General features: G+C 40.0%; 7 protein-coding genes and 1 long non-coding RNA gene across 16 annotated transcripts; 4 read left to right on the top strand and 4 right to left on the bottom strand.

Annotated features, from left to right (window-relative positions):
• Nucleotides 1–26,097: 26,097 nt before the first annotated feature.
• Nucleotides 26,098–27,812, bottom strand: LOC127353786 (uncharacterized). Its single transcript, XM_051383347.1, has 5 exons — nucleotides 27,255–27,812; nucleotides 27,083–27,150; nucleotides 26,947–27,005; nucleotides 26,236–26,848; nucleotides 26,098–26,148 (listed from the first exon to the last, which is right to left on the bottom strand). Exons 2-4 carry the CDS (start codon nucleotides 27,085–27,087, stop codon nucleotides 26,247–26,249), a joined length of 666 nt encoding a protein of 221 aa, XP_051239307.1. The 5' UTR covers nucleotides 27,088–27,150; nucleotides 27,255–27,812; the 3' UTR covers nucleotides 26,098–26,148; nucleotides 26,236–26,246.
• Nucleotides 27,813–39,263: 11,451 nt separating this feature from the next.
• Nucleotides 39,264–46,320, bottom strand: dnajc24 (DnaJ (Hsp40) homolog, subfamily C, member 24). Of its 3 annotated transcripts, none has more exons than XM_051383352.1 (5): nucleotides 46,214–46,320; nucleotides 45,047–45,153; nucleotides 44,366–44,501; nucleotides 41,766–41,834; nucleotides 39,264–40,730 (listed from the first exon to the last, which is right to left on the bottom strand). In XM_051383352.1, exons 2-5 carry the CDS (start codon nucleotides 45,146–45,148, stop codon nucleotides 40,522–40,524), a joined length of 516 nt encoding a protein of 171 aa, XP_051239312.1. In that variant the 5' UTR covers nucleotides 45,149–45,153; nucleotides 46,214–46,320; the 3' UTR covers nucleotides 39,264–40,521. The 3 variants fall into 3 exon arrangements, with proteins under 3 accessions (XP_051239312.1, XP_051239314.1, XP_051239313.1); XM_051383354.1 differs by having other exon boundaries at nucleotides 45,047–45,150; XM_051383353.1 differs by lacking the exon at nucleotides 46,214–46,320 and adding an exon at nucleotides 46,051–46,207.
• A 37,444-nt stretch (nucleotides 46,321–83,764) lies between these two features.
• Nucleotides 83,765–155,269, top strand: ripor1 (RHO family interacting cell polarization regulator 1). Of its 5 annotated transcripts, none has more exons than XM_051383140.1 (25): nucleotides 83,765–84,005; nucleotides 117,851–117,974; nucleotides 119,197–119,349; nucleotides 123,256–123,334; nucleotides 124,158–124,181; nucleotides 124,447–124,500; nucleotides 127,201–127,350; nucleotides 127,795–127,858; nucleotides 128,876–128,919; nucleotides 130,274–130,399; nucleotides 130,601–130,749; nucleotides 130,907–131,039; nucleotides 133,409–133,525; nucleotides 135,190–135,315; nucleotides 137,476–137,648; nucleotides 138,075–138,759; nucleotides 140,554–140,690; nucleotides 141,668–141,788; nucleotides 144,053–144,188; nucleotides 146,291–146,452; nucleotides 146,588–146,746; nucleotides 146,843–147,039; nucleotides 148,082–148,165; nucleotides 148,314–148,404; nucleotides 148,826–155,269. In XM_051383140.1, the coding sequence occupies exons 2-25, from the start codon at nucleotides 117,877–117,879 to the stop codon at nucleotides 148,921–148,923; spliced, it is 3,360 nt and encodes a 1,119-aa protein (XP_051239100.1). In that variant the 5' UTR covers nucleotides 83,765–84,005; nucleotides 117,851–117,876; the 3' UTR covers nucleotides 148,924–155,269. The 5 variants fall into 5 exon arrangements, with proteins under 5 accessions (XP_051239100.1, XP_051239099.1, XP_051239102.1 ...); XM_051383139.1 differs by lacking the exon at nucleotides 83,765–84,005 and adding an exon at nucleotides 100,892–101,148; XM_051383142.1 differs by lacking the exons at nucleotides 83,765–84,005; nucleotides 148,826–155,269 and adding exons at nucleotides 100,892–101,148; nucleotides 148,704–148,793.
• LOC127353781 (uncharacterized) lies at nucleotides 112,289–115,964 on the top strand. The gene is made up of 5 exons (XM_051383341.1): nucleotides 112,289–113,650; nucleotides 114,549–114,638; nucleotides 114,720–114,851; nucleotides 114,986–115,113; nucleotides 115,212–115,964. The coding sequence occupies exons 2-5, from the start codon at nucleotides 114,557–114,559 to the stop codon at nucleotides 115,548–115,550; spliced, it is 681 nt and encodes a 226-aa protein (XP_051239301.1). The 5' UTR covers nucleotides 112,289–113,650; nucleotides 114,549–114,556; the 3' UTR covers nucleotides 115,551–115,964.
• A 966-nt stretch (nucleotides 155,270–156,235) lies between the features above and the next one.
• On the top strand, nucleotides 156,236–173,281 carry ctcf (CCCTC-binding factor (zinc finger protein)). 2 transcript variants are annotated; one of them, XM_051383175.1, is made up of 18 exons: nucleotides 156,239–156,397; nucleotides 159,358–159,389; nucleotides 159,526–159,673; nucleotides 160,627–160,807; nucleotides 160,947–161,089; nucleotides 161,760–161,879; nucleotides 162,053–162,232; nucleotides 162,386–162,598; nucleotides 162,743–162,905; nucleotides 163,372–163,542; nucleotides 163,658–163,791; nucleotides 164,116–164,236; nucleotides 164,952–165,101; nucleotides 165,245–165,405; nucleotides 168,722–168,904; nucleotides 169,011–169,143; nucleotides 169,228–169,476; nucleotides 170,569–173,281. In XM_051383175.1, the coding sequence occupies exons 3-18, from the start codon at nucleotides 159,641–159,643 to the stop codon at nucleotides 170,808–170,810; spliced, it is 2,577 nt and encodes an 858-aa protein (XP_051239135.1). In that variant the 5' UTR covers nucleotides 156,239–156,397; nucleotides 159,358–159,389; nucleotides 159,526–159,640; the 3' UTR covers nucleotides 170,811–173,281. The 2 variants fall into 2 exon arrangements, with proteins under 2 accessions (XP_051239136.1, XP_051239135.1); XM_051383176.1 differs by lacking the exons at nucleotides 159,358–159,389; nucleotides 159,526–159,673 and having other exon boundaries at nucleotides 156,236–156,397.
• Nucleotides 173,282–176,601: 3,320 nt separating this feature from the next.
• carmil2 (capping protein regulator and myosin 1 linker 2) lies at nucleotides 176,602–247,141 on the top strand. Of its 2 annotated transcripts, none has more exons than XM_051383126.1 (41): nucleotides 176,602–177,018; nucleotides 181,285–181,388; nucleotides 183,267–183,317; nucleotides 183,716–183,775; nucleotides 184,051–184,172; nucleotides 185,128–185,225; nucleotides 185,488–185,558; nucleotides 186,392–186,465; nucleotides 186,567–186,642; nucleotides 187,620–187,708; nucleotides 188,173–188,267; nucleotides 189,667–189,753; nucleotides 189,973–190,082; nucleotides 190,651–190,728; nucleotides 191,145–191,221; nucleotides 191,596–191,700; nucleotides 192,688–192,757; nucleotides 192,926–193,007; nucleotides 194,178–194,274; nucleotides 194,951–195,005; nucleotides 195,183–195,355; nucleotides 195,998–196,066; nucleotides 197,675–197,768; nucleotides 198,254–198,340; nucleotides 199,416–199,544; nucleotides 201,535–201,651; nucleotides 202,757–202,932; nucleotides 212,438–212,525; nucleotides 213,106–213,189; nucleotides 213,289–213,355; nucleotides 215,537–216,063; nucleotides 226,125–226,228; nucleotides 231,346–232,246; nucleotides 234,772–234,876; nucleotides 235,492–235,528; nucleotides 235,931–235,999; nucleotides 237,503–237,732; nucleotides 241,093–241,228; nucleotides 241,741–241,830; nucleotides 242,763–242,876; nucleotides 243,003–247,141. In XM_051383126.1, the coding sequence occupies exons 1-41, from the start codon at nucleotides 176,982–176,984 to the stop codon at nucleotides 243,563–243,565; spliced, it is 5,598 nt and encodes a 1,865-aa protein (XP_051239086.1). In that variant the 5' UTR covers nucleotides 176,602–176,981; the 3' UTR covers nucleotides 243,566–247,141. The 2 variants fall into 2 exon arrangements, with proteins under 2 accessions (XP_051239086.1, XP_051239085.1); XM_051383125.1 differs by having other exon boundaries at nucleotides 176,603–177,018; nucleotides 237,500–237,732.
• Nucleotides 178,777–180,011, bottom strand: LOC127353824 (uncharacterized). The gene is made up of 2 exons (XR_007881374.1): nucleotides 179,981–180,011; nucleotides 178,777–179,350 (listed from the first exon to the last, which is right to left on the bottom strand). It is a non-coding gene; the product is annotated as an uncharacterized LOC127353824 (long non-coding RNA).
• Nucleotides 247,142–248,107: 966 nt separating the features above from the next.
• Nucleotides 248,108–268,160, bottom strand: ric8a (RIC8 guanine nucleotide exchange factor A). The gene is made up of 14 exons (XM_051383217.1): nucleotides 267,890–268,160; nucleotides 264,294–264,341; nucleotides 263,526–263,739; nucleotides 258,677–258,822; nucleotides 258,484–258,564; nucleotides 257,668–257,767; nucleotides 257,225–257,412; nucleotides 256,401–256,495; nucleotides 256,164–256,314; nucleotides 254,696–254,791; nucleotides 254,144–254,288; nucleotides 253,109–253,253; nucleotides 252,287–252,406; nucleotides 248,108–250,949 (listed from the first exon to the last, which is right to left on the bottom strand). Exons 1-14 carry the CDS (start codon nucleotides 268,010–268,012, stop codon nucleotides 250,808–250,810), a joined length of 1,794 nt encoding a protein of 597 aa, XP_051239177.1. The 5' UTR covers nucleotides 268,013–268,160; the 3' UTR covers nucleotides 248,108–250,807.
• Nucleotides 268,161–271,983: the final 3,823 nt, after the last annotated feature.

The raw sequence follows: 271,983 nt of genomic DNA, 5'->3' as shown, positions 1-271,983 counted from the left end.
CATCAACTATCGATTGACGTCGAATTAGCTTTTTATCACAGGAATCGGTGCTGTAGTCCAGACCACCTTTATCGAGTCCAAGACAAGTCCAAGACCAGGACTAGTCGAAAATCGAGTCCAAATGAGAGAGATAGAGTCAAGACCAAGACAGAAAAAAAGAATGCTTTTGCTTTTGCCAATGAGATTAATTTTGGACTGCAGAGGAAGTTTTGCCTGTACACCCGTTTTCCGGATATTTGCCCAGAAGCCCAGAAACAATTGGCCCCCACAGGCTAAATTGTCATCAACAAGTTGATGGGTTCTGAGATTCCTACTAAATTGTCCTGGTTTTTACCACAATAATAATAAATAATAATTATAATAGAATGCTTGTTTTCAGCACTTAAATAGAAGTTTCTCATGTTCTGTTATTACCTAACCCAATATAAAAAACAATGTATCACGTATCGGAATTCAACAGTGATTTCAATCAATCAATGTCTGAAAGTGACATAACAGAAATTATTCAGTATGTGAACCATACATAACCCCCCAGACTGGCTTGCAAGCTAGAGGTAGGTGACCCTGCTGTCATAAAGCAGAGCTGCTCTACACAGTAGAGAAAAAACTTTATTTAATCTGGTTTATTTTAGCCAACACTGACCCATTAACATATGTCGGATTGGCACTTTTTTGTTTGAACTGCTTTACACTGATGAACTATATGCTAACATGCATATGTGTTACCATGATTAACAAATTATTGTCGCCTTCATGGCAGTTCCAATGATCAGCAGGTGGATTGCATACATTTATTGTTAGCCCTGGTTTGGCTTTTGAAACCATACTGATGTCACACGCCTAATATTTCACAATCCTGTGATCGGGCTCCTTTGAGCTTGGACCATAAATTAAACACCCCAGGGCTTGCTTGGAAGTGGACCTAGACCTTTCTTTTCAGGTAGACTTGGTGCAGTTGTGTGGTTTGAATATCATTGTTCATACTGGTCTAAATAAGCTGAACCAAACAGGAAATTGAACTAAATTCCACGTAGACATGGCTTTCTGTACGTGTTAGATCTATGGTAGACTGACAACCTGTCCTGGGTATACCCTGCCTCTCACCCAATGTGTTTTGGGATGGATGCTAACCAGCTGCATTGATAGGACTGTACATCACCAACTATACATCTATCTTCAGGCCTCCCCATGCTGATGTACAGTACAGTGTCAGCAGCATCTGCTCTTACATACAACACTGCATAAAAGGATGGCAATATTGCACAATACAAAACTTGTACTGGATACAGATTAAACAAAGGGGTCTTAGGATGTCCCATCAATATTCCCATTTTTACTGACAAATTTGATAGCAAAGACCGTAGGAAGCTGCTGCAACAGGATAAAGTCCTTGGCTCTCTCTTTGCCTCTTTGGGGAGTTGATGACTTTTGAAACTTGTCGAAACTGTGTATGTAGGGTTTAGTGTCATCTAGCAGTATAGTTGCAGCTGACTCACTTCACCCTCCCCTTCCAAACACAAAGGAGAAACTATACGGGTGTAAAAAAACGTTTTGTTTTCTGAAACCTTTCTAAAACTTGGTCACAGCATTGTTACATCAAAAACTAATTTTCACATTGCATTTTTCATACAATTCTACACATAGTATTCAGAATTTATATTGAACAACAGTTCAATTAAAGGTCACATATCATGCAAAATACACTTTTTCATAGCTTTTCAACTTAAATATGTGGCTTCATTCACTCAATCAAATATTGTCTCTAAACAATCATATATATCAATATTTGCAACATATTTGAAATGGAAAACATTATTGTGGCACATTAGTAAAGCATTGCATAGAAATATTTAAAGGTGGCATTAGAAATTAATACATTGTTTAGTTTATTTTCCAAATACATGTCTTTTTTCATTGGACTTAATGGATTAGTCTAAAATGAGGCCATAACAGATCATTACATTAATTTCTGCTTTTTAACAATGTATTTTCTAATTTTCTAAATTAATTAAGCATTTGACACCAAGTTCCAGTGGCCGTGGCCAAGCATTATTTAGGGGTGGCAATTAGAGTAAAATAGACGATAAAGCGGGGTATGCATTCGGGCATGGCTACCTTGTGACAGGTCATTCTCAGTGAGTCCATCAAAACAGTACTTCATAAACCAACAGGTGATGTCACTCTAGGCTGATTTGTACGCAGGCGCATGTTGTTCTTCTGTGGTATTGAGTTTACACCACCGTGCACAGGGATCCGCCATTTTTGCGAACCCCTGGGATGGGTTTTACTTCCATTTGTCACCAATATGTATTTACTACCAACTGTCTACAGTACATTGTCAATCAGTAATCTATCATGTCTTAAAATTAAATTTGTTTTTTTAGTTGCAAATTTCTGGATGTGATTTCAAAACTTTATGTGACGACAAAAAAGAAGAAACTGCCAATGAACTGGCAAATGGCATTCACTGAGAATAATGCAATATTAGCACACACAGATAATAGGTACACCCAAATTTCATACACTGCAAATTCAGAAGTGAGGCATTATTGAATAGAAAAAAAAAAAACTATTCATTGGCTCTCTCCCTGTTTCATTCATTCATTCAGCCAGTCATTTCTTTCTGTCTTCCATCGGCCAGCGGGTGGCTGCAAAATGAGAATGGGGTCAACCTCTCCTCATTTACCTAACAAAAGACTGGAAAAAAGAGTGAGAGAAAGAGGAGCTGACGGCTGTCACCGAGAGAAAGAGAGAGGGGATCCAAGACAGATGACCTGCAGCTTCAATCTGAAAAGTTTCATTCCATTACATCTCACACAATCCACATCATGTCAGCACCTATCAATTACTGTCTGCATCAAACAGCACAATAGGAACTCTAATCATCAAAGAGCATTTGGGTGGTGATCAATGATGGCTTCCTACTGCTGAAACAAGAGTGATGACAAGATCATTAGGTTATTCTGGTCATAACGGGACCATGATTGTATGTGTGTGTGTGTGTGTGTGTGTGTGTGTGTGTGTGTGTGTGTGTGTGTGTGTGTGTGGTGTGTGTGTGAATGCAAGGTGATGCACCACACCCTGCAGAGAAAAAGGCTTTTGAACACTGCATTCAGCCTCTCTAACTACATCCACACTTCTTCTCTTTCAGCTCACTTTGGAGTTGAATGCAATATAATATATGAAATAGAAATTTTAATTAAACTAGGCACACCCACAGGAAGTACGATTTGAATTGACAAACCCCCGGAATAGCAGCAAGGTTTCTGCTGAAGACTCTTTCGAGAAGAATGATGGCAGTAAACGCCAGGAGGATGGGGTGGATGAATGGATCAACAAAACATTGGAATTTAACACTACTGCTGTTTGTTTCCTGTTTCAAACCACAATTAAATGTTAATTCTAATATGTAACATTTCCACATTAAAATTCCCATAAACTCTAGCTCTATGTTCTATATGTAGTTGAGTTGTGTGCTGACATTATCCAAAATGTTTCTAACAATGTTCAAACTCAGAGAATTCTGTGTTTCCCCGGTCGCCTGTCAATGGCGTCATATCCCCTTTGTGCCTGCGTCAGCGTTGTGGTTGTCTGTCAGAAGCTTTCAGCTTTTTAGTATATTGTATGTATGTCTTTTTAACATAGATTAGCCTTGCACCTAGCATATCTAAGTACAGGAAAGGAGAAGGTTGACTGAGGTTCTGACTGAGGCTTGCCTCACTGTTATTGGAAAGGAGAGCAAAAAGGGGCGGGACTTAGGAGGGGCCACATGCTGTGGCTCAGGAGGTAGGGCTGGTCGTACACTAATCGTAGGGTTTGCGACCAAAAAAGTTGTTACAACCCTTATTCAACACAACCCTCACCCTTTAACACAACATAAACATAAATAAACTCTAATTCTCTTGGCAGTTTTTATACTTTTTAACAAGGACATTTTCAGTGTTGTTTTCTGAGCGTTCAGCTAGCTATGTGTTTACACAGAGATGCAGTTCCGTGAGCTTTTAGCAGTACCTCACCAGTACTGCTGTATGCAGGGGTTTAGAAAAGACGCGACCCAAACGCTGAACTTTCTAGGGGGGTTGGAGACGTTATTTTTAGATAATTATTTAATTAATTTTATTGTGTACACCTTGGAAAAAATACCTCAGTGACCTCAGGGGTACAGCCATGCTCATCACAGGAAGTGGTACGCAAAAAGGGTTCTCATGTGAACAAAAATCAGAAGAGCTGGAACTCAGTAAGTACGGGTAAGTACAAGGTCCATTTCTGAGAATAGTCAGAGAAATATTACCATATCAAAGAATTCCTTACTTAAAAATATATTTTTTGTGCTCAAAATAATGCACATTAAAATAGATTATGCCTTCTAGAATTACTATAAATACTGAAACAAACAACTTTACAAATGTCACAACACTTTTATCAGGCTACACTGGGAGTGATTAAAGCCTAAGAAAAGAAACATTTTTAAAATGTCAGTAACAATTACAACGGGTAGGTCACTTCACTGGTCATTTGGTTTTTTTCTGGTCATACTGTCATCACCTTGACATCAGCACTGTGGTCACCACACACCCTGTTAAATACATGCTTCTCTTTCATTCAAGACATGGTTGAGCCTGGAAAAACAAGACAGTATAATGTAAGTCAAATGTAAGTGACTCTGCCATGTTTTACAGATTATCCGAGTGACCTGAAGAAGCTTGTGCATGATGAGGTGTTCCTGGTCCCACCAGACTCTGCTCACAGTATGAGAAATCATCAGAGAAGGAAAGGCCTGAAGAAAACACTATAGAATAGAATAGAATAGAATAAACTTTATTGTCCCCGAGGAGAAATCTGTCTTGGGCACAGTGCTAGTTTGTTGCTTCACAGAAACAAGCATACCTCAACAACAGACACACATAAAAAAACAATTACAAAATCAATGTAAAAACATCTCAAAACATGGAAGACACTGCATTTTAACACTGACAATGTGGCAGCTTAAAAAGAGACTGTAAGAAACTATAAGAATTAAAGTGCTACGGTACTGGTTTCCTGACACCCCATGTCTGATAGGCTGGACAATTATCACTGACTATGTTTACATGCACAAAATATTCAGTTTTTTGCCCTTATTCTAAAAAAGACAATATTCCTACTAAGCTTAGTTAACATGGATAATGAAAATGAATATTGCACTGATTCCTGTTTAGGTGTAGCTCTGCATACTCTGATTAACCTAACCGGTAATGACGTACTGTACGTTCTAAAGAGTAATTTCCCTCTTATTCCCTCTTTTTTTAAACTGTAGTCATGTTGCCCCCTTGGTTAAAGTGGTAATAGCTGGAGCTACTTGAGCCATTTTTGCCTCTTTGCGCCAAAAGATAATTTGTTTTAGGTTTTCACCTACTTTGGTAAAAGTAGAAGTACAGATTCAACTTCTTTACTCAAGTAAAATTTTAAAAAGTACAGGCTCTGAAATCTCAAACTATAAAAGTACAAAGTACTATTTTGGTTTTGTCTAAAGAACAGAGAGAGAACTGGCTGTTTCTGTGCAAAGCCAACTTCCCCAAGAATTTTAGTTATTGCATTGCATTTTCACGTAATTGTAGACTTATACTCATTACAATATGTTTTTAAAATAAACCAGACAGGTTGTACTTGACCATAGCAAAAAAATATTCCTGAACTGCATTAGAACTGATTTATATCATAAAAATATAATTTCTAGAGCATCAACTCACTATATAAACTCAAAAGATATCTTACTGGCAGTAAGGACAGTAAAACATGGTAACACTACGCACCACATCCTGTATATAACATTATGATTATTATGATTAACGAACATTAGGCTGTTTTGGTGGTGCTCCCTCCGTATTTGGTGCCCTACAGACGTTAGAAGATAGAAAGACACTTTGACGCTTTATTTGATGTCCTGGGCATGAGACTCAACAATCAACTATCTTTCTCGGCTCTGATTGGTTGTTTTGATTCAGGCTCTGTGGATTCTTGCAAATATCATTAGGAGAACTAGGAGGAGCCAGAGGAATCTTATCTTTTCACAGATTATCTGTCTCATGTACTGCTGTCAGGATATATTGAAAGTTTCAGAAAATATGGAGAAAAAAATCCCTTCATACAAATTATCTACTGCAGCTTTAAGTACAGTAATAAAGTATTTGTACTTCTTCATGTCCTACCTCTGCCAGTTGCAGACGTGTGCGACTACAGGACTACAGCCTCCCTCCCTCTCTCTTTAATGTTTAAAAGTAGTTGTTTTTTTCTCTGACCAGAAATGTGGGCTGGCCATAAACAGGCAAGAGGCTGTTGTGTCGCAAATTATAAAAAACTAATGAGACGCATTTTCGGAATGTTTACATATCCAAGGAATGCTCCTAAAACCTGGATAATATCAGCATATCCCACACATCTTAATCAGAAAAATGCTACATTCGCAATGAGGCCTAATTAGGAGCATGCTGTTTCATGACCCCCATCAAATGTGGAATATTGTCGTATTTGGAATAATAATGGAAAAATTAGTGTGTATGTAAACATAGTCATCATGTTGTCTGACCCTATTGTGAGTTTTAGCAACGTTCAAATGGTAACCAAACTGAAACAAAGTCAGTAAGGCTTCCATTACTACTCTAATGCAGACATAGAATACCAGACCATTTATTCTTAAGCGAGAAAGATGATCTGTGTTTGTTAAGTCTCTATATGAGAACAGTTTTACCCTATTAAGCCTAATTGGAACCCTGACTGAGGGAGGAATGAAAGAGGAGGGAAGAACAGAATATTGTTAGTGGATGAATGAAAGAGCAGCGATCCATCCATTCAGTCAGTCAGTCAGTCAGAGAGACAACAGCTCGCTGTCACAGTCCTCTCGCACAGCTGCTGATATCTTCATACAAATAATCATCATTTACATTCTAATTAAAAATCATCATTATGTTGATCATTTACATCCTAATGAAATACATTTGCATGGTAATCACAGCAGCATGGTATTGTAATAGGGGAGCATTCTGCCTTTCACAGACAAATAAAGAGACAGACGAACAGAGTGGACAGACAGAGAGATAAAGGCAAACTGAAATGAAACCGCACACAGCAGATGGGAATCAGCTCAGTGTCGGATTCCCTTTGACATCTTTATTTCAACTGGGGGGAGATTTTTTTTTGTCCCACAGAGACCATAAATTAACTGTCCTGCAGCCTCTGATAAGACCTAAATAAATGGCGGTTGTGACCACAATGGAAGCTTGTCAACTGTCAATAGAGAATTATTCCATCAATGGAGGAATCCTATCAAAGCAGTGCCCCCCCCCCCACTTGGCTCTTCACAGTGAAATAAATATTTCACTTATGCTGTTCAAGGCTGAGTATTCTCACAGATTCATAATAACATGTAAAGCTGCACTAGGTAAACTTTATAAAAATATTTTTTGTCATATTTGATGAAACTTTCACTGTAACCTGACAGTAGAACATGAGACAGACAATCTGTGAAACAATCAGGTTCCTCTGGCTCCTCCAAGTGCTCCTAATGGCATTTGCAAGAATCCACCGGATAGACATATCATAGTAAGTGGAGTGGAAACTATATTTAAAATCATCTGGCGTGTTTCATTATTTTGACATTTTAAATCGGCATCTTATAGAGCCGGATAAGAGTGTGCCACGACATGTGCATTCTCACATCAAGTCCATTTTTATACATCCGATAGTCTGCATGAAAACCAGGGTATGCAACATTCTTGTGCAGATGCACCGTTTATGCATGAGGCCCCTGGTGATTCCACCGTCGTCTAAAACACAGTAAACACTTTTCAGCTCACTGTGATCCTCTTGGAGTGCTCTTCTTTATTTTTCCTCACGTACAACAGAGGGTGAAAGGTGCTAGCATGGTCCTGGCTACAGGGACTCCTAGTCCGGTTTTTTGGCTGGCCCTCCAGCACCAGACTTCTGACCTAACACTTGACCTTATATATTTATGATATACATGTGTGACCTGTATTCTTTCTAAAGGTGAGCAGGGGGCAGCTCCATTGGGTCTGATAGTATTTGAGTCTTATTGAGGAATCATTTTGTTTGAACTAATCGGAAAACACCCAATTAAGTTGCATGAGAGAACCAAGAGCTGCCAGAAAAAATGATATCAAAAATAATTTTGTTTTGTTCATTCTGTTGTTAAAATGTCATTACATTTGGTGAAGAGCACATTGTGACTAGTTCAGGACCCAGAAGTCAAAGTTTAAGACTTGACTTGGGACTTGACTTTCCTTTCTTGACTTGAGACTTGAAAAACAATGACCTGATCCCACCTCTGCTTACTCAGTTGTCACAGAGATGGATCTACTGACATGGCTGCTGTTTTCAACTTTCGACTTTTAAGACTTGTTAGGACCTTTTAACCACAAATGAAGACAGCGTACGATTGTTGAAAGCTCTGAAAAACATCCAGTCCATCCAGTGAGTTGGAGTTGTGTTGTCAAGCTCAAGAATGAACTTTAAATGCTTTCTTTGTAACAATGCTCTATGTTATTGTTGAAGTATTCAAAGGTGATGTTTCAGAGCAGCAAGTACCAAAACATGCATTCCATTCACCTCCATCGTAATGTGGTGGAAGTAGAAATCTCAGAGACGGGTATCTCATAACCTGGATCAAGAAAACCAAAACTATAATGTGGATGAACCAATCCGTAAAGTCCCTACAAGAAAATGTCATTTTGTGTTGATTCTGTCTGAATCTGACATTAGTGGCTGGATATATCTGACATTACTGATAGCTGGAGGAAAAGCAGATGTTACGTCTAATAAATACACAGAAAACTCCCAATGAAATGTTAGACTGACTAATGGAGTGATAACCAAATGGCCATTCAGTATGAAGTTTTGGTGTGTCGCTCTAACTCCTGAGCGGAGCCTTGTAAAGGTCTTTGCTCTCAGTATTAGAAGCTTTTCTTCAGGACAAAAGAAGGGTTAGGCTGCTCTGCACATCAAATGTGGAGGTCAAACTGATCCACGTATTAAATAGAGAGGCTGGCCCAGGCCACACATCACAAAGCAAGGCTGCACTGGGCCACACACTGGACACATTTAATCTGAGCCTGGCTCTCCTATTGGGACAGAGAGCTCAGACAGACAACACACAGCCAAACATCACCTCTGGCAGCTCGAGTGCTCCTTCTCTTCATGGCTTTTCTCCTTTTCTTACCTTCTACTGTGGACAATCTCCTTACGCCACAATAGCATGGAGGATCCCTTTAGACCACAATACTGTGCTGCTGCAGCATGGACAATCCCGTCCAGCTACAAAGCACAACATTCTCTGCTGCTCAGCTTCAATTAGCTGTGCTCTGATACATCTCAATACAGCTTCAGTGCGGCTTCAGTAAAATTTAAATATGGCTCAAAACATCTCAATTCAACCTCACTGCTTCTCAATGCAGCTTCAATACTCCGTCCCTACGTCTTAATACGGCTCAGTACATCTCAATACAGCTGCAGCACATCTAAATATATCCTCAGGGCCGGTCTATGAGACTATTCAGCTGCTCAGATTCTCTACCTGAAGCCCCGAGCATGCTGGGCTCAGTTTGTTGCTGCTGTGGAAGAATGAGTGACAGAATGGAGAGAATTCCATTCGGGATACTCAGTCAAGAGTTCAGCTTGACTCATAACGACGGGAGCTTAACGCTGACTTAACAAACTGAATGGTTGTCAGCGCTGCTAACTGAAGTATGTTGGCCGGCTCTGGAAGTCCTAAGAATGACTAACACCACCTTGGATCAACATTTACCCCAAATAAAGTGTGCCAGTGTTTACTGTCCTCTCTGGTGCTCTGAATAGAAGAATAAACACTTTGGCTAAGCTTGTAACGACCAGGAGGAACTCATTTAAAGGAAAAGTGCTTGCCAATATGATGAATTATACAAAAAGGTATTACTCATCCAATATGGGCTGAAGGAGATGAGTTAGCTTATGAAGCATGGGAGATTTGTAATGTGTTGTCAATGGGTCACCATTAGCAATCAGATGGCTGGACCAATTGTAATTACAGCCCCAGTTTGACATTTCATCTACAGTGAGTACACTTTAAGAACAAAATATTGGTCCAAACCATTGACAGGGCTTCCCAACTTTTTTTTAGATGAACCTCCAAAGCCCTGTACCCCTTCATCAACACCAGAATCATGCTCCACATGTGTTGAACCACACGTTATTTAACACTACTGACTATGTAAAACTGGACATTCTATTTTTTGTCTGTTTTGGTTGTTTTATCTTTGCATTTGTACTACTTATGACACAAGCTGCATGTTTTATCCAATTTTAGCTAACTATTTATCTATTACTCAAGGCTATGTCAACCATTTATTAATTTCAATCAATCATACCTTTTTTTAATCAATATATGTGTTACTTTTAACTATTTCGACCTGGCGTTATGTTGATAGGTCGATTCATATTATTTTACTCAAATTGTTATTTCTATTTTTTCAAATTCGTTGAGTTATTCCACAATCTTTTCACGTACCCCCTGGCAACTGCAGAAGTACCCCATTGGGTATACGTACCCCTGGTTCGGAATACCTGGGCCCATAACTTTACCAGCATCCATCTGAGTCTCCTAGACAGGTGGTTGTTAAACTTTTTCATATCAAGGTCCCCTAAACTGACACAAATTAGAACACAGAGGCATTTTATAATATTTGTGCTGGGGACCCCTGGAACCTTCCTAAAGACCCCTAGGGGTCCCGGACCCCAACTTTGAAAACTTCCCCCTGATGCTCAATGTAACTGATATTGGGAGTGACACGCTGAAGGTATTACAACTGTTTGTGATACAGGATCCTTCTACGAACAGCTTCAAAAGCTAAAAATGTTTTACGGCATCATTAAACATGGATTTTGCTTAATTGTCCAAAATCACTGTTCTGCCTGGCTTGTGGTGATCACTAAAGAGTTGTACCTAAGTCCTTTAATTGAAACATTAGCCAGTGCATATACACTGATCAGTCATAACATTCTGGCCACCTGGGCATCCTGACTGGTCCCATACCAGCAAACTGATGAACTGTGTGTTCTGACACCTTTCTATCAGAACCAGCATTAACTGTTTCAGCAGTTTGAGCTACAGTAGCTCGTCTGTTAGATCGGACCACACGGGCCAGCCTTCGCTCCCCATGCGCATCTATGAGCCTTGGCCGGCCATGACCCTTTCTCCGAGGCAAGAGCTGCAGATTTGGAGATACTCTGACCCAGCCGTCTAGCAATCACAATTTGGCCCTTGTCAAAGTCGCTCAAATCCTCACACTGCCCATTTTTCCTGCTTCTAACACATCTACTTTAAGGACAAAATATATTCCACCCACTGACAGGAGCCATGATAACCAGATAATCAGTGTTATTCACTTCACCTGTCAGTGTATTACATACATACATATGTATATTAATGTAGAAAATCAATTCTCACATCAGTGCAAATGTTGAATGATACAGTTAACAGGAGAGTGTGACGAAGAAGCCTTTTTTTTATTTGTCAAATGTTAAAAATGTTTTCATTAGCAATTGAATCAAATCAACCCGTTCCTGTATCTTACAACCAACATTAAACCAAACAGCACTGAAAGCAAGTAAGATAAAGGGTGGCAAATAAATGGGTAACTATACACCTACAGTCACTAGAACTCACCACTTTGAGGTAAATAAACTATATAAACATGGGTATATATTATGCAAAATACGTAAGCAGTGACTTGTTCAGTTTGTCACAGTAATTTTCATCTAGACACACCCATACACACACATGCACAGTCAGATCTGCCACAATTACACTTAAGGCTTCATTACTGTGATGGAGACTTCATTAACAAAATGGAGGGGATTTATCCAGGAGCAGAGGAGGTGCAACAGAGATTAAAAATCACCAAATCCTTGGAAATGTTTGGAATTGCAGGGACTACAGGAAACGTCTGGTTAGGTTGCTTACAGCAGGGATCGATTGAAAAGTGGGCTATGGTCAATCAGCATATTAATTAATTGTTTTTTTGTTTGTTTTTTATATTTTCAGTGCAGAATTCGCTGATCCACTAGATAGTTCACATAATGCAATACACTGTTCCAATTTAAGGACGGTATATACATGCTTAAATCTGAATTTAAAATGAGGTTCAAACCATCCCTGCAGTTTAAACTGATACTGATACTTTGTATCAGTCACAAAAAATGAGTCTATTTTACTCTTGGCTAAACAACCATTGGATCCTACTGAGAGGAGATATAAAACTGTTAAACCATAAAGATGCTAGCTAATAAGCTAGCTAATGCAGTATATAACTGATATATTGATTGATAACATATATAATTCAATATTTTCAGTTGCCACTATTTGATTTTACAGAACCAGAATACTGAAAAATCAGATTCACAGCTCCCTGTTAATTAAAATAACAGTAAGTTAAGACATTTAAAATCCAGAATATCATTTTTAAAGTCAGAAAAGCAGAAAAGTACATTATTTCATCAAAAGATTAAAGGTCAGGGAAACTTCGAGTTTGACTTAAAACTTAAGAATTCAGTGAAGGCATCACTCAGGTCTGCTCATATAAGTACCTCAGGGTCCACATTGATAACACACTGTTCAGAGTCTCTGCTCTAGATCGCAACAGTGGATGTATTTTCTACGTAGCCTTAGGGTGTATTGAGTTTAGCAGAAGTTCATGTTACTTTTTTCCAATGCAGTCCTGGAGAGCATTATATGATATGGGATAAAAGCCTGCTACGCTAAATTTGTCTGTACAGCTCAAATCACAAATTGCTCGCCTGGTACACACTGCTATGAGCCGTCTATCAGACAGGCTCAGAAAATATAGTTTCTGATCCAAGATCCAAGAGTTCCAGTGTTACCCTCTGGTAAGAGAGTTTAAGGTTCTCTAGGGCAGGCTGAACCGTTACCAGCTCAAACAGGTAGTGCATGTTGGCTGTGAGGGTTGTGTAACATGTCGCTGTTGTCAGAAGATGTGTTTAGCTATGTGTATGTGTAATATGTTTCTTTGAAGCTGTGTGTTGCTGGAATGCTGATGTCTGTGTTTTTATTATGCAGTATGTGGGGTATTTTATCTTCTGTGGAACTGCATTTTTTTTTGCAGTCCAAAACAATAAATTGTCTGTACTGTACATCTTGTGTTATTTATCATTTGTATTTGGGTGTGAAGCCAAAGGCAAATTTCCACATTTGTGGACAATAAGGATTATTATTGTTATTTTATTTTTAATAATAAAAGATACATAAAAATGCCAACCTTTTTATTGTTGTTTAATTTATTTCTGTGACCTTTATAGAGCACTGTGATTTGCCTCAGTGTTTGAAAGTTGCTGTACAAATTACCTTGCCTTGTCTAACATTGCACCAGTCAGCCACCACAACAGCTTCATTACAAATTAAATTCTAAACTAAATTCAGACATCTAAAGAAATACACACGATTCATAACAAATCTGATTAAATTAGATTCATTAAAAAAACACTGTCATCAATACTTTTTAACATGATGCCAAATGAGCAGCTTACTGAGAGTTGAAGTATCAATTACTGTGCTTATTCTGAGCTGAAGCTGAAGAGGAGTTCTAGTAAGAGGCTTTACAGACGTGAGAACCATGTGAAGAGAGGGCAGTCGCACCATTAGGTACTCACAGGCTCCTTTCGCAGCATAAGAGGCTTTGGCTGCGCGCTGGCTGTATGGAAGCCAAACAATAAACAACTGTAGAGAGCATGGAGCCGCCCAATAGAGCTGTTGTGCTGATGCTGCCTAACCTTAGCTGGCTAAAGTGAGGGAGGGAGGTCCAGTAAGAGGCTTTCACTGAATACAAGACCTCAGTACAATGGACAGCTAGATACAGAGAGGTGATGAAGATGTCCAGCCCACCCTGGATACTTAAAAGACTGACCTTCAACAAAAGGTTGCTGCAGGGCCTCAGCTGATCAAGTGTCTCAATAAAGCCTCCTCACACAGGACCAGTATAACCTAAAGACCCTGTGTGATTGGTGATAATTACAGAGGTCGTCCCGATCGCAGTGCCCTGGGAATCAGACGTGTCTGTGAAGAAAAAAAAAGACCACAAATAGTTTTGAAGTGGAAAATTATTAGAGTGGAAATTAATTATTAATAGAGAGAAAAAATATTAAAAGGTTGGTTCACAGAAAATACAAACACACATATTTTCCTATTCCTGCAGATCATTTTGCTTCTCAGATTGCTGCCTCTGCCACAACAACCTATATATACACTGTAAAAATGTCTGTAGTTCAAAAACTGTCAAACCATGACAGTAAAAGACCGTACACTTAAAATTAAAGTTTCTGTAACAGTAAAACACTGTCATATCTCATGGCAAAACCTTTATTTGTACAGCACTTTAAAGAAATCTGTATGGAATAAAGTAGGATTTTTTTTTATATTTACAGACTATAAATTGCACAGAACACCATCGTCATAGCATTCATATGGTATTTTCAAATGGTTTCTTTTGATGACTTTATATGGTAAAATATGGATTAAAACTCAACAGCACTACTACCCTTTTACCGTAATAGTAATATAAATAAAATAAAAAAGCCATAGAATAAGTTCTACATATTTATTGGGATAAAGTTCTGGCAACCGTTGTTAAAAAAAACATATATATTTTACAGTCTTTTTTACAGTTTGATTTTCAGTGTATATATATATATATTCACTTAATAACAAGAAACTTGTTATAACAATATATTCCATTTATCTTGTTATAACATGAAACATTTCATGCTATGACATGATAACTTATATTGTTATAATGTGTCATAATTACAATAAAGGTTTTTGTTGACTTTTTCAGTATTTAACCGAAACCCAAATTTTCCCTGACCATAACCAAGTCTTTAAGAAGCCTAAACCTAAATAATGTGAGAAAATGTTAGTTGCAAGTTGCAAGTTTCATATAATCTTATGACTTCAGTGGGCAGCTATGGCTCAGAGGCAGAGCGAGTCGTCCACTAATCGGAAGGTTGTTGCTTCGATCCCTGGCTCTTCCCGCCAGATGTCGAAGTATCATTGAGCAAGATACTGAACCTCAAATTGCTCCTGATGCTGTGCATCGGTGTGTGAATGTGTATGAATGAGTTTCTGTTTGATGGACTTTGCCATCACTGTGTGAATGTGTGTGAAAGGGTGAATGTGGCATGTAGTGTAAAAGTGCTTTGAGTGGTCAGAAGACTAGAAAGGCGCTATACAAGTACAGGTCCATTTACCATTTACCATCAGTCATTATGTTTTAACATAGTAGCCAGTCAAATCAGTTCAGATTTTTCAAAACTATTGAAAATTAGCTCTGCAGGGGAAAACACTGATAACTAATGCAGGGGACTGGAGAGAGAATCTTTTTCTCACCTATTAGCAAGCACACACACACACAGCCTCCCAGACAGTGTTTGTCATCATTTAGCTGGTGAGTACAGTTGTTTTCCTCCAGGCCCATGGGGACCCAACTGACACACAAAGAGAACCCAAGAGGCTCTGCCATGTTTCAGCCTGCCAAACACACACACACACACACACACACACACACACACACACACACACACACACACACACACGCTGGAAAACAACTCTGTGTATATGCGTGTGTATTCCTCTCAGGGAGTAGAAACGGTTCTTGACAGACACCCACACCCAGGGGTTTCTATAGCAACAGGCATGTCATAACAGTTCCCTCCAGTGGCGTCACCAAGCTACACACATACTTATGATCATCATTATCATTATCTTGTCACTGGTAATGGCTTGACTATATCGTCTTGAAGGGGAGGTAAAAGATAATAAAAAGATCTTAAGTTGAGTTTTATCCTGAGGACAACACCAAAGATTCAGTTCTCTTCAGCAGAGGGAAATAAGGAGAAACAGAATTAATGAGAATTTTACCTGCTGCTTGCATTCCCTTTGATTGTCCTTCAAAGGTTTTTTTAAAGCAGGCTGGTTCAGGTTTAGACATTTTGTGAGGGTATCGAAACGGATTGTACCTGCCATAAGTTCACCATTACTAACAGTTAGGCTAAAACATGACGTGCTTCCTGAGGGTGGTGCTAAATAAAAGGTTCAGGGCTGGTCTGGGACAAAAAGATTTACCATGGCATAACAGCAGTACACCACATTTGTGGTCCCCTAAATATGCGTACTGTACTATTCCCCCCAAACCACAACAAAGTTGAGCAGTAAGTGTCGTTGAACATATCTGTGATTTTTGTACATTTGGCGGCATCTGCATATAGATTCTTTTTTTGGTCCGTAACCCCCCATTGTTTCTTACCATTTTGACAAAGATGCTCTCTTTCATCCACGTGTTTATCTCTATGCCATGGAAGATCTGAAACAAGAAACAGAGAAGATGAATCAATGGGCATGTGTCAGCAATAAAAAAAATATATTTTCTTAATATTAAAAATCTAAATTATATCAGCGCAAGGTACATTGGCCCACTGGGAAAACCTTCAGCTGTGGGGGCATTAATCAAATGTGTGCATGTTCTTGGGAGAATAAACACGGTAACTAATTCAACTTTTTTTTTTTCCTCTGGAAAAGTTATTTGTAGAAACTGATAACATAATTTTTTCTTTTTTTTAAGGTTGAACTAACAACATTTTGTCAGTTAAAAAACATTCTTTATCAAGTAGCTTTAGTAATTTTAAGTGACACTGACACATTTTTATTTGTAATTTGAAAACAAAACACCTTGATTGCTGTCTGACAGATTGTACAAATGGCTAGACTTTTATCCGACTTTCCTTCCTTCTTATAGAATCCAAATGTCTTCCAAAGTTTAGATTTTAGATTTGATGGTGCACTCTAATTTGTGTCGGTGTTGTTGAACTTGTTTGTTTACATACCAACCTCCCAAGCCACGCTGCACTAATGTTATCTCGTCGAGACAGACGACCACTGACCTAGAGCCGAAAGGTCTGTCCGAGGTTTCTGCCTCTTAAAAGGACGTTTTTCCTTGCCGCTGTCGCCAAGTGCTTGCTCATGGTGGTACTGTTGGGTCTCTTTTTTAAGAAGTGTCCTGAGAGAACTTCTGTTATGATTTGGCGCTATAGACATAAAATTGAATTGAATTGAATTGAATAGAATAGTCACATCTTAAGTAGGCTAATATTATCAAAATGTACAAATCTACATTAATCGGTAGCTAGCTAATTACCTAGCATTTTACTAACATTGGCTTTCAGATGTACCTATAGGTTACAGTTAATGTAGAGTAGCTAGCTAGTTAGCATCGCTCTGTAACAAAAGCAAGGCCCCAGCAAAATTTTGAAGCCAATTTGATATAGTGGCCGACCTGTGTCATTACAGCAAAGGCGTCCATAATGTGATGCACACAAAATAATTTTTCACATCAGGTAACATTGTGAAAGAAGGGGTTGTAAAACGATGGATACATTTTTTTAAGCGTCACAACCCAAACAACTGCAAAATTACTCATTCAGAATTTGATCCATTCTGTACGATAACATGTTTAAAATCTAGAAGATTTACAAGATTAAATCATTAATCTGGGCTAATCTGGAAATTAGCTGGCGTGGCCACATATAGGTACATAGGTAAATTAGTTAAACTCTGTAAATGTTTTTATAATGAGGCTCAAGGCTTTTATTAAGGTTCTAAAGCATTCTATAAATTAAAACGTTTCTTAAAATTGCTTATTTAAATTAGTCTAATGATTAAAGTGTTTACGATGCTATCATTAATTATAGTCTTTACACATATTAAAAAGCATGTCATGATTATGTCATGTTATTATTTGTGTATGTCACAAATAAGCCTTTGAATCCTTCAATTCTAAATATTAGGTAATAACATTGTAACATGAATCCCAGGAAGAGTAATTATTGACTTTTTGATCAGACTATCCAACTAGACAATACAACAGGGGATTTTATATGTTGGATGGATAAGAGGCCCTCAAGAGCCACTCTGATGCTTCGGGCCTTCCCTGTTCTTTACAATAGCCTCACCAGTCTGGCTCATTCATCATGTGTGTAGTGGTTTACACAGAAACAATACAAACATAAAGAGCACAGTGTGCAGTCAGTGAAGCAGCAGTTATCTCTGACTTCACTAAATCAGCGTAGACACACACACACACACACACACTCTGTGGCAAAGCAGCGTAGACACACACACAAACACACTCTGTGGCAAAGCAGCGTAGACACACACACACACACACACACACACACACACACACACACACACACACACACACTCTGTGGCAAAGCAGCGTAGACACACACACACACACACACACTCTGTAGCAAAGCAGCGTAGACACACACACACACACACACTCTGTAGCAAAGCAGCGTAGACACACACACACACACTCTACATGGAAGTGAAGTGTTAAGTGATTTCCACAACAAGTGATTATGCTGAGCCACTGAGCAGAGAGTTGGGAAATAAAGTGAGTGTAAACAGTGTCTTTGTGTTGACCGCTCCTGCACATTTACACAGCCTGCTGGAGTCAGCACAATGGAGCCAGAGCTCTGATTCTGGTTTTAATCAGAGGGTGGGACATTTATCCAGCAAATGATGACAAGAGACATGTGTAGAAGGACTAAAACACATCTCCATCCTCAGAGCTATCACCTAATCTTTAATTAGGCCAAAGGATAAGCCCTAAGGCAGGGATCTCCTACGTGGTGCTGGAGGGCAACTGGTACCCCACGAGTATGCAAGAGCATGTTCTGTAATCTTAATGTTAATCTTCAATAAGTGCACAAATGGGTTCCACTGTGCCAATAAATTAAAAATTTTGTATATAATAATATATAATATAATAATATAATTTAGTATATTGATGATTGAATTATTATGTTCTAAGTTGAAACTACGGTTCCTTGTTCTACCCTTCTGCAGAAACATGGCGGTTTGACATGGCGGACTCTGGAGAATAGGACCCACTCCCTCTGTAGATAAAAACGGCAATAGGTATCAAAAATACAATGATTTATATATTTAGGTGATTAGACACTAATGAACACATTCCTCTGAATATTACATTGCATTTCTGTCAATAGATCCTCTTAATTCGTTACACACTGGACCTTTAATGTTTTGATATTAATTCCTTGTATTTGTGATAAGTGACAGTAATACAATACAAAACGATACGATAAGATATGATAACATACCATACCATACCATACCATACCATAAGATACCATACAATATAATATAAGTAATAATAGTAATAATGCATTTCTCCCACTACACCTGCCAGATTGGAAGAAAGCTGTTATTTCTTACTATTCTCATTAAGAAATTACAAAAGAATTTTTAACATTTCTTATGTAATGGTCAAAGATATTATTTAGGTATTTCATTTCCGTATAGTGCAAGATTACCAAACAAAACTTTGTAAATGTAATGTTGCAAAATTATGTTTAAATATGTCTAATTTGTGATGTGTCAAATGTTCAATTGAAAACAAGCACATAGGAAAAATGGGTATTACACATTTTAGTTACAGTTGCAAAGACCATTCTGACAATAGCATTCTTAACATAAAGATTTCATCAATTATAACAGCAAGCAACAAACGGAGTGAAGGAGTATAAAAATAAAGGCAAAGAAAAAGCTAAAAGACCATGAAAAAACCAACTTTGGAAACGATGGAATACAGATAAAGCCGTCATTCTCTCCTCTGACAGACTACTCTTTTCATCTCTTCTCTGGTCCTGCAGAGATGGAGGAGCAGCGGCTGACAGGTCTGCTGCTCCTCCTGTGCTCTGCTTCATTATGACAGCACATGTAGAAAAGGAGCAACTAATGACAGAACATTCGCTTTCTGTCATCAGGTCACATCTGACAGACTGCTCCTGTCAAAGCTTTTATACTGTTTGAATGTCAGAGGAGAATTCTCTCTGCTCTGACTGAAGCGAGGCCTCCAGCTGTCCACACAGCTACTCATGATGATGGACTCCTCTTCTCCCTCCTTATTTAACACTGCACACAGCCCTCAGCAGGGACATGAAGTAAGTATATCAAATGGCTTTTGGGCTTTTTAAAGCAGGGCTTCTACTCAAATTTGATGGACACTTGTGACCACCCAGCCACTCAAAAGATAGGGTTACATTTTGGTGTCAGGACATCAACATATATAAAGATGGAAATATGACAGCTCCCCAATAGTGAATATAAATATCTTGATTGGCCCCACACACAAATACATTTTTCCAAAAGATTTCTGTCGGTTTAGGTAGTTCTTATCATGCTGATCAACGCTTAAGTGTTCATTTTTCTGATGAGTTTGGTTTTAAGTATTCAGTTATTCGAAGCTATAAAAAGGGAACAACCTTTTATATGTCAACGGTGTCAGAAAGTGTTGACAAGTTGGGCAGTTAGACACATTTTGCTAAATGTGAATGTGAAATAAAGGGCCACTTTTTATGCTCCAATTGTGCAGGCTTGTTAGAAAATTAATTGATTACTTTTAAAGGTGTAACATTTAGGAGGATGTAATCTCAGAAATGAAATATAATATTCATAGGTATGTTTTCATTAGTGTACAATCACCTGATTATAAGAATCATGTTTATGTTACCTCAGAATGAACGGTTTTTATCTACAGAGGCGGCAGGTCTTCTTTCATTGAGGGGGTTGCAATCAACAAGATCTTATGAAATGACCTCATCTGTTCCTCAGACCAGTATTTTCAACGTAGACTGCCAGTGTTTCAAACTGTTTACAGTGCATACTACCTCAGAAAATATCAGGCTCTCCAAGTACCACCATTATGATCGAGGTTAAAATACAGCAGTGTAGGCCGACCGTGTTCAGCTACAGACAGTTCACACAGAGGCAGCTTTATTCCTAATAAGATTAGTTATTGTTGACTGATGTTGAATGCTGAATGGAACCGGTTCAAGAACCAGAGCTAATCTGGTGGAACAGGGGTCCTCCTGGTCCACACTAGTTCCAGTTAGGAGCCACAATTATTGAACCATTGATTTTTACCTCTGCTTACTATCATTATATTACTCATAAAATAATTAAATGCAGCGTAACATTCAACAGTGGCAAAAATTTACACATGATATGGGTCTCGGACACAGGCATGGGAAAATGACTCAACAGCGCCCCAAAAGCATGTTGAGAATGAACATTGGTACGAGTGTGTATCATGACCAGACATAAAAAAAAGTCTCAAGTACCAAAGCCTCATATGGAAGTCAACCATTTTGAATAAAGTGGTAATTTTTGGCGATTGTTTTGATGAACTCCTAGGGAATTGATTGGATCAACTTCAACTTTGGTCAGTACAATCTAAAGACTTTAACAATTAAAACTGTACTTTGTACAATTTCGACCAAACTTCACGTTTGATAAGTGTTCCGCCCAGAATACATCTACATGCCAATAATCAGTCATAGTAATAGTGCCACCTACTGGAAACAGGACGTAAGGCATGTATGGGAATCATCATGTTATTTATGTTCAATTTTCATGGTGTGGTCTACGCTTGATGTGCTGGCACATAATGTGACCTCAGCAAACCCGATACATGGACGGTGAAGGCCTGATCATTGCTTGCAAAATGTGTAGTCTTTGAATAGTATTATATGTTTTTTAATTATTTTATTTTTTTAAATTCCAGACATTCCTCTGTGTACCACAAGTGGTACCACAAGCAGTACACGTACCATAGTTTGAGAACCAATGTGGTTGCACTGATAATACAGAGACAATGGTGTGGTGGGAGGTGGGGACAGAGAGCCGGGCAGGGCAGGGGGGCAGGTAGTGAGAGGCAGATTAAGCAGAGAGGACAGGGCAGGGAGTGGGGGCCCAGGGCCTATTGGGGGCCTGTGAGCCAACACAGATTACTCACGCTTAACCTGGACTGAAGCAGCTTAGGACAGGCCAGGACACACTGCTCTCTATTCTATTCTGTTCTGTTCAGGGGGCAGCCCTCCCTCTGGATACCCACAATCCAACAACCTCAATGTGTTTTAGGGGGGGTTCTTGTTTTTCTTTTTTCTGTTAGCGCAGCAAAGCCGAAGGATGACTATGTCAAGTTGCTACTTGTTCAGCCTACTTCAGTCCATAGTGACGTATTTAGAGATATATAATAAATGGATTTAAATGAAAAGTGCTCTTTAATCCTGTCTGATTTTCTGACTTTTACCTCTATTGCTACCAACAGGTTCAAATTTCAACTTTGACTCAAGAACTTTGACTTCTTATGGAAAGATTTCCATGAAATGCACTGTGTGCATTCATGAGGATTTCAAGGACCCATGATTTCTCCTCTAGTTCTCTACTCAGGACAAATGTTTTTAGCCTCACTATTATACAAGGTCATCATTTATGGGTAGGCCATTTTGATCAGTAAAAGATGTCTTTACACGTAATGGGTTTTGTTTTAAAAATCAATGGAATCAACATCATATGCCAGATAGAATCTATGTGATTTTGATTACCTGTGAACCTATTTCACATTTCACACAATACAGAAAATGAAACATGACATGAGATGACTATGACAGGTTCTCTGTGATACTGATTCCCAGGAACCTAAAACTGTTCACCTGCTCCACCACAGCTCCACTGATTTAGTAAACTGATGTCCCCTGAAGTGACATATTTCATATTATATTCAAAACTGTAAAACGAGTGATTTTGCCTGATCATCATCTGTTTAGGGAACTTTTTCTACAATTCTCTGTCTGTATTTTGTTTTGTCTAATCCCAGGTTGGGAACCACTGATCTTAACAGGGATATGTGGTTATGTGGCGATTTGGTCATAAACCAAGCTAGAAAGCATTGTAGAATGTTGGCACCGTGTGAGTGCTTTTGCTTAGGAAAGCAACGCAGAGCGGTATAAAGAAGGGAGGGGGAAACGCTGTGTTTGTGAATGAAAAGATGGTGCCACCCGGGACACATCAGTGTTAAGGAGCAACTCTGCACCAGAGACTTGGAGCTGTTAGCGGTTAGCATGCAGCCGTACTACCTTCCGAGGGAGTTTTCACACGTTATTGCTGTAACTGTGTACATCCCTCCCTCGACTGCAGCTACAGATCAGATCCACACTGTCGTCTCCCATCTTCAAAACCAACACCCCCAATCCCTCCTCCTCATCACCAGTGATTTCAACAATGTTTCCCGGCAATGACATTGACAGTATGACGCACTGCATTGCGGACTATATTCATTTCTGTGTGGAGAACACTGTGCCCTCCAAGTTGGTACAATGTTTCCCTCCATAACAAACCCTGGGTGACCTCCGAGATTGGGCGAGATTTGGGCGGCAGTAGCTCAGGGACTTGGCTTGGGAACCAGAGGGTCGCCAGGTCGAATCCCACAGACAATATGGAGTGTGGACTTGTAGCTGGAGAGGTGCCAGCTTCACCTCCTGTGCACTGCCAAGGTGCCCTTGAGCAAGGCACCTAACCCCAATAAACTGCTTATGGGTGCCATTAACAAGGCGAGCCCATCACTCCACCATCTCTCTCCCTGTTTGTATGTCCACAAGCCCCTGTATGTGCAGGCCTGTGTGTGTGTATAAAAATAAAATAAAATAGAGTGCAAAGAAGATTTTCCCCAACTGGGGATTAACACAGTATATTTAAAAAAAATTAAAAAAGAGATTTAAGGCCCTGCTGAATGAGAAGAAGATGGTCTTTAGATCGAGGGGACAAAGGGGAGCTTGAGTCCAGAAGGATCTCCGGCAGAAGATCAGGATCTCCCTCCCTCACCCACCCTGCTCCCACTTCACACCTCCCCTGGCCATCTCCCCCTGCCCCTCCACTCCTCAGCTTGCCATCTTCAACACCTGACCCCCCACCAGCCCCCTCCTCCCCTCAACAGTTCACCACCCCCCTGAGACTCCCTGCTACACCTGGAGGACAGCGGGAGCACTGTGAGGGTCATGTTTTTTGACTTCTCAAGTGCTTTCAACACTATCCAGCCATCACTGCTCAGAGTGAAGATGGAAAGTGTGGGAGTGGACCAACACCTGGCTGCATGGACAATAGATTATCTCACCAACAGACCACAGTATGTGAGGCTCCAACACTGTGTGTCTGACATGGTGCTCTGCAGCACAGGTGCCCCTCAAGGTACGGTGCTCTCTCCCTTCCTCTTCACCCTTTACACCTCGGACTTCACCCACAACACCACACACTGCCATATCCAGAAGTTCTCCGATGACACAGTCATTGTTGGATGCGTTTCTGAGGGGAACGAACTGGAATACAGGACTGTTATCAGGGACTTTGTCAGCTGGTGTGAGCTCAACCAGCTTCAGCTAAACACTAGCAAGATGAAGGAGAGGATTGTTAACTTCAGGAGGAAAACATCCCACTTTTCCCCCCTGTGAACATCCAGGGATTGGACATTGAGGTGGTAGATAATTATAAATTCATGGGTGTTCACCTCAATAACAAACTGGACTGGACTGACAACACCCATGCTCTCTACAAGAAGGGCCAGAGTCGCCTCCACCTGCTGAGGAGACTGAGATCCTTCGGAGTGTGCAGGGCTCTCCTGAAGACTTTTCAGGGACAGGAAGAGACTAAATAATCTGATCAGGAGAGCAAGCTCTGTCCTTGACTGTCCTCTGGACTCCATAGAGGAAGTGGGTGAGAAGAGGATGTTAGTGAAGCTGACATCCACCATGGACACCTCTCACCCCCTACATGACACTGTGGGGTCCCTGAGTAGCTCCTTCAGTAGCAGACTGTTACACCCTCAGTGTAAGAAGGAGAGTTTCCGCAGGTCTTTCATCCCTGCCGCTGTCAGACTCTACAACACCTGCTTCACCTGATCATGTTGTAGTTTCTGTTTCCAATTACCACCTCTATTCACCATAACTTTTATATCTGTCTTTTTATCTGTATTTATTTTTTTCATTCCAATTACTTACTTGCTGCTGTGACAAGAGACTTTCCCTGTTGTGGGATGAATAAAATGTAATTCAATGTAATCTAATCTACCAAACTCCTCTCCTGTGGAACCAGCTTCCAGTTTGGGTCCAGGAGGCAGACACCCTGTCCACAAATAAGAGTAGGCTTAAGACGTTCCTCTTTGATAAAGCTTATAGTTAGTTAATATTAATAATTAATAGTTATGTTGCTATAAGCCTAGACAGCTGGCGGACTTCCCAGGGACTTCCAATGATGCACTGAGCTCCTCTCTTCTTCACCTTTTCTTTCTGCACACATTCATTTCCCATTAATGCATGTTACTAACTTCACTTCTTCCCCGGAGTTCTTGAGCTTTCATCATACAGGTTCTCATGGATCATGGTGGTGCTTGCTGCCATGGTCCTGCTTGAGCCCCACTGCTAATATTACTATATCATTCATCCCCCATTGTTGTGGCTATTAGTCATTTTTTCCCCCAGTATAATTGTTGCTGTGCACCTTTAATCTCTGTTTCTGTCCTCTCTTTACCACCCATCTACTAGACCTACTCTATTTGTAAAGTGTTCCGAGATAACTTATGATTTACCCGTTGGGGCAGTGGCCAATCAGGGGACTGATTGAAGCGCCTGGACATTTGGAATTTGTTTATTTTACAAACTGTATTTTTTGGGTACTGTGTGTCTGAGATATTGTGTATGTATTATTAGTGGTTCTGCCATAACTCCAGGTAAAATAATTGTCAGGTATACAAGTTTTAATGCAACATTGTAAATTACCTGTACCTTAGACAATAGTTGTGGCTGTTTATTTACTGGCAGAGCACTGACTGCTGTTTGTGTCTTTTAGTATTTGCTTCCCAGCCATAGGACATTTCTCCCCCTTAAGGATTTAGTAAATGTGCCAATAGCTAGTTAACCTACACTGACTGTTCTGCCTCTTTGAAGCCCTGTGATACATTACATTAGGGTCACAGCTAGCATCCAATACTGCTCAATGTTCGTGAGAAGCCAACTGTTCCACAATGATCACAATTTGCACTGCTTTAGTCTACATGACTGTTACTGCAAAGTTTTAGACATTGGAAAATCTGTGTAATAAAGTAATACTGTGGAAATGTTCAAAGTAAAACCCAAGACGAACAGTGAAGGTTAGAATTTATTGGCATCATCAATGAGTCATCTGGGACATTAAACCTGCAAAAGCACAGACATTAGTGGGGCAACCATTTAAGGTAATCCATTATAGTACACTGATCAGAGATTGAGGGAATTAGGCCTTACCAGAACAACCTTTAGAAGCCACCTTTGGGTGGTGCTTTAGCAGGGCTGCTTTGCTTTGAAGGGGTTTTACTACTGCGTCTGGCTGCTGCCATGGGGAGAACGGCCTCTCCTGGGGTGTAGCGGCTTTGAGCCAACATTGCCCTTCCTCGCTGGTAGCGCGAACGAGAGCTGAAGGAGTACAGTGGCTCCAGATCAGACACGTCACTGAAGACTGGTTCGGGGTTTGTGTCGCCGAACTCAGTGCCCGTAGCAGATCCAGAGCTCTGGCTCTCATCTTGAGGGGACACACTGAACCCGTAAGAACTGTCCCCTACATAAGCACTAGCATAGTCACCAACTGGAGCACTGCCGTAATACCCGCTAGGTTGAGCGGCATAAGAGACCTCATAATTGCCTGCCTTGGGGTTGCTATAGCCGCCATCCCAGACATTAGCGTAGCCACCGAATGACGGAGCCATGTTAGTGGCATCTTGAGCAGCTTTGACAGAGTTTGGGTTGGGTAGACTTGGTAGAGAGGAGCTGCTGCCCGGGTCAGAACTCACCCCTGTGCCACTGAACCAATACCCAGGAGAAAGTGGCCGCTGCCTAAAGCTTGGATCATCACTGCTCGAGCCTAGGGAGAAACAGGATTTGGTTTGATATGGGGCCAGCATTCATTTAAGGGAGTTAAAATGGTTCACAGGATATAGAATTTAAGTTCAGTATTCTTACCTTTCCACGCAGGGCCACAGGTAACGCTCCTGATCAGCAGACATGAAACCAGTAGCACCCTTCAGCAAGTAGAGACACGGCTGTCAAATCACAAGTTGTTCAGTAGCCATTTAAGAACACACAGTAACTTCCTTACCTCATTGTAGCACAGGTAAGTGGGTAAATTGCAGATACAGTAAGGGTTTGGAACTTCTCACCAAAAGACTGCACATTCAAAGGATGACAAAGATTAAAATTATAGTTAACCACACTATTACACCAACAATGGCAGTTAAAGCCCTAAAGCCCAACCACAAACCAACACATACCTGCAGGAGCTGCTCCGTAGTGGCTTCAATCTACAACAGCTGCTTTTAAATGGTTCTCAGTGCTGTGGGAACTGATTGCTCATTGGTAGCGGCCTGTGGTAAAAGACACCTGTATGGTTAATTGACCTCGTTAAAGAGGAAACAATGGACTGAAGAGGGCATCTTGAAGTTGTCTTTGCTATAGGGGGGTGAAAAAGGACATTTATGAACTGAAACAAATTATGGGAAATTATGGGATTACTTGGTGTCGTTTGAAATGACAATGCTGCCAATACAATGTACATTTCTTACTGTCAGCAAATCCCATGATAGGACCCAAACCAACAATCAATGTATCCTACAAACAAGTATTGTGTGTGTATTCGCAGTCTGATATATTATATATATATCTTCCTCTGTGCCATAGAGCTCCATTGTTGTCCAAAACTATTAGAAACACATCACTGGGTCACACTGTGGTACTACAGCAGCCAATGAGCCTTTTTTCTTTCTTTTTTTAAATATGAAACTATATATTGGTTAGTTTTTACAAGTGTATGTATTCAGTAGGAACCAGTAGGCTTGGGGCCACAGACGGGGTAGGAAATTCAGAAGAGACAGAAACAACAGTTCAAATGGATTTCTTCCTGTTACTGCATTTGGAGTAGTGATGGGAATTACGACTCTTTTTAGTGAGCATTTGGCTCTCCATTTAGTGCCACTTCTGGCTTCCATAATTCAGCCAAATTTAACTTTAACACTAACTAACTAACGTTTTGACCTATGATTGGTATGTGTGAAGGTATAGTACTAAAATGACCAGTGTGTAGGATTAAGTGGCATCTAGTGGTGAAGTTGCAGATTGCAACAAACTGAACACTTGCATCTGTATTTCATGACCTGGGACTGAGAACAGGCTGTTTGTCTGTTCTGGGCTCTTGTAGAAACATGGTGGTTCAATCTATGGAAGGCAATATCAACGGCAAATTCTAAGGTAACAAAAACACAACGATTCTTATATTTCAGGTCTCCTCCTAAATGTTACACACTGGACCTGCAGCATCAGTCTCTGTCTGTGTGGATGAGTGTATCAGCTAAATCTAGAACACCAGTTTGACTAAATCTTGTGCTTTGTTCACTCTGAACCAGCTGCTCAGGGACACTGTTGGATTTGCCTACAGAGGCCCTCAGTGTACATCAATTCTTAACAGAACTTCAGCATAATTTCAGTGGCATTTTTTCCCAAATTGACTCTTACAATCAGTCAATCGTCAGTTTTTGATTAGGTGAACTTCAGGGGGACCGTATCTTCTGTTCATGATTTCACTTCTGGGAGTCATTTCCAAGCTAAAACCGCACAACTCTCAGACAACAGCAAAGACTCAACTGAACAAGATCCAATCAATGGACCCACTGACAGTTTTTAAGTCAGGTTTGTTTGTTCTTCTTAATATATGTACCAAATAATGTACAGAAACCTAAAAGAGCAATAATGATAATAGATTAACTGTGTTTTAACTTATCAAACTGCAGAGGGAAAAATGTTACTGTTAATTGCAGCATTATAATGTGAAATGAAATTTCAGCAAAAGAGCTTCTAAACTGTGGTGTTTTTGTCACAATTTGTTGACAAGAAACAAAGTTAAAATAACAAACCTATCCTTAAATATGGAAAATCACACATTATTATTTTTTGTGCTCTTGTTGCCTTTATTAGTGACAGCTGGAGACTTATTTCAGATATAATTAAATCAATGGTGTTAAAGCTGTTTATTCTGTGGAGATAACTGGAGCAAGTGAAGCATTTCAGACTGTTGGCTTTTGTTTAGAAAATGTACCCTCACTATGGTCCATTTCTTTTGTATTGTCATTTTTGATGCTATGAATCCACTGAGATGGCAGCAGAAGTTTCAGAGTCGTCTCTGCATGGCAGATACCGCCAGGGCAAAGTGAGAAAATAGGAATTTTGGTATTTGGTTGATCTCGTCCTTTAGGAATTTAGAATTGGAACAAGGGATTTGACTCCAGTTTTACTCGCAATGTAAATACACAGACTAAGCAAAAATAAACAGAACAACAAAAATAGACTTAATCGACTATGTGAAGTTACACATATATAAACAAACAAAAACAATAACATTTGTAGACAGTGGATAACCGAGTGAAAAGGGTGCTGAAGTAAATATTCTTATGCAGGTGTTTTTTAGTACGAGGTAGATGGATATGACAGTATGTACAGTACATACAGCATATACAATATGCACAGCATTGGTATTTGTGTTTGAATGATTGGATTTATGTGTAAAAAAAATGCCTGAATTAATAATAAATAGTTTACAGGTACAGTGGATCTTAGTCCTAGGGTTATTGTACAGGGATTGTTCCTGACACTGTGTGTCTGGAGTTAACTGTTTGTCAGAGTGATGGCCTGTGGGTAGAAATTGTTCCTGTGTCTGTTTGTTCTGGCGTACAGTGCTCTGTAGCGCCTACCAGAGGGGAGAAGTTGGAACAAATTGTGTCCAGGGTGTCATGGATCTGCAGTGATGTTTCCTCCCAGTTTCCTGACTCTGGACCAGTATAGGTCCTGAACGGAGGGCAGGTTGCCACCAATGATCCTCTCTGCAGTCCTGACTGTCCGCTGTAGTCCTGTTCCTGTCCTGTTTGGTGGCCGATCCCAACCAGACAGTGATGGATACCTGCTGTGTGGTCTGCGAACTTCAGGAGTTTGCAGACTGGTCTCTTGAGCTGCAGTCATTGGTGTAGAGGGAGAAGGGGGGAGTGTGGACTGCACACACCCCTGGGGGGGCGCCTGTTGTTTGTGCTTATGCACCAAACAGCAGTGCAGAGTATTCGGCCTTCTTGGAGACCCTGAGACATCGAACCGGAGTGGTTGGTGTTCAAAGCTTCTATTGCTGAAGCTGCAGCTGTGACACTGTGGGGTTCCAAGTAACTCCTTCAGCAGCAGACTGTTACACCCTTGGTGTAAGTAGGAGGGGTTCCGCAGGTTTTTCATCCCTGTTGCTGTCAAATCAAATATTTTTTCATGCTTTAATTGTTGGAGGCATTATATTTAAACATTTTGAGGCAATTGGTTTCCTCAAACAATTTGAGTTAATCTAACTCATCAAGTTTTACAGTGCTATATCACTAATCTTTGGGCAGTTTCCTAATTACAGCACAGTCCTGGGCATACAAGAGCTTGTTGAATTGAATTGAATTGAATTGAATTGAACTAAATTGAATTGAATAAAGTTAAAAAAGGCATGGGGTGATAACCATGTCCCTTATAGTAAACATGTTTTAGATGCATTTAGGAAGGGAAATTATGAAAAATATGCTTTAATGATCATGGGGGGAACCCAAATTCCTGCTCATTCCCCTGACAGACAGCTTTATAGCTCCTGTTTCTTTTTCAGATTTTCCTCAGGCATCTCTTTTCACTTTATTCTTTCCTTTTATAGACTGAAGCACACACACAAACATAAAAAGGGACTGCTTTAATCGGTATGGTTAAAAATTGGAGAGAGGGGGGTGGGACCTGCGCTGTGAATCACTGATGAAGAGGTGACAACAAAGACAAAGAGCTGTTGAGAGAAAAATGAAGATGGTCTTGAGAAAGTTTGACACTTTTCACTTTCGATTTTTCCTTGCTGAGACAGTCAAGCTTTGCATGTGATTAAACCATATTATTATGTGGCTGTGGGTCATCTGTGGCTTTATGTTAAAACATGCTGACAATGATGACATCCTTATGGCATCATCATTATGATCAGTGTTATTCAACGGAAAACAAAAAATTTTTTATCTGATTTCATTTGATGAGCTTTTAAATGAAAATTGGGAATGAAAATACATGTGTGGAAACAGCACTGTCAAGTGAAGCTGCTAACATGAAAGGCCAACAAAAGTTAACTGTTTTATCCCAAAATTGTTGTCATGCAAACTGGGTCTCTCCATACAGAACATCAGACATTATACGACTGTCTTCACAAATTGATAGGACTAACCATGTGATCTGTATGTGTAAGGTTGGTGGAATGCCCCTTTAAAGTCCTGCCCTCTGAGGGCCATCAAAAAACATTAACAATAGCTCTGATACATGCTAACAAGCTGGAAGAAACAGATTACTGTGTGTGTGTGTGTGTGTGTGTGTGTGTGTGTGTGTGTGTGTGTGTGTGTGTGAATGGTGGGTTGAGTGGTCCACTGATTGTTTACCTCGTCATTTATCAAGCTGAGGAGCTAGAGAAGCTTTAAGCTAATAATAAGCTAACAACATGCTAATGAGCTGACAAGTTCTGAGTGTCTCTGAGGCCCTCTGCTGCAGCCAATTAGCTAACACCCAATGGGACATACATTTTGATTAACAAGGTGGCTGCTGGAGAGTCAGAGACCCCACCTCCCACCTCAGTTGGACACACTGACTGAAGGGGAAGGTGGTCAGGTACATGTTAGCAGCTTCGATTGAAGTTTGAAATGAACTCTCACAGCTCTGCTTTATGGAGGCTGCTTTCTGTTGTCATAAATTATGAATTAATACATTTTAATAATAAAGATTTAGTATTATGATTAATGAAGTCTGTATGTTAGTGATACTGCTTAAAGGGTTGAGGAGAAAGAGAATGCGCCAAACAATTTAAATTTACTTGGAGCTTTGAGAGGCAAGTGAGAATACAGATTCTGGTCTAAATTTAATTTTCTGCTTTGTTTATGACTCAAGAAAATGTGAAAATCCCTGTGGTCTTTTCTTTTTTCAAGTTTGAAATATTTTTTTACCTGTGAAAATGGGTTTGTTTCTTGTCAGGATCATTTCTGTTTGCTGTTGTACTCATTTCAGCCACCAGAGGCTGAAGTGCACCACTACCCTATGTTCTAAATGGGACAAAAAGCATTTATATTTTGAATTTTAATTTCTCTGACACCAATTAAAACACATTTCTCGCCAAAAGAAAGACATGACAGCAACTTGATAAAACACAATATACTTTATGTTCCTTATGTTTGTGGAGAAATTGGATAAAACCTGTGTAATTAATTTAATGCACTGTTCAGCAGCGGCCAGCTGGGAAATACCTGAAGCAATTTAAAATTGTTTCTATATTACTAGGAGACTCTCTTTCTATCAAATGTTTTTTAAGCACACCAACCCCCATTCACAGTAAAAAATCTGATTCTCCTCCTGATTCTCCCTGGGGCTCTCAGGCACTCTTGGGTACCCTCAGTCGTATGTGGCAATTCGGTCACAGCCGATCCGTCTCTTTCTCTCTCAGCAGGCTGCAGAATTATAACATCTTTGCAATAAAAGTGATCTTTGGTCTTTTTCTTGTTTTATAGTCGACTGAAGTATGAATTAATTTTACCACAAGTCTCATTCTCCCACGTGTGAAAGCTTTGCTGTTTATAAAAATTACTTTTTTATCAGTCTCATGTACTACTGTCAGGATATAATGAAAGTTTCAGCGAATACGACAAAAAAAATGTATTATAAAAATCTGTGGAGTGTTCATCATTTCCCATTTATTTATGCTTTGAATTAAATGATTATAGACAAAATAAAAATAACATTTATGAGCGTTTACCGTCAGGTCCATTCAGTTCAGTTCAGAGCAACAAACACTAATATTTCATTCTGAAACAACTTGTGAAAAGACATTCAAACCTCTTTCCACAATCTCAAGAAATAAGAATAATTCTTAATAGCAATCCTCTAGATGTTTTGAGCTGACAATATATCATCCCAGTGTATAATCCGCATTCACCACCATTCCCCTTCTAGGGACTCCAGTTATTAAAGGGCAATGCCACCGTTTCACAGTTATTATCCTGACAGTTATTCAGCACACTCATCAATACCTCAACCCCATCAACCTTACACCACTGTCAGCCACCCAAACAGAAAACACAGACAGAGGTAGAGAGACATAGACTGAGGTGAGCATCGGCAGAGAGAGAGCGGACTAAATAGGTCTATTTGCAGGCGGTCAGAGAGTGAGAGAGGATGAGAGGAAGAGAAAGGGGGGTTGGAGACAGAAAGTGATCTAAGGGCTCTAATTGCAGGATAGAGGAAGATGGGGCTTTGGAGGAGAGGGAAAAGATACACTGTAAAAACAAGTTGCCTCAAGTACTGACTACTTTGTTTAATTTATTCATGAGTTTATCCAATCTAACATTCCCTGAGTCAACTTATCCTAACTGAAAAGGAACTAGATGTTGAATAAAGCGTGTTTGTAAAAGGTAAAAGCAGACACTTCAGCACTTTTTGTCCACACGAGTACCCTTACTTCTTAGTTTGTACTGCCCCCTCCTGGTGCGAGTAGGTACGCACCCCTACGCACCAGGCATTCCGCAGAGACTCGCCCTGCTCTCTGATTGGCTACTGTTTGATGCTTTGATAGGTGAGGTTTAGGCATGATGAGTGAGATGGTTAGGGTTTTAAAACAAATGTCAGAGTCAGAGCCAATCAGAGGCAGAGTATGGGCGGGTCTTCACTGAATACAGGTGGGGGAAATAAAGCCCACTTAACTGCGCCACTGTGTAAACATATAGCTAGCTTAACGCTGGTAAAACAGTGCTGAAAGTGTCCTTGTTAAAGTGGATAAAAATGCAGAGAGAGATGATAGTAAAATAGATAATCATATCTTAGCTTAGCTAATGTTAGCAAAATACTAGCTAACTGGCCACCTAATCTACATTCATCTTTAGCTAGCATTTTTTTCTCTAGTTAGCTAATTAGCTAGCCTTTTGCAAACATTAGCTTGCTAATGATTGTGAGTACATAAGTGTCTGTCGAGTGTGGCAAAGTGCAGTGCGCTGCGAGTACACAGATGTTGCACTCATAACGGTCAAAAGGTTTAATGTGGAACACTTGTCACCCTCAGGGCGAATCTTACGACCACCAGGGTGCCCAGCTGGTCATAATGGTGCCCAGTTGTAAATTGGGCTCCGCTGTCAATCATGACATGAAACCCTCTTTTTATAGCTTCAAGTGGGCATCTGTGGCTCAGAGGCAGAGCGGGTCGTTTCCTAATTGGAAGGTTGTGGGTTCGATCCCCAGTGCCACATGTTGAAGTATCCTTGAGCAAGATACTGAACCCCAAGTTGCTCCCGATGCCGTGCATCAGTGTGTGAATGAGTTTTTGTTCGATGGCCTTTGCCATCACTGAGTGAATGTGTGTGAAAGGGTCAATGTGGCACGTAGTGTAAAAGCTCTTTGAGTGGTCGGAAGACTAGAAAGGCTCTATACAAGTACAGGTCCATTTACCAAGTAACCAATTAAAACATAAAAATTAACACTTTAACATACATCAGCGTGATAAGAACTACTTAAAATGACAGAAACCATCTTTGGGAAAAATGTATTTGACAATGTATTTTGACATTTTGTTTTTTAGTTTGGCCCATCTAACATTGCAGCAACAGGCTTTATGATCTCTTCTGCAGTCAGCCACCAGGGGGCGATCAAGATGTTTTGGCGTCATGTTTGCAGAGCTGTCATGTTACCCATCTTTTATATGTTGATTACGTCGATTAGCTAGATGGTTAGCTAGTGTTTTGTAACATTAGCTAACTTAAGATGTGACTATATGTCACATTTACATTTGAACCATCTTTAAAATGTGGTTGTCTTTTGACCCAAATCTGATTTTTTTTGCTCATATGTGACTCAGATTAGATTTTTTCATGACAGTGTGAACAGGAAAAATCACATGGAATTTGATATTTTCAATTCTGATTTGCATATGAGATTCAGGTCAGATTTGACCTGTGTAGTATGATGTGAACACTCATATCAGAATTTATGATCGACATTCGTCATGTGGGTCACACTGGAATCTGATATAGCTCTTCACATCTTTAAAATAATGTGAACAGCCAAACAAACTGATTTGAGCAATAAATTAGATTTGAACGCTAAGGCAAAGCAAGTACAGGAAAGGAGAAAGTTGGCTGAGGTTCTGACCGAAGCTTTGTCAACTGTTATTGGAGCACAGTGCAAAAAGGGGTGGGACTTAGAAAGGATCAATTAAAATTAGTTATTTTAATGAAATTGATCATAAGATTTTACAGTGTATGAACAGGATAGGGGTGGGGTTCTGGGATGGTGGGGTGCTCGGTAGAAAGTGATCTAAACCGCTTTAATTGTATTGTTGTTTCCCAGCACGTCTCTGTGTGTCTGTCACATCAATATTCTACCAACCCCTCATTTAAACATCAGCTGTCACACACTCCCACCTCCCCACTACACACACACACACACACACACACACACACAAAGCCCTCCACCGCAGTTAGTCAGTGAGTGAGTGTCAGTAGAAACCGTCCTATACCACTGACCACTGTGGTTGATCATGAGGACGCTATGGATTAGAAATAATTAGTGGACAATTCCCACCCTTCTTTCTTGTCAGACCCTAACTTTCTCTGCCCTCCACCCTTCTTCTTCACCTCCTTGCTGCAAGGAGGGCAGATATGGATGGATGGATAGATTTGGGGTGGGGGTGGGGGGATAATAGATGAGAGATGATCATCGCTCGGAGCTTCTGTCAGCTGTGACCTTTGCAGGCTGAGTGACCAGAGTGAGAGCAGAGTCATTACCAGCCGTTTTCCCTTTGTGTGTCTGTCGCAACCCCGCAGAGAGGAGAATAGCTCTGCCATTTATGGCACCGCTTCTCAACCTGGGGGTCAGAATCCCTAAGCGGTCACAGGATAATTTTTCAGGGTCATAGTTTTTTATTATACAAATTATTTGCTTTTTTCCTGATTTGACTCTTTTTTAGTTGTGTTTTGTTGCATTCACACCAACTTCTGTGATAATTAATCACATGAAACAGCATGAAAAAGCTCACCACTGTAGATATGATCCAGAGGAAAATGTTTGAGATTTGGTATATTATTGCTGACAACTGGTATTGCAGTGTTGTCCCAGCAGTAACATTTTGGATTTAAGTTAAAAATGTTCACATCATGCTTGATACATATACACTGTGTTATTACATACCTTGTTTGTAATACCTAATTTGGAGTCAAAAGGGACAGTAGTTGCAGTTATAATATGCTGTTTGAAGGGAAGTTACTTGATGATGTCTCTGTAATTAATGTTTTAAAGAGTTCGGTCTAGACCTGCTCTATTTGAAAAGTGTCCTGAGATAACTTCTGTTATGAATTGGCGCTATACAAATAAAATTGAATTGAATTGAATGTTACAGAAACTCATTTATAATATTAGTATCACAGGAATCCATTTACAAATGTTGTTTTAGGATATATCAGGATTTACTTCAAAATATATAAGTCATATATATTTATAGAATTTGGGGAGTTGGTATGGAATTAAAGTAGACCAGTGGTTCTCAAACTGTGGGGCATAGAGCCACTGCAGCCGGGGGGTTGTGGGGAAAAATATGGATTGAAATAAAGGCAGCGTTCAGTGTAGGCCAAAAGTGACCCAAGTCGCATTTTTTTGCTCATATGTGACTCAGATCCTATTTAATGACAGTGTGAACGGCACAAACCACATGGAATCAGATTTTCTTTCAATTCAGATTCAGGCCACTGTCATATGTGGTCCAGAAATAGGTCGGATTTTTTGCAGTGTGACCTCAGTATGAACAATCATGTCAGAATGCATGTGACTTGTCACTCTAGATCTACATTCATCATGCGGGTCACTTCAGGACTGTGACCTGTTCACACTGGAATCTGATACAGGTCACATTAAGAACATAAAGTGAACAACCAAACAAAAAAAATTTGATATGAGCAATAAATTAAAATTGAGCACTATGGGTTGCAGTGTAAACGTATCCTAAGTTGAAGGAATATGATTTATGCAGGGGATATAACAAACAGAAGTTTGCTATTGCTATGGTGCTGACCTTGATTTTACTAAAATTAAACTTAGAAACTTTTATTAGTTGCTTACCCTATCATTGATAAATGATAGACATGTGGTGGGAGGGTGTGGGTGTGCTGTTCTTTCTTACGAACAGCTGTTGTTTTTTAACAGCTTAAACTGTTCCGGTTTCAGGAACATCGTTTTGAACCTTTCTGAGCATTTCGACCAAAAATAAATATGTTCAGAACCTGAAAAGATGATCAGGTTTTCCTTGGAAACCAAAGTGGGTGTGTTATATTCTGCAGGTTGTTGAGTTCTTGAGCAGTGCCCTCTGTTGATGATGCATCCAATTACAATGGTTCCACTCAAAACCACTGGAAACGTTAGATTGTTTGCTAGATAGCACCAAGGTTCCAAGAATCTTGAACGGAACCGGTTCAAGAACCAGAGCTAATTTGGTGGAAAAGGGGCCTGATTGGCCTTTTCCACTAACAGGGAACCAGATCCGTTCCGGTCCAAGCACCTAGTCATGAACCGTTCAGAGCATTTTGACCAAAACTAAAATCGTTCAAAACCCGATAAGTTGGTTCCCAGCTGGAACCAAAAAATGAGCAGGTTTTTCTTGGGAACCAAAGTGGTGTTATATTCTACAGGTCACTGTGCATTGTGCGACGTCCTTGTGTTGATGACAGTGGGTTTTTATGATAGCCCACTGGCTAAACTGCACATGATACACCTGACAATGACGCTGACATACAAGAGGACACTGTAGCATCAAATACCTGCCATGTTTGAAGGTGTGTCCTCACTTCAAGTCACACAGGAATTAAACGAGACATATAATGATACCATGTAGTGATCCGCACTCTGAAATTAAGATGAAAGGATAATATTATCTATGTTCCCACATCTGTTTTCTGCTTTTGAACAGAAACAGGTATCTTCTGGTTTACCGTGTGTGTGTGTGATGTGGTTGATGAGCATCAGGTATGCTGAGCAGCATCATGACAGCTAGCAGGCAGGTTCAGACATGTGGCGAGGACCCCAGAGTGTACAGACGCCCCTCACGTAAAACCTCACACGTAGACTCTCGGGGGGACAGACCAACCATCACCCTGTGCTGCTTTAGAATCACATTACCTCAGAACAATCCCCATGATGGTACCACTGGTCTTCCTGACAACCTCTATCCACAATGCTGTAAAAGGCTGACAGGACACACAAGGTAGAAAGTATCACCTACACAGGGCTTTGTGTTGATAAGATAAGAAAAGAAAAACCTGTTGCAAAAAAACTAGTGCCACAGTCGACCTTCTGAACTAACAGAGTGCACTAACTACCTAACTTTTACACATAAACTTAAGACATGGCAAACCAAACTTGCAGTCATGAGAATTCTTACTGCCTTCCCTCTGGCACTGCCTTTACAAACATTGTTTTTATATTTATTTTGTGATGTACTATTATTATGTATTATATTGTAGTACTTGTTGAAGCTCTCAATATTTAGACTAGCATCACAAAGTCAATATTTTGCACATAATGCTTTTTTTCCCTGTCACATTGGCGGAAATAACTTCCATACTGTACTGATGACATTAGGCACTAATTTATTAGAACCTGCCCAGGGAGGGCAATTAGCTTATTAGCTAACTGTTGCATTTACATTGAAAAGTGTTAATTGCAATGTTGATTAATGTGCATTGTGCCTGGTAAAGAAAGCCTCTAGGACTGACAACGGATTTTCAGAAAATGGGCAGATAATGAATAATCCTCACACATCAATTAATCCTAACCAGACAGAGACATTAAGGACATTTTATTTTTTGTTAAAATTATTTCTTTCTTTCTTTCTTTCTTTCTTTCTTCTTTTTATTTTTTATGTTCATAAATTGTAAGAAAGGGTTACAATAAACCTGCCAGATGTTCATCAACCACTCAATCTCTTTGTCATTGTCTGTGGCAGGGAAGAAACTGGAGAGATCAAACTCTTACAGTGGCTTTACTGCATTATGAGTGCATTAAAAATAAGAATATTTAACATAAAATGTGGTTTATCAAACTTACATTTCCAGTTTTCTATTGCACTTGTTATAGTTTGCTCATTTCAAGAATTATGCATGACTGGTATTTGTAAAACCAACATTTAAAAGGAGGGAGTTCTTCTCTATCATTAAGTAAACTGACTTAAAGGGACATTTTATGGATGTTTCATTTTTTATTAAATACATAACAACAACAGTAGAATACCTGATAAAGTGTACAATGAACCCAAACAGTGAACACAATAACTGCAGGACATTTGTGTAACACCAGAGAAGTTTTTTTTTTCCTCAAATAGTGATCAGAGGAACTTCTAATACAGTTCTCTGTCTGTATCATGTAGGGTTTTTTTATGTTGTTTTTTAACAATCATACACTTAATAAGGTTCTTTCTTGATAAAACCAGGGTTTTCTTCTCCCTGATGCTTGGACATTGTTTAATGACCTTATCCTGTGAGATATAAGGCTACTGTCTATGGGTGCCCAGTTAGCTCAAGAGTCCTTGCTGCAGCGGCCCAGGGTTCGAATCCAACCTGCGGCCCTTTCCTGCGTGTCATTCCCTCTCTCTGCCCCCCTTTCCTGTCTATCTTCAGCTTTCACTATCATAAAGGCAATAAAAGCCCCCCCAAAAAAAAAAAAGTCTGTCTATATTATTAGAGTTCTCTTACAACCCTTAAAATCAACAAGGCCTTGCAACCCCCCCGAAGCTTTGGCAAACCCTAGTGGGGGTCCATTAGTTGGGAACCGCTGCCGTTGGGGTACATGTAGCCTCATTTGAGAAACACCGATTTCATCATACATGGATGATCAGATGGATGAGAATGAACTGGATCATTGGATTAATCAGCCCATAGCTAAAGAGCAGGTCTCCGGTAAGAGGCATGGTGTTCACATCTACCACTGCTGATAAGCCACTGCTAAGCAACATTCACCTTCACATTCAACATACAAACTGCTCCATACACACAGTCTGCTCTCCGTCAGCCCTTTTATTGGTGCTGTGCTAGGACAGAAGTGATGGAGATGCTGAGAGAACGTTCTGTAGAGCAGCCTTCGAGTCTTGACCAGCATGTACATCATTTGGTTGGCTCCTGTTTCTAGCAGCTGAGGAACACTGCTAAACTCAGGCCCATTGTGTCCCTAGCTGAGATGGAGTTGATTATTCATGTTTATTTCCACCTGCTAATGCAATCCCCTCTTCACCTGCCTCAGCAACACGTCCCTGAGCTGTGGTCCAATATACAGCTGCCAAGCTTCTGACCAGTTCCTCCAAAAGATCTCATGGAACACTGACTTCTTTACTCTGGCCTCTCATCAAATTCAGAATCCAGTTCAAGATTCTTGTGCTCACATTTTGAGTCTCAGACACCTGTCTCTATTAAAGAGCTACAGTTAAAGGTTTCCAAATAATTATTACTGGCATTTTAACATTTGACTGGTTGTGTGTAATGACCATGTGACGTACACACTGAGGGAACAGGTATCACAGCAAACAACAACTCCTCTGTGCTCTTCTTCCTCTTCATCATCCTGCTGCCTCCTCTGTGTCTCCTCCTCCACCTCCTCCTCTGAGACGCTGAATCCTCCTCCACAGCGACAGCTATATGTATACACACACTCATCTGAACAACACACACACACACACACACACACACACACACACACACACACACACACACACACACACACACACACACACACACACACACACACACACACACATTTTAGATGGATTTACTTAATGATATTTAATGGCTTTGAAAAGTGACATACAGTAACTGAAAATGTATAATGACTAGATTAAAGCTGGAGTAGGTAACTTTTATAAAAAAGTTATTTTCTATATCCTGACAGTAGTTCATGAGACAGATAATCTGTGAAACAATCAGGTTCCTCTGGCTCCTCCTAGTGCTCCTAATGGTATTTGCAAGAATCCACTGGGCCTGAACGAAAACAACCAATCAGAGCAGAGGAAGATAGTTGATTGTTGAGTCTCATTCCCAGGTCATCAAATACCGACGCTTTGGGACTCTGGGAATGAGACTCAACAACAAAGAATCTTCCTTTCATCTTTATATCTTTTTCGGCTGTGATTGGTTGTTTGCGTTCAGGCCAGGTGGATTCGTACTATTCATACCATTTAAAATAAAAAACATTTGTAAATATGTAAACAATATAAATCTAAATAAATAAAGCTGTGAGTCCTGAAGGTGGTACTAGAGGAAAGGGTTCATCCTACAGTTACAAACAGATTGATCTATCATTGGGATCCAGCAGGTATGAGAATGACTGAAATAAACCACCAAGTTTAAACATAGAGAGTTTGAAGGTAGTAGAGGAATTAATGCGTTCATTTTGTAAAACCACGTTGAAAAAAAATAAATAAGTTGGACTGTAGTGAAGACAGAACTTAAAATTAACACCAACAGACATGCCTTAATGCCGTAATGGAAATGGTTAGAATGATGGGAGAGACTAACGACAGAGCCAGAAGATTTTTTCCTTCACTGTTTACACCAGAGCACATTTTCTGGTACAGAGTACATCACTTTAGAGTAGAAATAACTGACTCTCTGTGTGAGATGTGAAACATCTTAGCGTCCCTACTACTGTTATTTTAGCTGAGTATGTGTTCATTATACATGGTGTGTACTTACCCTGGTCCCAGGTCATGTCCCTCAGATAGACCGTAGAATCCACTGGCCAATCCTGTTTCAGTTCCCGCGCTGGAGAAGTATCAGTGCATCATTATTTTAATAATAGTAGAAGGAAGACAAGCACAAAAGGATTTTTTTAGGCAAGGCCACTTTGGCCTTTGATAAAGAGAAATGAATATGGGCATCACAAAATGTAGGGCACCAAGACCAAAACTACCCAACAGTATAACCTTAACCCTTAGCCCAGTGGGGCTCTGCTGTTATTTACCTTACCTGCAGCAAGAGCCAGGCCTTTATTTTTATTTTATTTAATATTGTATCTGCTTTAATCCTGGTTTTTTTTGTGTGTGTGTGTTGTTGTTGATGCAAACTCAACACTTCCTCCATGTTTGCCTTTGTCTTGATAAATTCAGCATGGTTTAAATTTCCACAGTACTAATTCCATCAGTACAACAGAATGACGGCTTTTAATTTGAAATGCCTGCAGGAAGAGTTGTGTTGACACCGTAACACAACCACAAATAAAAACAAACCAAAAATATGCCATCAGGATAGAGGCATTTTATTTTTTAAGAGATAAATATATGCAGCTAGAGGAGGGAGGATGATGATAACGGCAGAAATGGTGCAAATCAATTGTGAAGTTTATTTGTGTTTAAGTTGAATTTTATTCATGATGATTTTGAGAAACAAACGCCACATTCTCAAAAACAAGAGAGCCTTGGCTATCAGTGGATGGAAGGATGGATAAATGGATGGACTGACAGCTAGACAGATGATGGAAGAATGGATAGACAGGTGAACAGATGGATGTTCACACACACTTGTGTTTTACAGTTCACTCTTGAGGTTATTATCAAGTTGTTCAGTTTGACAGTGATAATGACTTTGAACCATGAATAATTAGTGCTAAACTTTGCTGGGGTTTTAATTAGTGTTACACTGTGTGCGAGGAATAATTGCTGCTAAACTAGTGATAATTTAAAGTCGGGTGGATGATGAGGAAGAGGCTGTAGCTTTCAGGAAGAATGTACTCACATACACCAACAGAAAACAAACATCTTGTTTCTTTCTGTGACTCACTGGAATCCACTGTAACTGAATCCAAGCCGACTACGGCCCTTGTCAACAGTAAGAACTTTTCACAGCCTCCTTTCCAACCTACAAGGGGGAGCCTGCATCTTTCCAGTCATTCCAGAATCCTAACCCTGTCACCGTGACTGAAGCCTATGCTTGCCCGTTGAATCCCCCACAAAGAAAAGTTAAACCAGATGTGTGGAAATAGTATAGATTCCAAAATAAAGAACAGGGAGATGAGTTTCCTATCTGTGATGTATTAATATATGCTTTTCCTAACAAAATGTAAGGTAAAGTAATTCCAGTCATTTTAAAAGTATGTGTGCAGTTTCATGATTATTGTGATATTATTGTGTGTCGCAATTATTTTGGTCAAGATAATCGTGACATTACATTTTTGTGTCGTCCCATGTCTAGTTAAAAATAACCTAGCCTTCATTTAGTCTGCTGTTTCATTCTCTCGTCATAAAATATAGACCCATTTCTGGGTCAAAGGGCTGTGTGTAAAACAACATAAATGGAAATCTGGCCTGTTTTACAAACGCAGAGCAGATCTCAAAGGCTCCACTTACACACTGCTTTCGTGCCTGCGGTAGCCAGTTTCATCAAATATACTTGAAGCTTAGTGTTGCAGCATCCGCTCCTCATAGTGTTCAATGCAGTCAGCCTGTAAAACACACACCCTTCAGAGCCAGTGCCAGTACACCAGTGCACAAGAGTCTGTCCTCTTATTGATTTATGATACCAGTGTCATAGAACACTTGGCTTCTGTTAACTCACTGCATTAGTTGGATGTTTTGGGGTATATATCAGAACACACACACACACACACACACACACCAACCAACCAACCAACCAACCACACACACACACACACACACACACACACCCACACACACCTTTAAAACTCCACTGTTAGGATTACCATGTCAGTCTTGTGCCAACACAACCAACCTGACATCTTTTTAGTGTACCAGCTCTTTTTCATCCGAACCCACCCCCCCCAGCTGCATTTCTCCAACATCTTGGTCATTTGGTTTGTCTGAATTAGACTGGACAGTCATTACATCCTCAGTGGAATGATGCAGAATCAAATATGTAAAATGAACACACACAGAAAACATTGACTGGTTGTGTATGTAGAGTTAGATTGCTTGTTGTAATTATAGGGGATGTTATATTGTTTATACTGTTAGGTGGCAGCCTAATGAAGGAATGACTTCATCAACGTATTGATGTGAAATGAGGTCAGTTAGTCTTAATTCCAGCTTTAACTTTGATAACCCAGCAGGATCAGCTCGTCCTCTGTAGCAGCTTGTACACTCTCTGGTTCTACTTTGGATTTTTGGAGTTTACAGATTACACTCACTTCAGAACTGTATCATAATGTCTGAAACCAAAACACAATTTTCAAGCCGAACAAAATTGCTTCAGATTGTTTAATGCAAATCTTGATCTTTGCCATAAGGAGTAAGGAATTAATCGTATCAACAAAAATAATAACTAAGTTTTAGAAGAACTACCTCTCCGCTGCAGGTCGTACTGTGTCCTGGTGTTCTGGTCACTGAGGATCCTCCACGCAGCATCAACTTCGAGAAACTTCTCCACACCATACTCCGCTTCTGAAGAACCCTCACCTCCAAGACGATCTGGGTGGTACTGTGTACACACAAACATTATTTGTCAAACTCAGACTGCTGAAGACTTCTGTTAGACTGCAGCCTAACTTAACTCTATTAACTCTATTTTAACATGCATAGAGTTCTGCTAGCTAAGGATCCAGTAGCCAGAATGAACTGGAGCAATGACTGCAGTGACCCATAACTTAACTTAACTTAACATAACTCAGTTTCCAATAAATCAAAGAACACCCAGCAGTCCACTGGGGAGCCACTACAAAAATACATTTTCAGGGTGGTTTCCATGACTAGTCTCTAAATTTCCAGGTTTTCCAGGATGTGTGGGAACTGTGATTAAGTATTAATCATTTACACTTGAACAGGAGCTGCCATTTCTTGAATTATCATCAACACAGACAAATCATGTTTTTACGTTGTAGCCTCTGTCTGAGGTTAGTTTGGACTGTGCCTATGTGCCAAGCCCTGTGTGAACAGACAGACGAAGGGACCTCCTCACACAGTATGTAGTAGTAGTGGTTGTGTGTTGCTTCAGGCCTACAGAGACAGACATGGCAGTGTGCTTACCTGTAAGGCCAGCTGCTGGTATCTGCGTTTGAGCTGCTGGACCGAGTCTGAGGAGCTGGCTCCCAGGACAGCGTACAGGTCCTTCTCTGCTGCTTCACACATCCCTGCTGTAAAACATCACAGACCTCTTCAGCTCTGTCTATATCTGTAGATCACTGGTTCACAACCGTTCTGCTCAATAGAGCCCTTTTCTATCATTAAGTAAACTGACTGACATATTTTATGGATAATACATATCTCATTGAATGCATAACAACAGACAGTAGAGAACAACTGATACAACGGTACAGTGAACCCAAACAGTGAACACAATAACTGCAGGAAGTAAAACAAGCCATTTGGATTCATTTTGAGCAGACTAGCTCTAGAAGCCCTAGAATATTTCATTAGTAATACTATGTATCTGGCTCTTTGTAGTATTCCTGTTCTATTTGAAATAATATTACTATTGTATATTGTTTCTGTTGTTGGTTTTGAACGTACTATAGAACATTCTTATAGTAATACTATGATGATGCTTTAGTAAATGTAAAGTATTACTATAGTGTTTTTAATAGTATTACTATATTGATTTTAATAGTATTACTATGGTCACTTACTATAGTGTGAATGAAAAACCACAGAAAGACTATAGAACATACTATAGTAATACTGTATCAAAAATATAGTAGAACTATAGTAATTCCCTGGAAATACTACAGGAATGACTATAGTGATTTTTATATAAAAACACTATCGTGTACATATCATTTCACTATAACATAACTAACTAGTAAAAAACAAAGAAATACTATAGTAATACTGCTTTTTTCTTGTCTTTCTATAGTCATTCTTTAAAGTGATACTGTAGTGTTTTTGGAAGGTCTAACAGGACTAGCTATGTCTGTTTCCCCGTCCTGTGCCATAATGCACTCTGGGTTATGGAGCTTAGATAAAGCGTCAGAACGAGTGACGTACAGCTGTTTACTTGCTGACGTTATTTTCACGGACTGACGTTTTTTTACCTCCTCGTGCGTGGACAGTGTCAGTATGACGCAGTGCGTGCCGCTAAACGAGCGTTCCATGAACACGGAAGTAGGGTCAGTAGTAGAGAAAGAGCCTTAAACATAGACATTTTGCCGCGTCTGTATTTCTGCTTGTGTTCTGGCTGGAAGGTATCGAACTTACCTCACAAATGAGGTTGTCAGCTGAGAGGCGACATAGTGTTCAACGCTGTTATGAGTCCCCCTGGAAAACACGTTGTGAATGTGGTCCGCCCGCTGTAGAGTTCCGCTGACAAAGACTTCCGGTCTTTTTTTTCTCTTTGGAATAAAAATCTATGGAAGCCAATTTCCGCCAATGTGACGGGAAAAGGTATTCTGTAAGTTATTATAATGAGAAACTTATTCACTTAATATCTCAAAATAATGATAATGATGATTATGCACACTGCAGAGTTCCAACCATGTCAACCATTAAAAAACAAAACATGGCTTAGGAAAACAAACGAAATATAATATATACATATACTTGTATGATTGTCCACCGTATGCCAAAGGATACTCTCTGCACTTTCTGCATACAACAACAGAGTAACTGCCTGGAGTTGACAGCGGCCGCTCACGTAAAGTAGAAAAAGACATTGGAGACATTGCATTCAGAGCAGTCTGAATTTTACCTATGTTTACCTCATTATTTCACACTTTGGCCTTGTTTGATATAATCATCAACATCTGACACTGTAAGATTATATATATGAAAGAAACTAAGAAAAAACATAATAGGTCATAAGATGTGGTTCCTCTGGCTCCTCCTAGTGCTCCTAATGATATTTGCAAGAATCCACCAGGCCTGAAAATAACCTGTGGATTATTGCAAATGCTATTAGGAGCACTAGCAGGCGCCAGATTATCTATCTCACGTACTACTGTCAGGATATAGTGAAAGTTTCAACAAATATAGAAAGATAGTTTGAAGCTACCTACTGCAGCTCTGAAGTTTCAAACACATGCATCTAATGTAGGTTTACTATAACTTAAGTCTCATTTCCTGGCAGGTATACAGCATTTCGACTAATGATCCATTCATGCAACTGTGGTCAGGCAGTGTAGTGCAGAATGAATAATAATATCAACAGATGGAGAACATGGCATTTGAATATGCTCTATGTAAAATTATCAGCGTAAAAGCCAAGATGATAGCGTTGAATTCCACTTTTCTACTTTGAAAAGATTGTTGCGGATTCCAATCTGGTTTTTGCCAATAACATAGCACCGAGACAGCATTCCTGAGAGTGTCAAATGACATCCTTATGCATGCTGACAAAGGTGAAAGCTTCATCCTTATTCTTCTCGATCTGACTGCAGCCTTTGATACCATCGATCATGCCATTTTATTGGATAGATTACAGAACTGGGTTGGCATTTCTTGTACAGCTTTAAACTGGTTTCATTCCTATTTGTCTAATAGAGTCTTTAATGTCTGCATTAATAATCATGTGTCCTCCTCTGCTCCCCTGCTGTGTGGTGTCCCTCAGGGGTCAGTTCTTGGTCTAGTTCTGTTCTCCCTGTACATGCTTCCTCTGGGTCATTTGTTCAGCCACTTCCATGACATGTCATACCACTGTTATGCCGATGATACACCGATCTACTTTTCTGCGAAACCCAATAACCTGAATCAACTTTCCTCTCTCCATGAGTGCTTAGCTGCCACCAAAGACTGGATGTCTCTTAATTTTCTCCATTTAAATCCTGACAAAACTGAAATCATTTTATTTGGCCCTGAAATCTTTCTCACTGCAGTTGATCAGTTTATTGGACCATTACACACTAATATCAAACCCACTGCTAAGAATCTGGGTATCATCTTCGACCAGTATATGACATTTGACCTTTATGTCACAAAACCTGTCCAGTTCTGTTTCCTGCAGTTACAAAATATAGCAAAAATCTAAAGTTTCCTGTCCTCCAGTGATCTTGAACAATTAATTAACAGCTTCATTTTCTCCCATCTAGATTACTGTAACTCCCTCTACAAGCTTTGTTTAATCATTTACAGCCGCCAGACTTTTGACCAGAACCAGCCGTCAGTCCCACATTACTCCTGTCCTTGCATCCCTTCATTGGCTTCCTGTAAAATTCTGAATCAACTATAAGATCTTACTGATTAAATATAAGGCACTTCATGACCTTGCCCCCAGTTACATTTCAGATCTTCTTGTTCCTCATTCCACTCCTCGCCACTTCATTCCTCAAATCTCGGCCTTTTATCCATTCCACGCTCCAACTGCAAAACTAAAGGTGACCGTGCCTTTGCTGTTTTAGACCCAACATTGTGGAACAGTCTTCCCCAATCACTCAGATTCATTGAATCTGTGGACTGTTTTAAGTGGCTGCTCAAAACCTCTACAGGCAAGCCTTTTTATAGATTTTCTTTTCCTCATCTGTCGTCTCTCTTTTAATTTATTCTTTCCCTCTTGTTTTATCTTCCTTTGTTTGTATTTACATGCTCCCTATGTTTGTTTGATTGGGTATTGTTATACCCTTATGTTTATTTGTTGTTTGTAAAGCACTTTGGATCTCTGTGTCAAAAAGGTGGTATATTAATAAAGCTTTACTTACTTACTTCCTTACTTCCAAAGCCCAGAAACAGCAGCCAGGAAAGAGCAGCACAAGACCACATGCTGGGTAATCTGTCATGACAATACAGACCAGGAGCAATCTGTTAATTGAAATGGGAACAGAGGAGATGAGGTGACACAATGACACCTTTATGATCTGACTTCCTGTCTGTCACTCACTTATGGCTCTTTAACGAGACCACAGAGGGAGGGGATGGGGGGAGGGGGGGAGAGACACAGGGTGACTGACATTGTTGTGCAGTTAATTATTTCTTAATTTTGGGCGAATTAAGGCTCAATTAGTCAAGTGCCAAAATATTCACCGTCAAATTGGGAAACCATAGTTACCACTTTCTTAAATACGCAGGTCTGTACAGTTTGATGCAGTTGAATGTTACTGCGCTGAAATAAACCTTCTTTAGATATTGACTCGTTTAGAGGCTGTGGTTAGTGGGGGTTTGTATGGTGTGTTACACTGTGTTATAATGAAAGATGAGTCTGTTTCAGAGTAAGAAGACATGTTTTCTTGCCGCCCTGTACCTGAGGAGGGACATGCCGGAGTGCTTTGTGAAAATGAATGCGGCTTTCCTTCATTTGGCTGCATTTCAGCCGATGTATTGTGTGTCCTTGCATTCATTTACAACTAAGTTATTTCTCTTCGTGTTTTTAGTCAAATTATTAGGAAAACATTGAGAATGTACCATTTTTGTGATTTCTTCTTTGTTCTGGGGAGCACATACCACCGAATGGTTTCGCTTCCACTATGCAAGACTACATCTCTACCTGCCAGTAATTTGGTGCCCCCTGCTACAAGCCATGCCCCCCTTGGATGTTTGTTCTGGCTCTAGCTCACGTGTCTGTATTCTGAAATATCGTCGGGATGTTACCATCATACTATGGAAGCAGGGGTGCATGTTATAGGGATGTCAAAATGCCTGACCACCCCAGTTTGGTGTCAAATTTAACACATTAATTTAGTTTAAAAGAAGTCTTTAGGATGGTGTTGTGTTGCCTGGGACATCCATTTCCAATGTTTAAAAAGCTCTCTCTCCCGTTGGTTGGCATTAAGATCTCTAATTGTCACATTTCGCTTGACAAGATCTGTCACCATCTCCTCTTTTTATTGAGGATGAGACAAAGTGGGCTCATAAAGTGGTGCCTACGTGTTATTTCAAGCAATTATTTGCTTTGCTTAACACTAATATCAAGTCTAACATCTGTTTTGTTAGTATAAGTATATTTTTAAGATGCTTTGTAGTAAATAAAACATATAAATAACTGTAATGGTCCTCAAGTCCCAAAAAATTCCCCAGGGCACACAAACCCTAGTCAAACTTGTATGGTGTGTGTGTGTGTGTGTGTGTGTGTGTGTGTGTGTGTGTGTGTGTGTGTGTGTGTGTGTGTGTGTGTGTGTGTGTGTGTTTGCTGGCTAACACTCTCAGACGTAGAGCAGCTGTTCATTAGAAATGTGTGAGCTGAAGAAACAACACAGACGATAATAACAGCAATCTCTGGCTCATTAAAGACAGAAAAGAACAACCAGGCAGAGACGATACACACACAGACACACACACACACACACGCACGCACACACAGGGCCGTCTACCTGCTTGTGATCATAAAGCTGTTGTTAATTACAGAAGACAATAAAAACATGATAAACAAGCAGAATAATACAAGCAGCTACAACATGTCAGTCAGACAGAATCACTGACCCACACATCAGATTCCTCCTCTGCAGCCCACCTGACTCCATACAGACAGACTGAGGGACACACAAACAGAAAATGGAGAACAGCTGTTAATCAGAAAGGTGTTAACTAAACTAATAATCATCGACAAAAAAACAACTAAGAGCTATCTCATTAACTGATCCCCTGCTGCTGTTATTGTCTTTAATAGACAAACCACACAGTAACCACACACTAAACGCCTACATCCAAAAACAACTTTTCCTCGCCTTTATTTGAAATTTTACTGTTGGATGAAAGTTATTCCCATTCCCAGTTATTTGAGACCAGTGACCAAGTTAAAGCTGCCCTTCTACCTGGTGGAGCTTGCGCCCCATGTGCATGGGCTGGGTCCTTACCACAGCGGCCTGGGTCCGAATCCAACCTGCAGCCCTTTGCCCGAACCTAAACAAGTACTTTTGTTAAAACAGCATCTCATACAGAGAGCTCAGACGGCACATTGTGCTTCTGTATGTGACAAAGTAGCGTGACAGCAGACGGCTCCTTCTCATGAATCATCCTCATTGCTTGATGAGTCCTTCTCTTATTGTGAATTTCATAATGAATTGAATAATTAAAAACACTGGACGCAGGGTGTACAATTAAAAAATTGCATATGGAAAATATGGACTCGATGGGCAAAGGGCCCAATTGTGTTTATTGAGGAAAGTCCTTAAAATAAATTGTATCCTAAACTATCGTCTCTTACCTAGTCCTTCCAGTTGGAAACTCTTTGCAAAGGTCTACCATGGGTGAAAGTAACATGGGTCTTTCTGTTATTTCAGTTAATTCATTGGTAATTCATGGAGTTAAATCTTAGGTACAAGAGGTAAGGGGCAGCCAATCCTCTGTTACTTCAGTGACACTGTTAGCTCCAACCTGCCACACTCAACCCGCCTCACACTCAACCACACACATACTGTAAATACAGGGGAGTGCAAACTACTAGTGCATGTAAACACACTGGAGTGGAAAAAGACCACATCTCATCCTCACCACAGTTCTGTGCCACACACACACTGTCTGCCCACCACCTGCTTCCCTCGCTTGGCCTGGTGACACACTCAGTTGTCAAAGAGTGTGTCTCTGTGTGTGTGTGTGTGTGTGTGTGTGTGTGTGTGTGTGTGTGTGTGTGTGTGTGTGTGATTGATGATGGGTCACATCTTGCTGTGCTCTGAAACACTTCACTGATTTAAACTGCTGAACCAGCAAGAGGCTGTCTGCGTGTGTGTGTGTCGCAGTGAATCTGAGCCAGAGAAACACAGCTGGTCAACAGAAGTTCCCAGGCAGCTGCTTCCTAAATAAAGCTTCAGTACACTTCAAATGCCAGCATGCCAACTATTTTAGCAGGTTTTTACACTTATTCAGCTCATTTTACACATTTCACCACTGTACAGCAAAATGCAACAAGCCTTGGGAAACTAGTGATGAGGATATGTAGAATGTGTTTGTAAGAAATTCACGATGAATAAAACACTCAGGACACCAAGTCCTGAGAAAACCAGCCACTCTCCTGGCTCGATTACTTTGGCTCTTTGCCATTTCATGCTGGGCAGGTAGATGCAGTCAGCTTGTTTGAGCTTGTCAGCTGTATTTGGGGGGCTGGGCACAGACCCTGCATGAAAGGACTAACCTTTCTACTGAAAAACCATTAAATCCCCCACCTAGAGTATTTCTAAACTGGGCTTTTTTATGTTCTGCTCGGTGGTCCAAACAGTTGCATATACTAAACTAAGTAGGAATTTTGGAAATGAAGTAAAATTAATGAATGTACTTCATTCTGACCTTTGGTTGTTATTGGACAACGTTTCCAAGACTCCATCTCTGTAGCATCTCTTGCTGCTTTCAAATGGAACTTGAAAGGGCATAAGGAAGTTGTGAATACGATTGTGTGAACTTGTGTGAAAATTTTCACTTGGAAGGTCATGAATACAACAAGAGGGGGGCGTTCATAAGGACTCTTCTCGTGGACCCAGTAAATATGACCCCTAAAGAAGGCAGCATCTGTCGCACAGTGGGTGAGTCTGGTGGCTGCTGACTGCTAGGACCATAGGCTAGTCCTGTGACGGATGCCTTGTAAGTATTTTTGTTCAAAGATAAAGTCTACCCATCAATTGTTTAAAAGGTTTAATAATGTAACCAGATGAGGTTAGGTAGCTTGATAGCTTGATAGAAGTGGATGTGGATGAGCTATGAGATAGTTTTCAAGTTTTTGTTTTCTGTTATTTCAAAAGCAACAAGTTCCAGATCCACCTTTTTTTGGAATATTCCTTAAACATAATGCCTGTAACAAGGAATAGTTGAGATTGAGAGCTAACAACATCTAGGTTTTGCTGCAGTTAAGAATGTCAGTTCACATGTTTTAAACAGTATGAGCTTCACAATTACAGTGCAGATTACTGTAAGATACAGCATAGCTGGGACGTGTCATATGGAGCTTAATATCTTGTTTGCAGTCACATGATTCCGATGACGCAAGAGCTTAAACAATATTACAAGAGAAAGGTGCAAAAACAAATAAATCACGTGTTTCAGTTTTTCAACTGAACTGAAAGACTTTTCCGACAGGGAATTGATGTTATATGGCTCTCTTCAACCAGACTCCTTTGATACAAACTGAAATTTTACTTTAATTTTAAGGACACAGGAGTTGCTGGTCTACCGCTGCCTTGATTGGTTAGTTTGTGTTATTGCGTGAATTTGGCATTTTAACACATTACTCCTGTGTACTGTGAGGTACAATTTTTCGAAGGAGTCTGGTTTAGAGGGAGCACAGATGGACATAGCGGCTTCAGTTCCATGTCGGAAATGGTCGTCTGACGGGAAGATAGACGTTGAACGTTGTTCAAAAATGGAAATCTAAAAACACAAACACAAACATAAAGACTCTGCCAATGTTTCTTTTCCTCTACAAATTATGCCTTTTTTTCTCTGTAATGCCAGTGGGTATATTTCTGTAATGTCACTGTGTATTATAGAGTGTGTATACTGTCTGTGTGTGTTCATCTTCCCGTGTGTGCTGGCATGGAGTGTGTTCTTTAGCAGCGGACTGAGTGTTATGAATGTGTCAGTGTGTGTGCTGAAGCATAAACGTGGGGCATGTGTATGTGTTCATGCATGCAGTAAATTAATTCCAAGTGTGTGAGTGTTGAAGCGTGCCCTGTATTAATTGTACGTGTGTGTGAATTCAAACGGAGCTGAAGTTCATACAAACTCAGGCAGGAAGGAACAACTTTAAGATTCAAATCCTCGTGTCCAACTACAGCATGAACACTATTGCCTGTCTGTTTTTATATCAGTGGGACTACGTTGATAAGACTTCTGGGGTTGCACTACTGGACCACTGGATTATTTATGCACATATACTGTATATATGTGCATAAGCATCTTCACATTGGTTTACACTTTATGTTTAATTCATTTATAAGACAACGTTTCTCAAATGGGGGTGCGTGGGGGATACTGGATACTGTAGTACAGCAGGTATCAGTATACCATAAGTTAAATAAAAAATGTAAATAAAGGGGTACATTCATGAAAAAAAGAGAAACACTGGCCTGAGGCATACAGTTCAAACTCAAATTGTCTTGGGGCCACTGTTGGTATTATAGTAGTGCCGCTGCAAAGGTCAAGTAGGACAAAATTGTGCAATGTTCTAAAAATATTTCCATTACTAACATACTTAACAATAATGCAAACAGCAGTTTTTATACATTTTTATATCATCATTTTATATCAGCTTTGGTTGTTCAGAGCCAACTAACAAGCACCCTTTGCAGGCACCTTTTACCTCTGCATTATTTTGCACTAAAGGAAATCTTTAAAAATAGAATCATGTTTTTATTTTAATTGTATATGAAGGGGTAATGGAAACTGATAGGAAACAACTAGAAAAATTAATAAAAAAGTAATAATCTTGTGGACCAGATTATATTATATTTCTAACATCATGTCACAGGCAAGAAACGGCCACGGGGCCAGCAGTTTATGTTATCAGTGACATTTCTACGGATTGGAACCTAAAAGATATATGAACAGAAGTCACATGTTCAACTAATAAGTCATTCAAGTGTACATCCGTATATCATAATAAAAATATAATAAGCACACAGAAGGAAACAGTGGTTGTACATGACGTGTAATCAGGATGAACATGTTAAAAACAGAGAGCAAATCTAACGGTACCAGACATTTTCAACTAGACTAACTCCAAATCAGCTGTGATAAATGTGAATATATGAACATCAGTGAACACACACACACACACAATGCTGAGACGTTCAGGCCTAGTCAAGTGTGGCTGTGCAAAAAGGAAAGTGGAGAGAGAGAGGCAGATGTGGGCTTTGCTATATAAACTTTATCCAGGGCCTGATGGAAGATATTTTCAGTCTGCAAGGATCCTGGATGTTCCTCCGTTCTCCTCTCTGGTCCCGTGGATGACGCTCATCTACAACTCCAGGTTTCCATGTCATTTTTCTGTACATCAAACCATCATTGCGGAGATGTAAAATAGCTGCTGAGGAATACTCACATTGTAGATGAGAAGGAAGCCAGGAACAGCATCAGCAATCCAACCAGCCAGTGTGGGAAGAGGAAAGGAAAGCAAGTAAACAGGTGAGACTGACACCTGCAGACAACTTCAGTTTATTTTAGAGACCAATGACAAAAACACCTCACAGTGTTATCAGCTACTTATTAGAACTGTAGATGCTAGATCTTGCACTCCCTTCACCAGCTGGTCTCTTACTTTGTCTGTCTCTGTGGTGTACAATGGCTTTATCGGAGGTTAGTCACTGAAAACAGCTGGCTTCTTCTTATGGGTTTCTTTCCCTGCATGTTTTGTGTTCCCCTGCCTCAGTTTTCTGGGAAGTTTGGCACCTGCATCTGAAAATGCTTTGTTTGGAGGGCTATTTGAACAGTTCAATGACAACTACCCCTTGATCCCCCCAAAAAATGGGACACTCACCCTAAATGGAGAAGGTAGGGCCAAGGGGAGGAATTGGGATTGGGTATTTGAGTGACCGTTTTAAGATTATACTTCAGGTCACATAATTTGAATCATTGTTCATATAAAAAATACTGATTAGCGCAGATTTAATATTTAAAGCCTCCTTGTAGTACGTTTAAATGAAAGAACTAGAGGCCTGATATAGTAGAGAACAAATCAATTGTACTGTTGGTGTAATTTATATGTTCTCTTAACCTAACAAATCTCACCACTACATTTACCCCCTAACCAAACCACAAATTATCACACATGTAAACTGATTATGATTTTCGAGGCCCCATCTTGCAAGTGTTGAAATCCACCACCCCTCCAGAATGACTGTTGGACTACAAACTAACTAATGACGCACTTGTCAACCAGCAGATTATTGCATCTTGCTCCCGCGACTGGCAATTTTCTGCTCGGTTGTCTCATCACTGTGCTCACTGAGGTGGCTTCAAAGTGTCTCTCTCTAATTACTAATCCGTCTCTGATTGGAGCTGCAGCAAATAAAAGTTTGTGTCCAACTTTCTAATTACTCATCTGACTTCAATATTGTTACTGTGAGTGAATGACCTGCCTTCACATCATAATGACACAGAGAGCAGAGCCGTGGAAAAATGTCGATTTGACATTTAATCAATTTGTGCTGTCAAGTGGATCAGAAATCATCAAGGGTCTGTTTCATTAGTTCTATTTTAAGTTACCATAACATTAAAAAACACACTAACTGCTAATATTCCAGTTTTTCTTTGAAGATTACATAGGAACAAATGCCAAAGTATGATGATTTTTTTGAAAGCCCCCCCATGCTACAATTAACCCATTAATCTCACGTAATTTTTTGGTCAATATGCTTACCAAAATCTCTCATGAAACTGATGTTTTGCTGTGCATAATATGATATTTTAAAATTAAAATGTCCCAAAACCATATGTGCCTTCATATGAGTTCCCACTCTTTTTAAGAAATTATTTTACAGGTCCTTTTCAGGAGTTTTTCTTGATAATACAGCACAGCACTCAAACAAACGGTGGTCAGTCATAGGTGCTCATCGTTTGTGCCGTGCTTGACTGTTCTCACCACAATCACTTTCTCTTTTCACACCAGCCATTTTAACATGAAATAGTAGGGTAAACACAAACAACATGAAGGCTTTGTTTTATTTAGTGTAGCAGAACCTTTCCAGTGAGCCAACTTGCACCATGACACTGTTTGACCTGAATGGAACAGAACCTCAATTAGTATTATTGGTAACACGTGTTTACCCTACTATTTCATGTCAAAATGTCTGCTGTGAAAAAGGTCTATTTACAACATTTCAGTATGCACAACCCTGCTATATGTGGATTCATCAGACGTGTAACGTTGTTTCACATGGGATTTCCTATTTATTTTGCCATGTGTCATTTTCACATGTAGGTAGACACATACGTTTTATTTCTAAACTAAACTTTATGTTCTAAATTTTTTTTTTATGAGAATGCTTACATTTAATAACAATGTTCCCACTTCCACTTTCAGTCTTTTTGTCTTTATTCACATATATTCTCTTCAAATTTTCAAGTTCAATTCTAAAATTCACCATTATCATATAGTTCAGCTATAATATTCAGCTACAGGTCTTTTTTTTCCAGCATTGTTAACGAAACCCTGTGAAAATTTCTTGTGAACAAACCACAGTTATGTTTACACATTCAGTTTTACTCACCAGAAGCCATTATTTTTTTCTTTGAGGATTGTTGCAAACTTTATTTGCCAAGCTTGGTAGAGAAGGTAAAATATCTTGGTTAAGATTTTTTAAAATAATATCTAAAGAAATTAAATGTTTGACCACTGCAACTGTACTTTTGGTGTCTTGTAAACCCATGAGGGTTGGGCAATTTGTGTGCATAACACTAAATTCAAATCATAATCCATCTTGGCTCATAACCTTTAATATATCTTCATTTGCTTGGCTATTATTTGTATTGCCTATCCAATTTCTTATGTTTTATTTTATTCATTTGGGAATACAATGGATTTTTAAAACACACTGTTTGAATTTTTCAAACAGACAAATCAGGGCAAAATTAAAGATCCCTGTACAGGTGCATCTCAATAAATTAGAATATCATGGTAAAGTTAATTTATTTCAGTAATTCAATTCAAAAAGTGAAACTCATATATTATATAGATTAATTTCACACAGAGTGAAATATTTTGGGCCTTTATTTCTTTTAATTTTGATGATTATGGCTTACAGCTAATGAAAACCCAAAATTCAGTATCTCAAAAAATTAGAATAACAGTAATAGTTCAATATTGTAGACTCACAATGTCCCACTCTAATCAGCTAATTAACTCAAAACACCTGCAAAGGTTTCCTGAGCCTTAAAATGGTCTCTAAGTCTGGTTCAGTACGCTACACAATCATGGGGAAGACTGCTGACTTGACAGTTGTCCAGAAGACAATCATTGCCACCCTCCACAAGGAGGGTAAGCCACAAAAGGTCATTGCTCAAGAAGCTGGCTGTTCAGAGTGCTGTATCCAAGCATATTCATGCGTCTTACCTGGGCTGTGGAGAAAAAGGACTGGACTGTTGCTCAATGGTCCAAAGTCCCCTTTTCAGATGAAAGTGAAGATTGCATTTCATTTGGGAATCAAGGTCTTCCTCCAAAGTCTGGAGGAAGAGTGGAAAGGCACAGAATTAAAGTTGCTTTTAGTCCAGTGTGAAGTTTCCACAGTCAGTGATGATTTGGGGAGCCATGTCATCTGCTGGTGTTGGTCCGCTGTGTTTTATCAAGTCCAAAGTCAATGCAGCCATCTACCAGGACATTTTAGAGCACTTCATGCTTCCTTTTGCTGATAAGCTTTATGGAGTTGCTGATTTGCTGCCCACACTGCCAAAGGTACCAACAGCTGGTTCAATGACCATGGTTTTACTGTGCTTGACTGGCCAGCAAACTCGCCTGACCTGAACCCCATAGAGAATCTATGGTGTATTGTCAAGAGGAAGATGAGATACACCAGACCGAACAATACAGACAAGCTGAAGGCCTCTATCAAAGCAACATGGGCTTCCATTACACCTCAGCAGTGCCACAGGCTGCTCACCTTCATGCCACGCCGCATTGATGCAGTACTTCCTGCAAAAGGAGGCCCAACCAAGTATTGAGTTCATATATATGAACATCCTTCTGAGTAGGCCAACATTTCTGTATTAAAATGTTTTGGTCTTAGGAAATATTCTAATTTTCTGAGATACTGAATTTTGGGTTTTCATTAGCTGTAAGCCATAATCATCAAAATTAAAAGAAATAAAGGCTTGAAATATTTCACTCTGTGTGAAATGAATCTATATTATATATGAGTTTCACTTTTTGAATTGAATTACTGAAATAAATTAACTTTAATTAACTGTATACCTACAAATAATCAGCTTGGAACAATAATGTGTGTGTGTGTCTGCAGAAAACTTATAATTTCCACATTAAAATTCTTAAAGTGCAACTACACCCTTCAGTTCTGCAAGCTCCCTCCCTCTCGGCAAACTTTAAAAACTGCATCAGAAATCTGCAAAGGACAGTGACTTCAGGGGGCATGGCCTCGACACTGAGTGATTGACAGACTGACCACAGCAGTGTAGCAGAAACAGTGAGCTGTTTGTAAGATTTAATGAGCAGCAACTCTGTTATAGCTGAGCTAGCAGCTCAGAAAAGCTAACTCTCCAGTATGTGTGTGTGCCTGTGGGGGACACATACACATAGATCAAGGTTCAAGGTCCTTGAGATCAAGGTTCATTCTAGTGGTCCTAATGGCATTTGCAAGAATCCATCGGGTGTAAAGAAAAACAATCAACCAGAGCCAAGAAAGATAGGAAGATGCTTTGGGTTGGAGGGTTGAAGCTTTGTTGAGTCCCATTCCCAGACACCGAAAGCATCTGTATTTGACACCCCTGAGAATGAGACTCTCTCACTATCTTCTGTGCCTCTGATTGGTGATTTCCTTTTAAGCTTTACAATTAATTTTTGCAAATGCCATTAGGAGCTCTAGGAAAAGCCAGAGGAACCTGATTTTTTCTCACAGATTATCTGTCTCATGTAGTACTGTCAGGATATAGTGAAAGTTTCAGTGAATATGACAAAAAGTTATTTTTATAAAAAAAATACCTAGTGCAGCTTTAAAGTGATTATGATGAAAAGTTATTTGTTAAAACCAAATTATTTGGTATGTGTTTTAAAGAAAAGCGAGGTCATTCAGAGCCATGGTGCCATCATATTAAATGATAAACACTTAGTGCCTTTTTTGTTTTTTTGTTTTTATAGTTAGCAAAGACAAATGATGCAACCCTTTCTTAGCAAACTAGTAGTGTTTGTAATCACACACACAAACTTTCTGACAGCCCCAAGTACTCTGACAAATTGATAGACATTCTCTCCTCTTTCTCTTTCTCTCTCTCTCTCTTTCTGTCTCTCTCTCTCTCTCTCTCTCTCTCCTCACTCACGCACACACTCACAGAGTAAATGAAGTGTAAACGATATTCTCTCCAGACCATCGCTACAAAAATGGAATTTGCACTTTATGAAACCGTCGCCGCACATACATGTGCTACACACACGCACAGACACGCACCTCACAGCTTTAAAAGGTGTCATTTGTCTGCTTCAGTAACCAAGGTGAATATTCACCCTGACAGCTCCCAGAAAAGAGACAGAGCAGAGAGGAGCCATTGTCAAGAAAGAAAGAAAGAAAATAGACCAGCAGTTAATTTTATTTTAGCTCAAAGCTCTAGAGATAAAGAGGAAGAGACAGGAAGGAGAGAGGATGATTTCTGGACTCATACTATCACCTCCTGGTCATAAACGGAACAACAGGCGTGTGTGTCAGTATGAGTGTGTGTGTGTGTGTGTGTGTGTGTGTGTGTGTGTGTGTGTGTGTGTGTGTGAACCAGTACCAGATGCTCTCATTTTCACTTCCAAAGCTGTTAGTGTATTATCATGTTGGTTGCGGTAGCCTGTGTGTGTGTGTGTGTGTGTGTGTGTGTGTGTGTGTGTGTGTGTGTGTGTGTGTGTGTGTGCTATAGTTGTCTCAGTCCAAGGTTTAAGGTTAATTTATTTGTCATTTTACAACACAGGGTTTCCACTTCACACACATCAACATAACATACAAATATTTGAGTTAGACTAGAACAATATACAGTTGGATTTTCCTTGTTGACTAGCAGTTGAACGTTTATGATATTAATTTAATTACTTAAATATTTATATTTTAACTGCTGCCTGGTAATGATTCTGAATGTGTCAGAACAGCCAGCAAGGAGACTCACTACAGAGACTTCACGCCTCTGCTGTCCCTGCCTCCCCGGAGTCAAGGTCCTGGTTGGAGCTGCTGAAAATAAAACCCTCTGATGGAGTCAGAGACTGCGTTCAGTCCCAGCATATGTGGCACTATTAAGAAGCCAAAATGATCACTGAAAGAAATAAGTCACCAATTACCTCACGTTGTATCATACTGATCTAAGTTCAGTGGCAGACCACCATTCAGTACCCACACATTGGTATTCAGCATAGGCTAATTAGGCCTGACCTGAGATCAGTGGGGAAGCTTCTCTGTCACACGTCACGTCACTAAGTCACTACGTGAGCTCGCCTTTCCTGTTATTTTTTGCAGTGTAAAATTAGTAAAGTCAGTAAATTCGTAAAATTGGGAAATTATGGATGGATTTGTTTTCAAACGTTGGATAACTTTCTTAAACAACAACCAGCAGATTGCGCTGCTTTTAAAACACCAGTGGTGAGTTATATTGAATAATAATATAATAATAATAAATATATTTTAATAATCTGGTCGATTAGGAAACTGTGCTGACTTTGACGTGTTCTGTGTGTCCTCGGCTGTCTCAGGCTCTCTCTCTCTTTAAGTTGCATATCTGATCTGCTGCTGATGTGTTCTGACTTTGCAGCTGTTGTGGTCTGGGTAGACTAACGTGCTGTTTTAGGACAACTCTGTGTCAAATGTGCAGTGTCTGTGTGCCCACCCTGGTTAATGCTCAGCGCCTCCTGTATCTGCTGTATCTAACATTATGGGCTTATCACGCATGGTGTGCTTTACTGTCTGCTAGATACTTGTCATTGTGGTGGAAAAGGTATAAATATTTTCATTATATATCGTCATAATAAATTAGCTTCCCCATATCTGATGCCTTACAACAGCCTACGGGTCCCAGCCATGATCACTGGCAGTGCTGCTGAGCTCAGCTCCGTTGCCCACTCTCAAACTGACGAATTCTATCATGATGAAACCAGGACCCACCCTACTCTGCCTCTGATTGGCTTAGCCTGAATATGGTGTTTCCCTGGCTGACAGAATATTACAATTTTGCTGTTCTGCCACTGAGATGTGCCAGCCATTTTGGATGAAAGAGATGTAAACGACTGTTCACGTTCTTCTTAGATGTCAACACTGTCTGCCAGGGGAGAAGACAGACTTCTGTTAAAGGCATTGAAGTGCTACACCCCTCTCTGGCCGTGGTGCTGAATCCGACCCTGCTCCTATGCTAGTGGTGTTAACAAACCTCCCTCACAGGGTACAGTCAGCTAATAGGACTGCTAACTAACTAGTGGTAGGAGCTAGTACAGTTAGCATATGTTACAAGAGAAATTGCAATTGGTCAAATTTACGGAAAATTGTGGTGATTGGACAAAAATTGCAGAATTCATGTTGATTGGTTGAATTTGTGTTAATTACTGTGACTGCAACATCACAACTTCCTGGAGGGACTATATATCTATCTATCCATCTATCTATCTATCCATCTATCTATCTATCTATCTATCTATCTATCTATCTATCTATCTATCTATCTATCTATCTATCTGTCTGCCTGTCTGCTTGTCTGCCTGCCTGTCTGCCTGTCTGTCTGTCTGTCTGTCTGTCTTTCAGACAGAATGATAATCATTGGACAGCCTAACACCATCTAAAGTTAAATGACTTGGAAACAGCATCAGCGCCCTCAAACAATACCCACGTCCAAACATATAGTGCAGCCTGAGTGTGTGTGTGTGTGTGTGTGTGTGTGTGTGTGTGTTTGTGACCTGCACTGTTTGCTTGACTGCCTGCATGTTGACTTGACAAGGCTTTTTGTCCTTTTGAATGAAAGCCTGTGGACACACACACACACATACAGTGCCACAAACACACACATCCACAGCAGGAGGTGAGAGAGGAGCCTTTTAGCTAATGACCTTTTTTCATTCCTCATTTACTCTCACACTCTCTCCCTCGGTCTCTGTCGCTCTGTCTCTGTTATTTTCATTCATTTAATTTTTGGGGTTGTTTTTGGTCCCCTCAGTCTTCAGTAGCCGATATGATGTTTCGTCCTGACAGACAGAACCACTGTTACCAGGCTGAATGAGAAGCACATAGCGATGGTTCTGTAAACACAGCTAAGTCACGGTGATTTGAAAAGCACAGGTTACATGACAGGTCACATGACAGTCCTTGAGGCGGGCCCGGCCCCGGCAGAGCTCTGGGGCCTCTCTTGTGAAAAAGCCAAAAGTGTTCTACAGCTTTGATTAGTTTAATGAGCGCAAGCTGAAAGCAGACTCTGTATTGAATATAAGCTGTGTGTATGACCTCCTCTGTAATGACTGGTCATCTGTCTGACAAGCCACATCATAAATATCTGATGTTAGATGACCTGTGAATCCATGTGTGGTGACACAGACAAGATGGGCTCGAGAGATGAGAAAGTTTTAGCGACAGGGAGTGTAAAACCAGTGGTGTGCAGTCAGGCTCTGTGAAAATCAAAGAAGACTAAAGACGTACTAACAGCTACCAGAGGCTCCAGTGTTCAGTCAACAATACAACAAACATACTGATTCTTTCACTATTCTTAGAGCCTGAGGGTGGCACTAGACAAAATGCCGTGGGGTCATTCAAACCAAAATTGGCTATCCCCTACTAACACTTTAATGTGCCCAGAACTTTTCACTGTTAACTTCCACTTTTATTATGAGATAGCTTGTGTGAAAGGTTGAAATGTCTCCCTGTGGGTGGCGCTGCAAGATAGCTAACGCAGTGTCAAAATGAAAATGAGAACAAAAAATGACCAAGTAGAGTTAGAAGAGAAACGATGCGTAACAAGTCAATGCCAACATCTGAAAACTCAAGGGCCAACAATGGCAGCTGCTAAAGAGGTTAGTGTAGATGCTGCTAGCATCAGTTCTATCAGAACTGAGAGTGTTTGTTCTTTGAAAGAAGAGCAAAGAACAGCACTGAAGGCCTTCTCCATGGAAAAGATGTCTCTTCTTCAGAAACCTATGGGTGACGACACAGAGACTACGTCTATGGTAAGAAACCTTCTGGTGCAGTCAGGTTAGCAGACTGTTGCAGCAGCTACATGTTAGACCCTATACCAAAGCAGTCTGTGAAAACCAGTGCCCTGCATGGGTCATCCAAAGTAAAAGGAACACTATCTGTCTTTATTTGTAAGTTATCTGATCCAGCCCATTAAAGGCTAACTTAACATTAGCAGCAAAGCAGTATTTTGATATTGTAGATTTAAATATTGCAGGTTTTAGTTTTTTATTTGCACTCAAAGAACTAAACTAAGGATCAAGTACAAAAACATTAACATTAAGGAGCTGATATAATATTAAAATATTTAAGCTTGGAAATAGAAACTTCTGCTTCACAATGATATTATTATAAATGTTTATTATAACTAAACATGGCTTTAATCAAAGCCAGTTCCTCTAGTCCACAACGCATGCTACTGTCAGAAAAACAAAGATGGAGACACAAAGAGAGCATAGTGTGAGTGCACATACGGAGAGAGGGTAGTGAGGAAAACGCTAAAACTTAGGGGCAAGTAATGTGATCTAAAATGAGTGAAAATAGTAATAGAAAAGTGAAGAATCAAGACAGATAGGAGCCTGTGGTGGATAGATTGATGGAGTAGGAGGAGGGGAGTTGATAATTGTGTGTCTGACAGAGGGAGAGAGAGAGAGAAAGGAGAGGTAGAGTTGCTAATAGTGTGTGTGATGTTGGTATTGATCAGTCACACAGACAGAAAGGTGGGACGTGACACCATGACCTGACACTGTGGCTAATCGAAAACTAATTCCCTGTCTCCATCATCATCATCATCATCATCATCATCGTCAACGACATCACCATCCTGTCACGCACCCTTTTACAGCTGTGATCGGCCATCGCCCAGCTGTTATTATATTGCTAGGATTTCATCTTCAGGGAAAATTTTAAGAAAAGATTAGAATTTTTTTTTATATATTTTAATAATTTATTTTTCAAACTTTACTCTCAGGGCCAACTTTCAGCTCTACAAACTGTGAACACAGATGTCTTGTGCCTATGCGTGTGTAAAAAAAGTCTACCTATGACTATGTATTATTCCTTATAAAGAACACACGCAACAACACAAAAGGCAGTGCAACATTTGTTTGTGGTACTCTTGCATTAATGTCTGCTGCAAAATCACACATTTCATGTAGTGACAGTCATATAAAATACTGCCACATGTGGAACTACGAATGCAAACTCATTCATTTAAAAAAGATAAGCCAGGTCATTCAAAATGTTTCCTCTTGTCAGCAACAGGGCTGTAAATATAGACAGTGTAGGCAATGCAGTTGCACACAGCCAAAATGCTGGGGAGAGTGCTATTATGTGGCCATTGACTTACATAAAGCATTATTTTGCTGTCAGAAAATGAAGAAGATTTACAAACAATAGTGACATGTGTTGTTGTTGTTATGCATTTCAGAAAACCAGGCAGAGAAAGGAATGGTTTTCAGTTTTATGTTGTAGGAAACAACTTTAGTTTACGGATGAATACAACTAACTTGTTTGTTTTTTTATATATGGAGCATTAGTTCTAGCAGACTCAGCAAGCAGGGCTTTAGGTGGTGTTACAGGCAAAACAAAAATGCTAAGAGATATGGGCTATTCAGCATATTCCGAACCTGTGTATGGGGATACAAAAGATTTCGGAAAATCTGCCTGTGTTGGCAGTTAATAGTGATATAACTTTAGTTATAGAGTTAAGAGCTCTGTGATATAGCTGGGGGCTAGGCCAAGTTGGGCCTTAAAAGTTATTAAAAGAATTTTAAAATCAATCCTGAACTGAACAGGCAACCAATGAAGGGAGGCGAGAGTTGGGGTTCGATGTGACCTACGATTGGTGTTTGTAAAAAAAAAATCCACAAAAAATAAAAAAAAAAAAATTAAAAAATTAAAAATTTTAAAAGAAAAAAAAAAGGGGTTTTGGCAGACCCCCAAAAAAAAAAAAAAATTTTTATTTTTTTTTTTTTAAGGTAAATTAAAATTTTTTTTTTTTTTTTTTTTTTTTTTTGGGGGGGAGGGGGTTTTTTTTTTTTTTTTTTTTTTTTGGGGAAAAAAAGACCCACCATTTTTTTGGGTGAAGAATTTTTTTTGGTTGCGGGGGAAAAAAAAAAATTTTTTTTTTTTATAGGGGGTAAAAAAAAAAATTTTTAATTTTTTTTTTTTTTGTGTTTTTTTGTTTAAAAGTTTAGCCCCCCCCTCTTTTTTTCTGGCTTAAAAAACAATGTAGATGTGTGTTTGGTAAGCTAGCAGTGGAAAGAGACCCCATTAAAATGACTGATAATGTTTAAAGCAAGGTGGAAGGTCAGTGTGGTGAGTCTGTGGAACAGTTTCCCAACCAACAGGGTGGCTCAGGAAATATCTGACCTAGGCAAATGGAACTGAAACTAAAACATTTGATATATTAGTGAGTGATACATGAGTGTTGACTTGAAGACTATTATCTCCAAAAAGCAACGTTGGATGTGGAGTTTAAATATCATTTCTGGACTAAATGCATACAATCATGGTCAGAAGAAATCTGGCAGCAGTCACAACTGAGAACTTATTGTATATTTAAAACAATTATAAATACAAATCTGTGAGTTAAATGAAGTGGAGGATAACATTTATTTCATTTTATACCATCCTTTATATCCTGATTTAAGACCACTCAAAGTGCTTTAAACTACATGCCACATTCACTTATGTACACACATATAATATCAACTTCAACCAGGCCACATATCCAAAGCTCGATATCTTATTACTCTGTGTCATAGACTAGATGTGCATACATTTTGATTTTAAATAGGAGACCTGATGGGAAAGGGTCTGGAGGAAAGTCAGACCCAGTAGCAACAGTATGATGCTCCCCCAGTTACCCACTGAGGTTCCAACGTTTCTCCTCAAGGGAGCCCTTTTCTATCACTGAGTAAACTGACTGACATATTTTATAGATATTTCACATTAAATAACATTACACTCTCCTCTGTCTGTCTGTCTGTCTGTCTGTCTGTCTGCCTGTCTGCCTGTCTGCCTTTTTGTCTGTCTACATCTCTATGCTGTCTGTCAGTCCTTCTCCAGCTCTATGCTGTCTGTCTGTCTTCCTCCATCCCTCTGCAGTCTGTCTGTCTGTCTGTCTGTCCGTCTCCATCTCTCCATTAGTAAAGGTGTCTCCTCGGGTCGATGTTTAGCGGGGTGACAACTTGTGACGCCCACTTCTCTATAAACATCCAATCATAGACCTTACGACTCCCAGCTGACCTCTGACCTCTCTCCACACTCTAAAGGGGAACTGTGTGTGTGTGTGTGTGTGTGTGTGTGTGTGTGTGTGTGTGTGTGTGTGTGTGTGTGTGTGTGTGTGTGTGCGTGTGTGCGTGTGTGTGCGCACACGGCAGACTTGGAGCACTGAGTGATTACACTGTCAATAAATGCGTTTATTTGCCGGGGGCGGAGTGGAGCTTTTCTTGGAGATGAAAAGGTGTTTTGAAGCACTTTGTTGCGAGGCGGAGCGCCGAGACAAAATGCTGTAATCAGATCGCTGTCTGAAGAACAATGTGTGGTCAAAATAATGAGCTGAAATCACAGGGTAAAAACCCTCAACACACAATCAATACCGCTGACGGCAGAGACAGTGAGAGAGGCACAGAGGAGAGGGCCAAATCCAAACACTCTCTCTCGGCGGACATTCTCTGAGAGTGAGTGAGTGAGTGAGTGAGTGCGTAGGAGGCTCCTTCAGGCCTATGGTTAGATCTGTTTCAGTATAAGCCAGAGAAGAAGAGGAGCTAAATAAAACCTTGTCTGCAGTGATGTGGAAAGTCAAGACTGTATAATGATTACAGTCTTGTCCCCTCACTGTTGGCCTTTATCTCAGTTTTCTTCAGGATGATGGCATACAAAGATTGAATGAGTTCAATAATTCAACAAGAAACTTTCCCTTGAACTTTCCTACAGTATAAATTGTATTTTTAGTGTTCCAAGCTTCCAAACTACAAAATCAGACTCTCAGCTCAACAATAAGTAGGCATCTGTAATAAAGCAAATTCTCTGTTCACACATTAAAGAAAAAAATCAAATCCTGACAATATATGTTTATGGAGACACTGCTTTTAATTATTAATTCACTGTGTTGTAGATATAGCTATATATTTTGTGTGTGTTGTTTTTTTTACCTTTTTCTTTTCCTGTCTTTGAGTTTCTTGAAAAGCGCTCTATAAATAAAATGTATTATTATCATTATTATTACATGTGAGAGACCCTCGTGCTCACGACCAGTTTTGGGGTTCCAAAGAGGAAAAGTGATTCCTTCTGGGTCTTGTGTCCCAGAGATACAGATAAGATATTTATTATTCAGAGATGTTGTAAAAATAGAGACAGCTTGGAGCAGCTCTAACACTAGTTATTTTAACATTGAGGCGCTGCGGTCCGTCCACCAATTTAGGCTTTTGAGAGGCTCATCACTCTACAGTCAAGCTGTGTTGTTGCAGTAGATAGCTTATATGATGTTAGGCTGTAATTGCTTCTGAAGATGTCTGGGCTTTTCATTACATGACAGAGGCCACCTTTCAGTTTGAGATGGATTTAAAGAGAAATGATTTTATTTGAAGGGCTCACCTGCAATCTCGAGTGTGGGGAAGCTTTTTTTTTTCATGATGTCAAAGTGGTCCATTCAGCAGCTTTATTAACCATACACACTCTGGAGGGCTCTCCTTCCAGAACGATACTTGTGGGGGGCCTCTTCACATAATGAAAAGACATGAAAGACTGATTGAGTCAATACTGTTTGAGTGGGAGAATAGAAACCAAGTATAGCAGCGGCGATAAAAACAATCACAAGGTTAGAATACAATTTAAACAAAATTAACAGACCAGGAACTATAGATGGAAATCTGCTTTTAATAGAGTTCAAAAGTGTTCGCCCACTTTTTGAACAGCTCTGGCTCTGAAAGTGAATTTCTTAATCATTTACCCCACTGACGTTTCATAAAATACTTACATTAAGCCAACCAACTACAAGATGAATTATGAACATAAAAAATTTGATTGGAAAATGGAAAATAATTCAGCGCACTTCTTGAATTTAACCATTGTCATTATTATAGTGTTTGTGTTGTAATATAGCTAACTAGCAGCCAGAAAGAGAAATCATAGTTATCCATCATCCATCGTATCAATAAGCCTGTTTCTGTTATGGTGTTCTTTATTCCATGTTTTGAACAACAAGACTTGTTTATGTTATACTGTGTTGAAATAAATGAACTAAATGTTCAGTCTCCTTGCTGGTTGTTCTGACACATTCAGAATCATTACCACATTTTCTTTTAGCATTTAACAGGCCGCTGTTCAAATATATATAATTAAATAATCAAATGTTTGATGATCAGTCAAGCATTTTCAAATGGCAACTAGTCAGCTAGGAAAATCTTTAGTCGAGGGCAGCCCCAGAAAATACTAACATGTATATGTACATAATACGAATTCTTTTGTGAGAAAAAACAGCTTATTTTCATTGATTTATTTCACTGATAGTTCTGCTATGTATTAAAAAAAATCATCCTTAACCCTTAAGTTAAATTCATTATTTTCGTGGTCTTAAAATCACGGTTTTGATGGCCTTGCTGCCTGGAATCTGGCCTTTGTGCCCTCAAAAAAATGACACCATCAAAAGCTAAGTGGCCCTGCCCTTAAATGATGAAATCCCCGGCCTGTCTGTGACTGCTTCACAATAAAAGCCACATCAGTAAAGCAGCAGCATTACAAAATGTTGGGTTTTATATTAGTAACTTAATACAGCTCTAATATGGTTGTAGGAAAGTGAACAGAAAGCAGTGAGGTTGATAAGGTTGAGATAAAAACACTGGATTTCATTCTGCACTGTTTCCTGTTTGTGCCTCGGGCCTGTGAAGGCAATCTGAATCCATTATACACAGGTGTGGTAGACTGCTACACAGAGCTGTAATGGTATGGAAATACTTTGAAATAAATGTTAATACTCTAATAACCAGGTAATAGATTTGGTGCCCCGTACGAATTTACTGACTGACTGGCACTAGAACTCTGGTACCCTGGTACCCTGACAACTGGCACCTGAATCCTTAGTACCCTAATACCCTGATACAATTGTACCTGATCATTACTTGGTACCCTGGTACCCTGATACCTGGCACAAAAATCCTTAGTACCCTGATACTTTGATCCACTCCATCGTATTTTAGTACTGTCATACCCTCCCTGGCAAATATGAAATCAATTTGAAGGTAGAATTGTCGTCCAAAAGAGCCATTTACCCAGGTGAAACCAGGTGTGTGTTAATTACATACAGAGTAAGAAATTAAGTGTGAGTGCATCTCTGTGGGTATGTGTGTGTCTCATTCTGATATACAACATAATTATAGACCAGAACGTCTACTCTGGCATACAGTGGCACTGAAGTGATATCTTGACATTCACAAACGCACACACACACACACACCCAAACATATATATATATATATATATATATATATATATATATATATACACATTTATACATCCCCACATCTTCAGCCCGATGATCTCAGTGTTATGTTTAGAATGTTTGTGGTCACTTACCCTCAATACATGTCCTGACCAAGTATACAGTAATTAGTAATTCCACACACATTAATAACATATAGGGAAGGACATTTTGACGTCTCAGTACACTCTCTCTCTCTTACACACAAACACACACATACACACAGGCATTAGTACACAGTGATTATACAGTCAACACATCTACCTACATCTGAACAGTAATTACAGCCAACCTGAGATGTAGGTTTCTCCTGTCCTCTGTTATCTCCTCCCATCTTGTCCTCTCTTGTCTCCCCTTTTCCTGTACTATCCTCCTAACCTCCCTTCTCCTCTACTCCTTTCTCTTCTTCTCTTGCAGGTCCCTTTTTTCTTCTCTTCCACTTTCCTCTTTTTGTCTCCTCTTCAGTCTCTCGTTAACAGTGTAACATCATTATGACATCATCTGATGGACAGTGACAAGAATAAGCCTTGCATTACATACACACATACACGTACACAACTTGACATATATCTAATGTACATCGGAGCTCCAGTAGCAGTAATTATAGGCAGACAGCAGTTTTATCTATATCAGCACATTAATTACATACTGACCTGGTCCACACACACAGAACAGTGCAGAACGCATTAATTACATACAGTTAACAGAGAAATGGGACAAGGTGACATCTCCACACTCCTCTCTTGACATCATCTGAGAACTTCTCTGGCTGAATGTGTGTGTCTGTTCTACAGTAGTCAGATCCAAAGAGTTTAAAAGTGGGATCATTTTCTTTTTTTGCCTTTTCATAAGTAGAAATAAAAGAGCAACGAATCATTTTTGGATTTGATTTTGAGAATTTGAATCGAAGTTTCCAAACTCATCCTTATTATCTTCTCTGTAGTGTTGTGTCAAAGTGAAACGTGTAGTTTGAAAATGGTAACAGTTTTACCTCATCACAAGGATAATGAATCATTTTGTCATACAAGATATGGTCCAAACCTTCTTACTGTAATCTCCTTTATAACAAAAGCTAATTTTCTTTTTTCTTTCTATTTTCTGTTGTAATCATGTCAGTGAGACCTTAGATAAAGTAACCATCTGCGAGGATACATTGTATTTTAGCATGCATCGTTAGTATTTATACTGTCAGTTGATCAAGTAATAAAGTCCAAACCAGATCTCCTCATGCTTCTCACTTGTTTTTATTTTATTTTTTGGTCTTTTTCATAGGAGCAACTTGTATAAGGGAGTCATTTCACCTCTGGCTGAACTTTCCACACTCAGGGTGGATGAAGTCTACCATGGTCTTCAAAGTGATGTGGCTGCACTGATAACAACAATGGGTATAAACAATAATGCTGCTCTGGTTGACTCTGTGTTTGGAAAAGTGCAAGAAGGAATTGTATTGTCCTATCACTCTATTAATCTCTCATGGCTTTTATTAAGCCAGTCAATGAGAGGAGTTTTTGTGTCTCTTAACAAACTGCAACTCTTTCCAAAATTCTGAAAACTTGGTACACAAGTTCTCCATGAGAATGTGCAGGAAATGTCAGAGTATATCTGAATAGTCTACTGGTTTAAGATCTTCCTCCTTTGAGATCCAAAGCGTCCACAGGTGCTGCCAATTTGCAGCATACATGGTAAAAATACATAAGTACAGATGTGTATGCTCAATGACTCTGTAGCATTTGATGCATTTATTTCTGTAGGTGGTGCTAAATGATTTGAAAAGCTTCCAGCTTCATACTAATTTTCTTTAGGAAATACATATTCAAATTTAAGCTGCAAGCATACGAAATCAGCTCAAAATCGCCACACAGTGCTTACTTCCTGTTGCCAGTAGGTGGCATTATCACTGTATCTGAATACTGTCATGTAGGTGTGTTCAGGGCGGGACTCTTATCAGACAAGTGACGTTTGGAGCTGAATGAACAATGTACACTCAAGTTATAGCAAATTCATGTGTTCTAGCGGTACATCAAAATTTGACGCCACGCCACGGACACATCCTTTAACAAACCGTCACCACAATCATGAAATATCATCAACAACATGTTTTGCATTGCCTGACTAAATTTCAGTTTGCACGGTCAGTGCTTGGGCCCTAATAACATTATTTGTTAGAAAAAGCTTAATTTTGTAAAAGGTGTAAAAGGTGGATACAGTTGAATAGGAGCACACATGTCCTTAAAATGCTGATAAAATTTTGAATTGGAATGACGTGGCTAAAAGCATGCAGCAGTGGCAGTCAACTAAGAAGCATACATTCACATGAACGTAATGTTTCCTTGAAGGTCAGCATGTTGAAGTCAGAGAACGGCAGAGATTTATGACAGGAAATGTATGCAAAGTGATTTGGGGCAGTTTCAACGTCTTTATGTATTTTATCTGTTAGGATTATTCCCTAAAACTATCTGGATCTCAGATAAATGTTCTACATGCTCTACAGTCTCAAGTTTGTTTTTTCTTAAAGCGCTAAATGAGGAACTGAACCTCACACCATGTGCTTATGTGCCATGTGCTTTAACCACTCTGCCAGTGAGGAGCATGGCATGTGTGAAATAATTGCTACTGTTGAAAAGCTCTTAATAGTGACACACTAATTATAAACTGTTGCAGGTATAATCAATCATTGAATCAAAGTTAGCTGAGGGTTTGAAATAAGACTGCTCCACTGGTAGTAGTGCTGCACTGCTTCACTGAACACACTGATGGTCAGTTCAGTTGCAGCAGTAGCAGTAGCACACGAACACTTCTTGCTGGGACTCTTTCAGGAGCTGGGCTGTCAAGCAGCAGCAGCAATCATAAGCTTCAGAAAATGTGAATATTTCAATTCATATTTACTCCTCCATAGTGTTGGAGGTGGAAAAAAGGATGCAATGTCTAAAGGTGGACATGTGACAGTGTCCAGTGTCCTCACCCTTACATGACTATAACAACTATTGCTTAGTTAAAAGTGAGATGAGATATCTGTCTCATGTACTACTGTCAGGATATAGTAAAGTTTCTGCAAATATGACAAGAAGTTATTTTTGATAAAAGTACCTACTGCAGCTTCAATAATGAAAACACACCTCTTCATCAATAAACAAATGCCTCTCCAAACTGTACCAAAAAAAATGGGTATTAAGTTTCAATGAAAATAAATTAAAACCTTGAGGCAGCAGGTAATTGTTAGGCAAAACTCCTGGCACTAAAATCTGAAAAATGGGCGTCGTCACACCGACATTGATTGGCCGAGAGGGGAACGCACCAAGCTGCTCTCAATCATTGTTCCCACACCCTGTGCAGCAGAAGAATTTAACGTTCAGATAAAAATAATAGGAAAGAAGGAAGAATAAATGGCAATAAGTACAAAAACGTTAGAAACTAAGCTACAAAATGGAAACACTTTCTGGTTGAGGTCTTAATGCTAACAATCTGAACAGTTGATTAGCTGAGGAAATTAAACAGGACTTACATTATGATATATTATTGTGCCTATGGGTGAATAACAAAGCTATTACCCTCATGTTATCTGCGTAGCCTGAACCCAATATGCAGGAGGAGTTTTATACATTGTGATCCTTCACTGCCATCTTCTGGCAACTCTACATGAGTGCAGTAAGAGCAGTTAATGTACAGTGCAGTCAATACAATGCAATATAGTATATATATATATATATAACTACTCCATCATGGAGAAAGAGACCCTTGCTATGCTCCTCGCAATTCAACATTTCCAGTTCATCTCCAGTGATTGTGTGCACTGACCCTCTTGTCTTTTTAGCTCAGATATACAACCACAACCAGCGACTGATGCGTTGGGCTCTGTTGGCGCAAGGTTACGACCTGAAGATCAAGCATAATAAGGGGGGCAATAATGGGTACATCCCAAGTCTTTTATTTGACATTTCCTGCTCCTCGCTCTGCACTGGAACCGGAAGTTGTTCTGGTCCGCCATCTTGCAGGCCGTCACAAAGCACTTATTTCAGTACACAGCAGAGAGTCTGTCTGTCAGCAAGAAACACTTTTTACATAATTTATTGTCATTTCCATTCAGTGACATGAGGCTGATAATTCCTGAGTTGGGTTTGATATGAGTTACATTATTAAAAAAAACAAAAAACAATTCAATTCAATTCAATTCAATTTTATTTGTATAGTGCCAATTCATAACAGAAGTTATCTCAGGACACTTTTCAAATAGAGCAGGTCTAGACCGAACTCTTTAAAATATTATTTACAGAGACCCAACAAACATTGAGACTAATATACATTTTTACACGATCATATTCTTCTTATTCAATAATGAGTTTACAATCACAATATAAATAAATACACATGCACATAATGAACAAATAATACAAACGCATTCTGCCAGTAGAAGTTATTCCTGTGCCTCTTCTGTCGAGCAGTGCGAGGTTACAGGTGATTTTTTTTATTTATTCTGTGTGGTGATGGGAAGGGCTTCTTAATCAACACCTTTGTGGTGTATCCTGGCTCTGTTCATGACACCAGAGTCCTGAACAACAGCACGATCTACCGAGAGGCTCTGTATCCTCCCTCAGGTGAGACTAAAGTAAATTGTTAATACATCAATATTAATAAAAAACTACAAATATAATATTTTTTGATGTCCCACGCTGTACAATTTGTATGTGTGTTTTGTTTTGTTCTTCCCTGTTCTCTCTAGAACTAGAGGTTGATGCTAGTGCTTCAGGAGCCAGTGCTGTGCTACTGCAAGATGGAGAGGGCGATGTGTGTCACCCAGTCTGATATTTCTCAGTCAAGTTCAAACGCCATCAGCTGAAATACTCCACTTCTTGGCTGTATTCCTCTTCCCCACTAAAGTGGTGGTCATTTTGTGACCTGTATCTGATTCATTTGTCTGTATCTTCATCTCTCCCTGTTCAATAATAATAATAATGAAATTAATTGATGTATTGCTTATCAAAACTAAGTTATAAAGTGCAAAGAACACATAAAACATTTAACAATTAAATAAAATAATAAACAAACCAATGTTAAAAAAAAAAACATGTCAAAACACATTTTACTCACATAACATGTTGAAACATTCCATGATAGGACAATGTGTATGGTTGGTATCAGTGACAATTTGCTTCTTGAAATAAGCAGAAACAACTTGTGGCAGCCACGTGAGTGCTTGTAATGTAATACTGTCATAGCGTGACACTTTCTAACATAAGTCCGATAAGTCACACACATGCCAGTTGTAGGTGAAATAAAGTTATTTGGAATATAGGACCCCCACAATCCTGCATTACACATCATTTCTGTTTGGAGTTAACTTCAGGGATGGAATTATAGTGATTCATTCCAAAGAACAGGAACTTACACTGCTACTTTTATATTTATACAGCTTTCAGCTGTTCAGACTTCCAGGAAGGCTGCTCCCATGTATCCTTGATTCCTCGATCCTCAGAGATCGCCCCTAAATCCTCGATCCTTGGTGCAGAAATAAGTTCTTTAGGATGGCCTGCAAGATGGCTGACCATGCCTCTGCCCTGTTCTCCCTGTTGTGCCTTGCTGAGGCACACCGACAATTAATGTATTCATCAGTCAAGCAGGCGGGGCCAGCGGGCCAAACGCCGAATCAGAGCTATGTGTTGTGGGTGCGTGCGTTGTACTCTTTCTTACTCCCTCAGTGGAGGGAGGGTGGTCTTTAGAGTTTATTTGTTTAATTAGTAGTTTTGTGGTTGTAGACAGTTATTTTCGCTCTCTTTTAAGAAAGTAGATTTTAGTTGAAACTTTGATCTTTTCATTTGTAAGTATTCATTTATATTGCTAATAAACATTTGTTTGTATACATCATTCTATTTTTTTTCCATCTCTCTTTCATCCTGGGTTTATTCTCTAATTGTTACTCCTCCTCTCACAAAGTGGAGAAGATATCAAATAGCTGAAAGGCTTTCAATAGTTCAAACTTACAAAGTAATACTTCCCAACAGTATGAATAGGCAGCAGTAGTGGATCCTCACTACAGGCTCTGGGAAGTATAGAGCCAAGAGTCCCCAACCTGAGCCCTGCTGTAAAGGGGTAAAACAGAGTTCTGCACGCCTGAGATGGCAGGTCTCTGTGTTTCAGCTTTTAGTGGTCTGTCAAAGAATCACTGAAAATCATGGTATGTGGCCGAGGAGCCACCAAAATCCGCCTCACCCCTTCCACCTGAATACTGTGGCTGAGCAGAGGAAGGGGGACTCGGACAGTCATGAATAGCAATTAACAACCCAAAAGGATGCTAATGCTCTGCTTGCAGCATTTGCCTGCTCCTTCACAGGAAAGGCAAGAGGAAGCCATCTGATGTTCGTCCACAATTCTGAAACCCCCAGAACCATACTGCTACTGACAGGACAGGTGATGAAGTCAGAGGGACTTATTGGCCCCAGTATTAGCCAGACAGGTCTGTGTAGCCATAGCTCTGTGCAACTTAGTAAGCAGGCCACCGATTACCCAGCAACTCTTGCCAGGGCAGGTGGTCTTGCCAAGAGTGGGGCTTGAGGGAGAAACTAGCTAAATGGGGGCCATGACCACCAGCCCTCCTTTTACCGTGCTGATTGCTATTTCTTACCCACAGGATAGTTAATCATCCCCTCTCTCCAGGAGAGAGAAGACATGCGCTGTTAGCTGACTAATACTGAGCACATTAGCTGACAACTGCAAACATATGCTTCAGGGGCGCTCTGGCATTTAACCACCTCAACTTTATAGCCTCCTAAGTCTTTGTTTAATTTTGCACCAGAAACAGAGAGATGCTGGCTCAGGTTGAGTAGAATTTTCCTACTCGCATTTAGCTGACAGAATGTCAGTGTCCATCAACAGGAGGGCACCAGGGGCCATCATGGCCCCCACAATGCTAGAGGTGGCTGGAGGAGCCAGTAGGGAAGAACATGCTCAGTGTACAGATTTCCACAAAATGGACACCAGCCAAGTACATTTCTGGTGGACTCACAATTTTCCCTTATCCATACAGACCATGCATGTGACAGGCTTCTCAGGGAAAAAATGTTGTACTTCACTGAGCAGCACTCACAAAACCATTTATGCAACATTACTGTTCTCCCCTACTGCTCTGTGTAAACTCCTGGGCCAAGATTTGCTATGCAAAAAGGACATAAAGTCAGCCAACAGAAACTTCAGTTTTGTCAAACAGAGGTCAACTACCTAGGCATACTATTTCAAGGCCTGAGTAGAGCTATTGTCGCGGACCATCTAGACGTAATATGCAAAGCACCGTAACCAACCACCATCAAACAAGCCTTGTCTTTCTTGGGCATGGCTGGCTATAGCTGCCCATGGGTACCAGACTATGCTTTGAAATCACAACCACTGCGTGACCTAAAGGCAGAGCCGGCTTTTTCTTCAACTTAAAGGTGATTTATCCACTGCTCCAGCACTGATGAATTCAGACTACTCAAAACTGTTTTATTTGTTAGTTGCTGAGAAACAAGGTTTGGTCAAGGCTATATTACGCTTTGGTGCATTTCTCACATCACTATTTACATTTGCACAACAGTTAATGCATTTCTCAAAACAATTGGTACAAACTGCAAAACCTAGTTGATAACCTGCAAAAGCATGTCACTTGCTCAAAATGGATAGCTCATTCCTCAAAAGCAAGTATTCATGTCAATGAAAGACACCATTGTTTATGAACAAGATAGTCAAATGGGTTTGTCATGTTCTCATTATGACAGTTTACTCTGTAAATGTTTTCCAATGCAAAAAAGTCAGATCTCGGTGACACTACCTGAAAATGCTCATGACAGCACTATATACTATTTGCACAGCCATTTGAAAACTACAGTAAAGTTAGACATTACTGTATTTAGTGAGGTAACTGAGTACAAGACACTGAATATGTATGTTTCACATTTTTACTGCATATGCTCTTTGCAATTCTAATTTGTTCACAGCATTGTGCAAAAGAAAAAATACACCCTTATTTACAACAAACGTAAACTCCCTTTGGGTAGAGCTGTGCACAACTGTAAACAATATCGCAGTACATATTGGAACTGAACATACAACATACATAGTACTGTAAATCATTCATGCACATCCAGATGTTCCTCTCTGTCTGGCCACATAGTTTCATCTACATCACAGCGAATATCATCTCTTGCAATGCAGCGAGGAAAGTATCTCCTCGAGTGGCGAATCCACCCTCTGCAGGACTCTGCTGTGATGTCTTTACATGCTGCATCCATGGCCACTAGCAGGGCCATTTGGGTATGTGGATGCCGGTCATATACCTTCCACCTCCAGGAAGAGAAAAATTCCTGTATTGGATTTAGGAATGGTGAGTAGAGAGGGAGATATTCCACCAGCATCCTATCATGTGCTGCAAACCACTGTCTGACGACATCTGAGTGGTGAAAACGCACATTATCCCAAACAACAACATGCTTATTCAGATGGTCTCCAGTTAGACCCCTCTCATTCTCAGGGATTATGTCCCTGTAAAGAGTGTCTAAAAAAGCCAGCAGATGTTGTGTGTTGTATGGACCAAGACAGGGGATATGGGTGAGGACGCCGTTTTCTGAGATGGCTGCACACATAGTAATATTCCCTCCTCGTTGGCCTGGGACATCAATGGTTGCTCTCTGTCCAATGCGATTCCTTCCACGTCTTCTACCTTTTGCCAGACTGAAACCCGCCCCATCAAGGTATATGAATGTGTGCAGCGGTTCCCTGGAATCCAGCTCCAGTACACGCTTTATTACAGAAGAGGGAGCGAGAAAAACCATAACAACTTTTCCTGTGTAACATAATGCATTTTGGACAACATATTGTACAGTATGCACTGTGAATACACTGTATAGAACCGTCATGTAAGTGTAGTGCATGACACTACACAAAGTAAACAGTTTACAGCACTGAACATTAGAGTACGCATAGAACACATACATGTTTTACCTGTACATACTGGTGACGGATCTCCTTCACTCTGTCGCTGTTCTGTTCAAATGGCACATTGTACAATTGTTTCATGCGCATTTCATTTCTCCTGAGCACTCTGTCAATTGTAGCGATTGAAACAGATTCAATATTCTCAAAGATGTTGTCATCCTCTATAACAGCACTTTGTATCTCTCTAAACCTTATGGCATTGTTTGCAATCACCATTGCACAAATGGCTTCCTCTTGTTGCGGAGTAAAAAGGGGCCCTCTTCCACCTCTGCAAGGTTGTCTTGCAATCCTATGTGGTGCAGAGTAAAATAACGGTAAATATGGCAAATCTTTACTGTAACACTACTGTACACTACAATACACTAAATATGTGATGCACTAAAGCTGTAAGTCTAAATGTAAAATGTAAAAAGTGACAAGTTCTTGTCCCACTGCAAGCTTCATGTATGACACAATGACAGTAGCACAGTGCAGATTGTTTGGTGCTGAATTACTGTCCATTCATACACACGAGGCTGACCTTCCATTTTTGTGTCACAGTATTGTAGAAATGGTACACACTATGTCCTGCTTGGTTCATATATGCTTGTGAAGTGGGGGTTTATGGGATTCAGCTCTGAATGATTGTAGCGAAGTGGCTTATCATTGGTTGCAACTAATGCTTCACACACCCCTTCTCATCAATGAAAGCTGAGGTTCACCTGAGAGAAATTGTTCAATTTAGGAGACATTTTCAAAAAAAAAAAGATTTTGACAACTAGTTCAACATTTTTGTATGTAATGACCCAAGCAATGAAATGAGGACTATTAGTTTTATATGGAATGACTATTCAGCATTCATAAGTATAGTTAATTTTGACTGACATGACATAAGCAAATGATAATGTTATTAAACAGCAGAGAGTTGTATGAAAGCAATTGATGCATGTCCAAAAGCATTTGCAGTTTGTTGGAAGGAATGAGAAACTGCTACTATGATGTGCACAAAAGACTAAATGTTGTGGAGGTTGAACTAACTGTTGTGCAAATGTTAATAGTGATGTGAGAAATGCACCAAAGTGACTGAGAAAAACTGTAACACAACAACACAGCCAACTGATGGCCTTTTTCAGCACACAACTTAAGTCTACAGTGAGAGGAATGCCACTCTGTTACAGGGGATTGGCAGTAGCAGCATCTGCAAATGAAAACGCCTCTACCATTGGGACATGAGGTGTGAATCATGTCTAGCAGCAAAGGCCGATGCCATAATCAAACTTCTCATCCAGAGAAGTCATCCCCTGGTTTGGGATTCCTGATGAAATTAGCTCTGATATTGGGACTCACTTTGACAATGCTGTCATGAGAAAGGTATGTTCACTAATCACTAAGAAGCAAACATGGGCTGGTAAGTGTGTGTCATCCCCAATCACAGGGCCTAGTGGAAGGAGCTAATGGAACCTTGAAGGGAAAGCTTGCCTGAGTAGCTCACCTGGATCGCAGCGATCAGGATACCAATCAGCCAGTGGTAGGTATCTATAGAGAGATAAATACACATACATTGTACACTCTGGTGTAGACTAAAGTACTAGTTCACCCATAGTATACTCACAGAACACATAGTTAACAAGCACATATATCCTATAGACAATGAAAGTCATAATCACATATAAGTGTAACATAGTTTTTCTATGTAAGCCTATAGTCGTGATATTAAGATAATGACCTTAAATGTGCATGCAGTACTGACATATGTATGGAAGGTAGAGTAATGTTTTGAAATTACAGGTTTATTCTTGAATAAAGGAACAGGTTTATATGCAAATTAAATATACAGACACAGGAGAAGCATCACCCTGATCGACAACCGGACTGAGGATCAGATCAAAACGCCCTTCCATCAATGTGCTTGAAACCTCTTCCTGTGGGTGCCTCTCTACTGAATGTAAAATACACGAGGCAGAAGATGGCAACACCACATTGAAGACGACTGATACTTACATAGTAGTTAGATCTCAGTATCATGTTCTATGCTTGCTTGATGTAGTGAAAAAAGGCATTCTGGGATAAGGTTCTGTGACAGTGAAGCTAACAATATCATGTTGTGTTATGTTGTGTTCAACAGCATTCATATTCCATGTTCATTTATTTGTTCATTCATTTTTATATACTCACATTCAAATGTTGTTTCACATGTATTCAGTGCATTTATATTTACACAGGAAAGAGCATGCCAGGAGATAAAACTGTCCACGTGGATGTTTGTATCCTGTTTGTTGCAAATAAACCTTACACGTGAGGTAAAGCAGATCGTCCTCTGTGAGTCTGTGTCACCATTCTGGGTTCCTTCTGTGGGAGTTTGTGGTCTCTTACTATAGTCAGATAGTTTAAAGTATAAGTCAGATAGACATCAATCATGGGTGCATTGAGGTAAAACAAAAAAAAAAAACCCACAAGAGCCTCATGCAGCAAAAAAAATGACTGCAAATTCTAAATACATTAAAGTTTCTGTAACAGTAAAACACTGTGATATCTCATGGCAAAACCTTTATTTATAGGAAGGAAGTTATACGGAATAAAGTAGATTTTTATATTACAGACAACCACTGTCATGGCATTCATTTGGTATTTTCAAATGTGATGCATCGACTGAGTCATGACCTTAGATCATGCAAAACCGGATTTTGTACAAATCCATGAAGCCAGCAAAGCTCTCATGGAGCAAAGATGCAGATGGTTTGAGAGATTAAAATGATGAAAGAATTTTGACTGTAGGGGAGGCCAACCTGTTTTTGAGATAATTGTGAAAATGTAAACTTCATAATTCTAGCACCCCCTTGAGGTCAATAAGTGGCATGTAGTAACTGTAATAAGTAATAACAATAACCTTTCGGCAAGTCTTACATTAATGATATTTATTGTTATTGATATTTCTTTTCTCTTGTCTTTATTTACATGTTTGGTGATGAGGCAATCCAAAAGTAACAAGTTGAATTACTTTAATATTGTGATACTTGGATTAGATTACTGACTACATTTTTAACAGAAGATTAGTTACTGTATTGGATTAGTTTATTTTTAAAATAACCCTCCCAACCCTGAATCTAGGGCAGGTAAAACAATACAGGATCATAATGATAATTACTGAAGAGATCATTTATTTATATACATATTGATGTGGTCTTGTATGGCTTCTAGCCAGTAGATGTCACTGTACAATAAGAAACAAGCTGCAGTATAACTTTTACTGTTTATATCTGTATTTAGACACACCACCAGTGGATGTAAATGCACTTAAAATATAGAAAAATGCTTTTTTTTTTTGGTCAACATACTGTTCATGAATGTATATTGTCTTCATCATGTCTATGACGTTTTAATGTTAGAGTGAATTCAATAAGCAGCAGTGTTGGGCAGTAAGGCATTGCTAGTTATAATATTACAATATATGAATTTCTCCAGTAACTAGTGGTGTAACAGTAATAATATTACAGTTACCCCCCACAATGTAATTAGTTACAACCTTGCTTTTGTTGTCACCCCCCACTGATTTGAAGTCCAGAATCTGAATCAGAACTACTTTATTGATCCCCACAGTGGACATTTATTTAGTTACAGTTACTCAAGGTGCTCACAAGACATTTAAAATATAGAAATAATAATAATATGAATAATTTAGAAGAATATTAAAAATATGCATTATATTACAATATCTAACAACAATATATCTAGAAAATAGAAAAATATAATCTGTAAAAGTATGTACTATTTTTTTTGTATTATAATACAATATATGACAATATATAGAAGATATAATTATATGTATGCTACAGTATATGACAGACGGAAGTTTAATGAATAAATAGTAATAATGAGTACTGATACATTTTATGTTGAGAGCTGAATCCTTAAAAAATTGCAGTATTAATGACAGTCCAACAATCCAACCACATCCTTGGATTTATTTTTGTAATATTGGAGGGAAGCAGTTTGGGAGATGGAAACCCTCACATTCAGCAGCTGGATACTATTCCATTACTTTGATTCTAATAAACAAAATCGGATTTTAATTGCCGTATGTCTGACTTTTGGGGAGAAAGGACACAGTTAGTGGAAAATAATACAACCAGTAGTGTAATTAATTACTGTTGGCAGGGAGTAATAAGTAAAGTAATTACATTACTTTTGAAAAGAGTAATTCATAATGAGTAATATTTGTAATAATTGTTTTGAGTAACTTGCCCAACACTGATAAACACTCAAAAAAAAATGTATTGAGCATTGCTCAGATATAAAGTCACTAGCCAGTGTGGTGGTTTAATATGGAAGCCCATTTCTGTCAGTGGAAAAGGATTCTGTAAGTCAGTTTAATAAGAAATAATGACTTAGTAGCTCAAAATAATGACTTTGTGATACTAAGTCATTATTTACATATACTTTTCTTTTAACTTATTTTGAGATGGTTTCTCACCATAATGACTCATAGATTTTATATATATATATATATTTTTTTTTTCACATTGGCGGAAATGGGCTTCTACAGAGGTTCAGCCCATTGAACCAACCGATATTTAATTTGAAAGTGCCAACCGGAAGTGTTGATATTAACTGCGGGGCGCTTGACGCTGGCTGAGCCACCACTGCACTGCTGGCTGCATGGAAGAAAGCTCCCACTGAACAGTACAGAGGATAGTTTCTACCGGACTAAACACCGCTAACAACCGCGCTGATGGACTGAGAGAAGAACTGTGCTCGGAACATATCTGACTGCTTTATTCCTCTCGGCAGCCTCTGGTTTTCTTGGTTTTCTTGGTTTTCTTCTTCTTCGGATAAAGAAAAGATTTGAGTGAGCGGAGAGGAGCCAGAACACCGCAGCAAACATGTACGTTGGTTTAAATACCCATCCTCGTATCTTACTACCTGTTTATCCCGCTATGCTCTCTAGCTAAGTCATAGTTGTCCTCCTAATTTAGACTGGGGGTTTAGCTGTTATGTTGGTAGCCCACAGGGCATCTTCTCTGTTGTGTTTAGTAGCTTTTCTGTGCTGCAGTCCTGTCCTGTAGTCCTGTCCTGTCACCCCGACATGTCCCCGCTCACTGCTGTATGGAGGAACCAGCGTGCCGAACCCGGTTTACAGATCTCTACATTCTGCTGTACTTGTAGCTTGAGCTGGAGCTTCAGTACAGTGAATGTCACCTTGTTGGTGTGCTTGTTGTGCGACATCCCGCTGTGTTCTTACAATAAAGGAATGGTGAATGGTAGCAGGCATTGTGGGATAAGTAAGAATATACCAAACAAGCCCCAGTGATTGAATCGATTTCTTGTTAATATTGATCACAGAAGAGTTGTCCTGGTATTTTTAGGAACCTTTTTAACAATAATATAGACTTGATGGCAATTGACAAATTCAGTGTTTTCTTTTTATTGTACTCTTGAGTCTTTGGTTGTTTTAACTTTTCTAATGCAATATGAGGCTGTTTATCAGAGAGTGAAGGCTCTGTGAATGTAGCTTGTGTTCAGGTCTTTAAAGTTTTTATCTTCTTAAATAATCCAAACTTTAAAAATGGCAATTATTTTATTTTTTTGATGAGATGATGATGCCTCCTGATGTGTATAATTAAGTTTTCTAACACCCCTTACAACCAAGAAGGCCTCCTGAGCCCCAGGGCGTGATCCACTCTCATAGTGAGTGTCAGCTTTGTCACAAATGTGGGTGAATATTTGTGGCTGGAGTGGAAATGGTGTTGTGCAGATGGAACATTAAAAAGCCAAGGGTTGCATCTCCTATATTGTGCATATATAGCATTTTAGTAGAGTTGGCTTAAACCAGTTATGACTGAATTAAGTTGTTTTAATCAGAATCAGAATCAGAATTGTTTATTGCCAAGTAGGTTTTTACACCTACGAGGAATGTGACTTGGTGCATTGTATACATATACATATACAAATCACACAAAATTGTTACCGAGTTAGATATGTATATATGTATATTGATTCTGGGAATGATCGTTTTTGCAAATTTTACTGAAAAAACTGTTTAAATGATGATGTGACATTTGGCGTCTTTACCAAACAAACATGTTTTCTTATATCTGGAGAACAAGATTTGTAGATCATCTCTGTAGTAATACAACTTACTTTTACTTTTACTACTTTTCAGTCTGATTAGAGATTAGCTTTTGGTCTGTCATTCACTCACTGAAACCTGTGAGAATTCTTGCATTTAACTGTATGTTATTTAGAGGTAACAAATGGTAAATGGACCTGTACTTGTATAGCACCTTTCTAGTCTTCCGACCACTCAAAGCACTTTTACACTACATGCCACATTCACCCTTTCACACACATTCACACAGTGATGGCAAAGCCCATCCAACAAAAACTCATTCACACACATTCACACACTGATGAACGGCATCGGGAGCAATTTGGGGTTGAGTATCTTGCTCAAGGATACTTCGACATGTGGCAGGTACGGGACTACCCGCTCTGCCTCTGCACCACAGCCGCCCATTCACAACCATTCACACACTGTAACAGGCAGCCAAACAGTTAGTAGATCTGGACGATATGGTAAAAACATTATATTACGATTATTTTGACAGATATTGCAATATGATATGTGATATGATTCACAATTAGCAGAAATGATCTTTTTAGCATAACAAATTTAATTTTCACTGGAAAAAACTATTAAAACCATTAAAATCACCAATCAATCATACAATCAATTTATAGACAAAATGAATTCAGTTGACTCGCATTTATCTAAAAAGAACCATATTTGACACAAACAACAGTTGACTTCACCCTAATGTTTCTCTGACTTTAACAAACCACAAATATTGGACTCTAATGAACTTCTTCAACTTTAATTTAGTCCAATATAAGACAAACTCTGACTCAGCAGAATAACAGATAACACTGATGGGGAATTACACCAGGGGACTATTCTAAGCTATTAGAATATAGTTTGGGTTCTGGTATCTTGTGATGGATATTCGTCATAAATTCAAACATTTTTATATCAAGTCCCCAGGAAGAGCGGCAAGCTTTGAAGCCAATTTGACATAGTGGCCAAACCATGTAATTACAGCTAGAGATGTTCCCATATCATTTTTTCCTTACTGATACAGATTCTGATAGCTGAATTTTACATATTGCATATGCATATGCTACTAAGCCTGTATGATTGCTTTTTAGTTATATGGCCAGGCTCAGGTTAAACCCCTAGTCAGAGCAGGGCGAGTCATAACTTTGCAGGTAGTAGTAGCAGGGGCTAACAACTTACTATCAGATTGGTAAGACATCTGGTAAGACATAAAGAGTCACCCATATCTGACATAGCTTTTTAGGACGTATTAGAGGAATTTCTGATACTGGTATTGATATTGGAATTACAGCAAAGGTGTCCGTCACGTAATGCACACTGGCCCAAAAAGACCAGAAGCTTACATTGTGAAAGAAGTAGCTGTAAAATGGTGAATGCACCGGATAGAATCCCCACTAATGGCTTGTTTCACTATCAGAATTTCATCCATTTGGTCTGATAGCATTTGTTAAGTCAAGAGCCGCAAGATTAAATAATTGTATATCCATTCATGTTAGCAGAGGGCTAAACTGGAAGTCAGCAGCTAGGCCGGTGAAAGTCATGAGTGCGCTTGCTCTATGGGCTGTATGATGTGGAAAAATAAGTGGAAAATCCAGGTGATTCGGTTTTTGGCTCCAGGACTTACAGCTTCTATAAGAATGAATGGACCCTGCCTCCAACCCCGTATCCAGTTCTCCTTTAAAGGTCCAGTGTGTAACATTTAAGAGGATCCATTGTCAGAAATGGAATATAATATTCAAAGGTATGTATTCATTGGTGTATAATAAGCTGAAAATAAGAATCTTAACCCAGACAGAAAAACACTTGCTCTAGGTAGGAATGTCTGCATTGTTTGTGCATTTCGCGGCCACCATATTTTCTCATTTATGTTTGGCAATGGAGGTTGAAACAATGAGTTGTAATCTGCAACTGCACTGCTAGAAGACACTATATCTTACACACTGGTCCTATAATACATCAATGTTTTCTACTACATAAAAAAATAACTGTCAGCTCAGTTGCAGCCCTTCTGTATCCCCCCCCCATATTATGACATCTGACGAGCTGCCTGTCTTCAGATGGAGTGACAGCATTCTCGGCATAGCACATACTGTAGTAGTACTCTGAAACTAACACAGAGTCCGGTTTGACTGTGTTCCAAGGGGGAAGGTCATGGAATCCAAGTGTTGCTGTAATAGGTGACAAAAACAAACCTGCTCAGGCTGACTGTGGGAATCCTTCTTCCAAACCACAAACACGCTCTGTCTGTGTTTCTCTCTCAGAGCCCAGTGAACAGTGAGTCCATTGTGCCGTGGCAGGGCTCTCACTGTTAGAGGACCTAATTCAGCTAATAATCAGGCCTGAGCTAACAAGCTGCATGAAACAGATACAGAGCAGAGGGCAGACACTCTACTGTACTCACTCATCTGACTCATTTCATTCAGCGTTTATTGTACTCATCCATAAAGCAAAGGGGGGACCTAACAGATGGTGGCACACATTTTCAGCCATATCTGTGTAGTTTGACATACACATTATACTTCCAAATGCTTCTTTGTCTGTAATGCAATAGAAACATTTTCAAATCCCGATATTGTATGGCGAGATAGATGTCATGCATGCCTGTCATCTTTGTGCTCGGCTTAAAGGCACATTGCTTTCATACTGGTGCAACCCTACAGCTGTTGATGCAGCTTGATTGCTTGAAATGAAAATGAAAACGTATTAGCCAATCAGAGTCAGAGTAGGGTGGGTCATATGCACTGTGCTGCCACTGGGCACTGGTAACTACTGAGTGTCAGACTGGTTCCGATAGCGATATTCCTCTGATAAACTCTAAATTGTGGGATCACGAGTACCCGAGTCTTTGCTCCAATCTGATATCATTCATCATTATTAGCCCTGAAACAGGGCTGTGCTGCTTGCCAGTGTCCAATTTGCCAGGATTTTTTTCCCAGGATGGCGAAGTCATGACCCATCCTACTTTGACTCTGTTTGGTTAACACTGATATTCTCACCCTGACCAATCTCCTCATGCCTAAACTTCACCAACCCAAACCAATGAAAGCAACAAGTACTAGCCAGTCAGATTCAGAGTAGGGCGGGTCATGTGTACTGTGCTGCCACTGAGCCTTGGTAACTAGTGATGGGGAGCGATTAAGAAGAGTTGATTTCAGGTAGTCAGACCGATTTCAGTCGAGTGTCGCTGTACTGGGTTTTCTTCTGCACATTTGCACTCGGTACTCGGATGTGTCTAGTTTAGTAAGCTGATGACCACCACCACAAGCATAGCAGACTACCAGTAGGAGAAGGGTGCTTCCATACCTAACCTGCTCTGTGCGGTTCAGACAACCCTGTGTTTGGTTTGATTTGGCTGGCATGAAAGCAGGGCTGCATGATACAGTAATAGACATCATATATTCTATTACTGCAATAATTCAATTCAATTCAATTCAATTTTATTTGTATAGCGCCAATTCATAACAGAAGTTATCTCAGGACACTTTTCAAATAGAGCAGGTCTAGACCGAACTCCTTATAACATTAAATAAAAAAATATAATATGATTCTAGACTGCAATATGATTAACAATTCATGTGGGAATGATCATTATTGCATCACAAATGTAATTTTCTATTAAAATAATCCTGATGTGAACTTTGTGAATCAGTTTCTTAAATCTGAGGAACAAGATTTGTAGGCAAGAGGATCTTTTTACAACAACGGTACTTCTTTATAAGGCTGTCTGTCACACATTTGACCTTTTATCAAAAGATTCTAGCTTCTGAGATTTGCATATTGCACATGGCCATATTTCAATTAATTGTGCAGCCCTAGGTAAAAGCTTTCAATCAAAGACAGCACTTGAAAAGGTCTAATCAAACAATGGGTCAATATGTGATTTCAGTTTGATTTAACAGCTCTTAAACATGATCGATGAATCTGTCAATCTTTTTTTCAATTAATTGATTGGTTGTTTGGTCCAACATGTTGATCAGTCAATCAAAATCAAAGAATTTGGACCTAGTTGCCAATTAATTTTATAGTTGACAACTAATCAACTAATCATTGCAGTTCTACCGTCAAGGAAGCTACCAATGCAGTCTTTATAAGGGATTACTGGTATATTACAGTATATAATGCAAGACCATTTGGTAACCATGGTCACTAATATACGGGTCAGTGCAGGGATTTTCCTCGCATCAGAAATTGGGGGTAGAGTCTGCACTTCTCAAGCTCTACTACAGTACTTCAGTCACTTTTTGTGTGTACAACCGAGTGCAACAGTAAGAATACCAGAGAAGAGACTGTTATCTCTATTTTATACATTCTCACGCATCCTCCTCCCTGTGCTGGCAAATTTGCGACCTCGCCTTCGAGTACACCTTCCCTTTTCTTTTTTTCTTTATTTCTTTGTGAAATGATGTTTATGTAGTTCCAGCCGATAAGAAAGCAGCAGTGAAACCCGAGGCAGCAGACAGACGGTGGCAGAAGTGTGTGTACGTACACGGGTTAGTAGGTGAGGCCCAACCTGACATGATTTACCCTGCATGAATTCTGTTTTTTGGACACCCTTAGGCCCCTGCCCCTCTCTCTGACACACACACATGCACGCACACACATGGTCCTTTGAAGTTAATGACTTCCTCTGGTGGAGTAGACTTCCTCGAAGAACTGGACAAACAGCCAATTAACACACACAAACTCAAACATGGACATAACTGTATAAATACTAGACATGCGCACACACACACGTGCCAGTCTGGATTGTTAGTTATAATGACAGATAATGACTTCGACTCTGACTCTGAATATTCCCCCAGAGGTTTGTACTGAAGGTTTGGTTTTCAGAATTCTGTGGTCGGAACATGTTTTGGCTGGATGGAAAGTCTGTCTCTGTGAAGTGATGAAGTTACACCATTGGTTTCTTAATTGGAGTTTGTCCATGAGCAGCTGCTCTTTCAAAATGAATAGGCCTGATCAGGCCTGACTCACGTCCTCGTTTATACTCCCACAGACGCCGTAGTGTGGGCCTCCACAGATGGGGCGTGAGCTACGAACATGCTCAACACGCTATTTCCTGCAGTATTCTCTGAAGCACTTGGGGGCTGTACTACGAAGGGAGTTGAACCTACTCCGATTTAACTCAGGGTTATCTAGGAAAGTCAGGGTTGACGAACTCTGATTGCCTAAATTGGTTTTAAATGGTACTACGGCAGTGATTAAGATGTTAGGTGATTCGGTGTGAATTTAATCTGAGTTTGTGCACGTTCACATAAAAGGGGCGTATTCAGTAATGCAGGCATAGTTTTTTCATAATGCCGTGGAATGGCATGATGATATTGTTAAATTCAGTAAAAAGTAACACTACAGTGTTCATATCATAGAATCTCTGTTTTTCTCTTACAGACTCCTCGTTTATTTGTGATATGATTGAGTAGGCTACAGAGCTGGGTATGAGGGGTAATAGAGAATGTTTAAGATTAAAGTGGTAAACTAATAAGAAAAACATCTCAGAAACTGAGCCGGTAATGAATTAACAGGGATTAAAAAAATATATGTGAGCCTGTTATCTGGAAGGAAATGTGTAAAATGCGTTGAATTACATATTATATGAATTTAATACCGCCTGAAATCAGGCATGGTGCTTTGAACTTTAAGCCCTGCCTAAAGCACCTACGCTCAAGGGCTACCCGTGTGAATGTAATGCTACTGTTAGAATAACTTCATCAGGGTTAGCTGCAGTTGTTCCCAACATTTTTCCTATCATTGTGTAAACTGACAACTCCTTACTACTGATTACTTTTTTTAATACATACTAGTGCAGTGCCCATAGGAAGTATGTATTGCTATAGAAAAGTGGGAGGTTAAGTAGCTTTTTCATGGATGGCCAAATGAGGTTGTGTTTGAAGGTGGGACGTCAGGGACATTTAGGACATATTATTTAGTCCTGTAATAAAGGCCAGCATATGAGAGAGAGAGAGAGAGAGAGAGAGAGAGAGAGACATCCAGCGCCAATTCTCCGCACCCTCCTCTGTGTGAAAGACTCAGATGTGGCGAGGGGGGAAATGTCGCTCCGTCGCTGATCCTCCTCTGGAGGTAGTATCAGGGACGCATTATTTTGGAACCGCCTACAGTGTGAACAGATAAGCCGACGGCGCGGAGCGAGGGCGTGTCGGTCAGACAGTCTGATAACTGCACAGGTCTCTCACTCAACTTAATAAAGAGAAATGTCCCACATAGCAACATTACAGGACCAAACAACAGTAACGTAGTAACTGTAACTGTCTTTGGAAACTTATATGAGGAAAAATAATACCACAGCTGTACGTGGACAAGCGTCAGTCCTCCCGCCTGTCCTCAAAATAACAGTACAGAACAGCTAATTTAGTTTTGTCACAGAAATGAACAAAATACTCAGACATAGGCCTACTGAGTATATTTTTGAAATTATACACCCTAAAGTCAAGAAGACCTTGTGACAATCTCACAATCCGCGTGCCCACGTCGACTGCATCTTCCAAACGTGCTGCTTTCTTTCATTGTGGGCTGAGGAGAGGAGGTTTATAGGGTAACAATGAGTTAACCATGAAGCAGTTCAGAGATGGAGCGCAGATTTCCATGACAGCACACCTCGGGTCAAACAGCCTGGAAGTTAAACCAGACATCACAGAGTATTCCTTAAGTTACCTGAATAAGCCAGTCGCCTCGCTTCATAGTACGGCCCTCAGGGGGCGTACAAACAAAACTATATACAAAGACACACAAAGTCAGTGAGTGATACCCCATAGTGACACCCCATAAACCAACCATGGCTGCACACTCTGCTGTACAGCTATACCAGTCAGAAACATTGGAAGTGTCATCAGCTCTAAGTACACATGGGTGGAACCTTAAGAAAACTGCAGTTGGATCACTGTTATTATGAAAGCTCAGAGTTCTACCTGACATGACCTCTGACTCAGTCCAGCACATACTCAGTGTGTGTGTCCGTGCAGTGGAGTTCAGTACAGAGTGACTCATGCAGTGTCTTCCACAAATAACAGATCTTCTGCTGTAATCATATATTACACTGACTACAACAGACATTTAGCCCTTTGCTGACCTCCTGTCTTTCTCCCCTTCCTACAGTAAGTGTGTATGGCTCTGAGGGAAGTGTGGTCATTGCTGGGTGGGTGGGTGTTATTTTTAGCACTGGTCCTGGGCAGCTGTTACTGCTTTTGTCCCACCCCGGGAAGGCTTTTGCTTTGAAAAGCAGTTACAGGAAATTAATTCCTTGAGTTTGCGTGCTTTACAAATTTATATCAGGCATGCCCTGCTCATTCCCTCTCTCGTGCTCATTCTGGTTCTTCAGCATTGCTCACTCATTATGATTATTGTTAATATTAATATTGTTAATATAATATATATCAATAACTTCCTGGGTTAGATGGAAAGCAGTCTGCATGAAGTTTAGAGAAGCAGGAATAACCCTGCTCATCTTGTCTGATCACTTTTTCCTGTGCATCTCATGTGCCCGTCCTGTAACCCTACAGTTTCCCCATTACCATTGCCAAGAACTTATTAAGGAACTTTTTTCACCTGATAAGACTGTCACAGTTATTGTGTCTCCCTGAGTGTCTTCTTCTCCCCCTCTTGTTGTGCAGATGGTTCAGGTGAAAGAGATTATAAGAGGATTACCTACTCGGTCTTTTGCCTGTAAGACCAACAGATAGTGAGAGGAAGGCATACAGTGTTGTATATGAGTCCCTATGCAGCACGTTCATAAGTGGATGAGGCACCGTGTGTGTGTGTGTGTGTGTGTGTGTGTGTGTGTGTGTGTGTGTGTGTGTGTGTGTGTGTGTGTGTGTGTGTGTGTGTGTGTGTGTGTGTGTGTGTGTGTGTGTGTGTGTGTGTGTGTGTGAGAATGGTTATTTGCAATCTTTGGGGGTGGACAGTGAGCTATAGCACTGGTTCCCAACCTTTTTACTTAAGGGAACCTTTTGAGTAAACTAATTAAGTGACAGATTGTATTGATATTTCATATTATTATATTATCATTATATTTAGTTTTTTAACAATAACCGTATAGAACTACTGATAATCCCTCATGGACAACACCTCTCACCCCCTACATGACACTGTGGGGTCCCTGAGTAGCTCCTTCAGCAGCAGACTGTTACACCCACGGTGTAAGAAGGAGAGGTTCCGCAGGTCTTTCATCCCTGCCGCTGTCAGACTCTACAACACCTGCATCACCTGATCATGTTGTAGTTTCTGTTTTTTCAAATGACCACCATACCATAGTTTAGTTTTTATCACAGTTTTTTGTGTTTTATTTTATATCTGTATTTATTTATTTCAAGTAATTGCTGCTGTGACAAGGAAATTTCCCCGTTGTGGGATTAATAAGTAAGTAATACAATACAATGCAACTGTACAATGAACCCAACCAGTGAACACAGTAACTGCAGGAAGTTTGTGTAAAACCAGATTGAGCAGATTAGTTTTCCTAATAATTCTAGGGGACTTTTTACACTATTCTTTATCTTTATTACAACCATTGTTCTATTATATTATTACTCTTGAGTAATACTCTGAGTTTCAAAAGGTAAAGTTGTATCAGAGAGTAAATGCTCTTGTGTTCAGCTCTTCACTGTGCTCTTATTCTGTTAGATAACTTTAACTCTCTTTAACTTTATATCTTAGACAATAATCTGAACTTTAAACATTTTTTCCTCACAGAAATGAGATATAGACCTACTATGCATCATTTTTAAGTTTTCCTGCACAAAGCAATTATTTTGTTTTTGAGAATCAATACAGTATCACAAAACAAAATATTGTGCCTCACACAGTACACTCTACAGTGCGTGATACCTGCTACAGTGTGTGTTCTTGCATGTGTGGGGATTGCTCAGTTGTCTCTTCTGATAAAATGAAATAAATGAGGAAGCCTGTGTTTTCAGCTTCTGTGAGTGTTTGTGTGTTAAAGGGTTGTGAATACTAAGCAACAGAGGTGGGTGATCTCTGGAGCCGATCATCAAACAGGTGAATGTGGTGCTCACTTTGGAAAAATATTGAATCTGAATGAAAATGACATCAGTCCACCACTTACACAGCCCGGCCTTTCTAACCGTCGCAGCAGCAGCACTTTGGACCTGCAGATGTAAATATGTTAATGCCGTACCTGCTGCAACCGACCACTTAATCTGTTAAGCTAGCAAAAATGAACTGTGATATCTCCAGTGCCAGCCAGTCAGTTAGGGGTATACCCTGCTGATGAATCACGGTGGGGTGGCTGTGGCTCAGGAGGCAGAGCGGGTCGTCCGCTAATCAGAAGGTTGGCAGTTTGATCCCCGGCTCCTCTCACTACAGGTCAAAGTGTCCTTGAGCAAGATACTGAACCCTTAATTGGACTGGGGTCCCAAAAGGGTCTCAAGTCAAATTCCTATCTGACAGTTGCAGCAGTGCTGTAAAGACTGGAGGTTCTAGGGTAGCCGTCTAAATCGACTGAATCCCACAATAAAAATAGTTGAATGACCTTAAGAAAGGAACAGAAGTTTACAGTAGAACAATACAATGACAATCCTAATGATTTTACAAATATCTCAAATGACCACTGTGCTTCACAGAGCTCCGACTCTTCGTTTAACTAACATTCTGGAACCCATTGTCAGTAGTTACATCACTCTTGGTCTGAGGCTCCTTTAACACTATCAACAGGTTGTGGTGACAGATTAAACCATCGGTTCAGCATCTGCTCTGTGTGGCCCTTTACCTGCCCCATCCAGCAGATTAACTTTCCACAAAGGGTTAACCTAATGACACAGTTTCCCAGCATGCACTGGGTCAGCCCACATACCCGGGTGCAGTCAGCACTGTCCAAAAGCAGGGATGCTTTTATGCTTTTAGAGGTCCGAGTTCTGATTAGACATAACATTTTCACTTCCACAGTAAAATGTAGGCATGTAAAAAACATTCATGTTCATAGCACACATTTAATATTAGGTAGGGAGTAAAACTGTCACATTTAATACATTGCCAGCCTAACTGGAAGACATGACTGTAATCCTCCGATCTATTTTAACATGCATATTCACGTACAGGCTGTTTTCAGTATGGTTATGTGTGGCTCTGAACCACGTTAGACTGGCTACAAACTAGTAATTAGCCTGCTGCACTCCAGTGACAGTTAAGCTGCTTATTGGCCAGCTGGAGATTAACCAGAAAGTCCCTACTTCACAGGGGTCCACACACACATCACAGCCAGCCAGTCATGTGGTGCTTAGTGAAGCAGGAACAGCCTGTCAGCTCATTACCCAGCTCATTCTACCTCACCACAATAAAACATGATTTAAATGATAGGTTTCATCAACTAGCACTGTACAGAACGTGACTATCTGAGGTCTAAAAACGTTAACAGAACATGAGCAGGAAGGAGCAGAGCTTTCCCAGTTACCTGTTAAACCGAAATCAGCACTTCCTGCTGTTGCTTCACAATAAAAGCCTTCTTGCAAATAAAATTAGCGAAAAGGCAAGAGGTCAAAATCGAGGTCTGATTTTAGCTTTAGTGTTTGTGCAGATGCTTTCAATTTGCATTCTCCCCCCCCTTCAAATGAGTCTGCAAAATACCATGACTGGCTCAGAAGGTGCTTGGCCAGGAATCTTAGCTGTGTTCTTAGACTGTATGATTGGACACTCAGGGTTCAGAGGAGGGTTTAGCAAACAGTCATTTTTCAGGGAATAAAACGCATCGAGTACATTTGATGACTTTGTAGGATTTCATGGCTGCAGGAGATTAGCTATACAGATGAGACCAGAGGTTCATTCTGAAAGTTCGAAGCAGGGCATTGTGGAGCTCTGTTAACGTTCCCTGGATAAGGTTAAAAATAACCCTATCCAGGGAATTGGAAACGGGCCACACAGACAACCAAGATAGAATGGCTGCAGCACTGTTCTTGATTCAGTTGACCTTTTTACTGAATTCAGTATATTTTAGTTTTTTGGTCACTATAAAATAGAATAAAATAAAGATAAGTTAATTAAATGCATTAAAAGCAGAGTAGTTATTTCTGTTTATTTATTTCTTTAACCTGTCACCTTCTGAAGTTCAGCCCGTAACGCCTCGTAAAAAGAAGAGTTGTACTTTATAAAGGGCCAGTGTGTAGGATTTTGTGGTATCCAGCTGTGCAGATTGTTGGTGTGATTATACACTAATGAAAACATACCTATGAATAATATATCTCAATGTTACACATAGGACTTTTTAAGATGGGTGTACTTATCATGGGGAGAGCTACTCAGTATGGATGCACCCTTCTGATACATTGGATTGGTTGCTTGTGATAGTGACCTTATTAAGCAGAGTGGGTATAAGTCAGATGCAACCAGAAATTGGAGCAGTTGTTTCATGTCTTCTGTCTCTCTGGAAGCTACAGACTGGGGGTGTGGAGATGTGAGCAGTTCCCTAAGAGTGGGGGTGGGGTAACAACACATTATGTAATAATATGACAATATGTAATACATCTTCATTTCATTCGGTAATAACACCTGCAAACAAAACAATCAGCTGCATTTTATAACAGCATGAATGCAATATGGAATTACTTTAAACTATACATACATACATACATACATACATACATACATACATACATACATACATACATACATACATACATACATACATACATACATATATATATATGTAATTACATATTGAGGTGGTTATTACAAAATGTGGGAATTTTAAAGTGTATTCTGAATAAGCGGAAGCTTTTCCATTGTCTTTTTGTGGAGCCCAGTCTAAAGACCATAGCCTGTTGACCCTGTATTGGCTGTATTTATAAGACTAAGCTCAGAATCACCTATAAAGCTGAGGGCAGGTCCACAGGTCATAGGAGTCTAATTTAATATTTAATATAAGTTTAACATTGGTTAATTGTTGTTGGTTGGTAATTGAGTTATTACATATGTGTTGTTACAGAGGGTCTAGTGAATAGTACCCAGCCTTTGGCCTGTTCTATATGACTGAATAAAAAGCTGCTGCTGAGCGGGTGCCGTTCGGGTGGCATCCGTCTTTGGTTGCTCACACATCTGTAAGGACGTTGTGTCTTCTGCACATGTCGTGTGGAGATCTGCCACTTTGCAGCCAGGTAACATTTTGTTGCAGGCGATCCTAATGTTGAGTCTTACATTTCAGATTATTTACTTTTGTGCATCAAGACATATTCGTTGCAGCAATAACCGTGATGCATCTATGATTCCAATTTTTCACCCACCCTTGTTAGACAGTGGATGAAAATGAAAATAAAGTGTGACTTGTAAATCTGAAAAGTTGTATGGCAGACAGCTCAGAAAATCTGTTGTGGTTCCTATGTACAGTTTTCACCTGAGGAGGACTGCAGCTGTGTGTGTGTGTGTGTGTGTGTGTGTGTGTGTGTGTGTGTGTGTGTGTGTGTGTGTGTGTGTGTGTGTGTGTGTGTGTGTGTGTGTGTGTGTGTGTGTGTGTGTGTGTGTGGTCAGTCTCATGCTGTACCAGCCTCCATGAACCTTCACTGTCAAGTTTTCTGGATTCTTCTGTTTATGAAATCCTCCCCTACAAGGGCGCCACCAAGGTGGGAGTCCCTCCCCCGCCTTCCTCCACTGCTTCCTCTGTTTGAAGCATTCAGTGTCTACTGAATCAGTTACAGACTGTAGGTGAGGAGGAGGACAAAGTTTGGGAGTAGCACAAGTTTGTTGAGGGCTGCAGTTGTTTGTCTAATGTTTATTTCTGGTAACAAATTGTATTGTTTTATTGGAACCAGTTTTTGGGCCAACTTCAAATTTGACACATGTAGAAAGTAGGGATGTAATGATACACTCAACTTATGACTCGATACAATTCACGATACTGGGTTCACAATATGATTTTTCACTAAATTAGATGAGAGACAAATTATGACTAAATTAAAGACTCCTTTTTTGTTTCTGGGGGAGGGGATAAACTGCAAAACAATGCTCATTTTTGTCTTTGTAAAATGAAACTGATGTCTTTGCGCCTGCAGCTACTGGTGTGAGGGACGTAGGACATCAAACAAGCAAAGTCAGAAGAAGATAGTGCCCTCTGCTGTTTAAAAAGAGTATCATCGTGATTTAACTGTGACATCTTTACATTCCTAGCAGGAAGTCACTGGTAAAATGCATCCTTTCCCCACATGTCAACAGTTTCACCATGTACGGAAAGATCAGCTTGATAAACCAAACTGTGTGTGTGCTCAGTGAGTATCGTGTGTAGAGTTTCTGATCTCTAGGAGCACTTTGGCATATTTTTTTATAGTGGCCCCCTGTTTGTCTCTTTAACAGAAGATGTAGAAAAGGTTGAAGGAAACAAGCATACCTGTTCAGTCAGGGTATTACAAATATGACGGGAATGGAAAGAATGTGGTTTCATTTCAACAAGGTGTGTGTGTTTGTGTGTGTGTGCACGCAGATGACTAGGCAGAAAGTGGCTGAATTTGATTGAGTGAGTGGGCGTGGGGTGTGTGGTGTGTGGTGGTGTGTGTGTGTGTGTGTGTGTGTGGTGTGTGTGTGTGTGTGTGTGTGTGTGTGTGTGTGTGTGTGTGTGTGTGTGTGTGTGTGTGTGATATGTTGGACCAGCTATGCTCTGCAGCTAAAGAACAGTTCACTGTTGCAGTTGAAATCAGTACAGTCCCAATAGCTAATAGCCATGCACACTGCTCACTGAGTGCAGCTTCCAGCCTTTAATGGGAAACAACAGCAGCAGGAAGTGATCTGTTTGAATTAGCAGCAACTTTTCGCAGTCCTGATGCAGCTGCAGGAGAACATTAAATTCTGGTGAAAATGAAGGAATTACCTTCCAGCTTTAATGATTTATAATTGACTTGCAACCCCACAGAGATTGTTAGGCTGATGGCAGTCGACAGTTTGTGTAGAGTTCTCCCTTGCAGGATGATTTCACCTCAGAAGGTGAAGTGTTTCCAGGAAGTAGCACTGTTAAATTTCATGGCAACTGTGAATGAACAGCAGTTCTTAAGATCTGCTTCAAATTCGGAATTGGATTGATATCTCTACTCTTGTCCACTCCTGATGACTTACTGATAACGCATCTTCTTAAAAGAAAAATTCTCTTCCGACTTCAGCAGTTTTCCTTCAGGATTTCTTTAACCTTTCAGCATAGCAAGTACCTGCTGCAAAGAAATCCCCAGAGCCCCCCAGGCCTCATTGTGGGAATGGTGTGTTGTCTGATCATGTGCTGAGTTTGAGTCAACCCAAACGTAGCTCGAGGACAATTTTGCCCTAACCCTAACCCCTAGCCCAATAATGTCTCTAGTCTCAATGTCATAATCTCTAATGTCGAGTTCACACTGTGATTTTAGCCCTGATTTTCCACTCCACCAATAAATGCCCCCAGATCAGAGGTGAATGGGTGCTCGCTCCCGTGAGGAGGGTCACTATGTGTGAACTGTTAATTATTATATTTGTGTGTCAGATGCTTCTATTACACAGCATGGATGTCTTTTTCTCCATGGAAATGGGATAATGCTGGGCTCTTGGAACCAGGAAGAAAATGATCTGTTTTCAGTTTTTGGACTTTTCTCCAGTCTTTGCTTTTTGTGAAATATTAGATAAATGTACCTCTACTGGCCTCAACATGTTATTTAAATGAAACCATACACTATGAGAAGTTGAGATGGGAAATGTATTTTTGGTGGAACTGCTAACAACTGAGAGACATATGAAAAGTGGGGTCACAAGCCAAAAAAGGTTAGGAACTGGTTGAGTGCAGTGGTACTCAGCCTGGGGGTCAGGACCCCCACAAGGGATCGGAAGCCTGTTTGATTTTAAGGGGTGTAAGAAAACTCAAAATACACTTTTTGATAGGCTTCAGTTTGACATTTTGACAAATTCAGTGTTTATTCTCCTAACTCTAACTAACTAAAATTATTAGGAAAACTAATCTCTGCTCAGAGTTCATCCAAATTGCTTGTTTTACCTAAATAAATAAAAAAAATTCACTTTGTCAGGGGTCATCCGTTTACCTAATGATAGGGTGTCCCTTAAGGAAAAAGGTTGGGAACCACTACTTTAGTCTTTAACAAAGTGTTATGTATAGTGTATTGCATTAGCTTATGATAAAGGCTTTGTATAAAAACTTCATTGAAGTATCTAGTCACTGTATGTATCTTACATCACATCTTGTATTACAATTCCCTCTGAAATGTCAGAAAGTAGAAATATAAAGTAGCATAAAATTGAAATACTCATGTAGAGAATGTCAGAATTGTGAGTAGGTGCACTTGGTTAAGATATCATTTATTCGTTGATCCCTGTAGGGAAATTCATTCTCTGCATTTGACCTGCCCTAAGTACTAGGAGCAGTGGGCAGCCCCAGTGCGCCGCCCGGGGACCAACTCCAGATAACCATACAACTAACTGTGATGGAAGCAGGGAAACCTGCAGTGATGAGAGTTATGTTTGTAAGAATGGATATTGATCCTGTGGTGGGAGGATGCTGGGTAAAGAAGTGTGTGGTCAGAAACAATAATGTTCAACAGGGAGAAGGAGGGGCAGGAAAAACCAGTGACGTCAGCAAGGAGGAAGAGGAGGGAGGGCCGGCCTTTGCTGTTTCCTTTTCCCTCCTCCTCCCTCTTCCGCCTCCTCCCCCTCCTCTTCTCATATCAGTGTGGTAGAGAGAGAGAGAGGGGATCAGTAGGTGAGTGGACGAAGGATTAACAGGCGTGACAGTGGATATGGGTTAAGGGAACAGGGGGAATAGGCCCGGATAGAGAGAATAGAAAAAGAGTAAAAGAGAAAGGAGAGGTCAGAGAGTATAAGAAGAACTGAGATACCACTTGGAGAGAGGACTGAGCGTTTGTTTGTGGAACTGAGTGGACCCATTGCTAGAAGACTTGACATCAACCAACAGCTACCATGTACAGTGGATATGGAGGTATGAACCAGCTGAGACTAGCTCATTTCTAATCATTAACCCTCACAATGAACATGCAGTTGCTGGTTAACAGGTTTGTAACTTATTATGAGCTGGGAGAGTTCACCCCAAATACCAAAAAAACCTGTGACTTGTTTCAAGCAACATTTGTTTATCAAATGATTCAATGGAGGCCCCTTCCTGAACGCAGCAACATGATCATAATCTCCTTTCTAGCGTTCTGTTATTTAATTCAATTAGTTAGTGGTGTCACAAGAAGTGTTCCTCTTACTAATGGATAGATGCCTTGGCTCACCCCGACTTAAAGCAGCATGCCACTGCCGCCATGTACTGTATCAAGTATAGACGGGTGGGTTTTGATGTCTAGTTTCATTTTGGATTTGGTTTATAGAATCTCCAGGTTTGTTTAACTGAGTTTTATGGGTAGATATTCGTGTCCATATATACAGTACGTTCAAACTATTTTTGGTGGCTGTTCCCCCTCTGCATGATGGGATCCCTTTTCAAATCGATTTCGGTGTGAGTGACAGGGAGAGTACCCACAGTCCACGCACCAGCAGTCCGCGTTAGATTAATCAAATGTGGAATATTTGAAAAGTACTGACTTGATTAGACAAACACAGACTGCTGATGCCTCATATTAACTTCTTCTTCACAGCCATTGCCAGTTGTTTCACAATGTCTTTTTTGTCCCATCAGTGTCATGGAAAAGCTCATTGACGAATATACTTTGCTACAGAGTTTCTGGTTAAAACATGAACGCTATTCCGAACCTAATGCTGCATTCACATGGATTCATGCTGAAGGTAGAGGGACAGCACCTTCCTCATAGCACGGGAAAAACACACAAACAGTCTGACAGAATGGCAAAACAGCAAAACGCAACATGCGTGACGGTATGTTGCTATGGTGATGTATTGTTTACAAACAATAGAATAAATAAATGGTGTTCTCTGCCGGCCTCACCTAAGTTTACCGTCCTGCTCTCATCGGCTAACATCTGCCTGGATCCATGTGAATGTAGCTTAAACCCCACATACTGAATGGTTTACACTGCTGCCACTGGGTATGACAGATGAAGGCAGGCCAATCCATTGTGAAGGCCGTGTGTGTGTGTGTGTGTGTGTGTGTGTGTGTGTGTGTGTGTGTGTGTGTGTGTGTGTGTGTGTGTGTGTGTGTGTGTGTGTGTGTGTGTGTGTGTGTGTGTGTGTGTGTGATGAGTGTTTTCTTGATGGAATTAGTTTTGCGGAAGTACATATTATGCTGAAGTTACCATGACAACACCTGGAGGAAGTGTCCAAAACAGCGGCAATAGCAAATAAACTCAGCAGGCCTCTGTATGAGGTATGAAGTATGATCTAATACACTTACAAAAAGAGGAACTTAGTAATGAAGGCCTGTCTCTAAAGGTCTGGACTGTGTTGATCCATATTTGTACACTCATCACTAAGTGGATGTCTGAAGTTCTTAGTAACCAGCCGTGTCAGCAGTGGTTTTAAGACATTGGAGTAAATATTCAGCCTGAGTCACTCCCCTTTTTCAGTTTCACAGCAGCAAGTAAATATATTTATTTACAATGAAAAGCCATATTTATTTTCATACACAGTTTTTCCTTATCAGGACTGTGACACCCACCATTCACTCACTGTTCAGTGGATCAGCTTGAGTTAATGGGACTGCTACATTATGGAACTGTTATCTCTGTTTGTGCATCAATACTTGAGTGTTATCTTTTATCTGTCTTCAGATAAGTTCAAGCATTTGGCAAACTTCCCATTCCTTGAGATATGATACCTGTGAATCATAATATATCGATATGAGAGTGTTGTTACAGTGTGATGGAGACGTTAAAACATAAAGAACAGGTTTGCTCTCAGAAGAATGGGAACAGATGTGATAAAGTTGGCGGTCCGCATTTATCATCATCATCTAATCTAAATATTATAATCATTCATCATTCATATACAGAACATTTTTGCCCTTAAATGTTGTGTTATCTACCTGTATGTATCTTCCAGCAGCTTCTTATTGGTTTTACATGTTTTTGTTGTTGTTGATCAAGAAATAGATCCGGCATGTAACTCCACAAAGTCTTGGTTTGACATTCCTGTTTGAGTATAGATTAGATCAGTTAGATACAGCCTGTTACTAGGTGAGCTTTAGAGATGTAGATAGGTGTCAATTGTGGACAGAGCCAGGCTAGCTGTTTCCCCCTGCTTCCAGTCTTTAGGCTAAGCTAGGCTAAGCATGTCCCAGATCTGTACGTAAAAGGGTAGTCCAACAATTTAGCATTGCTCCTAGTTTAAAAAAAACAAGGATCATAATTGATGCAGCAGAACCAAACATATCATCATTATTTATTCTGCACATTCTTCTTGTCAACATCTGGCGCCTGCATTCCCCACAATGAAACTAGACTGCCAACAGCTGGGTCAGAGAATGGGCTGTGTTATGCTAGTAGTGGCTAATGTATCCTGGAGCCTATAGCCTAAAGCAGACATGAGGAATGAGGTCTGGTAAGCTCACTTCTTTCTGGCTCCACAGTAGGGCTAGGGCAAGAATCAGGCGATACCATACGTATCACGATGTAAGGGTTACGATTCAATATATTGCAATTAAAAAAAAATATATATATATATAACACGCTACCCTATGCATAAAATCTGAGTTAAAAAAACACAAAGCAATTCATCAGATTTTTCCAAAAAAGGTTTTATGCAACTCATTTCACATTTATGATTTATTGTAAACACTGTATTAACACTCAGTAACATCATTTGAAGTACAAAACCAAGCTCACTGCTATGGCCCTTTCAGATTCATAATAATGTTTCAGGCACTAGGATCCTTTTCCTGGAAGTGAGCAAGCATGGCTGTACAGTAAATTTGTGGGGTTATTCCTGTGACTCAGTATAGCCATGAATTGGACTGGTCTTTTCCTGACCCTGCCCTCCTTGCAGGATGTTACTCCCTTCTGGGTTTCCTTCTCCTAAGGACAGTAATATGAATGAGGGACAGGCCTGTCGTTATAATCTAAACTGTATGTACATGATGTGGGAGAACAAACAGTGTATGAAATAATGGTGTTGTGAGGGGAGGAAACTATTAACATCAGATGAAGTATTTATGATCCCAGGAGGAATACTAAAGACTGACCCTTAGTTCACCTCGCTTAATATACAGTGTTGTCAGTGGCCACTTTTCACCAGGAGAATTCTTTCAGCCATTTTTCTTTTTTTTTAACGGATTCTACTGTAGTTGTGGTAAAGACAAATGTATTACCCTACAAACCCTTACCCAACCTTTTACATACAAACTCAAGACTAAAAGTAATCCGAAGTTACATGCACAAAATGAGCAGGTAGAATCCACATTCTACATTATCTGCTGAATCTGTAGTTATTCTACAGAAATTCCTAGGGCTTCCCCCTAATCTTCCCCAGAAGGGAATTTCATTTTGTCAGTCGAGTCACTGCCTTTTTTCAGAGTGCACAGTACACAGAGTGATGCAGGATAACAGCACAGCAGGCTGTAAACTTTTATGACTAAAAACGTTGTTTTTCTTTTATATTCAGAAGCATCAAAAGCAAAGTATCATCATCATTGATGAAGCTTGGATCATTTTTTCCTGTGAAAGGTTTATTTCCTTTCCTGTGATTCAGGGGTCAGAGGACAGAGGGTATCCAGCCTGTTGTCGTTCCCCAGTTACCAAATACTGACATTTTGTCATACCCCTCGATGGAACGCACCAGGCTTTAAACTAACTACACCCATTCATGTCAGGTGACGCAGTATAAAGAGAGACAAAGTCTGCATAAGGAAGAGGTTAGGGTGGATGGCTGGATCAGACAAACACCGGACTTGAGCCCAGGAGGGAACAGGTTTTGTGTCCCATGGGAAACCAATATTCATTGTTGACTTATTTAAAGTTTGAAGTTACAGAATATTACATATGTGACTTAATATACTTATTTTAACCAAGACCATGATCTTTTTATGGTATGAGACACCAAGGGATGTGACAAAGCATCGTCGGTATTTGACGATGGGGATGAGAACCTGTTGGCTCTACATATTCTAAAGCCTCTTTAGGCAAATTGGTATTTATATTAAGAAACTTGACTTGACAATTATTGTGAAAAAGAAATCCTAGACGAATGCACAATTTGAGAATGGAATAATAATCCTGGCTCTAGGTTTACTTCTTTTTCACTGTTTCACTGAAACTGTTTGATCGCACTTGGTCGTAGCTATAAATAAATAAAATAAATAAAATATCCAAACCCAGGCGAAGTACAGCTGTGTTGTAGCAATGCATGGTCATTCACAGGCCTGAAACATGACTTTAGGTTGCTTCTCAAAATAAATTGGACCTGAGAAGATTTGCAAAAGGATTCTGTAATTATAGAAAATAGAATAGAAAAATTACAATAGCTGGTTGAAGCATTCCTTGCAGCTGTTCCATCAACAGTGTGTTCAGCTGAAGAACTCAGGCTGGCTGAGTTAGCAGGCTGTGGTCTAGGTGCATTATTGGGCTTGATTATTATTCTTGACACAAGTGTGTTTTTCTTCTTCCCTACTTTGTGTGTGTGTGTGTGTGTGTGTGTGTGTGTGTGTGTGTGTGTGTGTGTGTGTGTGTGTGTGTGTGTGTGTGTGTGTGTGTGTGTGTGTGTGTGTGTGTGTGTGTGTGTGTGTGTGTGTGTGTGTGTGTGTGTGTGTGTGTGTGTGTGTGAGATTTGTCATTCCTTACATGACAGAGATACACACGCCCAATTTTCCCAGGAGTGCATATACACACACGCACGCCCACAAAATGTGATTAACAAACTGGCAGCTGTGCTACTGTTAGGGCCTTACCAGTAGTGAGTCAAGAAATGTTCCAGTGGTTGGTGCTAGAACGAGGGTCAGTAATCGAAAGACCACATGTTTGAATGATTTCCACACGTCTATGTGTCCTGCTCATAGTTCAGTTCTAAAATCCCAGCACACCACCTCTGTTTCTATCAGTTTGTGGTCACATTGACACACGGTTTGTATTGATATCAAAAAATCAGTCATCATTACAGATGAGTCCTCCTCCCTTTTGCAGGTGCGACCCCCCTAAACCAGAGTATTTCCAACATGTGAGAACACTTTTGACAGGATGTTTGGAGTTCATAATGTTTTTCTTTTCGATGAGTCGAGGCGGAGCGGTTGCTGCAGCGAGAGAAAGAGAGTGTGAATGTGTGTGGGTCCCAGGCAGAGTTTTTCCAGAATGGTCTGGGAGAGAGAGGCCAGAGAGCATCAGACAATAGGTGTGGTGTCACACACTCGCTTACCACAGAGGCGTATGGAAGGCGGAGTGTGTGGCACAGAGCCACGTCCCAGTGTTTATATGAGAGCATCAATAGCAGAGGAGATGGTGTGACTGGAATCTGTTGCCATTGGCCAGGTCTGGACTGCTGTTTGGATCAGGTAGGGAACACAAACGCAGCACAGTTTCACAGACATTTTCAGTTTGATGGATTTGACTGACTGATTTCTAGATGAGCTAGTTGAAGTTTGAATAGAGCTGACGGATGATTTAACTACATGGGATGGTGCCTTATTAGCTCATGAAAGTGTAATAAGGCTGCAGATAACACAGGAGAGAGGACAGGGGTGTGACAGAGTGAGAAATGTGCCGACTACCACTGCCCTGTCTGAGCTGGGACTCTGACCGAAACACGGAGCCCCGTCAAGGTTGGTGCTTGGTTTCAGGGTTGAGGGTTTTCATTTTGGGCTTATGGTTCAATACAGCAGAGAAAAAGCGAGAAAAGCAGATGACATTTTTGTCATTTATTTAAAAAAATTGAGACATCATTTGCCATAACTTCACTGTAAAGTGAAACATTGGCATGTGATAGATGAGAAATATACTGTATATTTACAATATATCCCACCCACCTAGAGCTCTTGAATAGTTGGTTGCCGCCGTCGCCAAGTGCTTGCTCATGGTGGGAACTGTTGGGTCTCTGTAAACTGTAAACCTGCTCTATTTAAAAAGTGTCCTGAGATAACTTTTGTTATGAATTGGCACAATACGAAATTGTTTTGATTTGAATTGAATATACAGTCTATAAATATGTTGGTAATGTTCAATTATTACAAAAGAGTCAAACCTGCACATAAAAGACAAGTGCAGCATATTTACAATCTAGAATCATTTAAAGTAATTTTTTAGGAAAAATGTCCAAACTCTTTGATTTCAGCTTCTCCAATATAAATATTTTCTGCTTTCTTTAGTCCTATATGGCAGTAAACTGAATGTCTTTGGGTTGTGGACAAAACAAGACATTACCCTGGGTTTTGGGAAACACCGATCAACATTTTTTCATAATTTTCTGACATTTTATGTCAAAAAAGAATTTAAATCGCAAATCATAAAATGTTGTGTGACACAAGAACTTCTGAGTGTTTGTGGTATTATTGTATTGGATTCTATCATATTGGGTACCTTATACCACCCCACCTCCCCCCACCAGGTGCAGGATAGTTGCTGTGGTTTGAAAATGACTCAGGATACCTCGGAAGCGGTGACACCATCATTATGTATATATTATAAGTGTCTTAAGGTGATGTTCCTATATACTGACATTAATTAAAAGAGTCAAACTGTATAACTCATTGGTATAAAGATTTTTAAAAAATCATAAAGACTAAAGAAAGTATGACAAAGCACCGGCATCTCAGACCGAAACAAGGGCACTACAGCCAACAAGAAAAAAACCTTTGCTTTTGCCTCACAGATAATTGTAAAACATACTTCAACCTGGACAGAAACAAAATAAAACCCACCAAAACCGCTGTTCCAACAATCACCAGCGCTGGTTTGTTTTCATTAGTGTATAATGACCTGAATATAAGAATTGTTGTGGCTTCGTTTATCTTAGAATGAGCTGTTTTTATCTACAGACATCACAGCACTTCCATGGAGTCCATCATGTTGACCCGCCATGTTTCTTTAGTTGCCCGGAATGGAAAACCAAACACTGGCTCTAGGTTTTTTTTTTGTTTTTTGCGCATTTTGTGGCCCCCATAGTTTCTCATTTGCACTGAGAAGGGGAGGGTGAAGCGAGAGAGTTACAGTTGTCAGATACACCGCTAGATGCCACTAAATCCTCCACACTAGACCTTTAAGGAAAGGATCCCTACAGAGATAGACCTTTTGTTTAACCAGAAACAGACATAATACTGCTATTGCTTGCCACAGAGAGTTTCCCCCCTACAACAATCACCAACTCTGGTTTAATTTACTTATGTAGATGAGAAAAATAGCAGTTTCAGTCACTCAGCTGCACACAGACAGCCATACATGCACTAATATGCACGCATGGCCAGACCTGCTATCTAAACACACCACAGGGAGGCTGGAATAGCAACACAGGCGGAGGGAGTGTGACATTATGACTCCTCTATGTTTTACATAGAGAACAGTTGTTTGCTGCTATATTAATCTTCTCACACACAAAATGTCACATATATACATGATATATATATATAACCTTTTAATGAGTGAAAACTGTTTAGTGTAAGCAGTAACAGACTTCCTGATAGAGAGAGTGAACTGCTGTGACAAATGACAATTTATCAGGAACTTAAAGAGGAAAGTATCTGAATGTGATGGAGCCAGCATGACCCAACTTTTCCACTTGCCCTCTTTATCCACTCTGCACCTCAGTCTGCTAGGCTCAGTTTCTCTCTCTGAAATGTGTTGTCTTTCGTTATCTCTCACTCCCCTTCAGCTTCTCTGTACTCTGTTTGAGTACTTAAACTAGGTTAAGTCAACAAATGGTTGACCAGACTCTCACGGCACACAAACGCACACACATTCTTGATGATTTTCAATGGTGGAAGTATTTTTAGCATGTTTACTCTCTGTCAGAAGTAACATATGAATAGTTTTTATTCATGTGAAACATCTAATTTTTTTACTTAAAAGAATGATGTGAAAGTTGTACTGTCAATTTGCTTTATCCACTACTTAAATACCAATAAAGTACTCTCTCCATCCCTTGTGATTTAGTTAAACAGAATTGACCTTTTCTCTTCAGCCAGATGACTGTGGCCTTCAGGACTATCTTCCTTTGTTAAATTTCCTGTCAGGAGACGCAGTTGCTTCTGACTTCCTGTAGGATTGTGACATTTCCTGTGCTCTGGAGGGGGGTGTTTTCTTGCAAAAGCCTTTCAGCTGTTTGAAAAAACAGGATACAGGACACTGGATAGGCCACAGTAGGAAAACACTACTTTAGCTGGCAGAAATTAACCGCTGACTTAAGCCGCAATAACAAAACAGTGCTTCAGGCCACAGACTTCAAATGTTGGTTAAAGGCCACAGCCACAGAGTGGATTAGCCTGCTTTATGCAACATAAAAAACAAGTGACATAATGTATCCAGATATAAACCATTGTGGTTTTCAATGCTAGCTATTACAGATATAGCGCTATATCTAAGTGACATCAGACCCTGATAATAACTTGTTTCCATTTGGAGGATTCCTGTTTTACAGACATCTCTTTTTTGGGTAGTGGCTTTTTTTGTTTTTTCTTTGCAGTACTGCGGTTGGCCACTGGGACAAATTGGTAGCAAGGCTGACTGGTGGCGCCATTTCAAGGTCTAATAAAGAATCCATGTCTTTTACAGACCAACCTAACAAGCAGCCATGTCTCCTAGAAATTACATTGATGTACACCTAGTTTGCAACAGTACAGCAAATGCAAACCAGATTACGTTTCTATAAACATAATAAGGAAATGTTAATTAACATAGTGGTTCTCAACTGGTCTCCCCAATTTTACCACATTTAGTCATTTTAATGAAGTCGTGACCCACTTTTCTTGAATTCAAACCAAGTTAAAAAAAATTATAAATAGGCTAGTAAACACATACTTTTTTAAAAATATAGACCCTGCAATCAGAGCACACTCTAACTAATATTAAACTGAGTGTGAACATCAATTCAATTTCAATTCAATTTTATTTGTATAGCGCCAATTCATAACAGAAGTTATCTCAGGACATTTTTCAAATAGAGCAGGTCTAGACCGAACTCTTTATAACATTATTTACAGAGACCCAACAGTACCACCATGAGCAAGCACTTGGCGACAAGGGCAAGGAAAAACTGCCTTTTTAAGAGGCAGAAACCTAGGACAGACCCTTCGGCTCTAGGTGGGTGGTCGTCTGCTTTGACATCACAACTGTGCGCTGCTGATTCTAATGAATATGAATTAGATTCATAGATAACCTTCATAACTGTGTTTACAGTAACAGAAACTGTCCTTCCCTCTATCATTTCGCTTTATTCAAAATAGACACTCTCTTTTTTTAACCTAAGGCACGTGTTTAATGTGATTTATAATCCTTCTCCCTCTACCCTTCCTGAACCCTTGATCTCGCTAGATGCAGAGAAGGCATTCGACAGGGTGGAGTGGGATTACCCCTTTTTTTGCTCTTACAAAATTTGGTTTTGGGGGAAATTTTATTTCATGGGTTAAATTGCTCTACTTTTCTCCTCAAGCATCAGTCAGAACTCATAATATAAATTCTGATTTCTGACTTTCATTTGTATCGATCTACTAGGAAGGACTGCCCTCTGAGTCCCTTATTATTTGCCATTGAGCCCCTCTTAATTGCACTTAGGACCAACCATTACATTTATGGCATACACAAGAATGGAGTAGAAATAAAGGTCTCGTTGTATGCAGATGATTTACTCTCATTTTTTTCCAATCTTCGTCTGTGTTAAATCGTTAGAAGAGTTATACATTAACAATGTTTTTGCATCCTTCCGGCAGCTGTTGGACCATTTTTTGCTTCCTATAAAAAAATGTTCAGGCACTTATAGGCCCATAGCTTTGTACGAAGTATGTTCCCCAGTTTTCCCAATCTGCCAGAGGGCTCACCTCTTGATGATTTCTTGACTCCATATTCATCCCTGAAAGGGGCTATTTGTAGAATCCATACACAGATTCATAACTTAAGAATCGACTCAATTGAATCAATCAAGTTATCATGGGAGACAGATTTGGGGGAGGAAATATTGAGTGAGGTTTGGGGAGAGATGCTGGAAAGGGTTACAGCTCCTCTATTAGTGCGAAACATAGTTTGATACAGCGTAAAGTAGTGCATCGCACTTATTTTACCAAGCCTCACCTAGCCAAGATATTCAACGATGTCTCCCTGATTTGTGATAGGTGTCATCAGGCCCCTGCTAACCTTTTTACACATGCTCTGGCTCTGTCCATCCTTGCTTAACTTCTGGGCAATGGTTTAATATTGTGTCTGAAATACTAGGCCGAAAGCTTGATCCTAACCCTTTCAGTGCTCTTGTACATTGGATTCGAGATGTGCTTTATTTTCTTAGGCTGGAGAAATTAAGACTGTCTCTCCAAGGAAGGTCCAATGCAATCGTCAAGGTCTGTGGTCCCTTTCTCAAGGACATTAAGAATTATAAATCTTCAGATATTCCAAACTAATAAATTAATTAGTGACTAGAGACAGAAGATTTTTAATGAACGTTTAACTGAAATCACAATCTTCGCCTACACTTATCCAAAGTGCTTTTTTTTGCCTAAACCTAACAAAATCACCTTAACTTAAATTAACAGAAGTGCTTATGTCTAGACTCTGTCTGTGCCCACCAACCACCTCTTTCAACTTTACCATGTTACATAAAAAAACAACAACCTCTAATCTTTATCCAGTAGTGCACAATACGGATATTTTCTCAACTGATACAATAACCGATAATTACCTGCTTCTCATGGTCGATACTGGTTAGATAACCGATAGAGTGTGTGTGTGTGTGTGTGTGTGTGTGTGTGTGTGTGTGTGTGTGTGTGTGTGTGTGTGTGTTTGTGTGTGTTTTCAAGTTTGCGTGTTTGCTTTGATTAACTGACTCTTGAGCCACCCACTTGACCTTGTATCAGAGGAGGAGACAAAGATACAGTACCACATCATCAAGTACTGCACAGCACTGAATAGTTTGCAGTGTTCTGTAATGACTTTAGCACCACATCATACCACTGTGTAATATTATGTCAGATTATTCACGTGACTCAATATGGCATTTATCAGTGCTTCCAGAAGGAAATGAGTTATCAGAACACAGCACAGTTTGTGGTTTCTATTTCTTTTAATTTTTTTCTTTTCTGGTTCTGTATCTGGTTTAATGTAAAGTGTCATATTTTTTTTTCAGTTTTTTGTTTGAGAAGTTCGAGTCATATCAGTTTATTTGAGACCTTAAAACACACAGGGAAAACCAGGTTAACGGTGTGTTCATACCAAAGTGAATTTTTGCAAGTTTACTCACAGGATCATTTGTGTTACTCGCAAGTAACACAAGTGAATATTCGCTTTTAATCTAGCTTACTATGGTGGTATGAGCCCCAAATAGACAGATTTTGCTGTGATTTAATGTCAAACAACAGAAAGGATGCTGAAATAAATACATCATGATGGTGATTTGGAAAATGTCTGAATTCATACTTTGTCGAGTCTGTACGCTAGACGACAAGCAAAGAACTTTTAAAATGCTTGCTTTCTGAATAGAGTTCAGATCAATCAGGGCCATGCTAACTTAGCTCATATTAGTCAGAGCAATGTCCTTTTCTGTCCTGTATTAATAGGAAATAGTATCATAGAGCTCTGGGTGCACACAGACAGTAAGGGTGGTGGGTGTATGGAAGCGAATCGTGACCAAAATTTAAATTTAAATGCATTTGCAGAAATGCTTTTTCATTTTAAGAATGTGGCTGCATTATTTGACTCATAATTAAAATTAATAATCAATCATCCTATTTGCATTTTAATTTTCTTATTCGAGACTGCTCATTCTTTTACTTAATTAAAATGAAAAAGAAAAAGACATTTGAGATTTAATTTTCAAAATATGCCCCAGCAAATAGATAGCAAAATTCAATTTGAAATGTAAAATTTGAAAATTTAAATGCATTTGAAGAAATGCTTTTTCATTTTAAGAATGTGGCTGCATTATCTGACTCATAAATAAAATAAGTAATCAATCATCCTATTTGCATTTGCATTTTCTTCTTAACTGCACATTTTATGCCATCATCAAAAAGAAAACAAAGAGGAGATTGTTATTTCGTTTTTGTGGTCTGCCCCGCAAAATAGTGCCCATAATTCGAAAAGGATTCGGCAATCTGAGCGGCGCAGGAGAGTGGCGTCAGTAGCCGCTCTTCTTCAGCTCCAGTAGAGGGCGGTGTGCACATTTCATATATCGACGCATGGAGTTCAAAAATCTGGAGTTAAACAAAAAAGTGCTAAAGTGTTAGATTTTGGGAGTTTATTCTCTCCATTTAACTACAGCTTGTGTTCAGGGTAACTCTTTGGCGGAGTGATATTTGGGTGTTCATTCACTGGGTGTTGAGGAGCCTGATTCAACACCTGAGTTCACAGCTTTGTCCCGCGCTCCGCTCAGCAGTCTTCACTTGGACTTCACCGTGACTCTTGAGCCAGGTAAAAGTGCAATTTTTCTTCTCAAACTAACGTTATATTAGGCTGTGCATGACTTTAAGACGATGATAGGACGTATAATAACATACATTTGTATGTTTTGTCATAGACTGTGATGGCTGAACTTGCTAGCAGCTAGCTTCTGAAGTTTGCCCCAAACTTGTCGCGACTCGTTAGGCAGGTAAAAGTGCCATTTTACTCCTCAGACTACCGTTCTATTAGGCTTCTATCAGTATAATAACGGCACATTTCTATGTTTTGTCATAAACCTTTGCGAGGCCAAACTTGCTAGCTAGCTAGCTGTCAACTCGCTAGCTAACGTTAGCTGTTGAAGTCAACGTTTGAACTTGTCGGACCGAGCTTAATATAAATCGATGGCTCCGCTCATTTTACTTGTTTGTACTTAGCGCATGGAATTAACATCAGACTCTCATTACTGATATTTCTTTGTGTATTTTAAGTTAACATTAGCCTACACTGTTTCTTCTTCTGTTGATGTATACTGAACACGTTAAGATGTTTTTTTCTTAGTTGAGTCGGAACGGCTACGAGGACCGTAACAGACTCGAGAAGGGGACCAGCCAAATATATATACAGTTCTGCTTAAGACAACAGCCGGACAGCTTGCACTGCGACTCTGTCTGGTGTTGGAGAGGCTGTTTAACGTAAATGGCGGAGTCTTTCTGGATGTCAGTGAACGTGTTAGATACTTGTCAGCGACTTTTTTACAATTTAGAGGCTATCTCTCAGTCATTTTCGTTGTAAAGACATGACTGGGACCACTGAATATTATGCTAAGCATGCTATAGATTGAATAACAGCTACTACAAAGACTCTTTTGTTAGAGTGACAGTCCACATGTTGCTTTTATTACTGGTTAAATGATTATTTTTCCCTCAAGTGGTCAAGATGTTGTTGAAGGTACAACAAGGAAGGACAAAGAAGTATGTGAAACTGGAAGAGGTCAGCTTCTCAGATTTTATAAATGCAGGTAGGTGATGTACGTATGTGTTGTCTGATGTCATTAAAGGGGAAATAATAATTTAATAATGTGTTGAATGTTGTGCTTCAGTGCAGCAGAAGTTTCTCATACCAGAAGATAAAGTGCTAAAAGTCGCAGATGAGCAGGGCATAGAGGTGGATGAGAATGTCTTTCCAGAACTTGCAACAGAAGCAATGTGTTTTGTTATCTCCACTGATGATGGTAAGGGGATTGACAATTTCTGGGTTTGTTTGTTTTTTGCAGAAAAGCTTTTACAGCTTTGTGTTAATGTTGTCTGCCTACCACCTTGTGGTAACCTTGTCCTCCACAAGGAAAACATGTTATTTCCACTGCAGAGTGGGACAGCGACATGGCTTCTCTTCTTGTCTTGCTGCATCTTCTCACTCCACAACCAGCTGGAAGGAAGAGGCCCAAGAAGATCAGTGTCATAGAGGCAACAGATCATCTGGTGAAATTTCAGAAGGTTTGTGAAGACAGTACGATCTAATTCCAAATATTGTGGTTCATGCAACATTTTTTAAACTAAAGGCTTATATGTAGATGCTTGTCTTTGTGTTTCAGTCCTGCCAGAGCCTGGAGGATCACCTCATGACCACTGAAGGAAACCCTCAGCCATATCTTACTTTTGTTGGGATGTACCCTGGGAAAAATTTGAGACTAAAATGTGGTCAAGTAGGATGTTGCTTGCAATTTTCAAGTTATTCTGGATTTAGAAGACACTTGATTAAGATACATGCTTCTAGTGATAACACCTGTGTGCCTCCTGAGACCCCCTCTAGCCATGACAGCCAACAGCACAATAATTCTCAGTGCCTAAATGATGGAACACCCTCTACTTCATCCCAAATTATTGAGGCAGGCCCTTCAGTGTCAACTCACAGCAAAGATATGTGTGTCTGATGTGTGATTCACATTTGTATGTCAGAGGGTTGTATTATTTAATGTATTAACATAACAACTATATGGAATTCACCCTTGTTTTTATGTACATGTTTATGTACTTAAATTACAGGTTTAAAGTCTACCTCATGTTAATACATTCCTGCATTACAGAAAAGTTCTTTGTTATCCTGTCAGACATTTGTGCAATGCTTTTATACTATGTTTGTACTTTCTGCACTTTTCTCTTGCACTACAGAGAGATGTGGTACTGACATGATTTGTGGAATAACTGCCTGTTCCAGCTGTTTAGCTGCTGTTAAAGCAGTTTGTTTTAAATGTGAATATGTCTGGTTGGTTTGCTGTAACATGTTTACAGTTTGTACACACATGGATTTAAAATAAAAATGTGTGGTAATCAAAGTTTTTTGTAGTCATTTTCACCTAAAATATTTTTTGTGTTTTTAAATATTAACTCAGAAAAGTGTTGAATAAAAACATATTTTTAAGTGTTGACTGTTAACACCTTGAAAGAGTTCACATTAAAATGAACTCCAGGTGAGAGTTGTATTTTAGTGTTCAGTTTTAACTCCACAAAAGAATAAAAAAAAATCAACTCCCGGAAAAGAGTTACTTGAACTTTTCCCTGGAGTACATTCGATGGTCTCACATGTACACTCCAATGTAGCCGATTCTGTGGTCTGTCCTGGGACCATGGTCTCTGGCACGGACCAGTTGGTCTCTGTCACAGACCAGTGGTCAACCACTAGGTAGGTGCGCTAAAGACACTGGTCGCGACCAGTGGCACAGCGGTCATGACCAGCTTCTTACTGGCACAAAGGGCTCTAAAATGACTGGTCCTGACCAGCTCCTCTGTGATCTGTTCTGTTGTTTGGACCAGTTGAGTGATCTGTGGAGTGTTTGTTTGTTTGTTTGTTTGTATGTATTCATTTTTAATACAACTTTTCCCGTTTCTCACTGTGTGTGCAGAATAGCCTAAATGTGAGAAGTCATAATCGTTTGTCTATCCAATGTTATTGATCACTATTATTAATAGAAATCATATTAACAATGATTAAATTATTATTATTAGTCGTAGTTGTATGAGTAGTACTATCGATTATGCAGGTCAGTGTGTTCGTGACCTGCAGCACAGTCCTGACCAGCTCCTCGCGGACCAGTGCTCACTACCACTAAGTGCGCTAAAGACACTGGTCTGTCTTGTGGGTAGCACGGTCAGCACGGAGCTGAAGAAGAGCGGCTACTGACGTCACTCTCCTGCGCCGCTCAGATTGCCAAATCGTTTTCGAATTATGGGCACTATTTTGCGGGGCAGACCACGAAAACGAAATAGCAATCTCCTCTTTGTTTTCTTTTTGATGATGGCATAAAATGTGCAGTTAAGAAGAAAATGCAAATAGGATGATTGATTTCTTATTTATGAGTCAGATAATGCAGCCACATTCTTAAAATGAAAAAGCATTTCTTCAAATGCATTTAAATTTTCAAATTTTACATTTCAAATTGAATTTTGCTATCTATTTGCTGGGGCATATTTTGAAAATTAAATCTCAAATGTCTTTTTCTTTTTCATTTTAATTAAGTAAAAGAATGAGCAGTCTCGAAGAAGAAAATTAAAATGCAAATAGGATGATTGATTATTAATTTTATTTATGAGTCAAATAATGCAGCCACATTCTTAAAATGAAAAAGCATTTCTGCAAATGCATTTTAATTAAAATTTTGGTCACGATTCGCTTCCATATTAAAACTGAATGGAAATTGAGTTTTCATTCGTGGATGAGTCTTGTAATGCCAGACTACATAATACTGTCTTGATAGAAATATACATCAGCTGAAGCAGTAATTCAGAGTTTAGTAGTTTTAGTTTACTATTTGAATGTTGCAGCACTTTTTCCTTTTTCACACATTTTCCTATTTATATAATTATATGTTATGAAACTATTCAATTGTTGTTCATTCCATATGTTAATTACTACTGGAGATATTAAGGATTTCACTCAGATAAGATTTTTTCAGATATTTAAGTGTCATCGCAACCCAGTAGTCCAAGGGGCATAACATGTAATTGCAATGCCCCTGCCTCAGTTCTGACTGGGACCTTTGTTGCATGGCACTCCTCGTAGTCTCTTCCCATGTTTCTTTTCTGTCTCCACTGTCAAACTGTTCAATTGTGGCAAGATGTCCAGGTACAGGTCGGATGTTAATACCACGTGGGAACTGAGTGTGTGAGATTTGGGATAGAAACATGCTGTGGTGTCAGCAGTCTACTGATGCTTCTTCTCCTTTGCTCTGTGCAGGGAGTCCATCCCGAACACTCTCCACCATGTCGCTGTCCGTTCGCCCAGTCAGACGCCTCACCTCCAGATCCATCACTAGGAGCCAGAGCTTCACTGGAGTCAACACTTACGACAAGCCCTACAGGTACAGACACACGCATGTGTGTGTGTGTGTGTGTGTGTTTATACATGGTAGAGATGGACCGATTTGGATATAACTTTACTCTCAGACAATACATCTGCTAAAATACAGTACTTTTTATTTTTATTTTTGAGAGGATACTGTAACAAGAATATGAAAAGACAAAATGGGGTCCGTGTTGGACTTAAACTTAAACCTAAACCAAGTCCCTACAGACTAAGCTACTGCCGCCCCAACCTTTTTCTGATATCTCCTGTAAAGAGTATCAATGTATGTTACATAACATTACTGTACAAACACACAATTTTACTTTTACTTGTAGTGTTTACAACCCAGCTAGACTACTAAACATTAATTTCTAACCAACACTGGTTTATGCTTGCCAACATGTGCTGTGATAGGCTCCAGTCAAGACGGGACAGGATACGTTTTTTGATAAACTGGACCACTGACTGACTTTCTAAACTCTTTAAAGAATATAAACGTTTCTGAGAGTGTTAGTATTAGTAGAGGACCTATGCCTTTGTTACCTAAAAATGTGACCAATCATTTTTTATTTAGATTAATTCCTTCTCTCTAAACTGTTTTCTCAGCTGCTTAAGAAGAACCAAATACATGAAATCAAATTATCTGGACCATATTGAATTACATAGCATCATATTCCTCTGCATTGCACACACACTCACATTACCCACATTGACCTTACTAATTTCAACTGTTTGGTAACTGTAACTGTTTTATGTTTTTGTCTTATTGTTTGTTTGTCTTTTCACTTTGATGTCACAAAATATTACCAATGTACCATATATGTCACTAATTAAAAAATAATAATAATTATATATATATATATATATATATATATATATATATATATATTTCTTTGCATTGCATTGCATTGTTTGTTTTTTTTAATCAAGAATTTCACAATACCCCCCAACTTGTACTTGGCCCATCAGTATCACTGTGGTCCAACCACACTGTTTCTCCATTGCATTATTGATTATTTGATCATGTGTAGCTATGAAATATATTTTTTTCAGTGTTGAATAAAACCTATTTGGTTCCTTGTCACAGATCAGCTACAGAACTGATTAGAAGTAGTTTAAACAATGTAAGACCGTACTATAATGATGTTTGATAAAAACAGAATGTGATTGAGCTGACCTGGGGAAGTCAGATGAGGATATTTGAGGATGATGTTGACCTGATGATGCCGATGTTGCAGGAACCTCTCAGTGTTCAGCACGCCTGGTCTCAGCAGGAAGCCTAGCCGGGCCAGCAGAATGTTCACTATGTCCACCAAGTCCAACCCACCACCTAAAGTTCCTCAACCAGAGCGACTGGATCAGGTCTATGAGGCCCTGAAAAAAGGCCTCCAGTGAGTACACTGACAACACACACTCACTCATGCATACAAATAGCAACTTTAAGCTCTAATTTTGAGGTATCATGTCCTTGATGATGCTTACTACTAAGTGAATGTAATTCTGAAGTCCTATTTACTGTGCTCCTACATTATATTGCTATTGCACTATGGTTCAGGAGAAAGAACATTTCATGGGTTGACAATAAATCTACCAGACTTGGGTGACAATAATACAACGATAGCCCTATCATATCCCTGTCTACTTAAAAAACAATTCACAGCCAATTGTTTTCATTATTGGCTCCCATTTGGCAAAGAAACAACTAAACTCGAGTAAACCATGCTGACATGATAGATATTTCTGCCTTTTCTGCCCATCTTATCACACCAACTCAGGGTGCCCACACGTCCTGGAACACATGGAAAAGCTTGAAATTTAAAGAGACTAATTTTCCAGTCTTGAATTTGATTAAAATTACCAAAAATCCTGGAAATAATTAAAATCATAACAGAAGTTATCTCAGGACACTTTTCAGAATAGAGCAGGTCTAGACCGAGCAAGCACTTGGCGGCAAGGAAAAAGCTTCCTTTTAAGAGGCGGAAACCTCTGATAGACCCCGGCTCCAGGTAATATTAGCAATGGGTGTCAAGCAGGACCATGGCAGGAGGCACCACCAAGATCCATGAGAACCTGCGAGACGAGAAAGCACAAGAACTCCGGGGATATGAATGTGTGCAGAAAGAGAGGGAGAGGATGAGAGGAGCTCAGATAGTCTAGACCTATAACAGCATAACTAAGGGATGGTTCAGGACTCACCTGAGCCAGCCCTATCTATAAGCTTTATCAAAGAGGAACGTCTTAAGCCTACTCTTGAATGTGGAGAGGGTGTCTGCCTCCCGAACCACAACTGGAAGCTGGTTCCACAGGAGAGGAGCTTGGTAACTGAAGGCTCTGGCTCCTGTTCTACTTTTAGAGACTATAGGAACCACAAGTAGCCCAGCATTCAGAGAACGCAGTGTTCTAGTGGGGTAAAAGGGTACTATGAGCTCTTTAAGATATGAAGGGGCCTGATCATGAAGAGCTTTGTAGGTGAGGAGGAGGATTTTAAATTCTATTCTGAATTTTACAGGGAGCCAGTGCAGAGAAGCTAATACAGGAGAGATATGATCTCTTTTCCTAGTTCCTGTCAGTACTCGTGCTGCAGCGTTCTGAATTAATTGGAACGTCTTTAAGGACTTGTAGGAGCAACCTGGTAATAAGGAATTGCAGTAATCCAGCCTAGAAGTAACAAATACCTGGATTAGTTTTTCTGCATCTGTCTGTGAGAGGATGTGTCTAATTTTTGTAATATTACATAAATGAAAAAAGGCAGTCCTGGAGGTTTGCTTGATGTGGGAAATGACATGTCCTGATCAAAGATAAGTCCAAGATTCTTGACAGTGGTGCTAGAGGCCAAGGTAATACCATCTAGAGTAACTATATCTTTAGACAGTGAGTCTCGGAGGTGTTTGGGGCCAAGTACAAGAATTTCAGTTTTTTTCTGAGTTTAGCATCAGAAAATTGCAGCTCATCCAGGTTTTTATGTCCTTATGACATGCTCGTAACTTAGACAACTTATTAATTTGATCGGGCTTGATCGATAGATATAACTGGGTATCATCTGCAGAACAGTGAAAGTTAATGGAGTGATTCCTAATTATGTTGCCTAAGGGAAGCATATATAAAGTAAATAGTATTGGTCCAAGTACAGAACCTTGTGGAACTCCATGACTAACTGTAGTATTTATGGAAAATTCATCATTAACATGTACAAACTGAGAACGATCTGATAAATATGACTTAAACCAGTTTAGTGTGGTTCCTTTAATGCCAATTTGATGCTCAAGTCTCTGTAAAAGAATATTATGGTCAATCGTGTCAAATGCGGCACTAAGATCTAATAATACAAGTACAGAGACAAGTCCATTGTTGGAAGCAATTAAAAGGTTGTTATTAACTTTAACCAGAGCTGTCTCTGTGCTGTGATGAACTCTAAATCCTGACTGAAAATCCTCAAATAAGCTGTTACTATGTAGAAAATCACACAACCCCTGGGTCAAGAGTGGGCTTTTTAAGAAGGGGTTTAATCACAGCTACTTTAAAGGACTGTGATACATATCCTGACAATAAAGAAAGAAATCCAGTATCCAGTAAAGAAATGCCAATTAAAGCTGCTTAAAGAATAGCCTAGTTGGGATGGGGTCTAACTGACAGGTTGATGACTTCGATGTAGAAATTACTGAAGTTAGTTGATGAAGATTGATAACAGACAAGCAGTGTAAATATATATCTGATTTTAAATTTGTTAAAGTTCCTGAACTTGGAGAGACAGCGATACCTGTTGAGGGCAGTTGGTGATTAATTTTCTCTCTAATACTAATAATTTTATTATAAAAGAAGCTCATAAAGTCATTGCTACTTAAGGTTATGGGGATATGTGGCTCAATAGAGCTGTGACTCTCTGTCAGCCTGGCTACAGTGCTGAAGAGGAACCTGGGGTTGTTCTTATTTTCTTCTATTAGTGCTGAGTAATAGGCTCCTCTGGCATTACGGAGGGCCTTTCTATAGGTTTTAAGACTATCTTGCCAAATTGAGCGATATCCTAATAGTTTGGAAGGGCACCATTTTCTTTCAGATTTTCGTGCTTTTTGCTTTAATTGGCGGGTTTGGTGGTTGTAGCACAGTGCTAGTCTCCTATATTTTAATATTTTCCTTTTTATAAGGGGGAATAGAATCTAGTGTTGTTTGCAGTGAGCCTGCAGCACTATTAACAATATTATCAATTTTGGAGGGACTAAAGTTATGATAGGACTATTATATTCAGTTATATTCGGACATGGCATTGAATTAAACACTGATGGAATCTTCTCCTTAAATTTAGCTATAGCACTGTCAGATAGACATCTGCTGTAGGACGTTTGGCCTAATGGCTTATAATCTATTAATAGGAATTCAAAAGTTATTAAATAATGGTCAGATAGAAAAGGATTTTGTGGGAAGACTATTAAATGTTCAATATCAATGCCATATGATAGAACCAAGTCAAGAATGTGATTAAAACAATGAGTTGGTTTATTTACACTGACAGAAGCCAATTGAGTCTATTAATGAGAATAATGCATTACTAAGGCTGTCAGTGCCAACATCCACATGAATATTAAAATCACCTACAATAATTACTTTGTCTGATTTAAGGACTAAACTTGATAAAAACTTGGAGAATTCAGACAGAAAATTACGGGCCAGGAGCGCGGTACACTATAACAAACAGAACTGGCTGCAGTGTTTTCCAGGTCGGGTGAGAAAGACTAAGAACAAGGCTTTCAAATGAATTATAATTTAGTTTAGGTTTAGGATCAATTAAAAGGTTTGAATTATATACGGCTGCTACTCCACCTCCTCAGCCAGTGCCTCGAGGAATGTGAGTATTAATATGACTGGGGGGGTGGATTCATTTAGGCTAACATATTCTTCGTGGCACAGCCAGGTCTCAGTAAGACAGAGTAAGTCAATATCATAATCTGATATTAATTCATTAACTAGAACAGCTTTAGAGGACAGAGACCTGATATTTAACAGTCCACATTTCATTCTTTTATTTTGTGCTACTGTGGAGTTTGTTTTAATTTTATCTTAGCTTAGCCAAGACTGGCCCTGTTTTCCAAAATGTGGAACTCAGATCTTAAAGGTAGAAACACAGAACACAGTTAGCTGGGCAGTATCACAGACTTGGCTCCAATCGTTGGGATCGCTGGCAGTGAGAGACAGTTAGGTAGTGCAGAGGCCAAAGTTTAGATCATTTTCTCAAAACTGCATGGTTGGATACTGCAGGGGCAACATTTAACACCATCTGTGTGCATGTGTTTGTGTTCTTTCAGGTCTTACTTGCAGGTTCATCAGATGGACTTGGACAGCCTCAGCAGACAGATGAAAGAATCAAAGAGGAACTCCAGGCTGGTGTGTTCTGACATTTTACTGTTGGCTCATCCCTACAAGTGAAAAGGAAAAAAAAGTTCCTTCCACTCTTTTAGCCCTAACCCCGTTTGCAATTTTCTTCTGTAAAATGAGGAAACAAGCACTTTTATTACTTGACTTTTTAATTGTCACGGAACCCATCAGTTATCGTTTGATGACAATTTAGCTTCTGGGGACAGCGGTCAATGTTTCAGGGCTTCCATGCCAGCAGATATCCGTTTTCCAGATATTCTTTCTCTGCAGTCCAGTAATCAACTTGATACATGAGAATGGTGAGAAAGACACATTTAGACAGATATCTAGATATGAATGCAGATACATTTTAAAAAGCTTATAAAAATCTACATCGGCATCAGATGATAGCCGATTGGTTCCGAGATTGCATTTCAGTCAAGGAGTTCTGCCTCTATTGCACAAACGTGATTGGTACTACTGGTAATATTACTCGGACTACAAACGGAAACCAGAATGCTTGTCGATGTCAAAATGTTGGTCTACATTCTACATTAATTTGCATTCATATGTGTTCATAGAGATTCTCTGCAGGCAGAGGTTTCAAAAGGGTACTTTTCTGAGTTAAAAAAAACACTCAAATTGCTAACGAGCAGAGGAATTGTTCTGGCCAGTAGCGCGTCCTATTTTCTCTTCAGTCAGTGGCGGTGACATCTTGATAACTTTTGGTTTGAAATATAAAAACATTTTGACAAGGTAAAATATCACTTAGCACGAAGAGTGTACATCACACTGTGCTGCCACTTCATTTAGAATGTAAGAGATGACAGTTTGATGTTTTCTGCCTCTTCAGGGTTTCCTGTATGAACTGGATAAGGTGAGTTATTGTCAGTTCTTAGTTCTTAGTTAGTCTGTAATTCCACCTGCTTTTTTAGGTATATGATCATATTATAAGAAGAGTCCTTGTTTTAAATTGCTATTAATTTGAACTCAATACTTCCTCCATGTTAACCTGTTGTCTTGAATTCAGTGTACTGTACATTTTCACAGCACTAATTCCATCAGTATAACAACAGATACACAAATAGTTCAGTCTGTGTTGACTAGTAGGAATGAATTTGACTCTGTGCTCCCTCTGACAGCAAGTGAAGGTAACCGAGAGGTACATAAGACGACTGGAGTTTCACCTCAGCAAGGTAACCACAATCACCACAACAATTCAAACAGTGCCATTCCACATCAATGTAATAGAAAATAAATCCACAGAAATGTGTTGAACTTCATAATCAGTGTTGAACTTCATTACACTGGTTGCTTACATTTAGATGGAGTTTTTGTCTTCATAGTACATTTTAATGCCCCCTGACATTTAATTTGATCCGTTGCAGAGCTGAAACAACTGCTGTAACTCTTCAATAGGCAGCCATATTGTTTTTGCTGCAACAAGCACTACGGTCGGTGTATAGTACTGTACTTAGAGGGGAGCCTTATTAACTGCGTATCCTTCTTACTAATGGTTCTAACTTTACAGTAGAACAATTAATAACTCACAACTAACAATTTGTGACAATTAGGTTCTTGTCCAATAGAACGTTTGAGAAATATCCCTTTGAATACTTGTTTAATATAAATGTTGACACTGAAACATTTTATGTCAGTTTAGAGTGTATATAAATATTTTAAAATCAATAAAATGGAAATGAAATGGAAAATAGTTCTATTTCATGCATTCTGATTCTTTCATATATTGTATCATTTTGTGGCAGCAAGAAAACCACTATATATAGGCCACTATAAACCCATATAAATACCCTGTTAAGGGAATAGAAAACACCATAATATAGCATGAAACTGACAGAATCTTAAAAATCATACCGCCCTGCACTACCTGTACCTCTGCATCTGGATCGGAATCCATACAGTGATAGAGAGCAATGCTGATTGACTGATGAAGGCCTGCTTTTTGGAAAATGTGTAAATCCTGTAGGAGAATATTAGTGAATTGACTACTCACTTTTAAAGTGGCACTAAAACATACTGTAATCACTTTGTTTTGTTTTGCAAACAAACAAATTTATTGCATCACAGATAGGAACCTCATCTCCCTGTTCTTGATTTTAGAATCTATACTATTTCTACACATCCAGTTTAACTTGTGTGTGTGGAGATGCAAAGCGTAAACTGAGCTTTCAGCCATGGTGACAGGATTAGGATTTTGGAATGAATGGAAAGATGCAAGCTCCCCCTTGTCCCCTAAATTTGCTAATTTCTTTTGTGTTTTTATCGCGATAGACTGAATAAAGGAGTCAAGGTGAAATCCTTAAATCCAGTCTTTGGATGTTTTTTTGTATCATTTTTGGACCTATTGTACATTTTTGTCATAAACAAGAACAAAACATGCAAACCACAATGTGGTTGTTATATGGTTAGGTGTCTAACATGGTCAGTGGATGATTAACAGTCAGACATTGTAGAGTTACTGTATTATAGACATGTCTGAGCTGGTCTACAGGATCTGTTCCAGATAGCAGACCAACACTCAGTCAGCACTCAGTCAGTGTTACCTTGCTATCTGGGATGGTCAATATAGGATTTTTTAAATTGATCTGTGTGAGCTGTATTAACCTAATCCATTTCTGATCCTTTGTTTTCTATAACCCATTGCGTTCTGGGTTTGCAGCTGTTAATAAAACTGAAGACTTGTGTGATACATTTATGAGAATCTATTCTCAGAAATTCGAATATAATATTCAAAGTTACCTTATAATGAGACGTTTTGTTATCTACAGAGGGAGCAGATCCTCTTCTATGGAGACTGCCATATTTCTATAGTAGCCCTAAACACTGGCTGTAGTTAGGGCTTTCAGCATTTCATACATTCTACACACTGGACCATGAGGCAGTCCCATGCTGTTAAAACAAATTGTCCCCTAGGATTAAAACATCTGTTAGTAAGACAATGAAGCATTTTAGTCAGGAAAAGACTGGATGTACTAGGCATTCAGCATACAGTTACAGGTGTTATTGTACTGGGCCACATAGTTGATATCTTTAACTTGTATGTGCTGCCTAAAACATTTCTATTTGACTGAATGGTTTTGTGTTTGTGTACACCCACACAGTGTATATGTATGTCATCATTCATTTTTTTGGCAACAATAAGTATCAGTTATAGTCACCTGCTGATACAGCAATGACTCAATAGCAGTGACTTAATCACAGTCTGTTTGGTCGGTTGAGTCAGGCCACTGACACAAATAAGGAGTATACAGTATCAGGAGTCTTTTTTTATTATTATGAATCAAATCACATTCACAAGCAGCCTATTGTTTTGAATTCCTGTGTGTGTAAGTGTTGAGGAGCAACCAGGGACAAGCAGCATTATAAAGGCATGGGCAAATGATAAAATGGTTCTAATAGTGTACTTCATACACAGTTTTAAAGGTCCAGTGTTTAACATTTAGGAGGATCTATTGGCAGAAATGGAATATAACATTCATAATAATGTTTTCATTGGTGTATAATCACCTGAATATAAGAATCATTGTGTTTTGGTTACCTTAGAATGAGCCGTTTATATATACAAAGAGAACGAGTCGCCTTCCATGGAGTCTACCATGTTGAACCACCATGTTTCTACAGTAGCCCAGAATGGACAAACCAAACACTGGGAGTTTTTCCTGTGTTTTGTAGCCACTGTAACTCACCAAAACCACCTTTGTTAGTCTTTCCAACAATCATCAACTCTGATTTGGTGGAAATAAATCCGTAATGCACAAACAGCAGTTTCAGTCGCTCTACTCAGCTGCACACGGAGCAGACCGGATATGGAAACAAACCATCTACTTAAAAGGTTTGATGTCGAGCCACTGTGTAACTTTTACCTCTTTTTCCAGATTGAGGAGCTATATGAAGCCTACTGCCTACAGAGAAGACTCAGGGACGGGGCAAACAAGATGGTGAAGGCTTACACTGCCTCTCCAGGCAGCAAGGAGGCCAGGGAGAGTTTAGCAGAAGCCAATAAAGGATACAAAGAGTACACAGAGGTGAGATGAAGAGGACAGGGGGTGACAGGAGTGATAAGGGGATTAAGATAGAATGAGAGAAAGTGGTAAAAGTTTAGATGTCTAGTGAACGTTGCTGAATAATAGGACTACAATAAATAGGATTACATTAAAGAGTAATTGTAATTCAACTGAAAAACAAATGCAATTTGTAGTTTTTCTCCAACTCATTCAGTATTTAGTGTGTTTGCTGACCAGTGTCCATTCAGTGTTCAGAGAGTCCATACATGCAGTGCAACCTGTCATATGCTTTGGCTCTCATCTGGCTTTTTTGTAAGAGGTTTAGCACTCTACCTGCTCTCCCAACATAATTTCACTGTTCTTTCTGTTGAACATTTCATGTTTGTTTCTCTGTTATTTGCTCTTTTTGTCTTTTATTGTGAAGGTGCTTTATAAATAAACTTCCTTCCTTACTGCTCTCTGTAGAACATGTGTGTGTTGGAGAGTGAGTTGGAGAACCAGCTGGGTGAGTTCCACATTAAGATGAAAGGTAAGAACCAAACACTGATGGCGAGGTCACCCTCTGTTTTCACTCTTTCCTCCTTTCTCTAAGCCTCCATTTTTTTCTTTTCTCCTTTTTGCATTCTCTTGACTTTATTTTTTGCCTTTTATTAAAAATCACATACTGAACATGAAGAAAACATTGTGACCACGAGACTTGCATAATTCAAAGATTTTTTGGAATAAAACATATTTTTTATGAATTCTTTCCATGTCTTCAAAGATGCTAACATTTGGATTGCAGCTACTGGGTAAATGTAAAAAAACACGAATTTCCTTCCAATATTCAACAGGTTATTTGGCCTGCTCTGGAGGAGAAAAAAAGTAGAGGCTACAGCTAAAAAATGCTCAAAAATGTCACTGTTTGATACATTTTAATTAGATGCAGTCTTGAGCAGTTATTCTATGATCACTGAAAATAGCTGTCAGACTCTGCAGATGTTTCTAGTCCAGCACTAATCATTATCTACAATGTCTTAAATAAATAATCATACATAAATCTCCTTAGAAATCATAGGGAAAAAATGTAAAAGTCACTTCAGAACTTTAGAGAATCCTCATGTTTTTAAGTTCTCTTTAATATCAAAGTAATCCAATGATAAAGGTCTGTACACCCATGGGTGCATTGCAAACAAGAGCTGCTGATAGCTAATTCAGCAAACATGAAATGTCATTTTCAAAATGTAAACAATTATTGCCTAAGAAATTGGGTTGGTGTTCGTATGTTTCCATCTATCAGATTAACAAAAAGATTTCTGACTCCATTTTCACACAAAAGTCAAAATTAGCTGATATTTTAAAAAAGAAGGAGGGCCAGCAGCTTCTTCTCTCTTTAGAAAAGTAGGTAACAGTGGCTGTAATCATTACTGCCGTACTACCCTCAAACGCTCCAGACAGATTAAAATCACCGACCAAGGCAGGTAACATTACCCCACCTCCCCTAGAGAAATAAACCCAGTCCTTATGAGAAGCTGACAGGCTACATCTGTTTCTATTTGTCTTTCAGGTCTGGCTGGATTTGCCAGGTTGTGTGCTGGTGACCAGTATGAGGTTAGTCCATTAGTATCTCTGTCTCAGATAATCAGATACAGAATTAGGTGAGAGTCACTTTTCTTGTTCTCTTTCTTGTCAACTCCGCAATCAGATCTGTGTGATTCATGCTATATCCTTTTCATTGCAGTCTGCACAGTCTGTCCTCAGACACTAATGCACACAGATACTTGATTCTTTCAACCTTGAATCATCAGGATAGTCAGAAGAATGTTTGTCAGATGCTTTTTAGGAAACAGAACGTTTAAAGTGCTGTGGTTATTGTTCCTTTTGGAATTATACGTCAGTTAGTGTTTTACCACAAAATTAGTTCTGGTTCTTATACCGATTCTATACAAAATTCTTGGAAACTCTGTGCTATCTAGCAAACCAGCCCCCATTTCCACCAGTTTTGAGTGGAACCTTTGTAGTCAAGGATGTGATATCAACAGAGGGTGCTGCACAGTGCACAACGACCTGTAGAATATGAATAAGACAGCTGGGAACCAACTACTTGCGTTCCAAACTAATGTATTTTTGCAGAAACTTCTCTGAATGGCTCAAAACTAGGTGCCCGAACCAGAACAGAGCTGGTTTCCTGTTGGTGGAAAAGGCCTAAGAGTATTGTCAGCTCTGGGTTCCTTTATGTCCTGAGATACATGCTCAGTGTGTCACTCAGTCCACTGCAGTGCCTTTGCAAATCAATTATCCAATTTATATAGTTTAGTCAGATCAAGAAGCGTCAATGAGCTGTCAATTTCTAATGCTACAGTAAACCTACATATTCCTCCGTATTCATCAGGGTCAGATATTTCACTAGTGTGTTTGAGCATCTCAAGCCAACTTGCTTGTTTGGTTTTAAGTTTTTCTTTAAATGTCTTGCTCAGTAGAAAGGAGTTCCAAAATGGTTCTGTAGTCACTGATGGTAATTCTAATTTATTTCAATTTTCAATTCTTGTTGTTCAGAATCAGTCAATGAAAATGTTCTTGTGTTTTTTAAGGTGACTGATCTAAATGTTTGGTTTTTATATAGCCAGATCATCAGTGTTACTTTTGTTGAGATTTTTCCAGTTTTCCAATTATTGTGTATTGACTCAGTTATTGTCAGTTGTTTTTGTGTGTAATGTGCCTTTTTTATGAGTGTGTGTATGTATGTACAGTATGAGAGTCTGTCTTTCTGTTATGTAACATACATTATGTACATTCATAGTGAAAGCTCTGTGAAGAATAGAAAAGAAAACAATTAAACATTTAAAAATACAAAAATCTCATGAAAAGAAAGAAAGAGAAAAACTGTTGAACACAAAGTATACACACACAGGTCTACTGACATGCAGAACTGAGACTGACGCAGTGTGTGCGTGTGTGTGTGTAGATCTTCATGAAGTATGGCCGGCAGCGGTGGAAGCTGCGAGGCAGAATAGAGATCAATGGCAAACAGGTGTGGGACAGTGAAGAGATGGTGTTTCTGCCGCTCATCAGTGAGTTCCTCTCTGTGAAGGTCAGTCTCTCATAATGACTTCATTTTCATTTCTGCTTAGTTGTGATTGGTCAGTGACGCACTGTGGTCTGGATCACGCCTGCTAATGAAATGGCCTGTGCATACTTCATGTGGAACAGTGATGTTATTACTTGTATATGATTGACAGGAACGGACCTGTTGAAGGCAGCCTGATCAGACTATGTTTCTGTGGTTTCCTAGGTGACAGAGCTGAAGAGCTTAGCCAATCACGTGGTTGTAGGAAGTGTTTCCTGCGAGACTAAGGACCTGTTTGCTGCACTACCCCAGACGGTTGCCGTGGATATCAATGACCTTGGGACTATTAAACTAAGCCTGGAAGTCACCTGGAAGTAAGTTTTGCCAACCATGCTGTCAGTGAGCGTTATGAGTACTGTTTGTGAACCTGATCAGTAAAGTGTCATTCATTAACAGAACATTGATTAAATATTATATTAATTTATTTACTTTGTTTTCCCTTTCCTTCTTTCCTTGTCCCCCCTCTGTCAGTCCATTTGATAAAGATGACCAGGGGTCATTGGCAAGCACTGTCAACAAAGCTCCATCCGTCAGTAAGAGATTCTCGACAATCTTCAACCAGAGTCCACCTGATACGCCGTCTTTACGTGAACAAGCCTTCTATGTAAGTTCTTCCATGTTCTGGTTACCCCTGTTCTCTCTAGGGTAACGTTTGACTGATGCTTTTCAAAAGAGTGAAATGTAATTGATTTGAAAACACCAGGAAGAGCAAAATATTCTGTGACACGGTATACTCATGGAGAATTGGACAGAGTTTAGAAGCGCAGGTGTAGAGGGAGCATTTAAGTCTAGTTAAGTCTCAAGTCAAGACAAGGCAAGTCTCCTGAGTCCAGTCCCAAGCCAAGACTGACAAGTCCCAAGACCTAAACTTTGAGTTTCCAGTCCGAAACAAGTCATGATGCAATCTTGTAAATGTAATGACAAATGTAATGTCATTTTAACAGAATAAAATAAAATAATCTTTTCATTCTAACTGCCGCTCGGTAACGTGATGTGAACTCTTCATGGTTCGCTCCTGCAACCGGATTGGATGCCGTCGGAGTAGTTCAAAGAAAGTTGATCTGGGGATGAATAGTGTTCAGTTGCTTCAGGGAAATTTAGGGAAATTAATTGATTTGTGCCACAATTTTTAAATAACAGGCTTAGAAAGGTATCAAGTATTTACAAGTCAAACGTATGTAGCTATTATTGTAGCAAAACTATTGTTATACTACTGTACTACTATATACTAAACTATAGTTGTGTAACTGTTTTTCAATCTGTGTGTGTGTAATCAGATCTGTGAATGTGTAAAATAATCTGTAAATATGTACTGAGATTTGCAAGTGTAAGGGTATTTGTACACGTGTGGACAAATCTGTGCAGACTTATACTTCTGTCTAAGTATTTGCTCAAAGAGCTGGAAATGCAGACAAATCATCAGTTACAACTCAGACGGGACTCTCAATTGGCTGTCTTTTTACACGTGACTTTTGCTACACTTCTACTGTGGCAGATCTGTAAATACGTGTGGAGATCTGTGTGTGTGAGGAGATCTGTATGTGTGTGTGAGGAGATCTGTGTGTGTGTGAATAGATCTATGTGTGTGTGTGTGTGTGTGTGTGTGTGTGTGTGTGATGTGTGTGTGTGGGAGATGGGGTCTGTGTGTGTGTGTGTGTGTGTGTGTGTGTGTGTGTGTGTGTGTGTGTGTGTGTGTGTGTGTGTGTGTGTTTGATGAGATCTGTGTGTGTGTGAGGAGATCTGTGTGTGTGTGTGTGAGGAGATCTGTGTGTGTGTGTGTGTGTGTGTGTGTGTGTGTGTGTGTGTGTGTGTGTGTGTGTGTGTGTGTGTGTGTGTGTTTGATGAGATCTGTGTGTGTGTGAGATGAGATCTGTGTGTGTGTGTGTGTGTGTGTGTGTGTGTGTTGTTGTGTGAGGGATCTGTGTGTGTGTGAGGAGATCTGTATGTGTGTGTGTGTGACCACCAGACGGGGGTGTTTAGGTGTGTGTGTGTTTGACGACAACTGAGTCAAGAATAAGGTGTGGAAAATGCTAGCTGTGTTTGTGTGTGTGTGTGTGTGTGTGTGTGTGTGTGACAGAGGATTTGCCTTCTGCCTGAGTAGCTGTATAGTCTACTGTGATTAGTTTAGTGTTTGTCGGACCACAAATGAGTCTAGAATAAGGTTGGAAAATGCTAGCTGAGAGGAGCCTTCTCTGCTCGCTCAGTTACGACTGTAGCTGGGCACTGGAGCTAGCTGAGCTCAGTGTAAATTCAACCGACCCAGGACTGATGGAGACCAGTCTGACGACAGGGAAGCAGAGTTGGTTCTCTGGCCGGGTTTGGCTCCTGGCACCCCGGAGCTGAAACTACCGTACGTTACTTATGACCTCAGGGCTTTCGTCAGACAGAAGTGGGTGTGGCTACCGAGGCACAGTAGCAAAAGTCACGTGTAAAAAGACTGAGTCCCGCCTGAGTTGTAACCGATGATTTATCTACATTTCCAGCTATTTGAGCAAATACAAATACTACAGATTTGTCCACACATTTACAGATTTGTCCACACGTGTACAAATATCCTTACACTTGCAAATCTGAATACAGATTTATAGATTTTTTACACATTTACAATCTGATTACGCACACACAAATTCTAAACACACATTTGCAGATTCCTGTACACATTCACAAATCTCAGTATATATTTACAGATTATTTTACACATTCACAGATCTGATTACGCCCACACAGACTGAGATACAGTTACGCAACTTTTCACACACATTTGTAAATAGTTTTGCTACAATAATAGCTCCATTAAAAGACTCAAGTCCAAGTGAATTCACAAGTCATTGGTCAAGTCGAGTCTACACTCATCAGATTTCTGACTCGAGTCCAAGTGGTGTGATTCGAGTCCACACCTCTGCTAGCCAACAGCGACTGGTCCCTAACTGCTGCGTTGCCTTTTTCTCCACCTGCTGCCACTCTGACGTTCAGTCTCTGCCTCGGACTCTGACCAAGCGGCAGCACTGGCCGTTGTTGGACATCTTCAGAGACACACTTAGCCACAGCTGCTCCTGTAGTGACAACTCGCCAACAAGACAGCCCACTGCAGTAAGTCATGATGGAGTAAAACCCCGGAGAATGTGGGAACACAGACCCCACTGTGGTACTGACTAGTGACAGTAATGGTAGTGTAGAACATTAGGAACCTAGAACAGTAGTCTCAGTAGTCAGTAGTCTCTGTTTGTGCACTGATTATCGGCTCGCATCTGAGGGCAGGAACTATAAATCTCCTGCAAACATATGACTGTACTAGCCTGTAGTGCTAGGTATGCATACTGTTCCTTTCTTGGGTTTATAACCTACATTTGTTCAATAAAGAAACAAAAAACAGATACACTATATACTAGGCTCATGTAAAATGAAAAGGGGTGGGACTTAAGTAGGGGCAGTTGCGCTTTATTAAAACCTGCTTTTTGTGAAACTTAAAATTGATATACATTTTGGAGTCCACTTTGTTTGCATGAATGATCACTGTTGACATATCAGTTTCCAGATGGTTGTTCTTCTGCCATATGCTCAGTACTCTACTAATGTGCTCACTGAAGCAGAATAGTAGAGAACAAAGCAGAGTTGAACACTGCTTGTTCTATCAACTGAGGATAATTAAGGGCTGTGTATTTGAGCTTGCCAGATTGTTTCATCTGAAGAACCCCGACTCTGTCGCTGTGGTCCAGTTGAACCCAATCAACAGATTTCCATTAAAGATGGTTGTTGACAGCTTGTGACATGTGACTGCTCAACAAAGAGGACTAATCCAGAGACACACAGTGAAAATGATCAAGAAGGGCAAAGTGTGCGAACAGTGTGTGAAGCAGCCAGCTGGCCTGTTATGTGAATCACTAATCAGAATCAGAATCAGAATGAGATTTAAAGTAAGTTTTCACATACAAGGAATTTGCCTAGCTACATAACTCTGTTGGCCTCTATTAGCCTGCTGGCTGTCAGTCTGTTGGAAGTGGAGGTGACCCCTTTCAGTTTTCTCATCTTGTCAAATATAATCCACGATATTTAATAATGGAAAACATAATGGAATAGGTAAACCATCTCTCCTATACAGTCCATACCAGAACCATCTGTGCTGGTGAGGCTCTATGCAAGGCTGGATTATTAACCAGTGAAAGTGGGTAACTACCCCTGGACCCCTGGGGACCTGGCTTGCTGTGTGTTAACTGGTTTGTGACAAAGGAACCGAAAGTTTTGTTTTGATTTCCCAAGCAACGTTATATGGTACAACAGTGTTCTGCAATACAGGTTTTTTTTAACTCTCGACACTCAGAATGTTTCCATCAAGTTTTAGCAAACAAAAACTGAGGGAAAGTCTTGTGAGTCTACTAAATAACATGTATCACATTTGTTTAATTTGTACACAAACAGAATTCATGCGTTTAAGGGGAGCTCTATGCTAGAACTGTTTGATTGTTACAGTGATGATACCGGTTTTGATACCATTGTGCTTACCAGCCATATCTGGAACCTGTGCTACAGACTGAGACACTGAGCGGATGGATGAACAGAAGTTGGTTCCAGTCCAGCCCCCTCAACACTAACTAGTCCCCTCGAACAAACTTCTACCATCTGGAAGACACTATTGTGATAATTGTATTGGGCATCAGATTGTGTCCACCTCTACTTAATCAAACATATGCGTATTAGTCCATATCCATCTCCTTTTTACCAGCCCAGCTATTTAAACGGTGCTTATTCTCTTTCAGAACATGCTCCGCCGCCATGAAGAGTTGGAAAATGGAACAGCGTGGTCTAATTCATCTGAATCCTCTGATGACTCCTCCAGCCCTCAGCTGTCGGTAGGAGGGCTACGCAACTCCACACATCAGAAGGTAACACACAGCAGACACTATATGTTATCTATGATCTGCAGTCTTGTGCTGTTAGGATTACAACATTATGGTTCTATCCAGTCCTCTTCTCTGTTTATCATTGTATCAGTATCTTTGTTAAGGAGTGGTTTATGAGCTAGATCGACAGAGGTAGGGACACTGGAAATATAACTATTTTTAGAATGAGTCAGTGGGTTTTTTGAATGTGTTTTTGGTTAGATACCTGAAATAAGGTCTGTGGTTAACACAAACTTAAAAGATTTGTACGTTTTGTTCTCACCTGTGAATTGTACGTAAAAGGGCAGTTGCTAACAAGTAGAATGAGACTACAGAGGTTGTCTGTGATTTTAAACGTCAGCACCCCAAAAACTGGGATAATACTAGAAAAATAGGATTTTTGCCAAAGATTTCACACAACTCATCTGGCACGGAATAAAGAGTAAGAATGAAAATTGGTCAGTTGCAGAGACTGAAAAAACAAAGTGGTCCCAGAGACTCACACAGACAAATGAACTATGTGTACATTTATGAGTGGGTGAATACAGACACATGGTGTGACATTGAAGTAATCACGGTGAAGTAATACAGTCATGTGTAATAGATAGTCATTACCACATTCTCATTTTATCATCACTTAATAAGACAACATTCTGTCCATACCTTATCATGTGCATGATGTTACATTTTATTATTCTACAGATTACATTAGAAGACACTGTACAGACATACATATATAGAATGTGAATTAATTATAGAGAACTCCCTATGATGTGTTTCCTATTCATATGCACGTATCACTCCCATACTGAAGTCTCTCCACTTGTTGCCCGTAAACTATAGAATTGATTTTATGGTGCTTGTCCTCTTTTCGGCCTCTCTCCACATTGCACCAGTGACCTCCTTTTATGTTCCAAACAGATCACTGTGTTCTGCTGACTCTCTCACATTACCTGTTCCTCAGTCCAGGACTAAAGCCTACTGTGATGCTGTGTTTAGTTCATAGTTCTTCATAGTTCATTCGCCCCAAACTCTGGACCAATCTCCACATAGAGCTGAGAATATACACCTCACTTACAACTTGTAAAACTTAAGCTTAAAACTCATCTTTTTCAAAATGTCACTGATTTTCAATCATTTTTTTTTAAATACTCAACACTACTGATGCATTTTCATCCATACACTTTACCTAGATTTAACACCTTACCTAGAAGCAACAGGTAGTATGATCAGGTCTACTATATTATTATATATGATTTATGATCTCTTATTATACATTATATCTGCACTGCTAACCTTTGCTCTGTGATGTAAAACCATGATAAAAAGTTTATAAACTAGAAAGGCACTCAAGAGAGCACAGACCTCCACCAAGGCCAATTCCAGTCTTCTATGCAAATCAGCACACTATTCACCTAAATTACGTCAAGGTGGAAAAATCCCATCCCTGATTGCTTATTTCTTACATACCTGCTGCATGTGTTTCTACAGTGGTGTTTCAGTTGGCTGTTATTATGTTTTATTGCGTGTTTGGTCACAGTGCATCATTCACTTTTGCCATACAGGAAAATGAACAATAATTTGTGTATCTTTCCCGTGCTTAGGATCCACAATCTAGTGGGTTCTTCTATGGCCCATGCTATACCCTCCCACCAAGGTTCATTCGTATGGAAATAGTTTTTTTTTTTTCTGCTGACCGACAAACAAACAAATGGCACCAAAAACATAACCTCCTTGGCAGAGGTAATAAGGTCCTATAGACTCTGTTCTGTCAAAAGTGTTGATGCAGCAGTCTTATTGATGTGGTTGACTTGTTTAGCCAACCAGTCCAACAGAAACAGCTCTACTGTGCCTTCCTTTTCCATTACCTTCCTTATTTCCATTACAATTAGGTTTGCAGTTTGCATGACTACATGCAGGCTCCTCTAATGGTGATTTGAATAATTGATGTTTAGGGGCAGCCCTAAATATTACATTTGGCAAAACTGACCTATTTTCTGCATGCCAGTATCAAGCAAACAATGCCTTTCATTGACTGTGACCGAATGTTTTTCATTGTAGTGGTGTTTGGCAAAAATTAGCCTAAACGTGAATTACTATGTTAGTGTGCTGGGTTAGTGTCACCTTGTGATTCAGTGTGTCCATGTCTCTCTTGCCGTCTAGGCGGTGGTGGTGACACCAGAGATCCAGCCAGCTGTGACAGGAAGTTCCTCCTCACAGACTGACATCTCATTTTGCCTCAGAGACTCCTCCACCTCAACTCCAAACTCTACCCACAAAGTCAGCACCGTCAGTGAGGTTCCCAACACATCCAAACACCAAGCAGAGAGCAACAGGTAGTGTTTGATTTCACTTTGATTTTTGGCATTCTCATACATTTTTCTAAATCATATTTGTTGACTGATTACTTGTTACATTTGGGCATAATTATGAATCCCACTGCCAAGACACACCCTGCATAGCTTTGAAGCACTAGGATTGGGCAGATCATGCTCATTTATACGTAGTATATCAACAACAAAACTACTTGTTTAGATTTAAAAGTTCTTGGTAAGGGTTAGGTAAATATCGTGGTTCTGGTCAAAATAGACCCTTTCACAACATTAACCACATACAACACAGCCTTTCTGTCAGAAAACTTCTCCCATTGACACAAGTATGGGCGCTACCTTTGCCCATAAACACAGGGCTGAGTTTGCAAGCTTGCTATATGGTGTGCTCCGTCAACAATTACATTAACTCATATATGAAATGATTTACAGAGAAGAGGCGAAGGGGGCAGTTACCGTGATGACAAAACCCAACAGTGAGGAAGAGGACGCAGGGAGACAGTCATCCATAGCAACAGTGGATGAGGTGGTGACCAATAGCCACTCCTCACGTAACTACTTGCGCTCTCTGAGCCACATTAGTGAAAGCAGTGCTGATGGCACTCTGTTGACGGACAGGTCAGCCGGTGAATCAGGGGAGGTCACCTCTTTGGTCTCTGGGGTCTCTATCAATGACATTGAAATGGAGCTGCCCAGCAGAACTCCTGAGCCGCCCAGCCCTGCTGACCTGTCACCAAAGAGGCTCGGTGTCATCGAAGACACAACCGCTGATGATCTCACAGATCGACATCAAAACGGGAAGAAGCAGGATACATCCAGCGCCGTCCTCACATCCTTCTCTCCCAGGACTGCGGGAGAGGACCCTAGCTCTCTGTCAGAAACAAACACACCCCCACACATTCCTCCAGAGAACGGGGATGAGACCTATGTGGCCCGGCGGGTGTCAGTGGAGGAGGAGATGACGGATTGTCTGTCCGGAGACGGTGATGGGCCAGTGGACAGTGGGCTGGAAGACGCCCTGGGAGCTGTAGTTTCCTCTCTAGATGATTACAGGGGACAGTTCCCTGAGTTACAACTGCTGGAACAAGAGCTGAGGCTGCTGCAGGTTACACTGAAGGTGAGGATGGAACGTGTGTGAGAAAGGAGAAAAGTTGGTTTCCGCAGTCGGCAGAGTAACCACAAACTGTACTCAAGTAAAAGTACTGTTACTTTGTTAAAACAAAGTATCCTTGTAGAAGTAAAAGGGGTAATCAAAACGGGGCTCAGGAGGTAGAGCGGGTTGTCCACCAATCAGAAGGTTGGCGGTTCGATCCCCAGCTCCTCAAGTATCCTTGAGCAAGATACTGAATCCCAAATTGCTCCCAATGCTGTGCCATCAGTTTGTGAATGTGTGTGAAAGGGTGAATGTGGCATGTAGTGTAAAGCGCTTTGAGTGGTCAGAAGACTAGAAAGGCACAGTGTAAGTGCAGTCCATTTACCATGCGTAAAATACAGGCACACCAATTCCTTTTTCCCAATTCATTTATTTGATGTGGACATTCTTTGCTTGTTGTCTCCCATATGCCGAATCACATTGACCTTCTCTATTATTTTAAAAAGTAAATATAAGTGTCAACATCTTACAATGTCCTTAAATTCCAGTATAAATTCCCAAAGTCCCAGTTCCCATCACAGACAGCCACAGATCAGTTGTGAGCCCCCCATATGCAGGCCTCTCCAATCACATGAAGACAATGAGATTACAGAGTGGCCAAATCAGTCTCTAGTCTTAGACACCAGATTTGACAATGTATACTCTAGTCAAGCTGTTTCATTGAAATTTGGCATGCTACGGGCACGACGAAAATGTTAACTTCTCATCATCAAAGTTAGTAGTAGTTTAGTAGCAGGCTAGAAAGATCAATGAAATGGCACAAGTAGACAGTATTCATTATTTGATATAATATCCCAACCTCTGTCGAAGGCTAAGTTCAAGGTGATATGTTGGTTATGAAGTTGCACTTATATCCTGATTAATATTAGTATCAGAAAAACAAACAGCAGTACAGACATTCCAAAGATATGTTTGAGTTCATTTAGAAACAGTGTCTCAAAGTTTTTCCACCAAAACGAATTAATAGTAAAAGATATTTTTCAAAAAATGTGTCTTTAATTTCAATATTGGTATCAGCCTCAACATGTGACTGTTATATTAATTACATTCTACACTGCATCATTTCATTTCAGTTATTTTCTTTGTGTGCTGCCTTAAATACGCACATGGCTTCACATATAGATACATACAGAGTATAGCACCTTTCTAGTCTTCCAACCACTCAAAGCGCTTTTACACTACATGGCACATTCACCCTTTCACACACATTCACTCAGTGATGGCAAAGTCCATCAAACAGAAACTAACATTCATACACATTCACACACCGGGGTTCGGGGTTCGGGGTTCAGTATCTTGCTCAAGGAACCAACAACCTTCCGATTAGTGGACAACCCGCTCTGCCTCTGAGCCACAGCCGCCCCGATATATATATACATGTGCATGTTATTTTTCTGCCTGTCAGTGACAACATGCAGCTGTTGTGTGCTGTGTTATCAGTGATTGATATTAAGGTGGAACCAGGTTTGTGTAGTCTGACTTTGACTGTGTGCTTTCCTGTTGCGTGACAATCTGAGCATGCTCAGTATGTGTGTACACAGACGTGCATTTATGTATCTGTGCTCTTTAGACATACTGTTGGCCTACAGTCTGACTGTAGATCTGTGTGTGCGCGTATGTGTGTGCGTGTGTGTGCGTGTGTGCGTGCGTGCGTGCGTGCGTGCGTGCGTGCGTGTGTGTGTGTGTGTGTGTGTGTGTGCGTACGTGTGTGTGCGTGCGTGCGTGCGTGTGTGTGTGTGTGTGTGTGTGTGTGTGTAGGGTGGTAAGCACAGCCGTTCACCCAGCATGGTGAGCCTCACAGTGGAAACAGCTCTGGGCAGCTTCGACTTCCTCAACACGTCTGACTGGGAGGAGGAAGAGGAGGAGAAAGGCGATAAGAGAAATAGAAATGGCAGGTCAGTGCTGACAAATGAACTGTTAGTGAACACAATGAAACCCAACCAAATGAACTGTCAGAATATAATACATACATAAGATTAACTCAGGATGTGTTCCATACTCTGTTATTGCAAAACTTTATTTATTCAGAGTCAGCAGGGATACACTAACAGCTAACTGTTGTTTTTGAAGATGTCATTGTTATTGTAGTATGTTGACGCCATCTAGCGGAGCTGTGTTGTACTGTCACTGTAGCACAGACACATTGTTCTGTGAGAGCATGTGAGCAGGCTGGAAAACCCTCTAATGTGTTCAGAACTTTCTTGAAACAACACAACAACATTGAAATATGACTTCATGAGGATTTATTTTTCTTGGGTCAGTGTCACAAACTGCCATCTCTTGTTGATCACAGTATCATCTTACAGCTAGTATAAGCAGGGTTTAGTGGTGGAGCCCAGTGTGAAATTAATTTAGGATCATTATGTGTTAATTTAGGATCATTATGTTACTATATCGTGACAATAGTACCTGAGACAGATTATCTCTCTCGTGTGGTACTGTCAGGATATAGTGAAAGTTTCAGCAAATATGACACGAAGATATTTTTTAAGTTCGCTGAGATCAGTTTTTCTAGCTGCTAAACTGATGAGAATGTCACATATAGTTGATTTATTGGACAAGTTTTTTACCTGATGGTGGTGCTTAAGGAAATGTTAATGGATCACCAAAGTGGTTACAGATCATCCTGAGGGGAACATGAATGTCTGAGTCACAATTCATGGCAATGCATCCAGTAGTTGAGATATTTCACTCACCACCACTGTCTTATGATGCCCCATGCATCTGTACTTGTAATGCTGAGAGCCTAACCTCCAACTGAGGGACACAAAAGAACTAAAAAAGTGAATTGAACCAACAAGCTCAGTCCAGTTGACCCCTCACACTAACAGTGTTAATGGAAGACTAGAAATTCTTCTTGCATGTGTTGTAGGTCTTTGCAGGACAGAGGCTGGGACAGCCCCTTCTCCCCCACCTGCCCCCTCACCACAGGCTGCACCACGCTAGACTGCGCCCTGGTGGTCCACTTGAAGAACTGCAGCACACAGCTGCTGGTAGGAGACTTTCCCATATAGAGGTGTCTAGCTGCTATAGTGTAGATGCTTATGTGACATTGGCACCTCGAATTCAATCTGTCAAATTTCCATCTGAGTGGAGATGCTTGCTACGCTGATCTATCTTGGACATAAGCAGCATCAAAGAGATAAATGAAAAAAAAGTAATTTTATTTATCTACACCAGTAGTTCTCAACCTTTTTGTTGTCAAGGACTTCCAAATCCCAAAGTATTGAAGTATTTTTTATTGTAGCAGTAGATAGTAACTGTGATTATCTGGCATGATCGTTTGTAGCATTACACTGTAAAACTTGATGAGTTTAACTAAGGAGCTAATTGCCTTAAACTGTTTGCTTATTACAGTTGTTCTCCATTGGTTTGGTTCATTTCTTGAAACAGAAATTACATTCTCAAAACAACATAGACAAACCTCCAAACCACTTGGCAATTGTTCACAACAGAATTGTATTTCTCATTGATTTCATGACATTGCAAACGTCTTAGTACATCTTAGTAAATGACTAAGTACAGTTTTTACACATTTAGCACAGTTAGGCTACATTCAGCACAATTTCCAAGTGAATAGATCCTGTTGATCTAAACTGATTGATTGATTCTCAGTCTAATGGTTGTTCTCTCCAAAACATGTCAGCATCATTTCATTCTATAAGTCATCACATGCACAATAGTCTGTTCAATGGTCAGAATGAGTCAACATAATCATATCAACATAATACCATGAATACCATATAGTGTATTTATTTACAGCACTCTAGGCTACATATAATTTTCCTTGTTTTTGTTTATGTGTTTATATAACAGTATATTATGCTTTATACATTTTCTTTTTACTCTGATATGGAGGTTACTTTATGTGTGTGAATAAAAATGGCTACCTTTCCTCGGCAGTGTGAGTGCAATGTGTGATGTCAAACCTTAGAGGCTACTCTTCCCCTAAAATCTTGTTTTTTTATTTTATTTTTTCAGTTTTATACACAAACTAGTACGGTAACCATTGTGAATGAAGGACTGGGCTAAGACTGAGAGGTGGACATGAGGGATATGGTCCTCTGCCATAGTGACAAAACATCTAAACATTTTGACTTGCAGTGCTCACACAATGCCAAAGGGACGACACATTTTGACACATGAGTGAACTGTTTTGGGAGAGACATGAGCTTTTGCAAGTGAGCTATGGTGTTGTGCTGAACTGTAAGACTGTTTTGCCAAATGATCTTTGAGTTGAGTTTTGAGAATGTAATTTCTGTTTCGAAAAATGAGCCAAACCAATGGAGAAAAATGAACTCAAACAGTTTAAGCATGAAAGATATTTGATTTTACTAAAAGTAACTCAAGTATTTATTGTTAGGGTAACTTGGGTAAATTCAGTTAATTGAACCTAAAACTAGTAAGTAAATTACATTCATATGCAGCATTTCTCCAAACTTAATTAAAATGCGTGAACAGAATTGATCTGAATAAATTAATTTAAATGCATTTTCTGTATACAAATGTTACCCCACCAAGTTCTCCGATGGGAGTTTTTAGGGCTGATCACCGATCGCCAGAAGCAGTATCGACCAATACTAATACCAATCACTGGGACTTCTGTTGGTCGTGTATTTATATAAATAATATTCAAATATAAATATATTTCTGTTTCTAGTAGGCCATTTCTTTTTTTCTCCATTTTAATTGTATTTAATTCAAATTTTTTCACCCACAATTCAGGTGAGCCACCTATCAAAAAACAAACTGTTGCCTTACCTATCCACCTGATAACATATTTTCTCTGTGTTTCTCTGCAAAATGCTAAAATGAGTAAATCTATGTGTGGGAAAGACTGAATAAACGTTCCTGTGGAATGAAGTTCATCAGCTGAACAACTCTTCTGATTGGCATTTATAGTGGCCTGCCGATCAAACAGCAAATATCGGCCTATCACGATTGGTGGCTGATCAATGGAGCTGTAGCAGCTTTAGCAGTTTTAACATTTATATTTGTGCTGATAGTTGTACCACTAAACCTTATCGTAGTAAAGGTAGATTGTGTGGAAAACCAATATAAGATTGAATAAACTGTGATAAGCACACAGTATAGTCAGTAAAATGGCATCAGATCCTTGTTGTTAGAGATAGACCACAGAGGAGTAAAATAGTGTTTCAGTTGGAAAGATTTACTGTTGGGTTAAAGCTTTTCTGAAGATGGCTGCACACCAGTCTGTTGTGTGTAAAGTAATATGTGGCATTGTGTGTGTGTGTAGTGTCTGGGTACGTTTGGTCCCCTGCGGTGTGGAGAGATGTATGCCTTAGACAGACTGCTGAGAGAGGCTAGAGTCCTCGAAATCATCCGGCGCATCACCAAGGACAACCCAAGACGCCTGAGACAGCCCGCTGAAGGTAAGCTCCTGTACCTTTCTGTTGGACAGTGCAGGCAGCCATTACTCCATATGCAGAGAGCCGACAGATCATCAGTCACAGTGCTGTCACATATGGAGACTTTTCACTGACAGCAAGTGACAAACTGGACAGCTGAGCAGAAATGACTAAAATGTAAAAAAAAAAAAGTGTTCAGTGACCTACCTAGATGACTCACCCAGAGATCAAATTCAGATCAGTGCCGGCAGCAGATTTCCTGATGAAATGGGCACAGTGAATAACTACTCAAAGTATACAGTGCAGGTTGCTTGCTATTTGATAAGGTGAACCAGGATGAACCTGCTAACTTGCATTTAAGTGATACATGTACCATACCTTATCCTTAAAAGTTATATATACAAAATTCCCTTGCCACTAGATGTCGCACTAGAGAAGCAGCATCTCAGACCAAAACAATGGGTACTACAGCTGACCAGACTCCATTGACAAAACCAGTAATTTTGCCTAACAGATAATTGTAAAACATACTTCAAACTGGACAGAAACAAAATGACACCCACCATAACCCTCTTTCCAGCGAGATAAATTCTCAATTCACCAAGTTAGATGTGAAAATATTTGTGAAAAGGGCTGCAATGACCGTACATAAGCTAACGGTAATCCTTGGGGACAAATGTGCCATCAAAGTCCATCCACTAAAAGTTGTTGTTTCTGCCACTGACAGGCTCAGATTGTTATTCTAAGAGTCTGACAGCATTATAGAAAGGATCCCTACAGAGATAGACCTTTTGTTTAACCAGAAACAGCAGTAATATCACCATAACTATTATAGTTTGTTATAGTTTTCTCTTTCCTTTTTATTATTGCTAGGTTTTACAGTTTTTATTGCTAATTCTATATATTGTTACTGATGGTGATATGGTTTTTAGTGTTTGATTTCAATTCATTTGTTTTTATTATCCTGTAAAGCACTTTGTATACCCTATTTTGAAAGTTGCTTTATAAATAAAGTTTATTATCATTAAATTATCATCGCTCGCCACCAGACTACATAGACAAAAGTGATAACATGGTAACTGTGTAAACCTATCATGACGTCACCCATTGGATTGTGGAGTACCATTTTGAAGCCTCAAGTTCAGCATTATGGTCATCGCCATGACGTTTTTTGACAGTCAGCGGAGGTGACGTACTGTGAGTTGAGCTGCTCTCATTGGCTGCATTTAGTTTCGACTCATCTGTAGCAGGAAACAATGGCAGCTCACTTGGCCTGAATGACCTGTCAATCACAAGGATGCCACATCCTAAGGCATACCCTGCTTTATGGTCTGTTTTACTCTAAATGGGACCATCAGTTACTAAATAACATCATGCTGTATGGAAGATAAACTGAAACCTAGAGACTGAGACCAGAAACTCATCAGGAATATGTTTACTGAGCTCATAAAACAACAGATTCGGCTCATTTCTGCATAAGAGTCAAGGCTTTCAGACCCTGCCTATTGAGCGCCCCCTTCTGGCCATTAGAATCAGGTTTAACATTTCCATCAGTACCACAAAATTTATTATTATTTAATTATCTGCTTGTTTCAGATCGACCTACATTTTATTTTCAATCAGTGAAAGTGATGTTCTGTCCATCATGCACTTTTTTTTAATTTGATATTTCTCTTTTTCCAATGTTATTTTTGAAATATAATATTATATAATCAATATTCATTAAACCCCAAAAAGGGTCAAAAAAAAATGTCTTAAAAAACACCATGACTCCACTATACCTTTACATAGCAAATAGTTGTTTGCTGCTCTATTCATGTTTTATTTATGTTTTTATACATATAACCTTTAAATTGACTGTTAGTAATAACCCTGTTTATCACATAAACATAGGCTGTAAGATCCAGTTCTGTGACTGGAAAAAATAAACCTAGAGAGCACTCAAAACATACTTCCACTAAGCCCAGGCTCAACAAAAGTTAAGCGTCTAGTAAGTGAATCTTTGAGTTCAGATTAATCCGCCACACAAGTTCAATAATGTACTTCTGTGATCCACATTAACAAAACCACTTAAACTAGAGCTACCTTAATCCAGAAACAAACTTGTGATCTTATCTCCGTCACAGTGATACCACAGCTGGGCCTGTGCCTGGGCGCGGTGTCACTATGGCAACAGTGCGTGGGGCAGGGCAGCGTGTACAGTGTCCATGCTGAGAGCTTCCTGGTGACGTTGTCTACAGTCTACTCCAGCATGCTGCCCGAGAGGGCCAGCAGCATGGCCGACACAGGTACAGCAACATCTGTGCATGTATGGTAAATGTTAGTGTGTGTGCAGTGTTAACACGTGTGTGTGTGTGTGTGTGTGTGTGTGTGTGTGTGTGTGTGTGTGTGTGTGTGTGTGTGTGTGTGTGTGTGTGTGTCAGTGTTCTTGTGTCTGATTGAGCGTATGCTGGATCAGAGGTTACCACGGCGAGGCAGCCATAGAGACAGAGTCACGGTGACGCTCTTTCACCTGTGGAGTTACTTGGAGGCCAACAGCATCAGTGACATGGAAACACACATCACTGAGCTGGCAGAAGAAGGTAATTCTCTCACCCACACACATACACAAAGCTAAATGAATGCAGAGCAAAGCTTCTCATCAGTGACACTTATCAATGATAACATCCCACCGACAGTGTGGTTGGTGCAGAGCCTGGCGACATGTGACCAGGATGTGATCGTCCACACTCTGCGGCGTCCTGCAGAGTGCAGCCTGAGGAGAGAAGGACTTCATGCTGTGGCCAAATTACTGAAAGACCCACGAGGCAAAGTGTCAGCCTCTGCCAGCTCTGTGCTGAGGAGCCTGGCTGCCCAGCCCAGACACAGAGAGCAGGTGAGAGGATTACTGTGCACAGTATGTTGCTCACTACACTAAAACTAAATGTTTCGTTTATGAATAGACAACATCTTTAAGGACTCGTCACAACCCATAAATGTATATAAATGTGAATTTAAAGTTCCAGTGTGTAACATTTAGGAGGATCTATTGTCAGAAATGTAACAGGTTTGTTTTCAGTAGTGTATAAGCATCTGAATATAAGAATTGTTGTGTCATTGTTACCTTAGAATGAGCTGTTTTTATCTAGAGAGGGAGCGGGCCCTTCTCTACAGTCTGCCATGTTGAACAACCGTGTTACTAATGTAGCCAAGAACAGTCTCTAGATAGGGCCAGGGCCGCTGTAGTTTCTCTTCTCATAGTGCTTGGAAGACTAAGCTGTATTCAAATAATTTTAATCTGCAACTTCTCTGCTTGACATCACTAAATCCTCCACACTGGTCCTTAAAAATAAAAAAAAAACAATAATGTTACGCTGCTGGTTTTATGTGTAACTTCATTTATATTTATTTTAGCAGTACAAAATATCTCTCAAACTGACATTTATACATGTACCAAACCATCTGAAACAAACATTGCTGCATTAGTATACTCAAGTGTGAATTTAGACCATGAAGTATGGCAAATTTGTAGAAAATACGCTTCAACTTCAGTGATTGGCACCAAGCAAAATGAAACATACACACAGTCAATTTTGCAAGCACTGATGATTGCACTGAATGAATCAAAATGCTACCCCACCCATTCTATTGTGATAGAATGTCCAACTTGTAACCAAGATATCTAGTGTGACATTTTACAGTATAATGGGGATGCTTGTTTGTACTGACAATACTTTTTAATTCTGTAATAAGATAAAATAGGCTGATAATAAGGCTTCAAATACACACGCACACATATATATATATAAACTATAGAAGATAGTAAAAGCAATGTGACAAACAGTACATGATAACATGCACTGCAGAAGGCAGCAGCAGCCCCATACAGCACCTGTTGTATCAAAGACAAAACCCACTGTGTGCATTCTCCTCCTTAGGCTTTGGTCAGCTGTTTGGAGCTGCTGGAAGATGAGAATGTGGACTCCAGAGTCTGTGGATGCAAGGCCTTAGCTTGTCTCAAGGTACTGTCAGTGTGATATTTTAGGGCGATGTTAATCTAGTTCATGGCATGGAAGTGGTAAAATGAACAGATCTTGTGTGAGTGCAGCTTGTCTGTACTGTGTAATACAGTATGTACTGACCACTGTATTCCATCTGCTGTCATTCCAGGCCAAAGAAAGCATTGACCAGTTAGTGTATCTTTGTCGAACGGACAAGGAGGAAGTCCGCGACGCTGCCAAACAAGCGCTGCTGGTGCTCGGTAATAATAACCAACACAAAATAAAGTGCTAGCTCATGTTAGGTCTGTTGGGAAATGTTGGGTCTCTGTTAATAACTTTGTAATGAGTACGGTCTAGACTTGCTCTGTATGAAAAGTGTCTTGAGATAACATTCTCATAACTGATGATGGCCAAAACTGTAAAAATAATCCCATGTTGAGAAACAAATTGCTGTAAATGACATTGGTTGGGTAAAATGGATATAATCAACTCTAACAGTTCTTTTCTGTATTTTTCCATCCATTATTATTTCATTCCATTCATATATTTGTGACATCAGACAATACTTAACGCAGAAATATGAAATCTACATCTTTGTCGCTTTCTGTCTTTGTCTAACACAAATTCACTCATTCATTCACTCTGTCCATTTTTATTTCTCGTGTCCATCGTGTGGAGCAGGCGAGGAGGGGAAGATGGCCCACAGACACGTAGAGACATCTCAGGACAGCATACCGAGACTCTTCGCTCCAGGAAGCATGGCCAGCACAGCTTTCTAACACTACACACACACTGGGTGGGAAAGAAAGTCAGCAACACAATATGAATGTTGTGCTTTGAATATACAGTAAGCTGTTCTTCTACCCCCTTTCTACCACTGAAGACTAATCTAGTATATGATGTACAGCATATACACTGTCAGAGAGGTTGCCATAATGCTCACATCAAGGACAACAACTCTGCCTAACACTGGGTGAACTTATAAAGTTAGTAAGCTACAAACAGACCACGTTTATCAGCCTGTGCTAACCACTCTGAGAAAATCAGCTGGACTGTAAAGATGCCGGGAAGAATGTTCAATGGAATGATGGGTAAAGGGAGGAGCAGAAGGGTGAAGCTCAAGGAAGAAGGTGCAGAGAGAAGAGTCTGTGTTGCCTGAGTAATATTCAAGTCAAATTACTGAACAGACTCGCCATCGCAGTCCTGTCCTTCCATGACCCAGACATTATATATAAAATGATTTTTATTATTTTAAAGCAACTTAGCAAAAGTCTAGAAAGCTATGTAAAGTCACTTTGTTACATAATTGTATTCATTCATTCATTATCAAGTGCCCCAAAATATAAAAAATATAATATAAAATATTCTTGATTATCTTGACTAGTGAACAAGTAGTCTACATAGAGTAAATATTCCACTGTACAGTATAATGTTACCCCAACTGTTACATAAAGCTACCCTTCTTAATGGATACTGCTGTCTTTAGTGTAGGCTAGAAGGCGTTTTTGAGCAATCCTGCACCAGATAGAACAGATGTTCTGCAGTTCTGCCTTCACTATCACCACTGACCTACTTCTGCTGCTTGATTTTTTTTTTTTTTTGCCAGATGACTGTGGTTCCCTGTCTGCAGCACTTGCAGCAAGGCAATAGTCAAGACCATATTTGCTGAAACTTTCACTATATCCTGACAGTAGTACAAGTGACAGATAATCTGTGAAACAATCAGGTTCCTCTGGCTCCTCCTAGTGCTCCTAATGGTATTTGCAAGAATCCACCGGGCCTGAATGAAAAGAACCAATCAGAGCTGCGAAAAGTAGTTGATAGTTGAGTCTCATTCCGAAGTTGTCAAATACCTACATTTTGGGCCCTGGGGATGAGAATCGAAAATCAGCTGTCTCTCTCTGATGTTTTTATAAAAGTGACATACCGCAGCTTTAAGACAAGATTTGAGACCACGCCAAGGCCATTCAAAATTCTTCATACATTAGTCTCACTGTTTCTTGTAAATGAGCCTACATGTTTCATTTTTTGCTAACCATATTTGAGATTACTGCTCTAAGAAATAATTAAATAGTATTCCAGACAAAAACTTGTTGCACAGTGTTACAAGCTAACTATGAGAGTATGATGTCGGTCCACACTGAAATGCATAAACTCACAGTTGAAATGAGATGCTTAGTAATTACATGGCAAAGACGCTACGCAAAATGAGGATTACCTGCACGGAACAGTTGAGGTGATATGAGGGGATGTTTTTCTCTATGGGGATCTGACAGCAGAACTACAGTCGTCTATGAGGCATGAGTCCAAACACATGCAACAACCATAAGATAATCAAATCATTTCAAAACCAAAGTAGTACTACGGTCCTGACGCTGTGCAATGCACTTCAGAAGGGATACACTGAATCTGAAAATTAAGTCACCATGCCCACACTTTATCCGTGCATAGAAACTGTGATTGACTCGCTTAAACTCTCAAAATACACATATTCTGAATTTATTGATATAAATTCCTTTTTTGCAGGAACAAGTAGCAGATTATTAAAACTGTGTGAAGGACCAGTATGTAGGATTTAGTGGCATATAGTGGTGAATTTGTAGATTGCAACTAACTGTTGTTCTCTTTCCAAGTGTGTAAGAGAAACTATGGTGGCCGCAAAATATGCAAAAAACGCGAATGGCCCTATCTAGAGCCAGTGTTTGGTTAGTCCATTCTGTGCTACTGTAGAAACATGGCGGTTCAACATGGTGGACTCTGTAAAAGAGGACCTGCTTTCTCTGTATAAAATACAAAACAGCTCATTATAAGGTAACAAAACACACTTCTTAGTTGATTATACACTAATGAAATACCGATTATACCTATGAAAATGATATTCCATTTCTGACAATAGATCCTCCTAAATGTTACACACTGGACCTTTTTATATGAAATCCACTTGCCACTGGATGTCATCAACTCTGGTTTGGTCGAATTAAACCCTTAATTCAGAGTAGGATGTGAAAATATTTGTGAAATGGCTGCAATGGTTGGCCAGCATAAGCTATCGTTAATCCTTGTAGACAAATGCACCCATCAAAGTCTTACACAGGCAGAGGGAGTTTGACACCATAACTCCACTATATCTTTACATAGAGAATAGTTCCTGCTGCTCTATTAAAATTCTAAATCTCATATATAGATATATAATCTTAAGGCCAGTGTGAGGCTTTAGCACTCTGCCCTCTGGTAGCACAGCAAAGGGGATTTTTTGTTCCTGCAGTGAAAAAGAAATATAAAAAATGCCAAACAAATATGAAATACATCTTGAAGATCTTTATTTTTGAGTGCAAACCACTACTTGTTCCTACCGAGCTGGACTTCAAATCTTGATTTAGAGGTTGACTTTGGCATGTCCTGTAGGTCACAGGACTGTGTTACTGTGTTGAAGGATAGCCACACGCTGGGAGGCAAAGAAATGGGGGGGATGGGAAAATACATGTTGTATGTACTTTTACATTCTTCCTGGATCTGTCAGTGGAGCTGGAGTCTGTATTACAAGCCACTTGTAACAGGTGTAGGGCTTCACTGTGTTGCTCAGGAAGGCACATGGTGGCTGATGCAGGGAGAGAACCCTGGATCCTGTAGTTTCAGCAGCTCAAACAGCTACAGTAAACAGCCAGCAGCATGTTTCAACTGGCAGACTAAAACTGAGAACTGCAACACTGCTTTTGCTGGCTCATTAACTGTGAAATGTCTTCCAATTCAAAAGTTAAAAATGAAAGCTTTTCATTCTCTGTTTGCATGCCTTCATGTTTAATGTTGTCCATATGTTGACAACACATTCAAAAGAAAGAAAATACACACTGTAGTTTTATATAAAGGTCTGAGATTAGAGAAGACTTGTTTCTGCACAGAGAATGGTTCAAGCAATTCAGTGCCATTACTTTTTTACAATTATGACATATCTTATTCCTGATTGAAATGCATTTAACATGACTATATGACACTGGAATTCAATATTCTGTGATTGTAAATGTTTTTATCTTAATTTGTAAAATGTACACTTTGTTTTATGAGATGCATTTTTACTGTTATTATGACACAGTTTATTTTCAGTCATTCAACCAATCGGTCTGATGAACTGACTGAGTGGATGGCACTACTGTCTATACTGACATACCTGCTGTAAATGGGCTGGCGCTCTGTTTGGAGTCACTGAATGTTTGCTTTACTGTCACAGACTGCTGTGTGTGTGTGGGGGGGGGGTGTCACTGAGTAGAGATGGATCAGCCCACCCAGGTCTGGGATCAGTTCACTTTAAATTCAGATCAATAAACCTGAAACCTATTAGAAAGACTAAGAATTCCCATTTATCCTTTTGTGTTAATTAATTAATAGCATCCTTTATACACCTGAATAGTAATAATTATAACAGAACTTAATTTAATTTCAAGTGAACTGACCCCAGACATGGAATCATAAATAATTAAAGGACCATACTAGTGTTTTTGCATGTTTATTTCATTTAACATACGAAATCTTTACAATGCTGCTGACTATTTTCCAAATGTTGCACATTGTATTCACCTAAGAAAAGCATTGAAGGTCTTATTATATTTTTATATTTATATTCTTAATGACATCATAATTACAAGATCTGTATTAATGGCTCAGTTTTTTATAATTAACAGATGTGTATCTAATAATTTAGGTGTACAAAAGCTGTAATTATAAATTACCCCCATGTCATTATAAAATGGTTTCCTCATAATTATGAAATAGGATCTCATTATTTTTTAGATATATTGTCATAATTATGAGATACTAAGTAATAGTTCCCTTGAGGCAACCCAGCACAGTAAACACCATGTCTGCAACAATAATGTAACAAAAAGTAAAGAGACTGTGATGGATTACCAAACTCTAGCAAGTTTCAGCTCTTTGTAACCTGATATCGATTCTGTACACATTCAACAATTTTACCTTCCTACTAGCTTGGGACAAGAGCCATTATGAAGTCAAGAATATGCTTTTTAGTAAATGGGTAAAAATCCAAAAACACTGGTGTTGTGCTTTAAACAGAGTTGACTTGAACAAAGACACAAAGTATTGAAGCATCATATGCTGTTGTCCTTTCCGCAAGTTATCCACACTGAAAATGCCAACATGTCCATCCCCAGTGACTACAGTTGTCCCTGTTTATTGTAATCCTGTTCCATTAGTTTCATAGTGACGCTGCAGACAGTGATGATGCTGCCACACCTTTTTCATATCCTGAGCACCGTTACTGGAAGGTCATCTCAGTGTATATACAATTAGTATACTAATAGTATATAGACATGTCCCACTCTCTTACTGTATACTAATGGGATGAAACATGATATATTAATGTGGACAGTGCACTGTTCGGGCCCTTTCTAACAGGAAATGATGTCACTCTTAGCAGCACTGGCAGTGGGGCTCTACTGACAGCAGTGTAGGTCAGTCTGTCCATCACTTTGACTGAAATATCTGAACAAATAGTAGATGGATCCATGAACGTGGTTGAGGGTATAAATTGTAATAACTAACTTTGTCTTTAGCTCCATCATCAGGTCAACCTTTAACGGGCCGTATTGACCCTTCCTAACCCCAGCCCCTTCGATATGCTAGGTGCTAGCTCAGCTGTTGTACGACAGTTCAAAGATAAAAGTGACATATATTCATAACTAGTCACATTTTAAGTTAGCTAGTGTTAGCAAAACACTGGCTAACTTGCTAGATAATCTACATCAACTGTTTGCTAGCTAATTTGCTTCCATTTGGTAACATTAGCTATTAGATGTAACTAGCTAACGTTGGATAACAATTAATGTAGATTACCAAGCTAGTTCGCTGATAACTAACCAGCTAACTAGCCAGCTAATGATTGATGTAGATTAGCTAGGTCATTAGCTAGCATTTTGCTAACATTGGCTAACTTAATATGTGACTATACACCGATCAGCTCTAACACTGTGAGCACTGACAGGTTATCTGTTATCATGGCTCCTGTCAGTGGGGGGGATACATCAGGCAGTAAGTGAACATGTTGTCCTCAGTGTTGATGTTAGAAGCAGGAAAAATGGATATGAGCGACAAAAGTGCTCCAAGGAAGGAAAAGTGGTGAACCGGAGACAGTGTCAAGGCTCATTGATGCAGGTGGGGAGTGAAGGCTGGCCCGTGTGGTCCGATCCAACAGACGAGCTGCTGTAGTTAATGCTGGTTCTGAACACACAGTGCAGTTTGTTGGTATGGGACCAGTGAGGATGCCCAGGAGGTCAGATTGTTATAGCTGATCAGTGTACCAGGTTCAGGTTCCTAATGTATAATGTGCCAACCCTGTTTACTTCCCTTAGACTGACTTAAATATTCTTAGCAACACCAAATGGTATTGAGAATTGACTTCTTTGAGACCCTTGGGAGAAACAAATGAGTAGTAGCTGTGCTTGTAAGGATGTAACCATCCTCAGAGGATTGGGGCCATGGATTAAAAAAATCTATTGTGTGACGAGGAAAATGCACTACACAGATCAAAGTCAGAATCCTCATAATAATGTTAGAAATAGTATAATAGTAAGAATTTGGGCAGAAAAACACTGATATCTAAAAACAGAAATATATTTTTTCTATTGAAGGCAATAATGAATTACTAATTGTTGATGTGAGGGGTGATCAAACAATTAGCAAGTTGTATATTGTGTTCAGTGTGGATTAATCCAGCATATAAACTGCAGTGATACTGGAATACAGGACTGATGTCACATGGGGGGACTTACTATTTGTATATATGATATAATACCATTATTAGTATGAAGTATAGCAATCTGCAGCTATACCTCTGCATCCATAAAGCACCTCAGTGTTCAAGTGCCTCAAGGTTTGATAGTAGAGCTGCAATAAGACATGGATGAGATACTGTATTTAAGAATGAAGAGAGTGTGAAGCAATGGAAAGCCCATGCAGCACAGCATATATATATATATATATATATATACATTCCACAATCTTGATAGATTGTGCAGCATTGAAAACAAAATGTTTTATTCTTTTTTTTTTCTAAAATATATTTCCAGGCATTCTGGTGTCAAATATATACAATTAAAAATGTGTTTAAAGGTTGTCTCATGTGCCATTTTGTTTTTTAATGATACTGTTCACACACAAATAACACACACATTCTGTGCTTCCTTAAAGTCAGGGGAGTTTTTGAGATCAAGTCAGAAAGAAGTTTTAGGTTGAGAGCATCAGCAGACGGTACATCTACTAGAACAGTGATTCTCTGACAGAGAAGGACAGTAGCTGGAACATTGTCCTCATTAAAAAGATGAATGACTTGTGTTGGCAGTATCACAATATGAAGCATCATATTTTTGCTGACATTCACTTCGTGGTCATTGTCTGAGGACCTCGAGTGCCTTTGTGGTATCTTGGGGGGCACTTCAGAACCTCAATGTACAACAGCATTTTCACAGAGTGCAGAAAATAATGTATGCTGCATTTAGGTTATGTATAAAAGTTTGGATGCCATTGAAAGTAGAGAATACCTCTTGGTTCAGATGTGCAAGTGAATCAGGAGACTCATGGATGAAGCCTTGTTATTGATGCACTGATTAATAATTGATGGACATACATGATTGTACAAATTTAAATATTTCAAAAGACAATGAATAAAGATTTCTGTGGACATTATCAGATCAGTTTTTCTCTCAATACGAGCACACATGCAGAGGTGACTTTGATATACAGCCAATAAAATGTTACAGGATCCGCCACAAACGACTACTAAGTTGCCATGACAAACAGATCTCACATACACTCGCTCAATTTATAATGAATGTGTTTTATAAGAACATAATTTCTGATATAGTTTTACTTATGTTTACTTTAAATACAGATTTTAACATGTCGAGGTTATTTTACGGACAGTAAAGTTCATATCTCCGAGGGTCTTGAAAGCAGCCCCATTCCTAACATGATGTGATAAATGGGCTTCAATGTATTCCAACGGGGCGCCCCTCCTGGCCAATCAGGGTGTGTGCAGAAGCTTCGACACCACCCCCCAGCGGCCGCACAGGCGCACTGAGCTCCCAACTGCCATTTTGTGGCAGAGGCTACTCTGCTAAAGCGGGAGAGGGATTAAAACAAACTGCGAAGAAGCCTGCATTTCTTAGCAGCCTATTAAACTTTGTAGCGCAGACTCTCTGATTTTGGCTGAGTTAAACGGGGAGAGAAACACATTAAAAGGAGGTAAAGTATCACTACTTTTCTGATAAGGGGGGAGTTTGCAGGATCTTTAATCGGCCTCTAGGTGTCACGATGGGGCTCTGGGTCCGGGCTGCTCGTCGGAGAGTGTTTGTCTCCCTCTATCGTTATTGAAAACCCCGTCAAAATACGTTTAAATAACCGAAGTTCTGATAAATGTACACACAACCCACTGTATTTTACGTGTATCTGTGGAAATATCGTCGAGGATAAGTTACTAATACTTCGACTGTTTGGGGGGAGAGTTTAGGCCAAGGCGTCCATTTTCTCGCTTCTTTGTTTCCCGTCTTTACAGCCTTGACGACATGGAAACTGGCGGGTTTAACATTAAGTTATTGCTAACGCTAGCTTGTTTGCATTAATATAACGTTACGCCATTTATAACACAAACAAACATATCTACACGCACGGTAAATTACTACAGAAACCGTTAACATAGTCGCATTTCCCAGTTGAGTTGTAGCGTGTTACATAACGTAATTTTACAGCTTTATCTGAAGAAGTCAGTGTAGCAAATGACGTTAGCTGGCTATGTTAGCTCAGATTCAAGGCCCTTCCCCACCCAGTGCCCTTAAAGTGTCCGAAGCCACGCAGTTTCCAAAAGCAGCCAGCGCAGACCTTTCTTTTACTATTTCGTTTAGGAGAATTGGTCGCTGTCGCATCTGCCATTTTTATAACTAAAGTTTGCTTTCCAGGTAGCAGAGTACACACAGGTTGTAACGGTAAGGCCCGAGCAGAAAAGACCATGACGGGGCATTCACAGCAAAACGATCCTCGACGATCACGGGCTGCTCATTCACTCAGACCAAACACACGATTTGTGTTCTTCCAAAATCAGCCATCTTCCACCGCAGAATACTGCATTTCTCTTTCTTGTTTTATGTCATCGCGCCGTGCTCGCAATTGGCAGTTGTTGTTGCGCCCGTCGCCCGCTTGTCTCTTTTTCTAAGCCCACCTAGAGCATCATAGCCACAGATATATATTATAGCAGAGAGCTCCCTCTACGATTCGGCTTGGAGAGCTACAAAAATACCGCTACATAAATGCTGCGCAAGGCGGCGACAGCTGCCCGGCTGGGCGCTCAGTGACATTGCCATGTTGTGGTAAATTTGTTGAACCATAAGTCAAAGCATGTATGAAGGCCTAACATTATACTACAGCCTCTCCAGCTTCCACCCATTTAGCAATATAAAGATAAATGGACATTGGATCCTACAAACAAACAGATGTTAGGTGGCAAACAAGTCTGTGCAGCTGTTACTCATTGTCTGTTGTCATTTAGTTGTATTCAGTTAGCTAAGACCAAAATGCAGCTGTGATGTTTTTCAATGAATTGAGCAAATACTTGACATCTGAAGTACATGCCGAGTCCCTTTTATTGGGCACTTTGGTTGTTATTGTAAATAGCCACCTCATCCAGAATATGAGTCATGTTGCTGTAACTGGTATATACTGGTGACACAGGCGACTGTTTAACTAAGTATTATAACAGTTTTACTCAATTACCTACAGCCATCCACCCCCCATCCCTACATTCATGGCAGGATGTGAAAAATATGATAGAATCTGTCCGCAACATTCTTATTTTTAAAATAGATTTTTTTGTTGTTTCATATCAATTACATCAACTACCCATTCATATACATTTATAAAAAAAAAATAAAATGCAGTTCTATTAATTAAATTATTATTATTATATTATGAGTTTTGTTTTTTGGCAGGAAAGAGTGGCAAAGGTGCCTGCAAACGCACGCAGAAACTTGATAAGAAGAGAGCAGGTTCCGGGCCTTCATTTTATATAAAATGATGATATAAAAACAAAATATAATATATAAATAAACTGCTGTTTACATTAGTTTGTTTTGTATAATTTGAGTTTGAGACACCGGACCCACACAGTCTTAAGATCTAAACATAGACTGATTCTTGGAACAGGGTGAACCAAAATTGCCAGTGAAGTTTTCTTTGAGAAAATATTTTGAGCTTTTTGAGATGTTCTGAAATCATATCACAGCCATCTATTACCATGTGTAAGCCTGTGGAGAACATAACCCAGTTAGATTTTTTTATGTTCATGCAAAGACTGGTAAAACAGCTCTTATGAACATTTTGAGTACATATTCTGGATTTTTTTAGGCCAATATTTGTCATTTCAAAATATGGGTGGCTGTGGCTCAGAGGCAGAGCGGGTCGTCCACTAATCAGAAGGTTGTTGGTTCGATCCCTGGCTACTTCCGCTGCATGTTGAAGTATCCTTGAGCAAGATACTGAACCCCAAATTGCTCCTGATGCTGTGCATTAGTGTGTGAATGTGTATGAAAGGGTGAATGTGGCATGTAGTGTAAAAGCGCTTTGAGTGGTCAGAAGACTAGAACTGCGCTATACAAGTACAGGTCCATTTTAACCTCAGCATTGATATAAGTTCCACATTTCTCAGACATTGTCAGCTGCTAAGCAGGAAGAATAAAATAGAAGAGGGGAACTGTCATGGAAGCCCTTCCATGGTTCCCAGGTGTCGTTGACTATTTTTCCAGTCATAGAAACGCCTGGAAATTGATTATACTGATCATAAATACTCCTGGAAATAATCTGTGTTGTCCTGTAAAATTTGAATTGTGTTTTAGCTCCTCACTCAGCTCTACTCCTCAAATGGCCCACATATTTAGTTTGAAAGTCAACTGATGGTGGTAGTACCTGCATGATATGACACTTAAAGTCGGGTTTACCAGACACGTAATGAATCTGCAGAAATCTTTTCGGTGCCAGCAGAAGCAGAATTCTCACGAAAGTGGAATCATTTCTTGTTGTGGTTAATAAATACATGCACAGTAGTGTTAATTGTATATGCAGCACTTTATGCTTCTTATTCTAATAGGCTAAGAGCTGAAGAGTGAATTTATCTGCACATCCCACTGAGATGATCCATTGCCCCTCCCCTCTTACAGGTTTACAGTCAGGTAGCAGCTTGAAGCCTCAGGTGAGCACAAGTGTCTTAAACAGAGGAGTTAACAATGTCAGATATGTGTAGGCTGTTAAAGTCACTACGTCTGTGTGTTAAAGAAATATCTCAGTCTAAGTGCAGCTGTGTAACATGTCCCTCTTCCCTCCCTCAGCTTGGCAGGGACAGTGAGGTAGCAGACATTTGATTCAGCAAACTTCAGGGCTTTCAGCAAAAGGAAGATCACCAGAATCACAGCCCTGCAGACTGCAGTCCAGTCTACAGAAATCATGAAAACAGTCAATTTAACATTGCTGTTCCAGGTAACACTAGTAAAGTTAAGTGCCAACAACAGTGAGTTGCTTGAAATATGTCACACTTGCTACAGACATTCCCTGAATTTCACCAAACGTGTGGATCAGGAGTCAGTGGTGAACAGTTACTCTATATGCAGGGAGCAATGGATACAATCAAAGACATCAGTCAAAGACTGGGTTGGACTTTTGGTCAGACCAAACCAGCAATACAACCATCTTCAGTATGTGCACACACAGGGACAATCACATGAAAATACAAGCAGAATTTTTTCTTGGAAAAGGGCAATTTTGTTGAGAACTTGCACCGTTTAATCCTTCTCAGAACCAACAAGAATGGGGACAGCTTTGAATCAGACATAGTCTAGTGGATAAGAGTTTGGGTCAGTGCCGCGTTGGGAATTAAGGCAGCATTCAAAATTAGATCGGGGATGCCAAAAAACTGCAGATCTGCTACGAAAAGTTTAACCAGAGTTGACAAACCCAGCGTCACATTTCGGTGGCCAATCCAGCAGTCAGACTGGTCCACAGTCAGCCAAAGATATCACTGAAGCCAAGCACTATCCAAGCATAGTTCATGGGCCGTATTATGATACTCTCCCAGTTGTGTCCTTGCTTCGTTTATTTGTTGTACCCAGCTTCAACGTCTGTGCCTGGCTTGCAGTCTAGGCTGAAAATAGCGATACCAAGAAGCTCCTTTTGGTATTGTGTGTCCATTTGTGAGAGAAAGCGTGTGAATCTGAGAAATAAAGTTTTGTGTATAGTCTGCAGGTTTATTTTAGGTTTCAACAAGACCCCCCTGAAACACTGGTTAGTTTGTTCTTCTGTTTTAATCCGTTTCATGTTGAGTCACAAGGAAAATCTGTATACACTGAACCCCAATGTCATGAAGCAAACAGGCTTCCAGTGGATGCCTGAAAAGGCTGCCGCATAATGTTTGTTTCCACCACACTTTATTTCAGTTCCTACCCAGCATGGACGGAGGCCCAACCGAGGGTGTAGGGGTGGTGGAGGTCCCCTCCAAAGACTTCCCCTCCATCCAGTCCGTTCACAGCCAGGATGCCATGGTGGCCGACCTCCTCCAGCAAGCTGCAGAGGCTGGGGGTGTGGTAGAGGGACAAGCTGGAGTCGTCCTGGAACAAGGTTCTTATTAAGTGGACATGAAATGGTCCCACAATTGTAAAAAAGACCACAGAGTGCTTTACAGATTTCCATTGCAAGCAGACATGTTTTTGTGGAGAATTTGGTCAAATGTTTTAATCCGAGCAATGTTGTGTTTCAGGTCATGGGCAAGGGATGGTAGCTACCCAGGCCCAGCAGCAGCTAATGGAAGCTGGGGTGGGGGTTGGTGTGGAAAGTGGGGCAGGGGTTGAAATGATGGTCATGGACTCACTGGATCCCACCCTGTTGCAGATGAAGACTGAGGTAGGCTCACTGAAAACTGTTTTGTGTTTGATGTTTTTTAAATGTAATCTGCCAATGGGGTGTGCTAGTTTCACTTAACTCTAATTCTTAAAACTAGCATAAAAAACAGAAAAGACTTCTAATGGATCTTAAAATTAGAAAAATGCCATAAATGTAAGCCAGTTGTGCCTATCAAAAGCAATGAGCTAAAGACACAAGACAATTTCTCCAAACTGCAAAATAAAATAAGAAAAATAACATTCTTATTTTTAACATATTTTATTTTTAAAAAATGAAATGTAAACAGCTGCTTTTCATTTCCAACACTGGGACAAGAATACTTTCTCTTAAACTAAGAAGTTGTGCAAGTGGTCTCACTCTTAAAATAAGGAAAATAATGTCCTTTTAATAATCCCTCTGCTGGGGTATTATGCAAACCATTGTTGGAACTTGTTACTGGTTAAATTAAGCTCAATATTAGCTGTAATATCTTATTAAGACAAAGTTAGATATATTTTCTTAGAAGGAAAGTAGTTCTGAAATGTAAAGCATGCATGAAATTATTATTATTATTAGGCTTTTTTACTTTCTTGACATTCCTTTTTTGTAGTGTAGAACTAAGGACACCTAACTGCCTGACAGAGTGCATTGCTTTGCCCAAACTTCCATTTAAAATGAAGTTGATTTCCAGGTAATAGATGCTGCAGTGGGGGGATCATCAGCAACCGTGGGTGTTGTCGGAGGGGTAGCAGGTGCCGCTCACCAAGCAACTGTAACAACAGTAGATCAGACACAAATCATCACACTACAGGTAGGTGGTCATTTGAAGGCATTTCACATGATGGCGTCCAACTTTTATCCCCATTGGGAAAGCTGAATTAAATTCTCTGATGGTTTGACTCCTCTCTCAGGTCTTGAATTTGTCTTAAGAGATGCCCTGTAGATTCCCTGAAAATATGGACTCAGGTCTCTCTCTGTCTTCAGGTGGTAAACATGGAGGAGCAGGCCGCTCTGGGTCTGGGGGAACTCCAGTTGGTCCAAGTTCCCGTTTCTGCCTCCACTGTGGAGGCCCTGCAGCAAGGAACCTTTGTAGACACCACTGCTATGCCAAAGGACGGTGACCCGGTCATCTGCCACACCCTGCCACTGCCCGAGGGCTTTCAGGTACACAGACAGACACAAACATTAGTTAACTCAGACCTACAACACTAATGCGTTATTTGTGTAATTTCTCTTTGCACTTCAGCACCTACAGAAGAAACCCACCCACAATGATTTGTCTGTCTTGACTAAACAACTGATGCATTTGCTGTGTAGGTAGTTAAGGTCGGTGCTAATGGGGAGGTGGAGACAGTGGAGCAGGAGGATGATGGGGGAGAGGCCCATCCTGAGGAGGAAGATGAGGAGGTAGGGAGCCAGCTGCTGGAAGAAGGGGAAGATGAGCCCATTCAGCCTCCCAATGACGACACAAACTGGGCTAAAGACCCGGACTATCAGCCCCCGTCTGGAGCTGTCAAAAAGACTAAAAAGGCAAGATAGTTGTGTGGTGTCAGTCTCGTTTGGTTTTTTGGACATGTGAGATGCTTCCCTGTAAATAAACTTAAACAACATCTTGACATGTCTGTCTTAAATTGTCATCAGTTGATAAGGTCTAATGACTTGTTGTTTGTCCAGGGTAAAAAGAGTCGTCTGCGTTACGCTGAAGGAGATAAGGACATGGACGTCAGTGTCTATGATTTTGAAGAGGAACAGCAGGAGGGCCTTCTCTCTGAGGTCAATGCTGAGAAAGTGGTGGGCAACATGAAACCACCCAAACCCACCAAGATCAAGAAGAAAGGTAAGGTACAGCTGTCTGCTGAACTGAGAGCACGATGGGAACGACACAATTAGTCACTGTTGGATGAAGTTTGATTTGTATGCCTCTTCTAACTTGGGTTGGCATAAGTAGCTGTTCTATAATCTGTTACCACTACAAATGTATCCAGAATTATTCCACAATACCATACTATAATATATTGCATCATGGCTTCAATATCCTATCCTATGTTACCACGAATATTATTTTAGTAGTAGTAATTATCATGGCCGTATTATTACTGTGATTAACAGTGCTATCGTAATCTTACTGTGTCAGCATCTTATTTTTTTGCTGTGAACTGAGTTGAGTGGGCATATAATACACACATATGTGACAAATGTAGTCTTCAGTTTTGTGGATATGATGTTTAATATGTGGCTGTTTTGCACTGACATGGTGACTGCTGTTATTGAATGTTAGGTCTGTGTGTGTCGTTGTGCGTTAGGAGTGAAGAAGACATTTCAGTGCGAGCTGTGTAGCTACACATGCCCTCGACGCTCCAACCTGGACAGACACATGAAGAGCCACACCGACGAGAGGCCTCACAAATGTCACCTGTGTGGAAGAGCCTTCAGGACGGTCACCCTGCTGAGAAACCATCTCAATACACACACCGGTATACCATGACACACATCATCATAAACGCGTAGTAGTAGTTTAAAAGCAGTCTGAAGGATTTTTCAGTACCGTGCCAGGATAGCTTACTTGTGTCTTGTTTTTTATCTATTCAGGAACTCGTCCACACAAGTGCACAGACTGTGACATGGCTTTTGTGACTAGTGGAGAGCTGGTTCGCCATCGTCGCTACAAACACACACATGAGAAACCCTTCAAATGCTCCATGTGTGACTACGCCAGTGTGGAAGTAAGACGATCTCCTGTGTGCTTTCTTGATGTTTTACAAAGTTTAAAAGTTGAGTTTAATGTTTTACATTTGCTACACTAATCCCCATCCACATCTACTCCTCCAGTAGTGAAGAAGAGTAAAAGATATTCACAGTTCTGTAGCCAGCAGCACCAAGTTTAATCTACACTGTGATATACAACTGCTCTGCTCCAAGAGTCAGAAACACTCACTGACTGCAGGATCTTTATGATGGCTGATACATTTTTGTTGTAGTGTTCTGATATGTGATTGTGTGTGTGTGTGTGTGTGTGTGTGTGTGTGTATGCTGTGTATGATGTGTAGGTGAGCAAACTAAAGCGCCACATTCGTTCCCACACTGGCGAGCGTCCATTCCAGTGCAGTCTTTGCAGCTATGCCAGCAGAGACACATACAAGCTAAAGAGACACATGAGGACACACTCAGGTAAAACTGACACTGTAACTGCTCTTATATATTTACAAAGCAGTGAGGGAGGACAGTGGCATATGACAGTTGGCAAAGATATTGGACCAGTATTGTTTTTTATTTTGGGAAAAACCTCACATCAGTTGTGTTTTCATATGAAAAGTTATTTTCTAGCTCTTTAAGTGAGCTAGATGGTTTCTCAGCAAATCTACCCAGAACAAAAGGAAACCATTCCGCCATTGGTTATAAACTACAAAACTATTCTTTTCCCCTGGATGTTGTATTGTTAAAATCTATACTTTTTTGGGGGGTAATTCATACATTGTGTTTCATACATCCTACCCTGTTGGTGCACAGTCTTTACTGATAGTTCTTTTCAGAGTGTCTGTCGTATCTTACAAAGTCTAAAATCCAATAATCTGAGATTTAGGTTTTAAAATGTCTTTAATATGACTTTGACACGTCTCAAAATGTATTGTAATGTAAAATAATGTTACTTGTTTGAAGTCTCAAAGCAACAAAACAAACTGACATGGAGCCATACTGATAGTCCTTCATATCTTTCATCCTTTTTTTGCCAATATGTACATAAAATAGGTCTTAAATTTTATTCATAATGGTTAAATTTAATCCGTTGAAACCCTGCTTTTGTATTCTTTTATTGTTCTGGTAGATTAGACATGAGAACATTGAACAGAGATGAACCTGTGTACATGCTCAATCCTCTTCTCAGGAGAGAAACCTTATGAGTGCTACATCTGCCATGCCCGATTCACCCAGAGTGGAACCATGAAGATGCACATTCTGCAGAAACACACAGAGAATGTGGCCAAATTCCATTGTCCACACTGTGACACTGTCATCGCACGCAAGAGTGACTTGGGTAACTTATACGTACACACACACACACACACACACACACACACACACACAGTGTAAACCTACCAGACAGCAAAGATAGTTTACTTTGCCTTGTTGTTTGAGTTCCTTAATGGGTTTTCTTTCATCATTCATGTGGATCTTTAGGTGTCCATCTTCGCAAGCAGCACTCATTTATTGAGACCGGAAAGAAGTGTCGTTACTGCGACGCTGTTTTCCACGAGCGCTATGCTCTGATCCAGCATCAGAAGTCCCATAAGAATGAGAAGAGGTTCAAATGCGACATGTGTGACTACTGCTGCCGCCAGGTGTGTGTACACAAATACCTTTGTAGTAATATGTTGGGCTACCATACTCCTAGTAGCCAAAGAGCAGTTTCATTTGACTACGAAATTTAGACTGATTTTGATTATTTCCTGTGAAGTTTTCTGGCAAGTTTTCATACAATTCTATCAGAATCAGAATCAGAAATACTTTAATAATCCCCGTGGGGAAATTACTTGTATTATGTAGTGTTTTTTTACACAATAATACACATGGGTAATAGGCGTTATTAGTTTTTATTAAGGCCCGGACACACCAACCTGATTATCGGAAATCGTTGGACAGTCGGGTGAGGTCGGTGACTCGAGTCAGTTTGGTGTGTCCCGTTGCTGTCGTCAGTCGCCATTAATTTTGTAGAATCGGCCAGTGGCCGTCGGCCTCAATGACCAATCTGATTGGTGGAGTGCTAGCCCTTGACTAGCGAATCAGTGAGTGCACGAGAAAACCAGAAGTCACGATGGTAAACATACTACGCCAACGCCAGTATCTTGTTATTATTAGCCATCGTATTTTCCGTTCAGCGAGTAATGACAATAACGATCCTTCTTGACTACTATCAACACTCTCTGATGAAAACGACGAATGAATGACGACAGCGTGCTCTGTGTTTATTAGGTCTAGGAGTGATCCGTCATTTCCGGTTTTCTTTTTTTTGGCTGTCGGGTTGGTGTGTCCTGGCCTTAAGAGCCCGAGCACTTACCGTGCAAAGGCCCTATTGTAATGCAAGGAATTGTTATTATTTTTCTGCGAAAACGATTGCATTTTTGGAGGCCGCAACATGCTCGAAAACTCACGAAACTGCACACGTCAGTTGTGGCGAAAGATTTCTTATTTTCTGGGGGTCCACTATGAGCATGGCAAAATGGCCCTCAGAGGCCAGTTTCACCGATGTGCATAAAAATCGGTACACACGTAGATCTTGTCCTGACGTACAAAATTTATTCCTAGAGTCGTATCCTAAACCCAACAGGAAGTCAGCCATTTTGGATTAGCTGTCATTTCTGGCGATTTGCACACATTGTATTTGAGTGAACTCCTGCTAGGAATCGGATCGATTTTAAATTTTTAATCAGCGCAATCTAAAGACATCCATGTTTAAAAGTTGTGCTATTTACGTCATTCTGTCGAACAGCGTGCCAGTGTCGTGGCGTTGAATTTCAACGACTCGCCATTTTAAGTTTTCATAACTTCACCATACATTGTCCAATCTCAAAGAAACTTCACATGTCTAATAAGAGTCCCGCCCTGAACACTTCTATGTAACAATATTCAGTAATAGTGGTAGCGCCACCTCGTGGTAAAAGGAAATGTCACATTTTGTACTTTCATGTTCTACTCCTATCAGGTTGATCAGATCCAGCTGAAATTTAGTTAGAAAATGCGAAACATATTGTTGATGATATTTCATGATTGTGGTGAATTTTTGTTAAAGGGCGTGTCCGTGGCGTGGTGTCAAATTTTGATGTACCACCAGAACACATGAATTTGCTCTAACTTCGGTGTACATCGTCCATTCGGCTCCAAACTTCACTTGTCTGATAAGAGTCCCGCCCTGAACACATCAATGTGATAATGTTCACTAAAAGGGATAGCGTCACCTAGTGGTATAAGGAAATGTCATTTTTTTACTTTTATGTATATCTTCCAGCAGATTGACCAGATCCAGCTGAAATTCTGTTAGAAGTCCCTTAAGATGATGACAATGACATCTTATGAATCTTAATTTTAGTAGAATCACATTGCCATAGCGATGCAGCAAAAATCAGCTTTTGTGTTAACATTAGAAAAATTTTGGGGGGGCTAAACATGTCGAAAAACTCATGAAACTTTGCATAAAATTCCGTTGTGGCAAGCACTAACGTATTGCCTTGGTCCTTCATATGGGTGTCGCAAAATGGCTTAGCCACGCCTACCCAGAATCAGCCCCCAAGACACGTACGACCGACATGTCCGAAAATTGGTCTGCATGTGTATCGTGATCGGAGAAGAAAAAAAGCCTCTAGGAACCATAACCCAAACCCAACAGGAAGTCGGCCGTTTTGAGTTTCGTGGTAATTTTGTGCGATTTTTCCGCGTTGTATTTGAACAAACTCCTACTAGGGAATTTATCAGATCAACTTCAAAATTGGTCAGTACAGTCAAAAAACATTGCTGATTAAAAGTTGTGCTATTTGTGACTGTACGTTGAAGGGCGTGTCCATGGCATTGCATCGAAGTCAGCCATTTTGAATTTTTGGGTAATTTTCAGTGATTTTTCACGCTTCTATTTGAACAAACTCCTCCTATGGAATATATCAGATCAACTTCAAAATTAGTCAGTACAGTCATAACAAACTGATGATTAAAAGTTGTTCTTTTTGTGACTGTATGTCGAACAGTGTGCCCGTGAAAAGGGAAGTACTCATAACTTCAGTGTACATGGTCCAATCTCAATGAAACTTCATATGTTTTGATAAGAGTCCCACCCTGAACACGTCTACATGACAGTATTCAGATATAGTGATAGCGGCAGCAGGAAGTAAGCGCTGTGTGGCGATTTTGATCTGATTTACAATTTTCATGTTGTGGTCTGCACGTGTTAGGCTGGCATGTGACGCGGCCGCAGCACACCCCAACGTGCACCGAGTGCAAGGGCCCGTTCATCATCACTGTTTTCTTTTTGTCATTGTTCCAGCTGTACTGTACCCTTATTCTGAAGTCTTCTTTAACTTTATTAACTTCGATCTATAACTTTAAAAATAACTTTTATTTAATTTTCTTCACCGAATTGAACGGAATCCTGACATATTGGTTGATGGTATATATTGTTTCTTACACCACTTAAAATCAAGAAGGCCTCGCAGCCTCTAGTTTGGGTTGGGAACCAATGACCTTGGCCAGTGCTACACTGAAATGATAAAAATCATGTCAAAATTATGTTTAACTTTTTTAATTAGTCACTAAGAGGACTAAGCAATGCTAACTGCTCTGTTTATAAAGTTTATAAAGTGTTCACCATTTCATCTTCGTTGAGCGTGTCAGCTAGTAGATGTTAAGTAATCTTACTGTATGAGTAAATTTGGTCTATTCTTGGCTCACCAGAGTCATCCTCTGGGGACCATAACCGTCTGTATAAAGTTACATTGCTGTACATCTAGTTTTTGTAGTCTGGACCAAAGTGGTGGGCAGGCCGACCGATAGATAGACATTTCCATCCATAGGACCTTGCTGCTACCATGGCTAAAATGTATTTGGAATAGATGTATCGTACTGTCAGTGTAACTGTGGTTTTCTAATTGCGTCCCATGCTGCTGGGTGCAGGAGCGCCACATGGTGATGCATCGTCGAACCCACACCGGAGAGAAACCATACGCCTGCAGCCAGTGTGAGAAGACCTTCAGACAGAAGCAGCTGCTGGACATGCACTTCAAACGCTACCACGACCCCAACTTTGTCCCCACCGCCTTCGTCTGCCCCAAGTGTAGCAAGACCTTCACTCGCAGGGTGAGGACACTCTATCTAGCTGGCACAGATCTGAATTGAACTTGCACGGGCTAATAACGAATAACCTATAAAAGTCCACAGACTATCTAACGGTGTGTTCTTGTAGAACACCATGGCTCGCCATGCTGAGAATTGCAGCGGTGAGGTGGAGGAAGCTGAGAATGGAGCTCCAACCCCGAAGAAAGGGAGGAGAGGAAGAAAGAGGAAGATGAGGAGCAGGAGAGATGAAGATGACAGCGGTGAGAATTTGACTTTGTATTTGTGTTTGCTTAGCTCTGATTGGTCTATCTGATTGCTGCCTTTGTTGTATCTTTGTCATTCAGAGGAGGATCATGCCGATCCAGATGAGGACGAAGAGGAGGGCGAGGGTGAGGGTGAGGAAGAAGCATCACTGCTACAGGAAGAGGAGGAGGCAGAAAGCATGGAACTGGACCAGGCCCCTGCCGCCATCCCCGTACCGGCTCCCGACGAGCCACCGGTCAAGAGAAAAAGAGGCCGACCCCCAAAGAATGCCCCCAAGCCTCCGACACCCAGCAAGTCAGTCAGGGTGGCTGCCAAGACGACTGCTTCTGGTGAGAACACTGATGGATTTATTAGAAATAAGAAATATGTAAAGTTGTTGCTATTTTTATTGTCTTTAACCTGACTTGTTATCTTATCTTCAACTCTGCTGTGGAGAGTACAAGAAGACATGCAGTAACTTTAAATAAACAGGGACTTTTCTGTGGCAGCCATCACATCACACAGCCTTTCAGTAACTATTGTACTGCAACCTGAACTTATCTTCACACTTTATGGCTGATTAAAGTAACATAACTACCCCTCAAACACAGAGAAAGACTCAATTCCCTTAAGAAACCGGCACAGGTTACCCATAAGGCCACTTTTCTTAAAGGGAAAGGCTAGGCCAGTAAAACACACAGCGGTGGGTGTGCCAACCAGAACTGGAGGAAGTATTCAGCTCCATTACTTAAGAAAATGTACTGATACCACACTTTGAAAATGCTCCACGACAAGTAAAAGTTCTGCATTCAAAAGACCTTACTACGGTGCAAGTGTTAGAACAAAATATACAAAGTATGAAAAGTAAAAGTAGTGCAGTAAAATGTTCCCTCTCTATGTATGTTGCATTTTACTGCTGTAGATGTTTAACACTGAGCTCATTGTAACTACTGTATATACAGTTGGATAATTTAATCTACCGCATTGCATCATACTCTATATATCATCATATGTTTGTGCTATTTGAGAATTTACAGTACCGTTTATTCAGGGGCTTGGTGGTCTGTGGGGCAGTGCTTAAAAATATTTGATTAAATGTCACTTTCTCTTTGCAACTGTGGAAAGAAATCCCAGCTGCAGTAATTATCTCCATTACAGTTTTGGCAAGGTAAACAGTGTGTACAGTGCTACACAGCACAAGTATTGTACTGCATTGCATTATGATGTTGCCCTGTAGCAAAAGTCGAGGCGTGAACCTTCTTTTGTTTTAGCTGATATTGTCCAGTGCATGTGTGCTCATTAGATGAAAATATACAATTATAGTCTATAATCAGGTCATTTCAGTCATTGTCTCTGCACCTTCAGATAAATTCCATTCTTTCCTGTGGCAGCTGTGCCTGGATAACAGCACTAAAGTATGTCTTTGTTGTTGTGTCCTGTAGCTGCTGCCATCATTCAGGTGGAGGATGAGAGCACTGGAGCAGTGGAGAACATTATAGTGAAGAAGGAGGACGGCGACACCTCTGCAGCAACGCCTTTGGACCAGGGAGTAGCCCTGACTGTGGAGGGGGTGGGGCTAGACGGGGAAGGGGTGGAGACTGTTGAGCTGGCGGTGAATGAGGAAACGGCAGCCGCTAACGGAGACCTGACGCCGGAGATGATCCTCAGCATGATGGACCGGTGAACATGCCACACACATAGACGGACTATAAGTCAAATTGGCAAATCCACATTACCACACCCACATCCCTGACCTTCACCTGATGGCAGCCATGAAGTGGCTGCAAAAAACTGGTGGCAGCAAAACAACCATGCACAAAGAAGGGAAGCCACATGTAAATACTTCCACAGTAACTTCACACCCGTATACATCAACCTGCATACGGATGTTTGTGGGTCTCTCTCTCACACACACACACACACACACACACACACACACACAAAATACCAGATCCCACTGCACATACTTGTCATCTCACACATCACACACAAATATCGTCCAAGCTAACAACAGACTGCTCTCTGCTCTTAAATGCTGTCTTTCAGTTTGAATGTCTTCTGGATGAATCATTGTGTGTTTTGCTACTCATTTCTACCCAAAGCCACATCCTGTGTCAACCTCTACCCACACACACTGCAGTTTATGTTCAGCAGTCTACATTGCTCTGCCAAAAGGAGACATTATTTGATCTACCTTCACTTTGATTTTCTGCTGTCCTGCTTGCTGTTCTTGCAATTATGCTGATTTAGCAAATTCCAAGCCTTTATATGTGTATATATATATAGATATAAATGTAGTTTTTCTTAATGAAACGTAGTATATGGTACTTGCGTTTGCCTGTGAGATACCACCCACGCTCAATCATATGATCTGTGCCCACTCCCCTCCTACTTGGCCTGTGTAAACAAATGGTCCATGTTGTGGTGTTAATAGTTGGCTGGTTGCACATGGAGTCTTTCATATTGGGACATTAAGAGGGATTCTTCTTTATACATGAGCCAACGGGCACAGGCAGATCCAGTCATTTTAATGGCACAGTTTTTCTGCTTTCTAGTTCATCTGTTCAACATCCATGCTGCCAGCACCCAACTCTGTCAGCTCATGCTAATCAAAGACTTAAGATAGCTGTTAATTTAGTTTCCCAGCACCAACAATGTTTGAGATGAAGTTTTCAGCTGTTTTCTATTAACTCCTACCTATCACTGATGGAAGATATTCTCCCTTTTCACATTTTGAAGGAGAAAGTAGATGGTTTGCTATCACAAACTGAATGATCCCTCTCGGTTGGAGAAAATCCAGATCGTCCTGATTTAGTTGGTAAAACCTTAAACTGTAGTTGTAATTTTGAACATTCCAAATACTTCAATTAACACAGAATGATGTCTGTGCATTTGAATCATCTCACTTGAAGTAACCAGCTCTAACATTGTTTTGCAAGCCATTCTTTAATTTTCCTTTATGCACTTCCCAGTTCAGTTCTCAAAGATCAGATAGTGAATCACCCACAGAATAATCACTGATCACCAACTGTGGCAGGTGGTTTGCATGTGCACAGTTTAAACCCTCGGCTTTTTGATTTATTGTGAAGCTTTTTTTATGTTTTTAAATCTGGACGTGTTGGTTAACAAGGTAAACATGTTAGTGCCATAGCTGGTATTCCTGGACCTCTCCATCGTGCTTCCCTTCCACAGCTGTGCCCCTCTTAACCAACCAAACGGAACTTAATCTCAACCACTACCAGTTTTCTGTCTATATTCTGTTGCTCATAGCCATTTTGTATTACAGTTTTTATTTCAGGCCATTCTCTAGTTGCCGCTGTGTTTCTTTGTGGTTGGTTCAGTTCAGTAGTATGACTGAAGCTATGAGTCATTCTGTCCTCCTTCTAACCTTTCGGCCTGAAGGTGTCAGGCCGCCTATAAAGGAACAAGAAGTTTAGAAGTTTGGCACCCATCTAAACATGTACATTGTATGTAAGAACAACAAAACCGCTTTCTTGTTCTTTTTTCTGACAGGTTTTGATACTGTTTTTGGAAGGATGAGCTGGGTGTTTAGTTTGCTGTACCCTGGTCTTGCAGTTCCACTAGCCCCCAGCTTTCAGATAGTATCCAATATCAGCTGATACTGAGGTATGTCCTCACCTTCGCCCAGGCCCTCATTTGATTTCCACAAACACAAGGTTGAGACTGTTTGTGTGAGACTCTGAAGATCCTTAAACCAGGGCTAAAAACGCTTGACAGTTTGAGCAAAGGTTGTGTTGTGGCCTGTATATTGGTTAGATGTCCAGCATTGTTTAAAGGGGGGGGGTCTGAGAATCAATGTTCAAATATGAAATTGAAAATCACTCCGAAACATCAATGACTGTACTGCTGGGTCTGAGATCTCATTCTGGAAAACAAAAGAAGGCAGTGTTCTGTTATCAGTCTATCATGTTAATGTTCTGCAGGCGGACGGATGGAAGATGGATGTTTGGATGTTTTTTTGTTTTTTTTGTACATGGCTTGTTTGTTTTGGCAGAAGAATTGAGAGAACCAGTTTTAATATGGTTTTAAACACCCCCCTGTTTTAAGACCAAGAAAACAAAAGAAACCTTTGTCATATCATTTTTGAAGATGAGACACTGTACAGCTGATGAAAAATAAAATCATCCTAATGGGCCCATGACTGCTATGGTTCTTTAGTTGTCTCTCACATCAAAACAATAATAAAACTGCGGGATCATGGGAGTGTTCATGGTTCAGGAGGTTTCTACCGGGAGCCCAACTATCCACAGAGGTCTCCTCCTCTCCAGCACAAACAGACCCGCTGATTAAAACCACTAAACACACTGAATAAAGCAGTTCCACCTTAACAATCACTGCTTCTCCCACACTGTTGGACAGACAAAGGACGTCCTGGAGGAGCTGCAAGCCGAGCTAATGCTAACATTAGCTCAGCTTGTTTCTCTGATAACTTAAGATCCAGACGTCTGATGACTAAAATCCTTAAAAAGCACCAAGAAACAGTCAATGTATGACAGATAGAGCTAGAGTTTATACACTGTTTAATGATTATAGATTACTGATTGAATCAACTACATATAGAACATAGAGCTAGAGTTTATACACTGTTTAATGATTATAGATTACTGATTGAATCAACTACATATAGAACATAGAGCTAGAGTTTATACACTGTTTATTGATTATAGATTACTGATTGAATCAACTACAAATAGAACACAGAGCTAGAGTTTATACACTTATACACAACCTCAAAACATCAATACTGATTTTCCTTCATATCCTTTGTGCTTTTTTTGACAATATAGAAGTAAAATGGGTGTTAAATTGCGTATAAAAATGTGTTGAACCTAATTGAGCCATCTCTACCACTCAGTTCAGGTCTTTCTTACTTATAGGAAGTCATTCCAGACATGAGGACTCTTTGGTGGAATTTTGAAAGGTAAGCATATATAAGGGTCAACGGTCTTACTGAACAGAATTATTGAACTGAATAAAAAATAACTTATCAATTGTCTTTTCATGGTTCAAGTAATAAAGCCAACTAATGTGATTTAAATTGACTATTTGCTACTAAATAGTGTTCATTGTTAATACAATACATTTAATTATTATATATTATTATTCCATCATATACATGCTGAAATTACTGTATGAGTTATTTCTTTTGTCTAAAAACCTGCTTGACCAAACATTTGAATTATCCTGTAGCAACAAAGTATTCTTTTTTTAAATAGTTTTATTTCAGCAAATTCATGGTTCCACAAAATATTCAATCTTTTCCCCCCCTTTTTTTCTATATATTACATCCCCCCCTTGCTACCAACAGTGACAGCAGGAAGGCAGTGATAATGTTTGATGTTATTCCATTATATAATTGATGAAAAAGACATAATATCAGCACGATTCTTTCATAATAAAAGAAACTGGGGGGTATGTGTATAAAATAAAAAATAATTTCTCCAGTAGGGAATTAGTAAAGGTAAATCTTAGAAAAGTCTGTTACAAAAAACATTGTTATATAAATAAAAAATGCAAAGAATAAAGTTCCATTGCTTTTTCTTAGTAAGGACTTTAAGGAAGTTAGGTCTCCTTCTCTCTCACTGGAAAAAAACCCATAATCTATGAATATAGACTTACTTTTCATTTTAAAACTAAAAACACATATAATATATAAATTAATATAATAAATAAGCTCCACCTCAACAAGAAACAACATTAAATGCTTCTGACTTGTCAGATTATTTGTAATAATAATCCAATGTGTGTAATTTATGTATAATGCAACACACTGTTTGGGGCCATTCTGATTACTTTTCTTGTTATCTTTAAAGGCCCAACATTGAGGAGGATCTATTGTCAGAAATGGAATATAATATTCATAGGTGTGTTTTCATTAGTGTATAATCACCTGAATATAGGATGGTTGTGTTTTTGTTACCTTAGAATGAGCTGTTTGTATCTACAGATGGAGCGGGTCACCTTCCATGGAGGCCGACATGTTTCTACGGTAGCACAGAAGGGACAAACCAAACACTGGCTCTAGATAGGGCAGTTTGCTTTTTCTTGCTCGTTTCACAGCCTTCGTAGTTTCTCTGACACACTTGGAAGGGGAGGGTGACACATGGGAGTGGACATCTATAATTACACCGCTAGATTCCACTAAGTCCTACACACTTAAGTATATCTTATAGAGCTTAAACCTTTGTACTGTTATCTAAATGTGTTAGGACATATATACAAATAGTCTGAAGGAACAATAATGTGTGTCTGATGTGTGTTTTTTTCACAAAAAAAACATATATTCCACATTAAAATCCTTAAAAAGTCATCTCCCCCTTCTACCTCTTTAAGAAATCCAGAATCTCTGAATATACAAATGTTGTTCATTTCTAAAGTTTTCCTGCTGGACACAAGATGTCTCCTACTTCACTGTAAAGTCCATTCTCAGTGGATGTGCGCTGGTGGCTTCAAGTTTCTACATCACGCTGTACAAGTTGATACTGGACCAGGACTGACTTCCAAACTATTTGTGATGTCACAAATCCCGCTGTTAGCGCCCCGCCCCTTAAAATCAGCTTGTCACTGAGCACAGAGAAACTTTCCACTTTCAACAGATGAATGTGAAAACATCCTTTTAGAGTCAAACTCTGCACAGACAGCATTCAAACAGCACACTGTAGGGACAAGAAGAAACACTGATTTCTGACTGGAGGGGAGCTTCAAACCGCAGTAGGCAGTGTCTGAGTGAGGATTTTTGCATTGAAGTGAGGATAAATGCTAAATGTTTTAAATGTACAATGTAATTTTTTCCTATATATATATTATTTTTCGGGGGCTTTTTGTCTTTATTTGACAGGACAGCTTAAGATAGACAGAGAGAGGTAGAGAGAAAAGGGGGGGGATGAAATAGAACAAAGGGCCACAGGTTGGACTCAAACCCACGGCCACTGCAGCAAGGACTGAGCCTTTGTATGTGGGGCTCCAGCTCTACCAGGTACAAATCATTTTTACTGGATGTTTTAGTGCCCCCTGGTGGTTAGAGGTCAGGCCGTGCATGTAACAGTACTGCTGCCTCTGCAGAGTTCACACCACCTGTTAGTGGTAAAGATTATATCCTCTGATATGAATCCTTCAGCCACTGCCAGGCTCTTTTGCACTGGTGTTTGCCTGCGTGTCTGATTCTTCAGTGCGTTCCCATCAAGCATTCAACATCACTACAGTTTGAAGCTGGTCTTGGTGAAGGTGCAGATTTCCTGACTGTGGTGTGTTTCTCAGTGTGGGAGGGGGAGCGAGGTTCCTTACAACCTCAATCTCTTTCACCGTCACTACGATAGTGACTCACAATGTGAGACAGGATGTGTTAAGTTCATGAGCAAAAAGTGCGTGCACGCAATAAGCAAGAAAAGATGACGTGTGTGCACGTATCTGAGTGGAAAAGAGAGAGCGTGGGTTATATGCAGATGTGCATCTATGAGGAAGAGATCTGGTAATAGCTTGTGTGTGTGTGTGTGTGTGTGTCCACACCTTTGATATTTTCACCCTGTGTGTTCAGATATCTGCTGCCACGCATGCACACCTTCGTCCTCTGAGCTCTACTCTTCAGGATGATTACAGATTCATAATGGTTGTCTCGTTCAGATTGGATTTATCTCTTTTAAGGCTGGACATATGAGTAGTTAATTACATGTTGAGATCCCTCCATTATTTCTTCCCTGTGTACTGACAATGTGGTGTAAAACACTCACCAGTTTCCAGTCAGGGTAGTTGACTTACGTTGGAGGTGGGACCCTGGAGGAGCAGCTGAGGATCACAGCTTGACTATTGTGCATTTTCCCATCAGTACCGGCGCTTTATGGACAGCATGGACTGTGTCTCTCAGAACCTGCGAGGTAAGACAAGCCAACTTCAACATCTGTGCTCTTTTATCTAGGGGACAGTTTGAAGATGTGAGAATAGAACAGTCTGTGATCTTCAGCTCTGGGAACTAATGGCTCCTAAAGTCATGTTTTACCCCAGGTAACTGCACATCACATATTCTTACACTCCACTATTAGCTAGTTAAAACGGATGCGCTCTAATCCAACAGGCCTGTAATAAAGCCTACATTCACTATCTTGTTCAGTTTTTGTTCAAACCCTTTTAGAAAGATGTCTGTGCTCACTGTAATGTTGAATTGTATCGTGTTATACTGATAGGTGCCACTCTAGGGCAGGCTAAATGTTAAAAGTAAAGAATACTTGTTTATGGCCTAAAAGATTCCCCAATGCTGATGTGATCCTACATGTGACAGTATTCCATTATCTATGGAAAAGTGGGTGCAGCAGTTAGTCAGTGAGGGGATAACTGTTAACTGGTCAGAGAATAAATGTGCATATTATCAGAGAGACCACACTTTACTGCACCAAACATCAGTCGGACTGGTCTACAGCATTAGACTCACTGTTACAAAGGTCAGATGTGCTCACAGGTTAACCACTCTGTCAGCTAACAGCTGTGTTTCCACTGTGACAGTTGGCGACACCAACAGACAAAAAGAGAGGAAAATGACTCAACGTGTGGTTTGTTAACAATGTTATGAACCGAGTAAAGAGACAGGAAAGAGGCCAGAGAGCACAGGGTTCTTTGGCGTTGTTTTTCTGTTATTGCTTCCACTGTTGATGTGCAGAAATCCTCCAAGGCGTCACTCAGTATGAACATGTCTCTGAAGCTCTGTGCCAAAATATAGCCACAGGACAGGAGAGAGTCTCTGTGAATCAATCTCTGCAAATGTTGTTGATTTCTGAAGTTTTGCTGCTGGACACAAGATGTCTCCTACTTCACTGTAAAGTCCATTCTCAGTGGATGTGCACTGGTGGCTTCAAGTTTCTACATCACACTGTACAAGTTGATACTGGACCAGGACTGACTTCCAAACTATTTGTGATGTCACAAATCATGCTGGTAGGCCCCGCCCCTTAAAATCAGCTTGTCAATGAGCACAGAGAAACTTTCCACTTTCAACAGACGAATGTGAAAACATCCTTCTAGAGTCAAACTCTGCACAGACAGCATTCACACAGCACACTGTAGGGACAAGAAGAAACACTGATTTCTGACTGGAGGGGAACTTTAATTTTCTGCTATAGAAAATATTTTAAGTTTCCTTTTTCCATTGCCTTTTCCCTGCCAGGAATAAGTCTGTTTGTGTAAATACTGTAGTGAAAGGGTTGCGCCCATTTCAGAATGGAACTGTCAATCTTTAATACATTTCTATTTATTATTTCCAGTTATACATGGTGCCATTTATCAAATATGAACTGCACCTTAAAAAGGTCCAGTATGTAGCATTTAGTGGCACACAATGGTGCAGTTCGAGATCACAACTCCCTCGCTTCACCCTGCCCTTTTAAGTGCAAAGAAGATACTACAGTGGCCACAAAACACATGAAAAACGCTAGTTTCTCCATTCTGGGCTGATGTAGAAAGGTTCAACATGGTGGCCTCTACGTACGGTAAACTGCTCGCTCCGCATATATAAACAACTCATTCTAAGGTAATGAAAACACAACCTTTCCTATATTCAGTTGATTATACACTAATGAAAACATACCTATGTGTCAGGGGCTAGTGTTATGGCTGGACCCAGGAGCAGACACACAGACAGGATGAGGGTTTTAAGGGGCTTTATTAAAGACACACACGGGAAAATGAGGGGCGGCCTCGGCAGGAGTGGGCTGGAGAATCGGCAGGGAGACCGAAGACACAGAAGCACTGGAGAGCCGACTCAGGGAACCGAACAGCACGGGAGGCTGTGGAACTGGCAGAGGGACCGAAGACACGGAGGCACTGGAGAGCTGACTCTGGAACCTGAACTGCACGAGAGGGATCCCTGAAACTCAGGAGAGATAGGATCCCAGGGGAGAGCAGGTACAGGAAAATCACACGGAGCAAGCTACTCACTGAGAGGTGGCACGGGAGTACCACCAAGTCCACTGAAAAAACAATCTGGCGCCGAATGAAAGGAAGGCCGGGGTTCTTGAGGGCTGAGACTAACATGTAGATTGGGAGCAGGTGAGACAGGGCACAGGTGAGGTGAAGACCGCACCCTCATTAGACACACACACAGGGAAGGAGGAGGAGCAAAGGGAGCAGGTGAGGAGCTGAGCCATGACACCATTCCATTCTGACAATAGATCCTCCTCAACGTTACACACTGGACCTTTAAAACAAAGCCATAGCACACTGAAAGTAAAAAAAAATAAAACAATAATTCATTATCATTGAAAGTGATGCTAGTGAACTACACTTCACTACACTTCTTCACACTTCAATGCGGCTAATTGTTTAGACACTTACTCAGAAAACGATATCCAGTCTTTAGTATTAGTATTTTGCAACATAAGGCTTCCAATTGGTTTTAATACAAAAAAAATTCAAATACATTTAAAAAAAGCCACATTGTTATCCGAGCACAGTCAAGCCTCTTTAGCAACACCTGAACTTAAATTACAGTAATTTTCTCTGTTTGTTCTCTGTGGTCTAACAGCTCCATGGATTCCTTTCATGGCAATACATTTGGGCAATTTATAGCTGACAGTCTTGAGTTTGAAAGTATACTGTAGATTTTTCCTTTACAGTTACTATGGCTACCTTGGCTTCCTTGTCATCCAATGCCCCCCCAAAAAATTGTATGTGTGTATCACACCAAAGCGTGTAATACACACATCATTCCACTGTGGCAGTGTCATGTTTTCAACACGTTCTCATTCCGACAGGTTAGCAATGATATATGTGCAAGGACACTTACACTTTCAAAATAAAGCTTGTTGCAGTTTGGTTAGGTTCAGGAAAAGATTGTGAATTGCATAATACCTGACATAAGTTGTGTACTCTTCACGTCTAGGTGAGGCAGAATGTGACACTGACACAGTATCTTCTAGTGCAGTGGTTCTCAAATGGGAGTGCACGTACCCCTAGGGGTACCTCGGAGTACTCAGTCATGCATAATTCTCAAAATAATTAACTAAAATAATTTAAATAACAAATTTAAATTCAATTTTAATAAACCACATTTTGTATACAGTATTCCTGTTTTCAATGCGATCATTAACTGCTGTAAAACCTCACAGAAGAAGAAGAAGAAAGGCAATGATGTTTGCTCACTGTTAGCAGGAAACCAGTTTCGATTTTAAATGACAGATGAAAAGCAAGTAAATGTATTTGTGGTTGAAATGTAGCAGCAACAGAGCTGAAAACAAGGAGAAAGAAGTGAAAGGAAAGCGAAACAGGGCCAAGAACTACTGTCAGTATCATAAAGAATATGTTTTAATGCGATTTACCTCAACGAACCCCAACCCTCCCAAAGCACTGTGCTTTTACAGTTACAAGGTTGTTTAATAAATCAGACACTGATGGTGCAGGGCTGTATTTTGCCTCTTTATATAGGCTTTTTTTCTGCGCTGGTGGGGGGGGGGGGGTACTTGACTAAAAAAGTATTTCAAAAGGTGTGCATTTTTGAAAAAAGTTTGAAAACCACTGCTTTGGTAAATGAGTGGGTCCATTACAGGCTCTGGTGTGAGATTGGCCATGTGTGGTGCCTCTTAGCAATGCTGCTAAATACACGGTGGAAACTCAAAGAAAGAGTCTGCTCAATCCTGCACTACTACTGAGAGACGCCATGCAAAGTTTGTGCATGTGGAATATTCCAGTCAGCCCGCATTAGCTGATCTCTCTGACTCTAAACAGGTTCTGACCTGTGGAAGACGCATTAAAACTCTTTTTATATGGATGGTAAATGGACCTGTACCTGTATAGCGCCTTTCTAGTCTTCTGACCACTCAAAGCGATTTTACACTACGTGCCACATTCACCCTTTCACACACATTCACTCAGTGGTGGCAAAGTCCATCTAACAGAAACTAATCATTCACACACCGATGCACAGCATCAGGAGCAATTCGGGGTTCAGTATCTTACTCAAGGACACCGACACGTGGCGCGAGGAGCCGGGGATCGAACCAACAACCTTCCGATGAGTGCCTCTGAGCCACAGGTTGATCCCATGAGCTATGCAGAGGATAGGGGATGATGAAGGTCCAGCAGTAGTCATCATGACAGATACTTGGGTTCAGTCATCCTCACAGTGCAACTGTTTTTGTCTGTGACCCTGTAAGCAGATGAGATCTCAGAGCTGCTGAAGCCTCACAAAGTCTGTCTGGTGGCACCTGTTGTCCTGAATCACTCCAGTCAGACGTGTGGGAGATCGGCCAACAGGATTGTGGTGAGTGATGGACAGATTCGCTCCTGGGACAGTGAAATCTAATACTGAGTTTCTTATACTTACTGAAACCAGGTATCACAGGTTCAGAGTTTTTAAGTGCAAAATACTGTAGATGTGATGTTTTAATCAAAGAAGCAGAAGTCTGATGAATACAGGTGTGTGTGAAGGACTGGTGAGCACAACTGACCCTTCATTAGTCCCGCCCCTTTTTGCTGTGAGCTCCAATAAGAGTTGAGCAAGCATCGGTCAGAACCTCGGTCAACTTCCTCCTTTCCTGTACTTGCTTCCTGTGTATGCTATTTGCTAGGCTAATCTCTGTTGGAAAGACAACCACATTGTGAAGACGATTAAAAGATAAAAGTGACATATAGTCATATATAGTCACATCTTAAGTTTGATACTTTTAGCAAAACATAAGTTAACAGGCTAGCTAACAATTGATGTAAATTAGCTAGTTATCTTGCATTATGCCAACGTTAGCTTTCAGATGTAACTAACGTTAGGTAGCTAACAATTGATATAGACAAGCTAGCTAGTTAGCTAACCATTTGCTCTTAGCACAATACTTGCTAACTAGCTAGCTAATGATTGCTGAAGATTAGCTAGGTAGCTAGTTAGCTAGTCTTTTGCTCTGTAGCAAAACGCTTGCTAACAAGTTAGCTAATGATTGACGTAGTTAGCTAGCATTTTGCTTTCATTGGCTGACTGAAGATCTGACTATATATATGACATTCTTATCTTTTAACCATCTTCAAAATGAGGATGTCTTTTCAACGCAACTCGTCTCACAGGTTCTCATGGATCCTGGTGGAGCCTCCCGCCACGGTCCTGCTAGACTGCCACTGCTAATATCACTGATATTATTGTTATTATTATTATTATTATTGTCTCCCATCGCTGTGGCGGTTGTCATCGTCATCATCTTCTTCACGTTCATCATCATCATCATCATCATCAGTCACTACTATTAGTGCAGTTATTGCTACTGTTGTTGTTGTGCACCTGTGTCTCTGTCTCTGTCCTTCTCTCTCTCTCTCTCTCTCTCTCTCTCTCTCTCTCTCTCTCTCTCTAAAGATAACTTCTGTTATAAATTGGCGCTATACAAATAAAATTGACCTGAATTGAATTGAACACAGATTAGCCTAGCACATAGCATATCTAAGTACAGGAAAGGAGGAATTTGACTGAGGCTTGCTCAACTATCAGGAAGGGTCAATTATTGTGGTATTGTGTATTGTGATCCTGTCCTGTATGATTGCTTTGGTATGTCACTGTGTATATGTTCACTGTGTGTCACTTGGTTTGTGGTATTTTGTTTAATTTTGTCTAGGAATATGCATCTAAAGCACAATATCAACTGGCCTTTCACCTGCACAGTTACCTAATCTTAGACTGCGTTTACGCTGCAGGCCGCTCAATTCTGATTGATTGCTCAGATCTGATTTATTTTGTTTGGCTATTTTTTAAATGAGGCCTATATCACAATCCAGTGTGAACACACCACGGTCCTAAAGTGCCCCACATGACCTAGAGTGAATAGAATAGAATTCTGATATGACTGTTCACACTGAGGTCACACTGCAAGAATCAGACCTGTATCTGATTTAGACCACATATGAAAGTGGCCTGAATCAGAATAGAAAAGATCAGATTTCATGTGGTTTTTCATGCTGTCATTAAAATCTGATCTGAGTCACATATGAGCAAAAAAATCAGCCTGCAGTGTGAACATAACATTAGTTGTTGAAGGGCCATGAGTCAAACTAAACTAACACACAACAACCCTGATCAATACCGTATACTGTAACCACCATGTTGTGCCTGTCGGGGGAGCCACAGGTCTGTCAGTCCCATACCTGATGAGTTGTCTCTGTCTAGGTCCTGAGTCTATGGAGAGGTTACCTGGTTATAAACAAACAACCTGTCAGGGTAAATATCACATTGTTAACTACACCAACACCCATCAGCACATTTTATGAGACAGTTTGAAATATGTTTTATTTTTCTCACTGACTTTAATCGGCTCATTCTGACCTTTTCTGGACTATTTATTTAGCTTTTTATGTGAAATATTCAATAGTTTTCAACAATTATTACAATGCCATAAACTCAGAAATTGAATTTCTAGACATTTGAAAGCTGTGTTTTCAAGCAGAGTTGACAGTATCTCAGACTTGACAGTATGGAAAAAGTGTGGAATTTTATTTTAGTAATTTAGTATTTGGTATTTTTAGATTAGTTTTTTATGTATGTAAATAAATTGTCTCTGTGTACTTCTGTTGCACACTCGCTTGTATTTGAACTGAATTAATTTTTTTTGAGTACAGGTGGAGAGCACTTTCAGCTACCTGGAGATTTGCTCCATCAACATTCACAGTCTCACCGAGGTACACTCCAGATCAAAATCATACTTTTCTACAATATTTAATCAAGGTTTCTTTTCTTTATTGTATATTTTACCCAGTTAGATTCTATTTGTTTAATTATTATTATTCCGTAACACACTAGTTGCTGTTGAAAACAGAAATAGCTTATTAACAATAATTGTGAAATATTGTGAGAGGAAATTACAGTCTTTACATTCTACTTAAAGTTAAAAAAGCTTATGGCTTTTATGTTTGAGTGAGCATCATAAATGTGTGACGCGGCGTGCTTGTTTCAGATTGTGTTGGAGACAGACAGGCAGACTCTGTCTTTCAGCGCATTGCATGTTGAGGATCTGGAGTCCATGGTCGGTCACATGACTGCCTCACTGAAGAGGATCTTCCCTGATTCCTCTCCAGGGTGGGTCTCATTCCACAACCTCCACATCAGTGATCAGATAAGCTACAAGCTCATATTCTACGTGCATTTTTACATACAGCATCCCTCTTCTGGGGCCATGTGTATATGCTGATGAAAACCTCTGTATATGGATATTCTGTAGTGTTAATTGATTCAGGTCCAAATCTTGACATTTTAGTGCAAGGTATTTAAATTCTACATATTGTGGTATAAATGTTCATAGCGACTGCCCTCTAGTTGAAACCCTGCTATTGCAATTGAATTTTGCTATTGGCTGATCTGGAGGCATAAAAGCAACATCTATATATTCAAATCTTAGCTTAGCTAATGTTAAAAAACACTAGCTAACAAGCTAGATAATTTACATTGCTAGCTAGATAATTACCCAGCATTTTTCTACTAGCTAACTAACAAAAAATATAGATTAGCCGGCTAGTTAGCTAGCGTTTTGCTATACTTTGCAAACTTAAAGCTGCTGTAGGTAACTTTTTAACTTTTCGTCATATTCACTGAAACGTTCACTATATCCTGACAGTAGGACATGAGACAGATAATGTGTGAAACAATCAGGTTCCTCTGGCTCCTCCTAGTGCTCCTAATGGGATTTACAAGAATCTACCGGGCCTGAATGAAAACAACCAATCAGAGCAGAGGAAAATAGTTGATTGCTGAGTCTTACCAGCGCATCAAATACAGACGCGTTGGGACTCTGGGAATGAGATTCAAACAATCAACTATCTTCAAGCCACCAACAAAAAGTGTCTTTGTGTCTTTCTTGTTGTGTGTGTGACCCTGGAAAAATAGCTGTTACTTTAGCAGCAGCTAATGGGGATTCAAGAATAAAGAAAAAGAACAGAAAACATTATCCCTGCTAGACATCAGCATGTTAGCTTAGTTACTTTAGTTTAGTGTGTCTAGCCTCACAGGCTTGTTATACAGTACATTTCTCCTCCAGAAAGCTGTTGAAGACGATTGCTCCAGATCTCCAGCAGAGACTCCTCACACAGACTGCTGTGGTCGAGGAGCAGATCAACAGTCAGCCTGGCTACTGTGGTACGTGCTTTTCATTGTGCAGTACAGGTGATCAGATGATGATCAGTGTCTATGTTCACACGTAAGAAGCCATTTGTTAACTTCCCCCCTCAGCGAAAGCTAGTGACGATATTGTCAGCTTCTTAACAAGCTGGCCATAGTATTTTTTCCTTATTTGTGAACAGCTGATGAGCACATTTACAGAGATGATCAATGATACATTGACCACTCCAGGAAGCTCATGTATTTGCGGATAGATAGTGTTTGAATGTGTGTTCCCTAGGAGGATTCTCTGATACCTACGCTGCTCTGTGTGATTTCAATGAGATGCCATTTAGAGAGGAGATTCAGTGGGTAAGTTTCACTTCTCTAATGCAACGTCACTTTTTTTGCCATAAATTACTTGAACCCGTTCAGAAGCCAATTCCAGTTATGTTTCAAACACACAAAAAACATTGTAATGGTGAATTTCTACGCTAAATGTACTAAATGTATTTTCTGTATTTATTAATGAGCAAAGTGATACACATTGCAGGAATATTTTGTGTTATTTTAACAAAATACCCCCCACACACACCTGGGGTCATGAAACCTTCTTGATTTTAAGAAGTGTAAGAAAACTTTAAAAATATACACAGTAGGTCTATATCTCAGCATTTAGTTCATTTCTGTGAAGAAAACTGGATGAAATTGTTGTTTAAAGTTAAGATTTCTATTTAAGATCTAAAGTTATTCAGAGAGCCTTCACTCTGTGATAAACAGTCTCGTCCTGTATTAGAAAAGTTAAAACAACCAAAGAGCTGATAGACCAATGAGGACAAATCACTCAATGTATTGAAGCCTATTAAGAATTTTAAAAACACATAATACAGACAGAGAATTGTGTAAAAAGTCATCTCTGATCAATATTCACAGGAAATAAATTGCTTAAAATTCATCCAAATCTCAGGTTTTACACAAACTTCCTGCAGTTATTGTGTTCACTGTTTGGGTTCATTGTACAGTCAGCTGTTCTGTACTGTTATTGTTATACACTGAATATAAAATAAAAAAATATATATAACATATTACTTAATCAGTAGATTAGAGAAGGGAACAACAGTTGGGAACCAGTGTGTTAAGTGACACCTATAACCCAATGGTATCATTGGTGTATCCAAATAAAGCACGGCTAACTGTTTTGGCAGGACATCGACAACATTTACTACATCAACAACTGGAGACAGTTCAACCTGCAGGACTTCAGCCACTTAGACAGCAGGTGAGATACAGGACAGTGTTGTTTCATCCAGTCTTACCTTACGGACTCTGTTTATATTCATCTCCTCGTTCCACATCCTTTCTCTTCTCCTTTCCTCTCAGGGACTTGGCATTAGCAGTAGCAGCTCTGTCTTTCAACCAGTGGTTTACCAAGATCTACTGTAAAGAACTCAAACTGGTACACTCTCTTCTAAGTTCATTGTATGTGTTGTTCTGTTGTTTAAGAAATAGTGCCACGTACATGGAAGCCCATAAGCTCATGTGATGGAAAAATTCACCTGTTCATAGTTATGTAATCTGTTGGATTGAAGTGTTGAGACTGGATGACCAGTTTCTTTAAAATGTCTTAAAATGACATCATATGATTTCTGTGTATGGCACTTATTGTGTTCTAAATGGTCTGCCTGTTTTAATATTATATTGAAGCCCACATGGGCACGAGTGAAGATAAATCTCAGCAACAGATGTGCCTGGTGCTGTAGGAGTGGCTATATCCGCTGCTATACCGGGAATGGACCCTTCCTAAGTCGGGCCCCTGTTGGAAGCTCGGTCAGCTTCCTCCTTTCCTGTACTTAGATATGCTATGTGCTAGGCTAATGTTGAAAAGACAACCACATTTTAAAAATGGTTAAAAGATACAAGTTAGCTAATGTTAGCAAAACACTAGCTACATCAATTGTTAGCTAGGTAATTAAAATAAATAGAAAAAGCGTTTGATAACATTAGCTGTGTAACTAGCTAGCTAACGATTAATGTACGTTAGGTTAGCTAGCTAGTTAGCCAGTATTTTGCACTCTATAATATAGTTTTAATACACCACAGAATTAATATTCTGACTTTGACTTTGTTACTGGTGTGAAAAGGTCTGACACAGCACCAGGTTAGCGCTATTAAACGTTGCTCTGCTGGACTGCTGGAAGCATTTTAAACTGAATGACACACAGCCATTTACAGGAAGATGAGCCGGTCACTGCTTCCAGTATTATCCCACCAGCAGCCTGCAATAGTCTCCCCTGGTTCCTGGTTTCAAGGGTTTTTGTGAATCTATGGGAAATGTATCGCCACATTTCACTAACTCCATTCCACTCGTTGTTTGGAGCCATAAAAATAAAATGTAGTAATACCAGACTGGGCTGTCCGTCTTTGTCCCTTCAGTCAGTAGACGTCCAGCAGCAGCTGACTTTCCTGCTGTCCAGATCTCCCAGTCTGGAGGAGCTCTCACTGGAGGCCAGTGGACTCAAACTGTGAGTTTGTGCAAGTGTGTGTGTGTTTGTGTGTGACTGTAGGAATATAACAAACAACAAGCTTCAGCTTTTCTTTGAGGGGATTTTGTCTTGAGGAAGTATTAAGGAGTATTTTCTTTCTTTTTTCTGAAGTCTTAACAGTCAATCAATGATCAAACTATGATCACTTTAAATTAAATAATTAAAATTAAAATAATTGTCAATAAAAATAGCCAGCCCGATTTTGTACCAACTTGCAAATATGTGATTAAGTTTAAATATTATATTATGTATATTATATAAAATATTTGTTGCTCATTTGCTGGGGACCCCATACAACCCACTCAAGGACCTCTGACCAAGAGACACTGTAGGACTGGGTTAGGGAAATACTGCTCAAGAAAGAATTAAACACAAGCTGTTTCTAAGTCTGGTTTTACAGGGATTGATTGAGATTGAGAAGTAACCTTGGTATTCTGCTGCAGGGACTTTGCAGTGAAAATGGCAGCTGCCCTACGTGAGCACACCTCCTCTGCCCTGCAATACATCAACCTGTCAGGAAATCCAATCGAAGACAAAGGTGGGCACTTTATACGTCACATCTGAGTGGTATAAGCACGGTATTAGAATAGATCAGTTGTTGTAAGCCATTTTGAGGCAAGTAGCCAGTTCTTCTGCTTGCCTTTCTCTGTGAAGTTCTGCCAGTTTGTGAAATGGGCAGCTTCAGAATTTATCTGGAATAAAATTTGGCATCTTGTCGAGCCTAGGGTCAGTTCACCCAAATAACAAAAAAAAAAAAAAAGACCTCTGGTAGTATCTAGCCATGCTTGATCTATTCCTGTAATGTATGGGGGGCAGGAGTGTGTAGTGTGTAACATTAGAGAAGATCTATTGTCAGAAATGGAATAATAACATTCATAGTATGTTTTCTTTAGTGTGTAATCACCTGTGTAAGTTTGACTGTTGGAATCGTTATGGTAAATGGTAAATGGACCTGTACTTGTATAGCACCTTTCTAGTCTTCCAACCAATCAAAGCGCTTTTACACTACATGGCACATTCACCCTTTCACTCAGTGAAGTCCATCAAACAGAAACTAACTCATTCATACACATTCACACACTGGAGCAATGCAGGGTTTAGTATCTTGCTCAAGAATACTTTGACATGTGGCAGGAGGAACCAGGGATCGAATCAACAACCTTCCAATCAGGAGACATCCCGCTCTGCCTCTGCACCACAGCCGCCACTGTTATGTTTTTGTTACCTTAGAATGAGCCATTGTGGGGCGCTTGTATAGCTCGTAGTTCACAGCCCGCTCTCATATTCAGGTCGTCAACTACAGACGCAAGCAGTGTTCAGTTAGTTGCAGTCTGAAACTTCATGACTAGATGCCACTAAATCCTACACACTGGACCTTTAAATGCAAATAAATTGTTATTACAACAAGATTAATATGGCTGCCAGATATTGTTAGCTACAGCTGTGTAGCAGCCAGTAGTCCAATAACTACCGCAAATCTACTGCCAATAACGTTTCAATTCTAAATTTTAATTAAGTCAACATGTCTGCTGTGAAAACATGTACATGTGATACAATGAGGAATGACGACTGTATTCATAACAGCTTTGCATTTTAAATGAACACTAGCAATTTCATATGGTTTGTGCATATTATGGTGCACTTGTATACTACTATAAGAAACTTTTGTTTGACCTAAATGCTTGTTTAAATCAGTATGCGTATTGAATTGCAGACTACAGTTCAGGGACAAATTTCAGACCAAAGACCAATTTTTTGGGGACAGCTTGTCCAGTTGTGGACAGAGGGCAGGTCCCCAATTTGGAAAAAGCTGATCTTTGTGTCAGTGGTTAGGGTTATGGTTATGGTTAGGGTTAGGGTTAAGGTAAGTCTCACGGAAATGAATGTTATGTCCCCCAAAGTGACATAAGTATACATGTGTGTGTTTTCATTCCTAGGTGTAATAGCTCTCAGTCAGGAGTTTGGGAATCTAGCTGAAGGACTCAAGCACCTTTCTCTATCCCGGGTATCAATGACTGCTAGAGGTACACACACTATACATTTTACAACATACCCACTGTGGTCTGTTTTTTATTATAATTTTATAAAAAGAGGAAGACATATGAAGAGGAGGTGAATATCACCTGGACAGTGTACTATTAGTCCTGCAGTTCCCTGTCCTGTCCTTTCCAAGGTGAACAAGAATAGAAAGAGCTATGATTTTACATCCAGTTTGGTGCACAGTCTGATCTATCCGTTTGCAGGTCTTGGCTGTCTGAGTCAGGTGTTATCCTCCACTCAGCTGTTCTCCGCCACTCTGACCCACCTGGATCTGTCCAGTAACCCCGGCAGCCTAATTACTGAAGAGGCCACGGTACATTCTGCGCACATGCATACACATACAATACACATACTGTACATACACATTCAGAAGTGGCGCTATAATACGGAAGGCTCAGGAAAAATCCAGGAATAAAAAGAAAAAACCCACCTTATCAGGCTTACTCCAGCATACTGGATTTATAGACCTTTTTCACAGCAGCCATGTTTGTGTTACCGATGATACTAATTAAGGCTTCGTTCCATTTAGTGTAGCGGAGCCTTTTTTTGTGAGCCAACATGCACAATGTCAGTACCCTAAATGCTTGACCTGAATGAAACAGAGCCTTAATTAGATACAATATATACAATGTATAGCATATACAATTATAGTAAATATGTACAATATTTAAAGGGACACATACAGGTTTAACTCCTGGACTCAAAGGCCCGGTATATGTGCAGGGAAGGACCTTCTACATGTCCCAGTTAACACTGGTTTGTGGGAACAAATCTGTCATTTACTTTTCAGCAACACTTGTGCACTCTTTGCACCAAAACATGCCGAAACATCTTAAACATATACTAACTACACAATATGTACACGTGTGTGTGTCTTGCAGTTTCTCTTCAAGTTCTTGTCAAGTACTAACTCTCTGTCTCATCTGGACCTCAGCGACACTACCTGCCCTCTGGACACGGTCAGTGAGAGACAGTTTTTACAGACGTTTTGGAAAATTTGCTTGCTGTCAGAGGAGATACAATCACATTGAGAGACAGGTCTGTGACGTGGTTAGCCTCACTTAGCAGAAAGACTAGAAGCAAAGTGCTAGCCAAGCTCCAGATTATTATATAATCATAAAATTTTACATGTACAAAAAAACATTGCTGTTTATAAAGTCTCAGTGAGGGGAATAGTGGAACTAAGTACACAGGGCCCTCAGAAAGCCTGGGAATTACCTGAAAACTTCAAATTTGAAAATGTTTATTAATATATTATTAATAATCTATTACTGTCTGGCTATTTATTGTATCTAAACCAATAATAGAGCCTCTCAGTTGATGTGTTATTAACTGTGAACTTCTGTGCTTCACTCATTCTAACTTTGTCTTGCAGTTATTTGTGTCCCTGTCAGCTGGATGTTGTTACAAACTGATGCACCTGAACCTGGCCAGAAACCCTTTCAGCCACAGGTCAGCTCCCATGAGCCACTTCAGTAAAGTCACCAGTCCTCAGTTTGTTAGCTGTGCACTTGACATCCTCTGTCAACTTCCTTATTCGCCGTACTTAGATATGCTATGTGCTAGATGGTTGAAAGATAAAAGAAACATATATATATATATATATATATATATATATTGCTAGCTAATCTAGATTAATCATTAGCTAGCTAGTTACATCTGATATTTAATGTTAGCAAAACGCTACTTACTCATAATCCACTAATCCATAATTTCATGGTGTGTTTGATAAAACTATGTGTGTGTGTGTGTGTGTGTGTGTGTGTGTGTGTGTGTGTGTGTGTGTGTGTGTGTGTGTGTGTGTGTGTGTTGTTGTGCCCGTGTAGAAAGGTGCGCGAGGTGACCAGGAGCATTCGCGAGTTCTTCAGTCAGAGCTGTGAGTTAAAATACGTGGGCCTGTCTGCAACCAAACTACCTCCACAAGCTCTCAGGTGTGTTTCCTCCCAACAAATGCAACAATATGAAATTTAAACCTTTAAACCAGTGTTTCTCAAACATTTTACATGGTGTACCACCTCACAAAATATCAGGCTCTCCAAATACCACCATTATGACCGGGGTTAATCTCATCCCATATTGAAAAATAAAAATCACTGTGCCTTACTGAATCAATACAGGATGCAATTTGTCCTGTATTTTGGTGCACATCCTTCTGTAACGCATTAGAAATAATGAAACCAAAAGAGTTTCCCAAGTATTAAATCACAATTTGCAAAAGAGAATGACACCTTGAATGACAGCTCGTCATCATTGTCCTGACTACGGAGACTCAGATGCACGTTTTTTTTTTAATGTTGGCAAATACCTTCAAAAGAAAGAGGCCGTCCTAACACAGATCTCAGTAGCAAACAGAGCACCAATGGACATCAGTTGGAATGGGTACAAAAATGTCCTGTTGCTCCTGATAGACTGTCCAACCTGAAGCAAGATTATGCAAGGGACACAAATCGGTTCATAAAAATCATCATAATGCAGTGTTTAACACTCAAAATCTCATAGGGGAGGACTCGGAGACCTGGCGCTTGATCTGGCATTCCGGGCATGGGACCGCTGACACGGTATCCCTTATTCCTCCATGTTGAAGGTAGCAAACTTAGCGTAGGCCGACCCTGTTCAGCTACAGACAGTTCACACAGGAGGAAGGTTGAATCCTAATTAGAAGATTATTTGTTGACTGTCACGCTGTACAAAAGTCTCATATACCGCAACGTGTAACTAGTCATGGATGTATGCATGTGCTTCATGCATGAATGTGACTATGTAGCAGGCTGATATTGAAAGCTTGCATACTACCAGTGGTACCTGTACCATAGCTGGCGAACCGGTGGGTTAAGCCAATAAATAACTATTGTAATAGCTATAACATGTATGGATGTATATATTTCTTTTATAGACTTTTAGATATGTTTTGCAACTAGGTTATTACTGCAGGGCCTGGCAACCAACACTCGTCTCTTTGGGCTGGAGTTGGACCTCAGTAGCTGTGAGGTAGAGTACACATTCTCACACAAATGCAATAAAACACCTTTTTTGTTTGTGATGATGATGGCAGAAGCCACAGTAAACAAATTACTATATACCTGTGTGTCTGTGTGTGTGTGTGTGTGTGTGTGTGTGTGTGTGTGTGTGTGTGTGTTTGTGTGTGTGTGTGTGTAGCTACGTTCAGCGGGGGCCCAGGTGATACAAGAGCACATCTCTGAAGCTACAGCTATCAAAAGTCTGGATATCTCTGACAATGGTATGGAAAACCACACACACACACATACACAGTTTTTCAAGAGGAAGAGGTGGCAGTATTCCATCCACAGTTAGCTTAGTTTAAGACTGGAACCACGGGGAAACATACCCTGACTCTGTCCAAAGCAGTGCCTGAAATGGGCTGCTACTGAGCACATCTGATTGATTGTACCCTCACTTTTTATTGCGTATCGCCACCTCATGGGGAGTCTAGTTACTAAACACCTTCGTAAGGCTAGATTTGTTTTTGTTTAGGCATGAGGAGTTAGATGGTTGGGGTTAATTATGGCTGTAAAGTTCCCTGATGGAGGGTATAAACTGTGCCAAACAATGCACATTTCTGTTTCTTTGTAAAACTGAACCTGAAAACATAACGTCATCTGTCTGTATCTTCTTATTATTCTCATTTTCTCACTGAAGTCAAAAAGCTGCCACACCTCTGATGGACCTGAGGAGGATTCATCCTCAATTTCAAATTTCATATCTTTGCACCTTGATACAGCTACTACATTTTTTTTATCTTACTGACTTAAATTTTCACATATTTGTATTACAATTTAACTGTCTTGCAATGTATCTTTACACTCCTAGTCCAAAGGTAATAACATCCACCAAACAGCACCTCTAAAGCTCAAAACAGAACATGTTATATTTAATTTGTTTAATCCGTACAAAAAATGAAGCGATAAACAACGTTGAGGTTTTATGGGGAGTTTCTGTATGTGCTGGATTACTGCTTGGCCAGGAGCAGTGTGTCCCTGGAGCCTTGTTGTCAACGTGAGGTTGCCAGTCAACATGCAGACACACTAACTGAACCAGGCTATGAAGTGAATTTGTTAAACATAGCCTCTGTATTTTGTTTCCACAAAAAAAAATTCAATTCAATTCAATTCAGATTAGAGGATTTGATTTAAATATGGAAATACCTGATGTCATTCCCTCCCGGAAGTGGAATAAATGTATGAAATTATTTTAAGAATGATTGTCAATGACCAGCTGGAGACTCAGAACCAGAGGTGGGACGTTAAGTACAGATATTTTTTTTGAATCAGTACTTCTACTTTTACCAGTCTTTCACCTCTGGTCAGAACACTTGATGTGACTTTCATGGCTGACAGAATAATGCAAATCCTCTGTTTGCTCCCCTCCTCCCTTCCCTGTCTGGCTGTAGGTTTTGAGAACAACATGGTCACTCTGGTCCTGTCTGTCGGTCGATGTCACTCCCTTCGACACCTAGCACTGGGGAGAAACTTTGCCATGAAGTCCAGGTCTGGGAAACATAATGCATTGTACACGATTCTGTCCCCCACCCAGTATGTCTACTCCTGACATCAGCTCATTACAGGGATATAAAGCTTTTCATACAGACAGCTGCAGACAAATGAAGCAACAGTCCAAAGTTGTTGTCATTATTTTCAGCAGGATTTGCACACTAAATAATTATGGTCATTTACTGTGGACGTGGTTGGATAACATGTTGTAGGAACTTTTAAAGTTCTCTTTAAAGCAAGTGTTTTATGGTCTTTTTTAAACCTGACGTTTGTCCCTCAGGGTATTAGCTGAATGCGCTAACTATCGATTTATAGTGGAGAAACATATAGAAATGCAGATACTGGTGCCTGATAGCTCACCTGGTAGAGCTTGCGCCCCCTATACAAAGGCTGAGTCCTACCGCAGTGGCCTTGGTTCAATTCCAACCTGCTGCCCTTTACTGCATGTCATTCCCGTCTCTCTCTCCCACTTTCCTGTCTCTCTACAGCTGCTATTATCAAATGAAGGCAGTAAAAGCCCAAAAATAATCTTTAAAAATTAAATCTGAATGGCATGTTTAGGTTGAAATTGAAGATTTGCCTGTATGCTTCATGAAATGTTGCTTATGTGTTTCTCTTTTTCCATCATAGTTCTTGTTTTCCTGGTTTGATATGTACTCTTTCTGTCTCCCAGAGCTCTCACTGATGTTCTTCATCGTATAGCTCAGCTCATTCAGGATGAAGAGTGTGTGAGTGACACTTTAATATTAGCTCCCATTTCAGTAAAGGATGCATATACAGTGCATTAGGTACAGTAACAAATGAATTGTGGATCATTTCTATATACTTTAATTCATTTTCTCACTGTGAATTTTCAACAGAATAGAATGCCACAGTTTCTTATATATCTATGTGTGTGTGTGTAGCCCCTGCATTCTCTATCAGTGTGTGACTCCAAGCTGAAGACAGGGATGCACATCCTGCTGAGCGCTCTGGGCGGCCACGCTGCTCTGGCTGAGGTGGACATCAGTGGAAACAACATCGGAGACACTGGAGCAAAAATGCTGGCCAAAGCCCTGATGAGTAACACCAGACTAAGGTACACACACACACACACACACACACACACACACACACACACACACACACACCAGTTTTTTGATTTGATAAAATGTATGAATTACAGAATAATGCCAGCCTCATAATTTAAGAAAGTGTCATGGTTGTATCTATTTCTGGATGGACATGGAAACGGTTCTATTTTATATGAATACAGCAATACACTGGTACATCACCGCCACTAGATGTCACCATTTCAATATTGGAAAATAACACTGACTCTTAAACCTACAATGTATATATGTACAGTTTTCTTATCTTTCTTATCTTTATTTATTTATATTTTGAAAGTACTCTATTTTTTTGTGTGATTTATGTGTGATTTGTATATTCTTGTGTGATTGTATATTTTAAGCACTACTGCACCAAGACAAATTCCTTGTATGTGAAAAAAACTACCTGGCAATAAATCTGATTCTGATTCTGATTTGAAAATAACATTCAGTATTTGATTTGCTGCAAGAGTGTTTAGTGTTTAATGTGTTCGGTTGATGTTGCATGTAGCTGCCAATCAAGCACTACACTTTCAGCCAGACTATGAAGACCACTGCAGACCATCTTCAACCAGACTTTAACTTCAACTAATAGAAGTTGTTTTTCTTTGCTTTCTCTTTCTTTCAAGGTCTCTAACATGGGACAGAAACAATGTAACTGCCAGAGGTTTCCAGGATGTGGCTGATGCCTTGGAGAGGTCCCAAATACGCACCCCCAGACACACACATACACACACATAAGCCAGGGTGTACTATAATTCCCCAATCAGGGTTACTAGTACCCCAGGGGGTCTACAGTTTCTAAGGGGTACTTAAAAGATCCACTTACTAAGTCAGCTGTAACACCTGAATGCTAACGTAACCTACAGCAAGCAGAGAAGTGAATAAATGACTGTGGTGGACCCTAATAGTAATGTTTAAAGGAATAGTATACAGCATTGTCCTAAAAAAAACAACATATAGACTCATACAAACATAATCCCTCTCACTCAACACTTATGACCCTCTATAAGGGTCTGGGTCTGTATCTGCAGCCCTGCAGCCCTCTGTCTGTATTTTCTTATTTTGTTGTGCAGTGTAAACCTTTGTGCAGTGTGTGGAGTCTGAGTTTGGGACCTAGTAACCAGGTTACATCGTCATGGATGCATAACAATCTGTGTCCGTTTGACCGAGGGCAGACAGTATGAAGCTACCAGGGTTCCCCAGCCTCCTCGAAAACGTTTGCATACATAGAAACATCTGGAAATGGATTATAATGACCAAATATCGGCTGTGAATCAGCTGTGGTGATGAAGGCCAAGCATACCATGAAAGCGAGCTAACACAGTGTTACTTAAACAATGACAACCATGTGTGAGCATGTGCAAGAAGAACTCCTGGAAAATGTCCTTGAAAGGTCCTGGAAAATGATTTCTTAGAAAGAGTGGGAACCCTGGCTACGCTTTAGCTACGTTCACACAATATCCAGAAATATGGCACCTTCCTGCAGGGTTGTGCAGAGGTGTGCCTGTGTTTACCTGTGCTTCAGATTGTAATCGCTGTGAAGCAATCAGAAAATAACATTGTATTTCTCTGATTCACTGCTTTGAATGAGGAGGATTCATTCTCTATGTAGCTCAACCAAAGGTGCTCTGTCCAGCTCACTTGTGCCGGGAGGAGGGAGCCAACTTTGGTGTTTTTATAAACAGACAAATCCTGCATAGTATGCCTTTAAATGGTTAAATGGTTGACAACAGTTGAAATAGTTAAAGGTCCAGTTTGTAGGATTTAATGGCATCTGGTGGTGTAGTTGCAGATTGCAACTCCCTTGTTTCACCCTCCCCTTCCAAGAATCTTATATTCAGGTGATTATACACTAATGAAAACATACCTATGGATATTATATTCCATTTCTGGCAATAGATCCTCCTAAATGTTACACACTGGACCTTTAAATAAAAGCCTATTAAAAATAGCGATGAACACATTTGGAACATGAGGGGTGACGTCAACAAAAGGGTGCTTTAGATATTAGCATGCTAAGATATGCTAAAAACCACTAAACACCACTGATGGAAATGTCATTAGTTTAGTATTTGGTGATAAATATAGACAGATTGATAGCACTGAATAAAGATTCAGAGGATCATCAAAATTGTTACAGTTTGTCCTGAGGGTGACAGGAATGTTTGAACATCCAAATAGTTTTACAACCCAACACAATCTCAGTTTCTGAAGTGAAATGTACTGCGCAGCATGCATTAACCTGTAACTCTGTGTAGATGTGAATTTGATGGTTGGATGTAATGATGATCTATGTTGTGCAGGAACTTCACTCTGCAGCAGGTGTCTGTCCCCCTGGCTGATATCACACAGAGTTACCGCAGCAACCCTGACAGAACAAGAGAGGCCCTGCACAAGGTCAGCGTGTGCGTTTAGCACTTTATGAGTGTGTTGGCAAATGTGACTAATATGGAAAATATAATAAAAAAACAGACTGATGTACTGTATATACCATGCATTTGCTATTTCTCACATCTTTTCATGCCATCTTTCTGTTTCAATGAAAACAGAAAGAAAGCATGTAAGCATTTTTGCTAGGGAAGTTTTTTACAATTTCATTCTGGGACATTGCCTATCAATATGTTCTGGTCAGTCACAGGCTTTGAAACAAGCTTTTTGTTACTATTTATGTATCTCACTGAGAGTATGTTCAGGTAGTTGGGGGAGGACTGCAGGTAGAGTAGAGTAGCAGAGCAGATATATCAAGCCACTGTGGTGGTGAGGGATGCCATGTTATTAACTTACGTGTGTGACACAACCAATCAGTCAATGTCTGTGTGTGTGTGTGTGTGTGTGTGTGTGTGTGTGTGTGTGTGTGTGTGTGTGTGTGTGTGTTTGTGCAGATCCAGCAGTGTTTAGACAGAAACAACCAGAGACAGTCTGACAGAGTGGAACTGCAGCAAGTGTTTAAAGCTCAACAATCTGAAAAGGTAAGACGTAGAATAGAATAGACATATAGCATATGTAGTTGTCAGTTAACAACAAGAGTGAAAATACTGCTGATTAACGCTAATATAGTATAATAAAGGATAAATGTGTTAAAATACCAATATATTTTAATTGTGACAGTCAGAAGCAGACATTTTCTCCAAATATTAAATATTGTAACAACTAGATATGACTTAAAGATCCCCTCCAGAGACGTATTAAGACATAAATACAAATAGTCTGCTTGGAACAACAATAATGTATGTCTGATGTCTTTTTTTTCCACAAAAAAAGTATAATTTGCACATTAAAATCCTTTATAAGTAATCTCCTCCAGACTCTCTGAATATGCAAACGTTGTTGATTTCTAAAGTTTTCCTGTTGGACACAAGATGTCTCTTACTTCACTGTAAAGTCCATTCTCAGTGGATGTGCACTGGTGGCTTCAAGTTTCTACATCACACTGTACAAGTTGATACTGGACCAGGACTGACTTCCAAACTATTTGTGATGTCACAAATCCTGCTCGTAGGCCCCGCCCCTTAAAAATCAGATTGGCCTTTAAATTAGCATTTTCAGTTTGGCAGCATGGTTTTTTAACATGTTTTATTGCTGTGGGATTCCTGTACATCATAATATGGAGTAGAGTGGAACATTATGGATGCTACGTAGGGAACACTGCACACGCGCCGCCATTGGAAATTAATGTGCCAAAGCTGCACACAAACTGAACCGAAGCAGGTAGAGGGTGGAGTGGAGGACACTCTTGCACAAGCAGCAGGTGTAACAATTACCAACAGTACTCCAGAAAATAATGGACTGTTCATTACATGTAAGAATGGCCTGTAGGAACTCATTTATTAGTTTATTAGTAACTGGAATTATTATGTCAGTTAAGGTTTGTGTAACAGGGTCTGTGTCAACTCCAAATAAAATACAGGTTCCAACAACGAATCTTTAAAATACTGGCAGAAGTGTGGTGCATAAGTATGTGATCAATCAAACGGAACCGCCATGACAGTTTCTGTCTAGATCTGTACCCTCAGCTCTGTCTGTCTCCGTTCTCCTGCATTCTAGATGGTCCAGGGTGTGTGTCGGCAGCTGGAGGACAGCCTTAAACGTTTAAACCACTGCAACGTTCAGGAGGTCCAGGCCGACATCCAGGCAGCGCACGAGGTGCTGCACAATGCCAGGGAGTCCTTCAAGGTACAGGCTGCTCACAGGGTTTGGAAAACCACTGTGTTACGTCATTATGATGACAAAATAATCACTACGTTAATTGTCACAGAGGTATTAACTATATGTTTATTATTGCTATTATTGATGTTTGTCAAGTACAACACCACCACTAACCAGTCCCTCCAAGATTCAATGGCAGCTTCTCTAAAAATTTGCAATGCATGTTGCAATGTTTTTTTTGTTATAAGATTGCAGGAGATAATGAAAATTGTATTATTTATGAAAGGTGGTAAAAGTATACACATTCTTTAGTAGGCTCTGAAACATGCTCAAAGTATAACAGTAGGACATTCTACCAGCTGTTTCTGTGCAAAGCTAACTGAAATTTATACAAACTTAAACTTAAACAAATAGAGCCTCCTCTTGTCTGTTTTGTCTTGTTACATCTGTCATGTATGACATGCACCAGAATTGATGTTGGGAAGGCGTGCACTGATAATAATAATAATAATAATAATAATAATAATAATAATAATAATAATAATACATTTTATTTAAAAAGCGCTTTTCTGAATACTCAAAGACACTGTACAATATAATATAAGCAGAATACAAGAACATCAATCAGTAAAACAATATAAAACAGTACATTACATACGTTAAAAACACATTAGACTAGCAAAGCAAGACTGAGCTAGCAAAAATAATTATTGAAATGATAATGTGCAGGGGACTGGTTTGATTAGTGAAACTACAATGCTGTATCAGTTTAAACAATATTATGTGAGAAGGTACAAACAGAAAATCACAACTTTTGTTGGTAGTGACTGTTATGAAGAGGAGCGATTTTTCAACTGAACTGAAAGACTTGCCCTTCAGTGGGGAACTGAAATCATTATAGCGCTCTTTTCAATGTCACCAGACTTTGATAGAAACTGAAATTTTACCTCACAGGACACAGGAGTTGCTGGTTCACTGCTGCCTTGCATGGTTAATTTGTTTGTTGTTGTGTAAGTTTGTTGTTTTAACACGTTCATTTGGATCCGAACTAATGTTAATTGCTGCACATCAAGGCAGCCGTAGACCAGAAACTTCTGCAAGGTAAATTTTTGTTTTTTTAAAGGAGTTTGGTGACTTTAGAGAGCGCAAAGATGGATATAACGGCTTCAGTTCCCCATGGGAAAGGGTCTGATGGGAAGGTAAAATGGTGAAAATATAGTGTATAGTACATAGTAGTAGTATAGTTTAATTTCTTGCATTTTCACCCTTATGAACAACAACGTTTGGTACTTGATAAAAGCTCCTCATAGATTCTCGGTTTGATCAATTTTAGCAAAACTGGCATTTTGAGAGTTTGTGATTGTGCTTCTAATGTAGGAAATCACTTTCTGCCCTCCATCTGCAGTTTGCGCAACATGTAAACAAGCAGTTAACATATCTCAGAAAGTTTGAACAAAAAAGTGGCCATTATAAGCTTCTCTAAGGTAGAATAGGTGGCACAGGTGTTGTACTGGATTGCATTAGGTATACCAGGTAGTGTAAATTACGGAGCCCCCCGGTGACATTGGATAAAAAAAAAAATAATGCGTGGCCATGAGATAATTCACCTTCAGTAGCGGGATGGTTATCCATATGGAGCTGTCAGTGATGCTGTTTATTATTCATGAATAAATTTAGTTTATAGTCTTTTATATTCAAGAGTTGCTTTGTTATTCAGGGCTGGAGGAGCTTACATCTAAGTGAAGCCGGACATATCACTGTTGGTAATGCTAAATGCAGTCCCTCCAGGAAAACGCGAAATTAATTTAAACAAGTTAACAATCAACAGTCTCTGCATGGAAATGACTGCAATAATTATCTTGTGGCCACGCATAAACTATCTCGTTGCCATGCATTAACTATCTCGATAGTAATGTGTGGCCACGCATTATTTTTTTTTTATCCAATGTCACCAGGGGGGCTCCATAGTAAATGATGCTTTATGCCACTAATGTTTTTGTTGTCTCTCCCTGTTCAGTTTCTTCCCTCTCTGTATGAGGCAGGCAGGAAGTGTGCCTCTGATGGAGACCTGGTGAACTGCATCCTCGCTGACACTGCTACTGCACTGACTAATGAGTTTAACAGAAGCATACAGGTACACGTTTAACACTTTTTAAATGTTTTTGTGTTTCTGAAGGGTATGGAGGGTTACATAGCCACAGATTTACGAAAAAAGGTGTCAAATTCACTGATTTTCACTCACCGCACACAATGTTTCTTTAATTCCCCAATCACTTAAAAGTTAATTCAATTCAAGTTGAAGCTAGGCTACTGAAATGTAACAGTACATCATGATTACTCAGGATTACAAGTGAACGTCACCAACATACCTCCAAAGAGAGTTGGTAGTTTGACATTAAACTTACATGTTAAAGTTGCAGCAACACAGACCTTTTTGGGTAAACACAGGCTTTACCAATGATACTAATTAAGGTTCTGTCCTGTTCAGGTCAAACAGAGTCAGTGTGCTGCTGTTGTACACGTTGGCTCACCGGAAAGGCTCTGCTACACTAAATGGAACAGAACCTTAATTAGTGTCATTGGTAACACCTTTGTTTACCCTACTATTTTCTATCAAAATGGCATGAAATAGTCCCACTATTTCACAACCGCAGTGGTGATTTGATAATTCAGTTACACTTTGAAGAGACACATCAAAATCAGAACAATTTTTCCTCTTACCTGTAGTGCTATTTATCCATAAATATTGTTTGACTGTGAGTTGTTGGGTTTTGGAGAGATCGATAGAGATGTCTGCCATCTCTCTCATATAATGGAACCAGGTGGCACTCAGCTTGTGGTGCTCAAAGCGCCAAAATATACATTTGAAAAACTTAACAGCTCTCTTTCCAGAAATCATGACCCAGCTACTCAAGATATTTAAGATTTTCTTTGTATGTATCACCATGCAGAAGAAAGTGTGCATCTACTCATAAACAAGTGGCTCATGCTCTTGACAGCGCAGGATGTAAACATTAAAGATGTCCTCCTTGACGGAGCTGTAAAGTTAGCTAGCTCACCTGGCATCAATGAGACAGATAATGTTAGCAAGCTCACCTAGCACCACTCAGATAGATAACTTACAATAACAGATTACAGACCAAAACATTTTTCAGTGGGTACTGGTCAGATCCCAGTTCAAGCTTGGTGTTGGGAGTGGATTTAATTGCCGTGCTCAAGCCCCGTTCTGTGTGTTCCAGGAACTTGCTCAAGGCCTGATGGGGTATGCAGAGGCAGCATGTCCACAGGTGGTCCAGCGGTCCAGTGTGTGCGAGTGTCTTTCAGAGTGTGTGTCCAAAAGAAGCAGACAGACACACTCGTTCCTAAGAAGCACTCTGGTGGAGAACACAGGGCAGATCATCAACAACAGACTGCGGTAAGAACATTGACAATACTTGATGCTTAGTACAATTGGATTCACAGTCCCTCCAGGATTTTGTGGGCTTTTTGGGGGAATATTGCTGTCTAAAATGTTTGATTGTGCAGCAGCTTTTCTAAAAGAATCGTGATGCATGTTGCAAAAGTAAAAATTGCAAATATATTAAGATTTCTTTGGTATAATTCTTAAAAAATTGAGGGCAACTTGTTCCTGAGATAATAAAATTGCATAGGGGGCAGCTGTGGCTCAGAGGAAGAGCAGGTTGTCCACTAATTGGGAGGTTGTTGGTTCGATCCCCGGCTCCTCCCGCGACATGTCGAAGTATCCTTGAGCAAGATACTGAACCCCGAATTGCTACCGATGCTGTGCATCCGTGTGTGAATGTATATGAATGGGTTAGTTTCTGTTCAACGGACTTTGCCATCACTGAGTGAATGTGTGTGAAAGGGTGAATGTGGCATGTAGTGTAAAAGCGCTTTGAATGGTCGGAAGACTAGAAAGGCGCTATACAAGTACAGGTCCATTTACCACTGTTGAGAGTAAGGTATGGCTTAACGTTTTGCGCAGGAAACTACAATGATAGGGCTTTTAGTGTTTTTCGGCCACCGTAGTTTCTCCTACACATTTGGAAGGCGGAGCTGTATGTATGTATGAATTGCCTGCTAGAACAAATGATACCAAAGATCAATTTGTACGTGTACAAAAACTACACTATAGTCAGATTATGACTTAATTTGGATTCAGAACTCAAAGCTTGGGACTTGACTCCGGACTTGAGTGCAAAGACTTGAGACTTACTTATGACTTCCAAAACAATGACTTGTGTCGTTTCCCTTCAGTCTCTCTGACTAGCCTGGAAAATCAATTGAACAAAAGTTCTGTTACTGGGAAAATATTACTATGTATTATAGATCCGCCCTAACATTTTCATGGGGGGTTGTTGTCTTGTGTGTGTCATGTTTCATTCAGATGTATCACCTAGCTAGCCAACTATCTTTTTCATGAGGACCTCACTACTCCACTCAACCTGCACTATTTTTACCTTTTTTTAGGTGGGAGGAATGAAAATGAGTCATCCTCAACATTTGTGGTGTTCTGGTTTTCAGAATGATGTTGGGGAACAATTAGATACAAAATAGGATGTGGGATCTACAGGATGACTTTTTTCCTCTGCAACTATCATGTTTTTCCAAAATAAGGGGCAGAATATAGGCATTCTACACTGCGTACACAATTATTAGGCAAGTTGTATTCCTGTGAATTAATTTTATTTTTGAACAAATGCTCTCAGTCAATCCAACATGTTAATAAATCTCAAACCTGAGTATTAAATAAAGGAAAAGTGAGTTTTGGCTTTCTCAGGAGAATATCTATGTGTGCACAATTATGAGGCAACTAAATGAAAAACAAAATTTTTCCCATTTCACTTGTTTATTTTCATTTATTAGAGTGAGAATAATTAATTAAGAACTTGAAATTTACAAATAAAGACGTCTGACATTTCAACAAATATAATAGTGACCAATATAGCCACCCTTCTTTTTAATAACTGTCATGAGCCTTCCACCCATGGAGTCTGTTAGTTTCCTGATCTGTTGATCAATTTTTTTTGCAGCAGCAACCATAGCCTCCTAAATGTTCAAAGAGTTGTATTGTCTTCCCTCACTGTAAATCACACATTTAAGAAGGGCCCACAAGTTCTCAATAGGGTTTAGGTCAGGTGAGGAGGCCACACAGTGGAGTACTTGGATGCATGTGATGGAGCATTGTCCTGCATAAAAATCATGGCCTTCTTTTTTTCTTGTAAATTTTATTTATGCAAATGTTTATACATACAGGCACACACAATACAAAAAAAAAAAGACAGGAAACCAGACAAAAAAAAAAACATGCAGCCAGCAATTACTCATTACATAGAAAAGAAAATGTATAATAATACATGTCGATTCACTGAACAGATGTCCCAGAATGTCTATTCACACAGATTTAGTCCAGGAGGCCTGAGCCGGAGGGGAATGGCAAAGTCTCAGTATGTATAACTAACACAAGTTAAAAAAAAAAAAACTTTTTTAAATAAAACTGTGCAGTGCATTTAGGTCCCAGTTTGTGGTCTATCCTTCCTGATGTATTCTATGAAAGGGCCCCAGATCTTCTTAAACTTATCTTGGGAGTTAGACATAGAAAACCGAACTTCTTCAAGGTGTAAACAGGAAACCATATCATTTAGCCACCTCTTGAAGCAAGGAGGGGAAGCTGACTTCCACTCCTTTAGGATGACCCATTTTGCAATCGCCATACCAAACATGAGGGCTTGTTGTAAAGCGGATGGAAGAGCCAAAGAACCGTTGGAGCAGCCCAGTATCAGTAAGAGACAGTCAGGAACCAGTTGTCTATTATAAACAGCACTGTACAAACTGAAAATGTCAACCCAGAAACTTGTGAGCTTAGAGCAGGACCAGAAAAGATGCCCAAGAGTTCCATCAGCTGGTTTGCATTCATCACAAGTGGGAGAGATAGCAGGAAAAAGTCTATTCAGTTTAGTCTTGGAATAGTGCAACCTATGAACTACTTTAAACTGAATGAGCTGAAGTCGAGCATTAATAGAGCATGCTTTTATCCTATTTAACCCTTTCGCCCATAGCTCGTCAGAGATTACTTCACCAGTGTCCTTGATCCACGCCTCTTTAATATGGAGAGAGGGGGTTGCCATAGTGAAGAGGTTAACAAACCGAGAGATCAAATGTTTGGAGGTGGGAGGTCTGGTAATAATATCATAAAAGACATGTTGTAGGGGGGTCGCATCTAGGCGAGAAAATGATTGCTTGACTTGTAGGGAGTTTGAACTTTGCCTGGAGCTGGGCAAAAGAAGCAAAATGATTATCAATGTGGAGATCCCTGATAGTAGTTAAACCTTTATCTGACCAGTGCTTAAAGACAGCATCCATCAAACCAGGCTTAAAACAGGGGTTCTGACATACGGGAGCATGAATTGACATTTCTAGGAGGTTCAGAATTCCCCTTGAGTTGCTAAAATTATTGCATAGTGATTTAATTTTAATATCAGGTTTTGAAAACAGAATGGCTGACAAGGAGGCACCAGTAAGTGATACAGCATTACTAAGCTCAATGTCAAGCCATCTAAGGCTGAGCCCGCACTCCTCTGCACCCCCAGCCATGGACTGATTCCAGAAAACCCATGCTCTGGCGTTACAGGCCCAGTAGTTATGCCGAAGGACAGGCAGGCCTAAACCACCCTCCTCAGTGGGCTACTGTAAGTGGGCCTTTGAAATACGGGGGGCTTGGAGGCCCAGACGAAGGACATGATAATAGAGTCTAACATCTTGAAAAAGGAAAAGGTGAGGAAGATGGGCACATTCTGAAATACATTACACATTACATTTAGGGAGCACGACCATTTTAACAATGTTGACACAGCCAATCAATGAAAGGGGGAGAAGTTTCCATTTATCTATCATACACTTGAGCCTGTCAATCAGATCCATATAATTAAGTTTAAAAATAAGTTTTTGATTTCTGGGGATGTTAATCCCCAGATATGAAAAGTGGTCATGGGAAACTCTGAAGGGCAAATTGAGAAGAAAACTGGAGTCAAGACCGTTAGACAGAGGCATAACAAACGATTTCCCCCAGTTTACAGTAAACCCAGAGAATCGCCCAAAGCCATCTATCAGGTTAAGAAGGGGTGAAAGTAATGTTTTTACATCTGAAAGAGTCAGAATTACATCATCTGCGTACAGACCGATGGTACACTCGGATGTGCCGCACCTTATACCAGAGATTTGGGGGTTGGCTCTGATGGCTATGGCCAGCGGCTCAAGGGCTAATGCAAAAAGCATTGGAGAGAGGCAGCAGCCCTGCCTGGTGCCGCGGTACAACAGGAACGGGGGGGGATCTTTCGTGATTGGTTAGAACAGAAGATTGGGGACCAGCATAAAACATCTTTAATATTCATAAATTTCGACCCAAAACCAAATTTGTCAAGAGCAGCAAACGTGTATCTCCACTCTACCTGGTTAAAAGCCGGCTGGGCATCTAGTGAGATCACAGCGGAGTGGGGCAATTTAGTTGAATACATTAAATTTAGCAAACACCTTGTGTTTGAGAAGGAAAATCTATCAGGGATGTAACCTGAGTGATCACGATGAATATTCAATTCAATTCAATTCAATTTTATTTGTATAGCGCCAATTCATAACATAAGTTATCGGACCGAAAAACTATTTACAGAGACCCAACAGTACCACCATGAGCAAGCACTTGGCGACGGGGGCAAGGAAAAAAACTACCTTTTTAAGAGGCAGAAACCTAGGACAGACCCTTCGGCTCTAGGTGGGTGGTTGTCTGCCTTGACCAGTTGGGGTGACAGAGAGAGAGAGAGAGAGAGAGAGAGAGAGAGAGAGAGAGAGACAGAGACAGACAGACAGAGAGACAGACAGACAGACAGAGGTGCACAGCAACAATAGTAGCAACAACTACACTAATAGTAGTGACTGATGATGATGAATATGAAGAAGACGACGACGACAACAACAACGATGGGGGACAACGAGCAGCGACCACAGCAACAACAGTTACCGCAGTAATAATAATAGTAATAATAATAATAACAATAATATCAGTAATATTAGCAATGGCAGTCAAGCAGGACCATGGCAGGAGGCTCCACCAGGATCCATGAGAACCTGCAAGACGAGAAAGCACAAGAAGTGAAGTTAGTAACATGCATTAATGGGACATCAATGAGTGCAGAAAGAGAAAGAGAGGAAGAGAGGAGCTCAGTGCATCAGCGGAAATCCCCTGATAGTCTAGGCCTATAACAGCATAACTAAGGGATGGTTCAGGACTCACCTGAGCCAGCCCTAACTATAAGCTTTATCAAAGAGGAATGTCTTAAGTCTACTCTGAAATGTGGTGAGGGTGTCTGCCTCCCGAACCACAACTGTAAGCTGGTTCCACAGGAGAGGAGCTTGGTAACTGAAGGCTCTGGCTCCTGTTCTACTTTTAGAGACTATAGGAACCACAAGTAGCCCAGCATTCAGAGAACGTAGTGTTCTAGAGGGGTAATAGGGTACTGTGAGCTCTTTAAGATATGAAGGGGCCTGACCATGAAGAGCTTTGCAGGTGAGGAGGATTTTTAATTCTATTCTTAATTTTACAGGGAGTCAGTTGGGAGAAAGCCAGTACAGAGAAGCTAGTACAGGAGAGATATGATCTCTTTTCTTAGTTCCTGTCAGTACTCGTGCTGCAGCGTTCTGAATTAATTGAAGCGTCTTAATGGACTTATTGGGGCAACCTGATAATAAGGAATTACAGTAATCCAGCCTAGGAGTAACAAATGCATGGATTAGTTTTTCTGAATTGAAAAAAGGCAGTCCTAGAGGTTTGCTTTATATGGGAATTAAATGACATGTCCTGATCAAAGATAACTCCAAGCTTCCTGACAGCGGTGCTAGAGGCCAAGGTAATGCCATCTAGAATAACTATATCTTTAGACAGTGAGTCTCTGAGGTTTTTGGGCCCAAGTACAAGAATTTCGTTTTTTTTTCTGAGTTTAACATCAGAAAATTGCAGCTCCTCCAAGTTTTTATGTCCTTAAGACATGTTTGTAATTTAGATAATTGATTAATTTTATCGGGCTTGATTGATAGATATAACTGCGTATCATCTGCATAACAGTGAAAGTTAATGGAGTGATTCCTAATAAGGTTGCCTAAAGGAGGCATATATAAAGTAAATAGTATTGGTCCAAGTACAGAACCTTGTGGAACTCCATGACTAACTGTAGTATTTATGGAGGATTCATCAAGTACAAACTGAGAACGATCTGATAAGTATGATCTAAACCAGCTTAGTGCGGTTCCTTTAATGCCAATTTGATGCTTAAGTCTCTGTAAAAGAATATCATGGTCAATGGTGTCAAATGCAAGACCTAATAATACAAGTACAGAGACAATTCCATTGTCGCAAGCAATCAAAAGGTCATTATTAACTTTAACCAGAGCTGTCTCTGTGCTGAAAATCCTCAAATAAGCTATTGTTATCTAGAAAGTCACACAAATGTTTGGCGACTACTTTCTCCAGAATCTTAGAGAGGAACGGGAGGTTAGAGATCGGTCTATAGTTGCCTAAAACCCTGGGTCAAGAGTGAACTTTTTAAGAAGGGGTTTAATTATAGCTACTTTAAAGGACTGTGGAACATATCCTGACAATAAAGAAAGATTGATCATATCCAGTAAAGAAGTGCCAATTAAGGGTACGACTTCTTTAAGCAGCCTAGTTGGGATGGGGTCTAACAGACAGGTTGATGGTTTCGATGAAGAAATGATTGAAGTTAACTGATGAAGTATATATATATATATGTGTCAATATATTTGTTTAACCGGTTGGTCAGGACTTTTGCAATAACTTTTTGGTCAGAGTTAAGCAGACTTAGGGGACGATACGATGAGACACTTGTTTCGTCTCTGTCCTTTTTTAAGAGGACACAGATATGGGCGTCATAGAGGGTATGAGGGAAGGTATAGTTTTTCACTGAGCAATTATCCATCCGAAGCAAGAGGGGGGCGATAACGTCAATGTGTGTCTTGTAAAATTCTATCCCAAATCCATCTGGACCTCATGCTTTGCCGCTGGGAAAAGAACAAATAGCATTTCTGATCTCCTTCAGTGTAAAGTCAGAGTCCAATTCCAGTCCTGCGGGCTCAGAAAGGACTGGAATGTCTAAAGTATGGAGAAAATTGGCAATGTCTGTATCCGTGGCAGTAGATCTGGAAGTATATAGCTGGCTGTAAAAGCTAAAAAATCTGTAATTGGGCGCCCGGTTAGCCCACCTAGAGCTAGCGACCATGAATGGAGTTGCTGCAGCGGCCCAGGGTTCGAATCTGACCTGCAGCCCTTTGCTGCGTGTCATCCCCTTTCTCTACCCCCCTTTCCTGTCTATTTTCAGCTGTCACTATCAATAAAAAGGTAATAAAAGGCCAAAAAAATACATACATGAAAAAAAAAATCTGTCATTGATCTGCTTGTGATCAGTTAATAGTAACCAGTGGATGAGGAAATTTTATGTATTGCCCTATCAGATATGACGCCCTTCAGTTGCCTAGCGAGCAATTTATCGGCCTTCTCCCCCAGTTCAAAGTGCTTCTGCTTTAGTCTACGAATATAATTCCCAACCTGCTTGCCCAGAATATGTTTGTATTCATATTTCACTTTCAAAATAGATCTAAGTGTGTCTTTAGAACCTGTGTTTCGATAATCCTCCTCCAGTTCAGCAAGTTCAGCCTCAATATCAGTGCGACGATTGAGCCTGGCCCTTTTGCAAGACGACTGATACGAGATGATGTGTCCTCTTATAACGACTTTAAAGGACTCCCACAAACTAGAATCTGAGAAAGCGCCATTGTCGTTAATGAGCAGAAAATCTGCAATCTTGGTTGATATGTAGCCACTGAACGTGTCATCTAAATATAGAGAGGGGTTAAATTTCCAATTATATTGAGGGGCATAAAGTTTGAAGTCAATCACCAATGAGAGGGGTGCATGGTCCGAAACTAAGATACTATGGTAAATTGAACTTATTACATTTGAAATAAGTCTAGAGTCAACCAGCATATAATTCTAGTGAAACTGCCATGCACGGGGAGAAAAAAGAATATTGTCTTTCTAAGGGGTGCTGGTGCCAGAGATTTGGTAAGGTTATTGAGTACAGAGACAGATTTCAATAATGGGGCCACGGACGAGGAGGACCTATCCAATAGCGGATCAAAATCAAAAGGTTGAATATTTTACAGAAAAAATCGGGGCTATTGAAATTGGGGGCGTAAATGTTTAAGAAAACTAAAGGGACTGAGTTGACCGTACCCGTGACAAGTATGAACCTCCCACCTGGATCGGTAGTCTGCGTTTTGAATACAAATGGAACGGTTCTGTGAACATGTATGGCAACCCCCTCGCCTTGGAGGAAAAGGTGGACTGGTACACCTGAGACATCCACACAGATCTTAAACGCCTCTGCTCTGAAGGTTGGATATGGGTCTCCTGCAAAAAAACAATAACAGAAGACAGGGACTTTAAATGCAAAATCATGGCCATCTTGAATGATGTAGACTTTTTCCTGTACCACTGCTTGAAGACAGTATCTTCTAAAAATTGGCAGTAAGTTTGGGAGTTGATTTTAAGTCCATCTTCAACCCGAAAAGGTCCAACTAGCTCATCCTTGATAATAGCAGCCCATACCAGTACGCCACCTCCACCTTGCTGGCATCTGACTCGAAGTGAAGCGCTGTGCCCATTAGTGATCCAGCCACAGGCACATCCATCTGGTCCATCAAGAGTCACTCTCATTTTCATCCATCCATAAAAACCATCTGTCTTCAGATATCTCTTGGCCCAGTCTTGACGTTTCAACTTATGGGTCTTGTTCAGTGGTGGTAGTGTTTTAGCCTTCCTTACCTGGGCCATGTCTCTGAGCACCGAGCACCTTGTACTTCTGGACACTCCAAGTAGGTTTCATTTCTGGAATATGGCAGTATTGGAGGTTAATGAGTTCCTGGTATCTTCACGTTTAATTCTTCTCAAGTCTTTAGCAGTTAATTTGTGCTTTTTTTTCTCCACACGTTTCTTGCAATCCTGTTGACTATTTGCAAACAAAACCTTTGATTTTCAGTGATCACGCCTCAATACCATAGCTACTTCAAGAGTGCTGCGTCCCTCTGAAAGGCATTTTACAATTTTTGACCTTTCAGTCTGTTAAATCTCTTTTTTGGCCCATTTTGTCTGAGGTAAAGAAGCTGCCTAATAATTATGCACATCATCACTTTAGGCCACACCCTCCCTCATTACATAAATACACAGCACCTGATAATACTTTAATTCAATTTGCATTCAAGTTTATATAGCTTGGAGTTGGAAAATACATGCATGCATTAGATGCATGAAAATAAGATGAGATGCTTACTTGCCTAATAATTGTGCACGCAGTGTATTATCTCAGTTGGCTTGAAAAATAGTGCATATAACTCCCCGGTGGAGCATGTCCCTGGACCTTTGTATTCTAAGATTCTGAATAGTGAAAATAGAGTGACACCAGATGACCTACCATATCTGTTGGTACCAACCATGCTAACATGGCATGTGAGGAAGGGGGCTAAACAACGCTCCAAAGTTAAGTGATGGAAAAACTGACATGGCCATTTTTAAAGGGATCCCTTGACCTCTGACCTCAAGATATCTAAATGAAAATGGGTTCTAAGGGTACCCATGAGCTAATTCCATGCAGTTGCGAAAAACATACAGTATTATTTTCGCCTAGTGTATTTGGATATTTCTGCATACTGGGGTTGATAAACAGTGGTGGAACTGCATAAATTGGGAATGACTGGGAAGCTGAGACACATACTTCCTGCGACCCCTGCATAAGTCATTGCCCCCAGTCGAACTCATGTTCAGTATTTCCTCTGTTCTTTTTTTTACATCCATCCAGTGAACTGAGACAAACACTGAGCGTCTCTCTGGCGGAGAGCATCATAGACCAGGTACTACAGGATCTGACAATGGCACAGAACAAAATGGTAAGTGTGTCTGTGTTGTGTTTTATTTATACGTGTGTGTGTGTGTGTGTGTGTGTGTGTGTGTGTGTGTGTGTGTGTGTGTGTGTGTGTGTGTAAGTTTAGTGTTATGCTGAATACTGCGCTGTATTTTATATTTATTCTATGGTAAAATAGACACTGTTATGTGACAGTTTTTCGGCTGTATTTTCATTTAATGACCCATTAATTTCTATATAACTTCTACTGACCTCGGTTGGTAAGTGCAACAGTGAGGAACATTCAATTCAGAAGAAGAATTCAGAGAATTTGGACATTTTGTTCTTCAAAAGGACTCAAAACGATTAATCAATTATCAGAATAGTTGGTGATTAATTTAATAGTTGACAACTAATCAATTGATCATCAGCTACTCAACTCTACTTCCAATAAATCCAATGCTTCTTCTTAATGTCACTCTATATAAGATGGCACTGCTTAAATACTGTTAAACCTTGAAAACACCAGCTGCAATTATTACTCATCATTATAATTACAGCTTTATTATTGATCATTCATACACTGTGTGTAAATATGTTCAATATGTTCTTTATTTACTGTTTAGGATTGCCTTATAAAAGAAAATTCATGGCTCGCTCTGAGAATCCCAGAGCTCCGACTGGCCGACAGCGACTTCCCAACTGATGACGTAAGATACACACAGCCATCTATCCATCCGCTCATTCTGTTTTTAACTTATGTGTTGTATTTTTCTTCATCCTCTTACTCTGACTCTTTCCATCACCAGTACAGTCCAGCATTCTGGAGAAATAGTTTCCACTGCAAGAGCCTGAGGCCTGCCCCTTCAATTAAGAGTAAGATACAGCTGCTGTTACTGTAATGTCCCTCTTTGTCTCTCTGAATCTCAATTGAGGGTCCTCCTCTACAGGGTCCACCATGTTGAACCGCCATGTTTCTACAGTAGCCCAGAACAGACAAACCAAACACTGATTGTAGATAGGCTCTTTCAATAGACCACTATAGTTTCTCCTAAACACAACTGGTTGCAATCTGCAACTTTACCACTAGATGCTTCTAAATCCTACACACTGGACCTTTAATGTAAAATATGTAATTTCTGCTGCTAGGGGGTCTCTCACACCAAACTATAACAAAAAAGGATTGGTTGGGAAGTACTGTGGGATGATGCCACCATTGCTGTCATTGCAGTCAGCTTCTCCCGGTTAGGATTCCTTCAGTGTTCATGGTTCAGGAGGTTTCTACCGGGAGCCCAACTATCCACAGAGGACTCCTCCTCTCCAACACAAACAGACCCGCTGATTAAAACCACTAAACACACTGAATGAAGCAGTTCCACCTTAAAAATCACTGCTTCTCCCACACTGTTGGACAGACAAAGAACGTCCTGGAGGGGCTACGAGCCGAGCTGCTGCTAACGTTAGCTCAGCTTGTTTCTCTGATAACTTCATACTCCATCCAGATGTCCGATGACTGAAATCCTTCATCTGGTTCAAATCTAGAGTTAAAAAGCACCAACATAAAATACTAGTGGGAAGGAAATTGGACCATTTTTTATTTAAACCACCAACAACTTTTCTGTAAAGCTGACCAATCATTGTGATTTCCCATGGAAAACAGTGAGTCATACGTCACCGAACAAACTTCCTTGTTTGCAGTGGTGCAGATGCAGACCATGCAGACATGTGCAAACGTCTGACACTGACCCTCAAAACCAGTGCGGCTTTATTCTCGCTGGAATTTAGAATTTTCACTTCCTCTCGCAATTTCATTGCAGAGAAATGCACTGTTGGGGTGCTCTGGTAGCACCTGGTAGAGCGTGCATCCCGTGTATCAAGGCTGAGTCCTTACCACAGCTGCTCCTATCAAATAAAGGCACAAAAATAATCTTTATATAGAAAAATGTGCATACATCATATTTTTTGCAGGTGTTTTACTGGTAATAGTGTGAAAAATAACATTTGTTGTGGCGTCCTTTATAAAACGTCACACTATTTAAGAAAAAATTATTTGGATGTTGATGAATTAATATGATGGTGTTCCATTGTCAACAACATATTTAAATCTGCTCTGCTATTACAGCTATCCAATGTGTCATCTGAGCTCAGGTATAAATCTTAACATGTATTCCGTCATTCTCCATGTGTGCTGTGCCATGCTGAGCCATTCTGTGGCAGACAGCAGCACTGTTTGGCTAATTGGAGCATGGCCTGTTTACTTTCACACCAGTGACTTTCACCATGGGAGACATGAGATGGGGGAGAAGATGGAGGAGGGGATGATGAAGGAAGAGGAGGAAACGCGGAGGGGGAGGGTGGAGATTTGGGGTTCTGACACGCCACCCCCCACTCCTGTTGTTTGTTAGAGGATAGCCTTAAAATAATTAATAATACATCAAAATAATACATTGTCAAACATCATTTTGTGTGTCTGTACACTTGTGTAGATCATAAAAAGAATTAGGTCAATATGTTATGGATTGTCTTCATAAAGGATCTAAATTTGAGCATTTTATTTCTAAAAATGTGTCCATCAATTCACATTTCAAAGGCCCCTGAAATATTCAGACCAGCAGGGGACTGTGTAACTGAAAGATTAATAACAATGTAGGTTTAACTCTACCATAGTCTGCCATAGCGTCTGTGTATGTGTGTGATCTTTGTGTGTCAGTACAGAATGGCTGCAGCATCCATCTGCTACTGCTTCCTCTCTTTTTTCTCTCTGCATGTCTATGCTTAACTGATTATTTCTCTCTTGTATGCTCTGCTCCCCCCCCCTTTGTTCACCCTCTTTCCTTCTCTCCTCCCCCTCCATCCTAGTCTCTTGACACCCCCTCCTTCTCCTTTTTACCATGTTCTCCCCATATCTCCCTTCTCTGCCTGCCCTACATACATACTGTGCATTCCAGCAAAAAGCATGCTTACTGCGTGGGCTGGATTCCCACATTTCCCTCCCTCCCTACATCCTTCTCTCTTTCATCATCTCTCCTCTCATCAGTCATACTGCTTCACTCTCAGGTCTTCTGGATGCCGACTGGGAACAGCAGACCAGGGACAGAGGAGCAGAGAGAGAGAGGGGAGGAGAGGATGGAGGGGGAAGGTGTGGCCTCCCTCAGTTGCCGACAGCAACCCCACTGTCAGTCACAGGCTCAAGCCCCGCCCATTCCCCTTCCACCTCCCCGTCCCCCTCCCCCCCGGGACGGAGGGGGTGGAGGCGGAGGGAGGGAGAGGTGGTGGCAGTGGATGCTGCAGCAGCAATATCAGGAGCGAGAGGAGCATCGTTCATTCCTCCTCCCAGTCTCCCTCTCCGTCAGTCCATCTCCGCTCGAGCTCCAGAGGAGGAGGCTGCCAGCCGCGGAGGCTTACCCAGACGAGAGGCTCCCTTTCCCGGCTGCGGCCCCAGCCCAGGCCCCCTCCCCAGCTCTGGATCCCCCGCTTCTCCCATGGAGCCTCTACCCACCCAGGGACAGACTCTAAGGCACTACACTGCCTCCCGACCACGGCCGCGACGCACACACACACAGCCCCCCTCCTCCAGGCCTCAGGTAAGAACACACACACATAAACACTTACCAAGGACCACACACACATATACATATACATATTAAATAATGCAGAAATTACATAGCATTTGCATTTCTACATACACACAACAATACATGTGCCTACAGAATATATGCTCAGTAAAAAACAGCTACAGTAAAAGGTAGAGAGCAGGATGCAGGGACGGAAAGATGAGAGATAGAAGGAAAGGAGAGATGGATGAAGGATAGAGGGAAGGGTAGGAAGTAGGAAGCTAATTGCATGACTACAGAGGGATCCCCGAGGAGAAAACGATGGAAATGGAGAAAATCAAAACAACATGATAGAAAAAAATGTATATCTATCTATCTGTCTGTCTGTCTGTCTGTCTGTCTGTCTATCTATCTATCTATCTATCTATCTATCTATCTATCTATAATGCTGTAGTAATAATGGTAGCCATCTTTATCTTTGCATTTTCTTGCTCTATGTAGTCGTGCTCAGTGTGTGTGTGTGTGTGTGTGTGTGTGTGTGTGTGTGTGTGTGCGTGCGTGCGTGCGTGTGTGTGTGCGTGTGAGAAAAGGCACATGCATTTTGGGAGTGGTGTTCCCTGGGTTGTTCCCAGTGCTGATTTCTCTCTCTCTCTCTCTCTCTCTCTCTCTCTGTCATTCTCTCTCTCTCTCTCCTGGGAATGCTTTCACTAACTCAATTATTCATGTTTTCAGATTAATGGGGGTCTCTGTGCTGTCAGTGTGTAAAAGGAAAAAGAGGGTTTCTCTTCCTCTGTGGTGACCTTGTGTGTGTATATTGTGTTTGTCTTTTGGAGAGAATGTTTTGTAGCTGTCAATGTAAGGTGGTGTTGTGTTTCTCTAACACAATCACATGTCATTTTTGGTTCTATGCAGTAGATGTACAGTCTGGGATGGATCAGTCATTATGTCAGTGAGTGATGAGTGAATGTGGGTCCTCAGTGGTTAGCAATTTATTGCAAAATACATGACTACTAGCCAACAGAATGACTACTGGCCACTGCTCAGTAAGGCTACCAGCATGCTACATAGTGATACATTTGTAAAACTGACTATAGGTGGCTGGAAGATGATGGAAGATGTTGCCGATAATAGATTAAAGAAGAAGAGAAGAGTACATGATTTGTTTGATTTGCTTCATTCATTGTAATTGAGAGTAGAAGCTTAAATTAGCCTGTTAGCACGCTAGTTTGATTTAAAGGACAACTCCCTCACTTCACCCTCCCGCACAAAGAAGAAACTACAGTGTTTGCAAAAAAATGCAAACACCCCTATCTAGAGTCAGTGTTTGGTTTGTCTCTTCTGGGCTACTGTAGACATATGGGGACTCCATGAAGGGCAATACAATAGTAAAAACATACTTATACCTATATTAAATTTCTGCAAACATATCCGTCTAAATGTTACACTGGCCCTTTAAAAGGGGCTAGCATTACCATGTTATCGTGTTAGCTTTAGTTAAGATAGTTTAGCATTAGCCTGCTAGCATGCAAGTTTGAGTTTTACATTATTTCATCTAGGACACTTGTTCTCAAACTGTGGTACTGCTTCTAGTGGTACGCGGAGGAATCTCTGAAATATTTTTCTTTAAATGAAATAAAATAAATAAATAAATAAACATAAAATAATTTCAAAATATAACAAAAAGTAATAAAAAATAACATTTCCAGAAATGTAAATTAAACAAAGTTTTGCATTTCCTGTAATATTTAGTGTCAATATCAGCCTGTGATTGTAAGTAAGCGTAGATAAAATCAATGGTTCAAAAACACTGCAATTGTGGCTCCTAACTGGAACTAGTGATTAGCTCTGGTTCTTGAACCGGTTCCATTCAGGATTCAACATCAGTCAACAATAATCTTATTAGGAATAAAGCTGCCTCTGTGTGAACTGTCTGTAGCTGAACACGGTCGGCCTACACTGCTGTATTTTAACCTCGATCATAATGGTGGTACTTGGAGAGCCTGATATTTTCTGAGGTGGTACAAGTTGTAGAAAGTTTGACACTGGTCTAAGAAGAGCTTTGTATTACATGGCAGTTCCAGTTCCTGTCAACATCCACATCGTAATTACATCTGGAAAACTGGGATTTTTTTAAGGCTCAGCTATATCTTGGTGCTTGATCATATGGAAGTGCCTGATAATGTAAGTACATGAATATTTGCATGTAAATATGGGAATGTTTCCCGTCGCTATGCTAATGTGGAATTAGCACTTTAGTGAGCTAGAGCCTGTATGAATTGCACCTGGCTAAAATGTTACCAACAAACGTCTTAAAAGACAGCAGTGTTTATCAGGAAGTATCAGCACTATTTCTGTTAAATGATGGTTTTTCCTGAAAAAAAGACATTCAAGACAGTCATTTGCACTTTAAAAAGTGTAATTATCAAAGAAATAAACCAATTTGGTGAAACAATTCATTCTAAAACAATAAATAGACCCTCAAATTGTACTGTCTGTTTCTGAACACTTTGAGCAATGTGTTTGATAGTTTACATGCACTTGCAAATGAATGTTTAGAATAAACAACCAACAGATTTACATTTTCTATAATTGTATCTAAAACTTGCGTAGAAATCATTTTACAGCAGGATAAACGGTATGATCCCTGTGATGGAGGATATTTAAACCACCATTTACCACTTACTTTGTGGTGTTTTATTCATTGATGCATTATGTTTCAGATACTGTCCATCCTGTGTCCTCAGAATCAGCAGCTGTCAGTACTTTCTCTGCACACTGCGTTTAATTTATCTCATTATCTACACAGGTGGGTGGGTTAGTTTGTGCTCTGTGCACACAAAGAATCTGTTTGAACATAATAAGGAAAGACTGGATTTACATGATTTACATTTCCCTCAGGCAGTGTACAAAACTGTACATTTTGCAGTTGGTTTTAGACTATTTAAAGATTTACATTAATTTACTATGGCCAGGTATGTTTAGCAGTTCATGTCAGAAAACTGACTGTATTTATCCTCAGATTTACCATCATTTTTGTACCACCACAACAGAAAAATACTTTAACAAGCAACAGAAACTGTTATTTAAACAGGCAAAATGATAGTAAAGTCATTCTAGCCAGCAGGATGGGGGGCTGCACAGTGCCTGAATTAGATTTTTAAAAAGTGCCAGTACCCTAATTGAGCACAACCCTAACCACAACATAAATCTTTCTTCTATTGTTGAACATGAACATACCACTTCCACTTCTGCAAAGACCCACCACTATTCTACCTCCAACCCAACCAACCAAGGCAACAAACACTAACCAATCAGAGGCAGAGTAGGGTGGGTCTTTGTGAAAGTGGAAGTGGTATGTTCATGTTTAGGGGTGCGTATATAGACTCACAGGGTTTACATGTGATGGGGTGGCTGTGGCTCAGACGTAGAGATCGTCCACAAATTGGAAGGTTGGTGGCTCCTCTCGCTGCATGTCAAAGTGTCCTTTAGCAAGATCCTGAACCCCAAATTTCTCCCGTTGCTGGTCATCAGTGTTTGAGTGTGTATGAATGATTAGTTTCCATTCTGGTGAACAGTTGGCACCTTGCATGGCAGCCACTGCCATCAGTGTATGAGTGTGTGTGAACGGGGTGAGTGTGGCATGTAGTGTACAGTGTATTGAGTGGTCAAAAGACTAGAAAGGCGCTGTATAAGTACAGTCCATTTACCATTTACCATCTCCTACCAGGATGATTCTTGAGCTTTCTGTGATCTTAACCCAGTGGTAGTAGTGGCAATCCCCCCCTGGTTCAGCATAGAGCCACTGCAGGGGAACATATGGAGTGAAAAATGAAGGAATATGATTTACTGTATGTAGGGAAAACAATTTGTTAATGCTATCATGCTGACCTTTATTTCACTGAAATAAACTTGGATTCTTTTTTGTATTAGTTGCTGATTGCTAAAAAGTTTGGGGTGAGGGGGCATGAACTTTTTTTAGCTTGCCCCAAAATTTTTGACAGCCATTGCCATAACCAAATAGTTCTAGTTGTAGTTTAATTGTAGCTAACCATAGAAACTGGGAATGAGACAAGACAAACTCAACAATCACTATTTTTCTCAGCTCTGATTGGTTGTTTTCGTCTCTCTCTCTCTCTCTCTCTCTCTCTCTCTCTCTCTCTCTCTCACCCCAACTGGTCGAGACAGACGACCACCCACCTAGAGCCGGAGGATCTGTCCTAGGTTTCTGCCTTTTAACAGGCAGTTTTTCCTTGCCCTTGTCGCCAAGTGCTTGCTCATGGTGGTACTGTTGGGTCTCTGTAAACAATGTTATAAGGAGTTCGGTCTAGACCTGCTCTATTTGAAAAGTGTCCTGAGATAACTTCTGTTATGAATTGGCACTATACAAATAAAATTGAATTGAAATTGAATTGAATTGTTTTCATTCAGGCCCGGTAGATTCTTGCAAATGCCATTAGGAGCACTAGGAGGAGCCAGAGGAACCTGATTTTTTCACAGATTATCTGTCTCATATACTACTGTCAGGATATAGTGAAAGTTTCAGCAAATATGACAAAAAGTTTTTTTTTGTAAAAATGACCAACGGCATCTTTAAATTCATTCTTTTTTCCTGATAATACATGCTTTTACAGATGTTAAGAAAAGAGTTCTTAATACTGCAGCTTTAAGGATGGCCGCTACCACCTCTCTAGATCCGCCCCTAGTTTCAGTCTCTAAACAAAACATCTCGGGTAACCATGTGATTGCGAAAATATAGGATCAATTTAATGAATTGCTTCCATGAGCTGTTAACTCCAATGAGCCAGAGGAGAAGCTGCATCCATAGAAGGCTGATTAATGGGCACTATTATTAAACACAGGGAATGCAAAAATAAATTGTTTTTATCATATTTTTCCCCAGATTAAGTGGATTAGACGAAATGTCCTGTTCTCTGATGAAAGGGACCCTGTTTCATTCACACACCAAAACACACAGGTCCCACTCTAACAAGATGAATTTATGTCAGGGTAGAGGTTTTCATATACTGTATGCATAGAACACTAATTGATTTAGGAAAAACATTAAAAAGCCAACTCAGCATACTGAAGCAAAAAGGGATTTTTGTTGCAGGGGCAGATTTTTCTATAGGCTTGTACCATAGCAGAACCTTTTATGTTGCTAAAAGCAACCCTTTTCACTAAGGTTCTCTAGCATCATGCTCAAATGGTTCTACATAAAACATTTATGGTGCCATGAAGAACACGCTTCCACAATGACAATGATTTCAAGACCTTTTTAAGATCCACAGTGAGGTCCCACTTTTATTTATTTTTACAAAATAAGGGCTTTATTTCTAAGTTTCCTGAACAATAATTCAAGTACACCCAATACTGACAGCATTATTTCTGCTTACAGTCTATACCCCAGCCAGCGCTGACCGGCTCAGCAGTCCCTGTACTGCGTACTATGTGGCACAGTACTGTAGCCTTGTATCAGAAAGATGGGGGTCTATTCCTGCTGCTTTCTGCTAGTAATTTTCCTTTCTTCCCAAGTACATAAAAGGACTGTCTACACTATTACTAGAGCCCAACCGACATATAAGTCGACTGATATTGACCTATTACAGACATATTGTTATTGTATGTTATCTGATATGCAAGTTATTTGTTTAAAAAAGCAGGCTTCTAAGTACCTTTGCAGAGTTACATTCAATTCAATTCAATGTAGTTTTATTTGTATAGCGCCAATTTAGAACAGAAGTTATCTCAGGACACTTTTCAAATAGAGCAGGTCTAGATCGAACTCCTTATAACATTATTTACAGAGACCCAACAGTACCACCATGAGCAAGCACTTGGCGACGGCTTGGGGTTGGTGGTCGTTTGCCTCGTCCAGTTGGGGTGAGTGAGAGAGAGCGAGAGAGAGAGACACACAGCGAGAGAGCGAGAGACAGAGAGAGAGAGACACGGAGACAGAGAGTGCACTATTCACATAGAAAAGGTCTTCTTACACTCCAGCTCAAAAATTGACTGCCATATTGGTAATTAGTGAATTTTTCCCTTCTAAAATTGGTATCAGTTTCAAATCCCATATCCCATACTATCACCCTGAAAAAAAGGAATTTACATTTTATATGCATATCATCAGATGCATATCATAAGTTTATGAACTCCTGCATCTGGACCTCCAGTATTTGGAGCAAGTACACTGCGTTATTTGAACTTACAGAAATTGTTGAAACAGATTACATTAAAAAATTAAACTCAAATTTGTAAGTTAAAAAACATTCTTGATTAAGTAATTTTTAAGAGGTGTTTGGTTTTCACAAAAATAGAAATGACAAAATTAAATCAGTGTCACTTAAAATTACTAAAGCTACTTGATCAAGAATGTTTTTTTGACTGACAAAAGTTAGTTAGTTTTACTTAAAATTTCCTATGTAATCCGTTTCAACATTCTGGTTTTACAGTGTAGATGATAGAAAATAAGATGTAGAAGTTAGTACATAATTTTCCTAATAAGGTGTGAGGGCCTCTTCCTCCACTGCTTGCTGCCACACCAACTTCTCCAGCCCATCTGCTGCCTGCTAAAGCTTTACTTCCACCTGCTCTAGTGTGCCCAGTCAGGCCTGCGGTGTGTGCAGTGTGCTGCGGCCTTGGCTCGTCTGTCTGTGCCCCCATGGGAGGAGTTGTGTTTGCTCCCCTGCTGTTCATTCAGCATGCTTGCTGGGTAAGCAGAGAGCAGCTTAATGCAGAGCCACAGACACTAACCTAACTGTATCAACACTTGTAAGAAAAACCCTCTGACAGGATGTTAATGGAAACTGTTTAAATTGTATAAATGTTGTTTTATTCATCAGCTTATTGTATGTATGACTATCTGCATTTACAACGTAAGTGTGTGGGTGTGCAGATTGGTATGTGGAGACAGCTCTGTTGCCCCTTGGTAACAAGAGTGTGTGTTTATGTGTGAGTGTGAGTGTGTGTGTGTGTGTGTGAGAGAGAGAGAGAGAGAGAAAGAGAGAGAGAGAGAGAGAGATGCCAACAATTGTGTGCCGTGCTGGCATGTAGCACATAGAGACAGGTGGCAGTAAAGGAGGTGGCAGAGAATGAAAGAGAGGCACATAATATTCACTGGATGATAGAGATAGATGGAAGGATCTGAAAGATAGAGCCAAATACTGCTTTCATCAACATGAAAACAATCCCATTGTTATGACTTTGGATTCATTCAATTTGGCACCTGATTTTGATTTAGTTTTAGTCATTTGATGAAAAAGTAAACCACTGTTACCATCTTTGATGTGTAGAGTTTTTATATATATTTTGGGCCTTTAAGGCCTTTATTAGAGACTGACAGTAGTTCTTAAGTAATCATCAAGCGAGTTACATCTGGCGGCAGTAGCTCAGTGTGGGCGGCATTAGCACAGTGTGTGGGGACTTGGCTTGGGAACCGGAGGGTCGCCGGTTCCCAAGTGTGGACTGGTAGCTGGAGAGGTGCCAGTTTCATCTCCTGTGCACTTGAGCAAGGCACCTCAACCTAACCCTAAAAACTGCTCATGGTAGCCCATCACTCCACTGTTTCTCTCCATGTTTGCATGTCCACAAGCCCTGCACATGAGTGTGCATTTCAGACTGTGTATAGAATAAAAATCCCCAATAGGGGATTGATAAAGTAAATCTTAGAGCTAATGCTAGCTAACTGGCTACCTAATTTACTAGCATTACTTACTATATAATTTAGCTAGTTAGCTCGCATTTTGCTAACAATAGCTAGCTAATTTAAGATGTGTCTCCTTTATCTTTTCATCATCGTCTTCAAAATGTGGTTGTCTTTTTAACAGAGACGAGAGCCTATAGCATACAAGAAAGGAGGAAGTTGGCAGAGGTTCTGACTGTGGGTGTCACTATTGACTGAGGGTCAATAGTGACACGTTTTCATCACGATTCCTAGGGGACCTCTTCATAAGTCCAAAGGCTTTCAGTATAATGTCACATAAGATAAAAAAGCAGTACATCTTCTCATTTGAGAGGCAGAAACCAGCAAATATCTGTCCTTTTCTTTAAAAGGTGACTAAAATGATTGATTATCAAAATAGTTGCTCTTATAGCTACTTTCTAAATAGCTGCATTCATTGTGATAGTGTTGATTTTGGTTTTGATTGACATAAATGAGGAAATAATATTCCCATAACATTAACTATTATCATCCTTAAGCAGCCCCTGTGTCAAAATTAAAGGAAGAGAGAAGGAATGAAGTTGAATGGTTTTTGTCAACAATATTTATTTATCCTAAACTCAACATTTTCAAGGGTTGCTTCACTTGCAGCGGCTGTGGCTCAGAGGCAGAGCGGGTCGTTCCTTAATCGGAAGGTTGTGGGTTTGATCCCTGGCTCCTGGTGCCACATGTCGAAGTATCCTTGAGCAAGATACTGAACCCCAAATTGCTCCCGATGCCGTGCATCGGTGTGTGAATGTGTATGAATGTTAGTTTCTGTTTGATGGACACTGAGTGAATGTGGCACGTAGTGTAAAAGCGCTTTGAGTGGTCGGAAGACTAGAAAGGCGCTATACAAGTACAGGTCCATTTACCAACCTTTTCTTATTTGCAATGGTGAGAAATGTATTTGACTCGTCATGATCCCTGTAAAGTATTGCCTATAAACCCTTTTGGATACCATTTGGAGACCCACAGTAAATAAACAAATTGACAAATTTAGTCTTTGGAGTTCTCTCATTTGGTAGAGTCATCTCTTCATCAAATGTCATACGACGTTGATATGTTGCGTTTCAGTATGCTTATCTATTTTTAGTATATTTCCCAGTCTTTAATAGAACAGGCATCAATCAGCATTAGAACACTGGTGTTATGATGTAATGACCCTTCCTTGTTTTTTAGTTTGTTTATAGTTCCTCTGGAAGTGGATATGGCTGTCCTTCTGTATAACCATTAAAATGTCCTGATATTGTCCTTCTATTTGACTCTTCCTCCTACTGTACCTTCACTAAATGTAACTGTCTTGCCTTTGTCCCTCCCCTACATTGAATCCTTCTGCTTGTTTTAGTCTCAGCCTTGTGCCTCATGTGCTTGGACCTAACAGGCTGGTGCCAGGATACCTTCAAATATAAGTTAACTAATGCCTTCATGATATTTTCTTGAGTTGGTAATACCACAGATTAGCTGAAGTGACCCATCACTGTGTGCTGCTACATATAGAAACAGACAGAAATGTGAAAAAAATGACATTGGTTTTTAAGGGTTAGTTTGCAACTCTGGTAGGCTAATATACTGTATGTGTGGTTCTGCAGACTGGGCTTGGCCCGATTAGAATAATGCTTGCACATGACAACTGTCCTGAACTGGAGCTACTATTGCTTAGTCCACGCAGCTTCAGCACGTCCATTTCAAAACCAGTGCTTTTAATCTACAGTTGCACTAATAATGAAAAATGCAAATGGGCTTAAATGTATGGGCTGATGAGTTATTTTAGAATACAGTATAAATGTACAGTGTGTTAAAGGAAGGAAGATAGTTGATTATTGAGTCTCATTCCCAAGTATATAAATAGTGTAAGTAAATATTGATGCTGGGAATGAAAATCAACAATCAACTATCTTCAAGCCACCAGCCCAAAGCATCTTTTGGTTGTTTTTATTTAGGCCCGGTGGATTCTTGTAAATCCCATTAGGAGCATTAGGAGGAGCCAGAGGAACCAGATTTTTCACACATTATCTGTCTCATGTACTACTGTCAGGATATCGTGAAAAATTAAGAAAATATGACAAAAAGTTTTTTCTTGTAAAAATGACCAATGGCATCTTTAAATTCATTCTGTTTTCCTGATAATAAATGCTTTTACAGATGTTAAGAAAAGAGTTCGGAATAATGATGCTGGCTGTTGGGTGCCTGTTAGTGCCTTTCTCTCATTTGTTTCTCTGACTCACAACAAGATTTCCCAAATGTCACAATATCGTTTGAATAGGAATAAGCAGGTAGAGTAGATTGATGTATAGATATATTAATTGATTTTGGTGTCTTCTGGAAGGCAGACAAACACACACACACAATGCAAGGTGTAGCACTGTATGTTATACTGTGTTTTTTGTTACAGGAGCCAGTTTCAAAGGTAGAAAATGAAGCCATTGAGGTGATGGGTAGAGTTGATGAAGGAGTAGAGGAGTTCTTCACCAAGAAAATCATCCCTGACTATGCACTGTGAGTTGAACTAACACACACACACACACACACACACACACACACACACACACACACACACAGCACACACACACATTTTGTATTATCCAACAAATATCCACTTATGGCAACAGTATACTACTACTCTCTACTAAGAACAGGGCTTAAAATGAATCTAACACATTGATGCCAATATGGAATTTCAATAAAGACTAAAACCAATGACTGAGACCTAGATTATTTAAAGGTCCAGTCAGTCCTTCCAGAAAAATTTTTTTGTGATTGTTGCGGGCAAAAATCCTGATTATGCGGCACGTTTTCTTAAAAAATGGGATGGAATATGCGGGATATTTATGCAATTTTATGCGATGAAATTGCAGGAACTTGCAAAAATTGCGGTTTGATGAAAAAGAGAAAAAAAAGTAATTCCCCCAACACCCTGTTCTCACTAGGCTACTAGCTTAATGTAAAGAGTCATTTCTTATTACTTCCTATGATAAGCAAGCATACTACATCACAGAAAGTGCTGGGAATATTTAAGTTCTCATCTTGTTTTATTTCAGACCTTAATAAACACATGGCTCAAACTTACAAAACATTGATGAGTCAAACAAGTTCTGTAACTTTACAAAAGAAATATGCTACAACTTTTGTTAAAATGAATAAATAAAATATAAAAAAATAAAATGTGTGCTTCCTGTTTTACAGAGGTAGCTATACAAAACAGACATCTTCTGTTAAAATAAGTGCTTCCAATGCACAAAGTGCAATCTATTACTGTAACGTAAATTTACATACTACTAATATACTTACAACTGTAAGGTTTTCATCGTGGGGTTTGCAGCTTTTCGATGATGTTCACGTCGCGTAATTACGTCACTTCATAACATTCCCATGGCAACAGGGGAAAATGGCTGCTCTTGCGTGAAGTAAACGCAACATTTTTTAACTTTCTGCTAAGATATATGTGACTTTTTTGCAACGAAAATGCGGGGATTATGAAATCATGCAAGCCCTGCATATTTTGCGCGGAAATTGGCAATTTATGCGGCAAAAGTGCGGCGTATTTGAAAAAATGCGGCCCCCGCATAAATATGCGGACTTTGGCTGATTATGCATTGAATTATGCGATCGCATAATCGCGTTTTTCTGGAGGGACTGTCCAGTGTGTAACATTTTAAAGGATCTATTGTCAGAAATGGAATATAATATTCATAGGTATGTTTTCATTACTGTATAATCACCTGAAAATAAGAATCGTACATTTGTTAACTTAGAATGAGCTGTTTTTTTATCTCCACCATGGTTAGACCACCATGTTTATACAGCAGCCCAGAACGGACAAATGAAACACTGGCTCTAGATAGGACCTTTTGTGTTTTTGCAGCCACCATAGTTTCTCCTACACACTTCACAGCCCAAGTAATTCCCAAATTGTCAAAATACAGATGCGAGTGGTGTTCAGTTAGTTGCAATCTGAAACTTCACCACTAGTTGCCACTAAATCCTACACACTTGACCTTTAACTTAATATAATAATATAATAAAACATTTACAAATGCACTATAAATAGCCATAGCTATGCATAATGACTGCTGGTGTTGGAGAACCACCTCGATGCGGCACAGTTGGTGAAATTGCAGTACTTCTTTTGACAGGTCTAATGAGTGGGAAAGCACAATACGCAAACAGATGTTTAATTGTATTTCTACGTCCATTTATGGAGGGGAAGAAATGTATGTCTCAAATCATTGATAAAATATATCACATTTTATATCTATGCTTACAATGCGAGAGGTGAGATTATTCTTCAGTCTTATCAATTTAATTGATGCTTAACATTAAGTGATAACCATCTGTCTGGGGCAGAAGACCACAATGAAGTGTGGAATACACTTAGTTCCTGAATTCCGACTACCAACAGCAGTTAATGAGAAGTATTAAAATAGTATCCGTGATACCCACCCTGGGGTTAGGCATACTTCAGATCAGATCAAATACCCATCAGACCATACAAGGGATTAAAAGTCAGGATATCTTGACCTCATCGATTTTGACAACTTTTTTTCTCTTTTCTCTTGTGAAGCCCCAAACTTTATGGAATTGCAATAGTAATCACTGGGGGAAAGGGGTGGTTGCAAAAAAAGTTTAATATACAGTACATGCTGCCTCCATAATTTCAATCTAATTCAATTCAATTTTATTTGTATAGCGCCAAATCATAACAGAAGTTATCTCAGGACACTTTTCAAATAGAGCAGGTCTAGACCGAACTCGAAAAATTACAAACCATAACAAAAACAAGTTTTAAATTTTTGTTTTAGAGACAGCGTGTATAGTAATCAATCAATTAATTAATTAATTTATAAGCGATTAAACAGTTATCAAACTTCAAAAATAAAACCATAACAAAAACAAGTTTTAAATTTTTGTTTTAGAGACAGCGTGTATAGTAAGTGTGGTATGTCCTGTACCTACATCTTCTTCTTGTTTAGGTTCCCCAAGTTTAACCAGTCCGTGTCTGCCCCAGTTTTTCTATGTTTTAACACTACTATAACACATCCAAAACGGAACTCTGCTACTTCCCAGTACTGTCCCGTTGTTTTTTTCCTCAGGATTCCGAAGTCATGACCCGCCCTACTCTCCGAAGTCATGACACGCCCTACTCTGACTCTGACAAAGGGTTTAACCAGGCCATACAACAATGATAGCAATCAGGCTTATATCTATTTTTTTAAGCACATGTATCAGATTGGTTGATACCCAAAGTTCAGGTATTGGACTTGATATCAGGAAGTTGGTTTCAGAACATCTCTACTTTTTGATGAATAAATAAATGAATAAATGAAATAACAATAATAATAATAATAAATTAATTGCCCCCATTTTAAGGGGTCAAGAAAAGCAATTTACTCATTCAATAATGACGATTTACTGTAACTAGTGAGTGAACAAAGAGTTCTAACTGTTATTAAGTGTATACTATTGCATTTTCCCCCCAAAAAAGGCCAGTTGTCACCTGATAACTACCGATAACTGCTGAGATAAGAGTGTATTGTTTTGTAATAAAGGATTAATTTCCGCATAGCTGTGTGTGCATCCTGCATGGTGAATGTGTTTGTAGTGTTTAACAGACCCTCAGTGTAACATCACATAAACACACATTCCTTGTCTGAATTCTGTTCTTGACCTGCCTGAGCTTGCTGTTTTCACACACTGAACAGAAAAGGAGTAACATGGTTATATTTTTTTTAGCCAGAAATTAAGAATGAATTGGCATTTTGTAATCACTCAATCAGTCAATTGTGTTAGCTGGCGTGTGTTATTAGGTGGCTATGAGCAGTTAGCTTGTTGTGTGACAGTTTGACCTGGTTCCTAATAAACTAACCTAGTTTATACATAGAATACATACTAATACATGTAGTATAACAACTACATCCAATAGGGTGTAGCACAAAATTCTAGTCCCTAGACCCTAATGATCTATGGGCTCATCTCCACATCCACAGCTATTTATTTTAGTGTCTTTGTGGGCCCTCCTCCCCCGTAGTCCTATGCTCCTGAAATCCAATGTAGTATGAACAAAACCATGTCTGCTGACCGCACAGCTGTTTGCGTCCATTTTACATTTTCATTTTCACCCTTTGTCGACACCAGCCACGTACCAAAAGCAACACATCAGCAGCGCCACATCAGCAGCTGCTGTCCACTGCATTGATGGATTTATAGAACTGTATACTCATTGTTTTTATGCCAAAATGGCCTCACAGTCTACCACTGTTACAGGTGTGTCCCTGTCAGACAGATAACCAAAAAACACAACTCTTGTCCACTGTAGACAGGGTGTTGGAAAGTCTGTGCATTTCACTATGAATCATTGACATCAAAAGGGTTAATCACTTGAAAGCCTCTGCAAATACGATAGCCATCAGCTTTTAGATTAGAAGGTGATGTGTATGCAGAGTTCAGTTTTTTTCCATGGAATTACAGGTGAGATTCAGGGTCAACCATGAGTCTCATTCAAGCAAACTTTAGTCCAGCCACTGTATTTGAGGTACCAGTGTTCAACATCAAGTTTTTTTTCACAAAATTTTCACTTGCTCCTGTACAAATTGTTTTTAGCGTTTTTCGGATACTTAACATGTCTTTGAATAACGACCCTGTTCCATCCATCTGGACGGAATACATCCCGTTCCATCCATCTTGCTCTCAAAGTTGCAGCAAACAGTTGAAGTTTCTCCCACATCTTCTAATGCTACCCAACTAAACTCCTGTTTCCAGGATAATTAAAATGCTCTTGGCATAAACACATAAACTTTGTCTTTACTCACTGCTATTTTCTCACGAGAGTCCAATCGGTACTGTACATGTCCAACTCTCAACAGAAGGAAGCAAGATGGCTCACTTAGCTACTTCCATCATGTGTGGGTGGCTGTAGCTTAGGAGGTAGAGCGAGTCATCCACTAATCAAAAGGTTGGCGGTTCAGTCCCTGGCTCTTCTCGCTGCATGTCTACGTGTCCTTGAGCAAGTTACTGAACCCCAAATTGCTCCTGATAGTGTATGAATGTTAGTGAATGAGTAACTTTCTGCGTGGGATGGTCTTTGCCATTACTGTAAATTTGTGTGTGAATTGGTAGTAGTGTAAAAGCCCTTTGTGTGACTAGAAAGGCACTATACAAGTACAGTCCATTAAAAAAAAATGTAAGTGAGTTACTAGATTTATTAGCCAGACATTCCATTTTACTTTCCCGGGCAATCGGCCAATCCTTTTTGTTGAGCCCTGAGTACTTCTTGTTGGTTGGACAGAAATTTTTATCTGACAAGCCGAAAGGTCAGGGGGTTTAATAAGGAAGCAATGAATATCCAGGCCAAATTTCATGGTAATCTTGCCGGTAGTCATCTAGATATCTTGCACTGGACTGAAGTGTTGAGTAGATGAGCAGCACAAACTGAACAACTGACCAACATCTCTGCGCCAGGTCTCGCCACTGGTGGACGTTTTTGCTCTGTGTGCTGTTTGCATGACCTTTCTTGTTGTGTACCTGATCTGAGCATGTGTCTTGAGTCCTGTAGCAGTAGTTGTAGTACTGAGTGTCTCTTCTTGTCTGTTGCTCTTTCTGCTGTCTCCCTGCTGCAGAAAAGGCCGGTGGGAGGAGTCAAACTCTGCCCAAGCCACTCCCTCAGAGTCAAGCTCCACCCCCTCAGCCTCAACTCCCTTTTCCTCTTCGTCTGACAATATCACCTCCTCTACCACCACCACTGTCACCTCTCCCTCTGTCCCATCTACTGACACATCCTTTACATCCACTGATGTTCCACCCATCTCTACATCCTCCATTCCCCCTGCCTCCTTTTCTGTCACCACCATCACCACCCCCACCACCACCACACTTCCCACCAAAAACATCAAGAAAAAGTTTGGCGACTTCTTCGCCTTCAAGAGGGCTCGAGCCAGCCGAGCTGCCAAGGCAGGAGGGGGAGATGGAGGAGGAGAGGGCGTGAAGGTCAAAAGGACCTCCATTGCAGACCTCATTCGACCCCTCCGCGAGGCCAAAGAAAGGGAGAGAGAGAGGGAGAGAGAGAAGGGGAGAGGGGCAAGGTCAGTGGAGGATGCTAACGTTTGTAATGATGCCGCCACCACAGAAGGAACCGTTGCCACCAGCCACCATCTTGCAGGCGATGTGAGGGGAACGATGGTGCCTGCCAAGACATTAACCACGATGACGCCTCCCAGTGACACCGCTCCCTCTTACCCCACCATCGCCACAAGCCCTGACCTCACCACCGCTACTATTTCCAACCTGGAAGAAGAGGCAGCTCCTGGCTTGCCAGGTCGCACCCCCAGTCCTGTGGTCACTTCCCCTCTCACTGAGCAGGAGAGGAGCGGTGTGCTGATGAAGGAGATGAAGTTGGGAGGGACTCCATATGGAGAGAGGAGACTGAAGGTAACCAAGAGGTCACTGAGGGAGGGCAAGAGCCAGAGTCTCATACTGCTGACTGGATTGGAGCCTGAAGACAAGGATGACACACACAGTAAGGTAAGTCTGACAATACACTCAACAAATCAGATCATCTACACTGTGTTCCAAATTATTATGCATATACTGTTTTTGTATTTCTTACTAAATAGTCGATATAATTGGCAGTCAATAGAATTTTTTATTCCTCAACAATTATATCGTAATCTGGATTTTATCAAACACAATTACCAATGATGACAATGGCATTTTTGCAAAATAACTCAAAATGCAGTTTTCAAAAATTATTATGCAAAACAGAGTTTCAAAACACTTAATAGTTTCTAAAGGATTGAAAACCTAAATCTATTGTATTTTCTGCATTAGAGGGGATAATTCTTCTTCAATCAAAGCTATTTAAATCAAAAACATCTTTACTGATCGAGTTACATATTAACATAGGAGCTCTTCTTTGATACCACATTACAACTCTCTCATCCATTGTAAGTCCATGTACAGTTTCTGCCTGTATTTCCTTTGAGGATGCCAGAATTGCCTCCCAGAGCTGCTGTTTTGAGGTAAACTGCCACCCACCCTCATAGAGCTTCCTTTTAAGGATACTCCACAGGTTCTCAGTAGGGTTGAGGTCAGGAGATGATGGTGGCCACACCGTGATTCTTTCTCCCTTAATGCCCATAGCGGCCTAGGCCTCAATGGTGTCTGTTGCAGCATGGGATGGTGCGTTGTCTTACATGAAAATGATTTTGCTCCGGAAGGCATGGTTCTTCTTTTTATACCACAATAGATAGATAGATAGATAGATAGATAGATAGATAGATAGATAGATAGATAGATAGATAGATAGATAGATAGATAGATAGATAGATAGATAGATAGATACTTTATTTATCCCGACGGAAATTCAAGTATCCAGTAACATACAAAATACAAAACATACATTAAACATACATTAGACTAAAATTAAAATCCCTAACCTTAAGAATAGAATTAAAAATAAAATAGAAGATAAAAATAATGTATTATATATATCTATATATATATAGATATATAGATATACATATATGTATTAAATATATATATATATATATAATAGATATACATATATATATAATATATTAATTAATTAATACTATTAAAACTCAACAGTTTCTGCACATAAACATTCACTGCGAAACCTCTGCACGAAGTTTTTTTCTTTAACTAACAATAGATTAAAGGCCCTGCAAATCTACGGTACACCCACGAAGATAACATTGAAATCACAACACAAAATCAACATAAATACAGTAAATGAGCCTTAATTATTTTATTATGGCTTGAGTGTATGGTCTCTGAAGACATATATCCAGGTTAATGAAAACAGCTGTGAAAAGTACTGTCAAAGTCTGTCAACTAAAAGTTGTTGTTTCTGCCACTGACAGGCTCAGATTGTTATTCTAAGAGTCTGACAGCATTATGGAAAGGATCCCTACAGAGATATATCTTTTGTTTAACCAGAAACAGCAGTAATATCACCATCACTCTCTACCAGACTCCATAGAGAAAAACTGTAATTTTACCTCACATATCATCGTAACATCAACGTAACATAAACCTCACTAAAACCACCTTTGTTAGTCTTTCAATTATTCCAACAATCAGCCACATAGATGATAAAACAGCAGTTTCAGTTGCTCTACTCAGCTGCACATGGAGCAGACCGGCAATGGACAGACCCCGGCTCCAGGTGGGTGGTCGTCTGCTTCGACCAGTTGGGATGAGAGAGAGAGAGAGAGAGAGACAGACAGACAGACAGACAGACAGAGGTGGACAGCAACAACAGTAGCAACAACTAAACTAATAGTAGTGACTGATGATGATGAACATGAAGAAGATGACACCATGACTCCACTATATCTTTACATAGAGAATAGTTACTGCTGCTATATTAATGTTTTAAATCTCAGAAATATATTACAGCCACATAGCCCCCGTCCCTCACTGGGCAGGCTTATGTCATTGTTATACAAAAGCTTATTTTTCCTTGTACACACTAAAACACCAAGCTGGAATATTAACTGGCATATTAACTGGAAGGAAAAACACACTCAAAAGCTATGTTTCGTTTTTGGAATTTAAGTGCTACTTATCAGTTGTAAATGGGCTGTACTGGCCTTTAAGTCTGAGGGCAGAGACTGAGACTGAGGAATGAACAGGCCCTTTATCAGACTGAGAGATAAAAGATGTAACAAGAGCCAAGGACTTATCTCTTTACATTCATGCGATTGCATCTGTCAGCAGCAGCTAAAACCTTATGTGCTGGATTCCTCAGCTGGAGCTGAAAATTGTTTGTGCTAATCATTTGATATTGGATAGATAGATAGATAGATAGATAGATAGATAGATAGATAGATAGATAGATAGATAGATAGATAGATAGATAGATAGATAGATAGATAGATAGATAGATAGATGCATGTCCTCAACCAGCATGTCATGGAGGGGCTGGGAGACGAGGATGCTCCTCTCTGTCACTGCCAGTTCATCATTGAGCCTGTGTGTGCGTTCATCTTTATTCTTCTGAATGTTCATGTATCGTCTTCCAGAAACATGCGTCTGAGAACACATCTAGTTTTGAACAGAGGCTTCAGGTGATGCTACATAGAATGGGCGTGGCCAAAACGCCACCTGCTGACACCAAGACGAGCCAGGTAGGATGGGTGAGGGGTGTGACTGGTTCCTTTTTTTCTTTTTTGATACAGATTATTCAAAAATTGTGTTTATTTGTATTATCAACCCTGGCTGACCCTAAGTGTTCGTGGAGGTTCCTTGATCTAAAATGTTTTGTTCATTATTGCTATCAGTGATAACACCATGCTAGTGATGAAGTGGCATCACTAAAAGGACGTCAGAAACACAAGCAGTAGAGCTTTGATCCAACCCAAAAAATCAGGCCCGACCTGACCTGAGCCTGAAAAAGATTTGAGCGTGCCCGAACCAGGCCTGAACCATGGAAGCAATTCAACCCAAATTTCTTCATGAACAGTTTATACAAGCAAAAGTAAACTACATTATGTGTATAATATAGTACATATTATTATCACTTAAAAACATGCATTATTAGTCAAATCTTATATATATGTTTAAAAAACAAATCTTACTCTGAGCCCAACCCTACGGCAGCAACTTTGGGCCTGAACATATCCCGATGGGTTGGTTCCACTCAGGTTTGGGCAGAGAGGCACATTTTGTTAGCAAGAAGGATAAGATCAGTCATGCAATAGCAAGTTGTTATTGTTTAATGTTGTCCAATGTGTCTGTTGTAGAACAAAGACGAGGAGCTGAGAAAGGCCAACTCTGAAGGTAAGCATGTGTGTTATTGTATACAATGTCTCAATCACAGCAACATTAATCATTTTTTGTTTTAAGCAGATCATTTTACATCTCCCTCCAAATCTGAACTGTCAAAACTTTTGGATTTGTGTATTTTATTTTATTTTACTATCTGCAGTGACACTGCAAATTCAAGTTAAAAGTCCAGTGTGTAACATTTAGTAGGATCTGGAATATAATATTGATAGATATGTTTTCATTAGTGTATAATCACATAAAATAAGAATCATTGTGTTTTTGTTACCTTAGAATGAGCTGTTTTTATTTACACCTTCCATGGAGTCCAAGTGTTAATATTGTATTCATTACATGTACTCTTTGGGTTCAAATAGCCCTTTGGCTGTACCACTGTCTACTGTGTCTGTCCCTCAGGTGCTATCCTGGACAAACCGGAACCACCTCCCACATACATGAAGCCCAGAACCATGTCCACTTCATCAGGTATCAATCCTGTCTACACCCATTTCTACATAAAGACCATATTGATACTCCCATGTGCAGAGTCAAAACAGTACTGAGTTGATTCTACTAACAAACGTTGTGTGTCTCAAAGCATGATCAGGTCTGGAGTTGGTCCCCAGGCACCGCACAGTGGCTGCCACTGCTCCTACTACTTAGGATGGGTCAAATGCAGAGAATGAATTTTCCTCCGGGCATTTATAAAGGATAATTTAACTGAAATGTGAGAATTTGTGAGATTTGCGTCTTCATTAGGAGCCAATGAGCTAAGAGCCACAGAAAGAGTAGGGAAGTCATGAAGTATTGAGAGATACTAACACTAAATTGTTGCTTTTGGTCTTTCCATGGGATTTCTTGACAATTTCAAAAATATAGATTAACAAAATTAGCAATAACTCATCTACATCAACCTGTTCATGGTTTCCATAAAAGCTGTATGACAGTAGAACATGCAGGTCATATACTGGATTCAAAATAATGACAAAACGCTCTATAATATGGTTTAACATGTTCCACACTATAGAGTGCTGCATATGATGTGTTTTTGTGGTCCAACCCGGACGTTCCTTTGACACAAAGTCAATGGGGTTGTTCTACTGGGTTTTGGATTATTGTAGAAATGACACGTTTTATACAAGATCATTTTCACAAACAGATTTTGGAGGGGATTACCAGAATCAAAAAGCTAACATTAGGCTATAAACGAACCACGGTGGCATGACTTCTACGTCACCACCACTAAACTTACAACTTAGAATAGTTAGAATAGTTTATGTAGTAGTAGTATAGTAGTATGAAGACAACAAGGCTGTAAATGCGGACTAGTGAGTACATAAGTCTGTGTTTTAATGTCACAACCTCTGTAGTCTCATTTAGACACTTGTTAGCAACCACTTTTTTAAAGACACGTAAAAGCTTCTAAATTCACTGTGTGACATATGACAACATATTTTATGTCATAGAACAATCGTGAAAATCTCTAAGGCTTGTGTTAATCACAGACCTTATTTCAGAAATCTAACCAAAAAGCCATTCAGAAAACACACTCACTTTGAGGAGAGGGAACCAGAGGTGCTAAAATGCTAACGAAGGTCCAGGTTTTGGGACTCATTCCTGCAGCACACATTGTAATGTACAATAGGCAAATCTGTTTCATGCTGTTAGTCACTGTTAGTTTAGTCACTGTAATTTACATACATTGTTGTCCTAGAATTACTAAAAGCAAAACAAGTGTAGGAAAGAGCCAGTGACATCATGAACATGGCCCCCAGCCTGAGCTGTGTGTGCAGCAGTCTGTGTGCAGCACAACCTTCCTGATGTCTGTGGGCCTGTGACGACAGAACACAGGAGGGTCTCTGCTGTGGTGCCACAGTTTCTGTGTTTTACATCTGTCCAACCTGGAGTCACTGATTGGACCAGCCAGAATCCTTCACAGAGTACGACTCCTTGTTATGTACTGCTGCTCTCACCCTCTGTTTCCAGCAGACCCTAGGCATCCAATGAGAGCACTGGATCCCATCCGACCCGATCCTCCCCTTCACCCGAAGCCCGCCCTCCCGGAGCGCCCCATTGGCCCCCTTCCACCCAAACCTGCTATCGCAGCCAAGCCTCCCTTCCCCACCCCGGCTGCTCCTGCAGATGGAGGCATCTCAGTAGAGAGAGTCCAGCTCAGAGCACACACTCATGATGGCAGGCCGGGGGAGACTACAGCACAGGTAATCCAGCACTCCTTCAGTGCTGCTGGGAAGGTCACTCAGATGTAAGGCTTAACACCCAGTGGCATAGCTGTCGTCTCATTTATTTACCTCAAAGGCTTGTTTTAAACGAATACCACTACCGAGAAAAACACTTTGAAGATGAATATGTGAGAATGTAATAAGTGTTAGATTTGTATCTGTGGGATCTGTGAGTTCATTGATACAATAATTCATATAGTTAAAAATATCTTTTCAATATTTCATATTGTTTATATAAAATAATAATAATAATAATAACAACAACAACATTAGGTACAGAGATTAATAAAGACCACAAGGTGGCAGCAATGTTTAGCCAGTGTCACAGAGAAGTGTTATGTAATCCAGGAGGTAACTAACATTAGAAATGTTATTTATTAATCACAGGACTGACTCAGAAGGAGTTGTTATTGATTTATAATAACGATCTCTCTTTTATTCACCCAAATTTCAAGGGTGAATAAAAGAGAGATCGTTATTATAAATCTGTATAATCCCAGTAAAAGAATTATGATTGAAGAATTAAAAAAGGCTTTAACAAGAAACAAAATTAATATGGTGTTGTGACTTCAATGCAACAGACTACAATGGAAAGACTAATGCAGTTAAAAAATGCTTAAAATGCTTTTAAATAATGGACATACTAAAATACACAATCAAGATGCATTATGGGAAGGGACACTGTAACACTCAGATATTCTTCTTACATGTTTCCTTTTATTACATTATTAGCAACAGTCCACCACAATAATAATAATAATAACTGCATTTATATAGCACCTTTTAAAACTACTGTTACAAAGTGCTTTACAAGACAATGACAAATAAAATCAAGCAGGAGAATTATCAAGTGCAAAATCACCTTCAACAAGTAAAAATAAAGATAAAATAATAGGTAACAATACACATAAAAGAACAGTTAAAGTCTCAAAACACAGAATAAATAACTTCCAGCTTCACAAAAACAAATGCTTTTAGACTTATCGATACGATATGATGTTACTTACAATTTATTTGGCCTCCGTCAGTTGGAGGCTGGTTCAGGTGTAAATAAACCTCCCCTGTCTTTCAAACTCCCAGCCTGGACCACTAAGTAGTTGCTAGTACAGTTAGCATATGCAGATAGATAGATAGATAGATAGATAGATAGATAGATAGATAGATAGATAGATAGATAGATAGATAGATACTTTATTTATCCCGAGGGAAATTCAAGTATCCAGTAGCATACAAAATACAAAACATACATTAAACATACATTAGACTAAAATTAAAATCCCTAACCTTAAGAATAGAATTAAAAATAAAATAGAAGATAAAATATAATGTATTATATATATATATAGATATACATATACATATATATATAATATATAAAATTAACAGTAGCTACAATTAACGGTGCAAACAGTAAACGGTGCAAATGGAAGTAAAACAGTGCAAATGGATGTGCAAAATACAGGTAGAAATCGTCCATTGTCTATTATCTATTGTCTATTATCTATTGTCCTCCCTGCCTTTACTGAGAGCTGTTGTACAGTCTGATGGGGGACGAAAGAGTTTTTGAGTCTGTTGGTGGAGCTGGACTGGGACAGCAGTCTGCCACTGAACACACTCCTCTGCCTGGTGAAGGTGTCGTGCAGAGGGTGGTGGGTGTTGTCCAGTATGGACAGCAGTTTGTCCAGGGTCCTTCTCTCTGCCACTGTCACCAGAGGGTCCAGCTCTGTGTCCACCACTGAGCCAGCTCTCCTCAGTCGACCGGTGTCTCTCTTTTTTACTGCTGCTTCCTCCCCAGCAAACTACAGCATAAAAGAGCACGCTGGCCACCATAGACTGGTAAAACATCTGCAGTAGTTTTTTGCAGATGTTGAAGGACCCCAGCCTTCTCAGGAAGTACAGACGGCTCTGCCCTTTCCCGTGTAAAGCGTCCATATTTGCTGTCCAGTCCAGCTTGTCGTCCAGCTGCAGCCCCAGATATTTATAGGTCCTGACCACCTCCACATCGACCCCCTCGATGGACACGGGTTGGTGATGTTGTTTTCTTCCTTCTGAATTTCGCCACCATCTCCTTGGTCTTGGAGGCGTTCAGCTGCAGACGGTTGGACCTGCACCACCTCACGAAGTCTTCGACCAGGCTCCTATACTCCCCCTCCCGTCCATCCTTGATACAGTCAACTATCGCAGTGTCCTCCGAGTATTTCTGCATGTGGCAGAGCCCCGAGTTATACTGGAAGTCAGATGTGTACAAGGTGAAGAGGACGGGAGAGAGCACGGTCCCCTGTGGTGCTCTGGTGCTGCTGACCACAGTGTCTGACGTGCAGCTCTTCAGTCTGACATACTGTGGTCTCTCCGTGAGGTAGTCCGTAATCCAGGTCACCAGGAGTGGGTCCACCCTCATCTCTGTCAGCTTGTCTCTCAGCACGAGCGGCCGGATGGTGTTGAAGGCGCTGGAGAAATCAAAAAGCGCGGTTTTCACAGCACTGCTCTCCTTGTCCAGATGAGAGTGGGCCCTGTGGAGCAGATAGAGGATGGCATCCTCCACGCCCACCTTCTCCTGGTATCCAAACTGCAGTGGATCTTGTGCATGGTGGATCTGGGGCTGAGGACATGGAGCAACAGCCGTTCAAAGGTCTTCATTATGTGTGACGTCAGTGCTACTGGTCTGAAGTCACCCGGCTCCCTGGAGTGTTTTTTCTTAGGAACCAGGTTGAGACATGAAGTCTTCCAGAGCACTGGGACCCTCCCCAGCTGCAGGCTCAGGTTGAAGACATGCTGGAGTGGCTCCCCCAGTTCAGCAGTTTATTAGGGGGGCAGCATACTGGAAATGCAGTATTAAAACATTGGACCACTGCTCTGTAATTAGAAAGTGATGAATGACTGAATGATATTTGATAGTATATTTACAGTAGGAGTGGAACTCTCAGCAGTATGATACACAGAGTGGAGCCCTCTGTTGCACCAAATAGGAACTACTTATATACTAATTTAATATTGTTTCTGTCTTTTTTCTAATGTTAATGTTTTTGGAAGGAGCTACTTTTTCTGACGTTCTCAACAGAGAATACTGTGAATCCTTGTGGTCATAAAATGATCAAGTACAATCAAATACACTCAGTTGTCAGTTTATTAGGTAAACTTGATAGTGATTCTAATATTTTGTTCACTCCAAATATCAGTGAGGGACTAAATATTAGAAATACCTCTCACACATAACACAGTTTCCATACTGACACAATTGTTCTATGATTACATATGCTAATATCATTTGTGACATACTGCAGTCGCAGTCATACTGTTGGTGTCATGTCCCACTGAGCACCCTCTGATCTTCATCCTTAGAATGGAAGCCAGGAGGGTCCCCGGGGTTCAGCCACAGCTTTATCCCCCAGGAAAGAGCTGCTTCCTCCAGCCCCGTCCCCATGGAGGGGTCCCAGCACACAGGATCGCTCAGAGAAAGCACAATCAGTGACTGACGGTAAGTCTGTCTGATCTCAGTAACAGCAAATAATTGTGAGCTTTTATGAGAAACCAGTTAAGGGGTGGTCCTTAAAGGGGGGCTCAGGGGGGCTCATGGTGGTCTGTAAACTCACCATGTTAACAGGCCCACAGATTTAACACCTCTGGGTCATTATCACCTGGATGTGACATGACAGTTGACATAGTCACACATGAGCCACATGGGCACCATGTGAGAGTCATGCTGTGAAACCACTATGGATAGATAGATTTATGTCCTACATAGTGAGGTTGCATTCAGTGGTTTGGTTACATTTACATGTAACAAATATATTTATATAACATTGTTGTGATCATAACATGTTACAATGTGATCTGAAAAATAATACGACCCATCAGGGTTCCCTCTCTCTCTCTCTCTGTCAGTCTCTTGCTCACTCTTTTCAATTGGCACTGAAATTGTTATAATATTACATCTTTCAAAATTTTCCAAAAAGTAGATTTAAAGCTGTGTGCTTTTTATTCTTCTAGAGAGTCTTCCTAAGCCACGGCAACACTTGAAGCCCCTTCCGCAGCGCAGGGCTGTGTCCGTCCACGAGGACACTCTGGCCATGACACAAGGTGAGACTACGTTTAATGAAGACGTAAAAAACTAAAAATAAAAAATACTTATTATAGTAATAACGTCTGTGAAAGCGTAAAGGTCCACTGTGTAACATTTATGAGGATGTATTGGTATTGGAGAGTAGGGATGCACCAATATATTGGCTGATATTCGCCTTGTCTGCAAATAAGATGGCATTCAAGCAGGTAAACCAAACCATACTCTGGCTCTACATAGGGGCATTTGCGTTTTTTATGTGTTTTGCGGCCACCGTAGTTTCCCCTTTGTGCTTGAAAGGGAGGGTGAGGCGAAAATGTGCGGTCAGTAACTACACCACTACATGCTGCTAAATCCTACACACTGATCGTTGAACTGTTTGGTTACCATGGTAATTAGAGTTGGGACCTGATTTAGGAAAAGAAGACATTACAGATGAACAGTTCCTAACACTTTTCCATCAGGTAGTGTTCGCTAAACTTGTTTATTTTATATGTCTTCTCTTTTATTCCTTTTACACAACCAACCAAATGTCAATGAGGTGGAACTCTCTTTATTCTCCAGAGTTAGCACTGTTTCCTAAAAAGAACGTCTTCTCCCGAGGTTCCCTCTAACTCATCTGTCTTGAAGTTTAGTGCCCGTCATTGTTCTCGCTCCAGTTTTTGTCTATTTCAATGAGAAAAAAACATCCTTAACAAAGTTGTTTAGCTCAGCGAGATGAGAGAATAATGTTGGTTGCTTGGTAACAGACATAAAAGCTGATAAACGATGTTTAACTAAGTAGTCAGGATTTTCAAACCTGAGATGAGATAGAATTTCTAAAGTTGGCTAGGATTTGCTTCTATAGTACCACACTGGGAATCTCAGACCCTTGTCTAAGAAGTTTCTGTAATATGGCCACTGCTCTCCGATAAATCTCGAGCCCCTCTATGTCTGCCTCCATCTCTCTTAGAACTGAAGGCGGTGTTACAGAGGTCACCCATCCGTTTCCGGGGCAACAGAGGCGATCTGCCCACCTGCACTGAAATTCCATCCAGTGGGGAGGAAGCACAAAGAGCTCAGGAGGGTGAGAGCGGTGTTTCAGTCATGCTCATAACTTACCTTCTGTTTTTGGTATTCTTTGATTTGTTGTTTTTCTTTTTGCGGTCTAAACGTATCCTTCAATCTGTCTGTATGTTCTTCATCCACCCAGCCAGTGACAAAGGGACAGCAGGAGAAAAGAAGGAGGCTGTCCAGAAGGATGAGCTGAAGGCAGAGAGAGGAAGGACTGGCTGCGAAGGGACGGTAGCTGAAACCAAGCACTCCCCTCCAGGAGAGGAGGAAGCCCCGGGCTCAGGGTGTCCCTCCTCTACAGCTCAGGCTCAGCAAGAAGCATCAGCACCCCGACTCTTGGGTCCAGCTGCAGCTCTCGACAAAGAGAGGCCTCTGGCACTAATCCAAATCCTGGAAAAGCCTCCTGTACCCCCCACATCCCAGAAAAAGAGCCCCAGCAGAGTGCCTGCATTGCCCCAAACTCTCGAAAAACTGCTGGTGTCCCCACCCACCGAAGAAAAGACCCCCAGCACAATCCCAGCTGAATCCCCAGAAAACCCTCAAGTGAGTCCTCTGTCCCACAAGGAGAAGGGCCCAGGCACCAATCTGGCCTCAGTGGATCTGAGAAACAGCACACAGGAGAGAGGAGAGGCGGTCTCTAAACAGCACACAACAAAGGCAGAGCCAGCAGACCAAAGAACTGAGCCCCCTCTGTCTAAATAAAATGCACAGACTGACTCACCTGAGGAGAAGGGGCACACCTGGGAGAGAGAGGAGGGAGGGGTCTGTAACATCACTGAACTGGGTGGGTATATGAGGTCTGAGAGCAGCATGAATGTTGTACCCTTCTGTAGAAACAGTAAGCTTGTGTGGTATGCGTCTGGTCCCCCTCCCGTTCACACATCTGGTCGGGCCAATCACAACCGTTTGTCTAATATGGGGCGGGTTTCATACTGATGACTGCACAGAGGAGCACAACCTTATTGTTGATAACCTTGTTAAACAGAACCATCTGTGAGGTCATTGTTCAAACTGTTTAGGAAAAGCCAGGCCCTTTTAAAAAAAATACTCAGCGGATGATTGGATGAACCATCTGTCTGTCACCGTCAAAAGCAAACTCCAGCCAATCAGATCAATGAACCATATAACGTAGTCAAACTCTTACTGAAGCCAGTCAGGAGAAGAGAGAAAACATCCTTTCCATGGAGAGAAGCCTTCAGTGCCGTTCAGTGAAGAGATACTCTCCAGTTCTGATATAACTGATGCTAGTAGCGTCTACGCTAACCTCCTTAGCACCACCACTGTTGTTTTTGAGCTAACTTCTCGCACACCCAGCATTAATCATGCTGCTACACACAAGTGCATAGTTTGAAGCCTGGCAAGATGGAGAGATAGTCCAGCTGCCTCGCAAGGTTGACAAACAAGATGGCTGCTGCTGATGTGGAACGTTCTGCTGAATCCGCTATCTGACAGGATTGGGTAAATTTAATTTACCAACTGCGCTACATCACATGTTTCATTGCTCTGATTGGTTGTAGGTCTACCCAACCACAGAGGCATTGGCAGAAATAAGAGAGGCCGTGTACAGCTGACGTCTGTACGTCTGTACGTCTGTACAGCTGCTATATTGGTTGTTAAATAAACATGGACTGCACAGATGGTCCAGTGGTCAAATGTATGCGTGCCTGGAAAAAATACATTGAATGTTCTACAAACTTCATCTTCTGAAAATAAGCTAGATTTTTTTTAACTTTATGAGTTGATTAGGAGAATCTGTTATAGTTTGTGTTTGTGTTGTGTTAGCTTGCATTATGTGTTCAAATGTGACCACTGGGCTGTTTTTGCAGCTTATTTTCCCTTAAAAGCTAATGTACAGACGTTAGCTGTGGCTAGCTAGCAACATAAGCACTGACTGTGTGTCTACGGTGTGTACCTGTGTGACTTGATGTCAGAAATGACGATACCTGTTCTTTTGCTCCAGAATCATCATCTCATCTGCTTACGCTGATCGTTGAGTCATAAAGCTGCAGGATAAGTAGTCATTTTTTCGCAGTGAGTGATATGCAACCGTGCCACCTCTAAAATTCACTTTGCATTCAGTCTGAACACACCTTTAGCTGATCCTTCCAGCAAATTAGCAAATTACCAGTTAGGTTGCATCATGTCAATCAAAGTAATCTGTTTTACAACATATCAAGCATGTTCATTTAACTCCATTCTACTGAGGTCCTGCAGTGTACGTAATAGTCTCTAACAGGCGTCACACTGGCACCAGGCAGGTAGCTGGTTTCACATTTCCCCCAGACACACTGTGTAAACTGCAGGAATACAAGATGTGCAACCTATTTCCACCAGTGAGATTTATGGAAATTAGCAGGTTACGTTGGCCGCCAATTGTGCAAAAAACACAAACAGTCCTATCTACGGCCAGTGTTTAGTTTGTTCGTTCTGGGCTACTGTAGGAACATGGTGGTTCAACATGGACTTCATAGAAGGTGACCCACCCCCTCTGTAGATACAAACAGCTCATTCTAAGGTAACAAAAACACAACGATTCCTATATTCAGGTGATTATACACTAATGAAAACAAACCTGAATATGAATATTATATTTCTGACAATAGATGTTCCTAAATGTTACACTGGACTGAACTTAAGCTTTCAACCACAGACCTTATTTCAGACATCTAACCAAAAACCCATACAATGAAACCTATTGACATTGAGGAAAGGGAACCAGAGGTGTTAAAACGCTTACTTAGTTCCGTGTTTTAGGACTCATTCCTGCAGCACTCAATATGGCGATAGATGTAACATCACTGCAGGACCTCAGCAGCACACAGTGACAATTCCTTGTCATTGTGCAAGCTCTGTTAGTTGTGTTCTTTATTTTCAATTAAAACCATCAAGGAAGAAAGCATTTCCTCATGTACTAGAGGGGCCATCAAATAAATTCAAGGTTTAACAGGTAGAACAGCACCGAGACATTTCTCATGAGGAAATGCATCCCGTGTAATGTTCTTATATAAGGGCTGTTATTTCAGTCAGTCCAGGACAACATCTCTATAGCTGTGTCAGTTTCATTTACACTCGAATAGTCGATTATTCGACAGAAAATAATCAGCAACTATTTTGATAATTGATTAACTGTTAAAGTAATTTTTCATGCAAAAATGTCAGAAAAGTATTTTTTCTGCTTCTCAGATATGAAGAACATATAATATATAGAATATATATCTTTGGGACCGACAAAACATTTAAAGACGTCACCTTGGAGAAACTGGGATGGACATTTTTCACAATTTTCTGACATTTTATAGACCAAACAATTCATTGATAATGAAAATAGTTGTTAGTTGTTGCCCTACTTGGCACCATATTTGTTTGGATTCTGCCTCTGGAGCAGCACTGACCCTATATGCTCACAAAGGAAAAGACTGTTTCAGGGGAAACATCCAATCAGGAGAACAGCTCTGCACCTCAGTAAAATTTCAGACGTGGGCGGCAACCTGGAGATTTGGAACCAGGTTACATAAAGCTTAAGGTTTTGCCTTAATTGGATGTTTTTGGATTTTTTAACGATACCTCCCAATTCCGCTCTTACTACATAAAGGTGAGGTGGGTCCCAACATCTTGCAAAAGACATTTACAATGAAAGAAAATAGCCTTTCTGGTTATTTTCTCACAATTATATGAATATTTTATATTTATACATTCAAATGAGGTCAAATCAATTTCATTTACACAATTTCTAACAAGTCCCATCATACCATGCATGTGGGAAAATGTTCTTCTTTCTTTTGCCTTGTTAAGATGTCTTCACATCAAGCCTTTTACAGTCTCCAGATTAACACATGGACACTAAAGCTCTGCATGTTTCTGTGGAATCACATCAGTATGTGGCGTTCAAACCAGTTCAGTTTCAGTCGCTCCACTAGGCAACATTATGTGTAATCACCAAGTCCATCATGGGGAGGACCAGATAGGATCCCAATGTGTGGTCAGATATTGTGAGGTAACAACATTTGGTTCAGTCTATCAAACTCTCAGGGTGCTTGTGGAGAGTGGTGTGTGTTTTGTAAGGGCAGACCTCAGTTCAGCTCCCCGTGCTGTCAGCGACCTGAGCCTCCGTCTCATCCTAGGGGAGAATTTTATTTTCTACTGTCATGTTTATCTTTGCCTTGCACGCACAGAATATGTACAAAACTACATAAAGCAAACAAAAACAAAGTTATGAACAGAGTGTAAATCCATACCTATACTTGTTAATAATGATTAAAATTATGAGTTGTGTCATAATTCTCTTCTCTCCTGTTTTTACTTTGGCTTACTTTGTTGTTTATTGTCTTCCGTCTAAAATATTACTGATGATGTCAGCAAGGTCATATTAGCGTAAATAAGCCACAGCTGCTTCGACCATTTTGTTCTGCACCAGCTTTATGGGAGTGCAGTACTACACTGCTGGCATACCAGCCATACCATAACCTTTATGTTAGTGAAAACCTATGAATATTATATTCCATTTATGCCGACAGACAGACAGACAGATAGATAGATGGATAGTGGAGTTTTAAGAAGGAAAAAACTATAAACATGCAAGTTATTATTAACATTATTAACATTATTATAAAAAATATCAGTAAATTATCATATTATTTCTTTAGTGTTTCAATATTAAACATCTTTTATATTTTGATATAGCTTGTTTTCATTCACATTATTAGTGTCAGTCTCAATACAGTATGTTCCACACATATCATTTTCTTCTTTCTATCTTTAATCATGCTGTTTCTTCGCCTAGGGATCATTAATGTTCCAGTTTTTGTAGTTGGGTGTGTCAGAGAGCAGCCAGAGCTCGGCTCCTGTGCTGTTAAATACAGTAGGAAGATAATAAAAGACAAGACCTCTGCAGGTCTGGGAAACAGTGTAGAGTTAGATACACACTCTGTATTGATATGTCAGGCTGTCCTTGGACTTCAACTACACTGTGTCACTCACTGTTACCTGGCCTATCTGGCTTTGACAGGAAATCAGTTTGATTCTATTGAAGGTATCTGAGGGTTTACAACTTTTAAAGACAAGAGTGAAGTATTTTAATGCTTTAAATGAAATTATTGAAAAAATGTTAACCAAACCAGCAACCAGAATATGGCCCATTAAAGCTGTAAAAGAATGGCAGCAGTAGGATGAGATACGTTAGTCCAACAAGCACTTAGCACGGGTTAAATTAGCACAATAACTGCATCTAAAATAAGACGAGAGAACTGTCCTTTAAACACGTTTAATGTACATTACAGTCCACTCTAGAAGCTAAACAATATAAAGGAGTATACATTGAATATATAATGTGTTTCAGATTATAGTCTTTCTTTGCATAAAATTATTTAATCTTCACTCTAAAATTAGAACTTATCTGTCTGCAGTTTCATGTTTCACTTAAAAAATAAAACATCTGAAGGGCTTTTTGAAAAACAACAGGCATCTAAAAGTCTTCTTTTTTTTCTTATTTCAAAAATACAGTTGATTCCATTGTCTCAAACTGAAAGACAGCTCTTTGGCTAGCTTCCATACATTTTCCTCCGCTCAAATGAAGAGTAGATTTGACAACTGTCTTCCATCTCACCATGCTCCAACATTCTGTAAAATATTCCTACAAAGTTGATATAGAGGTCTGTGGATTGTCCTGAGTAACACACTGTAAAACCGGTTAATTTAACTAAACATTTTTTGAAACTGATTACATTTTTTATTTGTACTGTGAAAATAAAATGCTTAATCAGGAAAGTTTCCTTAACTTGTCATACTAAGTTAGTGTCATCTAAAATTACTAGTAAAAGCTGTTTCATCGAAAGCTTTAAATAAATGTTTGATGTAATCCGTTTCAAAACTTTTCTTTAGTTAAAATAACACGCATTACATTGAAGTAACTGAGGTGTTGTTTCTGAAAAACATGATGCTGTTGAGTTTTTCTAAAGCTTTACAGATTACAAACCAAGTTCCTTTCACCTTTGAGCTTCGAGGTGGTCACAGAAGTCTTAAAAGGTGAAGACCCTCAACTAATCAAATCCAAACTATCTTGGCTAACAGATGGTCTGGGTCTCAGGTAGGAAGTTCTGGGTGACCTCAGCTGCAGTGTTTTGTAAACTGCATCATATAATTTCATTTGATTATTATTCATTTTAAACATGCTGCTATAAAGGCTTACTGCAATAAATGACCCTGAACCATGACGCTTATGAGGTTCAGGTTCTGTGCCTTTTCCACCAACAGGGGACTGACTCCATTCTGTTTAGGGCACCTGGTTTGAAACAGTTCGGAACATTTTGACCAAAAACAAAGTGGTTCAGAACCCAAAAAGTTGGTACCCGACTGGAACCAAAAAGTATCAGGTTTTCCTTGGCAACAAAAGTGGGTGTGTCATATTCCACAGGTCTCTGTGCATTGTGCAGCACCCTCTGTTGATGATGCATCTGATTACAATGGTTCCGCTCAAAACTGGTGGAAACACAGGCTGATTCACTAGATAGCAACAAGGTTCCAAAAATCTTAAACGAAACCGGTTCAATAATCAGAGCTACATTGGTGGAAAATCCTCAGCTGGGAAAACTGGTTCCAGTGCGGCAACCCTTTGCTGGTCTAGAACCATGAACAGCTTTACAACAGAGGCTGGGGGAATGGAATGGGAAGGGTCAACACAATGGCACACAGCATACAGTACGTGTGTGGAGCTGACATGTGAATGAGGATGAGAAATAACCAATGACCAATGAAAGATGATAAAAGAGCTGAGGCACAGTGATAATCTTCACACTGAGAATCGTGAATAAACATGAACTGCAACTATTAACCAAATAAAGCTGCAGTAGGTACATTTAAAAATAAAAACAATAGACTATATAATAAGTAGTATTTTTCACGGCTCTGATTGGTTGTTTTTGTTTTGCCATTACAAGCACTAGGAGGAGCCAGAGGAAGCTGATTTTTTCACGTATTTTCCAAGTACATCATCAATTTTTAGACTGACTGACTGGTTATGTGTTGTGTAAGCAGGGACGGTTTGGTTTCTCTGTTGCATTCAAGTAGAATTATTTTTTATACTAGGGGACCAGATGCTGGCTTCTGAGTCGCCAAGAATTTCCCCCACCACTTTCTGAAAGCTAGCAATAGCTGTCAATCAAAAGAATGAATCTCTTGGAGCTTATATGAGTTGACTGAGGAACAATGTTGACCTTCCAAACCTACATTAAACCATCCTACAGGAAACCAGCACAAATATCCGTTTCACTTGGTGTTGTTATACAGTGCTCCACAGTGCCCTTAGGGTTTTCACTGAGTAATGAACTGAAGTGAAACAAAGAAAGGAAGCAAAGTCATCTACAAATTTGGTCCTTTAAGCTGCTTCATTTACTTGTAACAGCTGAAATTGTAAAATGCGCCTTTAAGAGACTGTGTTGCCTAGATACGAGAGAAGCATCATCAGACAGCGCCTAACCTGCCTTGAGTTATTTGAGCGGTACACCTGCAGTGAATGGATGTCTGTTGCTTAGCTCCTGTTTTGCTTTTGCCTCTCAACTCAACATTAACTTTTGGGCTACGTGTGGCATCTGTTTTGTTCATGTATGATAAAATAGTAGTTGTACAACCGGGCTTGATAGGGATGATGTGTTAGAGTGTATTGTGGAAACCCCAGTACCAGCGTGGCTCTGAGTTTCCCTCAACAGAGAAACACGGACCCAAACTGTTACATAATGCTGTGTTTTGACTGATTTCACTTCAATTAAATGATATTCATATAGCGCCAAATCATAATGGAACTTATCATATAGAGCATGTCTAAGCTGTATTTGTTATAATATTACACTGACTTTCCGTACTTCAGCTCCCATCAGGTTCTAAAATAATGAGACAGATCTTCCACGGTTGTCACAGGAGTTGAATCTGTTTCTGTCTTTATGCTTCTGTTCACTAAGCCTCATTCTCACTGTCTGAATTAGCTGGCTCTTCTGGCTGGAACAAAGGATTGTGGGCCAGTTTATGCAGATCCTTAGGAGTCATCTCCCTCATCTTCCCGTCCATACCGAGCTGCATGGGCTGGATCACATTGGTCCTGCAGGGAGAAATAGTTCAAATGTAATGTGTGTGTATGTATGATGCAAACTGATGCACTGTGTGTTCTGACACCTCTCCATCAGAACCAGCATGAAGTGTTTGAGCAGTTTGAGCTCCAGTAGTACACGGGCCAGCCTTCTCTCCCCACGTGCATCAATGAGCCTTGAGCTAATCTACATAAATTGTTAGCTAGCGTTCTGCTAACATTAGCTATTAGATGTAACTAGCTTAATATTCATGTTGATTGACTGGCTAGTTCGTATTTGCTCTGTATCAAAACGCTAACTCATTAGCCAGGTAACTACCTAGCTGAGGTTTATGTATGATGTGTCTCAATTCAAATACTTCCATACTTACACTAATGTTGAGTACATAAGTGTGTTCACACTGTCGAGTGCAAGTACACGGATGGTGCACTCATAACGGTCAAAAAGTTTAATGTGGAACACTGGACACTTGTCACTAGGGTGGTCAATGGTCAATGAAAGATGATAACAAATATTTCGCTTAAAGGGGACATATTACGTAAAACCAACTTTTTAATCGATTGTGTACATTTGGGACTCTGGAGGGCCTATCAGCAGGCAAAGTGTGAAAACAATGACTCAGTCATTTTTTTGTGGGGTGCCTCAGTCAGAATACCGGAGATAAAGCAGTTAATGTTGAACAAGAACATATGGTACATTTTCCGTGAGACGACGTCTCTGTAGACGGTGTAATTTCTACCTTGCATGAAACAATAGGCAAAAAAGAAGCAGGTTCGTTTTTGATTATTATTTTGAATAAATCCACTAATAAATGAGCCGGTATTGGCACTAATGCTCCGTCCAGGTGTAAATCAGTGTAGAAGAAGAAGGTGAAGCAGCAAATCTTGTGATTATCATTTCCGGTAATTACTGTACTACGCAAGTAGTGTGCATAGTGTTCTACATAGACAACAGAATTTGAACCACAGTTGTAGATTAGCCAACTAGTTAGTTTTATAGACATTAGCTGTTCAACATAGATTAGCCTAGCACATATCATATCTAAGTACAGGACAGGAGAAAAGGAGGTAAATGCCACTAAATGATTCTGATTCTCAGTCTTATCTATTTATTCTTTGCAATTGTCAGTTATAATAAATTGAGAAGAACAAAAAAAATACTTGCTGTAAATCAAATCAATTATATATTTGAATATAGCTGTTATAACAATATATCTATTGTGAAAGATAACAGTTTTGAAATAAATGAAAAGTGACACACAATGTACTGTGGATGACTTCAAACTGACCAGCAGACAAGTTGCATGTGTGAGTATGTGTGTTGGTGTGTGTGTGCTGCTTATATTGACCTTGACAGTTTGTCAAACATGTTGACCAGCTTCATGGCTTCAATTTCTTTCTGCTCCTCTGTCATTCCCTCCATGGGATTGGGCTGCTCTTCTTCTACAACTCCTGTTATTGGGTTTATACTGGAGGGGGGATATCAAAAGAGCAGAAATCAGCAACATTCTGGTCCAGTGTGTAACATTTGGGAGAATCTATTTGCAGAAACAGAATATAATATTCATAGGTATGTATTCATTAGTGTATAATAGGCCTGGCCAACTCAATCGTGAGCAGGGCTCAGCTGTCAATCATGACATGAAACCCCCTTTTTATAGCTTCAAATAACTAATTAAAACCAAACTGATGAAAAAACTAAACCCAACAGCAAAACTGACAAAAACATCTTTGGGAAAAATGTATTTGACATGTACTTTGGCCCATCTGCTAACATGGCAGCAGCAGGCTTTTTGACCTACTGCACTTGGCCACCAGGGGGTGATTGAGATGTTTTGGCCACACTTTTGGAGAGCTGTCATTCATCCATCTTTATATTTGTCCATGGTTCTTGGCTACTATAGAAACATGGTGGTTCACCTTGGTAGATTACTAGAATTGTAATTAAATACCCCTGCCCTAAACTATAGCTTATAGTGAGTGACTTCCTCATCTTCTCTTCAGTCGGCTGCTCCCTTGGGCCGCCCCCCATGTTGAAAATTAACAAATCGTCTACTGACTACAAAAATCTATCTGTCAAGTTCATTAGTCAAAGACACATAATATCATAGTTTATGAGACATAATACATAAGGCACTTAGTTAAGGTAACAGTGTTGTGGAGGTACTGACTGGGCCTTGGCCTCTCTGTACTCCTCTGTCTCAGATTCTTCATCCTCAGAATAGATCCCAGAGTCTCGGCCCCCCCGAAGCAGTCCTCTGGCAGCCAGCAGACCTGCAGCATTACCGTATCCAGTGTACTTAATGAACCTCGGAACTGTATAGAGAACATGTTACTGTTAATATGGTAGTACTTTAATACATGAATACAAGCCAATTCAACCAGCCTTCTGTTGGACTCCAGTCTTATCACCAGGCATGAAGTACAACCATGGTTGATATGAAGTGATCGTTGAAGCTTCACTGAACTACTACTGAACTATCTTTGTGCATCTTAACACTGTCCATATCAAAATCACATCTTAACTGTTTTTACCTCTTTGGGGTCACTAAACTCCATTCGGACTGAATTGATTTCTATAGGGGAGATGGGGGAATTTAACATTACCTGCCCTGGTCAGTGATTTGAATCCTGTTGGAATTGTCCTTAAAGCTGCAGTAGGTAACTTTTATGAAAATATGATTTTGTCATATTTACTGACACTTTCACTATATCCTGACAGTAGTACATTAGACAGAAAAACTGAAAAAATCAGGTTCAGAGAAAAATAGTTGATTGTTGAGTCTCATTCCCAGGTCATTAAATCAGTTGCTGGGAATGAAACTCAACAATCAACTATGTTCAAACCACCAACCCAAAGTGTCTTTTCTATTCTTTTCAGCTCTAATTGGTTGTTTTCATTCAGGCCCGGTGGAGCACTAGAAGGAGCCAGAGAAACCTGATTTTTTCACAGATTATCTGTCTCATGTACTACTGTCAGGATATAGTGAAAGTTTCAGCAAATATGACAAAAAGTTATTTTCATAAAAGTTACCAACAGCAGCTTTAAGTCGTTCAACCATAGCCAAATTTTATGGTGAAATGATGTGGACACAGTTGATCAGTGGAGATGGTCAATATTACAGTAAGCCATGGGCTTAAAATCAGTCATACAAGAATTTTGATGAATTATTTGGGGGAAAAAGTCAAACAGATTTTTCCCTCACCACTTTCTTTGCAAAGAACAAAGAGGAATTCAGCAGCACAGTCCTTGACATCAGTGTCAATGTGTGTCATAAGACGGACTAGTTTGTTCCTCAGAGCGTTGCCCACCTCCGGCCTGTTCTTCACATCCCGCAGTGGGGGCAGCACCTACATACACATACAAACACACACACACACACACACACACACACACACACACACACACACACACACACACACACACACACACACGTACATGGATACCTGAGCCATAAAAACAGCAGCAGTAATGGTAAATGCAAAATGGACCTGTACTTGTATAGCACCTTTCTAGTCTTCCGACCACTCAAAGCACTTTTACATTACATGCCACATTCACCCTTTCATACACATTCACTCCTCAGTGATGCACATCATCAAGAGCAATTTGGAGTTCAGTATCTTGCTCAAAGATACTTCAACGTGTGGCAGGAGGAGCCGGGGATCGAACTAAAAACCTTCCGATTTGTGGACGACCCGCTCTGCCTCTGAGCCACAGCCACCAATACTCATTCCTTCATTAGCCCAGTACTGACCTTCAACCTGAGGAACTTCCTGGTCTCTCGGTGGATGCGGGCACTCTCAGTCAGCAGGTTCAGCGATGGGAGAAGGGTCTCCTTCAGCTTATGTCCCTGGGAAACAGACAAGCTAACTCTTATAACCTCATGATAAATACGACCAGCCGGGCTGTAGAGGTGAGAAGTAACAAGTAAGTACAAATACTTCTGACAACTTTTGCTTTTACCCTCTAGATTTTTACCCAAATAACTGTATTTTCTACTCCTTACATTTTCAAAACAGTCTCATTACTTTAGTTTGAATGCATTTGAGGGAATTAATGACTTTTATTTTTATTATTTTTCATGATTGCACGCCTTTTCGACATCAAGACTGCATATCACACATGACAGATGTAACATGATGAAAACAACATAAGAATGTAACGATGTAACGACAAAACAGACCAGAGAGAGAGAGTCAACCCTATATGAGGTTTTAGTAAGCTTTGCACAGAAACAGCTGGTAGAAATGGTGCAAATGTCCTGAGCCTGTACTTTTACTTTACTTAGTGATCACTACTTCTGCTTTTACAGGAGTGTTTTTTATACAAGTATCTGTACTTCTACTTGAATAAAGAATTTGTGTACTGTATACTTTCATGTTTTTCACATGGACACCATTCATTCATCAGTTAACATACAACTCCACCTAGCGATAGAGATTAGTCTCAGGACCAGGGGTGTTTTTAGATTTTTTTTGACTGGGTTGGTACAAGTGTGGCACTAACTTATGCAGGGGTGGCAGGAAGTATGTGTCTTAGCTTTCCATTCATTTCAAATTTATGCAATTCAAGCACTGTTTAGGAACACCAGTATGCAGAAAATACACTAGGTGAAAATAACACATTTATACCACATGCAATAAACTGCATGTTTTTTCCCCTAAACAGCTTTAAAGGCATACTATGCAGTTTTCCGGTTTTGTCAAACAGCTACCCCTAGAGTCGCTGCGGAGTACTTGTATTTAACGTTAACTGTCATAAATACCACTCACCAGAGCCGTCTCTATATACGCTGTATACCGGTACGTGTTCAGTAGGAGTGAAGCGTCGGACATCGAACAGGCAAAGATAGACTCCGAAGATGTCTACTGACCAGGTAACGTCTGAGTGAATGCCTGCTAGTGTCTTCCATTGAGGCTGTTTCTTATGTCGCTGATGTATGTGAAGCAATTCGTGATTCTCGCGAGATTTGGCGGGGCGCCACCTTTCAGACTTGCATTGCTGGTTCTGCCAATGGCGTCCCTCTCCAGCTTTGCTATCGGGATGATTCGCTATACTACAAGTTCGTTTACCATGGAAATGACTTCGAAGCTGTTATATTAAGGTAACAGCCCACACACTGTCACCATTGTTTCGTGTAATTCAGATTAGAATTCATGTCTTTACACTTACTGTTATAACATTGGATGTAATGGACCCACATACACACAGTCCTGTCTTACCCGGTCAAGTTTTTTCTCCATGAATTCCAGCAGCATGTTGACAGCATCCATGTTGACCCCCATGTACTCGATGGAGCCTTGTTGCACCTTGGGTATCAGTAGTACATCCAGACAGGGCAGGGGGAGGTTACTTAGCAAGTTAACAGTATGGCTGAGAAAAAGAGGCAGTGGGAGTTAGAGGGACGGCGTCACAGAGGAGCAAAGACAGACATACCAGTACAGTGTGTGCTGTCCTACCTGTGGAACTCCTCAGTGCGCTCCTCTCCGTCTGCATGGCTCATCAGACAGTGTCTCAGTATGGCTCCCAAATGTCTGTACTCTGCTGCCTCTTCCTTCACACACAGATGGTACAGACATATAGTATTCACTTTCTCCAAAGACAGGCAGAGGAAACTGACCAACTAACATCCTGTTGTTTTCTGATATTGAAGTGTTTCTTGCTAGAGCTTGACCGATATGAGATTTTTGAGACAGATACTGATACCGGTTTTAGGTTTACCCCAATTACTCATTACTCATCAGAATGGTGTTTATTCCCACTTATATATGACAATATATACAAATATAAAAAAGGACAATATGTACAATATAACCGTTATTTAAATTAATGAATGAAAGAAGAGCTGTACAGTTTGTAGGAATGTGCAAAATATTTTTCAGGGAATGTGCAAGTTTGCAGTGTGACAAATAATGATATTGCAATGTGCAAGATAAAAACCAAACATTAATGTAATGTATAGATTAAGGGTGGGTGATGGCTTTAAGACCCACTATGGCAGTCGATACAGTGAAAACTAAAAAAGACCTTTATGTGGATTGTTCACTGATATGACTCTGCAAAGGTGCTCAGAAGAAGTGCATCCTTATGAGCTGATGCACAAAGAAAACCATGAGTGTAGGTGTTTCTGAAATAAGTAATTCTGTTTTAACATACAGTAAGTTGATTCTGGATTAACTATTATACTCACTGACTTTTGACAACAGAATTCACAATTATTAGTATAATGTTGATAACACCATGGCTAAACTAATACGAAAAAAGGTGGAATTTTCTTCAGTACCTCGTCAACCTTGCGCCTGGTTGTGTCAAATGTGATGTTGAAGAGTATTTTCAGTATTTCCATGGCTAGTTCTGTCTGCTGCCGGCTCAGTGGGGGCAGTTCTTCAGGTGGGACGCCCTCTAACCCTGCCCTGGCTGTTTCCAATGTGTCTGGCCAGCACAGACCCAGTGTAGCATCCAATTGGTTGCCTGTAACATATACAGGGCAGGAAGCTCTTTAACTTAGCACATTTGTACCTTCTGTTTACAGAATCATTTGCTTCTTGAATGTTTGTTTAAGTATGTTTATTTATCAAGTCTGGTTATAGATTTATCATGGCTTGTTGAACATCCTAGGCGTTACAGACATTGGCGAATGGCCTCTTACTTAAGACTAGTAACCTAGAGAGATGACGATGGTTGGTTTCTGAGGTCAGTAGATACACAAGATAAACAGGAAATCACCTAGCAGACTGATGCCATGAAGCTCCTGAGCCAGCTGTGCCCTGGTGTCCACTCTCAGGGCAGTCAGCAGGAAGGTGAGGCGCAGGTCAAAGAATCGCACCTGGTCAGGGAAAGCAGAGACAAAATGAGACATCACTCACTCTCTAGCTGTATTTGCCTCTTCGTTGCAGGGCTGAATATGTATGAACCTTAACGCTTATTTGGTGCAAAAGAAAATGAATCTAAGTATCAAACACTGAAGTACCAAACGCAGAAATCGAATGCTTGGTCAGTGTGTTTTTTTCAACAGTCTTGTTCAACTGCTTTGAGTTGAGACGGCATTAAACATGTATGAATGTATTTGAGAGGTTTGACAGATTTTGATAAATGAAAAATAAAAAGGTTTGTAAAAAAATAGAAACAAACATGATGAATTTTGGTATTGACATCTGTATTGAATAAATTCAAAATATACCCAGTCCTACTTCAGAGTGTCACCCCATCTTCTATGTTCATACAGTCTTTAACTTTTAAATTTACCTAAAGACAGACAGTGGTGGTCCAGGTTAAAATTGCAAATAATTCATGGTCAGTTTGGTGGTTTAAAATCCAGGGAATCATCATACCTCCAATTATGATTCTTCTTCTGCAGTGCCATCTCACCCTCCCACAGATAATTACATGTTTCTGTAAGGTTAAAGCTGCAGTAGGCAACTTTTATAAAAATAACTTTTAGTCATTTTTGACAGCAGTACATGAGACAGATAATCTGTGAAAAAAATCAGGTTCCAGTCTCATGTGGCTTCTACATTTAAATGTCTACCTTACTGTCCTTACCTCATGGTTCCAGGTGGGATCATGACACTGCTTCAGCCTCTCTGCAACACCCTTTATCAGCTGCAGATCTGCTGCTACCACCTTCCATCCATCCAAAAAAATACATTTTATAAAATACCACCAATCAAATTAAATGTTATAATCTGAGGGACTCATGTAAATGTAGGTATGAGAAGACACACAGCAGACTGACCTGTCCTCTCTCATTGTGTAGCAGGATGTTACAGATGGACTTGAGACCCTCAACAATTACTTCCTGGTCAGCATTTTCTGAAGGGTGGGAGGCTTCCTTCACCACCTCACCGGATAGGTCTGCCGCCTCTCCTCCCTCATCCTCCACTAGGAAGAGAAAGGATGTCAAAGAACAAATGTGTGCCTTGAGTCCTGTTTCCAATTAATATCACCTACTTAATAAACACAATGGAATAGAACTGCAGGAACAAAGCAGCTACAAATTGTGAATAGACAAACTGTAGAGAAAAGACTATCAGGATAATTACGGTTTACTGCAACCTAAAGGACCAGTGTGTAGGATTTTTGCCATCTAGCAACGCAACACCTTGACTCAACCAAGCATGTTGGAGAACCTACAATGTTCGTGAAACATGTGAAAAATGTTTTTAGAGCCAGTGTTTGATTTGTTCGTTCTGGGTTAGTGCAGAAACATGGCGGTTAAACATGGCAGACTCCATGGAAGTTGACCCGCTCCCTCTGTAAATAAAAACAGCTCATTCTAAGACAACAAAAACATAACGATTCTTATTTTCAGGTGATTATACACTAATGAAAACATAACTATGAATAATAGATTTAATTTCTGACAATCCCTCGCAAATGTTACACATTGGACCTTTAAGTCAAATTTAAATTAGTAATAATAACATTGTACACAGGTTGGAAACACCAACAGTTCATTTGAGGGTCAAACTGTTGTAGCTAAATGTAGCTTAATAGACCTTTTCACAGGAGCCATTTTGGCCCTTCCTAATTACCACCCCATTTGGAACCTCAGTCAACTTCCTCCTTTCCTGTACTTAGATATGCTATATGCTAGGCTAATTTATGTTGAAAAACTAACCCCATTTTAAGATAAGTAAACAACTAAAAGCCACATATATAGTCACACTTAAGTTAGCTAATGTTAGGGAAACGCTAGCTAACTAGCTGTGAATCTACACTAAAACTAGCTAGTTAGCTAGCATTCTGCTAACATTAGCTTTTAGATGTAACTAGCTAGCTATATATTAATGCTGACTGACTATGTCGTTATCAAGTGTTTTGCCAGGTAACCACCTAGCCGACCGATGTAGATTAGCTAGCTAATTAGGAAGCGTTTTATTGACATTAGCTTTTCAACATAGATTAGCCTAGCACCTAGCATATCTAAGTACAGGAAAGGAGGAAGTTGACTGAGGTTCTGACTGAGGCTTACCCAACTGTTATTGGAGCACAGAGCAAAAAGGGGCGGGGCTTAGAAAAGGTAAATTAAGGTTCTGTTCCATTCAGTACAGCAAAGCCTTTCCAGCGAACCAACAGCACCCTCACTCTGTTTGACCTGGAATGGAACAGAACCTTAATTAGTATCACTGGTAACACCTGTGTTTACCCTACTGGTTTATATTAAAATGGCTGCTGTGAAAAAGGTCTACACTTCTCATTGAGGTACAGTAGGTCAATTCAATTCAATTCAATTCAATTTTATTTGTATTGCGCCAATTCATAACAGAAGTTATCTCAGGACACTTTTCAAATAGAGCAGGTCTAGACCGACTCTTTATAACATTAGGTCAAAGTTGAATCAAGAAGTATATCTGTAAACTGTGATGATGATAACAACAGACAGTTTGGGTAATCATTTTACTGTTCACCTTTGTTTCCTCTTCCAAATATATACCTTAGAGATTTGTTTCCAACCTGTCTGATCGCCTGAAGGCTTGTGTTTCTTACCCTATCAGACTTCTGTTTAGTGATGTCATTGTTTCCAGATCTCAGCAATCACTATGGTGAGTACAATGCCAAGCCGGAGCCCCAGAAATTAACCCTTGTGTCTCCCTAGCTCCCCTGTCTGTCTCTGTGTCTGTGTGTTTGTGTGGCTCTCCCTCTCTCACTCTGCTTGATCCTGGATCCATGCTCCACCAACACACTTCCACATTTCAACCCCAGCTCTTCTGACACTCTTTGCCAGATCATTGTTTCAGCTACTGTGGTATTCACACGCTTCAGGCCTTTAGTTTAGTTTACCACCCCAACTGGTCGAGACAGACGACCACCCACCTAGAGCCGAAGGATCTGTCCTAGGTTTCTGCCTTTTAACAGGCAGTTTTTCCTTGCCCCCATCACCAAGTGCTTGCTCATGGTGGTACTGTTGGGTCTCTGTAAATAATGTTATAAAGAGTTCGGTCTAGACCTGCTCTATTTGAAAAGTGTCCTGAGATAACTTCTGTTATGAATTGGCGCTATACAAATAAAATTGAATTGAATTGAATAGTTTAATACAGAAATCCATTCAATATGTTGATTCCTATCCTGTTAGTAACTGTCTTTCCCTTGTGTCCAGGATTGCCTCACATCTGCCTGCCTGCTACCCTGATGCTTCTCCAGCCTACATTTACCACTGCTCCTCTGCCCTTTCCAGCCATCTTTTCTACCTCTCCACTCCACCCACACCCCGCTATCCTTTAATAAACCTTCCTAACTTCACCTTATCCCTGTTGTCTGTGTCCACTCTGTAACAACAATTACTGATATAAATTATGGCCAAAACTACAAAAATAAAACTTATGTTTTAAACTGAAATTATCCATTAGTGGGAAATAGGAAGTGTAGGGCAGGCTGTGTGCAATTCCAAAGCAAAAAAGTGAAAATACCAACACTAAAGTTCCAGAGCTGCCAACTCTCACGCTTTCGCCGTTTCACACACGCACTTGCCTGTTTTCACACACATCACGCCACACATCCAATTTCTCACACTAAAAAAATCCGATCTTGGGCCGTTTCGGTCCCCTGCAGTTTGTACCGTCCAAAAACAATGTTACGCTATAGTAAACATAGACTCGTCAAGCACTAGAGGGGTATTGCACAAAAGTAGGATAAAGAAATCCAGGATAATTGAGCAAGCGCAGCTTGACCCAACTAAATTCAGCCAGGATAACCAACATATCCCGGCTTAATCCCTTATCTTGGTTTTGTGCAATACCCCTTAGGACCAAGAGGAAAACGGCCGCTCCAGCTGAAGCCTGTTACCCTTAGTTTAGACCCGCCCACAAGCTCCTCGATTGGCTCTGCCGTTTCTTGTGTGATTGGCCGTCCCCGCTGTCACTCCATCTTGCTTGCACACCGGTCTGCTGGAGTTGCCCAGGTAACATCAGAGGTTTCATTTACATTAACGTTTGAATCGGTGTCCATGTGTGTATGTGCGTGCGTGTGTCCAGAATGTTTTTTCTATATTTACATTTACATGCTTTACAACCAGTCAAACCAAAAAAGGGAACAGTAAACGTAACAGTAGCAACAGAAAACTAGAAGAACTACTATTGTGTGACAGGGCGCCCGCCGGTTAGCTCAGTCGGTAGAGCTGGCGACCCATATACGGAGTTGCTGCAGCGGCCCAAGTTCGAATCTGACCCGCTGCCCCCTGCTGCGCGGCATCTCTCCCCCCCACAGCCGCCCCCACAAACGAAGCCATCAAAAGGCCAAAAAAATAATACTCAGCTCATTGCATTGTTTATTTACGCACAGTTTAACACCATTCTAATCAAAATATCAATCAACCTACAGGTACCTAGGTCCAATCTTAAACACTGGTCTATGAATAAGGCTTTATTGTGATACAGGCAGTCATTTAGGCACAACAATAGTTTTCTGGTTGAATGTTCAGCTCAAGTCTAGAAAGCCCTACAAGTCATGATGCCGAACATGAATCAGAATAAGTTCAGGTAGTGCATATCTTTAGCAGACCACCCAAAAATCCACTAGAATGCAGGAAATCACATCTACTTAATCCAAAATTTCCTGGGGGTGGACCTTCAGCTATGTCTGCTTCTCAGAATGTAACCAATATTGTCCATCTCCAGTAGGCTGTCCCTATCAGCGGCTTTGGGTCTCCCCACAAACCACCAGAATGCAGGGTACAACATGGGTACAACATCAAATGAATTCCAATCCTCTGATATCTGAGCCACCAACTTGTGTGGCTGCATGCGCGGCATCATTTTGGTCACACCCGACAAAATCTCACTCCAAGGTTTTTTGAAAAGTTGGCAGCTATGCTAAAGTAACCACACTGTTACTTGTCCCTAGCGGAAACGAGATTCCAAACTGAAGAAGTTGTTGATCCCTTGCGTCCCTATTGGCCGATTAAGAGGAGTGAGGAGTCAGCAGGCGGTATACAACAGAGCAGTCAATACCATTGGTTTGTCAAAGACTGAATCACTGCAACCACAAAAGGCCCTTGTGCATACAGTCATAAATGTGCACCAAAAATATGAGACTGATGGGTCTAGCAGTATGCGAGATCAGCTGCGGACAGATACACACACAGACACATGAACACAGACAGACACACACACACACACACAGACACACACACACACACACACACACACACACACACACACACACACACACACACACACACACACACACACACCCAAATGCATGATCCCCTCCAGGCTTACACCTGGCAAATTTAAATATATCTACGTATATGTATAGTACACATTTTCACATTACACTGCATAGCGGCATAGTGATTGCAGCATGTTAGCACAGCTAGCAGCTTTGGTCCTCTGTCTGTGTCTATACAGGATGAGTTCAGGGTGTGTAGTTTAGGTCACCCGTGTGTGAGTCTAACACACAATCACTGTAGTTGTGAATTAATAAAAAAAATAAACTTAAAGTATAAAAACACGCTATTTCCTGTCTGTTGTATGTTGAATTGAGGAAACTGACATAATGGAAGTTGCATGGGAGAAACAACAAAACAGGAGCACCAGGAAGGTGGTAAAACCTTGGAGAAACCTGACAGACTTGGCAAGAATTACCTTGGCCCTCCACTGTGTGGCTGTGGGCAGTTGTGGCAGTACCAGCCACGGCGATACCGGCATAGTGGGCAAGACTGGACATGGCAGAATGGCTGATGAAGGGAGTCAGGCAATCTTTGTCTCTGGACAGGATTCGAACCGTTTCTAGACAGGCCAGCTGACAGGAAGGCTGCAACTCCCTGTTCAGGAAACGTAGCACCAACTCGCCCAGATGCTACGCCACACAACAGATATATCAAGTTAGACCTATACCAGTGGTTCTCAAACTTTCTTCATGAAAAGGACCAGTGTGTAGGATTTAGTGGCATCTAGTGATGAAGTTTCCGATTGCTACTAACTGAACACTGCTTATATTTGATGATCTGGGAATGAGAACGGGCTGTGTTGTAGGAAAAATTACAGTGGCTGCAAAACTTGCAAAAAACAAAAACACTCTCTATCTACAGCCAGTGTTTGGTTTGTCCATTCTGGGCTACTGTAGAAACATGGCAGTTCAACATGGCGGACGCCATGGAAGATGAACAACCTCTATAGATAAAAACAGCTCATTCTAAGATCATGAAAACACAACTATTCCTATATTCAGGTGATTATACATTAATGAAAACATACCTATGAATATTATATTCTATTTCTGACAATAGATCCTCCTAATTGTTACACACTGGACCTTTAAGCTTTAAGAGATAGGAGTATTTTTCATTGACCAAGTAAGAAAATGTACAGGAGTGTCCACAGTCAGTGTTTACATGGAAATGTTGGTAATACCTCTCTGTCCTGCTCTTCCTCCTTGCTGAATGTAAAGCACTGGTTCATCTGAAGGAAGGAACAGCAGAAGGCAAATAAAGGTAGAGTTGGAGAAGAAGAGCAAAAACAGAGAAACAGAAGAGACAAGAGGAGCAGGTAGCCTACCTATTCTTTAATCAGTGGTTGCTGTTGGTTACATAAATAACCCTAGAACCCAAATAAAAGCTTAATTCAGAAAGTGCATCCATGCATTGTGTATCTTATGTGTGCCTTCTGATTTTTAAAACTGTTTCATTACAGTTATTTAGACTCATTTATGCCATTAAGTTCTTATAAAGGAATGAATGAAGCAGAGGAAAACTGTGGATACTAAGGAAGGTATATAACATGTAGATTATACGGCAGAGTCTCCTGCAACACTAAGCTCCTCATCTCTGAGTGCTCTGTAGTAAAGCAGGATTTGACTGGGCTGTAGGAGACTCTATTTGTGTTCAGATAATCTAATCCTATTACCTTCAAGATCAACCCCGGCACAGCTAATGTCTCTCTGACTGAGAGAGTCATGCAGCAGTGCTCACCTTGGCCTAGCAGACTGCATGACAAATGAAGCACACCCACTTTGAGACTGAGGGCTCTATTTCCGTGAACCCAACTGTGCAGCCAGGCAAATGGTTGGGAGGCACCTGTGGCACACGCTAATACAGGGTCAAAAAAAATATTATCATACATTATATGTGGGCGTGTTAGAGGTTGTCACAGTCACTACCAATCACATTCACTACTTTCATCCCCTTTAAACATAAAACTCCCTCCATCATGACGGTTTGGGAATCTTAATGGGGACCTGCAGAGTTTTACATATGGGAGAGCTGGTACGAAAGTAACACTTTTCAGACAAACGTCTTTCTATAAGATAACATTACAGACAGACACTCATTGTCATTGTGATCAGCAATTCAGCTATGTTTTCTATCAATAGACTGACTTCAGTATAATTTGACTTTGTTGTTTTTTGAAAGCTCGTCAGTCAGGAAGAAAGTAACACAACGGTTTAAACTGATTTTATTTTGATTTTTTAAAACGCTGAAAATGCCCTTATTAGTATGAAACTGAGTCCCACCCCTTTTGAGATGTGCTAGGCTAGTCTGTGTTGACATTTTGAAGATGGTTAAAGGGTAAAATCGGCATAGCTAGGCTACATATAGTCAAATCTTAAGTTAGCTAATGTTAGCAAAACACTAGCTAATCTACATCAATCATTAGCTAGCTAATTAGCTAGCATGCTAACATTAGCTTGTAGATGTAACCAGTTTGCTAACGATTACTGTACATTAGTTAACTAGTCCACTGCCACCGATGATTTCAAACTGTGCAGCCAATGAGTGCAGCTCAACTCGCAGAGTGACAGAAACTCCGCCTCCAGCCCTCTCACTCCTCATGCCTAAACCGGACCAACCAAAGCAACCAACACAATGAACACTAGCAAGTCAGATGCAGAGTAGGGCGGGTCTAAAACCTAACAATTTGCAGACTCTGGTTGTGCTTTCTGTATTTGATGTGTTTTCTGCATTTGGGTATGGTGGATCTTATCAGTATACATTTGGGTAACTCAGTTCAGCCAGGTGGTTTATATGACACATTTGTTCCAAGCAACACAGCCCTGTAGTGTGCACAATGTATACTAGACACTGAATGAGTCACTACAACGTTAATTCTTTTCTTTGTACGTTTTTTCTTCACTCATATGCCCATTTGCTTTTAGTGGAACACACTACCCTAAGAGTTTTGTTTTTGTGTTTTTCCGACAGACAACAACACCTTTACTAAATTGCCAAACTATTAACAGGGTCATCTTCTAAGCCTTTATTCTCTTGCATTTTCATTTATAACTTGTTAGGTTATACGACCTGCCTGGCTTACAGTATGGGTATCGTCATTGATACTTTTTTTATTCCTGTTCTTTTTTTTCCTTTTTTACGAGATTTATGGTTTTAGCAACACAAAGGAATTACATGAAGCCTGGTTTCAATACACCAAAGGATTTATATGAAAACTGGTCCACAAAACCATAGAGGAATTACATGGATACAGGTCGCCAGAATTACAAAGGCATTGTATGAATACCTGACAGTCCGTATTTGATTGTGTTTTCACACTTTCCAGTGTTTTCTTAATTTACTTGTCTTTTGTCTGTTTCATATGTTCATATATTGCAGTTGCGCTCTCTGGTCCACTGTATAAAGAAAAATATTTCTCTCAAGACAGAAGACAAACCCAAAACTAAAAGGTGAGTAAATATTGGATTTACATTCATCAGGGGAACACAAACATAACTCTGAAAAGGGGTACTCTGACAATTTGTGATGAGATCATGACCATGAAGTTATCCACAGTTTCCAAACTTCACATAGCTTCATTGACTGATCTTTCCCACGTGAACAAACCAATAGAGTGATGTAGTCAAACAACGTAGGATGTAGGTATTATTTCACCCAACTCTTCCTTGGGTGACGTATAACAATGCAATTGAGTTGTAAGGACTGGAAAAGAATTGTTTTGATAATGTTATCTTTTGGCATCTGTTTACGACTTCAAATTAAAGGTCCAGTGTGTAGGATTTAGTGGCATCTGGTGGTGTAGTTGCAGATTATACACTAATAAAAACATACCTGAATATTATATTCCATTTCTGACAATAGATCCTCCTAAATGTTACACACTGGACCTTTGAACTCACGTTTTAATCACCAGAAATCTGTGTATTTCTTTCATCCAATATTGGGTTTTAAATATGCATGGAGAAATTCATAGGCAATTTCAAGTCAGCTACAGTCTGCAGGGCATTTCAAAATTGAGAAAAACAGATTACAATTTACCATTGGACTTACCATGGATCGTGATTGCGAAAATAGATCATGATATTGTTGCTTAGATTGCCCTCCCCTATCTCAAAGAACACTAAAGCTGTCTGCTCAATGTGTGAATCTGTTTGCTGGCATATAATAACATTATATATTGATAATTGGGGCGGCTGTGGCTCAGAGGTAGAGTGGGCTGTCCACTAATCAGAAGGTTGGCATGTCGAAGTGTCCTTGAGCAAGACACTGACCTCCCGGATACTGTGCATCTGTGTATGAGTGTGTGTGAGTGATTAGTTTCCGTTCTGGTGAGCAGTTGGCACCTTGCATCAGTGTATGAGTGTGTGTGAATGGGGTGAGTGTGCATGTAATGTACAGCGTATTGAGTGGTCGAAAGACTAGAAAGGTGCTATGTAAGTACAGTCCATTTACCATAATATGTGAATGTTGTGTTTATAGCTTGTTCTGCTGCCCCCTAGTGGCCAATAAATGCAGCTTTAAAATCGTCAGTATTGTGTAAATAATCCAGTGACACAATGTTAAAGGCTTTTTATAAAAGGTTAGTTACTAATAATCTTGTCCCTTTAATGCAAGCATCATCATGTATACTGTAAAGCTGTTAATACGGTCTATGTTTACAGCTGACCTAAAGCTTGGATATAAGCTATTTAAGCTTTGGCAGTAAACAGGCACCATTTACAGATGATGCATGTTTATGATAAACTTCATGTCTCAGTGTGTTCTCATGCTGCTGTTTACCTCCTTGTTGTAGCTCTGTAGAGCCGCCAGAGCACTGTCTTGCTCTCCCGTCTCCATTTGCTCTAAGATGGCATTTAAATCCATTTTCACAGCCATTGAGCTCTCCGCAGCTTCCTCCTGCATCCACCGTCAGAGCAGCCCTCCGTGTGTTTGCCACTGAGACACGCTTATGGCTTGACACCACCCACAGTTGACCGCATGATGTCTGAATCCCTGCCAGCCGGTAGAGGCGATTAACGGAGAGGATTTGTGCAAGCCAAATGCTGCGTTCAGGTGTCCCTGGGAAAGACGGACAAAACGGATTTCCAGATTAAACTATTTGCATATCAGTTGGAAATGTAGTTCATCTTAACTACGAATTTTGATTATAATAAAGATAATCATCATCCTAATACTGATTACAACCTTTAAGTGTAGGCCTATATTTTTTCAACTGAGGCAGTTTAAATGTCTCATACACTTAACTGTTTGTGTTTGTTTCAAGCATGTAGCTATGTATTGAAGACATTTAGGGGGATTTTATTTTATGAATATAATATGGTATGTTTAAAGTAATAATCACTGGAAAGGCTCTGCTACACTAAATGGAACACAGCCATACTTGACCCTTCCTAAGTCCCACCCCTTTTTGCTCTGTGCTCCAATAACAGTTGAGCAAGCCTCAGTCAGAACCTCAGTCAACTTCCTCCTTTCCTGTACTTAGATATGCTATGTGCTAGGCTAATCTACTGTATGTTGAAAAGACAACCACACCTTAAAGATGGTTTGCCAACTATATATTTTTTTTCTTTTTACTTTATTTACAAAATGTTGTTTTTTTCAACATAGACACACATTTTGAATACTAGAGAGAAAAAATAAGTGCATTTAGCAGATGGGAGAAATTCAGCAAATTTTCTTTCTAAGAATGAATGCCCTACGCCATGTTGAGCCACCATGTTTCTACTGTAGCCCAGAGCAGACAAACCAAATACTGGAGTTTCACTGCCACCTTAGGGCCTGTCCTCACGAATATGTTTTTCTGGAATCCGGATAAATACTTTATCGTATCGGCCTCACGTCCAGATGGATACGGCGTTTTCGGGGTGTGAAAACTGTATTTTTTGAAAACAGGTCCCAGAGTGGGAAAATCTGAAAACGCCAGATTGCCCGGAGTCGTCAGGACGGCTAGACGTATTGGCCCCGCCTCTCTAGCCTTTAACCTCAGCCGCCGCCGCTAGACGCGTCATAACAACAACAACAACAACAACAACAACAACAGCGGACTACTACTACTTGTTTGTAAACAGGGCATGCTCCATGGCTCTTCCGGTTTTAGTGTATTGGTGTGGCAGCGTCACAGCGCCACATACAGGTCTGGCATATGTACTACAGCGTTTTGGGTCGTTGTCAGTGAATCCGTGTGGACGCAGATATTTCTGGAAACGACGCCGTGTTTACGGAGATTTTTTTCGAAACAACATCTTATTGGGTGAGGCCGCGTATTCATGAGGACAGGCTCTTAGTTTCTCCTACATGCTTGGAAAAGTAGATGTGTGACAATTTAAAGGAAAAACCTACAGAAACCTACTCTGGAACTCTCTCATTCTCCCAAAGTAGAAGCCAACAATGTGGGACACTTACAGAACAGAGCCATCATCATACAAAACTGTGCTTTTCTTTGATAGACTGAATACAAACATGTCATCTAAAATCAGTGTTGGGAGTAACGGCGTTTAAGTAGAACGGCGTTACTAACGGCGTTACTTTTTCAGTAATGGAGTAATCTAATTAATTACTTTTCCCATCGTTGCAACGCCATTACCGTTACTGAGAATGTAAAGTGGTCAATTTGGTTGAATGTCAGTGGTGTCAGGCTTTCTGACAGCCACACATCAGCTGCTGGGAGAGAGCAGGGGTGGTGATGATGACACCGTTGCAAATGCGATGATGTCTCACTGCACGCTCTAACTACTACTATAAACACAAGACAGAGACAATGGCGTCGAGCCAGGGAAATTCAAAGGTAACGATATCAAACTGGAAGTACCGACACTACTTCTCGCTTACTGAAGTTAAAGGCAAGAATGTTTATGTAACGTGAATTTTGTTTTCAATTTTTATTTTTTATATATTTTTATTTCTATGCATATTTTTATTTCTATGCAATTTTTATTTCTATGCATATGGCCGGCTGCAATCTATTGAGTTCAAATAAATACCAAATGTCCTAAAATACTGTATATAGTGTTTTCATTCTTCATTCAGTTAATATAAACATCTTTGACGTTATAGAATGTAATAGCATTATAGAACATAAAAAATAACGTCACAGTTACTTTGCTGAGTAACTAATTACTTTTACAATGTGGTAACTAAGTTAATAACTCAATTACTTTTTGGGAGAAGTAATTTGTAACTATAACTTATTACTTTTTTAAAGTAAGATGCTCAACACTAACTAAAATGACTGAAATGGTTATGCTAACTTCATAAACCATCAGATTAATGTTATCAGCTGCCTTTTTATACCTGATAGCCACTGAGATGGAACTGATAAGATGACTTTTTTATATATTAGGGTCAGGCGATATGGTTAAAACGATTATTTGGTTAAAATAATGTTCTTTTGTTTACTTTACTTTTTTACCTTTTTTTGTATCAAATGAGTAAAATGTGTCAGTATCCGTACTCGTAAATAAACCAAGTTTTAGACCTTTCAGTAAATAGTTCTTGCTCTTGTGATCAAAAACATTGCTATGGGACTCAATTCTGAGGCTGTTCTGTAAAGAGTTTTCTATTAAATATAGCAACTTCCTGTTAGCCCCGCCCATATACGAGTTAAGCCCCACCCGTGCCCGGTTTAAGTTCCGCCCACTCCAAGTACGGTTAGTTGAACACATACAGATACGGATATGATGTGTCATCCCTAGTATTTATATTACCGAGTTCAGGAGGAAAGTGACATCTGCATGTTTTGTCCTTTATAGCTGAAAAGGGTTCTTTCCTTACTTCATGTTCTGTATGCTGCCTGTGAATATGAATACATGCCATGTGTCATGACTGCGTTTGACTTCTTTACTCTTGCTACTTTGGATGTGAAACAGCATGAGCACTCCAACACTAACTAGAGAGATATTCACCCTTAGTTTGAGGACATGTGCAAACTCTTCCTGATCCTTGAAATGCACACACTGCCAATAGAACACTCTTTTTGGACTTGAACTCGACAGACGCCTTGAAACAACAATGTACAAGCAGCACACAGATGTTTTGTTAAGAGACAAACAAAAACATTGCCTGTATCAAATGGTTGTAAATATATATTGTCATAACTTTTCATTTACATGTACATGTATTAATTAGTAAGGTGCACTTTTTAAAAGCGATAAAAAATCACGTATTAATATCTCAAATTAGTAATAAACAAAGTTGCACACTATAACTGCATAATACTGCAAATAGAGCAGTGGTTCCCAACCTATTTGCTCAAGGGATCCATTTTCTATCATAGAATAAACTGACGACCCCTGACTAAGGGACATATTTAATGGATATTTTATATTGTATTCAACAGTAGCAGTAGAGAACAACTGATAAACTGAACCTAAACAGTGAACACAATAACTGAAGGAAATTTGTGTGAAACAAGTGATTTGGATGAATTTTGAAAAGATTATCCTGTTTAGAGAACTATTTATACAATTCTCTGTAATATATATTTTTAGATTTTTCACCAATCTTAATAGGGTTCTTTTTTGACAGTATTTTCTTCTCATTTTTCTATTAGCTTTTTGGTTGTTTGAACTTTCAAATGGAGGACTGCAATGTTTATCAGAGAGTAAAGGCTCTGTGAATATAGCGTGTGTTGAGGTCTTCACTGTTCCCCTATCCTGTTTATATCTTAAATAATAATATAAATGATCTAAAAATTAACTATTTCATTTAGTTTTCTTCAAGGAAATGAATGAAATACTGAAAGATAGACCCCATATATATGTATATTTTTAAAAGTTTACTTACACCCCTTAAAATCAAGGAGGCCTTGTGACCCCCGATGGAGCTCTGGCACTAATGGGGGTCCTGACCCCCAGGTTGGGAACTACAGAAATAGA

Source organism: Dicentrarchus labrax, unplaced genomic scaffold, assembly GCF_905237075.1.
Source record: "Dicentrarchus labrax unplaced genomic scaffold, dlabrax2021, whole genome shotgun sequence".
NCBI lineage: Eukaryota > Metazoa > Chordata > Actinopteri > Moronidae > Dicentrarchus > Dicentrarchus labrax.
Note: the sequence above shows the minus strand (reverse complement) of the source record. Positions and strands in the feature narration are given on the sequence as shown.

Bases quoted from the DNA above. Each gene is read 5' to 3' on its own strand.
- ripor1 (XM_051383139.1), top strand. The intron at 123,335-124,157 runs GTGTGTTCTGAC...CTGCCTCTTCAG, and splicing joins CAAAGAGGAACTCCAGGCTG to GGTTTCCTGTATGAACTGGA. The intron at 127,859-128,875 runs GTAAGAACCAAA...TTTGTCTTTCAG, and splicing joins GTTCCACATTAAGATGAAAG to GTCTGGCTGGATTTGCCAGG.
- LOC127353781 (XM_051383341.1), top strand. From the start codon at position 114,557: ATGTTGTTGAAGGTACAACAAGGAAGGACAAAGAAGTATGTGAAACTG. The intron at 114,852-114,985 runs GTAAGGGGATTG...TTTCCACTGCAG, and splicing joins TGTTATCTCCACTGATGATG to AGTGGGACAGCGACATGGCT. The intron at 115,114-115,211 runs GTTTGTGAAGAC...TTTGTGTTTCAG, and splicing joins ATCTGGTGAAATTTCAGAAG to TCCTGCCAGAGCCTGGAGGA.
- dnajc24 (XM_051383352.1), bottom strand. From the start codon at position 45,148: ATGTGTGAAGCAGCAGAGAAGGACCTGTACGCTGTCCTGGGAGCCAGC. The intron at 44,502-45,046 runs GTAAGCACACTG...GTGTGTACACAG, and splicing joins ACCAGCAGCTGGCCTTACAG to TACCACCCAGATCGTCTTGG. The intron at 40,731-41,765 runs GTAAGTACACAC...TGTGTTGTTCAG, and splicing joins GGACATGACCTGGGACCAGG to ATGAGTGTGTGTATACATAT.
- ric8a (XM_051383217.1), bottom strand. From the start codon at position 268,012: ATGCAGGAGGAAGCTGCGGAGAGCTCAATGGCTGTGAAAATGGATTTA. The intron at 258,823-263,525 runs GTAATTCTTGCC...TTCTCTTCCTAG, and splicing joins CCACACAGTGGAGGGCCAAG to TGGAGGATGAGGGAGGAGAG. The intron at 250,950-252,286 runs GTCAATATAAGC...TTCTCCCTGCAG, and splicing joins ATGTTTGACAAACTGTCAAG to GACCAATGTGATCCAGCCCA.
- ctcf (XM_051383175.1), top strand. From the start codon at position 159,641: ATGAAAACAGTCAATTTAACATTGCTGTTCCAG. The intron at 162,599-162,742 runs GCAAGATAGTTG...TTGTTTGTCCAG, and splicing joins CTGTCAAAAAGACTAAAAAG to GGTAAAAAGAGTCGTCTGCG. The intron at 169,144-169,227 runs GTGAGAATTTGA...TTTGTCATTCAG, and splicing joins GAGAGATGAAGATGACAGCG to AGGAGGATCATGCCGATCCA.
- carmil2 (XM_051383125.1), top strand. From the start codon at position 176,982: ATGGACAGCATGGACTGTGTCTCTCAGAACCTGCGAG. The intron at 199,545-201,534 runs GTACAGGCTGCT...CTCCCTGTTCAG, and splicing joins ATGCCAGGGAGTCCTTCAAG to TTTCTTCCCTCTCTGTATGA. The intron at 226,229-231,345 runs GTGAGTTGAACT...TCCCTGCTGCAG, and splicing joins ATCATCCCTGACTATGCACT to AAAAGGCCGGTGGGAGGAGT.
- LOC127353786 (XM_051383347.1), bottom strand. The intron at 26,849-26,946 runs GTAAGAATACTG...GTTTCTCCCTAG, and splicing joins CTGTGGCCCTGCGTGGAAAG to GCTCGAGCAGTGATGATCCA.